Source organism: Micrasema longulum, unplaced genomic scaffold, assembly GCF_059751315.1.
Source record: "Micrasema longulum isolate JH-2025_06_02 unplaced genomic scaffold, ASM5975131v1 h1tg000110l, whole genome shotgun sequence".
NCBI lineage: Eukaryota > Metazoa > Arthropoda > Insecta > Trichoptera > Brachycentridae > Micrasema > Micrasema longulum.
In genome coordinates this window covers 1-238,772 of record NW_028277316.1, presented here as the reverse complement: position 1 = coordinate 238,772, position 238,772 = coordinate 1, and the positions used below count along the sequence as shown (strand labels likewise).

Genomic DNA, 238,772 nt, shown 5'->3' with positions numbered 1-238,772 from the left:
AGAGTAGAAAGCCTTAGTAGTGTGGTGAGATGACTGACTTTATTTTTCCCCGGCGGGGCTATATATACAACATTTTGCCGTGCGGCGGTGGGCTAGGCCAATAGCGGGCGGTGCTAGGTTGACCAATCACGCGGCGAGAGAGATAGCGAGCACATTTGCCGGCTCTATCGGTCTCTCTCGCGCCACGTATAAGGTCCCCACCCTCCCGCTACCGGCCGCAGTTCCCCGCCGACCGCGCGGCGATCAACACTTATACAGAACAACATAAAAACACATTATGGGCATACAAATATTTTCATGAATTCTAATCTATGTGTGGGCTTCAGTATGGCGATCACCACCCCCGAAAGTGACAAATACTAGTCTTTATTGAGGAGGTGGTAGATCGCTTACACATACTGAAGCCTCCTATGCTACATTAAAACCCCAGGAAGGGCCGCCAAGTTGGTGCATGTACTTTTACGTCGGCAACAATAACTCTTTCTATTCATATACGAGTATAATGAGTCAATATCAAATATCATCACCAAATTTCCTTATACAGATATGGGTTCAATCTATTGCGCCTTATTCTTTGAGGTGGGGTCAATTTTTATACAAGTTCTTGACATCACTGCAACCTGTGAAGATCTATGACGGATCTATTGCACCTAGAACTCCAAGAAATCCTCTCATATAAAAGAAGTCGGATGTAACTACAACTTTTTCTGGACACTGCCATCATTATAATATACTCCAGGGGGTTTTCATGCCAATTGATGTTGCTACGTTCCTACGTTTGGTGACTAAATTCGTGTATATCAGCAGAGTCGTCTTGAATCTGGAAGATTAATCAAAAGTCATTATTTGTAAGCAATATAGGCATTAAACATTTACGAATTTAAAATTGTCAAATATATTGACCATAACCGTATAATATTGACAGAAACAATGCCAACATAAATATTGTTAAAATTATGATTCATTACATACCTACCATTGCCGGCCCTGGCTACTGAATTTTATTATTTGATTGAGTTTGGCAACGCTAGTCTATGCTACAAAAATGTTAATTTTTCTTTACAATTCCATGGTTTGAAATGAACCAATATGGTCTTTGATCACGCTTTGATAATCTCTGGTTTGATTAGTATGAGTAATCTGTGGTTCGTCTATGAAACGTGAAAAAACGAACCAAACGAACTTCAAACTTCAAACGAAAAATAATTGGGTTAGATTTTTCTTTCAACGTGAATGAAAAACCTATTCTCCTGGCGTTGAACAGTACTAATCTGTCAGTATATGTGTTTATTAGTCTATGTGTGTATATTTTGGTGAGTATTTAAGTAAATATACTATTCTATGGTTCCCTTTTCATGGAAACGATAAGCTTCAATAACCTTTTCTTATTTGGAACCGGGTTCAATATTTACCAGCGTCGTAGCTAAGGGCTGGCCACGCGGGTGGCTGCCAGCGGCGCAACCCTTAGGGGGGTGCACTTTGTAGACACACAGCCTTTATTTTTATCTTTCTCTTCCTAGAAAATAAGCCTAGGGTGGCGCAAAATTCAAATCTTGCCAGGGGCGCTCATGACCCTAGTTACGCCGCTGATATTTACGTATAAGTTCGTAAAATAATAAATTTAGAAATCACAAATGTCATTGTATTATTAGTCTAATCAGAAGTTTTTATTTTAGGAATCTGCGTTTTATAAAAAAACATAATGTCACTGTTCAAATGGAGGTTAATTAAATTCCCAAGGAGTCTGAGGTAATATTTCACTTTCACTCATTGATATATGTGTATACATTAGATGCGGCACTAAGCACCCATCTTGTGTTCTATTCAACCGAGGTTCCGAAACTTGTCTTGTATTTGGTGGAAAATAGTGTTTTACGCGCAGTGGTCAGTAAATTTGAAGCAGTGTACAAAAGCGCGACGTTTTGATTTCACAGTAAACTGGCATAGACAGTTAGTCATTTTTACTCTACTGCAATGTTGATGCGGCATGACCCGACAATGCTCATTTTTAAAACATAATTTAAACCTATCGTTCTATGACGCATCATAACTATACCTCAGTGTAAACTTGTGTTCCATTAAAAAAAAAAAAAATTGGCTATCATCAAGCCTCGATATACACTATGGCGCTGTTCTTGATAAGCTATTTATTTGCTCCCGGTTCAATAAAATCTTGCAACAACATTGTTGTTTATGTCCCAGTTGCATATTCGTAAATACCCAACACGTTATTCAACCAGACTGGCTTCGTAAAAAGCAGACATGTCAGATGTAGGTACCTGCCGCATTAACATCTTGAATAGAAAGCTATATTTACAAATATGCGATTAAATCATCAGTTATTTACGTGATTATCAGACAAACGGGTAATCATCGGGTAAAAAAATTACCTGTCTTGAAGATGCCTACTTAGGCAAAAGCGCCGTTGGTCAAAATAATTAAAAAGTAAAACTAAACCAAGAAGTTTCATTGATAAATTTATTTATAATTTTATCAAAATCATGAATATGTAAGGTTTGATTTTGAAAACAGTACTCATTAAGATAGACATAAATGTCATTGAGCGCCTGAGTGATTCCGAAACATCTCGAATGGGAGACATAAATACCAGAAGGCTTTAGGTATTTACGAACCTATTTATTTATTTATTTTAAAGAAACAAACAGTCCACAATGAAATAGTAACATTAAAAAAAATACAGTTTAAAGACAGACCAGCAAAGTTTCTAAATAAGAATCATACATATTATTAAATTGTGTTACAACAAAAGGGGGTGTTAATGTGTATTTGTATGAGAGTAAGTGTAGATATGTGTTTATGTATATTAGTGTAGGAGTAAGTGTTCAGGTGTGTGTATCATTAAATAGGAAGTGGGATTGTATCGCAGCCAGAAATAATGAGTCTTAATTTATTTTTAAATAAATTAAGGGGCATGTAAAATATATCAAAAGATGAAAAAAAAAGCACTATAGTTAGAGCAAGAACGATAGAGGAAAGAGTGTTGTGCATAGTTAGTGCTACAAACTGGCAGATGGAATAAATACTTATTTCTTGTCACCCGAAAGGGGACATTGAGATTAATTTTGGAGAGTAGGTTAAAAGAGTCTACTTTATTATTTAATAATTTATGTAAATAGCATAATTTAGATACAGTGTGTCTATTTTCAAGGGTAAAAAATCCATTTTGTTTGGCAGATTAGCTGTAAGTACAAAGCGTTTTATTGTTTTTATAATCTAGGTTTTTAAAAATTTTTCGTTGAACATTTTCAATCCTTTATGTTTGTTAAGTATTGTGGGCTCCACACAACTGATGCAAACTCCAAATTACTGCATACAAAAGTGTTGTATAAAGTTTTCAATGTATTTGGTTTTTTAAAAGGTTTGGAAATTCTTAAAATGAAGCACAGCATTTGGTAAGCTTTTTAAACAATAGAATTTATGTGAGACCCAAACAGTAATCTTTTATCAATAATAACTCCTAAGTCTCTTATCTTGCTACACAGAAATGATGACTTAAAACTATTTTTAAAGGTGACAACTTCTGACGATTTTCGTCTTCTCCAAGGAGATTTATCTAATATATCTAAATGAGGAAGGCAAAACAAACTTAGGTTTGATGTTTCTAAGTGTTCGGTCATGTCCTTCACTAGGGCCTAAAAAACTCTATTTTTTCGCTACAGAATCTGATACGAACATCGAATGTTCAGGATCTGAGTGTTAAGATTTGTGAGCACCCTGACATTTCATGAACATATAGAGACAATCTGTAGTAATGCATTGAAGATGTTGGGATTTGTTCTGCGGACTGCCAGGGTTTTTGAAAATACCCGCGTACTGAGAACTCTTCACAACTCCTTGGTGCGAAGTAGACTCGAGAGTGGCTCGATGATTTGGGGGCCACATGAACTGAAGTACTCTCTTATGATAGAGAAAATCCAAAAAAAGATTCTTAGATATCGCTACATGAGAGTGCAGGTATTATCCTTACCTCTACCTGACCGAGTTTCATCAGGATATGCTAGGCCTCAACATTTTAGAGACCAGAAGGAATGTGTATTTGACTACACATTTTTATTGATTGTTGCGCGGTATGATCGATAATTCTGAGATCATGAGAAGCATTGGTTTATGTGTTCCTGATAATTACCTAAGACAGCGTCAGCATAGATTGTTTCATATTTCGATATACAGAACCAACCTGCCGATGGTTATGCCTGTTAGAAGGGCTACCGCTATGCTGAATAACATCTTTCTGGATGTTGATCTGTTCCATGTATCTAAAGGGATTTTCCGTAGCAGGATTCTCCTACTATTTTGACAAGAGTCTTTATATATTTTTTGTCTTTTTATAATATGTACGTATTAAATTTTAGTTTGTAATGTATGTATTATTTAAAATAAATTAATTGAATTGAATGTATTGGTATTGGAGAACTATGAGGTTGAAATTTCAGTAAAAGCGATATTGTGAATCTCATAGTTTCTTCTGTGAGAATATTGTATCTAATCAAGAGTGAACGGAGGGCATCATAGTACGGATTGAGCTTAAAAAAGCCATGGATACCACCCGAAGATTTAAAGAATTTAGTGGCATGTGACTTTTAAGCATTTCGGATCGTAGATAATGATTGGAATAAATTAATCAAGTACATTAGATTTAAACAATTTTTATTATTTTCAGACGAAAATATACAAGGGCTTGGCAAGAGTGGAAATTGACAGTCGATTCCCTTACCTACAATCATCATATGAGTGCTAATTATGCTTCAGATATAGCCTTGGAACCAATTTTTTGGTTTGTAGATAATTTTGCAGGGGTTCTTGGAAAGGTAAGTCATGAAAAACCCCTTTATAATATATCGTGGGTATACTGGCAAAAAGCTTTAACTCTCAAATCCCTGTTTTGAGAAATCGAGCATTTAAGTTTTCTTCCAATTTTACTCTTTTATATCTTATTTAAATATAGTAAGATGTAAAGTGCTCATTTAAGAACATGTTTTTAATATTTTCTTTTCTTATTTTTATATTAAGTCAATATTAAGTTATTTAGAGCAATATTTTGAGTTCGTCCAAATTTTTGTAGACAAGCATTGGATTCAACTCCCTGGGCAGAATGGTGAATGTTACACAGAGTGTAAAGTGGCCACTCAAACCAGCCAATGACAGGTCATAAGCCCTGTAGATGCGTAAACTTCTATATTGCCTTCTTTAAAATGTTCTTCATCTCTGTTGTAATATGTTATTTAAAGCTTTTAGCCTGAATAAAATACCGGGTATACGACTTAACCTTAAATTTATTTTTAAAACTACAGATATATGAAATTTAATATGACTTCGAGTATTTTGCCAGTTTGTAGAGCGTTAAAAACTTAACATAATTGCATTATTAAGTCAAATCCGCATATTTTCGAGTTAACGTTTTTTGCCAGTATACCCACGATATTTTGGTTTAGTTTTGCTATAAAAATATTCTCTTGCGTATATGAAACCATAAAGGTAATTTTAAAACTAGTTGTAGAATAACAATAAGTATCTTTTTAAATACATTTTACAAGCGATTTCAAACTTAATTTCAATCTAAATAAATAAATATAACTGTAGGTGTGGTTTGTTGCTTGATTATTCATAACTCTCTTATTGCTGTAAGTTTTTTTGACACATTAAATTTTATCCTCATTTAAACGGTTGTAAGGTTTGTATGTTTTATACAACAAATTATAAGACCACCGCAAAATGTATAGAAAATTTCTTAAATGAGTATGAATCATGATTTATTGGCGTATTGTTTTAAAGTAATTGCTTGAGTATCTTGGGCAACTCCTGTGGTGTAGTGGTTAAAACTCTTGCTTCACACAACCGGACTCCAGGTTCGATTCCCGGCGAGACAGAGCTGTGATATGGAGGTATTTACTTTTGAATTTGATTTTTCTTTCTTTCAGTTTTTCATAGTTGCAGTTTCAACGCTAACTTTAGTGGTTGTGGGGATAGCTTATTGGCTTGGACTTCCATATTGGTGGGAACGAAGTCCCCCTATGACTATTTTCCTTTTGATATTTGGGCACTGGCTTCTCGCCAACGTTGTTTTTCACTATTACAAAGCTGTTGTTACCCCTCCAGGGAATCCTCCCGAGGTAAGTAAAAAAATATTTTGTTGGAAAATTAAGCTGCTTAGCCAAATTATGATTTTATTTCTAATATTCAACATGCTAATTTTATTTTATTCTTATATTTTATTAATGCTAATATTTATCAATATTTGTCTTAAATATATATTGTAGCATCCTCTTTAACCCCCATACATTTTTCGCATATGGCTATTTTCGCATGCAGTTATATACTTATTATTAGAGACTGGAAAACAGCGGTGTTATTATTTATGATAAGCGGTGATATTTTTTGCCGAAAGCAGTGTTATTTTTGAAAACTGGCGGTGATATTTTTTTGAACCAATTTAAATACACGGGATGATAATAAAAGTCAAATGTGTTGGTTTTTTGCATTAAAAAGATTTATTTTACAATAATACAACATTAAAAACACTGAATATAAACTACATATTATAAACTAACTTGTAATATATTTAAAAAAAACTAAATACAAAAAATTAAGCAAATATTACATAAAACGCGGAATATATATGTGTGCAATGCACATGCAAAATGTGGTCACCCAAAATCACCTTCAACGTCTCAACACATTTAGTCATGTAACACGCTGAATCTGTCACTACACTCTTCACATTTTTAAACTCAATATTGTAGTCTTTCAGGGCATCTATTACAGCCCTGACACAATTTGTAGCGTTGGCTGACTCTAAAAATTTTACCCCTGCCACCCACAGTTTTACCTCTTCAGAACTTGTATTAATTCTAAATAATATGGCGAACATACAACGGCCTTAAGAATCAGTAGTTTCGTCGCAAAACAAATATTTTTTTTTGTTTTGTAAAACTTCTTTCACTTTGCACACTCTGTCGGCTGCTACAATTCCGAGATACTAATGTTTTTGCGCACGGCAAATCTCCAGGACCTGAAAAAAAAAGCAATTGTAAACTGAGAAAGGAAAACTGTATTTTTGTCAATTTTTTAAGTCTACTGTCAAATGTTTTCATTCGGCGTTAATCTTTAAATTATAATAATGTTTGTTAAAGTTGTGGCTTTGGAAATTGTTTTGATCAGTGAAGTTTACGAAACAAATTAACTGCGTACTATAAAAATTACAGGTAAAATGTTGAATGTCGTATTTTTACCACTTTATAAATATGTGTCAAAAACAGTTAGGTTATCAAAATCGGTAAAATAACATTGAAATAAATATTTTGCTCAGAATGAAGTAAATAAAAATAAATCAAATACCTTGCATATATTTGTCAATCCAGGCTCTGACATGCGGATCATCGAGTTTTTCCAAAGGTATGTTGACTTTGATAAAGGTTTCAGTCATCTCTTTTCAGTAACATCTTTTATTTACAAGATTGCTTTGAAGTGCAAGCTGAATTCTTCTTGGCATTTTTCCTATGTTTCACATCATGAATATGTTTTTCTCAAGATTCCTTTCGTTCCCAAAATATTCTCATATTCAGCAGAATCGGCACATAACACTTTTATGTAAATATGACAGTTATGAAATCAAATATGGCCTCCAATTCGAATCAAGCCAAGATGCCATAGAATGACGCAGAGAAACGAGCGTGAAGTTAGCAACTTAAAATATATGGCGAAATATTTTATGGCTGTTGAAAGCTTGCTATTTTCCAGAAATACAGAATTTCGCGTTATTTAAAAAAACACAAAATTTCGCGTTATTCGTGTAAAAATGCCGAATTTTGCGTTATTTCTTGTTTTATCGCGATCGCGAAATTTTCCAGTCTCTACTTATTATCGACTGCTCTAACATACTTACGGAGTAGGTATTTATTTATTTTATTTTATTTGGGAAATCAACAGTTCTACATTCATATTTTTAGTAAACAAACAGATATAGTGTATAAACTCAGAACTAATAACAGATTTCCACATAGTATACAAAGTTAGTAAAGAAAATATATTACATATCAAATAAATACCTTATAGTATCTTTTATTGCATTCTAAAGCGATACTCTTCATCCTGTCAGCCACCTGCGCCTACCTTATACCCTATGAGACCCTTAAAATTGTTATCCCCTCTTAATAGAGATCCTTATAGTTCATTATCGTTTGGATGACTGAGAATATTCCTGATCATCTTTCAGTTATTTTGCTTACCTACCTTATTTGATACTCTCTGGTTGTAAACAACTGCTCAAGGCTCACCTAGCTAATTAATCTGTATTCCTTATTTGGAATTATTTGATATTCACCATTCTGCTTATGTTTGAACATCCACATTTCCTCAACTCTTCCATCTGTTGACTTTTGTAAAGTAAAAGAGCTGAAACCTTCATCATGCGGGCGAACCAATTCATTTACTAGGCAACGCCTGAAAACAATTTTCCAATTTTCATACTTCTTCTTTTACCAGGTAGTTAATTCAACACTGTTTTGAGTATTTACAAATGCTTGCAGACTGGCTGGATTTTCTTCCTAGGGAGTTGTTCATATTTAAATTTGTTGCAATAGAGAGGGAAAACATTTTTGTTTGAAAACAAAAATGTTTTTCTCTTTTCTGTTTCTCCCTAGGGAGAAAATCCAGCCAGTCTGCAAGCATTTGGACATACTCAAAACATTATTTTATTCACAGTTTGAAAAAAAATAAAATATATATTTTATATTCTATTTAATAATAGGGCTTTTATTGTGACTTTATTATGATATTGCGGATTTTGCGATTATTAATATCCTACAGCTGAAAGTGAATATTTTACTTAACATAAAAAATAAAAAAAACACTTAACATATCATCATTGGGTTTAATGTGAATTTATGCTACTAAAGTACATTTGATGCAAACGTATAAGTACAAATTTGTATTTTTCTTTGTTGCAGGCGTCACTAATTTCAGAAGCTGCCAGTATCTGTCGAAAGTGCATCTCACCTAAACCTCCTCGCTCGCATCACTGCTCTGTTTGTAACACGTGTGTACTGTCTATGGATCACCACTGTCCCTGGCTTAATAACTGTGTAGGTCATTTTAATCGTAGGCATTTCTACTTGTATATGATGTTCACACTAATAGGTGTGATGTTTATTATAATAGCCGGCATAGATATTGGTTATGTAGTACTGTGGGTGGGTGATACTACTGCCATTCCTTCGGACAATGAACCAGATTTGATTGGTCATCCTGTTCGAGTTAATAATTCTGGGGGCTTTGTGCCTATTGTTGGTCTTCCTGAGTATGATATGAACTTCTTGCCGAGAGAACACAATCTTCCTGTGCCTGAAATTACATTTGCTCAAAAAATATCCGCCAACCCTATTATGAGACGAGCTGTAATTTTCATGGCCTTGATAAACCTATCTGTATTTCTTGCGCTTGGAGCTTTGGTTATTTGGCATGGAAAACTTATATCCAAAGGGGAAACAAGCATAGAATCACATATAAATCAGTCTGAGACAAAAAGATTAGGTAAAGGTTTTCGCAATCCTTATGATTTTGGAATAAAAAAAAATTGGAAGCTATTTTTAGGTCTAGTAGGAGGAAGATCTGTATTTTTTCATGTAATTTTACCATCTGGACATCCTCCAGTTGGTTCTGGTTTAATTTGGCATACGGTTTATCAATCATCAAGAGATTGGCCGTAATAGCCTGTTTATGATTTAAAGTTTATTTCGACTGCTATATACACTGAATAGATAAAATGCCTAGAACCAATAATGCACATTATTATGAAAACCAGTGTCGCCAGTTCAGTAAAGACCTTTTAGATTTAGAATGTAAATAATCAATTAGAATAGTGAGTATTATTTTGTATTATTTTGATAGGGCTGTTCCAAAACAATAGAATTTTACGTTTTAATATAACGATTACTGATCATTGAATTAGTAGGTAATTTATATATGTTGGATTTGGTTTCCAAATGCTTTGTGATAAGCAGGTATTATGCAATTAGTATATTATAATATTTATGAAGGAAAGGAAAAAAACTGATTTATTCTAAAAAATAAACCTTAAAAACCTAAAGATTTTGAAGGTAATACACTTTTTTGATTTGTACTATTTCTTTATTTGAGACGGTGGGTAGTGTTGTGGACTCTGTATCAGGAGGTCCGAGATATGAATCTCGCTCTACCACAAGTTTATAATTTTAGAGAAATAAACTTTTATTTATTTCTCTAAAATTTTACTGTACACAACGGAAACATTTATTAACACATTATAGTACAAGTCATTTGATCAAAGCAATATTACTTTGAACTTAAAAAATAAAACAAATTTTATTTTACATAAAGGGGATATTTTTATGTCAAGTTAAATAATACTTAATGCCATTATGTTTTGAAGATGTCAGTTAACCTTTGTGGGGCGACAGTCTTGTAATCTCTCACCAAACCATTCACATGGCCACTTTTGATTGAATATTTATCTTCATGATTGTATTATGAATAAGGTACTTATAAATTAATAACCAAACTTGAGAAGATCTAAACTGTTCAAGGAACATTTTGGAGAACTAAAATAAACATTACAGTCCCATAATTTATGAAGATAACGTGATTGACAAAAAAGATTCATAGCAAATCACTTACCACTTGAAACCGTACTGCCATCTTGAATGTCATATGATACCGGACAGCAGTGATATTGGAACACTGCCACTTAACAAAACATATTTTTGTTTGTACTAAGACACTTGGAAACTTGGCCGTAGTGGCTTTTTGTACAAGGGAAACAGCCAATATTTGAAATCAGGAATTGACTTACCAACTCGACGTTCATGTGGGGGAAGGTGACCGCCACTATTCCGTAGTTTTTTCCAAACCGTTTTAAGATATTTGTGACTTTCGTCGAAAGTCTTCAAAAAGCATCCTTTGCAAATTAGACGTTTTGTATGTTCAGAACTATGAACGAAGTATCTAAAGATGTCGTTGCGTTTTTTCTTTGGAGAAGACTTTTACGTTTTCTTTCGGCAAACTTCAATACATTTCGCCATTTATATCCGGTACCCCCGCCACCCTCATCATGTGCACACTTGTATCATTTAGCACATCTTGTTCTTCATACAATTTTTTTGATTTAGTCTGAGTTTTAGATACAATTAAATTTATATTCATTTACACATAAAAATCGATTTGTGTAGAATGATGTAAGTCGTGATGTATTAGTTATCACAAATTAGGCATAAATTTAGATTCTAATTTGTAGGTACATGTTGAATTGTACCCTAATTATTATTGAGAAAAATCGGTTGAATGTGATATAACTCTAAATATATCAATATGCATGTTAAATATACTGAAAAATAAAATGTGCAAATTAACACAACCGCTCTTATGCCACAAAGCACGAAAAACAATGTGTGGAGCAATTACTTAAAGGGGTTACAACTTGACATATATCTAAATTCACAATTTTTTTGCCAAAATCCTCGCAGCTATATCACTTTGCATCAAATTATCCCTGAAACTATAGCAGATAGAAGAACGTGAGTTAGACCAAAAAATTGCCCATTTTTTTTCTGATAATTTCTATGTAAAAATCACAAAAAGGGTACAACTCGACTCATATCACTTATCAAATGAGGCACAGATATATATTTTATTTTTATTTTATTTTATTTTATTTTATTTTGGAAAGCCAACAGATTACAATGTTTATTAATTACAGTGTAGGTTAAATTATATATTAAGATCCAATTACTGGCCTTCTCGTAAGCCAAAAGATAAATATTACCAATAAGAAGTTAAGAATAGATATTAAATTTAGATATGTATGTACATTTTACAGTGCGGATAACATAATAATAAGTATACATACATATGCAGCGAGTATAACATTTGCGATAATTATTGAGCCTTATAAGAAGAACAACTTAATTGAAGAAAATAATAATTATAAAAATAAAAAAAAAACTCAAAAACTAAAATAAAATAAAGTGTTATATAAAAATATATGGGTTAGTCATTACAACATATTACAAATTCAATCATTCGAATGGTTTCATAAATAAAATTAGACATTTTTACTGAGTACCCATGTAAAAAAAATAGTATTAATTTAATTTGAATTCATAAATAAAACAATGAATACAGGGTTATTCAATTTATTCAACACATAATGAAATTACGATAAACACATAAGTAATAAACTAATAAAAAAGGTGAAAGACAGTAATGGCAGTATCTACAATTACATCAAATATATCCCACCTATCAATTGATAAAACATAAAGTTTAAGCTGTTTTATAAAATCCTAAAAATATTGGTACTTATACGAAAATATTTTTTTACTGAATTACAAAAGTCAATCAACATACACAAAGAAAAATTTATTAATTAAATAACACAAATAAAAAAAATACTTATAGTATATATACTCAATGACGGAAAAAATATTGATTGTATAATTTTACTATAGTATAATATATCGTAGTTCGGCATGCAACACCGCGTAAGCGACATGAAACATAATGTTCAGGAGAGCGAATAAAGTTGTTATTTACAGAAGTAATGAATGAAAATTTTTTTTTTTTTGCTTTTTAAATACCTGTATGTTTATTTTATTGGTTTTTAAATCAGAAATATTTTTTATTCGGGTATTGTAATTGTTACGTTCACATTCGCGGTTATGTCATTTTTTTAAGCCAAATATTTGCACATTCGCGGATTTGCACATTTTTTGCATGTAAATAATATTAGGTCAACCATAAAGAAACATTTTTTTTTCCTTTTAAACTATGATTGGTTCCAAGGATTTAAAGATAATAAAAATAGTAAGTTTCGAAAAATATTTTTTTTTCATATCACATTGTGTACATAATACTACACTATAATTATACTTATAAAAATAAATATTTATACAAGTACTACATTAAATTAAAATTATTAAATAAAAAAAATATTTTTCGTTCAAAGCTATGATTGGTTCCAAGAATTTAAAGATTATAAAAACAGTAACCTTTGAAATTTTATTTATATTTTATTATGTCACATTGTGCTCATAATACTACTTCCAAAAATATTATTTATGTAAGTACTACTACAAATTATAATTGTTATACTTACACAAATAATATAAGATAATACAGTATATTATTACATCAAAATTAAGTGTAGTATTTGATCATGAAATGGCTGACAATCAGTAGGCAATTTTTTTTTAACTCTTGAAGGTGTCGATATTTTGTTTTTTGATTTTCGATGGCCCTTCGAACATAGGAGGGGAAAAAGTTGGTAAAGAGAGGTTTTTTGGGTGATGAGGCAAATCTGTAAAGTTATCATTGAAACTAGTTTCAAATTTAATTATTCCATTAGGCTGGTATAACAAAACTCTAATGTCTGTTACATTAAGGCCAACACCGCGACCTGGCTTTGTAGACTGATAAATGTCTTGTCTTTTTTAGAATAATAAATAATAATTGGTTCTAAATATAACTAATTGGTCGACTTTCTGCAGTAATGGGATGATATTTTTGGCAACTGATCTAAAAAATCACTTACCTTTTCGACTGTTTTGATGGACTTAACATAATTTTTTTAATCTTCAGATGTTGTTGGTTCCACATTTTGGCGATCTTCATCGATATTGCCAGTCATAAAATATTGGATTTTTAAAGATTGCCTTTCTTGTTGCTTTATCAAATTTTTGGCAGTACTTTGTGGAGACTTTTTTGCACGCGGAGAGATTGCACATTGGACCCATTTTTCTCCCTTTTTTAGGTGAATTTTGCAAAATATTTTTATACTAAATCTTATATTTATATACATCAATACTGCGTATCCACCGCGTGTTATACAAGTAATTCCGCGAATGTGAAACCGTCAAAATGTCAACCAAGTTATATCGACACAACTTCTTTGAAAGCTCGTTAAAATTATACTAAGCATAGTCCATCTCATCATAATTACTATTTATTTTTAATTACCGTTAAATTGGAGACCTGAACACAATTTACAATGAAAATCAATTAATAATCAATTAATAAAACATATCGGACGGAAAGATTTGATTTCGTCGTAGTCGTTTTTTCCTGCCTTTGGCAAGATGATTGCTGTTGCAATTTTCCAAGACTTTGGAAAGTATCCTAATTCAAGGCATCTATTGTACAGCAAAAGGAATGTCTTTGTATTGTCTTGTATTATTACAAAGCATATATCGCCTGTCAAATTATCCATACCCGGAGCTTTTCTATTATTGAGGCAACTTGATGCGAATAAGAGTTCATTTTTTGTGATTTCGGGATCATTTTTAGATGTGTAAACGCCTTTTATGTCTTCCCTTATTTGTTTTTGTGTGAGGTTCTCATTAAGGGGATCATCATCTGGGTAGAATGTATCAATAATAAGCGTGGCAGTGTCTTTAGTGTCTGTGCACCAATTTGTACCAGATTTTAGTATTGCAATTATTGATTGGTATTTCTTTTTGCTCAGTATGTGATTTATTCTTTCCCAAATATTTTCTTTCGTTTGCCCTTCGCAGAAAGTCTTCCAGCTAGTTATTTTTGCCTCTTCTATAGTTTGGATGTATATTTCCTTTGCAGTGAGGTAGTTTACAAGCAGTGCTGATTTTCTTCTGCCACGAGAATTCGTCATTTGAATTTTGAGCTTTCTGAGTTTTATTCTGGCTTCATGAATTTCCTTACCTCACCATGGTGGTTTTTGTTTCGTATGTTGTTTTGGTTTTCGACAAACTTCCTGGCATCCATCTTGAATACACTTTGTGAGGAACTCAACGACATTATCGATATCGTCAGAATTCATGTGGTTCAAATGGTTATTGTTAGACTCCACTCTCCATCTGTCGACGGTGTCTAGCAGACTTGAAGAGCAGAATGTTATGTCGATAACGCTCTTGAGGTAAAGGTGACCGCAAAAGGCCTCGAAAGTGGGCCGATTACCTTCATTTAAGGTGTGCAGATTTAGTTCAGATAAAAAATCTGCAACTATTTCGCCCCTTCTGTCCATTCTCGCGCTTCCCCACCACACATTTTTGGCGTTAAGATCACCTCCTATGAGAATGGGAACATCTCCTAAGAGTCTGAGTTTATCCAGAGCGGGAGTAACATCCGAGGTTGGGTCCGGCGTCAGTTGTAATTTGAACCAGCGTTGTATTTGAGTCACTGTATTTGCTCAACAGAATTCCATTTAATTTGGGTTTGCAGATTATAACCGCTGCTTTACAGACATGCTCCGATGATGTTACCGATTGATAAACGGTAACTCCCGATGCATTAATTTTGCCCGTGTAGCCTGTGTAAGGCTTCTGAAGCAGCAGTATATCCGCCCCCCGTCTGTTGGCCAGTGCTTCTTCTTGTGCCGCTTTACAGCGGCCCAGGTTCCACTGTATAACTTTAGTAACGCCGGCGATGTGTGAATGGATCCCGGTTGTGGTAGTCAGAATGGAGCTAGCCATAATTAACTCTCTCTATAGTCCTCACCATCATTTTTATTCGGTAGGGACATTCCCTATCGTTGGCCCTGTGCTTAGATGCCTCAGTTTTACCCTTGGCCATCTTGATGCAGTTCCAGCATCGATGATCGGCTTCTTTGTCCTTCTTGGTGCAGGTCATAGATTTATGGTCTCCCGCACAGTGCAAGCAGCGGTCTTTGTTTTCCCTGCATCTTGCCACGGAATGACCAAAACCCATGCATTTATAGCACTGCATTAAGGGGCAGCTGTCTTCGACCTGTACCCTCTGGTATCCAATACTGATTCGACCTTGGCTGATCATGGCTTCTCTCACCTCCTTGCTTACAAGAAGGACGGCATTTCTCAAACGCTCGCTGTTTTTGTTGCGGAACGACCTTTGCAACTTTATAGTGTCTTTGGATTGGAGGTGTGGTGGTTGGTGTTACTATGATTGTATCCTGCGATGTAGTTGGGGTTGCAGGAACAATTGGTCGTGAGCTGGGGGATTTATGAGGAAGGACGCGACTGAGTCAGAACTCAACTTCCTTGGTTTTATTAACTTTTGTTTTTTGGCCCTTGGGACCACAGTTACAAATTCAGTGGCGTCCGGTACAGTCTCCATTGTGCCACCAGACGAGTCTGAACTTGACCCTGGGGGTTTTTCTACATCATTCATCTTTATATAAAGAAATAGAACTTAAAAAAGAAAAGAACAATAAAATATGCAAAGCAAAAATAATATATCAAATTGTATTGTTACCTGAGTCGAAGGTTAAGGATAAACTAATATACAAATGAAATAAACTAATTAATACTTATATGAATTATTCACAGCACTAAATAAAATTATTTTGACACGGATTTCACTAAATTAGTATGTTATTATCTACAAATCACTTTTATAAATACGAAAAAAAACACGACAACTGACAAACACATCTGCCACCTTTTGTTTTACTCATCAAATTACTTATCAAATTAATGCCATCAGTGAATCGGAATACTGAGAAGCAATTTCCCCCTTTTTCAATTTATTCATTTTTGTATGTTTCTGTGGTTTTTTCACAAAGTTCCATATGCATTGGTTTGGTGGTAATGCAAAAATTAAAATTGTTTTGGACTAGTGTACCAATTATCTGTATATAATTTCTGGCCTTTACCGAGGCAGTCATTAAACATAGTGGTGACAACAGCTTTCGAAGCCCCAATACATTGCTCGTCAGTGACATCCGTCCCATCACCACAATAAATAATTATGTTTAAATATAACCTGTCTGCGCGTCGCACAAAACAAACATTTTTATTCCAAATCGATGGCGTTTGGATGGAATATACTGTTGAAACTTAAGCCGTCCTTTGAACTCTCGTCAATGCATAGATTTTCATATGGCACCATTGTTTCTTTGAACATTTTTCGAGTGTGATTAACCAGAAGTTTAATTTTATTTAATTTATCACCAGCAATTTGAGTAGCGGGGTCTGACATATGCAGCATACTCAGCAATATCTGGTAACGATTTCTTGCCATCGTTTTGACGGGGATCTTTTGACCAGTGCTCTTCTATTGTGTGGTGCTTAATTCTGGTCATTAACTTTGTCACTGCAATAAATACGCAGAGCTCATTAAGGCTGTAGTCTGGTAAAACGAACGCAAAATTAGGAAATCATACGATTTTGCCATTTTAAAACGAATGTTTGTTAAAAATCGCGCAATAAAAAAAATTAAAAATTATTTATCAGATAAAAAAAATACTTTTTATATGTATTTCTATCAAAAAATGTACTTCAAAGTTTCATATAACTAAAATATAATTACTTTTAGACCGGCAGATTACGCCATTTCAAATTTAGACTAAGCTTATTAATCTGGGATCTCAATAAAGACTAAGTATTGAACTAAATTTTTTTATAATGATTTAAAGATAATAAATTTAAAAAGGAGATGGCCGCGGCAGAATCTTATTTTTTTGTTTTTGAAAAGAAATATTAGCATTTTAAATCACATAATTTTTTGTAAAATTTTCCTTTATTTCTACGTAAATTATGCAATCAGTAATACCATAAAAAATTAAAAAATATTGAAATAGTTTAGTTAAAACCTTTTTTTATAGAACTGTATTTTTTTTATATTTTATATTTATATATAATTACTTTTAGACCGGCAGATTATGCCATAAAGACTAAGTATTGAACTTAAATTTTTTAATAATGATTTGAAGATAATAAATTTAAAAAGGAGATGGCCGCGGCAGAATCTTATTTTTTTGTTTTTGAAAAGAAATATAAGCATTTTAAATCACATAAATTTTTCCTTTATTTCTACGTAAAATTAAACCATCAGTAATACCATAAAAAATTTAAAAACATTGAAATAGTTTAGTTAAAACCTTTTTTTATAGAACTGTATTTTTTTATTTTTTTTCAATACGATAATTCTAGTTGTAATATTCAATTTTAAACAATGTCTTTTTTGGGTTTTTATTACATTCAGATCGGCCCTCAGAGCGCCCGCAGACGGACGTGTTTTCTGTGCTCAAAATTTTAATGCCTTTTTCAAAACAAAATTTAGTTCGAAACATATATTTTTTGTGTTCCTTCTTATACAATTTAAACCAGGATCAAAACCAAGTTATTTTTTGAATGAATAGTTTGTTCGAATTTGATAAATCATTCAAAAATATAATTTCACGTCATATTCAAATAACCATTAACGACGTCATTTTACCCGTACACAAAAACGGTCAAATTGCACATTTATCTAGGACATACCAGCACTCGGTAGGTACTATGTACAAAGTGTACACTAAACAGACATATAATTATTACAATGTCGCGAACGCAGCCAACTTCATTGTGGTTGTTTGACGTTTTGCTTAGCCGGCCACTTGGACTAATAATATTTTCTATCAATCAGAATTACTTTATTATAGAAATCAAAGACGAGTGATACTTTAATCCATAAATTTGGAATATTTAGTGACCGATTTTATCATTACAATGCCGAAAAAACCATATGCTTTAGTCCCAAAACGAAAACTAAATCAATCCCAATTTCCAAAGGAGAAATGCAATGTAAGTTGGATTTTATTAATTTATTAGTATTAAAATTTAGAATACAAAGGACAAACATTTGATTTACATAAATAATTGTATCACCATTACAAATAAATGTAACAGTTTATTATTTGCTTATTTTAGGATTCAAAAAAGCTCAAATTAACTAAGGCCTGTGGAGAATACACTGTAAGTTATTGTCTTATTTACTTAGATAAATAAAATTCCTACAAAATTATACAAAACTATACTAAATGTACAAATAAGTTTGAATTTGGTAATGTATCCCAAAATAAAACACGTTTATTGGATTTTTATTTAACTTTATTTGTTTAAAAATACCAGAGCTTATATTGTGACGCATTCTGTCGTTTGAAAATGTCCTAACAAGACGAAACGCGTCACAGTATACGCTCTTATATATTTTTAAAAAGTACAATAATTAATTAAGTAATAAAGTACAAAGAATTCTACCAATTGTCTGCATTCACAATAAAAAAGTACAAATAATAATTATTATAACCCTTATTTTCTAAATATTGACTATCAATAAGTAGGGTTATAATTGCCTTTTGGGTAATATGCAAATTGAAATGTTTTAGGGTGTTCCAGCGAAATGTCTTTCAACTGATATTCTAGAAGATGACGGTTGTCAGGTTAGTATTCATATCAAAGTAGGAATATTTTAAGTATTTACATTAAAATAGCTAATGAGATCTAAATTGGATTATGATTATTAATTAATCTGTATTATTTCAGGCGCAACAGCTAGTTCCAGAACTGCTAGCACAGCCATTACACCCCTTTAAGTTGGAAGGCAGGAGAGTTGTGGACATCCAGGAATTTTTCACTAAAATCTAGGAAATATTTTCTCATTCTTCCATGTTTGATTGCAAAGGAACGAATATGGTGATTGTGGATGAAAAGTTGCATGGCTTTAATTCTATATTAAATTAAAAATGTAATATGTGTGGATTATGTTTTTCTGTAAATTGTTGCGAGGACAGATCGAATGAAATGAGTTTAAATGAATCGTTTGTGTCTGGAATATCGAGTATCGGTTCTGGATATAGTGGTTTGCAAGAGTTGACTGCTGCTGTTGGAATTCCTTGCATGAGTAAATGGAAGTATTTGAAGATCAATAAGAAAGTGTGTTAATGGTGGATACTGCGAAACTAAAAGTTATGGAGGAGGCAGCTAAAGAAGAGGGACAACTGGCTACTGCGAATGGTGAAATTGATGAAAATGGTATACCAATGATAACTGTTGTGGCTGACGGGTGTTGGTCTAAGAGATCATGCAAAACCAACTACTCGTCTAACTCGGGCGCAGCTTCTATAGTAGGGTTTTGTACGGGGAAAGTTCTATATATGTGTGTTAAAAATAAATACTGTGTGATTTGTGCCAGAGCAACTAATAAGAATATTGAGGCACCAAAACATGAATGTTTAAAAAAAAAACGGATTTGGATGAAGAGTCTTTTGAAAACTCCAAAACCATTTTTTTAAATAAATTCAAATTGTCAAGTCCTGAAAGAAATTTGATAGAAAGAACTGCGCCATGGTTTGGTAAAGTTTGTAAAAGAAGAATAGGAATTAATTGTTCAGGGTTAGTTAAAAGTATGCTATATAGTAAATCGCTAAGTAATATTTTTTCTATTAAATATGGTCAGGATAATGAACTGACCGCCTTAAACCAATTAAGCCTTCAAGAAAATATCAAATTTCAGAAGTGTGGGCTGTTTATTGATAGTGAATATTGTTTTCTAGGCGCCACACCAGATAGCATTAGTACGGATCATAGCGGTATCATTATAGAAATAAAATGTCCATCGTCTGCTTCTAATATGACTGTTGAAACCGCCATCGACAGTGGTAAAATTAAGTTTTGGAAAATAAATAGAAACCATACCGAGTATTATGTAAATCAAAATCACGATTGGTATTACCAAGTTCAAGGACAGTTGCAAATTACTAAAAAAAATATATGTCTTTTTGGAGTGTGGACCGGAGCCCAACATAAAATTAAAATAGAATACATAAGTAAAGATGATGATTTTTGGGAATCTAAAATAAAATTAAAATTAGAATCTTTTTTTTTAATCTGTTTGCTTCCAGAGCTTGTTGACCCCCGAGTTACACTATCCATGCCTATCAGAGATCCACCAAATGTTCTCGAGGCTATCGAAAACAAAAAAGTTGCGCCCAATAAAGTCATAAATTGTAAAAAAAAAGCTGTTTAACGAAAACATCCCATCAACCAGTAAAAGTTAAATTATCCTCACCAGTTTCAGAAAAATATTTACCTAAATCAGCTTAGAAATTCTGCCCTCTTTCAACTATGATGGTTTTTTTTATTTTTTTTATTTATGTAGATGTTGCTTTTATTATTTTTTTAATTTCTGTTTCCAGATACACAACTTTGATTGAACCTGTCCCTCCTAAATCAAGACCATTGTAACATGAAATATATTCTTATTTCTTTTTCACAATGTATTTTTCATAAAATAACAAGAAACTAAGTTTCTTTACTGGTTCTTCCCAATAATATATATTTTTGAACCATTTGCACTTTAGTATTTTTTCAATAATAAATGAAATTTTCCTCCACAATTTGTTTATTTTTACTTACAAGCGGTCCCACGATCAATTCCTGGCAGGGTTAAGTGAAATATGTTTTTTATGTGTTTTTACGCTGCAATATTTAATTCTCCTTGGACTGGCACGGGACTGCAGGATTGATCATCTTACCTTCATGTTATATATTATTAAATACGCTGTATTTTGTTTTCAAATGCAATGCCTTATGCACCAATAGGTGATAGGGATGATGATCTATCCAAAATTCTATTTACTTCGAAAAGGTTTATAACACTTGTATATATTTAAAAAATATTTTACAACGTCACTCTCACATAGGTGTAAAAATAGAAATAAAACATTTATGTAAGTAATTTAGCATATTTATATTTTCTCAATGCATATTAAAATAATCGCTTACAGTATTTTGTCAATACAAGGTTTCCACTCTGCACAAAACTCTTAAAATGCTTGAATTACCGTTTTAGTTTTTTTCATGTAAGATTATGTAGACATCCTTTTAGTATTTTCTGAGTGGAATACATGCTTTACAATATAGAACTTGATACACAACTCTTAGATAGGTGATTAAATGCGCTTTTATAGGTTTTTAGTGTAAAAGTTGGTAGGCACCCTTTTGACTTTATTCTTTTGCATTATTCTTTTGTCTGTTGCACCTGGAATGAAATTTATTTATCAATTTTACGTAGATTAAATGCAATGCTTACCTTAATTGATAGTTATCATGGTTTTGAACTTAAATAGTAACTAAGAAAATAAAATCAAGTAAAATAATATACACAATACATTCTTAACCTATAAAAATATTTTTAGGTATTTGGCCGAGTCTTTTATCATTATATGTTGTTAATTTTTCAGAATTTATCTACCATATTTTTCCAATTTTATTACGAAACACATGATCAAGTGCAAATTCAAAAAAACTTATCAGTTTAAAGGAAAAATATTATAAAATGTCATACTGTCAAAAAATGTTTTTACTTACGTAATTTGATGAGATCAAATAATTTTTCTCTTGAAAACAATATTAAGAAGTGCATTATTTTTTTGGCATTCACTTTAGTGACATGGTGCATTTTCATTAAAACATAACAGTGTTATCTGTCAACTTCGAAAATACAAGTATCTATAATTACCCAGAAGCCAGAAATCAACAGATGTCACAGATTATCCGATAGTTGTACAATTCTACATTATCTCTGCAGTACGCTAGTCAGGAGTGCTATTTATAGATGTTACCTATTAAATAATCACGCAAAAACTCTATCTATCTCTGTCTTTCTCATTTTGTCAAACAAAGTATGAAGAGTACGTAAGAAATTGACGAACATACAATGTAACCGGATATTTTTTTTAATTGCTTTGTCTTGAAGCGGTATATTTTACGCATTCGGCGGCAAACCGTACGATTCAAATTACCGACTACAGCCTTAACTGACGTATCTTTCCACCTGCGAAGCCGTGATTGTTCAGAAATAACTTTATTTCGAATAGTCGTTTCATAATATTTGTTTGTCTCCTTGACAATTTCGGACATTATATTTGTATTCAGAAAGTGCTAAAAAAAAAATAATTTAAGGGAATTTTCTGATGACAATGGGGTGCGATTATTCCAGATGGAAAATCATTAAATTGGTGGATGATTGGTATAAAATTACCGGAATACAAAGTTCAATTTCCTGACGAACTTGTTTGGGTAGCTTCAGTCTCCATAGATTCATCTTCATTTTCACTAGGTTGCGTTGTAAAATCTGAGTCATCCTCACTTTCCTCAATTTCAGAGTCAAGATCGAGAACGAATTCTCTTATATCTTCTTCTCTGAGATTACGTCTAAAAATGTATGTTTCGTTCCGTTTCAAAAATGTTTGTATAACAGCATACTCAAAATGAAATACCAAACTAAATTTGAAAAACAAACGCAAAATAAATTTTCTATTGAGGAATAAAAACACAAGTCCACATTTCCGCCAAACATTTAAAAAAAACTTTAAGAATCACACCACGGAGATTTAAACAACTGGGCCAAGAAATCTGTAGACCTTTTTTGTATGCTACTTTGCATAATATAAACAATATAAATCATCAACATTTTTGAGAGATATCGCTAAGAAATACTTCATAATATTTTTAAGAAATATTATTTAGCCCCATCTACCGTTTGAACTTGACAATTTCTTCATCGAAACATTCAAACTCGCGATTTACGTGGTACGGCGTAAATGGCATTTGTGGCATGGATTGCTAGTATGCCAATACGCGTTAATAGCAGGTATTGAGTTAACACATTTGTTGATTGAACTTAGGGATGTCGGTAGCTTAGAAGTAGAGGCATGGGAAAATTCATTTGTTGTACATTCGCCGACTGTTTTGTTATTATTTGAAGGACTTGTTTGAATGATTTTACTATGGTAATTTTCGGAAATGTTGGACGCTCTTCTGGTATTTTAAGATCAATGGAATCATTTGATTAATGTTCTCCTATCTTAAACAATCGGTAGCTTTTTGGATTAAGATAAACGGTATTAGTACTTTGAGGATTGGTATTCGATCCAAGGGTGCTAGTTTGAAATCCTTTTGGTGTGTTTCCCACCTCGACCAAGCCGAAGGATCAACTTTTTATTTTGGAATGACATTTCTATCAACCGGTGAAACTCCTGCTTTTTTAAAGCCGTTAAAAATAATTGTGTTATCTAAATTATCCCATATTTCTTTTGTTTTAATGGAAAATTCTTTTTTAGCCCATTTACTTCCAATATGGGACCTCTGCCACTTCACTAGTCTTATGTCCCATTAATCTTTCATTGGCTTCATTACGCTTAGATCAAGGAGTTGAAGCAGATGAGAGGAGTGCATGTCGCACACTTTTTTTCGCACCTACTCCACTCCTTGAGGTTTTTTTTTATAGATAATGTATTACTACTTTTCTGAATGGATCACCGAGTTGCTATGATTGGACTTGAAAACTACAGTGGTCCAATTATGGGTTTAATTATTGAAAAACTAATTACTTTTTTATCTTTTTTACCTACACACGTTTACAATTATTTTTTTATTAGAAATTATATAAATTTTGCAGTACTGGTCTTCTAACTTAACATTTTAAATTGCAAAAACAAAATTGCGCCGAGGACAAAAGTACATTTTCAGTCCCTTTTTAACACAGGCGCACCCACGCGTGTACCCACGCCTTGTGTTTATTGTAGATTTTTCTTTGATGCAGACTCCTCCCACTGCCTTTTATACGGGGAAGATGTTGATTTCAAGCTTCGTTGTGTTTTTCGGCTTATTTTTTTCAATTGTTGTGCGATTTTTCTTGCTCCAGGCGATATATCAGATATAGAAACTGATGATGGTGATACAGCATTTGAGAAAAGAGGTTGAGTGAGTAGATTTAATGAAGATGATGGGATAGGTGAATAATGAGGACGAGGTGGAGTGGAGCAAAGCGGAGGATAGGCTGTTGATAGAGGGTTAAGTGGAGGATGTACAGGGGTCGGCACCCGAAGTGTTACCAATTTAAAATTCTGTAATTTTGTCAATTTTGACCTTTTAAGTTAAAAAATCTCAGTATATCATAAAAACATTTCAATTAAAAAAAAAAATACTGTTTGATGTAGCCACCTTTAGCGTGGATAAAAGCATCGAGTCTGTCCAAGAAGGCTTCACACGCTGCACTAATGTGGGCTGATGGTATTTTGTCCCATTCTCGGCGAAGAGCAATCCTTAAGGCGTCGACCGTCTCATATTTTTTAGCTGATACTTTGGCCTCTAGAATGGACCATAGGGAAAAGTCCATTGGGTCTAAGTATGGGGAATATGAAGGCCACTGTTGTGATGAAATGGAGCTGGGAACGTTTTCTTCAATCTTGCACTTTTTGTATTTTGTAGGGCTTCAATCATAGTTCATTTTTTAATATGCGCCCCATGTTACGAGCAGACACATTGAGATTTTTCGCCAATTAAACTGCGCTTTGTCGTGGATTATGTTGAATTCTGGCCTCACCTTTTGAACCATTTTTGTTGATGTTGTTTTTTTTGGGTGTCTACGTCCATGGCTTTTTTTATGTTACCAGTATCATTGTTACGTGAAATGTGTCGCCTACCTTCAAAATCCGCCAGATCCATATAAGTCGATTTTACAAAAAATGCAAAATTCTCTGGGTAACATTTATGTTTTAAAGATTTGTCTATCTTAAAATACAGTAATTTGAAATTAAGAATTTTGCCTTTTTCTTCTCGAAAATTCTTCAGTATTTAAAATAAAGATGTGTTAATTAAAAAATATATGTGGATGTAGCGGATATTGATATTCACTTTTGGATCTGGCGGGTTTTGTTAATCACAGTCAAGGATCTGGCGGATTTCGCAAGTAACTTAAAATTTGTCAATCATTGTCATTTCGGCTATACAGGTTGCTCCAAAATTATTTGTGTCATCAAAATAACAAGAAAAATTTAGTAGGTATCAATGTATTTAATTAGCAAAATAAAAGTACACAATATTTTATCAAAGAATATGGGTAAGGTATACAATATTAACCATAATAATCTAAAAGCAAAGGTAATATACACACATTTCTAGGTAAAATTAAAAATATTATGTAGTAACACATACAAAAACAAGTTTTACATTAGTATACAACTTTATACAAAATTTTCAGTTTCCACTAACGGGACGCATTCTATATCTTCATGTTGTGCGAAGTTTTCGTTCGTTTGTTCAACGTTCTTATAGAACTGTAAAGATGGTTGATTACGCCAATCTTCGCCATAGTGCTTGGTCAGCAATGTAATTACGTCCTTAATTTTTACTGGTGTAATTTTATTTCCCCTTCTTAATATTGAAGGCTCTAATTCACTACAAGTTTTTCCTTTTTTATTGACATACTTTGGTTGACAAAAGTCATGCTTGTAATTTTCTTCTCCTTGCACGCTCACATTTTGTCTTCCACGTTTCAGTAAAAATCTTTTAGTTTGGTTGAATTTGAAATGCCAAGATCCTGGTGGCTTAAATGCTCTAGAAGTTTCATCTTTCCAATTGTAAACATTAACGTCTTCTGTAAGATGATAAACCTTTCCATGTTTTCTGAATATATCAACATATATTTGAGGATCACAAATAATTGTCATTTTTTTCGTTTTCTGTTCAATTTGGGCAAACACTCTATCAGGTGGTAAGAAAGAGTGTCCGACCATAGGAAAAATAATTTCTAAATTTGTGATTTGCGGTGGCGCATAAGATTGGAGCCATTTACTGCACATGCCAATAAGTGTACTATTTTTGTTTTGTCCGCCGCAGCCGTCTGCAAAAAGTCTTATTATTCTTTTATTATTACTTATTTCAATTGTTGATAATAAATGAAATACAGCGCTTGAAATTTGATTTGATGCCTTTGGGTTATCGGTTTCACTCCAATAATATGTGTGAACATTGTCCAGACAGCTTTTAGAAGTTCCAACAACAGCAGTAAAATTAAACAAGTTAATTTGCCTGCTAAAGTAGGCAGCTTGGTCTGGAAGTTTTGGCAATGGATTGTTTTTTTGGCAATCAAACGATATGGTTACAACTTCGTCCTCATTATTTCTCAGCATATCATAAAAAGCTTTTGCTTTTAGTGAGTGGATTCTTTTTTGAGTGATCAGTTCTTGTTTAATTGTCACATCAGTCTCACTTTTAATTCTGATGCTCAATTCAGAACAACGAGAGCAGGTGTCTTTTAAGGGTGACCCAAAACCAACATTATATTTTCTATTAAAAATCTTCCTAAAAAATGACTGTTTAACTTGTAAATCATGGTTTACTTCGTTAAACATAGTCCACAATTTGCGAATGCTTAGCTCTGGCGGTAAATATAATCTTACTAATGACTTAGTACGGCAATAATGTGGTTCAACTGCTTGCAAAGACTCGATAAATGTGTGAACGCTACGATGTCTTTGGATAAAAATATTCCTTTTTCTGTCTCCTCCCCTTTTTTCTTTTGCCAGGCTCCCTGTTTCATTAAAAGAGCGTTGTAACACGCCAGTTACCCTATCTTTACCAACATTTAATATTTGCAAAAAGGCAGTTTTGCATATTCTTAATTGCTTGCGCGGATTAATGATTGTAATGTAATAATCAACACTCATGGTTTTAGGGCCTCTGGTTCCAGATTTTAGCCGAACTCTTTTACATTGTTTGGTACGGCAATGCTGTAATATATAATTATCCTGATCAATTTTATTGGCAGATTTATAAAAATTGCGATGCATTCTGGATACTTCTTGCATAGAAACAGTTAAACATTTAAATGTGTTATTATTTGCGTGTTTACACTTTGGCAGGCTAGGTAACTGTTTCGATGAATATCTGAAAAAAGATTGATTGTTCAATGTTTTGCTTCAGTTAAAAGTTTTGTTAGTTTAATTTTTTTTTAAATCCCTAATAAAGTTTTTATTAAGAAAACGCCATGTTGGTAATTATTCTAAAGGAGGAACATGCTGTATATAAATAACAAGCAATTTTTGACTCACCGATTCTGACGTTCCACTTCTCTTTTCCAGTTGTTTTTATTAACCAAACGTTTTCTAGCTTCCTCGGGAGGAACTTGGTGCACATTTTTTGTCAAATCAGACATTATTTTTACTAAAAATCCACAAATAAAGAGAGCACAAAACACTACTACGAGAGACAAACTGACAATGAAGCCATCTTAATTTTTGACCACGTGATCAAATATACCCGCTCTCTGATTGGCCGATATAGGTCTGAAGGCAAGTTACATGGATCTAGCGGAGTTTGAAATACAACGCTGTTTTTTAGTATTTTTTACGTGAAATCTAGAGGGGTTTGCAAGTATATTAGTATTTTAAACAATAAAATCCACAGTCAGCATTGCGGTAGAGTAAATACTTAATTATCTGATAAAACTGGATCTGGCGGATTTTGAAAGTAGGCGACACAAATAGTCCGATACACAAACATTTTGTTCACATGTAAATGTCGTAGCTCGTTAACCTGTTAACTGGGGGATTCTGTTTTAAATTACGCAACATATGACGGGCGCGAACTTCTTCACTAGGGCGTGTCAGTACGTCACGCCCGGTGAACATAATTTCATATTATTTTTTTATTTTTATTTATTCTTAAAATAAATGAAAAGACTATGAAATATATTTTCTCGTGTATTTATATATAAAGCACAAAGAAAAATACGAAATAACAATGAAATAGAAAATAAAATAATACCATAAAAAAAATTGGAACATCGAAAAAAAATTGAAATTTTACAAACAAAGATTACAATTTTTTTATTTATTTATTTTGATTCACAATAAAAAATATAAAAAGGTAACAATTACAGAACAATAAACCAAAGCACACAAATAAAATAGAAATATTGAAAAATTAAAATACATAAAAATTCAAAACTCAACTTCAGTGTGATATTTTTTAAAACAAATGTTGATACATAGTGGTACCTTACAATCCGGACACCAGTATGTAGATTCTTTCCTAATACCTGTTTTTTAGCAAACTCGGCATTTTCTGGATTTAGTTTTTCCTGTATCGCTTTTCATTTGTTCTGGAAAATGCCTTTCAACTAAGCGTGCTGGTTTAGGTGTAGAGCTGCTTGTTGTTGTCTTTGGGTGGGTTTTCACAATGTTGTTATCTACCAATTTCTCTACACACTCTATCAAAAAGTGTAATCGATCCAAAAGCCCTTTATCTTTTTTGTATATAATATGTGCATTGAAGCAGGACATATCAATTAGCCGTAGAATTTTTTTTTTTATAAGATTTTTTCAGTCTATTACGGGCAGCCGTGTAGGCCACCGCCACCATAGCTCCATCTCCCAAATCTACGCCGCCCATATTCTTATATATTCCATATCCAGGACAACATTAGGTTTTTCTCGCCTTCTTCCTCTCTTTTCAATCATTGTCTTTTCGTCATTATGAATAGAATTGAGTAATTTTTTAGTTTTTATTTCACTGGGGATTCCGTCTTGATCATTGTCTTTTCGTCATTATGAATAGAATTGATTAATTTTTTCGTTTTTATTTCACTGGGGATTCCGACTCTGTTTATCCTCATTGTTCCAACAATGTCTGTATTGTTTTGACACAAGAGTTTAGCCAAATTAATTGACGTATAGAAATTATCTAAGTAAATCCTATACCCTTTATTCAGTAAGTCATTCAGTCGAAAAATCCCACAGACAATCTGATACACTCACAGCGACAGAACTTCGCATACTAACTCAGGAGACGTGTCCCCAACGGATACCGGATTGAAAAATGGGTATCCCCACCACAGCGCGATTCCCGTTACTTTTGGGTCCCCCCTCATAAATCTTGCCTCCTTTGGGGCAGTAGTGTCCAGTTTCCAATATGTCCCAGTTTGTACATAACTTCCCCATGCTTGTATAGCAACCCTCTAATCTATGTTACTGTAGGATATCCAACTTTTTTGCCTGGTCGAATAGTTCTGTAATTAGTGGAGAGTGTATCGTACGCCTTGAAAAGTTATAATCCATATGTACGCGCCAAGAGGTTAAAGTAATGTTTGTAAATCCCTTCTGAATTTCTCCTTCTATAAAGTCTATGATGCAAGAAACAAACTAATTAGCTGTAACACCTCCATCACCTTCATGCCAAACATACAGAAAAAGATATTTCGTATTATTTTTATAGATTGTAAAATTATGTAAGGTAAGTTTTTGCTTATAATATTGAGCAGAAACTAAAAGTTTTAAACAGACAAAGCTGTATGCTCTAAGGATCCATTGTTGCAACTAAATGATGGTCAGAGCAGGATGCTATAGCCAGCTTCTTTGCATCTCTTGTCTCATTTTTCTTATTTAAGTGAAGTTGATATACTTCTTCCCTTAAGTTTCCTTCTTTGTAGGACACACATATGTCCTATTGATCTTTGCGTGGTTCAAATATTGATATTTTGTTGCTTTCTAAAATTTCACAATTTTTTTTTCTTTGGACGGGAGTTTTACCATTCTCTGCACACCATAACGTATAAACTTTATGCATTTCTGATTTCGATTTTAATGTATCCTCCACTTATGTTCTCGAACTAGTTAAGCGGCAAGAATAGCTCAAAACTTTAGGCAGTAGATTTTAATTTATTTTTTTATTAATAAATTTCATAAAAGGTACATGTTTTTTTTTCATTCTAAACATATCTACTTTTACCAACCTAGTAAATGTTATCACTGTAACTCTCCAAAAAAGAGATTAACTCTTGTTCTTGGAGAGTGACTTACTCTGTTGTAGTTGCTTATTGTTTATTATAAGAGTTTATATGATTTTAAACACGAGTACATGAGAAAAAAAAATAACAGGATATATAAAGAAAAAACATAAAACAATAATACATTCATACTAATTAAGATTTAATGTAGTTTTTACACGCGTTCAAAAAATTTCTTTTGATTTACTTTAAATGTATTAATTGATATATTATTTTTAATAGTTTTTAGTTCATTGGGAAGATTAATATAATTTTTTACACCTTTGAAGACAAAGCTATTTTGACCATGACTTGTGTGGAATTTAAGAATTTTAATATTATGTTGGTATCTGAGTGACTTATTCATCTCAAATTCTTCAATTCAAGATCTAACCACCGCTTAACAGACTCAGACTTAAAAGTGCTGGGGCTATTTCGTGTTTTAGCTGTTTGAGTCTTATGACCGTTATCTATCTGTTTAGATGATATCCATTGGGTAAATGTTTCTTTTGTGATGTCCAGTGTAGCGTTAAATAAATCTTTGTATACTCTAACATTTTCACCATTGAGCTTGGGTTAGAAGCAAACAATTTGGCGTTTCGTAGCTGATTTGTCCCCTCTTGAGCCCAAAAATATATGCTTTTTTTGCTTCCCAAGTTGACAAGCTCCAGAAATAATTACTTAGTAACTAATCCGCATAGAAAAGATGTATTCAAACTATGATGATTGCACGATGTTTCTCTTATTTTTCTATGCGCTCTCTTGACGAAAATTGTATGCCCACTAACTGCTTTAATACCGCTATATTTTTTCCCCAGGACTCGTAATATTTTATTCACCTTTCACTTGTCCTTGGCGTTTGGTTCATTAGTCAACATATCATCGTCTGAGTTACTGTTAGAACCAGCGCATTCATTGCGTTGTCCCATTTTGTGGTTCATTATAAACCTATAATTACATATTCCCAGTTTATTTGCGCCACTTTGCAATGCTTTCAAATAGTCCCGTTTCAGGGTTGAGAATAAGTTTCGTATTTTTGACATGATTTTCATAGACGATAGTATAATCAGGGATGAATTGTCCACATCTTTCTCCAAAACTATTTCATTATTGTCTAAATTATGTGACACGTTCGGATCCATATTTTCAATATCACAGAAATCAGTAAAATCAGTAGTATTTATGCTAAGGGGGGTTGGTATCCCATTTATGAAGTCCATATCAATAAGTGATTGTGGCGTTTCAACGGTTGTGGTGTGACTAATGCTGTTTGCTTGATTTTCTTGGAGTTCAGTATGATAATGATCGTTCAAAACCATGTTTACTAATCCCCGAGCTCTAGAGGATGTCATTTTAGGTGCGGACAGGTATGTTACCTGTAACTGGAATGACAAAACGTGATCGCATACACTTTTTTTTACGGTTTTGTAAATTTTTGAAGGGTGATTTGAGTGTGTGCCTCGATCATCTGTGTAAAGACATCCTTCTTAGTTAGATTTAACATGAGCCGTACTAATAAATTGGTTGCTGATTGATAAAGTATTGCAAAAAGTTTTTAAGCAAACTTGCGTTTGCTCATATGAATTGGTGTTTTCAACTAGTAAAAGCAAAAAGTATTTTGTGGTATATTACCTACTCGAGATATTTTTTTGAAAATTTAACTGTTTAGTGTGTTCGCCTTGTGCCCAAAAGTTTGAGAAAATTTTCAGCCGGATTTCTTGTTCAATTTTTTCACAGCACTTTAATTTACACTTATTTGTACACGGTGTTTCTATTTTTCATTAATGTTCCCCCTCTAGATACGTACTCTTTGCTTGAGTTTTTCAGCTTTTCCCGTTTAACATCTAACCATTCTTCGCAATGTTTAAGTCTTTTTTTCCTAAATCAGTTTTTAAGGTTGATTATTTTTTTTTAACTTTTAAAATGAAAGGACTATTTTGAGGTAATGTTACAGAAATAAGTGAATCTACGCTTCTAATTGATTGCGTGGTAGGGGTAATTAATAACGGTTGTATTTCACATAGAACTTCTCGAGATGTTGATAGTGTTGAATTTTTAAAAAATGATTGAAAATTAGCATCTGATGGTACAGATTGTGGTAAAAAGTATCTATGTGGTTATAGTACGGGTGTATTCTGTAAAAAATCAGCACTGGTAGTATACAAATTTGCACAAGGGGAACTGGAATTCTAATCAGGTTCAGACAATATGGGTGAATGTTGAGGCGATTGAAGCAGCAGCATATTCAAAACTTCCCATTCTGTATCTAAGATGTCAAAATAAAAAAATATGAAAATTAAATTACAGAAGTTAAATGACAAATATTTTGATACACATATGACATTATATTATGCACTGCATGCATTAAAACACTAATAGTCATTATTGAAAAGTTCATGTATCGAATTCTACTAAATAATTTCCATGGTAAACAAACGAAACAACCACTTTCGATTAAAAATCAAAAAATATTTCCAGTGTAAGCAGAGGAAACTGGCACATTCGATGTTATGCACCAAATTATCTCCGTGGTAAACAAGCAAAACTACCACATTCGACTAAAAGCCAAAAAAAAAACTCCACCGTATACTGACAAAACTAGTAGATTTGTCTTTACACATGGGAAAAAAATTATAAACTTTAATAAAATCACATTATTTGAATAAAACAAACCTGTTCTTTTAGAAATATCTTTATATTTGTTACAGTCTGCAGCATTAATGGATTTGTTATTAATTTCTTTAGGTGATTCTGCTATATTTCCTTCCGTATTCCACTGTACATCTAAACCAGCCAAACTTAATATCCATTTCATACGGGATTTGATCATTATTTAACTGTTATTATCGGATAACTAATAAATATTAAATTCACTTTTAATTGTGTAAACTGCAAAGTTTTGATAAATTACTAATAAAAAATAATATTGACAGAGCACGCGGTGAAACACTGAACTTTAGCGAAGACGATCCAAAATGGCAGATTCGACAATGTCACGTGATCATCGCGCGATCCGAGCAAACGAAACTACCGGTACGATATTCTACGCCGGACGCATTTTGCAGCTTTGATTTTTTTCGTTTCGAAAAAGGCAAATCTAAAGGGATTTGATATATTCTTTTCAATTCATTTAAAAATATAGCTTAAATTAGACACTTAGAGATAATAAAACAATTTTTTTTTTGCAGTTTCGATAGTATACGTAAGCACCGTTGACCTCATTGGCACCTCTTTTGCCTTCATGCTCTCCCCGTGTATAACATATGCCATTTCTGGTACCACATTCATAAAAGGTTAAATTTAATTTAGCATACTTGCGCGAATAGTACTTTCCCCATGAGGGGTTTGCAGGACTTTTTGTAGGTTGAAGCTTATGCAGAGGCAAGCATTATTTTCTTTATGCATATTTTTATGCGCCTTGAATTGCTCGTAAGATGTATTTTTGTCTTTCAAGTTTTCCACCATGTCTCCAGATGTAATGACATTGTCTTTGTTTGAGTCTGCCGTACATTTAACACATTTATCCTTCTTTGGGACATAGAAAACAAAATTAAATTTGCTAAAAAAAATTGTGAATAACTTTTTTGCTCACTACGTCCAATTCGTTTTGTGTATTTGTAAATACAACCTGGTAGAGTCTTGTCGACAGTAGTGCGAAGGTACAGCTGGGCTTTTTTTTTATGAATGTCTAAAGTGACCTCACATGTCTTCTTTAGACAGCCCATACTCAGCTTTACTGACTATATAATAAACCTGTGTTTGGGTAACATCTAGCATTGCCAAAATGAATTCTCCTTTGTTTATATAGTATTCAAATGTATGCGTGCGGTGGGATGGGTTCTTACTATGTTTCCTTTTAGTTAAAATTTTTTTCGTCATCGTCAGAAGCCTTTTTTTTTTCACAAACGTTTCCTTTGTCGTGTTAGATTCCAGTAGTGTTGGAATACATTTTGTCTTATTTGCTGTGAGATTTCTCCACATTTGTGCTGACATTTTTTTTAATCCAAGGATTTTCCTTTACAACCTTTTCTTCTGCCATTGATCAATTTTATTTTTTTGTATTGGTTACCAATCTCCCTTAAGCGCCTTTTTTTATTTCTTTTTATTAGTTTTGTCCACTCGTCCACCTTTCTCTACCACAATTTTGTCACCTACTTAAGTGACTTTTGTAGGTTTGTTTTTTCTTTTTTTGGTTTTTGCTCGTCACAGATTTCTGTTTTTATTAGATTCTGAACTCTCTGAATCATGCGATTCAGAACTGTCAAAGTATTTTCTTTTTCGAATTGAAAAGGTATTTGTTACGCTGTTGAGACTTGCGTTCGATGACAGTACGATAGAAGAGGGACTACCCAACTCTCACTTGATAAAATGCTTGCTAAACTGTTAGACATGTTCATTTTGTGGTAAAGACATTGACTCCTCAGTACTTCCAATCTCATTTGTGCCATCGTCTATCAAAGATATTTCTCTTGTCTGGAAGTCCTGCACTCCGAGGTTGTCGTGTAAAATATATTTGGTGCCCAGTGGCGGATTTGCAGTCTTGGCCGCCCCAGACCGTGTAGTACCAGCCGCCCTTTTCTCTGCTCTCATAATTTAGGTACTAGGGACAACTACTACTAATAGAATATAAAGGTTTAAAATAAGGAAGCCATGTTTTATTTAATTCAGTACAGGTTTATTCTTATACAAGGCAGTGGCGGTTTTCCCTTATGTCCATTGAGTCAATGATCCTCCAAAATTAGCTACGAATTAAAAAATATGTGTACCCATATTATATTATAAAAATAGTAGATAATACATTGTAATTAGGTATTTAATATATTTTGCATTGAAATATATAAGTACCTATTTTTTTTTTATTAAGGCAATCCATCCTAAGAAGGATGATTTCTGCCACGAGTGAAATTTATTTATAGGGATAAAAATCAAAAAACATTTAAAAAAATAAAAAAAACTAAAAATTTATCATATTTTTTAAGAGGAAGCTTCCTATATGGTGGATAATTTCAGGATCCAGGATGGAGAGGAGTGATGCTATGTTAATAGGGTAAGGATATTTTTTTAAGGAGGAGTACATATTATGTTTGTCCCTTATTGGACAGCCAAAGAATATATGGTCTGGAGTCTCATGGTCCAAACCACATTCACACCATGGACTTCCTACAATATTAATTTTGAAAAGGTGGCTATTAGTGCAATAGTGGCCGATTCGTAGTCTACTAATGTTTGAGATTAATCTCTTAGACAATTTTTTTGTGTGGAACCAAGGAGAGCTTGGTATGCTCTCTTGGATATCTTTATAGAGAGTTCCCTTACATTTGGAGGTAAACTCCCACTGGGTCTTCCATTGTCGTTTTGCCTCGTTCTGAATTCGAGGGGACATGTCGGAAACGCACACACAATACTCAAGAGGACGCGAGCCGTCTATCGCAGCCGCTTTCGCCAGTTCATTTACCATCTCATTACCTCTAATACCAAGGTGCGATGGGATCCAGACTATGATTAGCTCTCTACCAGTTCTACTGAATTTCCAACTGTTAAGTCTTATAGAACAGAGTAGCTCATCACTTGCGGATTTAGAAAGGTTGTTGGAAATAGATTTAACCGCACTTAATGTGTCTGTAAATATTACAACATGTGTATGAGGGAGAGATAGACAGAAATGAATAGCTTCTTGTATAGCCAGACATTCTGCTGAGAAGACGGAGGAAGGACTAGGGAGTTTGAATTTTCGATCTATCGCCAGTTTCGGGATGTATATTGCGGCAGTACTAAAGTCATTATATGGTATTTTGGATCCATCTGTGTATACAAATAAATGGTTTGGCCACTTGGTTTTGGCCAGGTTGGTAAATTGTAAATTAATAACCTCTGGGGCCATAAATGTTGTTTTGTGGAGACCCATTTTTTCTATACAAATTGGTGTGTGGATAATAGCGTCATATGGGATTCTGAAGAATGGGAGGATATTGTGGTGGGGAAAGATAATATTCATTTCGACTAGAGTAGTAATGCTTTTGCAGAGAGGGGGCTTGGAATTTTTATTCCAAAACCTTTTCTCGTCGTATAGGGTGTTTAGATAGGTTATTTTAACAATAACAATATTTTCCTTTTGTGGTAGCCGTTTTATTATAAATTTATCGGAAAGCAGTTGTCGTCTAATATTTAGAGGCATTTCTAATGTTTCAACCTCAAGGGAATTCACAGGGGAAGACTTCATTGCCCCTATTATTAGTCTTAGACATTTAGATTGGACTCGTTCTAGTTTTAGACTTAAATATTTAGGGAGAGGATCCAGTAAAAAGCTCCCATAATCTAATATGTTTCGAATAAAGTTGTTGTAAAATATTTTCATTGTTGAAGGGTGCGATCCCCACCATACTCTGGATATAGCTCGTAGAGGGTTTAGATTTTTCTCGCATTTTGTAATTACATAGTCAATATGAGCTTTCCATGAGAGTTTCCTGTCGATAATCATGCCCAAAAACTTAGTGGTACTCGAGATCGGAATCGATACTGAGTCAACGGTAAACTGCGTTATCGGTACTTTATGTTTTCTAGTAAAGAAAATAACAGAACTTTTTTCAGGAGCAAGATCAAGACCGTTTCTGTTTAGCCATTGGTTAAACATCTTTAATCCCAATTGCAAAGACTCTGAGGATTTAAAACAGCATTTGTTTCTAACATAGAGGACAATATCATCAGCATATTGAAGGATACACGTATAAGGATGGACTATCTTCTTCAGGTCATAACAATATATGTTGAAAAGTATTGGACTAAGAACCGATCCCTGCGGAAGGCCTTTCCAGATTATTCTTTTATTTATACGTTCTAGTCCGGTGACATAAATTGTTCTTTCCATCAGAGAATTTAAAATAAGGCGGATTATGTTTGATGGTAATCCAATATGGAATAACTTATCTTTTAGAATAGGGAGCTTTACATTATCGTAGGCTCCGACGATACCCAGAAAAGCGGCAGTTAAATATTGCTGACTAGAAAATGCAATTTGAATATCTGAAGTTAAAGCACTCAGGTTGTCCAAGCAGGATCTTGATTTCCTAAAACCAAACTGTGAAAGAGGGAGAATTTGTTTATTTTCAACATACCATTCAATCCGGTTTTTCACTAGATGCTCGAGAATTTTTATAAAACACGATGATAATGCAATAGGTCGATAGTTTGCACCGTTATTTGGGTCTTTATTTGGTTTGAGTATTGGGATGATTTTTTGCTCTTTCCACGCCTTGGGGATGGATCCATTAGAAAAAATACAGTTATAAAAATCTAGGATGTATTTAAGGAATATTTTAGGAAATTTTTGAAAGAAGATATATGATATCTTATCCATCCCAGGGGCGGAGTTAGATACTGACTTTAAAACAATATTAAGTTCTTCTAATTTGAATGGGGTACTTAGACAGGGGGTTGTTGCCATTGGAGAGGTTAGTGAATTGGGTTCTAAAAATTTCACTTCGTCTTCATTAGGGACATAAGAAGGGGCCAATTTATTTGTGAAGACTTCTAACCACTCAGTGTTTGGCGCCCTTCGAGATGGTGGGGTGAAAGCAGATCTATATCTTTTGATTTTCTCCCACACCTCTGTTAAAGGGATGTGAGGACCCAATGAGGAACAAAAGTTATACCATCCCTTGCGCTTCTTGCTCCGTAAAAACTTTTTTGCTTTCGCCTGAATTTCCTTAACTCTCAGAAAATTCTCCATCGTTGAATTGTTCTTATAAGTTTTAATGGCGTCTTTCCGTTCCTTCACGACTTCTGTGCATTCCCCGTCCCACCATGGAGCCTGACGGGTAATTCTGCCGGGTTTGGACACTGGGACACTGTTTTCAGCTGCTACCAAAACAGTGTCCAGTAATACTGAAAAGGTGTCACAGACATCACGGGGGTCAGAGACAGAAGGTAGTTTTGGGGTTTTCTTTTCAAGATACTCGGAGAAGGCGAGCCAGTTCCCTTTCCTAATGTTGTATTTACTCTCTAAGTTTATTGCTATTTTTTTAGTACTAGCAGATAATGAAATAATATAATGAAAAATCACTCGAGTGACTGTCACTCAGTGGTGCCCATGAAGAAGAGATAGCAATTTGAGGAGAGCAAAGGGACAAATCCAGCGCACTAGGATTTTGATTAGGAAGGCCTAGTCTAGTAGCTGATCCATCATTTAAAATGCAGAGGTCATAGGAGTCGATTAAGGAATTTATTGAATTACCAAATCTGTCAGTATAGGAACAGCCCCACGATGTAGAGTGCGCGTTGAAGTCCCCGAGAATGTAGAAATTAGATTTAGATAATAAAGGCATTAGCGCATTCCAAAATTGCATATCCAGGTCACAGCGAGGTGGAAGATAAGTTGATACGAATGATATTCCATTAATTGATGCTGCTACCACTTGAAAATCAGAATGAGAAGGAAGTGGAATTTCAGAAAATGAAAGCGAGGAGTGAATAAAAAGTGCCACTCCTCCTCTTCCATCCTCACGATCCTCTCTGATACAGAAATAGCCAGGGATCGAGAAGTTTAAACCAGGAGAGAACCATGTTTCTGATATGGCAGCTATTTTTATATTATATTCTTTGAGGATATATATTAATTCTATTTTATTGGCTACAGCACTTCTGCTGTTCCATTGGAGGATGTTCAAATTGTTTTTATTATGAGAAGAAAGGTTTTCTAGTGCATTCATTCTAGATGGATGAGAATCTATTTTTGGATATAAACGATTGAAGGTCAGAAATTAGGAGAGCAGCGTTGGACGGTAGAGAGTTTTGGGATGATAGTAATTCTATCAACATTGTAATCATTGTTTTGAGAAAATTGTTGTTATTAGAGCAGTTAGTTTTCTCCAACTTTTCTTTTTCAGAAACAGTATTGTAATGTTTGGGTGCGGAAGAGTTATATGGTAGGGCACCTCCATTTGGAGCTGACGACCACTCCGCCCCATTGGGATATAGGAGGCACTTGTTATGTTCTAGTTGGTTATAGCCTATGACTGTTGGTGTTCTTGGGGATTTAAATGTAAATTTAGTTTGTGGGAGAGGAGGGTTTGACCGAATAAGAGATGGAGGGGCGGTTGAAAAAACAGGTTTGGCAGTAATTTCTGCGTACGAGGTTTTAATCTCTGAGTGCATCTTAGATGCTTGAAAAAATGATATATTTTCAGAAGCCATTGAGTGTTTAATAGATTTTTGGCGTAAAAGTTCAGGGCATTCCAAACTGATTGCCTTATGGGCACCTTTGCAGTTTAGACACTTAATGTCACTTGATAAACAATTATCAGGAGTATGTTTTCCTCCACATTTAAAACATTGAGGAGGGGATCGACATGCTGATTTGGTGTGCCCAAACTTGCAGCAGTTAAAACATTGTATTGTTGGGTAGAAATATGTTTCTACCGGAAAAGAACTATAAAACAGATATATATTTCTGGGAAGAAATTGTCCCTCAAAAGAAATAACAATTGTTTGAGAGGGTTTCCATGTTGGTGTCTCCGTAGTTTTGTCTTTATAATTGAGACGTCTAATTTTAAGAATGTCTCCGATATTGGGGTTTGAGTGGCGTATGGAAGCAATTATTTCATCATCTGTAACATTTGTGGATATTCCTCTCACAAGGCCCATCCTACAAATGTTGAATGTCGGAATGAATGCTTTGTAAGTAGCATTGGTTTCACTGCAAATATTTTTCATAAATGAATTAGCACTTGGCCCATTTACAAACTGGAGTGACAACTTATATTTTCCTTCCGACTTGAGATAACCGTTGACTATGTTTTTAAAATTTTTTTTGAACAAGAACTTTCCAAAATCCATAGGGTGGATCGGTCCACCCTCACATTGCTGGACATGGACAATAAAAGGTCCATCTGATTTGTTTGAGTAAATATTAGTACGAGTAGAGTGAGTTGGAGAGGAGACATTAGGAGGAATATGGGTGAAAGAAGAGTGGGAGATATTTTCCTGAGTATGTGCAGAAGAAGAAGCAGGATCAACACTCACCGCCTTTGCAGGAGGAAGAGTATCCTCAATTGAGTCAGTCTTAAGAAGACGTTTATTTCTGACCTTTGACGACTGTAGTATAGGTGAACTTATACTTATTGTTTCTATTGCGTCAGGCGGGTCAGGTGGCTTCTCCCCGTCCTCCATATTTCAGGAAAGAAGATCGCAAATACAGAATTTAAAAAATATATTTTTTTTAAAATAAAAACGAAAATAAAATTATTGTTGCAAGTTTTGGTCAGGTAGAACTAACCCACAACTTACAAAAATAACTATTTTAAAGATAAAAACACAGATAATAACCGAACTTATTACTGGAAAACAAAAAGGAAGCAAAACTACTTAATCTGACACAACTTGATACATATAAACACAAACAATTGATACAATTACACTAAATAAACAAAGAGCACTTTGACAGGTGTATTATTCTCACGTCTAACCACAGAGCATATAAGTACCTATTAATCTGGATAAAATTAGCCCGCACTCTGTGTCAAATCGCTATATTTATTTTACTTCGGCGGGTCATTTGTCTAAATGTCTTAAAGAGATGAAATGTATTATACTTACGGATAGAATCAGAGCATTTAGAGCAAAATTAATACGTATAGGGACATTGTCCCGGACGACATCAATACGAAAAAAGGAAGGATAGAATGAGATAGATAACAATGATAAAATCTTAAAGTACATAAATGTATATACTCTCCGTATGCAGAGACAAACCTTAAGGTGAGAAAAGCACATTCTATTGTCTTCACCTTCGGGTTATTATCTGCATTTGAAACTAGAATGGACTTTCCTCACCTTAAGTTTTGTCTCTGCATACGGGTATAAGGATACAATATTGTCATTCATCTCAAAGAAATACGTTGATCAATGCATTCTTATTGGAAAGGATTAATTTGAGCCTATATATTTCTCGTCCCTTTAGAGTATGTATCAGCCTAAAATCGAGAGTTCACAAGTAAATTTAAAAGATTGAAATTAGCTTACTATTGTATGTTTCTTGCATGTGTACAATAAATGAGTGTTTGTTAGCATCCTGCTTCGTGTGCGCTTATCTTGTATTGACTCCTAAAACTTAAATCTTCTACATTTTTAGAAGTTTGTGTTTTGAAAGTTAAAAGTAATTTTTGTATGTTTTTTTTATTGGAGTGTTGTGTTTCAAACACATATTTTTTTACTCCCTTTTAAATCGTAATAAATTTAATAGCTACCTCAAAGATGTATTCTTTTGATGAAATTCTTAAAGAAATAGCATCGAATTCATTAAATCATTAAAAAAGAGTTCTAATGAAATCTTTAGGACGACAAACTCCACTATTAAATAAAGTACATATTTCTAAAGAAAAAAATAAAGACATTAAACGATATTTATAAACAAATATTACTAAAATTTCTAACTTTCACTATTGTATCATAAATCATTTTTCTACCAGCAAACAATGAAAAATAGATTTGATGCACAAAAAGTTTTTAAAACTGTTTTTAATACTTATTCAATAAGCATCTAATATAAATAAATAGTTATTAAGTGAGTATTAAGACCAAAAATTCTGTTAAATCGTTAAGTGGTATTTTGTGAATTCGTGTATCATATTGGAAACATTTATATAGATATATGTATGTAAGTAACTGCCTCCATTTTATAATATTTTTATTTGAGTTTTCAGGGTGAAAATTATTGTGAAATAAAAATCATAAATTAAATAAATTAAAAATAATGATTAATAATAATAATAAGAATTAAATGAATTATTGTCACCATTCCGCACCTAATGGTGCATAGGGCGCTGCATTGGTATACCAATCGCAGAGTATCTTGATCTTTTTTTGTTACATGAAGGTAAGATGATCAGTCTTACGCTTCAGGTACCACTCCAGGGACTTCGAAATATTCTAGTGTGAAAACACCCTTTTAAATACATATTTCATATCAACCATGAAATGGAAATGGAATCGAACCCGAGACCTCTTGCATGGCAGGCAAATGCGTTGACCATTACACCACGAGGCCGACAAAATAAAAATGACCCCCCCATTTTCAACCCCTTCAGCCGCCACTGATACAAGGCATAAAACGTGTTTTACATGATACAAAACGCATCTACACTTAAGCGCAGCAAAATCATTAATCAAATCTTCGTAATCCAATTTCCTCACACAATCCACTTCTATGTTCAGAAAAGCTAGATCATTTAACCTTTGCTCTGTCCTTGTTGAGCGTAAATAGTTTTTAACTCGTTGCAAACAAGAGCATTATCTTTCTCCAGAACAATTAATGGCAGAAGTACACACACGAATACATTCCAACAAACTGACAGCACTCTTTCCAACCTAATATTTTATACTTGAAAATACAGACATTCTTCTGAAAAATTGACTTTAAGAAATTCATGGCTGCCTCAAAGCTATTCTTTTTGCAAATTCTACTATTGCCCCTGAAGCATCAGCGATGGAAATTCTCTTCGAAGCGGAAGCGCTTACAGTCCAACTTGTATATACTGAGAAGGCTCTTTTACAAGAAATCAGGCATAGCGAAGCCTCGATTACACTTAAGGCTCATGTTGATACGCCTCAAAGCTCTTCCGTATCTCCTGCTACCACGTAATCAGCCATAAGCTATGCTCACATTGCAGTGTCCAATGCTAAGCCAGAAAGCGGTCTCTCTATAGAGCCTCACGTTTTAAAGCCCAAAACTGAGCATACGGTGGTCATTCAAGGCAAGGCAAATCGCCTATAGCATTTGAGGTTCTGGAAAAAACAATTAAAAGTAGCATCAAGGTGGCAAAAATAAATGCATATGATTTAATGTATTTTAATTCATATGCATTTATTTTTGTTTATTTTTCACTCAATTCACAATTATTATAAGACGATGCATAATTCTAACTCGATACAAAGCTTTCTCTAACCTCCCCTAGTCATTTGTAGTGGCGTCACCAAGCTGGCGTCACCAAGCTGGCGTCATCCCACCCCTTAGTAACTCCTGACATCTAGTGGTAGATTATGTAAGCTTTGACCATCAGCGCCAAATTAATTTTTTTGGCGTGCCTCATGAGTCGTAACAAAATGTTATAAATTCCATAATAAATATCAAATTTCCATATATAATTTTTTTTAAATCAGTGCTTATAAAGAATTAGTTGTGTACTCAGTGTAATAATTCTCTAGAAAAGCCCTTAAGCTCTTTGTTCCAAATTTTTGGTTTGGTTTTAGTTTGGTTTTTAGTTTAACAACAAATGTGTAATGGACGGTTTCGGTTTCCACTTGCAATTATCCACTCAAGTATCTACGCCCGTTGTATTGCTGTAATCTGCAGCTAACTTCGTGGTCAATAATCATGGAATGGTTTTTCTCCGTGTGGGCGACTTTATTAGGTTATTACTCTAAGGTTGTATACTTTCCATGCAACAACTACTTATATCCATTTTTTTTTGTTCTGAAACCAAAGTTATATAAATAATTTACTTTAGGAATTTAAATTGATAATATCCCAGAGATGGAGAACATTTTTGAGAAGGGAGATTTGATATATTAAAAATATGTATAAATGTATTGTAATAAAAATTTTATTGTTATTATTTAGGCTTAAATATAATGTGATGTTATGTTAATTTTATTACCAACATGTTACTATACATTTTTAAAAAATACGATAATAAATTGAATTTAATCATAAACCCTTTTTTTATGTCTCTATTTTTTTTATATTTCAATTTTTATTATGTGGGTACTATTTTTAATTTATTTATTTTTCTAAACCTAATAAAGATTCCCCTTTTTATTCTAAGCCAAGTAAAATAATGAGGAAGTTCAGTGGTTTTTAATAATTTTTATTTGTTAACAGACTATCAAACTAATCCAAAAATTGTAAATAAAATATATGCATTATATATGTTTCAATATCAGCTCTATGGTTTTTAAAGTTTTGTAATTTTCATTAAGATTTCAATTACTCTGTATGTGACATCACAATTTCTCTTCAGTGAGTTCTGCTCATGGGTGAATTTTTATGGTTTTTTCCTACAATTCAAAAAACCCGTGCGTAAGAAATTATTTTTTATATCCAATTTCCCGTAGCACTAATCTTCCTCATTCAATCCTTTCAACAAAACTATTCATTAAAATGTTCTTTGAATAATCAAAATTATTTTAAGGTGAAAGTAGTTCATTTTGTTAACAAACTGGACTGCTTGATTGAAAATACTATCGAAAGTATAATTTTTTTAATAAAACACATAATTTAGGAAAAAATATTTATTTGTTTTTGTTTTACTACACATAAACACTTAATTAAATTAACGCACAAGTCTTCAAGAATACATCCATTAGCAGAAATAATAAAGGGTCCTTATAACTAGCTGATGTTTATAAGTAGTGGGAATAGAAAATTTCACAGTTCGTCGTAAATTATTGTGAAATAGTATTGGAAATACGAATACTTAGTAAGGTAGTACTTATAACTTAAACCCAACATATTTAGGAACTTGCTGCATTTGAAACAGTTTACAATACTTAAATACTCTCCACAAATCATATTACTAGGAAATCTTTCAAAAATGGCAGCAGATCGAACATTTTAACGATCTTGTGTATATATATATTATGTTTCTTCTTGTATGGTATTGAAGTTATTATTGTGAGCATGTTAGTGGTTATATTATTGTGAAAATAGAATCATCAAAACGCCTATCTAATAAATGAATATTTATTTTTTACTGATTATTTTTTTTTTTTAATTCTTGGGAATCTTTTGATATGATCCATCGAGATCACTATAATTTTTTTATTTTTTTTATAATAAAACATATATTTTATTATAAATAATACTTGGACCAATCACATTGAAATAAATAATATTGAATTATTTATCAAATAATGTGATTCAAATTTTAAAATCACTTCAAAAACCAACAAATATTGATTTTGTTAAATAACACTAATGATAACAAAATATTTCCTGTTCCACGGCAAAATTCATCATTTTATATTAAGATTGTGTTTTATTAATTCATGCTTAAAACATTACTAATAATAATTAATAAAGAAAAAAAAATATTCATGAAGGTTCCGTATTTTTATGTGAGACTTCAAAATTGATATTTTTAAAGCTTTTCAAAATTTGGTCAAAATATCTTTTTAGTTTAAATATAATCTTAATTTAAACAGTACTTTGATTTTAAATAGATGTATCTAGAATTTTGTCCGTGGAGCAGTTTTTTTTGGACCAGAATATATTGGACCAGAACTTTCAATATTATTAAAATGACTAAATACATTATTACATTATGAAAGCATTATAATATGGCAAATATCATTCTTGAGAACACATAGCTTATCTAAGTTTCTTAATTCTAAAAATAAGATACATAATATGTAATAAAAGCTTATAAGCAAAAAACTTAAAACTACTGAACATTTTTCATGTCTGCCTGATTTTTACTTATGAAAAAAATAAACTTATCTGTAACGTAAATCATAATTAAATTTAAATAAAAAAGGCCTTAAATTATTACTAGCAGCTATTTCAGTGATTTTGTAGCATTTTTAATAAGCGTTTTTTTCCCACATTTTTTTTTTCATTTCAATCAAGAATGATGATGAAAGCATTTTTATGATTATATTTCTCGCTGGGTTGTGATTTTAATGCCATCGGTGACTTATTTGAAATGTGAGATGCTAAAACGCTAGAAATTTCAAAGATTTTTCTTCTGATTTTTAACTTGTACTAAATAATGCCCACACTTTTCTCTGAAATTTTATAATGGGTATAATATTTATAAATTGAATGCAATATGCATAAGAATACATTCTGTACCTTGTTAAACAGTGTAATTAATTTTAAAAAATGTGGTGAATGTTAGAACATAAATATGTTAATATTCATGACACATAAACTTAATAGATTTTGAAAAGAAAATCTTTGTGTATCAAATATTTTAGTCTTTATCGTCTGTGTATTACACATGTTTTTATATTTATTTGTATATAATGTAAATTAAGGTATGCACACATACAATATGGGTGGGCGGGTATTACCCCTCGATGAGTCAAGTATTAAATCATTTATAAATGCTCGGTTTTATGGTAAAAGTAAATACGATTATTAATATAATATTAATTGCTTAACATTAACAGAATCTAATATTTTAGTAGACTTTGTTTACAGGTACTGCTTCACATATTCATATTTTAGGTTAGGACTTAAAAATTTTTTTTTTTTTTACTTAATCATTTAAAATTTGGAGCCATTTTATACAAGTTATTTCAGTGATAGAAAATGGGAATAAATTTGTGGTAGAGCGGGGTTAAAATCTCAGACCTCAGATCCGTGAGTTGGTGACTTGGGATCGTAACCCGATTTTTATATTTTTAATTACGACTACCTGGTAAAGGATGAATTATAATATCAATTTTATAAGATATATTTTTCAAACTTTTATATCTGTTTTATATACATAATTCAATTGATCAGTAGTTGAAAATATACTTAATATTAATAAGAAAGATACTTAACCAAAAAAAACTTGTATTTATTATTAATTGTCTATGTGCGTACCTTAATTCATACACCTGAGAGTTACTGTGTATTAATCTTATTAACTACATAATTTTAATTTCTAGTCAGTTTTTGAGTCATACGACTGTATTAAGGTTCTATTGTTTTATTATATTTAAATGCATATGATTTAATGTATTTTAATGAATAAATTAATGATAAAATGAATTGTTTTTTTAATGTTTAAATACTAAAATTAAATGCGTATTTGTGATATATATTTACTTATTAAAATTTAGAGATACTAATATGTATTAATAAATACTAGGTATGTATTATTTTTAACAAATATGCTATTTCCAAATGAAAATTTAATATATTCCGTATTTTGACTAGTAAATAAAAATAATTTGTATTCGATTTACAGATCATTTAAGATCCAAGTTAGTTCAATGGAACCTTAAGTTTACAAATTCATATTTATATTGAAATAAATACATTTTCAAATACTATAGAAATACCTGCATAAAATTACCATTAACTTAGTATGGAAATAATGCCAATTAGGTTGAAATGTTGAAGTTTTCATCCATACAACTGATTTCATTTCTATAATTTTTCTAAAGTAAGTAAGATTATGTTATCTAACAACACTATTTTTTTTTAAATGTAGACATTAGGAAAAAGCAATTTTTTTTTTATTGAGATTGGGTAGATGTTATAGAGAGTTTGCTATTGTTTTAGTAGCAGGTAAAATAGTTCATTTATGGGGTTCAAAACATATGTTTTATTATAAAAAAAAAATCCAAAGGAATAGAGATTGTGTTCTGGATCACAGTGAATCATCACACATTATTCTGACCGGCATTCTTTCGCTTTATATATAACTTCACATTTATTAATATCACACTTACCATAGTGTTTATTTATTTCTTGCTAAATTACTTGGATAAGGTGCATAATTTGGAAAAATATTATCGGGACATTACTTTTATAACTTGGTAAAACAGAATACATATTATTAGTTTTTTTACCAGGTAGTTAATCAGTTATTTAGTGAATATAAAAACAAAATCTGCTTTTAGCCTTTATCATGTGGTGTTCATTGAGTACAATTTACAACAAATAGTCGTGGTGCACATAAAAGTAATCAGTAAATATATATTAGTTTTACTTCAATACATACAGAGATGTGAAAAAAATATTTTAAGCCTCTTAGACTTTTGAATAAATTATTGTTTTTTGCATAACATAAGAATTATTCATGAGAGGTGGATTAAGACATAAGTCAGTGTAGGCAATGTTTAAGATAAATCCGATACTCGTTAATTTAATATAATAATATAAACTAGTTAAAATAGGTATACACTTATGGAAACAAAACATATCACAATCCTCTTACACTTTGTGTTAGTTTAAATTTAAAATAAGATTTAGTTTTGTTTAAAATCATTGACTAAGAAAAAATTTAACTTTCAAACCATTTAATTGGTAATTTTTTTTTATAGTGAATTGTTTACAATATTAAAAAATATATATAAACCAAATAATATTTTTGGATATTACATGGCTCTATTGCCATAAATCGAATGCTGATTCCCTACGCAATAAAGAAGAATGAGTGCTATATATGGATACTGAATTTTTCCATTAGAAGTTTTGTCAGTATATTAAAAAACCTTGTCAGTATAGTAATATCTATATAAAAGAAAAATACTTACTAAATGAGCACACCAAAAATTGTGATTTCGATCATAAATTATATAACCAAATAAGTCTTCGGAGCGAGCCAAATCTCTAGTTTTTTTTATTCGAAAACAACTTACAAATACCTATATCTATCCATGGATAGTTTTTGAGCTCTTACAAAGAAATGAGTGCACCTCGTATTGCTCAATGATAAGACAACTTTTCAATAATGTAAAACTACTTCTAAATTAATTGAAGAAGCTATAAATCACTTTGCACAGAGCGGCTATTTGCTTCTAAGAAAAATAAAAACTTTTGCATTAATGGTCAATGAAAATGTACCTATATAATTAAATCTAAATTAAGTCTAAGACATGTTTTTGGCTTTTCACTCGATTCCTGCACATAGAAATCAGACAAAATCAATTTACCAATATAGATGGTTAAATGAATTATGTGTATAGAGCATCAGTTATTCTAATGAAGTTCAAGCATAATATAATCTAAATAATAAACGCATAAAGTAATGCAATAGGGAAATACATAATGTAAACATGATTCAGATTATATTGCACCATCTAAATGTGTGCATGTCTAATTGAGCCATTGGGTTTTATAGAAGCAAATTTGATTAAAAAAAACAAATAATAAAGGATAGTAAGTAGCACAAACTACCTGTATTTTTGCTTTTACATCTCTTTGAAGAGGTACTAGTTATTTCACAATTCACTTACACTCGGAGTAATCCTTCTCCTGATTCATTCTTCACTCACCATGGAATAATAATTTCGGCAGTCTTCTTTGTCTCATCATTCACCATTCAAATCATACATTTTTCTCGCACTGTATACGAGATAGGCAAAATGCATGTAGTTTTTCTTCATCCAAATAATATTGTTTTCAGCTCTTTCCAATGATTGCTTTAAAGACAGGGAGTTTGCATTTGTCTTCTCTTCAATAGATTTAATTAGGTTCTTGAGCTGAAATTTAAGATTTTTATTTAAAATTGAGAGAGCACAAAGTCAATTTTCCACTTCTAATAAAATAAAGAAAGCAACTGAGAAGTGCGTGATGACTGAATAAATCTAGATATATAAAAGGCAATGTTTGATTATGTGTCCTCGATAGACTGAATAACTACTGGACCGATTGACGTGCAGCTTTCAGCAAAATGTAGATCTTTGCCATGAGCACATTTATAGCTCTTAAAATTTTCAATTCATTAAGTAGAAAAAAAGTTAGTAGCGTGAATGTTTTTTTCATTGTTTACCAGGGCTGTATTCGGCAAGAATGCGTGTACAAAATAATTGAAAGAATTTATTTTTTTTGTGTGTAAAAGAAATTTGTTTTTTAATGTTAACAAACAACTATACATGATTTCCACCCATTTATTTATTTTTATTGGATTTTTGGTAAAAATAAAATAATATTAACTGACATTCCATACATTTTTGAAAATCGCATTCCTAAATAAAGTGCACCCCTGTTGATGAGAAGAGCAGAGTGTGAAATTTGCAAAAGTAATTTTATATTTTAAACCGAATTATTTAATGTTTTGGAACTCAAACCTAGACAAGTACTTAGGTACTTACATAAATACAATATTTGAATATTAATTATTTTTAGATTTGGAATTCAATCATTAACAAGTATCTAGGTTCCTACTTATCAGTGAAAAGTTTTAGCATCTTTTTTTCTTTTATCCAAATAGTTTTTACACGGTTTCATGCACAATCAGGCATTTGGGTTTCAGATGAAATATCAAGCTCACGCCAAAACTGGCTGGCGGTTAAATAAAGACTAAATACGCGTTGGCTATGACGTTTGGGCATGAGTTAAGTGTCATAATTTTAGAGAACTCAGGGTGCGTCTATGTGTACTAATAAGTCAATGGTTTTATTTAAGAATACCGAACTTGTTTCTTTGGTTACGTAAAAGTATAATAAAGCAAACTTTGTAAGTACACTAAATAATGCTTTATCTTGAGAAGAAACGCGGTCTGAGTTTTCTTCATACAAACGTATTCCCATATTTTTACCCTGAGTTATGGCACTAAAATATTTACCATCGGCGTGTCTGATTAGTTTTGCTTTATTGATGAATAGTTTATTATGAGAACTAGAACCATCCAAAAACCCATAAAAACGTCAAATTTTATCTGCGGTCTTCAGACCCACAGTATAAAAATATAACTATTTTTAAAAAACACAAAACGTACCAATACGGAAAATTTAATTCTGATATTCTGTTTTACAAAATAACAAAATCGGTCCATTTTTGAGGTGCGGAAAATGGGACAGCGAACATCGATTTTGTCTTAGGCATAAAAGGTCGGAAATGCAGTTGTCTTTTTTACATAGCATCGGGGAGGCATCTTCAAGACAGTGACAGGAAAACAATAATCAAATACCTATTTACCTAAATTCGCTGTCACCACATATCCTCACAATTTATGTAATCCGAAACACAAAAATAATCATGTATACGTACATATTTAATTTGAACTAAATATTCATTTAATATAATATATACGAGTATGTACGAAAATCTAGCAATAGCAAAGCATTGCCGGGTTCAGCTTGTATAATATAAAAGAAACAAAATTAGTACAGAATTTAATAATTACTAATACATGAGTTTTTAAACTATACTTTTTCTAAATTTTGTCAATAGAAATGTTTTAAAATAATGTTTAATAAGAAATATTTGTTAACAAATTACAACAGGGATGGAAAATACCTTAAAGAAGGGAATATGGAAGTTTAGGCATTTACAGGGCTTATGACCTGTCATTGGCTTGTTTAAGTGGCAACTTTACACAATGTAACATTCACCATTTGGCCTATGTTTGAACATCCATATTTCTTCCATTTGTCTACAAACATTTGTGTTAAAAGGTTTTTTATTTTAAAGAACAGCCTGCTAAGCCTCTATTTTAGAGGCTTGTCAGCAGGTGGAAAAGAGAGGGTATGGATGGATGTTATGAAAAATATGCCACAACACACAGACCAATTAAGAAAAAACCTTTTTTGGATTTTTTGTTGCGGGCGGGAATCTAACCAGCTATGCCAGTTTCACAGTTGGCCATCTAACCAACTGCGCCACGACGCCCGTTAGCTTGTTAGCAATTTCATTTAATAAGATTTATTTTTGAAGTATAAATTTACAATATGAAATTGAAAAGTAATAACGTGTATTGTTAAAAAATATTTATCCATTACAACTAAGAAACTGTGCTGCAGAAACGTTACGCATTTGTGCGGGTTACAAATTTATCTTCTATCCATTTGGAAGTGACTACAATAAAAACAGTATTGGACTTACTTCATCGACTTGATGTGGGCTGTTTATAAGTCCGACAATATTGGATATCATTTTGTCTATTATGACTGATGGGGTCCCGAATCTAAAACATAGTTAGTGGTTTTTACAATATATACCTAAAAGAAAATGGACATTTAGTATTTGAAGCTGTTAAGTTTTGTCATAGGTGTTCAATTTCTAGTTCATTGTGTATTTATATATTTTTAATGACACAATTCTAAATTTTAAAACATTTAAAATATGTTGTCTATAATTTGCAGATTTTAGTGTCCTGAGTGGTTCCTGTAGTATTTTTTAATAAATTTGTTAAATGCAATAATTACAATCCATTATGATGGAACCAATAATATTATCTGTAGTTTTACCTTTCCAATAAATATGGCCATTGGTATCTGATGAAGTTCATCGCTATTTGATGTCCTAAGTTATTTTTAGCCACTGACTCAAATATAACGAGAATCTCTTCTAAACTCAGAGTGACTTCATTTTTTGGGAGAATAAAATTGAGAGATCTAGAATGATAAATATAAATGCAGTTATTAATAAATGAGTAAATTAGAAAAGTTTAAAACTTGGAGGTAAAACCCCCTAAGAAAAATTTAAAATACGTCATAATAAATGTCTGACAGACAGTATCACGCCAAAGGTATGGAATAAAGTGCAAATGATATTGTTACATAAAAAGATACGTAAATCCGACGTCGGAAATTACATTAGCCTTCTCTCTCACATGTACAAATTATTCATGCAAATAATAACGAGCAGACTAGAAAATAAGCTGGACTTCTACCAACCATGTGAACAGGCTGGTTTCCGCTCAGGCTTTAGCTTAAATGATCACTTCTTGACCCTGAAGATACTAATTGAAAGATCAATATAATAAAATAGACTCTTCGTATTGGTTTTTGCCAACTTCCAGAAAGCATTCAGACGCAATACTGGCAGCCTTACATCAGTGCCGTATAGATCATAGATATATGAAACTTCTTAACTACGTATACGATAATACAACAGCCAGTGTAAAACTTGACAAGACCACTAATCAGTTTCCAATAGAAAAGTGCAGAGGGCAAGGAGATACAATATCCCCAAAATGGTTCAGCGCTGTTTTGAAATATGCCTTTAAAACTTGAACTGGGAAGAGAAAGGTATCAAAGTAGCTGGTTTTAATTTAACAAACTTACGATTCGCAGAGAACTGCGTATTGATATCAGAAGATCTAAATAAAGCCCATGTCATGTTAAAAGGCTTACAGAAGAGACAAAAAAGTGGGACTCCTTATTAACACAAGCAAGACCAAATTAATGATGAGTCTGATCCACGGTGGTTCTGTAGATATTGACAATCATCTAATATAACATTTTACTCTCCAGAGATAACCAGACTGCTGAGCTTCCCAGGAGAATTGGTCGTGGGTGGACAGCATATGGCAATCTTAAGAAGTTCTTTGACAGAAACATTACCCAAAGTCTGAAACGCTGAATGTATGACGAATGTGTACTTTCAGTATTGACATATAAAGTAGAAACACTCTCACCAAATTGACTATAAGGAAGCTCCAGGTAGCACTGTAAAACATGAAAGAGCGCCATGCTATATACAAAACTCTGACCGGATAAGAAACATCAAGATACGGAAAAGGTCAGGAGTAACGGACGTAGTCGAAAGATTGGCTAAGCTCAAATGGACATTTGCGTGACATGTTGCCATATTAGAAGGCCAAAGATGGACTAAAAGGGTAGTTGAGTGGAGACCTCGCGAAGACAAAAGAAGTAGAGGGAGACCCCTCACACGATGGTCAGATGAAATAAAGAGAATTGCCAGTGGCTGGTTACATAAAGCGCAAGACAGGGACGTATGGGGGAGGCTCATGTTCAACAGTGAACAGGAATGGCTGTGTGATGATGAAATTAGAAATAATAATTTACTTTCATTGTTGACGAAAACAATATACAATTATATTTGAAGAAAAAGTATTCTTAATTAGAAGAGAAAAATGTGTGAATTTTATAAAAACAGACTGATTCATTTTTTTATGCAACCAAATAATTATTTCATCAACAAATATGTCTGAAGTATTCACAGAAAGTTCACAGCGTCCCAATCATAAATTTTCATTGTACTCATTACTAACTAATATTTCAAATAACACACCTTGTTAATAACCATGTTTCCTTAGTGCAACCCAATGCGTATAGCCGTCGTTTTTGCTCAATTTTGTCTGTGGTGTTTCTTAAAACATAAAGTGCATATTCCCATTCTTTTCGCCCTTCTTTTTTAATAGCTGTACAGTAGGTCACTTGGCGAATCGCTTCCGGTATCCTATAAATTAATAATTATGGTAGGATATTTTTCAAGGTGTAAAAACACAAGATTCCAAGAGCACATCGATCACTCACGTGTTATTTCCTGTGGACATCCACTCATCGTAAAGTTGTACTGCCTTTGTAACACAATATGGACTTTCAAAGTGGCATGCTATACTGATTATATTCTCCATGTGAGTCTGTTTGTCGATATTATTTTCAAACTCTAAAGCCAGATCTGCATTTTTGGCTATATATGTGTAGGCTCTTCTTACCATTGCCAAAACATAAACCTTAAAAAATGCAGTAATTTTTAATATTATAGTTTTAAATTTATTTAATTATTGATGATGTTATAATCATTGACATTGGTAATGATTTTTTACATTTAGAAGCAGTATATTATTATGATGGTGCTACAGATGGGGAGGATTGATTTTATAAAATTATTACTATAGTACTTAAGTTACCCTATAATCTCCATAGCCGGGCATATTTTTAAGGAGGTCATCCAAATAGTACAGAGAGCTTGATACCGCCTTCCATGGCAAGTAGCCAATTTCTTTTGTCAGTTGCAGTGTCAATGAGAGAGTAATGTCATACTGAAAAGAGTATACATAAAAACTATTAATTATATATTATAGGTTATGGTGACAACTCTGTATGTGAGAGTTAAACTATGGTAACTCCAAATAAGATGAAATTGAGTTATTACTATGTAGAAATAAAAAAATCTCCTTTTTACATGGCAATTAACTCCACATCAAATTAGAGGGCAGTAAGAAATCATACAATACTCCCAAAGATTTTTGAAATGTGTATTTTTGTAGAGTGTATTAACATATTTTTAAAAGATAATTTACTTAAAAGCCTCTCATTGAAAAATACAAGATGTTTTAAGTAAAACGAAAAAACACTAATTTGTCTCCCAGTGAAAAGTTAGGTTTTTGGAGATGCTGTAGTTCACCTCTCGCATAGAGAACTGTTATCAAGCGAAGGTCGTTCGGTTTGCTGGGCCACATCCTGCAGATGCCTTTCGAGAGTCTTAACCGTGCTTGCCTACATTACGATCAGATTCTTTAGTCCTGGACATCCATTACTGGCATCTCATGTGTGAACTACGGGACACGGAGCTGGCCTGGAGGACTCACAAGAGTTAGCAGTAGACAGAGAAGCCTGGAGGTTATTTGAGCACACTATATTTTAAAATAGATTCTTTAATATGGAATACATAGCTCATTGTGTTTCGGTGCCGGTTGAAAATGTATCTCACAGTTTAATAACTTAAGTTAAAATATTGTAATGTTCATATCAGTTATTATTGTAAAGTTATATTTATTAAATATGCACACACACACATATATACATATGTATATATGTGTGTGTGTGCATGTATATATATAATAATAATGTATGAATGCTTATTCTAGTGGTCTCACTTTGCAAATACTGTTATCCAACCAACGAAAACCAAAATGGTGAGATGTTTGCGTTTTCTTTCACGCAGTAAGAATCAGAGCATTCAGTCGGCTGGCAAAAGTTTCTCAAAAACGTATGAAAAAATTAATAAAAATACAATTTGATAAAAATGAATTGTTCTGAAAATGAATTGTTTTAAAATGTGAATTGTTTTAACGATAAGTTCTGGTCAACAGCTGTTTAGAATAGCCAATCGATTTTGTGCTCTGATAGATTCCGGTTACTGAGAAGCCATGATTAGTGTGCTTTTATACGTACGGGGTTCTCTTTATAAATATCTGCCTAACTCACCGACGATAATTTGTGACGTCACAGGTGAAATAATTTGAAAATTGCAGAACTCAGTAATGATAATACAATACAGAAAAGTAAAAAATCATAAGTTTTATTTTTAAATTACTAATTTTTCAGTTTTTAGTCATTCAAAATTACACTCTTTTACAGATCTATGAAGTTATGTTTGGCTGTGCCTGTGTTAAGCTACCAGATTCTTCATATAGTAATTTATGATTTATTCTAAAAAAATTAAGATTGTAAATGTGAACATAGGAATTCCGGAATGAAATAATGATCAGTGAGTATTTTTTTTTAAAGTTTCGTTTAACTCTTTGAGGCACAGCGTTTTATCTGAATAGATAACTATTATTTCTTTGAATAATCAATAATGAGTGCAAAAAAATGAAAAACGCTTTTCCAGGTTAGTATAAATTTGACTACCACCATGCCAGTAAGGAAGTAAATGACTCTTTTGATCAGTCAAAGACTAGTGACTTATGTTAGCGAAAATATAATGTCTATATTGTATTATTAATGTTTTAATATTAATATTTACCACAGTTTTAGTGTCCAAAAATACATTTAATATGTGGTACGTTTTTATAAGAATGCTGTAGTGTGACATTGCGAGAGCAACAACTAGTAAAAAGGTTAAGATATTACAACAGCGATGAAGAACATTGTAAAGAAGGGAATGTAGAAGAAAGGAATATAGATGTTCAATATAGGCAGAATGCTGAATGTTACACAGTGTGTAAAGTGGCCACTTAAACCAGCCAATGACAAGTCATACACTCTGTGCATTCCTAGACTTCTACATTCCCCTCTCAAAAATGTTCTTTATTCTGTGGTAATATCTTAATATTAACAGCTCCCTAGGGGATTGAATCCAGTCTTTGTCTACAAAAGTTTGGACAAACTCCAAAAAATGTTAGTAAAAAAGTTTTGCATATTACTTTTCCTAGAATAAAGTTCTGTGAGAGAAATTGAAGAACCCTGAGTGAGTATTTTTGACATGATGGCTACTCTTAGTGGAGATTTAGCAATGGTGTGTTGGTTATTCTGTTTGCCTACCATTCCCGAGGTCCCAGGTTCGCTATACGGCAAGGTCGACGTGGATATTTATTAAAATAAGTGGTTTTTCATTGTTTCTGGACTGGGGCCTGAGACGAAAGACTGATCATCTTGCCTTTATGTATATTACAAATGATAGCTAATATGAGCACACTAAGATTCCCAAACCAATGTTATGCACCATTAGGTGTAGATTAAGGAGCGGTGATAATACTCACTGGCAGTTTAGATCCTCGAGCCAAGTGAAGACTGTCACTTATAAGTTGCGCTTTGATTTGTTGAGGAAAATTCACAAATGCGTCAATCAACAATTTCCAGTTGGGTGTATCATAATTAACATGAAATAAACCTGCAAAATTAACAAAACTATTTAAAAAATTTAAAACATAAGACATTCATAAACCTTACATGCATACCAAACAATTGTAATTATACAATTCGCACGTTGGTGCGTTCATTGCCAGATGGCAATTTGTAGATTTATTTTTTGCACCACAACAGGCCAGAAGGTCCGACTAAAGTGGTGAATTACAGCACAGAACACCCAGACTTGAGAAAAACCACTTTTAACTTTTGTGTTCTCACCGGGGATCGAACCCAAAACCCTTCGTGCGTGAGTCAAGTATCTTAACCACGACACCATGGAGGCCGCCATTCAAACACATGGATTTTGTTTTGTACAGTTGTAAATAACAAAACAAAGAATTTTATTTTCCGTTCTGAGGTAAATAAATTGAGTGTCAGGCTATTTACAAGCGCATATACTCCTATATGTTTATATACCAACATCCTGTGTATCTTTTGTAATTTGTTTGTTTTTTTTTTATGTTCTTTTAACAACATTTATATGGAAAAATACTATTTATAAATAAAAAACGGTTTTATCAAAAGCAAATAAAATATATTTTAAAATAGTTTGTGTTGAGTATTATTTTGGTTAATCTAAAAAATGCGCCTATAATTAAAATTATAATGATATAAAAAATTAGATTTGGTATCTTGAAGATTAAAAACTGAATGTTTACTCATAAAGGTGGCTCCACATGCTTGCCAAGCGTCGACAACCGCAGCGGCTTAGGGCTAGCGTGTGGATGTAACTTAAGATATGTTTTTGAGTTTATTTCATGGATTAAAGTACATAGGTTTTCACGGCCTTTCAGATTTTTGTTATCTTTTCCTGGGTATTGTGCTGTTTATTAATACTTATTTTATCAATTCATATTTTATTATTAGAGTTTAATTTGTAAAATAATGATAAAATATATAGAATTTTTATTACACACATTAATTTGATATTGATTAGTGTGATTATTGGTACTTTTTCTTATGACACAAAAAAAACAAAAAAATATTTAAGTATACTATTTTATAAATTTATTGCATAAATAAGTAAACATACTTAATACCAGGAAATATATATAGAAAATGAATACAGAGCTTCCTCTGGTTAGGATAGTCTCCATCTAACTTAGCTCAGCCTGTTCTAACATAATATGATAAAATTGTTGGGTACCGCATCAATTCAAATACATAGGTAACGTAATTAGCCATTTTTTTTATTACTCAAGTCACTATAATAAATTATGTACTTGGTCAAATAAAAAAAAGTAATCTATTGTTTGATGATACATCCTTCAAAATATGTGATTGGTGATTTCATTAATTATATGGCTAAGGGATTTGCATAAATAATAAAAAACTTAGAAACAAAATTTGTAGTTTATTTTTATGAAATAATATTTAATTTACAGTAGGTTGTATAACTCATTGTGCTAAGGTTTAAAACTGTACAACGAGTTACCCGAAAAAATAAAGAAATTAAGAAAAAATACAGAAATATTTTGGTATAAATTGTAATGTTATTAAAAGTTTATATTAGTTCTTAAGATGTTATGAACTATGTAACTTAATAAAACATAAATAATAGTATTGACCAATCAATATAATGAACTACAATCTGGCCAAAACTCATGAAAGTATAAATTTACGTCTAAAAAATATAAATTGAATCTTACCCGTTTGATTCAGATTTGCCAAAATCCATAGTCTTCCTTTCGGTAAATGTGTAATTAATGTTTGACTTTCGTTAAGCCATATCTTGGGAGAAACATCTTCAAAATTGTTTTCTAATTCCGTTGTATATGACAATGGTATCCTCCATCTTGTCAAATTGTCCTTCCTTTCATTTAGCAAAAACCTTTCCTGCAATGAAACAAAGAAAAAATAGAGAGTCAAGATTTTTATACACTTTAAAGGAATGCTTAATGTAACAATAAATTATGAAGCCTTATGTCCCATTCAACTTTTGAATTAAATTTTGAAAATGATCAAAGTATGAAATCAACAATTTCACCGGAGAATGAAAAAACAAACTGCTGAAAAAAAAAATTATGTATGTGGGGTTCATAGTCCAAGATCGAGGAAATATAGAGCGATGACCGATGAAGGAAGTCATCATTTTATAATGGATCCAATACAACATATTCTGCAAGACTAACAGTATTGCACAAAACGACGAGAGTAATGTCCCGCAGTACTTGAACATAGTTCCCAGCATGGGCAACAAAGGAATGTGGCCTAAAAAGAGACCACGGGGTGTGGTAACGCCCAGTCAGCCTAACCTGTTAGCCCAAACACGCACCCCTAACAGCATGTAGTCCAAGTGCAGGCAGTTCAACCCCTCATCGCAGTAACACTCGGGGGACACTATTCATTATTTATTCGCCATGTAATAAATACGCATTAAACAGCAACATCGAGTCTTCTGTAATTCTCTAACTGGGGTAGAAGCTCTACAACCGTCAGCAATCTAATTCCTACATATACGAATAGATATTTTACTGTCATAGTATAAAAAAATAATACTATTTTGACTTGCATGGACTTAATTTGTATCTTCCGATATGGTTATAATTGATATTTAACTTTTTCGCTTTGGTCGTTTTTGAAATTAACAATTCAGTTAGAAGATCTGATTTCTTTCCAGGTAACCTGCACAGTGCACTTTGGATCAAGTTTAGACTATTTCCTGTGTCTGCGTAATGAAATATTATTTAAAGATTTACAATTTAATTGTTAAGTGCAATGATATGAAGCCCTTTAAAATCATACAAACCTGAGTTATAATAGCAGATCCTGATTTATAATCCCGAACAATGTTAACTATCGGGTAGCCAGCCTGCGTTGTCCAACTGTCCATAATTGTTTTGATATCAAGAACCTCAAAATTAAACTGTGGCTTTCTCTTCATTATGGTATCCCATAGGTTATCCTGGTCTGCGTTTCCATAAGCGTATTCCTGTAGATAAGAAACGATGGACTCTTCCATTATATCTTTTTCGAGGAAAAATGACATCATACGTATAAGAGAAGCTCCTGAAATAAAAATGTTGATTTGTAATGTATAAAGCAAAAGAATCCGTATTCTTGGAAGACCACTGGTTGAATTTGAGTATGTGCAAGCGCCTCTACTTAACTCTTGTGGCTGTAATATCACACTAGTCTACATACTATACAAGACTTGAATCGACTCAGAATATTCCGCCTTTTGCTTAAGGTAACATAATGTTACATCACCGCGCGCCAAGGAATTTTTTACCACAACTTTTTAAGAGTTAACTTAATAGCCCAGTTAGCCAGTTAGGATAGAACGTCAAATCGCTCTATCTTTGCATACAAAGCTTGCTGGTAAATAATAAATAATAGTAAATGTATTAATTTGTTTCGATTCATGCTATTTGTATCTGCTATCTACTACTTTGCTATTGTATTATTTTTGCTATCTGCTGGCCTGCATTGCGCTGTAATTGATATTAGTGCAATATGCAAACGCTGATAAGTCCTATTTCTATTTCCATACCTTTATATCAATATACCTACGCTAAAATTACTTAACATTTTACAAAATCAACAGAAAAATAAATTAGCAATTACAAATGCTATACATATTTTATTATGATTTCACAATGCTTATGTTAATTACCTATTATTAAGGCTGGTAGGAAGGATACCGTGTGAGTACATCATAAAACAAATTATATTTACCTTTATTATATGAAATATCATTGAACATTTTATACGATGGTTGGACGATACTTTTTGAAATGGCAGATGTACATTCTAGGGCATCTACTTGAAACGTTTGATGAAGAACTTCCAATTGAAACTTTCCTTGTATATTCCATGCCGGAAACATCTGAAAATATGAAGCAGTACCTATTTTATATGTTACTCTTATTTTATTTCATTTGAGGCGGGTTGTGACCTCGTGATATCAAATCAGTTATGATTTTCTTACACGACTGTTTGAAAATTCATCAATATAAATATTTGTGTAAACCACGAGAACGCATGGGTACCTATAATATATTTAAAAAAATAACTGCACAAGCAAAATTTGTTCTGGCGGATACATAATATTCATTAAACTGCGACTGCGGGGTTCAAACTGTCAGTAGGGTCGCAGTGAGCCACATCTTGCTGGAGGGTGTGATTTTATAAAATCCTGTGAACGCCCAGTTGCATTCCACCGGCAACACTACTGACTAGTCCTACTCATTAGTGTCCACGTCGCAAACCCCAGGCAATGGGATCACACTCATAACGTTGTGATCACAGCAGATAACGAGAGGATAAAAGGCGGTTTTCTGGCGCCTCCAAACTAGAATCAACCAGCTAAGGGAAGGTAACCCCAACAGAAAAATCCACCAGAGAAGGCAACGGCAAACCACTCTGGTAATTTTTTTATAGGAATTACTATGGCGAGTTCACCCAATAAGCAGTTGTCCTGGCTGCGGAATGTGGAGTGTGGTGGGAAATGGGCCATTGTCGGTGAATATTGTTAAATTTAAAAAAAAAAAACAGAAATATTTTTTTTTCCTTCTTGGATGGAGAAAAGCGAGCGAAAAGTGCCTTTTACGAGAGTTCAAATAATATATTTTTCAAAATGAATACATGATTTTGTGTCTAGTATGACTAAATTTGAGCAAATATTGTCAACTAATGTTACATTGTTGGGTATTTAAGATACTTAAAATAATTCGAAAATATCAAAGCTGACAATGAATTTTCTAATAAAATAGCAGCACGCAATGGTATTAGGCAGGGAGCCCCTTTCTCTGCACCCCCAATAAAGGACGAGATCATAGAAGAAGTAGTCGGCTTGGAACTGGATTACAAAATGGGTAACAAGGTCATAAATCTAATATGTTATACAGATGGTGCAGCAATAGTGGCTGAATCTGAAGACCACTTGCAACGCATGTTATACAAATTCCATCTTGTATCACAAAGGTTCAAAATGTTTATTTCAGTTTCTAAAACAAAAAGTTTAGTTATAACAAGAGAACCTAGAAGGTGTAAACTTATTATAGGCGATGAACCAAAAGAACAAGTCGCAAGTTTCAGATACTTAGGAGTTGATATATCCAGCCATAAAGATTTGCATAACGAAGTCGGAGATTAAGTCAAGAAAGCCTTTCAAGTGCCGGGATAACTAGAAGAGATAACATGGAAAAATAAAAACATGCGAATCTAAAGAACGAGACTAAACACGAGTGGACACCGTGAGAACATAGAACCTCCTAAGAACATCAGGAATGAGGGTTCTCAGTTTGGTTACCAGAAACACTCTTCTCTCTGATCTTTCCGGCTGTTAATTTTTATCTGTTATTCATTGTTTTTACAAATGTTAATAATATTATTAAGTTAGTATAAATATAATCTTCACCAACAAGCTACAAAAAGTGGCTTGGTGGGATTTTATTTTAGTAAAAATATAACAAGTGATTTCTTTTTTTAAATTGTAAAAATGTATAATTATACTATTAAAATAAATAAATAAAATAAATAAACTGCGTGACTGGATCAGAAATGACTTTATATGGGAAATCGAATATATAGTACACTGGATCAGATCCAGTAGAAGATTCTAGAGATACCACATAAACATAATGAGCAGCGATAGACTGGTGTTCACAGCAGCCAAAGAATTGCCTTTCGGACGGCGCCCACCTGGAAAACCCCCTAAGCGATGGATGGATAGTTGGTCATCATCACTGGAGGCTCGTCTATGAAGTACATATCGTCAGATTTACAAAAAGACGAAGAAGTCAAAGAAGAAGAATAAGAAATAATACTCTGGAGTACTTGACTTATACTGGTTATTATAAATACGTAAATACTGGTAAATTGGGCTCTAAGCTATAAGGTCAGTAGGAGAGGAAAAATTTAGTTTGCCAGAATTCGTGGGTGTGAAGATGACTGTAGTTATGCTGTTGTTACCAACAACATACCTGAACTCCTTGTAACCACCAAAACGACATGTCATGTTGATTAAATATTACCTTGTCTATGATTTGGTAGGCGAAGTACGTTGCAAAGCCTTCCTTGAGCCAAAGGTTGTCCCACCACTTCGGGGTAACTAGATTCCCGAACCACTGGTGGGCGATCTCATGAGCAAGAATAAGAGCAGTGTCTTGTTTCTTGGATGGAGTTGTAGATTCGTCCACGAAAGCAATATTTCTCCTGTAAAATAAGGATAATCATCATCATTATTCCTTTAGCCACACATGATGGAGCATAGGGCACTGCATCGACACACTAAATGGAGTGTGAAAATTCAAATTTATCAATTATTCAATTCACAAATATTAACTATTTTCTAGGACACAGGACTTCTTCGTCAGCAGCTAGGAATAAAATATAGATCTATGTAAATCATAACTGTATTGATATGCAAGCCACATGTTAGAGATGGGCATTTCGATTATTGAAAAGTTTCCATCTCATAAATCAAACTGTTTCATGAAATGGTTTCTAAAAAAAAGTTAAAAAATAAAAAGCTTGTAACCAAAAACTATTCTCATGTGAAACTGTTTCCCCCACCCCCTTGAACCCCCTACCCACAGCCACGGTTTTGCCCACGCTACAGTTTAAACTGTTATTTTTAGAAACAGTTTCACGAAAAGCAGTCTTATTTGTGAATTAATAATATTGATGTTTTTTTTTACAGTAACTCTTTATTTTTTTATCACCTCTACTGCATCCAAGTAAATTGTGCATCGGGAAATTCAATGAAATATCAAAAGAGTAGGTATTAGATCTACAATACTTGAGTATACCAAATTATTGTAGATTAGTATCTTCAACGATTTAAGCTTCAAGGGAGATTAATGAATAAGTATACACGATTTTTCAGGGTCAGACCGCGAAATTTCAGAGGAACATTTTTCTTGGTAAGGTTTAAAAAAAATCCTACTTTTTTTCAAAAAAATCACATTAAAAAAAAATATTAAAATAATTTAATCTCAAAATCTAGTAAATCCTTCATTTCTCGGACAAGCAGTCCCTCCACAAACCCCTACCCCTCTCCTACCCAGCCGCTTCTCTTGTCCGCATCTGGTGCGTATCATTTCGTTGGTAAAATACGTTTTTATAGTTTTTTTTTGTCGGGGAGGGGTAGAATTACTTTTTGAAGAAATTATAAGGATTTTTTTTAAAGCTTACTATGAGGAATGTCCCTCTGAAGTTTCGCGGTCTGGCCCTGAAAAACCGTGTATATTAACATTGAAAGGTATTTATTTTCAGGCGTTTCCTAATAGGTGAACCTTAGATCTTTGATTTGTGACTCAGCGACACGACACTACTACGGGAACTCAGCCTGGTTCACAACGTACACGATCTGTTTATAACTATTTTGTTTTTGTAAAAACTGTATAATTAATTTGCCAATCATACTTTCTCAAACAAAAGCATTGTTAATATTATTACCGTTTGATGTGGCGGAAGTGTTTATAGTAAAGCGACTAAAAATACGGTTTTATTGATCTAATCTTTGTGTAGATTTAGATTTTTGGGATCTAATATTAGGTTTGTTTACATAGTAACGAAATCTCTTTTATTGGTGCTGTCAAACAAAGCCATAGCATTTCGTTGTTTATACACACGTACTTATAGATTAGAGGCTATCGTTTTTAATATTAAGCTAAATAGAAGATTTCTAGAATTGCATAGTGGCATTATTAATATTACAACAAGATTTTTTATTTATTTATTTTCTACTTTAGATTATACAATGAGGAAGTTCAGTGTTTTTTTTAAATTATATGGAAAAAAATAATATTTGCATTCTTATGAAATACCCAAATATTTAATTTTGATGGCCATTTTCAACGAGTGGTAAATAACTCACTATTAGAAAATAGGAATCAAGTTGGGGTAGAGTTGATTTATGTAAGTTTTTTTTTCCCCTCTTACAAATTACAATTAATAATAAAAATAATGTGTCCTCCTTTACCCGTGCCTAGGACACTTAACAATATACTTTTTTGAAATGTTTTTACATTAGAGAATAAACAAATAAGACTAACTTAATAAACAGAGATAATTAAAAAAATATTAACAGTTTTAAAAACAAGGTATATATGTACATCTATATTATTTATATTACAAAACGCTCAATGAAAATAACAAAACTAACAAAAAAATGATAGTTTATATACGTTTATGATTCATATCATTAATGGTAGTGCTTTCACACTTATATAGGGTCTTTCATTAAGCGCTTCCTATCTTTAAATTGAAATAAAAGAAAGTGTGTGTTAGATATCATCGAAATGTTTTATTCGTTTGAAAGGTCTATCTATGCCATTATGTATGGAATATAACATCGTTCAAATGTCCGCCGCGGCTTCTCTGGGTGGCGCGCATCCGAAATGTCAAATTTCCCATCACTCTGGCGCATAAATCAGGCTGAATGTGGCTGACGGCATGGGTTATGTTGGCTTGAGGGCCGCTGTGGTTTGTGGCTTATTCTCATAGACCCGCGACTTAAGAAAACCCCACAAGAAAAAGTCTAACGACGTCAAATCGCACGATCTCGGTGGCTAGTTCACATTATCTCCACGTGAGATGACCATGCCCTCAAATCGCTCGTGCAGAATGTCCAATGTGGCCTGAACTGTATGGCGCGTTGTGCTGTCCTGTTAAAACCACATATTGTTGGTGTCCATATCATCCAATTCAGGCCAAAACAAGTTGGTAATTATCAACCCATAGTGCTCGCCGTGAACAGTGATGGCCTAGCCAACGTTGTTCTCAAACGACGATGATGCCGCCAGCTCAAAATCTACACCAAACAGTGACTTTTTACGCTCTTAGATTTCATGTAGATTGGTCTGGTCCCAAATCAGTCAATTTTGTATGTTGACGCACCCATTCATCCAGAAATGGGCCTCATCGCTATGGATGATTTTTAGATGAAAATTAGGGTCAGTTTCCAATTGCTCCAGAGCCCATTCAGTGAACACACGTCGCTGTCTATGGTCGTTTACCTTCAGTTCCTGGGTCAGTTAAATTTTGTACGGGAGCAGGCCCAAGTCACGACGCAGAATTCGCCAAGTTGTGGTCTACGAAAGGCCGAGTTCTTGTGATCCACGTGAAATTGACTGCTTCGGATTCTCCAGCACACTCTTACGGACAGCGGTGATGTTTTTGGCAGATCTTGCGTTTCGTTGACGTACAGATGTTGGTTATGTTGTTTACTGAATTGATTACTGAACCAGTGGACTCAAATTTATCCACCGCACTGCGAACAGTCCTCTCGGTAGGACGCCTATGGCGACCGTAAAATGGGCGAAGCGCGCGGAACGTTGCCCGAAAAGAACACCCATTTTGATAAAATAATTTTATCATTTGCACTTGTTGTTGAACGCTATATCCATCCATGGTGATTTGGCAAAATAGACTGAATAAATGACAGCCAATTTGACAGATATCACTTCAACAATATGGCCGCTATTATCTGTCAAAGTTAGGAATTCCCTATTGAAAGACCCTGTAGATTACGCAAACAGGGTATAGTCTAAGCTTATAACCGAGTTGCACAGTTTAAACCCGCGGGTGCCCTGCAAGACATCGGACCCTCCCAAGGAAGGTCAAGTCGTCTCGCAGTGTTTAACTTTGGTCTTGGTATTTTTACAGGACCTCGACTCACATATGAACTAGAGACGTCGTTCAGAGTACCTACATCGTTTTTTTTTTTTTTTTAAATGCATTTTTAAGTAACTTTACGTACAATCTAATGGGTTAATTTTTACCGCGCTCAAGAACAAAAAAAATCACAAGTTCCTCATTAGTATATAAACTAATATTTACACTTATATTAATTACTTATCTATTCACATCATCTTACAGTAAACAGAACATATTATGATGATTAATATAGTGGTGCTATTATCGTTAAAATCACCTTAAAGGCGCTATGCGTAGTATAATAAAAAATAACACTTGACAATGGAGTCCTGGTTCCGACTATGATGTATGGGAGCGAAGTATGGACTTGGAAAAACAGGAATGAAAGGTTGAATCCTGTCGAAATGTGATCTCTCAGGCAAATGTTTGGTAAAACCATATACAATAGATGCACAAATGTTGAGATCCGTATATTATGCCAGGCGGAGGTAAGCATTATCGACAAATCAAGAAAGGAGCTCTGCGTTGGTTTGCACATGGAGAGTGAAAGAACGGCTAAAAATATTTACAATACGAATGTTGATGGATGCAGAAATAGAGAAAGACCGAAAAAGACATGGCATGACCAAATCCAACTTAAGAATGGACATGTTTAAAGTCAGAATAATCGGCGCTTATGCATGAGAAGATGTATGCATGTAGAGTGATGTGGCGTTCTATCCTCTCTGCCTACCCATACGGGGAAACGGCGTGGCGGTTTGTTTGTTGTTTGTTTGTAACTTGTAATAATACATTCAACAAAAATGTTACTCAATGGCCGATGACGCGTGGGAGAAAATAAATAGAAAACAAACTATTCATAAATTATGAGATTAATATTTTTAATGATGTTTGTACTTTAAATGTGTTTAAGTTAATACTTGAGAAAAAATATTCATAATTAAATACATACTACAAAAAAACTAAGTAGTAATTGCTAGATATCTCACAACATAACCTCTAGTTAGTTATCTAGCAACCATTTCAAAAAATAATGTACCTTATTTACATTATTTTATACCATACTATAAAAAAATGTACCTTATTTTTTTATGTAATGAAGGAAAAATTAAAAATATTCAAGTTCTTCAAAATAAGGCGATGAGGATTATACTCAAAAGAAATATCTATTCTAATGTAAAAATAATGCACAAAGAAATTGGCTTGCTCACAGTAAAGCAACAAATTAAATATATTGTAGCAATTTTTATAAATAAAATAATTAAGGAGGTGAATAAAATAAAAGCAATAATAAAATTTATCCAAAAATGTCATACATATGAAACAAGGGGTAAAAAAAAGATAAGATTACCAATGAGGAGAAAAACAGAATCTCATTGTATAAGGGATTGAAGCTGTACTTTGAGTTACCTGAAGAAAAAAAGGCAATCGAAATTTAAAAAAATAATTTGAAAAAATAAGTTATTGATAAATTTGATAAAAACATTGTAATATTATTAAAAGTTTATATTAGTTCTTAAAATGTTATGAACGAACTTAATAAAGCATAAATAAATAAATACTATTCCTCGTATTATTGTAAAAATAGAGTTGTACTAAATTATAATTAGCGTCGATTTTGTCAACACTCAAACTAAATCAATAGACATCTAATACACCGCGCTGTGAGCGTAAAACTAAGCGCAAATATCTCATTTTTGAGATTTAAATGCAAAACAATCACATTTTTCACAAGTTCGGAAATGTAAAAAGTGTAAGATTAAATTCAGATTCAGTGCGGACAAAATCGGTGTTTATTTTTTTAGTGGTGTACCTACAGCTTTATTCTTACAATAAGGAAAACAAATCATAAAGTAAAAAGGTACATACTATAAATTAAAAGTAAGGTTGCTAACTATCTCACTAGGATATATAACCTGTTCTGAGATAGTTTTTTTTTTTTTTACAGAAAAACGAGATAAAATAATATTGATGTGTCACGCATACACATGATTTTATTGCCTTTTACAATTACTACGCAATGGAAAAACCCAAACTTTTGTCAAAAAGTATTTTAGATGTGTTATTTAATGTTTCACTTGTTTTACATTAACTTCAATTAATTAAAAATATACTTGTCACAATAAATTAGAAACGAACACTCTTACTGCTCTAAAATCAACAAACAACTCTATAAATAACTAAATGTTTGCAACATTTAACGGATATACTATTACAAACCCACATGTTTTTAGACCAGCGATTCTGATCTCCTGGTCTAAAAATTACCAATGTGGTTTTTATTTCGTTTGGTTTTAATATTTTTAACGCGTTGCTTTTTGAGTCGTTTTATATTTAAAAATACGTTTTTTAATGCATTAAAAAAATTATAAAACCGGAAACTTTAAAAACAATATCCTCGCTACCCGTACTTGTTCCAAGACAAAAACGCTTGTAAGGATTATGGTTTTAGTTCACACACGGAGCTGTATTCTTGATTCCTCCGGACACGGTTTGAAAATATTTAAAGACAAATATATTAAACATATTTTAAGTATGTCCAAATGTTTGAATACAAGGCTGGATTACGCTCCATAAAGCCTAGGAGGTAATTAAGATTGAAATTCATTGCAATTAAGAGGGAAAAAAAACATTTTCCAAAAGAAAATATGGAAGTCTAGACAGGGCTTATGACCTGTGCTTGACTAAATACTGTTCTGTGCGTGAAATAGAACCATAATCCTGACGAGGTTTTTGTCTTTGTCACGGGTTACCCCAGTGAGGGCATTATTTTTTAAAGTTCCGTATTTTATTAATTTATTAAAAGTTAAATGAATAAAATTAAAAATTTAAATTATTAATTATAAAAAAAATAAAAATGTTAAGAAAACAGCCCTGCAAAAATATTTATAAAAAATCGAAGCAAAATGAAATATAAAAACAATATGGAATTTAAATAATTGGTATGATATTTAACTAATAATATTTAAACAAAAAAAATATGCAGGTCGACTACCGGTTCAACATTAACTTCTCTAACCATGCTGAAAGTATGCAGTACCATGGAATAAACTCTCTTAAAAATCGAATATTAAAGTTAGACCAGTTATTTTTATTCAAATTAATAAATAATAAAATTGATTCTCCTGACCTACTTGAAAGACTTCCATTCCGTGTGCCATCTAGACCGACAAGACAAAATCTTCTGTTTTACACAGAAAACGCGTCAACAAACTATTTGAAACAATCTACAACGCCTAGAATATAACAACAGACTTACCGACGATTTTTTGTGACAATGTATGTAAATTTAGGTAAAAAATCATGGAAATTTTGAGAGAAACAGATAGTTAACTTTATTATAAAATACATATTTTTTCATTTCGTTTCTTTTACATTTGTTATATTTAACATGATTCAAATTATTGTATTAAATTAGCGCAGGACAAATACATATGCTTTCGCTGTAGTGATCGCCAACGCCGGGGGGACCCGGCAAGGCACTAGAAGAAGAAGAAGAAGTGTAATTTTTTTTTTGGTGTGTGCATTAGTGTCCTACTCTAATTTACAAAGAAATTGTTAATATTTGTGTACATACTGATTGTTTCCCCAATAAAATAAATAAATGAATAAAATAAATATGTTTAATTAGCCAGCTATTCACGGAGTAAAGGGTTAAAAGTAGACAAGAAAGACTTGGTTAACTAGGGAATTTAATTTCTGAATACATTATAATATTAGCATTTGTTTAAAACAATAATATAGAAAATAGACATAAGTTTTATTACCTCTGTGACTAAGTTAATTATCAATCGAATTAATTATTCAGTACCTACCTATATAAATTGTGTATCCAAATTTTATTACATGTTTTTTAAAGGGCCAGTTTTAAATATTTGAATACGAGAATTTAAAACTAAAATAATTAGTAGCTTTCACTACTTTCCTCTTTTCGAGAGACTTACGAAAAATGTAAAAACGTATTTATTTATCTAGAAATCGAATTCACGCCGAAAATACGTTAAATAGGTTTAAACGTTACGCATGTTACCCAATGCGCAAAAATGTTTTACATTTTATAAGTGTTTTACACTATGCAATATTGAAATACTCATTTGTTTATATAAGAAAAAATATTTAATAAACAAATGCAATTACGCTGGGAATCGGATTAAAATAAATCACAATTAAAAACAAAGTATCTAAATATGCATAAATAACATAATAATAGTAACTCAATTGAAATGGAAGAATTATAAAAGAATGCGGAAAAGTAGGCATTTACAGGATATTCCTTCATATCTTCCATTTGCTGTTTTTTTTACAACCCGGTCCACTAACAAGCTAATGAGCTATCGTACCCTATCACCGTCAAAATTGGGAAAATTAGATTGATAGTGACAGACAAATTTACTTTATTCATTTACCGAGGTGCGGAAAAGTTCATTTTAAATAACGCCAATCTTTTATAATCAAATAATGCATTTTGTTTAAGTAATTAACAACCGTTCATTTTGCGAATCTGAAAGGAGGCCGCAGGAACTCTAGAATGGATCCAGGTACGTGGAAGGGGGCTTTCGATGTTGATTTTTGTGAAATTAAAGAGCCGAAACCTTTATTGGGTTGGTGAGATTTATCCAAATTATTTCATCTACTAGACAACATCTGAAAACCTCACCTTACAATTGTTATCCTTCAGTTGGTTTGATCATGTTTTTAATACGTTCACATGTTTGTGGGATTGTCAAAACTACTGGATTTTACCTCCCAGGGGGTTATCAAACCATTTAAGAAATATTTCAAAGCTTTTACCTGAAAATGATGAGTCCCCAATTTTCCATAGCGTCAAACATCTGGTCAGGTATAGCAACAATGTCAAGTTTGGGAAGAGGATATTTTATTTTGAAGGTTGTTTCCATATTCTGGACTATGTCTGCTGCGAGCCTCAGGATGTAAGTCATATGGGAGATGTCTTTCGACATGGAGTAACTCGTAAACGAGACGTTGGTATGGGATTGGATGGTGTTCAGAGGGCGATACTGGGATATCATGAAGGCGGTAAAATACGTTGACATTGGAGGTGTCTCGTCAAAGTGATCCCAGTAAAAATCAGTCAAATTCGATCTGAAAAAAAAAATCAGTAAGTCAAAATGAAATAATACATAAAATATAAGGCAGAGGTGCATTGACATAAGGGATAGTAAAAAAATTTAAAAAGTAGTGACACGAAAACGTACCCATAGTTACTAAGTACTGATTATTTAGACCAGGGCTGCATTCAACGAGCATTCATATGCCACCAAAAATATAAAGATACTAATTTTTGGTACATATAAAAGTTTGTATCTTAACGTTAACACTTTGAGCACCGGCCAAATACACATAGAATTTACCCTATGCCCGGCGAATTTTTGTGAAATTTCATGCTTTGTGAAGGGTTTCTTAAAAGTGTTATAATTATAAAAATACGGGGTTAAATCTGGTAATAATCTAATCAGGTTAAATCAGGGGGGAAAGGGCGTTGGCGAAAGAACACCTGGTCAACCCAAATGTCCGATGTCAGTGGTCCCCCCTGCTAGATAACTGACGAGGCTCTGACAACCGAAAATCGGTGGAATAACCGTAACATTGGCTCGGAATTAAATCCCCGTAGCACACAAGGAAGGAGATTCGAAAAATCTCCCATACCAACCCGTCTGGACAGCGTGGTATGGAGCTACTCAATTGTGGCCGTCCAAAATAACCCCCCATAATGATAGACACAAACAACAAACAAATCCCTTCTGGTTGCCATCCTAATGTTGCCTATAGCAGCAGTCGGCAGAAGGTGGCAGCAATTCGGACACAGAAGAACAGTGGAGGCTGCAATAAGACGACTCTGGCTACAAACAAGGACATGAAAACATCAACTAAACCACAAAAGATACCGCAAACAAAACTTTTCATCGCTACTTTTAATGCCAGAACACTAAGAACCGAAGACAGATTAGTTGAACTAGAAGAAGAACCAACGAAGATTAAATGGCATGTCTTAGGTATTTCTGAAGTTAAACGTAGAGGAGAGGAATGCTTCGTCTTGAAATCGGGCCACACATTTTACTATAGAGGCAACAATAATGAAACAACTGGCGGAGTAGGATTTTTAATAAACAAAAACATTGAAAATAGAATTACCTGTATTAAGTCAATATCAGACAGAGTCGTATACCTGATACTTAAGATAAACAATAGGTACAGTTTAAAAGTTATTCAAGTGTATGCACCAACATCTTCATGCACTGATGATGAAATAGAAGAATTCTATGATGATATGAGCCAAAGTATAAAGAACGACCAAACACACTTTACATGCCTAATAGGGGACTTTAATGCTAAAATAGGTAAAAGACTATCCGATTTGGAAATTAATGTGGGAGAATTCGGATTGGGAACAAGAAATGAAAGAGGAAATATTCTTGTAGATTTCTTACGAAAAAAACAATTTTATGCAATGAACTCATTCTTCAACAAAAAATCCCAGAATAAATGGACATGGAAAAGTCCTAACAACTTGACGAGAAATGAGATTGACTACATCCATTGTACTCACAAACACATTGTCAGTGATGTATCAGTGCTAAATAGGTTTGCAGTGGATAGCGATCATAGATTGGTAAGAGGCACAGCTATTATTAATACCAAATTGGAAAGGCTGAAACTTATCAAAAAGCCAAAACATAATAATGTGTTCGAGATACTCTCCTCTAAGACCCTAGAATACCAAGCAATCTTCGCAACAGAACTAAAAAAGTCACCCTTTCCTTATTCAGGTACATGCGAAGAAATGAACCGGTGTATAACAGACACAATAAGCAAATCTGTTAAAACAATAACTCTTAAATCAGTTTCAAAAAATGACAAATTAACTGACGCTACAAAATCACTTGTTAAGAAGAGAAATGATATGCGAGGTGAAGGAAAACAGATTACACCAGAATATAAAATATTGAATAAAACAGTTCGTAAAAACATAAGGAAAGATGTGGCAAAGTACAAGGAAAGTGTGGTCAATGACATTATAAAAGACCGTGGAGGAACTAAAATTTTACAGAAAAAACTTAGCATTGGCAGAAAACAAATAACGACGTTGTGTAAAGAGGATGGTAGTGAGAGCAGAAATAGATCTGAAACACTAAATATAGCAAAAGAGTTCTACGAAAAACTTTATACCTCACAAATACCTGAGAGTGAGAACCAAAATAAGATTGGAATTAAAAATATCGATCAAAAGACATTCCTGATATAACATGGGAAGAAGTCCAACATGCCATGAGACAGATGAAAAATAAAAAAACCCCTGGCTCTGATGGTATAGCTATCGAAACCATAAAATGTGGGGGAGAAATTCTTCAACAAGCAGTTGTGACTCTATTAAATAAATGTCTGGAAGAAGAACGTATACCAGAAGAATGGAACAACGCAACGATAATTCTCCTTCACAAAAAAAGTGACCATAGGAAGTTGGAAAATTATCGACCTATTAGTTTGTTATCTCACTTGTACAAGCTGTTCACAAAAAAAATTAATAATAGACTCTCTAATAAACTAGACGCATACCAACCGGTAGAACAGGCAGGATTTAGGAGAGTTTACAGCACGAACGATCATATACAGACCCTGAAAAATATCATCCAGAAATATAATGAATATAATATGTCACTACAACTAGCATTCATTGATTTTGAGAAAGTTTTTGATTCTGTAGAGATACTGAGATACTAGATGACTGGAACGACAAGGGTATTAACATCAACGGCGAACTCATTAGCAATCTCAGATTCGCAGATGATATAGTCCCATTTGCTAAAGATGAGAAAGAACTCGAAAACATGATAAACGAAGTTAATACAGCATCCCTGAAAATAGGCTTGAAAATGAATGCTTCAAAAACTAAAGTAATGAGTAATGCAAACCAATCATGTAACATCTTAGTAAATGGAGAAATGATTGAAAAGATTGATAGTTATATATACTTAGGACATGAAATAAAGCTCGGCAAAGATAATCAAGAGGTAAAAATAGAAAGAAGGCGAGGTTTAGCATGGGCCGCCTTTGGTAAACTCTCATTTATCCTAAAATCTCCGAAGTATTCACATTACTAAAAGAAGAAACTTTTTGATGCTTGTGTTCTCCCTGTACTGACATATGGCTGTGAAACTTTTGTGTTCATGAAAAAATTTTTACACAAATTATCAGTGACACAGAGAGCCATGGAAAGGAGAATGCTGGGTATTTCGTTGAGAGACAGAAAAACCAATACATGGATTAGAGCGAGAACAAAGATCACCGATGTGGTTCATAGGGCTGCCAACCAGAAATGGAGCTGGGCTGGTCATATAGCCAGAATCACAGACTCTAGATGGACCAAAAAATGCCTGGAATGGCGACCCAGAACGGGTAGAAGAAGTGTCGGCAGGCCTCAGACAAGGTGGTCTGATGACATAAGACGAGTTGCAGGAAGTGGTTGGATGCGGTTGGCTCAGGATAGGGAAATATGGAGACTAAAGGGGGAGGCCTATGTTCAACATTGGACAAGAGACGGCTGATGATGATGATGATGATGATGATGAGGGTTAAATCAATCGAAACTTCTCATATATATTTTAAACAATTTAATAAGTCATATTTGTATGATAGGTTTGCCAATATTGGCCTTTATGGAGAGCCACATTGTAATGTTTGCACAATTGGTTATGTTTTTTTATGATTATTTTAGTTTATATTGCTTATTATGTTAATGATAATAATGTTAATTCGATTAATTACGTTTTTATTGTGTTATTATGTTAACTTTGTTAAATAACTAATTTAAGGCATGTTTTACATATTGTAAAATGTTTCCCTCGGCACGGGACACCCCAGTGAGGGAACATTATTCTCTATTTAAAAAAAAATACAAACATTGTAAAAGTATAAATAATAATTACACGGGGTCTCACTCCTTTTATTGTGCTTTGTATGCTGGTCCCGTGTTTTCACGTGGTTTACCAGCAGCGAAAAAGTACTAATAAAAGTCACTAAATGTCAATAAAATGCACTTTTTTAGACAGCTGTTAAACCACGTGAAAACACGGGACCGGGACACAACGCCTGGTTATATAATCACGTGTTTACACGGCTTTAGGATACAAAGTGTTAACAATCAACATTCGTTTTTGGTGAATCCCAATCAGATTATTTTCTTAAATTCCTTATAATTTCGACCCATTAATTTCATTTTACTGAATTTTTAGGGACGAAACGATAATATTAACCCATGTTTATTTTATTTTAAAAACGTATTTCTATCAGCGCATCCCTGTAGCGAAGAAGAGTTTCGCAGTTACGCCGCTAGGCGTAGTTTGACGTTTAGAAAAAAATTGTATTTATATTTTAATGTTAATTGTTTTAGGTTTTGTAATTCAATGGAAAGTTACACAATTCGTTTTATAATTTTTATCTGAAAGGTTTTTACATGCTTTCATGACAAAAGTAGGCATTAACGCTTCGATTCTAATTGTCACGCCTAGCTAGCGGTCGAAAAACGACTAAATACGCATTGGGCATGACTAAGCGTTTGGGCATGAGTCAAGTATCATCATTTTTGAGGGCTCACGGCATGACTATGTATTAATATGTCAATGGTGAGGTGGGATCTAAGTTTCTATCTAAAGGTGTTTTTAATTATTGATTTGTAAATACTTGTTATGAGACCATTGCAGATGAACTGTATTATTTTAATGCACACTTTTGCATTCAAAGTTTTAATTCTTTGCGCTTTTTGCCTATTTTTTCCTATACTTTTTGATAATTTTGATAAACGTGGATGTTTTGAAAACAAAGAACCAGGAAAAAAAGGATTTTGGATTATACTGATTACAGAAATATAATATAAGCAATGAGTTTAAAATACTCGCAATTTTCTTCACCTGTATTAGGATCAATTTTGATTTATTATTAATTACTCCAATTTTAAACTGATCCTAAGCTGTTTGGATTTTATGCTGGAGAGCACATTCAATTATATAATCATTAATCATCATATTTTCCCTTTCCGCACCCAGTGGTGCACATAGCACTGTATTGGTACACCAATCATGCGGCGTATTTCCGTTATCGATTATCGACCAAGGCGATTAGTCTAACGCTTCAAGTGCGACTCGAGGAATAGTGAAATATTACAATGAATTGCCAAAAAAAATATATTTCACGTTGAACCAAATCAGATCTGAAGCATGGTAGGCGATTGCGCCAACACTAAACTACGAGGTGGACTTATCTCTACTCGATTTCCTTCAACAGGATTTTTACCTTAAAATAGCAATCCAGTCGAAAACACTTGTCCAGGTTTTTGTTTCTATTTTACACAAAGAACTACATTCTTCATTCGTTTTAACACGGAAAATTTCAGTTATATTCATTTTCAATATGTTTTTGAATTTTTATAAATGCTTTTCATGGTTAGCAAATTACGTCAGCGATGGAGAACACAGTGAAGGAAATATGGAAGTCTAGGCATTTACAGGGCTAATGACCTGTCATTGGCTGGTTTAAGAGTCAACTTAACACACTGCGTAACATTCACAATTTTGCCTATGTTTGAACATCCACGTTTCTTCAATTCTTCCACCTGTTGATTTATGAAACCTTTATTTTCGTACATCCGATTGAATCATTTTACAAACTAGGCAACCCCAGAAAACAATTTTCCAATTTTTAAACTTCATCATGGACCAATTGGTTTTATTACAATATTTTAAGTCTGTCCAAATGTTTGTTGACAATACTGGACAATATTTTGAGTTTGTCCAAATGTTTATAGACAATACTGGATTCCCCTTAAAATAAACCGGTTAATCGAACTAAATGATTTTAGAACATTTATGTATGTAAAAGAAAAAACGATACTGTTCCCGCGATAAACAAGACGCTTGACTCATACACGAAAGGTTCCGGGTTCGATTCCCGGTGAGAACAAAAGAAATAAAATGTGATTTTTCTTGTAATTGAGCCTCCTGGCCTGCTGTGGTGCAAAAAAATAAATAACATATTTTTAATTTTTTTATTAATATTTATTAATTTTTAGGTACCTACATATTACAAAAAAATAATATCGTATCCCTAACTTTATGAGGCCAAGAGCCCTGTGTTGAGTTGGGATACAACATAATGGAAAGTGGAAGCATGCATGTTATTAAAGAATACTACAAATAAAAATTATTACATAAACATAAATTTAAATAAACATCTGGACAACACACTTAATAGTACTATATATAAATATATGCAATGTCTCGCAGCAGTTTCCTGCAATGGTCTTTACCCTTAGACAAAACCCAAACTTGTACACTTCTAAAAATGGCTTTTTATTTTGGAGAACTTAATATGTTTTAAAAGAGAAATTTCTAGGAGCGAAAGTCGTACGTGTTTTTGGTAAGCAATAATTCAAATAACAGGAAAACCTCGTAACAGCGTTCTGCTGGGATCTCCTCTTGCAACCGCATGGTCAGAAATGTGTCAATGACTCTTTTAATGAAAATTGACTAATATCTAATCTCCATTATCTTCACAAACTGCAACAATGTCCCAGGTGGGAAAATTGGGGGACATCGAAGCATCACTCTTAGGGTTATTTTTTGTACATTTATCAGGGTGAATTATTTATTTATATTGTGGGTAATACTTACATTCTTTCAGAGTGATTAACCTTCATGTTAGATAGAGTTGTAAAAGCGGATGGACGAGCAATGCTAAAGGTAAAACGGGCCTTGAATGATGGTTCGTCGAAGCAAGGATACACACTTCTAGCTTCGGTTGGAGAAAACAATGTATTTACCATAAAACTGAAAGAAAGGACACCGTTGTAATTATTCATAATGTAAATAATATTAACGATTACACGTTTAAAAACAGAGATGGTCGTAATGTTAAATATGATCTAAAAACGAAAACGCATTTTTTTACCAAGCCAATAAAATCAAATTATCATCATTATCATTCCCCTTTCTGCACCTAAATATGTTTGAATTTAATTAATTGACACATTAATTTCTCATAGAAAAAACGTGTTTGACATGTTTAATGGAATATTATCGCAAAATAAACAGGGGCATTATATTTTGTGTACAAAATAAAAATTGAAAAATTAAGTTTTTAACTAACGTAACATGAAATTATTTAACTACCAGTGTAACAAGACAGCAAAAATCCTAAAATTAAACTATAAAAAATAGAATAAACGACCATTCGAAAGGGGTGCTTTACTATTTATTTTTTCAATGTCATATTGCCAAATTTATCTTTTCTTTACAATTTTTTTTTCGCCTAAATTCACCGATAGCAAAAATACTAATCTGCTGTGTTAAAATAAGAATTTGAACTTTGGTTAACGAATCCGTTTTTCTTTTCATTTTAATTTGTCAATAAAATTAATGTATGAGACATTATTACAAATACTATATTTAAATGACATTCAATGACAAAATTGGCCTTAAATCGTTTATAAGCGTATCCCAACATGTGTACGCATTCACTGAGTAAATAAATATTCAAGTACATAAGAGAACATGCATAGACGACAAACATGAAGTTTGAACAAATGTTTCATTGGACAAAAAAACATCAAATTAATTCGCAAAATATGTTTCTGCGACGTGGTTCACTCGCATTTAAATACCTATTTTAAACAAGACATGGTTAGTAATATGGTAGGTATTAAAACAATTATTGAATTATGCCCACGTAGAAGGGTATATGCGATTTTGTATTTTTTAAGTGAATTCAACAAAAACTTTTAGGCTGCTGATTTCACAAAATTCAATGATCGTAAATGGTACTTCGTTACTATATATACCATTTTACTTTTAAATAAAACAGATTTTTTTCGTTTGTATGGTATACGAGTAAATAATACATATTTCGTTTAATATATGGGAACATTTATGAGGAAAAAAATTATTAAAATTCAAACAGAAGATTAAGAAATGCGTGTCACACAACATTTAAATTAATTAAATATATTATTAACACGCATAAGAATTATCGATGTGTGCTCTATTTCAAGATTTAAAATAAATATATATATTTTACCCTTGTATATGGGTACAATTCAATTGTCCACCTTCAAACTCGTATTTTATACGCAATATTTTTTATTTTTTTTAATAAAAAAAGATTTATCCAAATATTTAATTTTTTGAGGGCCGTTTTCAACGAGTTGTAAATAACTCACTATCAGAAAATGGGAATCGAGTTGGGGTAGAGTGGGATTCGAACCACGGACCTTTGGTCCGTGAGTCGGAGACACTAGCCACAGGACCACAACCCGGTTAAATAAATGATTAGTTGAAGCAATTAGTTATGATCGTTGATTATTCATACCTATCACTTTCAGACTCCGATAATGGTGACCTGTAGAATCCTCTCGGAGTATCTTGAATATCTCCGGTAAACTTCATAAACAAAGTATATTCGGTTGGTGAAATGAGTTTTTCTTTCAAGCGAATAATAAATGTCTCTGATTGTTCATTGTAATCTGATTCATCAATCGGAATGTTACTTTTATTTGGCTCCGAATAAACCTCCAAAGAATTTTCATCCACATCTAGATCCTTGGCGTTCAAGACGATTTGATAAGTCTCATTAACACACGTGAACCTGATGGTGACATCTCCCGAAGTAGTTCGCTTGTTCTTGAAATTGGGTAAAATGTGAATACTGGAAAAAAAAAACAGAAATTCGTTGAAAAAAACTTGAAAGAGTACACACAGGAACAGTTCGATAATTTTCTATTCACCATATTCACTTGTTTAATTACTATTTTAAGCTTTTAGTTCAACTTATTTTTACAGTAATTAAATTTTGATGATTTACATTATTTGAGTATTTTATTAGTGTGTTCAAGATGTGTTTTATTTTAATGAATTTATTTTTATAATAATTTTACTTTAATAATTTTATTTAAACGTGTATTTTGTTAGTGTTTACATGTAATCGATGAAAAATAAGTGTGTCTTTTCCTATTTAAATATTTCTGCAGTTAAAATATTAATTTACGTTATTTGTAGATCAAATAAAATGAAAATAGCAAGTGCTTATGGCTCGCTCTGCAATGAAAAAGCTGTAGCAATAAAAATACACCAATCAACAAAACAACCAAATTGAAAATGCCTATCTTTCTATACCTACGCAGCAAGGACTAAGCACATATTATTAAAATATCTTTCTAAATTCATCCATTAATATTTTTCAAATGCTAATAACTTCAACAACCATAAGATAAATATTTAATACAAATGTCCCTACATAGATATTAAAATTCAACTGGATTAATTTAGCCTATTTCAATTTTCTTACCGGAATCTTTAAGTTAATTGAACTTGATAGAATTAATGTTGATTTATCTCGGATCTTTCAGTTTCGTCTATTTATGTATTTTCAAAATAATTGTAAGTAGGTACATGATAAACATGTTTTTATGGTACAGAAATAATTTGCCGCAATATGTTGTGCATGCATCACATAATTTCTACAAATCAATCAATCTTTTAAAAGATACACCAAAATTTTCCGGGATAGTATTAATATTATTCTCCGTTAAAATATAAATAATCATTGAATCGATTTCATAATCGTATTTTGCGTCATGCAATCGTATTTAATATTTTCGTTTAAAATTATTTCACGCATCTGATTTTCTTGCATTTGTTTAATATTTACATTTACGTTATTACGAACGCGCATTACTTCCGTTAGAGAAGAAAATTTCAAGTTATTACTAACACACTTGACAAAACGCATTGGATATAAATTTTAAATCTCAATAAATCCCAAATTCAAAATGTAATCTACTTGAAATTACGAAGTTCTTACACAAATATTTAAAAGTTATTTTTTTACGTATTGAACACCAGGAAAAAGGCATTGCGGTATGTAGAATATTCTTATCATAATTCAATTTAAAAGGTTTTCTTTGTTTAAAATAAAAACTGTTTTTGATAAAAAAAAAACATTCCCTAGAAAATAATTATATTGTATATACGCTGTACTGTCATGTACAACTGTTTAGTGTACAAACTATATTATTTATAACATAAAATATCACAGCATGTTTAGTTGCAATAGTTCTGATACTGAAGAAGACACTTCATTAACCAGTAGTAAAAGTGATACGTATATTGATTAAAAAATGTGAAATGAAAACGAAGCGTTTAGGTCCATGATTTTAATTAAGAAAGAAAAACGCAAACTGATGTGCAAATTTTATGGATATTTTTGTATGAATGTTCATACTTTTGGAAAACTATATGGATTGTTAAAACCTCTGAGTAGTAATTCACTCCGCTTAAAGAGAAGCCCTTTAGCTCTATTGCATAAAACAAAAGCGTTCCAAATTTTTGGTTTGGTTTTTAGTTTAACAACAAACGTGTAACGGATGGTTTCGGTTTGCGCCTGAAATTCTCGACCGAGTACCCACGACTCGTTGTATTGCCGTAAACTGTAGCTTACTTCATAGTTGATCATTATAGAATAGTTTTTGTCCGTATAGGCGAGCCTATTAACCAGTGGCGTATTATTACTCTAAGGTTAAAATCGTACATAACAAAACAGCATACAAACTGAAGAGACCTTAAAAGCTCAAAAAAAAGACTACGTATTTTTTTGAGGTAGGTACCAAGTTTATTTTTATTAGAAATTAGAAGAATGATTCACGGGACGTTCACTGGTTGTCAACTCACGTAAATGATCGTTCTCTTAGACTTAGACTAATTCTACCTTTAAACACAAAAACATTTAAAAATCATTTTATTTTGAAAACACGAGCGAACCAGCGGAAATCTGTCGACACGTACGAATTCGTGGTGGTAGCTCGGCGGAATGATTCCGGTCCGCTTTCGTTCCGCGTCGTGTGTGCGACTCAAATACGTCGTGACAAAGTTTCTCAATTCGCAATTTATTCGTTCCTGTTCGCTTTCGCTGCAGTGTGCTAAAAGCGTTAGAATATTATTATTGTTTTTTAAATTTTATTTTCCATGCAAAGGTTTACAACATAAATTATAAACATGGCCAACTGTGAATTGGCGTCGCGGGTTTGATTCCCGCCAGTTGCAAGATAAAATGTTTTTTTTTCTAAATTAGTCTGGGTGATGTGGTGAATTTTTTATAACTTCATATCATTTGCTCTCTTTCCCACCTGCTGACAAACCTCTAAAAAACTTAGCGAATTACTCGTATTCTTTTTTTTTAAACATGTCATTTATAGTAATAGATATTAACTTAAAATATGTAATTGGGTAACTGAAGACCACTAATAGAGTGAATAATATCAATCTACCCTAATTTTTTACCGCGTTGTGTGGATTTTGATTAAATGTTCCGGTTACTAAATAATCTATAACTTATACTTGAGTAGATAATAGATAAGTTAAAAGCGCGTAATATATGGCATTTCGATTTGCAGGTAGTTGCTTTTTTTGCCTTATTTCTCTAACGTCCTTTAATCGTGATCGTAGAACAGCAACGGAGGAGAGAAAAATGCGATATTAATTTTCCTTTATATTCGATCTTGAAAAGGCTTTATATTGTAGGTTTTCAAAAATGGTCTAATGGTATCAAACGATATATTTTTGAACTTTTACAAACAATAACAGTTCCTCGTGTGATGAGAAAATGATTATTTTTTAATATGAAAAAGAAACATTTGAGTTCTTACAATTTATAACCTGCTTGGTGAGTTGGCTTCTTGGAAACCGAAAATCTATCCAACGCCGAAGTCGACTAGCAAGAAATTGAGCCGCAGTTCATCATCATCATCATCATTCCATGTCCGCTCCCTAGTTGAAGCATATGGTGTCCACAAAGAGCCTCCACGCGTCTTTATTGACTTCCAGCTCCTGTGCGTCCTCCCAAGTCAGGTTCACGTCCCGTAGTTCTGACATAAACTGCCAATAAACAGTCAGCAGCGGACGTCCAGGACGTCAAGAACGCGACGCAGCTCATTGTCGTTCGTTTTTATTAAAATATACAGGGTGTTCTTTAAACCCTGTCACATCCGAAACCACGATGGTCAGTATGGGCAAGAAGACATATGGGCATATTAAAAAAAATATTTAGAACGAAGAACATTTGTAAAAGTAAAATATTGAAAAGAACAAATGGTTGCTTACTTCTGCAGGGGAGAAGCGAGGGGGCGCGGCTGCGTTGTTTAACGGTGTGTCCGACTCCCCCCTCCCCCCTCCCCCCCCGTTTCTCTCCTGCAGAAGTTAGCAACCATTTGTTTTTTTAAATATTTTATATTTTATAATTTTATTCGTTCTAAAAATTTATTTTAATGTGCCAGTATGTATTCTTGCTCATACTGATCATCGTGGTTTCGTATGTGACAGGGTTTAAAGAACATCTTGTATATAAATATATTTTTTTTGATACATTTACGCCAGAAACTTCGCCGTACAATTAAATGCTCTAGTTTCTACGGTGTGTAAGAGAACATTTAATGTCCAGTTTCCCGTACCACTGAACTTCTTAATTTAAATCAATCCAACTCAAATAAACCGTGTCGTGTGGATGTGTACGGCCCGTCTGGAATAAGTGAATAGGTTATATAATATAATCTATACTAGACCTATAAGCCTGTGGTTGTAGATCCGTGGGCAGCCTTAATGTGTCTAGATCGGCGGCATCGTTCACTTTGATTTCCTGTTTGGTTTCGATTCCTGAGTTGTTAGTAAGCGGCGGGGGCGGCACAACTGCAGGGCACGGACTGGCGTCAGCCGGCGAGGACGGCACGGCATCCAAATTGTTCGCGTCAGGCAATGCATTCCCGGCTTTGGCTGCATCCGCTGCATCCGTTGCGGCCACGGCGAACTTGCAGAAATGCATGGCGATGAGGACTATGAGGCCCAAGACTAGCAATCCCACCAGGATGAGGCTTATCTTCAGCGGAACGCTCAGCTTGCGCTTCGGCCGTTCCTTGACTCTGTAGTAACCGTTCGGCATGTGGTAGCCGTTGGTGTAACCTGGAACAAAATTAAAAAAAATTAGGTTCCAAAATCAAACTAAGTAATAAAACCAGAGGTTTGGTTTTTTTTTTTTTAATAAATACTTAGATTCTTATTGTCAACTCAAATATTTAAATTTTCAGACCATTTCCTAAAAGTCGTAAATAACATGTACTGGAAAAATTGGAAATCGAGTTGTAGTAGAGTACTACCTTATTTTATTCTTAAGGTGGGGGTCAGTGCTACGCAAGCTCCTGACGTCACTGCGACCTGTGAAGATCTATTGTGACGGGTCCCCGTGAATAGTTCTCACCCTCCAAGCCCAGGTACACAGGATGTTCTTTAAACCCTGTCACATCTGAAACCACAATGATCAGTTTGAGCAAGAAGACATATTGGCACATTAAATTATTTTTTTAGAATGAATAAAATTAAAAAAAAACAAATGGTTGCTTACTTCTGCAGGGGAGAAGTGAGGGGAGCGCGGCGCAGTATCAGACTCCTCCCTCCTCGTTTCTCCCCTGCAGAAGTAAGCAACCATTTGCTTTTTTTGATATTTTATTTTTTCAAATTTTATTCGTTCTAAAAAAATTATTTAATGTGTCAATATGTCTTCTTGCTCATACTGATCATCGTGGTTTCGGATGTGACTGGGTTTAATGAACACCCAGTATAAAGAGCATGGCTACTGTGTGAAATTCGAGAGTTTACATTTTGCTAAATCTCCCCCTCGATGAAGGTAATCGGGACTCTAACAATGCCTAGGGTCCTTATTACAATGGGAAGTTAACATTTATCTTAAATCTTATCTACAAAGTAAAATTATGTTTTCTGTATGAAAAGCAGAATATGCATACATTTTTTTCTTCTAAACATTAATTATAGGTTACTGACGAATAAACTTTAAATGCTCAGGCAAATATTCTTATTTTCGTACACAAATATCGGTTTTTCTTTATAGACAGTCGAAGATAACTCTATTATCTTCTGGCCCATATCTGTGAAGTATCGGGCTATCAAATTAATAAAGTAGGGGGAGAGCTCTTTAACATCCTCAGGTTTAACCAGCGGTCCCGCGAGGATGAGGCTCCTTTTATGATGTAAAGCATCACATTCACATAGAATGTGTATAGGAGTTTCCTCATCTGCAATGCAGAACCTACAACTAGAAGTTTCGGAAAGGATCATTCTAGCAAGGTGTTTGAAAGTAGAGTACTACCACTACTACTACAAATACACTACCACGAGCTTATATTAGTATAAAACTATTTATACTTTAAAACACGAAAAAAATCTCCATCTTAGAACAGGATGAAAGATGTTAAATGGAGACTATCCTAACCAGAGGACGCTCCGTATTCATTTTCTAATTCAGTTTTACATAGATTCCCTGGTATTGCATTTAAAACTATAAAATATGACTTAATTGCAGAATTTAAAAACCTTCGCTTCTAAAATTATAAAAATCGTTCACTTATCCTCACTTGACGATGCTTAGGGTACTGCGTTTGTACACCAAATGATCATTTGTAATGTACAATTATAGTTAGATTAGTCTTACACTTAATGTGGCAGTCCAAGGATTGTAAAACCACTTAAGGCACCTACTACATAAATACTTCACCTCCTGGCGGGAACCGCACCCAGACTTCTGGGAAGCCAATTCGCCAATTCGCCAATCAGGACAACCGCCGCCGTAGAGAACTGAGTATTTTTATATTCTAAAATTCTTTTTACTTAAGACTATAGTAAATCGATTTATTGAAATAAAAACTGCACGCAAAACGTAATAAATTATAAAAACGTGCTGTTATTTTTCTCGCGCCCGAGTATTTTGAGATGATGCAGCAGGTTTTTTCTTCAAATTCCGTTTCGTTAGTTCGTTCGTTTGTCATATATTCATCTCACTCCAATGCCATCAAAATCGTACCTAACTCTCGTTCCCTCTTACATGATTCAAATGAATTTACGAAACGAATTAGTTCCAGAACAAGTGTCTGACTGGGAATGCTAAATATTTCATATTTTAAGTTTGAAATTATAAATACATTTATGGGTATCTCCGTGTCCGGGCGGATATAGAATACAGTTCTGTGTGTAAAATAGAACCAGAACCCTGGTCTAGTACTTTTGACTCTATGGCTACTCTCAGGTAAAAAATCCCGAAAAAAGAAATCGAGTGGAGATAAGTCCGCCTCGTAGTGTAGTGGTTGGAGCTTTCGCCTATCACGCTTGAGGTCCTTTTCTAGGGGATGTGAAGTATCGGTGTTAATTTTAAGTTAATTTTACACTGCAGTATTTCTAAAGAAAAGGATAGTCGATTCTCTGTTTTCATAATGATAATTAGTATCAATGACATGTCATACTGGAATACTCTTTCTAAGGTTTTATTTGTGAAAGATTTTTTAAACATGTGAATTGGGTAAATCAAACAAAAAAATTCATCAAAAAAATATTTTGAATAAATAGACGTTGCTTATTTTGATTAAAAATTGTAGTTTCAAATGTTGCAGTTGGACTAAGAGCGATTTTACTTCACTGCTTACTTTATTTAGTTTCCTAAAGTTAATTTTGAAAGGAATTTATATATATTTTTCATTATTGTCATAAATTTAAGGGAATCAAACCCAAGACTCAAGTTTCACAGTTGGCCGTCTTACTGAATGTGCCACGGAGTCTGTTTTGTCGATCGATATAATGATAACATCTCAAATTAACCAGTTTTTAAGGTTCCTGAACTATTGTTTTTTTCTGTGAGTTAAACCACAAAATATTGCCTACTAATAATCTATCCAAATATAATAGTATTGTATTTCACTAAGATTAGGTTACACAAGCAGTACCTACGTTAGATGAAAAAAAAAGATAAATCGTTCTACAATATTTTGTAATTGATAATAAATATTTTGAAACTGGATTGCAAGTTTTGAAAACTGTTTTTCGGACACTAGTTACTCCAGATAAATCAACATAGGAAGAATTGAAGAAATACGTATGTTCTACTATAGGCAGAAAGGACTACTACTAGACGAAGACTCTTTATTGTGGTTGAGGGTAAAAGAGAGGATTCCTCTTTCTTTTTTAACTCATATAGTGTCCATGCCGATCGACAGTGGAATCATCTCCCATCCACCATTAAAGATGTTATTACAGTATCTCTGTTTAAATCACGTCTCAAGAATCATCTCCTTTCTCTTCCTTAATTCTCCTCCTTTCCTCTTTCCTCTTTTTTCCTTTTTCCCATTGAGTAATGGTATTGATTTAAGGTAATTTATTCACAAATACTTTTATTTCTATTTTTATACATCTTTAGTTTTTTTTTATCTATATTTTCTATTAAATATGTTTTAACTTGAATTATAAAAAAATAGAACATTAATTTTATTGGTTGGTTGGAATAATTTGCCATTGGGCAACAAGCCCGCCAATGTACAATTAACATTATGTACAAAAAGTTTAATAAATAAATAAAAAGTAAATTTGATTGTTTAATTCACCCAAACCAAATGTATATTTGACGAACTAACTTTGTGGAGATTCATTTGAATTAATCATCATCATTCCATCTTCACTCCCTAGTTGGAGCGTATGGTATCCACAAAGAGCCTCCATGCGTCTCTATCGGCTGCCAACTCCTTTGCGTCCTCCCAAGTCAGGTTCTCGTTCCGAAGTTCTGACATATACTGCCGACGAACAGGCAGTAGTGGACGTCCAGGACGTCGAGAACCTGATGCTTTATAAAGTAGGCAAACGTAGTTAAGGTCTCAGGAGGTATCCGCAGTATACGGCCCAGCAAACCGTATCGTCCCCGCTTGACGACAATCGTTGCCGGAGTTTGCTGCATCCGTTCGCTTATTACTTCATTCCTCACAAAGTCAAACCACCGCATACCCGAGATTCTTCTGAGACACCTTTTCTCAAAACTCAGAAAGTTGCTGTTTTGGGCCCTAGTGAGGTACCACGATTCGCATCCGTCGAGGTGAATAGGTATTATGCGGGCGTTATATAGGCGGCATTTGGGTTTCACTGAGTTAATATATATAATTTTAATTAAATTGAAAATAAAAACATTTTGCTTTAAATCAATTATTTTTATTAGATTACCGACCGGTTTCGGAGCAACTTTGAGATTGGAATATAAATCCTATTTCATAATTTTAAAAGTATATTAAGTCTTATACGAAAATAAATAAAGTTTCTATGTAGTGTAGTAGGTATTACTGCTTGTGAAAGTATGAAGTGTGGGGTGAGGGGTTCGAATTTTGATTATTTGCAGTTGTTCTAAAGTTAGACAGGAGTGAACAATATAAACTAATGAGAATTTGAATTCAATTCTCAATTATACCTCGATAAAGAAGCACGTATGCTCCGAAACCGGTCAGTAATTCGATTTAAAAAATGTGATTTAAAACAAAGAATTTTTATTATACCTGCAAGTTTTTCAAATGCATATTTTATAAGGCTTTCCTGTTATATTTATATTTTTGTAAATATCCTTAACAATTAAATAAATAAAATTTATTTCTGTACGGTCTCAGTGGCGACATTATCGAGTCTTTTTTTAAAAATCAAAAACTTTGTTCCAAAAACGGAAAAAATTCTAATGTATGAAGCCTATGTAAAAACTAAAATATGTTATACGCAACTATTACGGGGAGCAGGATATCAAAATGACATAAACAGACTACAAAGACAACAAAATAAAATATTAAAGTTAGTATATGACCTTCCCTATTTAACTGCAACTAGAGAACTTTTTAAACAAACTAAGCAATTAAATATAACTGAACTCTTTCAACTAGAATCATTAAAATTTATCCATAAATTAGCCACTAATGTAATTGTAGACGAAGAACTAAAACTAGTAAAAAATTGTAGTCAACATGTACATAATACGAGAATATCAGACAAATACCATATACAACTTTCTAAAACAAGACTAGGACAATCAAGACTAATGAACCAGGGACTGAAATTATACAATAAACTACCAGACAAAACTAAACAAAAGACTCAGACAAACTTTACAAAAGATGTAAAAAATATTATTTTGAACAATAGAGTATAAATGAAAAATGTATATATTATTTTATGTAAAATGAATGTTATAATCCGTAAGGGTTTATAAATAAATTTTCAAATAAAAAAAAATAAAAAAAATAAATAATAAATAATATAAAGTGTCCTCCGAACAAGACACCAGTGCAGCAAGGTCAAATGAATTTAATAAAGTATACATTTGTATAAGTAGGTATGTAATTTTTTTTAAATATATTAGTTCTTTGAATGCCTACGCTATTGCATCCTCAGAGTGCTTTTATATACGAATTTTTCAATATTTCATGTTTATAAAAAAAATATTTTTTAAATTGCATTTATCGCATGGGATGTTTTACAAAACCGACGACGATGCGTTGTATAATCTGTTTGGCGAATTTGGGACATTGATTTATATTGTCTGCAAATCCAGACTCTCGTACATATAGGGTCGGGTTGGCAAAACCTGTTTGGCAAATCCAAGAACGTTTTGAACGGGGACAAATGCGAAACTTCGGTGGAAGAAATCTCGAATTTTTGTATCTGCAAGAGTGAACAAACGTGCAGTGGGTACTGGATAGCGAAAATCTCCTCCCCGCTATTTATACTCCGAGGAGATTTGCCAGCGATCGGATGCCAGGTGAACGATCGGGATGTGACTTATGGCAGCCACAAGCAGCGGGTTTGCCAGAACGACAAACCAAGAACAAAACTTTTGCTTGTGATACAACACCGATCAGCATGGTCCACCAAAGTAGTGACAATAATAATCGAATAATACGATAATTTCCTAGACTCATAAAATAATGTGCCACAAAATTCCTTTACACGCGGTGATGTAACATCGTGTTACCACAAGCAAAAGACAGAATATTCCAAAGTTCATGCATTAAAAAAAACTCACCGTTATACTGTTTAATTTTCCAAAATTTATTAAAATAAAAATGTAATTTAGCTCCGTTATAGCAAAATAAGGTCAGCCTCGTGGTCGATGGTCGGCGCATTTTACCTACCGTGAAAGAGGTCTCGGGTTCGATTCCCGACATGGTTGATTTGAAATATTATTTAAAAGGGTGTTTTTACACTAGAATATTGCATGGTTCCCAGACTGGTACCTGAAGCGTAAGACTGATCACCCTACCTTCATGTAACAAAAATGATCAAGATACGCTGCGATTGGCGTACTGATGCAGTGCCCTATACACCATTATGTGCGGAAAAGAAATGATAATGACGTTTGTTTAAAAATAAATTCAAAATTATAAATACGCCGGTCACATAACTAACGTACACTGCCACTTACTGACCGACTGAATGAAAGAATTTATTCTTTTGTTTCTGTCTTTCACAAAAACACCAGCTGCATAATAGCGTCTCTGTCTTCCTTGCTATAAGTTATATTCTCGTGCTCTTTCTTATTTAGTAAAACAGATTTATTCTGGTATCGGCATCACTTTCATTCGTATAATTATTCTTAGCATAGTTAGGATAAATATTTTTTTATTAAAATTCAGCAAAATATTTCCAAATCCGATGTGAAAATGACCATTTGAAGATTAAAAAAAATACAACTTAATAATTTACAAAAATAAGACAGACATAAAGTCTTGTGTCCTATGTTGACTCGTGTTACACCACGACCACACAAGAGTTAAGGGTCAGATATTAGAAACATCACTTCAAGTCATTCTACATAAGTAATGATACTAGATTGAATATATTGAATTGTTAATTTTATACGGATACTTAGGTGTTGAAATCTCAAAATGTAATTTTTAAAATCCCATAAAAATATATGCAGAAACTAAACATATAAACACGGGGAAATGCCTTTCTTGTCTTGCCCCGTGCGCCTGCTACAGACATAATCACATTTAAAATAAGAAAATAAAATACTCCAATGTTATTATTTATTTATTGATTACCTAGATATTGCAATAAATATGGCAAAAAGACACCAAACAATATTAAAAATGCTGAGTTAAATACAGGAGTGAGACGTTTGCTCAAATTATGGTTATTAGAGAAAAGTTTTATGTATTAGTGATAGTTTTTAATTTTTCATTATGTAATATGTAATGTTTTTCAAGGAAAATTATTGTTAATGTAGGTTAAGTGTAAATAATCGATGTAATTTATAAGAACCTACTGACGAGTTGTATGTATGCAACTCAGCAGGACTTTAATTTAAGACTATTTTGTAAATATTTTTGGAAAATAATAAAAAAAAATCGGAGAAATACTTCGAGCTGGACGCACGTCAATTTGAATTGTATTTGAAATATAATTCTGATGTGGGACAGTGTAAGTACATAAAATACCTAGCTTCGGCGGCCAGCCTCTGTCTTAGGCCTTAAGCAATCGTTAAAATAATCGGTTATATGTTACCAAATAACGAGAACTTAAACCAAGTTTTGAGTATGTCAAAATCTTTGATTACATCTTCAAGATTTAACCTTCATGTTAATTACATAAAGTGGTTTAAATCGCGATGATTAATAAAGGTTTCGCATTTTTAATTTATAAAAATAAAAATGCGGAAGAATGCAAGGAAAATGAAGATGACTTAAATCAACCAATTAGACTTCCGTATTCCTTTCTTAACATTGGCTACATCGTCATCAAACCCCTACCAGCACACGTTGGTGCCATAGGGCACTGCATTGTTCAATAACAAAAAGTTTGTTTTCATCACAGAATTGAAGTACTGTCAAATTAGGCCATTTATGAATTTGTCGTTTGTTCGGTTACTTGTTTAAAAAAACTTAAAACGAGAAGAAAAAAACAGAAAAATTTGAGGGAATCTAAAAAAAAAAAAATTGTATCAAAAAAGTCGCCGATCAATTAGTATTTTTTTTTATCAGTCGGTTATATTATATAAGTAAATTTGTACTATAAAATATTGTTTATTTAATACTTATATTAATATTTTAATATACTAATATTTTCTGTTATTTTTATTACAAATTGCAATTTTTCTCTGCCTACCCAAACCATTCGGTTTGAGAAATTAAGGAGTGAATATATGGATAAATTTTAGATACTCATCCTATATTTTTTTACAAAATTTGAAACTAAAATAAACTAAAAATCTACACCAAACTATGAAGAGAGGAAGAAAAAAAGGAGATTGTTTTTTCAAAGTGCATTACATATGATAAAACATTTTTACTGAACCTCGAGTTTAATAAAAAATGTTCCTCGTGATGTTCGTTAGATATTACTGCGCTAGCTATACTATTATAGGCATTTCTGCCAACGCAACTGTGCTTTTAATATTTGAGTTAGTGATGTACCAGTTTAATGGATTTATTTAACAGCGACATCGACTGCCAATGTTTTGCCAAAATCTAACAAAAAATAGCAGCTTAATTATCTTCAAAATCTTTATTTTAAAGACAATTAAGTACAGTTAAGTTAATTTAGTCTACTATGATTTAAGTTCAATGTTCTACCTTAGTTGACATTGAACATAAATCTTAGTTATATAATAAACCCTATAATAATAATAATAATAATGTATGGATAATTTATATAGCTCCATGTTTGTCAAAATCACCTCAAGGGCCCTGAATTCTTATTTAAGTACTACAATATTTAGGTACTACAATATTTAGGTACTACAATATAAAAGTTATGTAATATAAATATTAAATTCATAATTCAATAAAACACGAGTGTAGAGTTTCAACTTTTTTTCAAAATAAATCTTTGTAAATGAAATCAATTCCCGGTTCGGTTCCCGACATGGTTGATTTGAAATATTTATTTTCAAGGGTGTTTTTACACTAGAATATTTCATAATCCCTGGTCTGGTACCTGAAGCGTAAGACTGATAATTTAATCTTCATGTAACAAAAATGATCAAGATACGCTGGGATCGGTGTACCGATGCTGTGCCCTATGCACCATTAGGTGCGGAAAGGGATAAGTGATGATGATGATGAAATGAAATCACTCTTCAAATCTAATTATTATATTTATTTTAAGGTTGCACCCCCACAAATAATTTTAATAATGTAAGGCTTTTCTAACATATCCATAATGTACCTGATTCAATGTACTCAGTATATTTAATTGATTTTTCTTTACGTTACTTTTCGTGGACTTCCTAAAAATCCTAAATACTTGTTAAATAATCTCATAAACTATTAACACTATATTTATTTTTTTAAAGCCAATCAACAGGCTTAAATAAGCCCCAATAGATTGACATTAATGAGTATGAGTAATCTTAACATTCTTAAAATCTATTTAAATTAACAAAGTGTATAATATACAAAAGATATGTGTATAGCATAATCTAGGCGGAAATGGCGAGTGTGACATCGCGAGTCAAGAGAGACAACACCACTTGCTTCTTAAATGCCCGCCCTTGCTGTAGGAACACATCGACTGTACCGTTTAGTGAGATTTCGTTCACTGTTCTGAGGATCCTTGGCAGAGGGGAAAAGAATCCGATGTTAGCTTTATAATTTCCCACAGCAAAGACAGGATTGGTACGCAAATTACGGCGAGGTACATTAAGGTTAATCTGAGCAAGGATATCATGGGCATTCATACAGTTAGATATTAATTTGTGTAAAGAGTATACAACTATTATGCACCTATATCATTAAACAGCAATTATTGTTAGTTTATAAGGAAATGTCCTAACAAGACGAAACGCGTCATATATGTATTTTAAAAAATAAAGTTTTTTATTTTGGATACTTAACCAAATTTTTGTATGAAATTCTACCAATTTTTTGCATACACAATAAATATGGGTATGTGTTCAGACATCCCAATGACCAATATGCGGCTAAGTATTTACGTACGTCGGTACTATACAGTCATATTATATTAATGTATAATGCACTTTGTAGTTACCTACCGTACTTGTATTGTATGGGACTCGTCGCACATTATTCATTCAGTGTATCAGTGTTAAATTTTAAAATAAAATTCTAATTTTTCAGAATACGGTTTTGAAATTTAACATACTTTTAAAAAATACAATTTATAACATTCCTTGATTTAAATTTTAACAAAAAGGTTTCAAACTTTTTACCAAGCTCTTTCTTGTACCATTTTTAGTATATTTACAAGTTTTAAACAATTATTTTTTTATACTTACGCACCCACACACACGCACCCTCTCCCTCATTCATTTACGCATACACACATTCACATACACATGAATACAAACGTCACACACATACAATTAATTAAAATATTTTCTTATATATTATGTGTCATTAGATTTACAGTGGTTTTTTAAAATTGGCTTAAGTATTGTTAATATTTTTCTACTTATTTTGTTTATGTAATAGCTGTAAAAATCCAAAAAAAAAAAAATCATGTTTAAGTACATATAGATGAATCGTACAAATTCACGCCGCACGGATAAAATTACCTAGGGCGGATTTATTATTACTGTGTTTTTTATTTCATGAAGCGGTGGATTGGCCTGACCTGTGCCAAAAATATTCTCTTGCCCGGGCGGAATGAAAAATACAATTGAAGACCTTGTTTTACAAACCTCAAATGTCACAAAGCAATAATTTTTATTAAAGTGTTTGAACTGTATTTCACGGTTTTGTATAATTTTTGTGTCTTAAAGAAATAAAAGCATAAATTACATACTTTCAATGCATTGCATAGAACTTTTAAATTTTATAAATATCGAATGTGTATTTAAATATGAAATAAAACGTAGGTGTGAAATTCCGTGATCAGGCACATATGTGGTTTAGTTCATATCTTAATGAAAGAGAATATGCAGTTGTGTTCCAGGGTAAAAGCTCAACCAACTTTCGGGTGTCTACAGGAGTGCCTCAAGGGTCAGTACTCGGACCACTCCTCTATCTCCTTTACACTAAAGATATAGAGAACATTATCAAAGAATGTGGATTGTGGTCTCACTGCTATGCAGATGATACGCAGATTTATTTTTATTGCAAACCAGGCAAGAGAAGTGTGCTTGTCAATTTAATTGATGGATGCATCAAGAAAATAAGAAACTGGATGGCTGAAAACAGACAAATATTAAACCCATCGAAAACTGAACAACTGCGGGTGGCTTCAGCCATGCGACAGAATTTGATCCAGGATACGGCTCTACCCAATGTAGGGAGTACCGCTTTACCCACCGTTAAACTACTGGGAGTTTTACTCAATTCTGACCTTTCTCTTGACTCTCAAATTAGTAGAACGATAAGTTCATGCTTCTACCAGCTGAGACAAATTAAATGCAAACGCAAAAATTTGCCGGTTGATGCCGCCCGTCAATTAATAAATGCGTTTGTAGTGTCTAGAGTCGATTATTGTAATGGTATTTATGCAGGTCTACCAATGAACAAAATGACTCGCCTACAATCTGTATTGAATGCCGCAGCTAGACTTATTTTCGGAATCTCTAAGTTCAGTCATATCACTCCACTACTTCGGGAACTACACTGGCTACGTTTTCCACAGAGGGTCGAATACAAACTCTGTTGGCTTATGTATAAGTCACTGCACAACTCTGCTCCGGAATATCTAAGGAAACTATGCATTCCAGATAAACTAGCTGACAGGCGTCTCACGCTTAGATCAGCTACGTCTACGGCGAGAGGAAAAGTTATTATACCTCTACGCAAACAGCGCACTAAATTTAGTGAACGCGAATTTGCGGTCGCAGGCCCTATGGCATGGAATGCTCTCCCAGCAGAGGTGAGAGGCTGTGATAGTGAAGTGATGTTTCGGAAAAAACTTGAAACCCACTTGTTCTCTAAATCATTTGAATAAACCCGTAGCATGTGACAACAAAATACATTGGTTTAATTAAATTACAAATTTAAAAGCTTCAATTAAATTAATTTAACAATAGAATCACTATGTAAAGCGCCCTTGAGGTATTTTATTACGAAAACGGCGCTCTATAAGTTATCCATAATAATAATAATAATGATATATAATTAAGTACCGCATATTACAGCTTTTTTAATTATTTTTTTTTCGGATCGTGGGTGCTCTAAAAGGGTATTGGAATTATTTTAACAATGGCGGAAACATATGAAAGATAAACGAAATGTTCGTCAAATGGATTTCATAATGCAAAAATTTAGTGCCACAGATATGATTTTGGATTTACAGAGGTATTTACAGTTAAAAGTTTCAAGTTTTCATCAAAATTCTCTGAAAAGTGGGCTGCAGCCGATATGAAGAAGGGCAGTTTTTTAAATAAAAACAAAAGTTGGTTAAAGGGCGCAGATATAATTTTTTTATATAAGTGAGGATCAGCTTTGTGCTTCTTCATCATGGAGGAAGTCAACCTCAAGGCCGGCCCAAAAAAAGCTTTGAATACTCGTATTTTAAAGCTTAAAAACGTAGAGTTGAAGACTAAGTGCGATCTTGAAGTGCCAGTGAGTTAATCACACCTGCTGAAGTAGCAAACCGTATGTCGGGTCATAAAAACATAGCTACTTTGATTAGAAAAAGTTTAGAACCTGCAGAAAAGAGGAAATCTGGTGATGTTATTTTTGTTAGCAGGCAGTTGAACAGTGACGAGACATTAGCTTATTACGTGGACTCTAAATGCACCAGCCACTCCTATAAACAGTCGCGAAAGTGGTCAATGTAGGTGGAATATCAAGTGTTTCCATTTATCATAGTCTTTTTAATTCCAAAAAGTTGTGTTATCCTTCAGATGAACATATTTCTGTAACAGAAACGCCGATTTTACCGATTTTCTTTTGATCCATTTTTTTCCAAACCTAAGTTTTTTCTTTTAGTAAAAATATTCTCAAAGCTTCTAAATTATCAACAACAACTAAATATTATTCTTTAAAACCAGAACAATCAAATTGTAGAATAAACGTTTTTTGTCCACTTGGCTTGTTCTGGGTGAATCACTGTGCGATGGTGCATAACGCACTGTACTGATACACCAACCGCAGCGCATCTCTATATTTTTTTGTTACATGAAGGATGATAATCAGTATTGCGCTTCAGGAGCCAGACCAGGGACTATGAATTTTTTTTTTTTAATAACCGTTTTATATTAATATTTTATATCATCATGTCGGTAATCGAACCCAAGACCCCTTGCTTGGTAGGCAAATCTTTTCTTCCTAATTCATTATCATCATTCCATGTCCGCTCCCTAGTTGTAGCATATTATGGTGTCCACAAAGAGCCTTCATGCATCTCTATCGGCTGCCAGCTCCTGTGTGTCCTCCTAAGTAGGGTTCGCGTCCCGTAATTCTGACATAAACTGCCGACAAACAGTCAGCAGCGGACGTCCAGGACGTCGAGAACCTGATGCCTTGTAAAGTAGGTAAGCGTGTTTAAGGCTCTCAGGAAGCATTCGCAGTATCGCCTCCGCTTGATGACAGTTGTCACCGAAGTTTGCTTACTAATTAATACGTAATAAGTTTTTTGTGTCCTTACGAATGAAGAATACCTACAGTTCTGTTTGAAAAGTGAACAACCACCAACGAGCGTTTTCGACCCGATGGCTACTCTCAGATGAAGACCCTAAAAACGAAAAATCCGGAGATAAGTACTCCATGTAGTGTAATGGTTGGCGCGTTTGCCTACCATGCTTGAAGTCCCGGGCTCGGTTCTTGGTAGGAGGATGCGAAATATTAGTTTTAAAGGTAGTTCTACACTACAATATTATATTCTCCCTGGACTGGTAACTGAAGCGTAAGATCGATCACCTTACCTTCCATTAAAAAAAAGGAGTATAAATGTAATGCCCTATGTGCTACCGGGTGCGGATTGGGAAATTATTTCAAGAAAATGTAGCGCTTGCCATGTTGGAAGTCCCAGATTCAATTATATTGATGTAAAATATTGTTTTACACTGCAATCAGACAGATCACATTACCTTTATGATACAGATTATTAAGATATGCTGCATTTGGTGTTCCAATACAGTGCCTTATGGGCCATCGAGTGCAAATAGGAATATGATGGTGAAATGGATAAATTTTGATAGAAAAACGTCATGAATTAAGATTTTTTTTGACCGGAGCCCTTAGCATGGCACACTTTCGTTTTGTAAGTTTGTTCGTATTGCGTACATCTATCTCACTCAAACTACATCAATATCGTATTTCGCTCCCGTTTCCGCTACATACGTACGAATGAACACTCTTTCATTCAGTTTCCAAACATCTAAAGTGTAGGTATTTAATCATTAAGCATATAAGTGGCATAGTGGTTAATTTTAGTTAAAAATTCAAGTGGACGTTGCTACTATTTTTAGAATTGATTTATTGAAAACTATTTTTCAAACTTATCTACCACGTCGTTTTCACTGTGGGGCATACCAGCTGTATAAGTCATTTAAAAAAATCACAGATAAAGAGAACGTTTAAAAGAGGGGACAATATGAAATTCTAGGGAAACCTCAAAAATGAGAAATTGGCATTTACTTCAGTTTTACACTCACGGTGCCCTATTCATCCATTTACTAATATCATAAACAGGTATGTGCGTTTGTTCGTTTTATTCACGTCTCAGCGGAGCTACCAATTGACATATTTTTTGCATAGGAGAGGTGAGAAGTAAAGTAAGTAATATTATTATCAACAACAGAGAATAAATAAAAAAATATATTATTTTTGTGAATTCCGTAAATTAAACTTTTCAAAAAAAATTTTTTTTAAAGAACAGGACACTTATTTTTTTAAAAATGGCGGCCTCCGTGGTGTAGCGGTCAAGATGCTTGACTCACATGCGGAAGGTTCCGGGTTCGATTCCCGGTGAGAACACAAAAATCAAATATGTTTTTTCTAAACCTGGGTGTTTTGTGATGCAACTCACAACTGTAATTGGGCCTCCTGGCCTGTTGTGGTGCAAAAAATGTATATAAATAAAATATATGAGCAATATTTTTTTAAAAATGATTAGGCGGTAAAGGAGGATGCGAAAAAAACACAATATGAAATTAATTCTTTAAATTTCTATAATTGACTTTCTTTATCTTTTGTGATTTTTGGTTTCGAAGTAGGATTTTGGATTTGTCAACAAAATAACAATGCGACGTCGCCTTAGACCAACTAATCGTTGTATTTTTTTTCAAAGCAATAGTTGAAGAACCGGCAATCGATACAAGCTACTTTCTGTCCCGCAAAAATATAACATTCTACCGGGAAAATTCTTATTTCCAAACGACAATACTTTTTTTTTTTTAATTTCTCCCCAATACCACGTGAGCGATGCCGCGGGTAATAACGAATGAAAGCTATTCAAATATTTTTCAATCAATAATTGAAAAAATAAATCGTCTTTTAAAATCCATATCCATAGATGTCAAAAATTTTATTATCAACAACAGAGATGATTAAAAATTAAAAATTTACATGTATGTATTTTTTTTAATGACCGCAATAATCCGTAAGGGTTAATAAATACATTAAAAAAAAAAACATATATCTATATTTCTTTTCATTCCGTGTGTAGACTTTTATGAATCAAAATGTCTGCTCAACGACAGTTCATAAGCCCTATAAAAAGTCTTCTCAAAAATGTTCTCCGTGTCTGTTCTAATTTTAAGAACACGCAGAGATCTCAATAAAATTTAAGTTTGTTTTTTAAATTAACTCAGCATTATAATTTGCTAAAACATGACACAATTTCCTTTTCCACAAGTTTTTAATTCTAAAATATTACAAATTTTTGTTATGGTAAGCATCGCAAATTATTCTGAAACGACTTCTAGAAAAAAACATTTTAATGAACATAGTATCGTGTGTACACTCTTTTAACAATAGTCCTTGAAATATTTTTATACGATTCTTCAATGTGAATTGAAGGAAATCGTATTTTGAGTAGGTATATATAAATTTTTGGAGGAAGGTACTGGATTTTACCCAGGATACAATTTATTCATAAAAACGAAGGACATGTAAGACTTCGAGCTAACCCATGCCAATCCGATTTCATCGCACAATTTGTTAATGGCGAAAAAATCTACGAAAAACTAAACACAAAGAATTCCAAGTTGTGTGACGAATCTACTAATCTACACATTCTGGATATTGGGGCATAAAAACCAAAGTTGCTCTTAGAAGATTTGATAAATAGCAAATTTCGACTGGCGACACGGTTGGGAACATGAAAAGAAATTGATTGCAACGGAGATGGGACATCACTCTTAGCATTAAGTATTTTGAAAATTCTCTCCGTTCTACGTTTCTTCAATGAAAACAGATTGAGAGATTGCTTTATTAAAAAAAGAAATAATTATTTTTGCGGTGCCTTGTCAGGTCCCCGTGACGTTGGTGATCATTACTGGGGAAGCGTCTTGGTTACTACTATTATATTCCGCAGCCAGGACAACTGCTTATTGGATGAACTCGCCATAGTGATTCCTGGGAAAAGATGACCAGAGTGGTTTCCCGTTGCCTTCTTTGATGGATTTTTCTGTCGGAGTTACCTTCTCTTAGCTGGTTGGTTCTGGTGTAGAGGCGCTCAAGCGAGTTTCAAAACTCGCCTTTCATCCTTTCGTTATCTGCTGTGATCACACCGTTACGAGCCAGATCCCATTGCCCATGTTGAAAAACAGGAATAAGAAAAAAAATGTATTTAACTCTTTAAAGACTGTGGTAAATAATCCCTTTGCGCGCGGTGATGTAACATTGTGTTACCACTAGTAAAATACGGAATATTCTAATGTTTAGACATTCGAAAAAAAAACAAGGAGACATACTGTTTAATAATTCTTTTCCATAATTTATGCGAATAAACATATAATTTAGCCCTGTTTTAGCAAAATCAATTGAAAATCAGAAATACGCAAGTCATGTTACGCGCGTGCGTCCCCCATCACTATCATCAACCGACTGAAGACTGGATCTGTTTTAGACAACACCCGCCGAAGTACAGCGTCTCTGTCTTCCTTGTTATGAGTTTTGTCTTTGTGCTCTCTCTTGTATAAAGTTCCTGTATAGATTTGTTGCTGAATTAGCGGACATTCATTCTTCGCGTAGCAAGAATAAATATTTTTCATATTAACATTTAGCATAGTTATACAAATTTTACTTTCCAAATCGAGAGTAAAAATGTCCAATGGAAGATTACGAAAAATACGAATTCATCATTTTTAAAAATAAGAGAGATATATCAAGTCTTGTGTTCTATGTCGAATACTGTGACATTACAGCCACACAAGAGTTAGCTATCATCTTCACCATATTCCTGTCCGCAATTAGTGGTGTATAGTGCACTACATTAATACACCTAATGCAGCGTATATCGATCATCTGTTATATGGAGGCCAGTCCAGGAGCATGAAATATTGCAATATACCTTTTTAATCAATATTTCAAGTCGACCTTCCAGGAATCGAACCAGGAACTTTAAGCATGCTATGCGAACGCGCCAAACACTGCACAATAGGCGGACTTATCTCCACCTGATTTCCTTGTTCAGGGTCTTTACCTGCGAGCAGCCATCGAGTCGAAAATACTAGTCGAGGGTTCTGGTTTTATTTTACACACTAAACTGTATTCTTCATCTGCCTGAACACAAAAGACCCAGATTAATAGATATCTGTTGTAATAACAGAGATTTCGAAAAAAATTGAGGCATAAATAATTGTCTAGGCAACAATGTTTTGAGTATGTCTTAATGTTTGTAGACGGCTGGATTTCCTACCTAGGGAGTAATTTATATCTAAGTTCGTTGCAACTGAGAGAGAAAATATTTTTGAGAAGGAAATACGGAAGTCTAAGCATTTACAGGCCTTGATAAAGGTTGATACCCATATGATAAAGGTTTTAAAAGTCAACAGATGGAAGTGTTGAGGATATGTGAATGTAAACATAAACAGAATTGTGAATGTAACACAGTGTGTAAAGTTGCAACTTAAATTAGCTAATGACAGATCATAAGCCCTGTTAATGCCTAGACTTCCATATTCTCTTCTCAAAAATGTTTTTCCTCTCTGTTGCAACAAATTCAGATCAAATTGTCTATGGATTTACGGGACTTACGATCTGTCATCGGCTGGTACACGAAATATTATTGGAATAGTGGTATCAGAAAAGATATACACTTTTAATATGATTGTGTTATATTATAATATTATGTAGAAAGAAATTAAAAGAAAAACTAAAGACAACATCATTTTAAAACTAGATATTAATCCATTAACACGACTTAAAATCATAATGAGAAAAAAATAAATCACACTGGCATCTAAAGTCTAAGCATGTTTTTTACAACTCTTGAAATAAATTTTCTGATAACACTCAGCGTCATTGAACTTGATCCACACGTAACAATTCTTTATTTATGCAATAGTTATTTTTGGGGTGCGTGAACTGTGCGGTGTGCAAAATACACACATCTCATACTTGCGAAATTCCCGTTCATGTATCAACAGGTTTATTCTCTTCGCGTTGGCTTTGTCCCGAGAATTTCATTTTGCTTATATCATAACCATACAAATATTTGTAACTTTTATGGGATATTTGCCTGCCTACCTCACTAATATCGAGGCAGTAATTCTATTTTCGTCATCTTCGTCATTCCTTTCTCCGCGCCCAGTGTCGCATAGGGCACTGCATTTGTAAACTAATATTTAGATCATTTGCTAAATAAAGGTAGTCATCAGTCCTACGCTTCAGATGCCAGAACAGGAGCAATGAAGTATTTCTGTTTTAACAACGTTTATCCCTCTCAGTACCAGCGTCATTCCTCAGGTACATGAAGAAAAATAATCATATCTCGTTATTTTCTTTACCGATTTGCCCCATTCTTTGCATGCATCTAGCCAAAAATATATTTTTTACAAAACAATACAATTTTTATGCTGGTAGCTTGTTCTGACGTGAAAAAACAGTCATTTTCTTTTTATATTACGTTTGCCTCAACTAAGTTTTCGAAGCCACAAAACGAGATTTAATCTAAATCCACGGAAGCGTTTCCTGAGCAATGGGGTTGTTGATGGTTGGAATAAGCAGCTACAAGAGCTGATCTCAATGGGTAAAAGTGCGCCAGTAACTAACTTTCGTCAAAACAGATTTAAGCATGTTTTTACTTGAAAGTAGCCATCGAGTCGAAAACACTCGTCAAAGATTCCGGTCCTATTTTACACACAGAGCTATATTCTTCACCCGCCCGGATACAGACAAAAAAAAAATACCTGCTTTGATAACGTTTAGATCCGAATTTAGATAGCAAACTTTGTTATCCAATATAATTCATATAGCCGGTTGACACGCATTTTTTTGCAAGAATTCACCCCCACCTGTTGTTTTTGTGGGCCGTTAATCAGTCAGGAATTCAATTCATTTTACATCATGTTGTCATGGCTATGTTTTGACATGCACTTACAATGCGTATTTATTGAAAACACTGCTTTTTTCTTTAAAAAACTGGAAAATGCATTCCTAAAAATACTGTTTTTCGGATGAAGATTTTTTTTAAATAAAGATGTTGCGGCATTAAATTTAAAGCATGTCATGTTGTTTATCAAAATTGGGTAAAATCCGAACCCGAACAATTTCTGTAAACTTTTAAAGTACATTCTTTCTAATCACCATATTAATTTGCTTATGAAAAAATCAATCTACGTTGTATACTTTGTGGAAATCTGTTATTAGTTCTGAGTTTATACACAATATCTGTTTATTTACTATAAATATGTATGTAGAACTGTTGATTTCCCAAATAAAATAAAATGTGATCGAATTAACCGAGAACTTGAATATCTCCCAAATTTTCTGAACTCTCCTGGTTAATAGTGGTAACCCAGGTATGTATGTTTCAAAACGAATTGGTACAATCTTGTACCTATATTACTTTCTCAGTATTGCGAGGTGTCGGTGCTTAACTGTGTGCACCTTATATTAGCTATAAGTTGCTAAGACCATGTTCCATATGTCTTCTCTGAAGGGCTACTGAGGCTTGTTGACAAAAATAAACGCAGCAGACAATCCAAGTAACATGTATGTAGAAATTCTTTGGAAGTATAAATTACCGAGTCTCGTCCTTCAGACAACCTAGACTAGAAGATGCATGGAGGAATTTTAACCCTTGTATTCATAATAAAATAACTAAGAGTCATCCACAAAAGCGAGCAATGCAGATATTATATATTTACGTAACTAACATTTTGAGGAATAGTAAAATTAAGAAACAATATTTTCTTATCTTTATATTATAATTCGTCTGTACGTGTGATGTCACTGAACTTCTCCTAAACGGCTTAACCAATTTACGTGCGATTTTCAGCGAAATGTAGATCTTTCCGCTGCACGTGTTCGTAAATAATTTTTAATCGAATCTGTAAAAAAAAGTTAGAAGCATAAACTGGATTTTTGGTAAAACTAAAATAATACTAACCGACATTCAATATTTTTTTTTAAACCGCATTCATGTATAAAGTGCACCCCCGTTGGTGAGGAGAGCTGAGTTTGACATTTGCAAAAAGAATTCTACATTTGAAAATGAATTATTTAATGTTTTTAAATTTAACCATAAACAAGTACCTAGGTACCTACTTAAATTCAATATTTGAATATTAATAAATTTTTAGTTTTGGAATTCAATCATAAACAAGTATCTAGGTACCTACTTATCAATGAAAAGTCTTTTTCCAAGCTAAAAGCAGGCAAGCCAACGTCCAGGAAGGACAACGTCTGCCGGGTCCGCTAGTTTCGGAACGGTTTCGGGTCAAGCGTTCATCATCATCACCCCTTCTCTGAACCTCATTGTGGTGCTTAGGGCATTGCATCGATACTCCAATCGCACAGTATCCCAATCGTTTTTTTTTACTAGATGAAGTATGATGATCTGTTTCATGATTTTGGGTCTGTCCAGGAACAAAGAAATGTTGAATTGTTTAAACAGTCAATAATGTTTGATCATTAATATTAAGAAGGAAACAGAATGAGTTTTTTTATGAGCAGGAGAATGTATAGGTTAATGTTTAAAAAATATATTTAATTAAATTAATGTTCAAACTGAGTTATAATTTAGCAATGGTTATTTCACAAATATGGAATGTATACGTAAACGGTTTACGTCTTTCAAAAAATTAACTGCCTCAAAATATAATCGGATTAATCTAGCTAGTCGGGTCATGAAAATTATGATTAAATGTGTCATATTAAGCAATTTTTTACTACATGTATTGATAATTAGCACATAATAGAAAATAATAATGTATTAATATTAAAATATGATTGATGTCACACACATAGTTCACTAATTAACAGTACTCGTTCCTACATACTCGTGCAAACGTATTTTGTTACTGAGAAGGTAGCTGGTAAAAAAATAAAACAATTAAAAATATATTACGTAGGTACTTACTAATACTTATGATTTAAAATATTAGCATAAATATGAGCAATATAAAGTTTCGTGAAACTCCTCAATATATTTTTTTTTAAACGTAAGTTAATAATAAAACAGCTTTTAGTACCTTCTTAATAAGTTTTTGTTCCAAAGCCGTATTTATGTCATCAAATTTAGCAAAAAATATTATAATATTCGCCATAAGTCTGCGATAATGTTATAAGCTTCTTTTGAATAATAATCTTCATACTATTATTATTTATAGAACAGTCTTAACAAGGCTTTAAAACTAATGTTTAAAAGAATAACATAAATATCTGATAAAAGGGAAAATGTTACAAAATGTAATTTTGCTGCGCAAATATAGTTTGGATAATACAACCAATAAATAAAATATTGTATTTGTCATACATTTTTTTTATTCTTTAGATCTGGTTGTTCTGTGGTATAATTCAAAGCTGTGATTGGGCCCCCTGGCATATTGTGGTGCTAAAAATAATATTAAAAAAACGTTTAAAAATACACAATCCGCAAAATATGACAATTATCCATATTTAATTAAAAAACTGAATTGTATTAAAATCTCTTTTGTAGACTCTGAATTGGGGGCAGAGTCCAAATTCCTTCGGTATAAGAAATTTCAATATGGGAATCTAAGTGACAACTAGTAGGAATTAAATGGTCGCGATGTTTCTGTATTGTTTTAGTTTTTTCATTTCTAAGCGGCGAGGAATGTCGATATCTTTAGACAACGACATTTTATTATTAACATTAAAATCCGTTGCGAATATTTAAGTGTTTTATTTTCGTAGCTAATTTTAATGATTAATTTGAAAATTCTCTTGAAATTTACTTTTGATAAGTAAAGACAGATAAAAAATATTATGAAATATAATATAGATAAAATAAACGTGTGTTATTACAATATTTGAGTTTGTCCAAATGTTTGTAGACAAAAGACTGGATTTCACCCTCTCGGGGGTCATTAAGATTAACAAATTACAACATGGATGGAGATCACCTTAAAGAAGGGAATATAGAGGTCTAGATATTTACAGGGCTTATGACCTATCATTGGCTGAACTCAAATATTGGTCCAAGAAGGTTAAAAATTGGAAATTCGTTTTCAGGCGTTGCCTAGTATGTGAAATAATTCCGTTAGATGAATATCTTCACAACAATAAAGGCACAAACTTCACTAAAATCAACAAATGGAAGGAGTGAAGAACTACGGAATTCAAACATAGGCAAAATGGTGAATGTTACGCAGTGTGTAAAGTGGCCACTTAAACCAGTCAATGACAGGTGGTCATAAGCCCTGTAAAAAATAGACTTTCATATTCCCTTCTTTAAAGTATTCTCCATCCCTGTTGGAATTTGTTAATTAAATGAACGTAGTTATACAGAAAGCAGCCAGCCATAGAAAAGTGAAACTGAGATAATAGCACATTTGTAAAAATAGTGAATAATCAAATCTACACAACAGTTGGAATGTTTTTGACTTTGACAAACAATGATTACATTAGTTTTTTAAAAAAAATTATCAACAAGAATCTGATTACGTATTTACCAGTTTTAATAACTTTTCAAGTACCGTAAGACTTTTCTAGTGCTGTGGGTGTTTTTTGCAAATTGAGGAATGCCGTTTTTGTGATCGGCACTATTTTCAAAAGGTTATTATTACAGTTTTTTGTATGAAAGCGGCCTGGCTGTTTTTAATAGAACTTGGAATTGATCTTGCTGCACCCGATAACACCAATATCTTATTTTTTCAAAATTGTGCACTGGCTGCTTTCTGCACAACTACGTTCAAATGTGTGTTATATTTAAAATAATGAAAGTAAGACAATGCTTTATAGGAAGCTATGTATATAGTATATACAAATGTAATGCTAGGTGCCGGCGCTTTAAGATAAATACATTTTATAGGCATAAACAATTTAAGTAAAACGGTATAAAAAACCGAATAAATATCTAATTAAATGGATTTTGAATATCTATTGGCAATTATAATGACTCGTCAAGTAAAAATATGGACATCGTCCGGCGTTTTTGTGTTCAGCGTGACTATTGGAGCTTAAATAGAGATTAAAGACACGCCGACCGGAAGCATTTTTAGGCCAAAAACCATTGTGCAGTAGAAGAAACCTACGTACCTACCAGCATCAAACACGAAGGACTTTCAAAATGGACGGTACATATCTACTAAAATAATAAAACTTGTGTTCTTTTCACAAAATGAGTGTCAAGGATTCGCCACACTAAAACGTTTGAATGTATTTTTGATCCTTGTTATTGAGAAGATATTTAAATATTTCCTTCACGTGATTCTTCGTGATATATTGAAAATATATGTAAAAATATTAAACTAAACAATCCAATGTTTTCTCTTAAATAAAATTATTTTTTATCTTAATAAGCGTGATCAAAATAACAATAGAATGAAAATTCGCGTAACGTATGCGGTACCAGCTATGAATACGTTTGAACGATAGACAATCATGACACAATATATTTTTTTTAATAGGCGTATGGGATTTAAGGCCTCGAATGGTTGTGGGCTAGAAACAGAAAAACCTAAGATACTACAATACACAGAGTATAATATAATCACTGAGAATAGTAATATATATATTTTTAATCTATACATTCTCAAATAATGACACTCGATGTTAAGAAGCTTAAATACTATCAAAAAAGACAATTCACTTTAATAAGTGAAAAAAAACTGATTAATCTTTCATTAAGAATATTTAAAATATTAGTCAAATCACTGTTTTAAAATAATGGTTAAGAATTATGTTTGAAATAAAGTTAAAAGGTTTGTTTATCACATAATTTGATATTTTTCTTTTTCTTCTAAAAATCATTTATATATTTTTTGCTACTTCATTGTAAAATACACGACTGTCTTTATTTGTATATATGTATGTAAAACATAAAAGGCGTTTAAATAAATAAATAAAAATAAACAATTAAAACTACCCGTACAAAGAAAAAACAGCACCCATATACTGTTTTTTTGTAATATCTATATGTAATCCTTAATATCACCCATGTGGTACGCCAAAAAACAAAACAGTTCAATCTATAATACTTTGTTAACATAAATGATCATCAATTATTGAAAAAATCACAAGTGTTTTTTAATTTATGTTTTGACAAACAACTGTGGTATCAGCTACTTACGTTCGCTCCCTTCCGTGTTATCCCGAAGCGGCTCACGGAAATGTTGAAGTTCTGACATTATTCCTTCCTCGGGCTACATACACTTTCCGTTCTATACTCCAAACTGCAAATAATAACAATTTTTATATCATAATCTCATACAATCATATTTTAGTAAAACGAGATCATTAGTTTAAAACCCGCATGATTTTTAATGACAAAAAACAAAGCACAAAATGGAAACGAATAGCGTAAACCGCATAATGCTATAAAAGTGTAGATAAAAGTAAAATCAGTCATAGATTTTTATAGCATTGTTTTATAATAGAATAATGATTCTGGCTTAATCATAAAAAGTAGATCATGTGGTCCTAGTTAAATTTTTGGTTTGATTTGTAGTTTGCATAATATATCCATCGGGGTTAAGCGAGTGCAATTTTTTTCAGGACCTTGATAAAATTGACTGTTCAAACAAATTCAGGTTTTAAAAAAAAACCCATTTTTTTTCTTCACAATTCACAACGAATCTTGACTCATTTACGAAATCACACCATTGCCCGACCGTCACAACAGAAATATTGGTCTAAATCACTTGACAGTATATTTTAAGCCCTGGGATTTCCAGAAATGTGATGCTGAAATAATTGTATCTACGAATTTTCATGAGTTTTTTGACAAAAGATACTTTTGCTTTTTTAAACAGCTATAAAAATATTTAATGCCTATAATTTTATTGTTTTTCTTTACCATATGTAAGAATTAAGATGTAATATAATATAAAATAAATTGAAATAAAAAAATTACGAGACTGCTGTTTTCTAAATAAATACTTTATTAAACTATGATTACTATCATAGTACAACAAACAAATTTTAATTTGTTTAAAAAAATTTAAACAGTTTTTGGTAGTAATTAATTGTATTTACATAAATATTATGCATGCATAAAAAAGTAACGATTGTAAATAATAATTACTATTACAGTTCAATAATTGTGTTATTTACGGCACTTAAAAGAATATACCGCAATGTTTTTTACTTGAAATATTCTTCTAAAAAAAAAAAACGATTGCGTTTTATTCCGAGCTAACGATTAGTGATTTTTTCCCTTCTTTCCGGGGCCCGTATTACAATTGCAAGTTAACTTTTATCTTAACTTTAATATATAGCAAAATATGTTTTTTTAATAGAATATGTGTACATTAAAAAAAAAAGTTAAATCACAGGTTACCAGCGAAGATACTTTAAATTTTCATATTAATATACACATTTGCGTACATAAATATAGATTTTGCTTTATACCGTCTCGATATGTAATATGTATCGATGAAGATAGTGTTTGTAATCGTGGCGCTGCTCCAAATATAAATGTCGTGTTGTATTCCAGGACGCATTAATTTGGGCTTATACAATATTTACATAAACATTAAAATAATGTACTAATTCAGTGGGCCTTTTTGGCCTTGTGGGATATTTAAAGTTAATTTATAGTGATACTAATTTATTGCAACAAATAGGGATAACATTTTTGAGAAGGGAATATTAAAAAAAAAAACTAGGCTTTTACAGGGTTAACAATTTTTTTTAATCAACTTCCATATTTATTGCCTTCAAAAATATTTTCTCTTTTTGTCGCAATAAATCTCAATCTTAATAATTGCCAATGTAGTGAAATCTAGTCTTTTCTAAAAACATTTGAACATACTCAAAATATGGTTAATTGATACTAAATATTATATCGCCCCACCTTTTGGTTACTTTGCTGTTGGTTGTTTACCGCTTATCACACATCCCAAAACTAGAAAAAAAAAACATATTGTTTTGCGAAAGAAACGTGTGATTTATATTGAAGGAATTGAGTTTTTTTTGTTTTGAATGTTTAACTTATTTGTTTGGTAAAATAAGGCGCTAAAACAGGAGTTGGCCGAGTGATAATAATAATTATGTTTCCGGGCGGATGAAGAATACGGTTCTGTGAGTGAAATAAAACCAGTTCCTTAGACAAAGAATAACTACTGGACTGATTAACGTCTGGTTTTCAACGAAATGTACATCTTTGCAACGAGCAGGTTTACAGCTAAATTTTTTGTTTAATTTTGAGTTTAAAATCTCAAATTTACGAAAAGCATAAAAACTGTTAGGAGCATAAATGTTTCTTTTTAATCGCTCACCAGGGTTGCGTTAGTTGAGAATGCATATGATAAAAAATTAAGAAGATATTATTTTTTAGTGCACAAAAAAGTTTGTTTTTAAATGTTTACAAACAACATTCGTTTTATCGTTTCGTTTCGTTTGTTTATTCACTTGTTTAATCTGATCACAAAAATCCATTACCATTATGTTAATTAGAAGTAGTTTTGGTTTCGATTACGTTTTTGGCCAGTTTCGGCCAGTAAAATAAGTTTAGGATTCGGCTTAAAATTGGCCTAAACTTTTTTGCAAGCATTTTTAAAAAGTTTTATTTTTTACGAAAGTATCCCAAATATACATTTCTATTAATGTATTTAAAAAAAGCACAATTAGAAATATTGGATTGTTGTCCGTTCAAATAATTATTTATTGTATTGCCATTGTCTTACTTAAAAAATAAAAACCATACTGATTTTAAGATTTGATGATTATGTTAGTAGTTCTATGATCTTTCATATTCATATTTTTGTAATTCCTTTATACTTAACAAGTTAATGTTCATATGGCGTACATAGAAGAACTGTTACATATAAGTTATCATATAACATAACCACGAACCAAAAAGCGTTCAAAACAATTAAATTTACTTATTAAATTTATGTCTTTTATTTCATTGCGTATTTTATTAAAGACTATAGCATCCGCTTTTTCCCTATTCATTTTATTTCGCATATTGTTATCCCTTTCTTACGAGATAATTACGTATCAACAACGCTTTTAAAATGTAGTATAGGTTTGCATATTCTAATTCAATTCAATTCGATTTATATGATCCTGGTTAAACATGATGACAATTTCATTAATTTTTGGCTTGGTAAATATGTAAAAGAACAGCTGATTTTGTTCAAATTTCATAACATTCACTTTAGAACCTTTTATTCTATTTTTATAAATTTGAATTTTCTACTCTATTAATTTATTTATTTATTAACGGACATTGTCCATGTTTATAATTTATAAGAATTAAATACTATAATTAAAGAATAGTTAAAAATATTTTTTTAAAAGAAAAGAAGCATTGACAAACATAACGGACATCAAGACAAGATCTGGACTATTTATTTAGTGCTCGTTTAAATCGTTGTAAGCTTAAACTAAAAAAGTCCAGATCTTGTCTTGAGTTAACAATACGACAAAGACGGGTCATTGGAGAATTAAGGCCATAGTTTGTTCTATGCTAAATTCGTACGTCCGACATGTATAATGTGAAATCTGTTACTGTTATGTACTTCGTATCTTAATATATATTTAAATAATAATATATATTATATTTACTATTTAAATTTATGTATTAAAAACTACTTTTTTATTTTCTAAGAAGATTTATATATTTAAACAATTTAATGCCAAATAATAAATTTTAAATAAGTGTGTAATCGAAAAAAGCTTATTTTATATATAATTTGGTATTGTGCGCAATTTCACCTGTGGTAAGAGTGTCGAGAATGTTTTGTCGAAGGTTGGTTTTGTTTCTTGCTTTAGTTGACTTATCTGGTCGGTGGATGAAGAACCTCAGGGGGTGCTTCGCCCCCGAATTTTTCCATCACAAATGGTGCCCAACGTGTGGCTTCAAAATTATTGTATTTTGCTCTAGTTTCCGTTACATACGAAATGCTCTGAGACTCTTAGGCCTCAGTGTCCAATTTCATCGTTTCTTTAGTCAGTTTCGTGATGGGCTTTATTTTATTTTATTTTAAATATTAAAGCCAATTCACGTATTAAATAATGTAAAAGCAAATACAAACAGACAAAATATACTATTCTAAATTTAGATGCCCGTATTATTTTGGGTCAAATTACAAAGATTAATACTGAGTCGTAAAAAATAAACATCATATTGAATAAAATATTAAATTAAATTTTATGTGAAATAATGATATGGTGCACACAATATAATTTTGTGTGTTTTCAGATAGTAGTGTGGAATTGTTATTTATGTACCAAGTCACCCATTTCTATAGTTCATCCTGTCCATCTAGCTTTATAACATAACACAATTAAATAATATTTGTGTCCGGGCGGGTAAAGAATACCGTTATATGTGTGAAATAGAACTAGAATCCTGAACGAGTGTTTTCAACTCGATGTATGCTATCCGGTAAAAATCCTGAAAAAGGAGATCGAGAGGAGATAAGCCGTCCTCGTAGTGTTGTGGTTGGCGTATTCGGCGTATTATGCTTAAGGTCCTGGGTTCAACTCGTAGCAGTGCCAAAGAGAAATATTTGTTTTTTGTTTATAAAGTGGTTAAACACTCCACTATTTAATTGTTGCTGGACTTGAAGTATAAGACTGATCACGTTGCCTTTATGTAACTGATGATCGAGGTACGCTGAATTTGGTGTTCCAATAGAGTGCCCTAAGCACCATGAGGTGTGTATAGGGTGATGACGATGGAGCGCTTACGGAATTATCTGGTTTAAGTAATTTATTTACAGACTGTAACATTCACCGTTGAGCACATACGAGTATACAGATATTCACAAAAAATGTGCATAGACCTCTATTAATCGATCTACATTGAATAAAACAACAATATTTCTAAAATGAAGTTTTACATACAGTTTATTTTTAAATCATTTGAATATGTAATATCGAAGGTATATTATGGACTTTTGTAACTATTTTATAGATACGGTGACTTTTGTAAATGTTTTATGGCACTTTGAAAATGTTTTAAAGGGTCCAAATAAATTATAGTAATATATTTTTAAGAAGTTGCAGGGCAAGAAAACATAACTATGTTTATTTTATTGTTGTAAGTACAAAATATAAAGAAAACAAAACATGTAACGTCAAAATGGACAAGATGAAATTATTTAGAAGACGGACAAGGTGCGTTTTGGAATTGGATAATGTTTTTCAGCCAATATGCTTACCGCGAAATAAAAGTTTTAGAAATTTTCGTTGAAGATTCATGTGCCTCCTAACTGGAAATGGGTGACTATGTTCAAGTTTTTTTTGTATTTTTAAATTATTATGTACATTATTTTACCTGCGGCTTCGCTGACATGGTATTAGGAAGACATTATTTTGGTTAATCATTTATTAATTAGTGGTGCCATTTGTCAATAAGAGTTTTCGTTTATCAATAAGAATTTTCCCGATAGAATTATGCATTTTATCAGGATCGAAAGCAGCTTGGTCTTCCAACTATCGCTATGAAAGAAATACGAGTTTCCGTTTCTCTATGGCGACATAGCATCGTTATTCTGTTCACGAATCAAAAATCCAACCACAAAACCAAAATGAAAAGTAAACCAAACTAACCATTGTAAGTCAATTATGGATATTGAAAAAAATAATTTACAATCAATAATTTTGGACATCCCACCTTCCTGCCTACTCATTTTCAAATAATGTTGCTCATTGTTACTTTAATTTCAATATTTTGAGTTTGTCTAAATGTTTGTAGAAAAAAGACTAGATTTCACCCCCTAAGGAGTCAATAAGATTAACAAAGTATCTAGTAACAAGTAACTAGTATGTAAAATAATTTTATCAGATGAATCTTTTAACAACTATAAAGGTTTCGGCACTTTAACTTCACTAAAATGAACAGATGAAAGAGTTGAGGAAATGTGGATGTTTGAACAAGGGCAGAATGGTGAATGTTACACATGTTACACACCACTTAAACCAGCCAATAACAGGTCATAAACCATGTAACTGCCTAGACTTCCATATTCCCTTCTATAAAATGTTTTCCATCCCTGTTGTAATTTGCTACTATAATTCATTATTTTTTTTAGTTTCTAGATTACTTTTTAAATTTTCAGAATGAAAGGTATCCTATTTTACTTCTCATCTTTCAGGCAACCCCTGTCCAAAATATCAAGTCGATCGGTAGCTCCGTTAAGACGTGAGGGACACACAAACAAACAAATATATTTTCGCATTTATAATATTGATATAGTACACACATATTTGAATATTAGTTTTGGTAAAGATGCTTACACTCTTGATTGTGGTGAGTCCGAACTCAGCTGGGCTTCTGGTTTCATGGAGTTGGGGATACGTTACGATTCTAAGTACTCGTAATCTAAATATACAAAAGGCAATGTTCGTATGTGTGTCCTCGATGGACTGAATAACTACTGGACCAATTTACGTGCGGTTTGTATAAAAATGACGAACTTGAGTATGGGTATATTTAAAACTCTTAAAATCTTTAATCTGTTTTGTAGAAATAAAGTTAGGAGCGTAAATGTTTTACTCTTTGTTCACCGGGGCTACATTCGAGGAGAATGCATTTATGTACCTAAAAATTTAGTGAAAGATATTTTTGAAAAGAATTTGTATTTGAACGTTTATAAACCACATTCGTTTTTATGGCTCCCAATCAGATACTTTCCTTAAATTCCTTATAATTTCTACCCATTTGCTTATTTTTACTGGATTTTTAGTAATACTCAAATAACGCTTTTGGACATCGTATTCTTACATAAAGTGCATCCCTGTTGGCAAGAAGAGCAGACTTTGACATTTACAAAAATAATTCTTTTTTAAAAAAATAATTATTTCAAGTTTCAGAATTCAATTTCAAACAAGGGCCTAGGTACTTACTTACCAATGATAAGTTACACCATATTTTGTACGTTAATCCGTTTATCATTATAAAGTTAAGTTTTGTAACAATACTTAAACGTGTTTAATCTTTAGAGAAAACGCGGTCTGATTTTTCTTCATACAAACGTATTCCCGTATTTTCTTCCTGGATTATGAACTAGAACAGTGTTTTTTTTATACACAATAGGTATTTACTGTTGGCGTGTCTATGGCTTTATTTATTTTTTATAAGTAGTTAATTATGGGAACTAGAACCATCCAAAATCCCGCAATAACAATTTATGAAAAATGAAAGACGTATCAATACAGGAATTTTTATTCTGTCAAAAAAATAAATAAAATCGGTTAAGTTTTGAGGTGCGAAAAACGGGACAGCTAAACGTCGATTTCCGTTCTTTTATTTAAGCATAAAAAGTCCGACATGCAGTTGTCTTTTCCGCTTAGTATCAGGGAGGCATCTGCAAGAAAGTGACAGAATAACAAATTCCCTGTCACCGCATATCCTCACAATTTATGTAATCCAAATCTCAAAAATCAAACTTTTGATTGTGTTCATTTAATCTAAATACGACTATATACACAAATTTAGCAATAGCAAAGCATTGCCTGGTTCAGCTCGTATATTATATCTGTAGAGTTGTAACGAATAAATAAAATAATAAGATTTCATACTGATATTTATATCTTACTTTTACGTATTTTTTTCTATTTTTTTCAAGGTTAATACCATAATAAAATTCATAATTTAGGAAATTTTTCATCACACCAATAAAATAAATAAAAAAAAACGTTACGCAATCATAGACAGAAACGAATAATTATTTTTAAAATATTTGTCAGTTTTTGTTCACATGATTTGGAATAAAAAAAAAACCAATACCTACCTACCGAAATTTATTGCAGAACATAAGGAAAACACGTTTGAAAGAGGAATATGTAAGTCTTGGAATTTACGGGGCTTATGACCCGTCGTTAGGTGGCTTCATTACAGACCGTATAGCATTCACTGTTCTACCTGTTTTAGAACACCCACATTTCTTCGAGTTTCGTGAAGCAAAAGAGCTGCAATCATTATTGATGTGGATGAGATTCGTCTGGCTGAGTTATTTTACATTCTAGGCAACGCCCGAAGATATTTATGAATTATGCTTCATTTTACAAGTACAGTAGAACTCCAATTACCCAAATCAATTGGGACCGGACCCTATTCGGATAATCGAACATTCGGATTTTTAGATATTTTCCGAAAAAAGGGTCTATTTGATTTAATTACTGTGTGTGTTGAAAATGGAAATAGTGATTTAAAATATAAAAATGAGCTTTTAGTCAATTGAATGAAAAGGCAACATGTTACATGTTAAGCGTAGTTACAAGTACTGTACATTAGTACCGTACGTACGTATCGTACTGTAAATGAAAGTCATTGCTTGCTGAACATCTCGGTCAAAATAAGCTGTTTGACTGTCACTATCCAATTTCGGGCAGCCAAATCGTTATTTTGCAAAAAGCAGTAAGTTTCCGTCTTATTTTTTTTCTTTAATTTAGAAAGGTATTCATCAATCATTCAATCAGTGATCCTGATAGTCATAGTTTGGATAATAGGAGTTATATTGTATGTACAAATGTTTGTCGACAAGGCTGGATTCCACTCGTTATACTTAAACATCTCTCACTGTTACTTACAATATTCCAGTTATATATTATTACGTGCTGAGTACAAGTGTTCATCTAAAAAAATATTTCTGATTTTATTTTTAAACCTTTTTTTTCTATTTGTTTGTTATAACATTTATTATTTTTAGCGATTTGTTTTATATCTTATAAATGTTTGATATTTATATTTATAATAACACCTGTAGGTGGAAGGAAATGTGCCTTCCGAAACTAGTAGTGCTTTAAAATAAACTCGAGTGGTTTTAAAACAAACTGTTTTAAATATTATGTATTTTATTAGTTATTCCTCAAAGATGATGCCAATTCAAACAATAATACAGCCATCTTCAATTATCTATAAATAAAAATCGAAATTTATGTACAAAGGTTATGTTCAATTTTAAAGTTACTTTATCGGAAACCTGTTATTGATAATGTTTAAAAAAGAAAAACATACAAGTATAGAGACAAATAAAGATAACTCTTTTAATGGCCTGTTGCGAACGGAGCCCTGCACCAATTGGTAAAAAAATAAATATAGGGGCTGAAGGGGAGATTTCTGATAAAATTAACCCAAAAGAAACAGAACAAACTCATTAAGAATAATGTAATAAAATGCTAGTGTTATTACTAAAAATGTGCATTTAATTCGTTCCCTCGCTAATGATTTGATGACAATCATAATTTGACATATGCAGGTCAGAGTAATAATCTAATACCCCTTGGCTAACTCTATTTCATAAATGATGACTGGAAAATAGCATTTTTTTCTATATGTCATCCCCTTATCCACAAAAAGATCTAATCGAGTTTTAATAGCGACTATATTATATTGTATTTTGTCAAAATAATTAGTATTTTATTACTATCGAGCAATATAACGATAGATTTACTGAAGTAGATATTTTTCGTGTCAATGAATATGAGTTCTAATCACAGGCCGTAGAAATACGTTTTTTTTTTTCTTTTTGAGTTTAGCTTCCGTATTTAAATTATTTTTTTACTTATATACATCATAACTGCCAACCGTCCAAGCGCTCTGTAGCAGCTGTAGTAAGACCTATGGTATTTAAGCTTATATCTGTATATTATTTTCTAAATTAAAACACTCAGTAGTAAAATCATTTTTTTAATGTAAATTAATATCATTATTTATTGATTATATGATACAAAGTATAAAACAAAATATTCCCAGGATATTAACTCAATTAGAGGCTAAAGTGATACTTTTTTAAAAGTCGTATTTAGAACAACAAAGAAACAAAGCAAGTAAAACATCTTTTTAAACAAACATATCACAGCAAAATTTCAACCAAAAAAACTAGAACAAACAAAATAAATAAACAAAAATGCTATTAATGTTTCAAACATTATTTTTGTGGTCAAACATTTCACTAAATTTTGTTAAATATTTGTATATATTTGTTCGAGACATACACGTCTCTTCGGCAGGACACCAACTATATGATGTTCCATTGTAATGGTCACCCTATACCTATTAAACTCACGCCCCTTCCTTCATCCCTTCCCTCTATTTTCAACTTTTTTTTCCATAACATAAAGTATTTTCATAACCTAATCAATGCATGTAAGGGTTGCTTATTAAAATGCATGACGTTTTGGTTTTATATTTTTGTGCAACAACTGTGGTGAAGGTGAACAGTGGGTTTTGCATGTTGGTTTAATTGGTATCCTGACGAAGCGTAACGTCTCGAAACCGGTAGATATAGAAAAGTCGATAAGTGGTTACATACAAATATTTCATAAACATGCTTTTAAGAATAAAGGATGTGACCAATTTAGGTCTAAGGACTCAATAGAAGCCATAACTTTATCGACCCAAAAGCTTTATAGCTGCAAAACGTGTCATAATCTGTATCTTATGTGTTTCTTCCTTTGTAACCGAGGAACTAGAATCCTAACTTCCTATGCGTTTTGTACTGCAAGGTGCAGCGCCCTTGAGGTAATTTTAGGGAGTCATTTTACAAAGCTCGAATTATTATTTGTGGTTGACCGAAATATCGGTTTCGATTTTTCACCTAAACTAACCTAACCTAACCTAACCTAACTGAGGCGAAATAGTTCATTGTCATTTAATATAAAAATTTGTTGCAACAGAGAGGGAAGACATTTTTGAGAAGGGAATATGGAAGTCTAGGCACTTACAGGGCTTATGATTTGTCATTGGCTGGTTTAAGTGACCACTTCACACTCTGTGTAATGCACACTTTACACTCTGTGTAATGCACACTTCACACTTGTTTTTTTTTCACGCGGTAAAAACTAGAGCACTTAATTTTACTGGGAAGTTTATTAAAACTGTTTTTTTTTAAATTAATAAAATAATTTTACTTAAAATTCTAACTCTTCTCAGGTTCTTGTGAATCAATCAATCAACTACAGCGTTTTATATGTTGTGATAGATTTCTGGTTTCCGGATAGCCATTTTTTCAGCGTTTATCATATTCTGACGCTACGGAGTTCTACTTTTAAATGAAGCACAACTCACCAACGACATCTCGTAACGCCACAGGCGAAAAAATATAAAAATTACAAAATTAGTTTTATAGGCCATTATTGAATTTAAAAAAATAAAAAAACACCTCATCGTATAATAATAACTCTAATCATTTATTTCCTATCCGCACTCAGTGGTCCATAGAGCATTGCATTTAAAGACCAAATGCAGCGTATCTCGATCGCTTGTTACATCAAGATAAGGTGATCAGTCTTTCGCTTTAGGTGTCAGTCAGGCTATATTTCATGTAAACCATGTCGTTAATCGAACCCGATACCGATACCTCTTGCATAGTAGGCAAACGAGCTGAGCATTACAGTACGAGGCGGACAAAACCAAAGTTTTTCATTGTTAAAAACTTTTACATTTTCATATTTTACGTCTTCTAAAACAATGACAAAATAATATAACTAAACAAGTTTCAAATTAGACTGCATAAATAGTACTGTTTTATTCCATTAAAATGTAAAACATATGTCAAAAGAAAATAAGGTGAATAATTAAAGAATAATTCGATTCCTGTAAAATTAAAATTTAGAATTAATCAAAATTTTCAATTTTAAATAAAATTGTTTCTTTTTTCTGTATTGAACTTAAAATAATTAAAAATGTTGGCCCTAGAACATAACATCGAGTTTGATAGAGGAAATAAATATGATATTTTATGTAAATTTTTGGATTTGAAACGTGTAACACATAGGGCTGGCCATTCCGACACATGTAGATGCTTATAAGATCATTCACATTGTATGGGTTTCCAGCTGGGCAAGTATCAATCGTATAAAGGCTTCCCTTCCATAAAATAACCCACATTAATATATAACTCCAATTTGGTCCCAGACAATTGAACATTTTATCTTCTAGCGGACTATAACAAGAGTTCTTTATCCAAAAAATCTTAGAAGAGGGGGACTTTTATGAAATAAAATAATAAATATAATACACAGTTTGTGAGATTGTAAAGAAAAAATAAATATAAATTAAATACAAGAGAATACTAGATAGGTAGATAGCTGATCCCTGCCCCCCTGTGTTTACCGTCTAATCCAGTCAAGAGCAAATAAGACTCCACTGAGAAGAGAAGTCACCTAGGAGTAGGCAAGTTCAATAAAGGAATAACTAAAGTAAAATTCTAAACAATAAACATGAGAAGAATCTAAAGTGCTCAATTATATGAATTCATGGCCCTCGGAATCATGAAATAAAAGAATATTTATTGTAAAGAGCGTTTATAATAAAACGATAAAATGATAATATCTGAATAACATGATCTAAAATTCTAGAAAAACATTTCCTTCAAACCAACGAAGAATTAACATCAGAATATACTAATCAATTTATTTATTTATTTACTTAAAAGCAGTTTATTACACATTATTTAAGACATACCTAAGTCCCAAATCTATGGGACTAAAAGTCCTCTGTTGAGTTAGGACGAGCAATTAGTTGACACAGCACATGGGTATATTTATTTATTTTATTTTATTTGAGAAACTAACAGTTCAACATACATATTTATAGTAAACAAACAGATATAATGTATAAACTCAGAACTAATAACAGATTTCCACAAAGTATACAAATACATAAAAATTATAATAATAAAATACTTTATAGTTTTATTCCACTTTTTTTTAAACTTTTTTTTTACCAGTGACCGAGTTTCGTCGTGACCGACATCTTGAGTATTTTTATTATTATAATTAAAATGCAGTTCCACCAAGAAATGTCAGTAGAAAAACTCAATATAAACACAAAAATGTTGTTTTCATGTACTTGTAAATATTTTTCTATGATATTTTTTTTTTATCATCACCAATATTATATAGGATCAGAAACACGACAATAAAAAAACAAATATATGGTTAACAGTAAACTCAAACAATCGGAAAATCATCAAGGAGTTTCCCACTCAAATCCCTCCCACTAAGGAAAATCTAGTCCTTAACGCCTCTCTTAAAAATAGTTTTTGTCCCTGAAAGCTTACTACGCTCTTCCAAAATATTAAACACTCTCGGTGCAATAAAGGAGAGATATCCCTGAGAAAAACTCATACGGATTTTGGGTGGAACCACGATAAAGGCCAACGGAGTTAAACATTTGCAAATTGCATTCATAAATATTGCTTAAACCAAATAAGAATCCTACATTTGAATTTTCCAATAAAACATCCAGAAAATGTAGAAATTACACGAATATAATTTTTTCTACAATTTCGAAAGTATTCACCTCATCCAAAATATCAATTATCAAAAATATTAATTATTAACTCATCCAAAATAAAGGTTTATGTTTTGTCTATAAAAAGAAATTAAAAAATATATGCACCAAGAAATTATTTAAATAAACTGAAAAGAATAAAAAAAAATCAAAAAGATTTGAATTATTTAAATTTACCAAATAATTATTATTTTACAAATGAATAACGTGCAGACAGATATTTTAATATTCTGATTTTATTTTAATAAAATAAGTAATTTAGTTCTTCTAATGTAGGTAGGTAATTTATGAGTTCAACATTTCATACAAATTTACTAGAATGGAATATTCCTAAAATCAAGTTATGCTTTCAAATGCCGTAGATCTTTCACGTTTCCTGGGTCCATTATTAGTTTAACGGATCTGCCTTGAATTGAACGGAAATGGTCATCCTGTGATTTTTTATGCGAATCATTATTTCTTGTGGAATATTTGACACCATCTTTGAATTAATTTTGCAGTCAAGTTTGACGGTTTTAGGTTGCAATTTTATCGAATAGAGCGATATATCAAATACGGTTTTATCTTCTATATGTAAATATATCGAGGAGTTTAATGATATGATATAAAGTAAAAACTTGGGGTTAGGTTTTTTACGAGGTCAAGTAGGGCCTGTTTAAAAAAATACACAAAATATAAGAACAATCGATGTCGGAGCTTGCGCGATAGCAAAAAATAAAAACAATGCGGACATACGTCAAAACCTGACGCCGTTCTAGTGGGTTTGGGCTCAAAAATTGAGTTTGAGATGCCCACGTTGCGGTAAGGATTAAGGAGAGCAGCTCTCAAAATTTTGGCCCCTTAGATTTTTCACCCTTAGTGCGGAATGAACAGTTCTGACAATAATGCAAATGTGCCGCAAATAACGGGGCTAGTTGACAAACCGTACCCACGCATAGGATTTAATTCGTTACAAACGTTAAAAAAAGGAGTTAATTTTAATGCCTTTAGTTCTCATTTTCATTACAAATATTATGTAAATATTAGATTTGCGGAGAATAAAATTTAAAAATAAAAGAATAACCCGCTAATTCTAAATTTTTGAGACTTGTCTGCAGGTGGGAAAGAGATGATATGGAAGGAATTTATGAAAAATACTGTACAAAAGAGAACTAAGAAAAAGATAAAAGCCTTTCTTGGATTTTATCTTGCAGTTGGCGGGAGTCAAATCTACGATGCGTGACGCCCAATTCAGAGTCGGATGTTTAACCAACTGCGCCACGGCGCGGCGCCTAGCCTGACATGGTATTATTTTAACTGACAGTTTATATTTTTGCAAAGCAAAACTTCGCAAGATATCGGACACTCCGAACACTTCTGAGTTTCCCTTTTTGTTTGCTATATACTGCAGATATTCATAATCGTTAGTATTTTAGAATGAAAGAACTTCGATTTCAACTTAAGAAAATACGTTTTAAGTCTTGAAGAAGATAGTGAAGAGTGATGGATCTGTAGTCTAGATATAAACTATAATTCTATGTAAATTAAAGCAATCAGCAAAACTATTTTTAAAAATGGCTGATAACAAGCTGGACCCACCAAAGAAAGCCGCTTTTTGCCTTGGTAGGTTTATTGATATATACGTACCCACATATTTATGTACAAGGGTCAGTCAAAAACTAATGCCATCTATTTTTTAACTTCTTTTAATAGCCATGAAAATAAATTGCAAACACATTTGTTGAAAACTACACTATTGACGATTAATTTGTTGATTAATGATTAATCAATGTAAAACATATATATATACAATTTTGGTCTATCTTTTAACAGGGGTATGTGCTCCATTGTAGTAAAAAGCACACACTTTTAAGTACCCCCGTTGTAAAATAACCATCATCACACTGCCTTTACTGAGGGAGAGAATGCGACACAATTCATCTGTAGGTATCCGGTCACCACGCATGATGTCATCGACTCGCTGAATGTTGCGAGGAGTCGCTGCAGTCAACGGCCTGTCGCTTTGCTTTTCGTCAGCCAACGGTGTTTGTCCTTTAGCTTCGTTACAGCGACAAACCCATCGTCTAACAGTGCTGACATCCACTGTTGCTTCACCGTACACATTTTTCAGTCTTTCATGAATACGAATGGGCGTTTCACATCCTGCATTCAAGAATCCAATCACCAAACCCTGTTCAATACAAACATCAATGTCGGCCATTTTGCAAGCGAATGCAGTGCTGCCATCTGTTGACGCAAAAAAAATACTAGCAGTTGATTGTAGAAGAAGGTTTGAGGAATAGCTCCATATTCATTTTTTTTTTACTTAACTAACTTTATTTAAGTAGAAAAAATAGAAGGCATCGGTTTTTGGCTGACCCTCGATCAACAAGATACGGCAAAATGTTCAAACCGTATCACACTGGTTAGCACATTTTTAACTTCTGCTTGCCATATGGGGAAATCAAACTAATAAATAAAGGCAGGAAACAAAATGTCCAATACTCCAAGTGAAAAACATGTTTTCTTACTTTCTGCCGATCCGGCTTCTCGTGGTAGGGTTTCTGAAGTTTTCTTTCCACTAGAGCAAATACGAAAAATAGAGTTTTCACTCTAGAATAATTTGTAGTCCCTGGACTGGTACCTGAAGCGTAAGACTGATTTAAACCTTCAGATAACAAAAATAATTAAGATACGCTGCGATTGGTATACCAATGCAGTGCCCTATGCACCAGTATATGCGGAAGGGGAATGATGATGATGATGATGAGAACAAATGCAGAGAATCTTTGATAATACTCAACTATTCCGTCAAATCCCCACGCAATAGTTTGAGCAGCTAGAAGAAACACACCCATTGCATCCATTGTAAGCCTTGTATATCTACTTTAAGCAAGGCAACTAAAAAATATAGTTAATGTTGAAGCCGCCACAATTTTTTTTAAATAGATATTATTTTCATTTTTAACATTACATAAGTTCAAGATTCACTGTTTTTTTCCCCCAGCATTCAATAATGTACGAGTGTCACTACCTCAGAACAGAGTCGACGTCACTACTTACGTCCTCTAGGGATGCGTCTACATAACAGGCAAGATTAATTATATATGTTTATCATGAACACAGAAGTTCAGTCTAATGTTTACGTGCACTTTTGTATGTGCCATGTTCATGCGCTCATAAATCATGTTTAGTATTCCATCACACTCCCCTACATTAGGAGATTAATGATACAGAATATTAATACATTAGAAATTCAATTAATAATATACATGGCAATTTTTTTCCAGCTAGTACTAGTAAGCATTTTTACTACACACACTACCAATTTCAGATACCATCATGCAAAGAAAAAATAGGACGCTACATGCGTCTGTCTTAAAATATCGAATGTATGCATATGCAGTTCTTTTACATTGTCACGCTTCTCGATGATTTGACTTTAACATTTGTTTTTTTTTCTATTTTTTTAAATTATAATTTTTCTGTTTTTATTTTTTCAATATACAAATAAGAGGTAAAACTGAGTTTTCAAAAAATAAAGAATAATGCCAAACCAATGAAATACATATTAACATTAAAAATTGTAAACAAAAAAATCCTACAAAGGCATGGCCTGTTCGTGTGTAAACAAGACATGTTTATTATTTTTTTCGCTCCTTTAATAAATAGACAGGTATGATATTATTGTGTGATATAAGAAAGAGAAAAGAAAATATTCTGTAAAAGATAAGAAGGTACTTTTTTTATAGTAATTAAAAAAGGAAATAAAAAATACAAAAAAAAACATAAAAATATTCTTTATTATTAAAGGGCAACAAAATATTTCACAAAAAAGAGTTAATATCTTTAGTTTGAATCCAAGATAGTGCGTGTTTTTTTTAAATAAGGAAAAATTTTAAAGTTCGGAATCAATTAAATACGAGTATTATCAGTAAAAAAAGAATTAAAAAATTTGGGCCTATAAAATATGCATGTCTCTTGTGGTATTTTATAACACACGATTCCTTCTTTGACTTGATCTCTCAAGAAAAATAACCTCTTCTCACATCATTTTGTTATTCTTGGTATATTAATATAAATGTTTTCGCTTGATATAAAACTTTATTTAACTTTATTTAACCATTATTACCGCGTTTTAAAATTTTTAGCTTATCGACACATTTTTAATATTTTAAAACACATACAAACGCTTATCTATTATACTAGCTAATTTAAAAGGAAATCATAAAAATTCCATATTTTTGTGATTGAAGTTTTTTTAATCTTCTGTAATCAATAATATTTTTACTAGTTATTTTATATGTTTCCTTCGTAAAAAATCAAAACCAAAATAGTTCGATTAAATAGAGAAAACTATTATTATATGAATATATACCTTTTTTAGAATCAACTGTATTTGAAATTGTAATAATTTTTAATGTTTCGTTAATTTTTTTAATAATATCACACATACGTGTCAATTAACTGCATGAAGAAAAATAAAGATAGCAGTAACGTAAAATAAACATGTTATGAAATTTAAACTAGGGACCTTGTAGCAACACAACATATTATGTGTACAAAGGTGTTCTAAGTTCAATACTGATCATAAATTTAATAATTCTTACAGCTTGCCCACCGCATACCGCACACAGCATCTGAGGACATAAGTCTCCTTGGTGGTGCCCACATACACGGAAAAGTTGCTCCTTGCCGAACGAGAAAAGCTGCCCGAAGGAGCTCTCTGTAATCTGAGAGCCTTAGCAGCTAACAATTCAAATTGTTCTAAATATTATTATCCTAAAAATGATTGATTGTATCTGTCGTGTACGGGCCCGTTTCATACGTATCGTACCAATCCACTTGGTCCAGTAAAATTAGGGTGGGTGGATACTTATTTATTATTTTTTTCTTTCATTTTATTTATTTAGTTTTTACTCACGGGAGAAAATTCAGATAAAATAAATCGCGTGGAGGTTGGTCGGCCTCATGGTGTACTGTTTCTTCAATGAAAGTGGTGATAAATGCCGATGGATAAATAAAATAGTTTTATTATTTTAATATTTTAATCAGTCCACCTTATTGTTCTTTTATCTTGCTCGCTAATTTTCACTGTGGCGCGATTACCGGCCAAACTCGTGCATAGGAATTTCAGCCTTATTATAGAAGTTAATAAGAGTATTTTTTATTTGTATAGTCGTAATAATTCTAAGATTAAAAATACAGTTTCCTTAGGTAATACTTAGATTTTGGTGGCTACAAAAGTGTTCAAACTAAGTTTACGTAACTACCCACTTTCCATTGATTTAGAATATGAGAGTCCCGACTTCAAACGGAACTATCTAGCAAGTAGGGACATGAAAATTAACAATTTTGCAATAATGAAATTGAGTATTGTGCCGGCTTTGTGGTGTAGAGGTCATCGCGTTAGCCTACCACGCAAGAGGTCTCGGGTTTGATTCCCGACTATCTTGACATGAAATATTTATTTAAAAATGTGATTTTATTCCTGAAGCGTAAGACTGATTATCTTACCTTCATCTAACAAAAAATAACAAGATACGCTGCAATTGGGTACCAATGCAGTTCCCTATGCACCATTAGGTGCGGAAAGGGAATGATTATTAAGTATTATGTCCAAAAACAAACAAAAAATTAACTTAATGGTATACTTTTCAATGAAAAGTGATTTTTGGTAACCGCATGACAAACGTCTGTCAATATGCTCGCTGATCGCAATCCTGTCGGATATAAAGATCTGGTGGATTCTAAAACAAAAAAATGTATTTAAAATTCTTTCTGCGAATTGATATTGTTGAATCGATTCAATCCCCGCTGGTAAAAATTCATTTTCCTCTTTTCGCTGATAATATAAACAAATATATTTTTTATTTATTTATTAAGTGTTATTATTTTTTTGTTTAAATTTTCATTGATAAACCCTTACGGGTTACATACATTTGACAAAATATTTTTACTTTTAAAATTCACAATATACTGTAAATAATAATATTTTTAACATCTTTTGTAAAGGTTGTCTGAGTCTATTGTTTAGTTTTGTCTGGTAGTTTATTGTATAATTTCAGTCCATGGTTTATTAGTCTCGATTGTCCTTTTCTCGTTTTAAAATGTTGGATGTGATATTTTTCTGATATTCTCGTATTGTGTTCATGTTTACTACAGTTTTTTTCAATATGATGAATAAAAAAATTGTCTGAGTTTAATATTCTATTATGAAATATTAAAAAAAAAAAATCTTTCCTTATTTCCGTTTTATGCGGGCGCCGATAATGATACTTATGTCCTCAGCTCGTCAGATGCGGTGAGCGGTGTGGGCAAGCATTGACCTTTTTACACGTTTGCTTATCATGCTTGAGATCCCGGGCTTAATTCCTGAGAGTTGACATGAAATAAGTTTTTCATTGTCCCGGGACTGACACTTGAGTAAGCGTAAGACTGATCACCTTACTTTCGAGATACGCTGCTTTTGATTAAAAAAATAAGTGCCCTATGCACCATGGCTTGCGAGAAGGGTGGTTTGATGATGATGATTAAAATTAATAGTAGTTTTTCGGTAACCTTGGCCTTGAAACTATCAGACGCTCTTCCTATATGCGTATACACTCCGAAATTATACACTTAGCAACGCCCCTCTAGCAAAAATTGATACCGGGTGGTTCGTTCGTGAAATTTCCAGACGCATAATACGTATTGATATATACATTCAACATCAACCCCTTCGAAAGCTGGAGCCAAGCAACGCCCTTGAGTAATTTGTTTCGCCTACTGAAAATAAACTTACCACTCAAATGAAGGAATTTATAAATTTGGTTATTATTGTCCATGAAAACACAAATTATTTTTTTTAATAAAATTTTAAAACCATGGCCAAGGAAAACGTTACAAATAGAATTAATCCTTTCAAACCGGGTGTTTATTCAAATATACAGGAAATTTTAGTCACGTACATTTACCGAAATCAAGGAGCGGCGAGTTTATTATTTAATTACTGAAATCCCTAAGTAAGCCACTCATTAGACAGGATCTTTAAACACCAGGACTTGAGGGCGAGAAATAATCACGAGGACCCGTCACAATAGATCTTTACAGGTTGCAGTGACGCCAGGGTTTTGTGTAGCGTTCTTACTACTGCCATTACCTTCTACTTTTAGTATACTAAAATGTTATTTGCCTCTGTTGTAATGTATTGATACTTTACTCTATAACAGTCTAATGTGATCAATAAGTTATACATTGTTTCATGTTATATTTACTTATTACAATCAATAAGTAATAAATGTATATGGCGTGAAATAAACAGGAGCAACACTAAAGTGATGACTGTGGCTCGTAATAAGCAACAAATATGTGTAGCAATATTAGGAGTTTAGGAGCAGTGCTGAAAAACGCGAAAGAGTTTGTGTACCTTGGAAGCAGATAACCTGGACTGGCAGAACAAAACTAGAAGTCGACTGGCGCATACATCAAGCGAGACTTGCGTATTATCAAATATTGTTTTAGTTACACGACATAGACCTTAGGAAATATGACCACATTTCTGATTATCGTAGGCAACTGAAATAGCTCAAAATTAGACAGCGGAGAGCCTATCACTCCCTCTCACTTCTGTTTACTATACTTCATAGTCCTAACGCTCCTGTAAACCTCCGTGAAAAGTTTCAAGGCTAATCAGTTCATGGTTTACCTCTTGGTTCTAATTCTCAAATCACCGTTTTTAATATCTATCCACAATTTCTCTTTTTTTCTCCAACTCATATAATATTCATGCATCATCTCCTATTCACTATCAGAGATGTTACTACAGTATCTCTGCTTAAATCACCTTTGAAGAAACATCTCCTTTCTCTTCCTTAACCTCTCCCCCTTTTCCTCTTTTTTTAATTTTGCCCATTGAGTAATAGTATTGGTTTGAGGTAATTTAAATACAAATAAATTATGTCTATTTTTGTATATCTTAAGATTTTCTATTGAAATATAAAATATTTTTTATTTTATTGGTTGGTTGTAAGAAATTGCCATTTGGCAATAAGCCCGCCAATGTACAATGAACATTATGTGTGAAAAGTTGAATAAATAAATAAAAAACCTCGAGCTCCGCAAGCAACTTGCCGAGACATATGTATGGGACATATTGATGTACGGCTGAGACATAGTGCCTTACCCAAAGTGATTAAAAAAGACTAGAGGCCTTTGAGATGCGGTGTTACAGAAGAATATCAGGAGAGACCGCATCACTAATGACGAGGTTTTCGGTAGACTCGAAGAAGGGAGGCACCTAATCAAAACCATCTCAGAGAGGCGAGCCCAATGGATCGGCCACATTACGCGACCTGAGGGTTTCCCGCATGACATAATAGAGGGAATAGCTGAGGGGACAAATCACAGAGGGCGCCCCCGACGGGAATATTTATAACAAGTGTGCGCGGCCTTGAACTGCGCATCTAGGGATAATAGAGCGCAGCGGAGGAAAATCCAATCCCTAGGATTAAGACTGCGAAGAAGAATCATGGGCCAGTTGCCAGCGCTGATCCTCAAAGCCGAGTTCCTCCTCAGACATCAGAATCACTTTTAATTTTTGTGTTCTCACCGAGAGTCGAACCCGGAACCCTTCGTGCGTGATCCGTGCGTGAGTCAAGCGTCTTAAACACTACTCGACGGAGCTCCAAAAAATATATTTCAATATCGTGTGAACTTGTAATTTTGTAAACAATTTTAAAATATTAAATTGTTGTAAGAAAATAATTCGAAAAATTGTAATGTTCAACGTTTTAAAACAACTAGTTCGACATGGATGAATACATTTTAAAAAAACTAAGCAGAGTACTTCGAATGTGCGTGCCTAATACCTTTATGTAAATCATAGTAAAATAAAATCTAACCATAAAACAGGTAATAAATTTAAAAATACAATCATCTAGATAACTTCACGGTGTTTCAATAGAAAACCATAAAATTCTTCCATCAAACGTACTTCCTTACACCATTTGAATAGAAACGCACCATAAATTACTCAACAATAGCAGCATCCCGTAATTACTTCACGATAAAAATATGCAAATTATTATGGGTAGGTACATTATATAACGTATAATGGTGTGATGTAAATTGTTGTACCTACTAAAGTAAGCCCTTATATTTTTAATAATCGAGAAGCGATATTTTGTAATGAAGATTTTTTTTAAATTAAAAAACTTTTTTTAAATCATGCTATTACAGCGCACTAGAATGTAGAGCATACAACAAATGATCTAGATATGCTGTGATTGGTGTATTAAAGCATTAACCTATGTACCACTAGATGCAAATAAAGGAATGATAATTACTGTTTATTCAATGAAAATATTTTTTTATAAACGATATTTTTCAAAGCTTTAGGTTTTTTAAATACCCGCTTTCTTTTTTACATTCATTTAAATTTGAACAAAGCTAAAATGGTATGGAGAGCACAAGAATTAAATGTTATTTTTCTCAAGCTGGATGTTTTTTGCTGTAATTCACCACTGCAATGAGTAAGTTCAGTGCTCGGATACAAAAAATGTTTTCTTAGACGCGGTAAGAATAAGAACATACAGGGTGTTCTTTAAACCCTGTCACATCCGAAACCACGATGATTAGTATGGGCAAGAAGACATATTGGCATATTTTAAAAAATATTTAGAACGAAGAAAACTTGTAAAAATAAAATATTAAAAAGAACAAATGGTTGCTAACTTCTGCAGGGGAGAAGCGAGGGGGCGCAGCCGCACGGTTAACGGTGTGTCAGACTTCCCCTCCCGTTTCACACCTGCAGAAGTTAGCAACCATTTGTTTTTTTTAAGTATTTTATTTTTTTTAACTTTATTCGTTCGAAAAATTTATTTTAATGTGCCAATATGTCTTCTTGCTCATACTGATCATCGTGGTTTCGTATGTGACACGGTTTAAAAAACACTCTGTATAATTGTGGGCTGTTATTTTTAAATGTTTGAAAAAAAAAATGATTTTAATAAAACTGAACTACTTTAAATGACGTCACAGGTTCTTCTAAATCAACCAATGATCGCGTGTTGTGATAGATTTCTGGTTCCCGGCAAGCCAACTCACCAATCAGCAGAACTTACCGACAAGGACTTGTTACGTCACTGGCGGAGTGATTTCAAAATTACAAAGCAACACTGAACTTCCTCATTGGGCTTCCTGGCGTGTTGTGGTGAAAAGAAAAATCTATTTTTATATTTTCATTATTTAACACTTAGGTACAACATTGTAAAATTATTACTGCAGAAGTTGCGAACCGAGTATTGTTAAAAATGTCTTAAACACATAAGTAAGAAAGTTTAATATTATTAATTATTCATAATTAGTCTTGTTTGGTAAATCATTGATATATTCCTGCATATTAAGTTTTTTATTATCTAAATATAGTGTATACGTAGTTAAGCAGAGAGAATGTATTCCAAAGTAAATATTATCTATTACATTAAAATAATATAATTAAGTTGGTAGACATGTTTAAAAAAAAGCAGTATATTGTAGACATTCTTCTAAAAGGAAATAAACGTTATTATTATTTGTTGCATAGTTTGCACGTGCACGTTGGTGTTAGCTTCTAATAGTATGTGTACTATCAGCACGTTTATTTTCTGTTTTTGTGCAACTACCATGGTAAAGGTTTATATTGGGATTAGCACATTAGTGCAATTAGTTTCCTGACAAAGAGACGGATACGGCTCGAAGCCGGAATATATTTACTCGGTAAGAGGGGTTATATGTTAATATTTTCTAACATCATTTTACAAATTATTGTTACAACTTATACTTATTAGGTATCTATAATCTTTTGTAACCTTTTTTTATTTCCCGCTTATAATTTGAATATTTTATTAATAACTCCGGTATACTTTTTGAAAGAGGCCTATTTAAAATCTAAGGACTGATACAATGATTTCCTAAGAGAACGGTGCTGTCGTCTAGCGGCCGTCATGTGGCGATGGATGACGTCATTAAAACATCGTCTGTACAAACCAACGGCGGTGGTTTCCTAGATTTCCTCGTGCAGCGGTAAATATGTTTGCCTGTCAAAGCTGTCAAAATGAGTGCGAACGTGATGCGGACTAGTGAAAATGACAAATTGTTGATTGATGTTGTAAAAAATTATGAAGCTTTAAGAAGAGCAAAGACTATAAAAAATACCCTGTTAAAAAAAAGTAAATAAATAGGGGAAAAACACTTGAGATATCCAATATATGTAGTATAATGTAAATAATAATGAAATCATATATTAAAAAATGTTTATTTGCAGGAAGAAAAGTTTATCGTCTACTATAATATTGTTTTTCTATTTCAAAACATTTCTTATAATGATATTATTTCTAGGTAATTAATATAAAGCGTAAATTTTTGACAGATGAGTTGTCACGGTCGCCAGAAAACGACACTGCTTTCTTTAGGTTTACATCTCTGGGCACCTTTAAAATTAGAATTAGAAAAAAACGATGGAAATCTTACAAAAAAACTTGTGCATGCCATCTCATTCGTCTCATTGCTTTTAGGTAAATTTAAATAAAAAAATATATTTAAAAAAAAAACCAAGAAACAGGCCAAAAAAGCGATTTTTTTAAACTGGGTAATTTTAACACCTTTGCCACCTGGGTTATTTTTTCAACCATCGGGCTTTATGAGTTGAGACGGGCACCTTATTACGATCACCGCATCACGGCATACTACGGCCGCTAGATAATGGCACCGCATTCCTTAGAAATAAAAGCTTAAAGTTCCTTTATTATACATATTAGCAATACGCTATTTTAATTTTTTATACGGATTGTGGGTGGTTAGTTGTCGCTGTGGGTATTATATTTTTTTCATTTATATTTTTGTATACTGGTACCAAAAATTGTTGTACCAGTATACAAAAATGTACAGCATACAAAAAAATATTATATTTCATTGAATAATAAAAATCATTTATTTTTCTATAAAAAATATAAAAAAGCAATTTATGTTGAAAAAAACAAAAACCTCCAACAATATGTAATCTGACTGAGAAGCACAAATCCATAATTCAGGTCAGCACCTTCAGATATTTAAAGATTTAGAGGAGCTGATCTGTGTGAGGAAATATAAGCTCATGTCAACAAGGTAGCTGCCATCTCCGGTGCTCTAAAAGCCATAATATGGAAAAATAAAGATATAGCTATTCAGATTAACATGAGAATTTGCAAAGCGTGGGTAAGTCTAATAATGACATATTATGGTGTGGAAGCAATGAAATAGTCAGGACTTAACAAGTGTTGAGGACTTCCGAGATGAAGCCACTGAGAGACCGCATAAGGAACACCAGAATAAGATAGATATGCGAGGCTAAAGACATCGTAAGATGGAGTAGACAGTAGACAGCGAAGACAGGACCCTTACGTTGGACTGCATTATCAGCCTCACAAGATGGAATTCTGAAGCTGGGAATTCACCTCTGTTCACCAGGAGGATGAGTTATCTGGAGAACAGACCACATAGGTCTATAGCAAGGAAGTATGAGAAGAACGTTTATATTAATATTCTATACTTAGGTATTACATACGCTCAAGTATAAAAATTACAACAGTTCTTACAGGTTTACATTTTCTTCACAGCTATGATAATAATTATAAATATGAAAATGATGTAACAGCAAGATAACATTTTAGTCGATTCTAGTCTTTCCTTTTACGTAATAATAAATGGCACATTTTGGACTTTCAATCATTCAGGGAACCATGGAAATATGTAGTTTTCAAAGTTGCTTATTTTACAGAAATGGTAATGAAAAATACAACGAATCATTAATCTTACGGAGATGTATTTCTATGAATGGAAAAAATATTGGATCTAATTATCTTTATGATAGCTAAATATCATGTTACTAAAAACGAAACATGTTTCTTTTCATCGGGCTTTTTAAGTGAATTAATTGTAAGTTAGGAGAAATAAATTAGTTTTCTTGAAATCATCGGGTGATTGATGCCACGATTATTTTAGTTTCAAATCGTTTTCAGATAAAGAGATAGATGCATTTTACATTGGAATGCTGTTTCAGTAAATTCAATGACACGTATCGGGCTTGTCAAAATGACGAATATTTGTCGATTAAGCCGGTGCGGTGTTTATTTAGGTATAATCAATAATTAATTACAATGAACTGTTTTTTGACATCTCTCTTGCATGCCAAACAATAAACATCCATTTGTACCTGTAAACTACAATAGTTAATAATAATAATTTTAATACAACGTAAGTAAACTGTTTTCAGCATATGACTGAATATTTTTCAAAGTACAAAATAGCATCTCTCTCTCATTTGAACGAAGAAATTATTGACAGAAAAGAGACAATGATAAATAACATTAATCAATACATCATCATTTAAGGCTTTGCATTGGTACACCAATTGCAGCGTATCTTGATATTTTTTGTAACATGAAGGTAATATCATCAGTCTCACGCTTCAGGTACCAGTCCAGGGACTATGAAAGTGTAAAAATACCCTTTTAAATAAACATTTCATGTCAACTATGTCGGGAATCGAACCCGAGACCTCTTGCATGGTAGGCAAACGTGCTGACCATTACACCACGAGGCCGATAACACTATAGATGATAAATAATAAAAATTAAGTAGTATAAATGAAAATTAACAACTTTTTAAAATAACGCGTAGCTCAAAAAAGATGTTTACTTCTTGGTAAGCAGTGTAAGGATAAAGCTCTTTAAAATTATGTGTATCTACTTTAAAAACCACATATTTCCCAAAAAAGACACCAAAGTTTCGTACCAAATTACTGATTTTTTGTTTGAATGAAGTTTTTATTGACCTTATTGACTGTGCTGTAAAGTTATAATTTGGTGACATACGTTGTATTCAAATTAAAGCGACGATATGTATTTGGTGTTAATATGATTTGTGTCCGTTTTTTAACAAATCGAAAAATAAGCACCAAAAGTAAAACAAAATGGTTAGGGCTAAATTTCTACTCTACAAGATATTGTGTTTGCTTTTACGTTGCATATATTATTTTATTTGATTACAACTCTTAAAAATGGAATGCCAAGTAGACGAAAGCGAGCATTTTCGACACCTCCTTCTGTTCGCGTTCAATCGAGGGAATAAAGTTGCCAAAGCTGCTCGCGATATCTGTGCAGTTAACGGTGAAGATGCTACGAATTGTTTGTTGTAAAACAATGAAGGAGAATACATGATTGACTAATTCTTCGTATTTTTTTGTTGTTGTGTGAGCTGAGCACCGAGGACATGACGTTGTTCTCTTTATTTATGTTAAAATCTTACATATAAATAATTATCAAACCCTAATCCGAACCAGATGGTGCATAGGGCATTACTTTTTCTTATTATTTCTTATTTTATGTTTATATTTATGTTTATTCTTATATTATGTTTATTGTTATATTTATGTTTATTGTTATATTTTTGTTTATATTTATATTTATATTTATGTTCATGTTTATATGTTCATATGGTAGAATTGGCTCTGCACTTTATAGCCATTTTACTGGAATAAATAAAAAAATAAAAAAAATAAAAAAAATTACAGTGGTATATTACATGCAGTGTATCTCGATCGTGTGTTTTACGGGAAGGTAAGGGATCAGTCTCACGCTTCGGGAACCAGTGCAAAGTCAGTGAAATACTGCAATGTTTTAACACCACAAGGTACAGATATTTCATGCTGACTCTCCGCAAGTATGGCCGGCGAACACGCTAACCATTACACCGAGAGGTGGAGTTTCTCCGCCCGATTATCCTTTTTAGGATTCTTACTTCAGAGAAGCCGGAATAGTAAAGTATACACAAAGGTTAATTTTTAGAAATGACATTTCATAATTTACGTTATAAAAGTAATGTCCAAATGTTTAAGGCGAGGCAGGATTTCACCCCCTAGAGAGTTTTCAACGTTGAAATTTATTGCAACAGGGAAAACATCATTGAGAAGGGGATGTTACTTGGAATTGAAAGCATTCATGGGCCTTATGACCTGTCATTGGCTGGTTTATGTGGCGACTTCAAACACTGTGTAACATTTACTTTAAAACGAGTTTAATTAACAAATTTCAACACATGGAGGAGTTAAGGAAATGTAAAAATGGGTTGAGTGGAAAATGTTACACAGCGTGAAAAGCAGTCACTTAAACCAGCCAATGAATGTATAGGTCATAAGATCTATAAATACCCAGACTTTCATATTCTCTTCTCAAAATTGTTTTCTCGGCCATTTTTCGCAGTTTAATTTGATTTCAATATAAGTATGTATTGCAAGGTGAAAAAAAAACATTTTTGAAAGAAACGTATGCATATAAATAGGAAAAGGTTTATAGGCACATTATCATACTATACAATCAAATTCTCTGCTAAAGGAAACTAGCAATTTTAATTTAAATAAATCAGTTTATATTTGATTCAAAGTTCATATGATAATTCAATGATTTTATTCAAACACGTTTTTTGCAATCATTAAACTGTTTGAAAATCGTTTACATTAAGATGAAATTAACTTTAAATAAACTACGATATATTTTCGTATAAAACTGTAAAAGTCTATCATTTTATTTTTATTTATGTTTGAATAAAAATGTGTCACAGGCAAATCATATGTAGCAAAAATAAATCAAATAAACTAAGTCTCCGATGTAAGAAATAAACATATTTTAAAATCACATGTGGAATTCACATGAATCATCTAATAAAAATGATATATAAGTTCAAAAAACGTTTTAAAATTCAGAGAAGGCAAGATTTTTTTTTTTATATCAAACATTTCTCACATCGGAGTCTCGCATGATAATAAAAGTAATTAAAACCAAACGCAAACGCAACATAAATGACATAAAAAATAATTAAACTAATGACCTAGACATATAGGAATAGTTCATTAATTAAGAAAATAAACGTTTGTTTAATATACACATAGGTACATAATATATCACAATAAAGCGGAATTTTAAATTCAGTACATAGGTCGAGTCGGTCGCAATTCGCAAGTCTCTCGCCGCCAAAGTTATATTTACGTTTAACAATGCATTCAAACAGAACATCACGCCTATTTCTAATGGTCGGCGAGACATTAAAACTGCCGTAAAACTAACTTATTCAAACAAACAGTGGGCGAAAGATTGTCACCAAGGAGAAAAAGTCGCGAGGCTCTACGCGACTAAAGAAAATCACGAGAAAATGAGCACATATAAAAGGGATTTCACATCAATTCATTACCTTTGAAATGCGAATATGGCTTGAACTGAACTGTTTCAGACAGAAAAACAGGTGAAGAAGCTAAATATATGAGCAATAATAAAAGGTTGACTTACAATTGTAATGCAAATGAACTTCACTAACACCCAAAACACTATACGGAACTGGCGATACGGTAACGCAGTACGCGCGGTAGGTCACACGAGACGCGCGCGGCACGACTGGGCTCCGTCACACGCGGCGGTGTAATGAATGTGAAATAAGAAATAAGAATGACGAACGCGAACGGACTCGAAACTCGAACCTCGGTTACTAATGGATAATTATTAGCATTCGCATTGTGTACTCGTAATGAAATATGATTAGCATTTCCAAAAACTAATATAAAATTCTGTGGGATTTGGGTAAATAGGTACAAGAGCCATTTGAAGTTTCTTACCGATTTTATTATTTAACATACCCACAGTATTTTTATACGATATTTTGGGATAAGCTTTGAATGTGTAAACTGAAGAATGAAATAAAGGGTCAATCAGTACATGTGAAACCCATGTATTTCTTCTCATGAAATTTTAAAATATGTTTTATTCACGTTGTTAAAGGCAATTTTAATACAATGTACTTGATAAACTTATAGTATTTTCGAATAATATATAATATATCAGCTAGCAACACTAGAAGTTAGCATTAAGTAGATATTATCTAAAATATCTTTAGACCTGTAAAATAAAGGTCATGTTTAGTTAAATGTTGACCATTAGGTCTATATAAATTGGTAATGTTTTTTATGATTATTTTAGTTTGTATTGCGTATTTTGTTAATGATAATAAGTGTTAATTAGATTAGTTACGTTTTTATTTTATTATTGTGTTAACTTTGTTAAATAACTAATTTAAGGCATGTTTTACTTATTGTTAAATGTTTCCCTCGGCACGGGACACCCCAGTGAGGGAACATTATTCTGTATAAAAAAAGAATACAAACATTGTAAAAGTATAAATAAAAATTTCGGAGATTTTTTTTCTTTCTTTTATTTCGCTTAAATTACCTAAATTTATGTTTTTGTGACTAAATAATGACTTTTTAATATTTTTATTAATCTACAACAATAAAATATAGGTATTTAATACTTTATCACACAAAAAGTAATAAGACCTATAACAATATCGTGTTTTTTAATGAATTATTTTTATTATAAAGAAAAAGTGTTCCTTAACATACATGCCAGAGATGTTTATTTTAATAGGAATTATTTAAAGATTCTGGTGTATTACTTAATTTACGACAATGCGATAGATCTCATTTTTGTCTGTGTGATCAGCTATTTGATACTTTATGTAATAGATAAAGAAAAAAAAAATATTTTAACACAATTTTTTTTTTAAACCACCGTAATTTTAAAACACCCGAAAAAAGAGCAAAAATGTAATATCTCGAAAACGGTTAATATTTTACTGAACATGATCAACACTTATTTTACAGGTCTAAGGTGTTCTATTAACACAATTTTCAAACAAAAAACATTCAGTACTCTGTGGTTAACAGTTTTTGTAGTTATCAGATTGTAGAGTGGATTTAAAATAAATCTTTTATGAAACATTAATTCAATTTACATGTCTTACAAAATATACAAAAAACTACAAATAAATAAATAAAAAAAAACCCCGGATTACCAAAATAAAATTATTTATGAGACAAAAAATGAGAATGAAACTTTAAAAATCCAAAAAACTATCCAAAAAAAAATTGTCATCATGCAATAGCGTATGATATGTTATGCTATTTTTATTCGCATGCTATATAAATAATTAAAATAGCATTACATTCCACGGTAAACTCAGCCTGTATTCTGCATCGACGAATCAATGTAGGGGAATAAAATAATAAACAGGGAAGACTCCCTGTGCTTGCTCGGGATCCAGGACGTACGCACTGATCATGCCATCCAATAAATAACATTCCCACTGGCATCTCACCAGAGACGGCGGAATCTCAGGGAACATGCTAGCCTAGGCATTTACAGGGCTTATCGACATTGGCTCGTCATGGCGCTCCAATTTCGAACGCGCGTGTCTGGAACGTTTTACCACGTGCATTTGGTATGCATGCATTTGAATTATTTCACCTACACACTAGGCAATTAGATGAATCTCACCCGCATAAATAAAGGTTTCAGCTCTTTGACCTCACAAACATCAACAGATGAAAGAATTGAAGGAATGTAGATGTTCAAATATGGGCAGAATGGTGAATGTTACACAGTGAGTAAAGTGACCACTTAAACCAGCCAATGACCTGGTCATAAGCCCTGTAGATGCCTAGACTTCCATATTGCCTCCTCTAAAATGTTCTTCATCTCTGTTGTAATATGTTAATGTTAACAGCTCCCCAGGGAGTTTAACCCAGTCCTTGTCTACAAAAATTTGGACAAACTCAAAATATTGTTGATTTTATATTATGTTTGTATTGGGGAACGTAATTATAAAGAATCACTCAATTATTTTTTTATTACTTTAAAAATAATTTATTTATATATTAAAGGAATTTTTGTGTTTTTTTTAAAGTTAGCTGACTACACAACCTACAATCTGCATTTTACAAAAAAACAGACAGATATTATATTGAATAAAACCTCATATAAACTCTGAATGAATCAGGCTGGCATTCATTATTATGATTTTTTCAGAAGGTGATTATTATACTTTCTTTGTATAAAAGCGGCCTGGCTGTTTTGAGTAGAAGATAGTATTGACCGTCCTGCACTCGATAACATCAACATATAATTTTTTTAAAACACAAAAAAGCAATTTTTCAGAATTGGGTTTTTTTGTGATTCGCGTCAGATCGGGTGAACAATCATTGTTTTAAAAAAATACACCTTACAACTAAACCTCAAGTTAAACTTATTGTGAGTATATATCATTTTCTTTTATATTTTATTAGCTTGAACATAAATGCTTGAAATTAAGGATTAATAAACACGACAAAATGTAGTATTTTTAAACACGATATTTAATCGTGTAAGACTTTTTGAAGCCGGTTTAAGATTGTTTTAATGAGTTTTTTTTTAAAAAAGTAATCGATGCGTTTCAATACTGGCTAACTAATAAATTTAAAAAAAAAAAAACAAATTGCCATGCGGGGTGAATATAATTATAAAAAGTTATAAAAAAACGATCCCCAATTTCTATGTATAAAACGGTAAAATAAAAAAATAAACATTAATTACAGGAAAAGGAAGCTGTCGTCTCTGAATTTTCTTTTAGTAACCTAAAAGATGTCGATATTCGAAGAGATTCGGAAGACTTAATCTTCCTACTGGCGTTACCAGTGGTAGGCTGGTTCAGCAAAAACGAAGATAAAATAACTTAAGTCACCAATGTCTAAGGTAGTCATTAGAAACATAATAAATACCAAAATACTCTCCATTACACCAAACTTCCCAATTTAGAACTAACACTGTATTCCTTCACTGTCATACTGGCAAACTAGAATAACGTGATTGAACTGACACATGATCACAAATTGATTTGATCACACTACCAGGTATCAAGCGGAAAAGTACATAAGCGAATACAGATATTACTTCTTATTTTCTCCAAACTCTGTATCCAACCATCCTCAGTATGAAGTATGCTGGGTGCAAACACTGATAGTATCCGTACTTCCATAAGTAAATCTAAATTTCTTCTAAATTTATTAGCATAACAGAAGACATCAACTCGTGGGTCGTGCGGCGCCCAGATCAGAGATCCACACTCAAATCTGCTTCGCACCAACCTTATATATATTAAAGGGAATATTTGTATGTTTGTCTCGATAGACTAAATGACTACTGGACCGATTTACGTACGGTTTTTGGGGAAATTATGAGCTTTGCCATCGGTATATGTATAGCTCTTAAAATTTTCAATCTGTTCAGTAGAAAAAAATTGGGAGCGTAAAGTTTTACCAATCTTTACCAGGGCTGCATTCGACGAGAATGCAAATACTAAAAATTTGGGAGGACGTTAGTTTTTCGTATGTAAAAAAACTTTGTATTTTAATGTTTACAAACATTCGTTTTTAATGGAGTCCAATCAGATTATTTCCTAAAACTCCTTATAATTTCTACGTATTTATTTCTTTTTGCTGGAATTTTAGTAATGCTAAAAAAATATTAACTGATTTTTAATATATTTTTGAAGATAATATTCCTTCATAAAGTGCACCCCTGTTGGTAGAAGAGCAGAGTTTGACATTTACAAACACAATTCTGAGTTTTCGTATTTATTATTTTAAGTTATGGCATTCAATCATAAACAAGTACCTAGGAAGCTACTTACAAATAAAAAGTTACATAATATTTTTTACGTTTTCACACACTTTTAAGATACAATTTGGTATTTTGGTTTCGAAGGAAATGTCAGGCTTATGCCAAAACTTGGCTGGTGGTTAAAAAACGACTTAATACGCGTTGAGCATGAGTTAAGTGTCATAATTTTAGAGGGCTCAAGGCAGATAATGTGTTTAAATAGGTTGGTGGTTTAATTTAAGAACACCGAACATGTTAATATGGTTACGTAAAAGTAAAGTTTAACGTTCACTTAACTGAAACTTTTACTTAATTCCATCCATTCCATCGATCGTGTTTATTTAATCTATATACGAGTATATACTCAAATCTAGAAAAATCAAAGTATTGCCGGGTTCAGTGCCTCGTGAGTTATAATGAAGCCTTAAGAACACGATAATTCAAGAACAACTCAGCTGTTCGGATAGCAAATCCCAACATTTTTCATCATAGACAGCGCATGTGAGATATGAAATTTTAGTTTACATAGCTTCAAACATAACGCCCAGGTATTTAACTGTGGCAGTTTGCTTGAGTGAACACTCTCCCGTACAGCAGCGCACAAAATATAACATTTAGATACATTAAAATTCGTTTCGTAAAAGTCGTTTCTAAATTCCACATTTTTTTTTTAATAAGATATATTAGCGCTTTTATAATTTACACAAATATTTAAATTTTGGTGACCATTTTCATCATAATCTAATGTTATGATTTATATCAGACTGGAAAAGGTGGCAATTATCCAAAAAACTATTTCAGGTTATCGGTGAACAACAATACTCGTGAATGTGATACCACGCTAGGTGTGTCTTTTATAAAAACGGAGGGACCTTTATTAGAGTCTTGTGAAACTCCTGAAAATGTAAGAAAAGGTTGAATTGCAAAAAATATCAGCATATAACAGCAGAGATAGAGAAAGAACACTTTAAGGATGGAAATATAGAAGTCTAGGCATTTACAGGATTAAGAGGCCACTTTGCACTATGTTTTATTATTTATATTACTTCTAACTATTGATTTTTGTGAGGTAAATGTTATTAATGCAGGTGAAATTCATGTGACTGAAATATTAGTAGAATTTAAGAAATATGGATATTTAAATAAAGGCAGAATGGCGAATGTTATACAGAGCGTCATAAGCCTTGGGAATACTTAGTCTTGCCTATTTATTTAACCTTTTCTACTTACCTATTTGTACATAGGCAGGCTTATTGCCAAATGGATTTCTCTCTCCTTTCATCTTTTCTGAGAAAGTGAGAGGGGAAAGAGAGTAAAAGACACTATCTTAGTCTACAAATATTTTAACACACTGAAACATTAGTTTATTTCATTCCGATATAATAAGAAACTTCTAAAATACATAACGAAGCAATCAAAATTCATGCTAATAACGAAAATGAGGGCATTATTTCTATGACCGTTGAAAATACGACTGTACCCTAGTTTTAAATATTGGCGTTGCGCTAAGAGCCATGTAAGCTTAAGCGACATTTGATATCAATTTGATATGAATATGTAATCTGATAAAAAAAAATATGTTCCAATAAGCGCCAATATTAAAGCTACAAACAAAAAAGAATAAATTTAATATTTCAAAAATTAAATTTCAAAAAATGATTCGCGAAACGAGGTACGAGATAAAATGGAAAAATAAAAACATTTGAATTGATAGCAGAGTTAGAATATATGAGACATGAGTAAGATCCATTTTAAAATATACTGTTAAAACACAAGCGGACACCACGAAGACGAAGAACCTTCTAAGAACATCAGAGATGAGGGTCCTTAGATCGATTAACGGAAACACTGCGCGACCGAGTCAGAAATCACTATATACGGGAAACGTGTGAAATCGAATGTTTAGTGCACTGGAGTAGATTCTGGAGAGACCACTTTAACAGAATGAGCAGCGATAGACTGGTGTCCATAGCAGCCAAAGAATTGCCTTTCAGACGGCGCCCACCTGGAAGACCCCCTAAGCGATGGAAGGATAGATAGCCCTCACCACAGCATGTGCTGGGATACAAGAAGTTAGACTCGCTAAAAGGTTTTTCATGAGCCTAGAGCTCTATCCCACTGTCTTCCAAACAGTACTCTATACCAAAAATTTTACGCTGACTATACAAAAAAAAAAGACTTTTATTCTTTCATTCAGTAAGTTTGCTCTAAAAGTACTGAGCTCTGTCGAGATCAATTATAAATTAACTCTGAAATGCTTATGGGCCCTTAATTAGGTCGGTGAGTGAGTAGATATTGAATTATATCGGGCGAGCGTTACGGCGATAGGCTGTTGAAGTAACTGCGTTTGAACCACATGCTGGAACTGGATTGAACTGGACTGACAGGGCGTTGACTGCGTCTTATGGTCTCTTTAAAAGCCACGTTCCTTTGTTCTTCATATTTCCACAGTAGATGTAATGTTAATGTACTGCAGGGCGTTGATCTCGTGTTTTGCAGAATGTAATTAATTGAATGCAATAGGAAACGCTTAGTTTCATCTTGGAGTCGTGACACTATATTTCAGGTAAAATTATTTAGCATGTGTGTGTCATCGATCATAGAATATGAACCCCACAAGTGTAACACTGTGACATTAATTTAGGTACCTGGACACTCAAACATTGACGGTAACGAGGCAGCTGCTTTGGCAAGGTTAAAAGCTAAAACAGCCCCAATCGGACCTAAGCCTTTCTGTGGGTTGTCCAAATGTGCTCCTAGTAATGAGCTTAGCTCATGGGTCAGGAAGCAGAGAGAGATGATTTGGCAAAAAGTACCTAGTCAATACCATGTGAAGGAACTGATAAAGGGTACTCGCAAAGGTTTGCCTTCGACCTAATAAAGCTCAGCTTAAATCAAGTGACGATTATTACTAGAGCCGTTACAAGGCACTGCAGATAGAACAAACACCTCGCTAGAATGAACCTTTCCGAAACTTCTAGATATAGGTTCTGCAGTGCAGATGAGGAAACACCTATCCACATTATATGTGTTTGTGATGCTTTACATCATAAAATAAGCCTTATCTTCGGGGGACCACTGGTTAAACCTGAGGATGTTGAAGAACTTGCCCCCTACCTTATAGCCCGTTACTTACGGATCCGGGTTTGGACGGGGAGAATTAGCAAACTGAGAACTCTCGCCTTCCACACAGTAGTCAGGCTCTATAGACCTGGGCTTGGAGGGCGAGAATTATTCACGGGGACCCGTCGCAATAGATCTTCACAGGTCACAGTGACGTCAGGAGCTTAAAGCATAGTTTTGACCCCCTACCTCTAAAAATAAGAATATATTAATATGGTATAACTTAGGACTTTTTATAATGGAAAAATAATGCAAATCTGCGCTTTTGTCCTGATTTCGGATGTTTATCATTTACCTACATACTTTAAACATTGTTCGCATTAATAAAAATCGACTAATTAACTATGGAAAGTTCAAGTAACATATTATCTTATATTAAATATAGTATAAATACTTTTACTAAAAATCCTAATTTCGTTGTTTCGAAGATACATCAACTTAGGCTTAGGCCGATTTCACAAAAGTCGTGCAAATCCACACGACTTAGATTCGTTAAATTGATGATGATTAAATTGATTTTTATTACATTATTTATTTTTTTATAAAATGTATTATTCATATTTTTTTTAATATTCCTATACATCATTTTATGTAATAAGGATTTAAGTGAAAAACTCATTTAGAGACAAGCACAAATTAATATTTATTTATAACAAAAAATAAAAAAAAATTACAATAAAATTGTAAAAGATTTTTTTAAATACCTACTCGAAAAAACGGTTCGAACTCCACTCTACCTCAACTTGATATTTATTTTCTAATAGTGAGTTATTTACAACTCGTTAATAATGGGCTCCAAAATTGAAATATTTGGGTAAATTATAAGAACGCTAATATAAACAAAAAATACAAAAACCTTGTTTTTTCATTCATATACTCGTAAACATAATAATATTCTTTTTTAATTTAGTGTCCAATCTCAGGTAAAAATGCCGCAAAAAATAATTCAATGGAGATTGGTCGGCCTCATGGTATACTACCAAGTGAGTTTGTCTACTATTATATAAATTAAAAATGATAAATAATAATCATAAAACAAGGAAAATTAATCCACCTTCCGTAGTATATATCATGCCATTCCATGTGGATTTTTACGATCGTACGAAGGGAGTCTAACAAAAATATCACATTCACCATAGGTTTAGCAGTATATCATAGATGAGCACAAGAACTTGCGAAAAACGAAGAAGACCGAGAAAGGCATTGCATGACCAAATCCTACAAATACTTAAGGCTAGACAAACATCGGTGCGCGTGCATTTTATTTATTTATTTTATTTATGTATTTCACAGTTTTAAAATGTACAGAGTTTCTTTGTTTCAGGTCCCGACTAGCTAGGAAATTCCTGTGTTTAGGAAGGACTTTCTTTTTTACATGTGTTTATTTAAATTTTATAAACGATGCTGAAAAAATTCAAATAATAATAATAACATTAAAAAAATTCAAATTAAATATAAATTAGAAAACATGAAGGTAATAGTAAATATTTAATCATAAATTGGAAAATATACTATTATAAATTAGATAATGAAACATTAATGTAAATTTTAAAACATACCAATAATAATCGAAATTGAAGCATATGTATAAATTAGAAAATATATCAATTATAGTTAAGAAACAAGACATAATTATTATTAATTAAAAAAAATACCGATAATAATAAAGATTAACGCATAAACATTAATTATAAAATATACTATTAGTAATTAAGACATGAAACATAAATACAAATAGGAAGACGATAATAATAAAAATTGCATTGAAATTTTGATTGAATTGAATTTTATTGTTTTTTGAAGCATATGTATAAATTTCAAAATAAACAATAATAGCAAAAAATGAAGCAAAAATATAAATAAGAGAATATACTACATAAAATAAAAAAATAAAACATTAATTTAAATACTAGTAATAACAAGAAAATTAAAACAAATGTAAATGAGCATTAAAAGTTGTATGAATGCAGAGGGAGCGAGGTATGTATGCAAAAACAGAGTGATATGGCGCTCTATCCTATCTGCAACCCGATGGTTTGTTTGTCTGTAAAAAGTGATGTTACTTCATACAAAAGTCATAATGTAATGCTTGCGGTACAGAATTACTACAGATAAACTGCTATTTTTGGACGATCCACGTAAAAACGATAAGTTTGAGTTCAGACAAATAAATCAAATTAAACGATATTTAATATGTACTAATCATATATTGTGTAATACCCAGGGGAGCACTGAACGGCGTGCCGACACTGGTTACAGGATGAAAAAATAAATATATAATATTATTCCCAATGGTCAACAAATTATGTTAAAAGCATTTTTACTTTATTTTTAATTTCTTTTCTTTTCCAATGTACAATATTTGCATCACAAATTATCTACAATAAAAGAATATCAACAAAAAAATACACATTAAAAATGATAAGTCTTAAAACTAATTAATAGACCGCAATTCGGAAAAAATGCTCACGAAAAATTCAACATCTGTGCGTGGGCTATAACTTTTTTTATTTATTACTCAGTAATAGAACATAAATATAATATGACACGACAAGCCTGTAAGGAAACATATTTATGCAGAGATACATAAGTTTTTGTAGTTCATTAGCAAAAGAAGAAATCACCCATTTTTTATAGATAAAAGAAAAACAATAAAAATAATATAATCAATAATAGACAAACTCATACAAATGACAGAAAAATATAACGTAAGAAAAGAAAAACTAGATACACGACTCAAAAAACATCTACACAAGATTCGTTTAAAGTTTTAAAAAAATCAAAAAGGGCGCTTGTGATTTCTTTGCTGATCTAAATCCTTAAACCAACTTTGAACATTTCCAAAGATTTAATGTTTTGCAATTCCTTAGGTTTTCAATATCTTAACTACTTGGCGTTCTTATTTTTAATTTGATGAAATATTTTTTTTTTTATTGATGAATATAATTACATAATTGATACATGTTTTTTAAAAATATACAATCTATTTTAATGTTGAAGCTGTTACTTTCAAAAAATAAAACTGGCTCTTGTGCTTGGACTTACACTATTTTAATATTTTATTTAAAAAAACAATAACTACTCGTATAAACATTTGCAAGTACAGTAGATGAGCAATATTAGTTTGTTCATAATGTTTAATTTTATTATTAAGTGTTGAAACTTATTTTGACTTTATTTATATAGTACAAAAATGTTTCAATGACCTGTTGATTATAGAACGATGAAAGTAATTATTGTTTATTAATTACAATATCATCGGTTTGTACAGTTAAAATGTTTTTATTAGTTTCTAAACCAATCACATCAGTCAGAAAATGGCAATTCCAGGCATTATTTACAATACTACCTTTAAAAGATGTAAGAAACAAAAGTAAGTAAGTAATGTTCAAGCTGGCCGGCTTAATCTTAATATTTTACTTAAGTACTGCATATTTTGCGATTGCGCCCCTGATAATACCTACATATGTTATATTGCAGTGTTTGATAAAGTGATATTTCATTCGAGAATGAATCAGGCATTTTTATTTTTTGTGCCAGTTAACAGGTTACAATTTCTCAGAGTTTTTAACTAAGAAATATATTATCATTATTATTTTGAAAACTGTTTTATATTGTGTAGTTAGTTAGTGGTGGGTAAAATTTATGTTTTTTTTAATTAATATATTATATATCTATATATATACATTAACCTACCATAGCATTTTATGAATTACCATAATTTATAAATATACAGCTCCATATTCAAAGATTTAAATAAAATATTTACATCTTACGATTTACCATAAATATTTTCATTTTAAGTTCTAAATAACTATAAGAAAATTCTAATTAGGTTGGGGTGGAGTGAGGTTCGAGCCTTGGACCTCTGTTTCATGAGTCTGCGACCTAGCCATTAGCCACAGGACCACAGCCTGACTTCGTTAGGGATTTTTTCAATATTAATAGACTTTACTACAAAGATATTGAACATTTTTAAAAGAAATATGACAGTTCAGGAATTTAGGTACAAGGCTTAAGACGTATCATTGGCCGGTCAAAGTGATAACTTTGTACACTGTATAATATTAATCATTACACCGTTTAGAAAAAAATGTACATTTTAAAAATAACTTACAAGGATCTTTGAACCGCAGATAAGGAAATAAATCTTTTTCTCCATTATTGAAATTTGAAAATGTGACAATGGGCTTATATTTACTAAAATACGAAATAAATAAACACCACAAAAATCAACAGTTGGGAGAATTGAATTTTAATAATTCCTTAGGGGGAAAGTCTGAAATCCAGTCATTGTCTAAAAAAATTTGGACAAACTCAAAATATTGTTAATTTTTTGATTCACAGTTTTACGAACCATTATTTATTAGAGATATTTGAATGTGTTCTTATTATGAAAATTGGGCAAAATGGTAAATGTTACACAGTGTGTAAAACTGCTTAAACCAGCCAATGACAGACCCTGTAAATTTATAGACTTACATATTTCCTTCTCTAAAATGTTATCCATCTCTGATGTCAAATGTTAATATTTACCCTTCAATGCCCAATGCAGACGATATACTACATACCGATAATCGGAGTATAAAAGTGATTTCAAACATTTATATCACCTGGCGACCAGTGTATTATATTATATATAAACTAGACTTTACAATTTATTTCAATAATCGCCACCAGGGTAAAATTGTTTCATACATTTTTAAATAAGAAGTCAGTTGCACGCATTTTGTTAAAATTGTTATCAAGCTTATGTTCAAATGGAAATTTCATTGAAAAAAAAAATAGCATAAAATATTTAGGCATTATAATTGATAAAAATATAAAATTGAAGGAACATAAAAATAATGTTGTAAATAGAATGAGAAAATTGATATGTGTATTTATTAGATTAAGAAATACATTAACCATCGAAAATGGTTAATGTATTTAATAATAATTATAAAAGTTAATTGAAAAAACCGTGTACTTTTACCACTGTTTAATTATTTAAGGTTTTAGAAATCAAATTGCCATATAAAAATAATTGTTTTCATTAAATACATAAAGATAAAATAAATAGTAGTATTTCTAGGTCACAAAACGTAAGTACGCGACCTAGAACAGGTGGTAATATCTTAATTCCTAAATTAAAAACAACTACAACAACATCATTATACCAACAGAGGAATATTTCATTCAATGAAATGAACAAAGATAATAAAACGTACAGTGAGGAATACAATATATTTAAGAAAGAATTGAAAAGTTGCATTTATAATTTTTCTGTATGTGACACTGATTAAAAACATCGTTTATATTTTTTTGTAACATATATATGTTATCCTAAAAATATTATTAATGAAAATGAAATAAGCTATTGTAAGACGTCACTCCCCATTATGTACACAAGAATTCTTTTATTTATTTTACGTATTGGGAAACGTTAATGTAAATATATGTATTTAATTACTGTAAAAAATCGTATTTAGTTGTAATATTGTATTTTTATTTGTTTTTAATAAAAAAATAAATTTAAAAAAAACTATTTAATGATTTGAATTTATTATTGTTTCGGCAACATTCATTATTAGAATAAAAGATGTCCGTGGAAATCGTTATTTCTAGTTTTCCTTATATTCGTGTATTTTTAAACCGTTTTTGCGTGATGTAGTATATTGTCTTCATACCTAATATATAAAAATAATAATAAAGATTTTTTTTATATTTTTATTATTCCTAGTATCTACATCAAAAATATAATCAAATATTTTTTTTTTGGTCAGAATTCGAAAAATTGGGTTGTAAAGGGTTCACAATAATTAATAAAATTATTTTTAAAAAATTCGCTAATTAAGGTTTCACCTTGATCGCGTGAGGGACCACACTCATTCCCAAAGAAAGCCGAAAGAAGTTTTCATTAAAATATAATCTAAAGCCAGTCCAACTTAAACTAATTTGAATAATTTGCTCAGTCGATCGGATGTCAGCGTAAAGCTGTTAACTAGCTACTGTTTAATTAGATGGTATAATGTTTATTTTCATTCAATGATTGTACGAGTGTGTAAATACAGGTAAATATTTTTGCGTGTAATATGACATTGAAATACATTTTAAGAATAATGCATAGTTACCTAACCTACTTTGTCCTAGCGGATGAAGAAAACAGTTATGTGTGTGAAATAGAACCAGAATCTTCGAGTGTTTTTGATTTGATGGTTGCTCTCAGCCATAAACCTTGAATAAGGAAATCAAATGGAGGTAAGTCCGCCTCGTTGTATAGTGGTAGACGCGTTCGCCTACCATTCTTAAGGTCGTGGGTTCAAATCCTGGTAGAGTTCAAATCCTAGACGTGAAATATTGGTTTTATAGGCTTTTTGAACAGAAAAAAACTATTATTCCTAGACTAGCTGAAGCGTAAGACTAATCAGTCTGATCACCTTCCCTTCATGTAATTATCGAACTACGCTGCATTTGGTTTAACAATGTAGTGCCCTATGCACCACTGGGTGCAGCAAGAGTGTGATGATGATGACCTAACCTACTCATCATTATCGTACCCCAATCCACACCCGAAATGGTGCAAAAGGAACTACATTAGAACACCAAATGAAGCCTTGATCTTCTGTTGCATGAAAGTAAGTTGTTAAGCCTCAGTCAGTCTAGAAACAATGAAATTCTGATGTTCAAAAAGCCTATTAGCATTTTTTTAGTGCCAATCTCCACCCACTGATTCTACTAATTCGACTTTAAAAATAATTAAAAAGGCTCTTGTAAAATTTGCTAAATGGTCTATTGAAAATACAAGAACTAGGGCAGCGGTATGGTATCTTTCGTTTCTAGATTTGTCATTATCTGCTTGGTTTAAATAAACCAGCCAATGACAGGTCATAAGCCCTGTAAATGCATAGACTGTCATATTCCCTTCTCAAAAATGTTTTCCCTCTCTGTTGAAATAAATTTAAATACAAATATAACATTCCTATGCTTGTTTTTACGATAGAAAATTAAAGAATGAAGTAAACTAGCGACGTATATTAATTGTTGGAAAGCGGTAGAGGAAAGTATCCACATTTTGGATACCATTTACCATTTTGTTTTTATGATGTAGAATTTATAACATGAAACTAATGATTTACGATTTGACATTATCTAAATCTTTATTCAATATTCAACTGACAAAGAATTGAATACCCATCGCAATGGAAAAATACATTAAAAAAATATTTTTGCAAAACGTTCGTATTTGGCGGTGAGGGAAATAGGGTTTTAATTTCAGATACAGTGGCCGCGATTACAATGAGAAGTTAAGGACGTCATACCTTCACCAAGATGGTATAGTTTGAGATAATTTCTACCGGGTGATTACGAAGATGCACTACCGATCTCCTCACCTTCAAGTTTTTTGAGGTAGGTAGGAATTTATTTGAGTTTATAATTGCATTGAAATGACCACTTTTTATCACAGAAGCCTATTTAAAATACAAAAGAGATCAATTACAATTTTCAGTTTAGTAAGAAACGCGGAGTAAGGTTTTAGCGTCCCTTATTGGTGAAATTTGATCATATGACGCCTGAAATGACAAGTCAGTAGAGCACACCGAGGTAGATAGAGATAGTACAGAAGTTAAGTATACCGTCTCGGTATGTACCAATGAAGAAAGCCTTTGTAATTGCCCCCCAGGTAATGTTTTGAATGTTATCACGCTATCCGAAATTAGGACTCGCGCAACACAATTAAATGGCTCAAAATTAGACAGCGGAGAGACTATCACTCCCTCTCACTTCTGTTCAATGTACTTCATAGTCCTAACGCTCCTATATACCTGTGTGAAAAATTTCAACGCTTATCAGTTCATGGTTTACCTCTTCGTTCTCATTCTCAAGGCACTCTCTTAATACCCATACACAATTCCTCTTTCTTCTCTAACTCATATAGTGTCCATGCGGCTCGACTGTGGAATCATCTCCCATCCACCATCAAAGATGTTACTACATTATCTCTGTTTAAATCACGTCTGAAGAAACATCTCCTTTCTCTTCCTTAATCTCTCCTCCTTTCCTTTTTCCTCTTTCCTCTTTCCTCTTTTTTCCTTTTTCCCATTGAGTAATAGTTTCGATTTAAGGTAATTTATAAACAAATACGTTTATTTCTATTTTTATATATATTTAAATTTTTAATCTTTTTTTTCTATTGAATATGTACTGTAACTTGAATTATAAAAATTAAACTTTTATTTTATTGGTTGGTTGGAAGAAATTGCCATTTGGCAATAAGCCCGCCAATGTACAAATAATCATTATGTACAAAAAGTTAAATAAATAAATAAAACAATTAATTATTTATTCGCCATGTAATGAATCTCGGGACTTCTGTTGATTTTTAACTGGGGTAGGAGCTCCACCAAGCTCAGCAACCATAATCCTATAGATCTGAAATCTTTACATTGGATTGGTTTCCAAATTATACGACGGCGAGAATCTTAACTCAATTTTTTAAGATTTTTTTTTTAAATACCTACATACTACTTTTTTATTTCAAAAAATAAACTCAGGGGTATTGTATAGTTTTACCGTAAATACAATTGGCTTTCCTAGGTACAAAGTGGTCGAACCGGTAAGAAAAGTCTGTTTGTAATCAGAATTGTTGGACTTGCTGTGATATTCTAGATGAAGAGTTAAAATAATTAGTTGAATTTCTTTTAAATTCATACCATGAATAATGTCAGCTAACTTCTTGTCAAGAGTACGTTTACGAGTATAGTCTGTTACTGTCATAGAAATGTCACTGGATAACTATTTTGTGAATTAATATAATTATTCTTAGGATAAAAAATTACGCACTTTTTTCAGAGAACATTCTTAAGCAGATACGTATAGTTTATGAGAGAAAAAGCAAACATTGAAGGTATGTTGCTAGAGATAAGCGCACACTTTATTGTTTGCCAAGCTGAAAGTCTTATCTACAGAGTTAATTTATTTTCAGAAACAACTCTAAAATTTCATACATTCTTTGTGGGATGTCATTTCAAGGAAGCTTAAAACAGTTCAATTTCAAACTTAATGTGTTCTGAAAAGATTCGCACATGTTATGTTGATAACATTTCATACGAAGATAACGTAGGTACTTAATTCAAATACGAGTACGTCCATGTAATTTTGAGCTTCACTTTTCATTGGACATAAACGGAATGATTAAAACGTGCATTGTATTTTATTTGGGAAGTCAAAAGTTCTACATACATATTTATAGTAAACAAACAGATATAGTGCATTAACTCAGAACTAATAACAGATTTTCACAAAGTATACAAAGTTAGTAAAGAAAATATATTACATATTAAATAAATACATATAAGTTTTTACTTATAAAAATGTTATTTTCATGTACTCGTAAATATTTTTCAATAATAAAATATTTTAAATATTTTTTTTAAGAACAGTAAGTTATTGTAAATTAGGCGGGATTAGGACAAGAATGCTTGAAGAGAGGGTAAGGAGGGGAAGGGAGATGTACATATTTATTATTATAATGTCTATTAAGTTACATAATGCATTAAATATCTAAGTTATAATTTATAACTCACCCTCGAACAGTCACGTATAGTATATTTCAAATGTCAGTAAAATTTATTTTACCCAATTTCCCAAAAGATGTTTATGAAAAAAATAAATGTTCTATGTTTCCTAAATTTTATAACCATAATAACGTGAATTTACCGGTAGCACGTACCGGCGAACCAATATCCTAACAACATCGATGTCTCAAACGTGAGCCTTGTAAATTAAAAATAAACAATGTGTATTTCATATTAAATTGCAATTAATATTTTATTTATATTGTATTATAATATTATGTACCTAGCTGCTTTAAACTGAATTTTTTTTAATTACACAATATATTTGTATTTTATTTGTTTAGCTTACTTCATTTTTTAATATTTTCTACAATTTTTTTCTCTTTTATAGGTTCTTTATACTTTTCTAGACCAATCCTCAGGGGGTGAAAAATTAATAATTTAAAAAATAATCACATTGTTTTTACAATAACAGGAGCCCATATATAATTTACACAATTAACTTTCAGTAATTTGTTAATATTTCCTGGTCCTAATCTCCACCTTGTTGTGGTATTCAATGATGCACCATGCTCGCGGTAGTAACTACCAAAAGGGGCCCCCGGCCAGACATGTTAGTGTTGAGAAATCAGGCGAAAGGAGATCGAAAGGTGGCCCATGCCTGAGTGGGTAGGTTAGACCGACCTCAGGGGTTACAAGGCAATTGCCCGCAGACCTCAAGCCTCGAGAGCGTCGGGCTAATCACCTTACCTTCCTAAAATTAATTTATTACGAAACCCCCACAAAACGCCTCAGACACCGGCTTCCCTCATATCCAACGCGATAACGTTAAGCGAGTAATAAATTTGGAAGAAAAACACCCCTATCCAACAACTTTTCCCTGCGCATCGGTTCTTATAATGTGCGCCACAATGCAGGTCCTCGGAAAAGATATCCACGCCACTCATATCATGGACAAATATAAATGAGGTATTCTTGGTATGAGCGAGGCGCGTTGGAAAGGATCTGGGAAGAAACTGTTGGATAAATGTACTGACTTGTAGACACTCTGGTCAACGGCAGTATCACCGCCGAGGTATAGCAATTCTACTTTCACAGAGAGCGGCTAAATGCCTTGTCAAATGGGAGCCCATCTCTGAGCGTATTTCACGCGCCACCCTCAGGACGGCTGACAGTTCAATCATTATCGTTTAGTGCTATGCGCCAACAGAAACCGCAGATGCCCTAATAAAGGATGCTTCTATGACTCTCTTCACGCGATTATTGCATCTCTACCAAGAAGAGACCACGTGATTTTTTACTGTTTTTATTGTGTTTCAATACACAGCTTATGTCTCATATATGTAGTTGGGAAAACGTTACTTCCATATGTTACATAATATTATAATATATACTCTGCAATGAATCAAATATTTAACAGACAATGTAAAGTCGATCACCATAATTCAAAACAAATTACAAAGCCGAATCTATGTATTTTTATGTATATCCTAGTATACATGATTTTTTTTTTCTGCTCCAAAAACTTTTTGCCGTATCCGGTAAGAATAAATTCTGAAAGTAAAATTTATATTCAATGTAATATTACTGAAATATTTCATGGTACCTGGACTGGTGCAGAAGAGTGGGACTCCCCTCATTGTTTTAATAAATTTATTTCAAAATGATTGTTTTGTTAGCATTACGTGAACACAAGTCCCAACTCCTTGGGATTAACCTTCAGTGTTGAGTTAGGACAAATACAACAAACGTCATTAAAAACATTAGAATAATTTTTAAGCTCTACCCATAGCATAATATTATAAATAGGACATTAAATAAAAATAATTTATTTACATAAAATAACCGATTACCATCTTGCCCACCACATACTGTACGCCGCATCTGAGGGCTTAAATATCCTTGGCGGTCTCCACATATAAGAAAAAAAATGGTCGTTGCTGAACGAGAAAAACTGCCCTTTATGCTGAAAGAAGGTAATTCAGAAGTACATTATATGACTGAATTCCAGTTTTAATAATTGACAAATGAAACTCTATATTATTCGCTACGAGTGGCGTAAAAATGAAGTGTCCTGTGTACCACTAGGCGGGGTAAGGGAATATTTATTCATGATGAAGGACTTCTTCAACATTGTTTTTTCAATACAAAACAAATACAGGTTTTACCAGTGTATTTTCATTGTTACTTTTTAGTTCCTAGCAATTCTTTTATTTTATTATTTTTTTTTTAAAATTTAATTTAGATGTATTATTAAAATAGTCTAATACATTATTTACAACACAATATTTACATGTAGACTAATATTCTTTATCATTATTGTACACGTACTATCCTATTTTATAATATTTAGACTGTTCTTTTATGAGTACTCTTGTATTAACTTATGTATATTTACTACTTACAATATTATTTCGAACCAAGTATTTTTCATATTTGAGTATATGAAAAGAAATACGTACTTAAATTTTATTACCTATAAAATATGCAATCAAAGGTTATATATATGTAGATACGATTACATTAAGCAAGCTCGATTGATAATATTTGTAGATTTTGTTAATGCGTAATTGTTTTAAAATGCAACATTGCGTCACGATTCAAACGAATCGTGCCGTGAAATTTGAATTATGAACAATATTTCTATGAAATTGTCACCTAATATTTTCACTGTGACATAGCTAAGCTGAATAGTTTTTTTTCCTGTAAAGACCTAAACGTAGATTCGTTTAACAATATTTTGAGTTAGTCCAAATGTTTTTAGACAAAAACTGGAATTTACCCCATAGAGAGTTATTAAGATTAACATATTACAACGTAGATGGAGGATATTTTATGGAAGTCAGCTCATTTTCAGCGCTTCTTATATTTATTTTCTTATTTGATATGTTGATGTTTGTAAAGGTAAACATCTGAAACCTTTATTGATGCGAGTGAGATTCATCAAGTTATTTTCTCACATACTAGACGACGCCGACGCCTGAAAATATTTATAGATAAATAATACAGTGCTATGTGTGAAATAGAACCAGATCTATCAACGAGTGTTTCCAACTCGATGGTTGCTTTTAGGAAAAACCCTGGAAAACGAAATCGAGTGGATGTAAGTCCGCTTTGTAGTATAGTGGTTAGCGTTTTGGTTTACCATACTTGACGTCCTAGGTTTCATTTCTAGCAAGGTGTACGTAAAATGGTTAATTTACACCTCAATATTTCCTGGATAGGCACCTGAAGCGTAAGACTGAGTAACAGATGATCGTCGGCATACTCTAGGTTAATGTTGGAATAATCGAATGAAAATAATCGAAATATTCGATTATTAAAAAGATCGAGACAATTTCGAAATGCTTACAACTAATCGAGTTCACTCGTTCTAATCGGAAAAATAATCGAGATATCTCGAGTGAATTTATTCGAAATGGTTTTCCGAGACAATCGAGATATAAATTCGGACTTGAGATTTCGAGAGAATCGGCGTATGATTTTGGACTTCAGATTTCGATCTTGACCTTTCGAGACCATCGAAATATGATTTCGATCTTGACATTTCGAGACAATCGTATGATTTCGAACTTGAGATTTCATGACAATCAAAATATGATTTCGGACTTGAGATTTCGAGACAATCGAAATGTGATTTCGGACTTGAGATTTCGATACAATTGAAATATGTTATTTTGTTACATGAAGGTCAGATGATCAGTCTTACGCTTCAGATACCAGTCCAGGGACTATGAAATATTTTAGTGTGAATATACCTTTATAAATAAATATTTCAAATCAACCATGTTGGGAATCGAACCCGAGACCTCTTGCATGGTAGGCAAACGCGCTGACCATTACACCACGAGGCGATTGAGCTTAGGTCATGGGCCAGGAAGCAGAACGCGATGCTCTGGCAAAAAGTACCTTGTCAATACCTTGTGAAGGATCTGATAAAGGGTACTCGCAAAGGTTTGCCTTCGACCTAATAAAGCTCAGCTGAAATCAAGTGAGGGTTATCACCAGAGCCGTTACAAGGCACTGCAGATTGAACAAACACCTTGCTAGAATTAACCTTTCCGAAACTTCTAGATATATGTAGGTTCTGCAGTGCAGATGAGGAAACTGTTAACGAAAAGGCGGACTGTAAATGAAAAACGAATTTCATTCAGTTTTGTAATTGAGAAATATTTGAGAAAGGATAGGAACATGGAATGGATACCTACCTTTAATATGATCTGAATGTTCTTCAATTTCTGGCACTGGATGACAAAATGAACTTTAAAATGTAAAAATGTTTTCAACGACGCGCGACGATTCCAACCACTTTTTTATCCGATTTTATGTGAAGTCAAAAATGTTATTTGGTTTTTCTTCTAAATCCGAATCTTCTAATTTTGAATATCTTGGTACCATAAAGATGGGTCAAAGGAAAAGATGGGAACGAAAGGTAATCGGCCAGGAATAGTATCGATAAATGCTGTTATTTACTTCACAGAAACACCCATACCCATTATATGTGATTGTGATTCTTTACATCGAGAAGCCTTATCTTCAGGGGAACACTGGTTAAACCTGAGGATGTTAAAGAGCTCGCCCCCTACCTTATAGTTCGTTACTTACGGATCCGGGTTTGGACGGGGAGAGTTAGCAAAATGAGAACTGTCGCCTTCCAACTATTAGCTAGGCTCTTTATAGATCTGGGCTTGAAGGGCGAGAACTATTCACGGGGACCCGTCGCAATAGATCTTCACAGCTCGCAGTGACGTCAGGAGCTTGCGTAGCACTGACCGCCACCTCTAAGATTAAGAATGATAAGAATGTGTGTACATACTTATGGTACTTTTATTCTGACTTGTCCACGTACTCCCATTAAACATAAATAATGTTCGTTTATCATATTTTTTTGCACACGAATTTTAAGCAGAAAACTACTTATAATAATTTTTTTAACGTTTTTAAGATATAATTTATTTGACAGCTTTGATCAAAGTTATTCAAAAGAGGTCAGTGGTCGAATGTTGAAAAATTACATGTTACACCATTTTCCTATTTCCTTACTCACGCCGATCAAAAATAATGCCAATAAATCCAATCTGTCGGAAGAAGTACCTAAAAAAAACATATACATTACATTAAAATCAAAGTTCACTGTACGGTAAAATAAAACCAACCTCATAATTTTAAAATGAGACGTTTTTATGTACTTTATAAAAATTATGTTCACACGTAATACCCCGAGGTTGGAATTTGTACGCATATTCATTTTAGTAACGAGATTAGAGTACCTATCGTGTACATGTTTTTCACTACACGCACCGTGCCTATTTTACCTAAACATATTAAAAACGACAAAAAAAGTCAAAACTATGAAGAATCATAATAAGTTGTGCCCGTTCTTTTCCAAATTTAAAAATGATCACCAATGGTAAAACAAAATGGTTAAGACTGTAGTCTGGTAAAACGAACGCAAAATTAGGAAATCATACGATTTTGCCATTTTAAAACGAATTCAATTGCGCATTTTAATCACGCAATAATAATAAACATTTTAAACATTAGAAAAGGACAATATGTTTTTAAGGTATTTCTGTTAAAAATATACTTAAGTGTTTTATGTAACTAAATATAATTAACAAATTACAACAGGGATGGAGAATACCTTAAATAAGGGAATATGGAAGTCAAGGCATTTACGGGGCTTATGACCTGTCATTGGCTGGTTTAAGTGGCCACTTTACACACTGTGTAACATTCACCATTTTGCGTATGTTTGAACATCCATATTTCTTAAATTCTTCCATTTGTTGATTTTATTGAAGTCAAAGAGCTGAAACCTTTATTGTTGTGAAGAGATTCATCTGACTGAATTATTTCACATACTAGGCAACGCCTAAAAACATTTTTTTCAATTTTTAAACTTCTTCTTGGACCCTTCTTGTAATTTGTTAATCTTAATGACTCCCCAGGGGGTGAAATCCAGTCTTTTGTCTACGAACATTTGGACAAACTCAAATATTGTAATAAAATATAATTACTTTTAGACCGGCAGATTACGCAATATCAAATTTAGACTAAACTTAGGTATTTAGGATCTCAATATGAACTAAGTTTTGAACAAAAATTTTTTGAAATTATTTGAAGATAATAAATTAAACATGAAAGTGGCTGAAAACAAATTTTAATTTTTTGATTTTGAAAAGAAATACAACCATTTTAAATCACATACATTTTTGTGACAATTTCCTTTATTTCTACGTTAAATTAGGCATTCGGTAATACTTTAAAAAAATAAAATTTATTGAAATATTTAAATTAAAACCTTTTTTTTGGTATTTTTAAAAAAAAAAAATATAATTTTAGTGATAGTATCTAAATTAAAACTACATTTTATTTACGTTTTTATGACCTTCATACCTGCCCTTACCGAAAACGATGTACATATATGTTTTCAAGACAATGTAGGTCAAATGTCCACCCCGGCGTTGTTTTATCCGAGAGGTCCAATTTTTATTAGTTATCTTATTGGATGAGCAAAGTAGCGTAAACAATTTGACTACCCTGGCAACACTAACAAAATGTTTATTTCGTTTTCTTTCACAATCTGACATTTTAAGTAATGCATTTGCTACTTACACGTGCATTTGCTACTTACACATGCATTTGCTACTTTTTTTAAATTGAATAACGAAATATTAGTGTTCTTAAGATTTACCCAAATATTTACTTTTGAGCGTCATTTTCAACGAGTTGTAAATAACTAATATATTAGAAAATGGGGATCAAGTTGGGGGTAGAGTGGGATTTGAATCACGGACCTTTGATCCGTGGGTCCGAGACACTAGCTTTAGGACCACAACCCGGCTCACACATAAAATTAAATGTGATCCCATCCTATTTCTTATTTATCCCAGCTGCATTTCTACACTTTAAAACGATACAACACGGCATAGTTGAATTTAAATCAAGAGTGACGTCTACAATGAAACTAATGGGTCAAAACGTAAAACTACTCGTTTAAGAGTAGTTTAGTCACCTTCTGTTTGATGCGCGTATGCGGTTTCTGGACTATTCTTAATTATATGTATTGTACGTTTCTGGCTAATATTACCAAAAACGATAAAAACCAAAATAAAATAAATTAAAAAATAAAAAGAGATTACGCCCCTTAAAATGGAATGTCAGAACGACGAAAGTAAGTATTTTCGACATGCCTAGTCTGTTCGTGTTCAATCGATGGAATAAAGCTGCTCGCGATATTTGCGTACTGTACAGTGAAGATGCTATGAATTTTTGACTAATTTGTTGTAAGATAATGAATTGAAATACATGATTGACTAATTTGTTGTATTTTTTTGTTGTACAAGACGGACACAATTCATATTAACATCCGATACGTTCAATTTCACAATACAGATTCCGGTCTCGATATCGGGAAAGCGATTAAACGGAAGTAATTCCAAATGGGTTTTTTGTATTTTTTTTAACCCGCTAAGCCTCTATTTTGAGGCTTGTCAGCAGGTGGGATAGAGGGGATATGGAAGGAGGTAATGAAAAATACACCACAACACCCCGACCAATTGAGAAAAAAATCTTTCTTGGATTTTTTTCTTGCAACTGGGGGAAATCGAACCCGCGACGCCAGTTTCACAGATAGCCGTCGAACCAACTGCGCCACGGCGCCTGTTGATTTAAGTAGTGTCACTCGTATTTTATTTTTATAATTATAATTACAATGAACTTTGTGTGGTAAAACTATGTACGATAGATGCACAAATGTTGAAATCCGTACATTATTTAAGGCGGAGATACGCACTATTGACAAAATCAAGAAAGGAGATCTGCGTTGGCTTGGACATGTAGAGCGAATGAACAAAGAAAGAACGGCGAAAAATATTTACCATGTTGATGGATGCAGAAATAGAGGAAGACCGAGAAAGACATGGCATGACCAAAACCAGCAAATACTTGAAGTAGACATGTTAAAAGTCGGAATAATTGGCGCGCGTGAACGAGAAAATGTATGAATGTAGAGGAAGCGAGATCTGTATGCAAAGATAGAGTGATGTGGCATTCTATCCTCTCTGCCTACCATTTTTATTTTTCTTACAGAAAACTTAATTTTACTTAATACATAAAATTTAAGAGAAATGTTAACTTCCCACAGAAATACGGGCCCATGTGGATTTTGAGTTTTTTCCAAAACATCACTACATTCTCATAGTTTCGCTATTCCGCTGGGAGAACATTCCATGCCATAGGTCTGCGACCGCAAATGCGCGGTTACATATATATAATTGGTAATATTTTGCTATCTCCGAGAGAACAATGAGATTACCTTAGTTTGAGCCAATTGCAAACACAAAGGATTTTCGTATTACGAATGAAAAGACGTTATGGAATTAATCATAAATTTATTGTTTGGTGTTTTAAAAATTTAATATTGAATCTTTTGCCCAACCAAAAGAAAATTTGGCATTAGAGAGTAAAACTTTTTTACATTACATGGATGAAAAAATATTACATTTGAAATTAAGAGTACGTCGAAAAAAAAAGGAAATCTTAACGAAAAATCTTTACATAGCGGTTTTCTTAGACAAAAATGTTGAAACTCTAACAGAAGACAAATCTCATTATAATTAAAGTTTGGGCATTGCGGTACACCTAAATAGTAACTACTACATAAATCTATTGAAATAGCTGACGACGCTAATGCCCCAAACGGAAATACAAACAATTTTTCTGAAACAGTTTTTCAAAAGATGGAAATCAATTCGGAAAGTAAATATATATTCTATATAGAAGCAGATTCTATTCCACCGTCTTAGTGGAATTAACAACATAATTGTCATCTTAAAGGATAAAAATCAAAGAGACACATTTAAAATTTAAAACGTTTTTAATTGCAATCGGTTGCTGCACATCAATAGGGACGAGGTTGTCAATCTTTTTAATGTTCAAGATTAGCGGAAATTGATAATCTGCTTTTCTTCCATACTTTTAGTTGCTTTTTATATATTTTGATATTTTTATGTTTTTTCAATACGTAATTTTGTATTATTTAATTTAGTGCTCACGGTTATTTGCCAAATTATTTATTACTCTCATTTCTTACTACAGTATAGTGAGTTTCTAGAAACCATATCTCAATTATCATTTCAATTTTGTTTTTATATAAAAAAAATATTGATTTCAATGACACTATTATTTTGTACATTGAATTAGGTATGAATGTAAATTTTTATACTTTGTATTTTAAAAGTTAAATGTGATTTTTTTTTAAAGTCTTCTTTGGAATTTTATTATTAATTATTTATACTTTGTTTTTCTAGATTGTTTTTCTGTTGCATCAAATGTTGAATATAATTGATTTTGACACGGGCACAGACTTTTTAAATATTTTTTTTATATATAGGAGTTGCTTTATTATTTACCTTGCTGATGATATACAGCGCCGCGAGGTGATTTTCACAAAAATGGCGCTATATAAATTATCCAAACATATATATATATATATAAGGTTTATATTTCCAATAAGTGGATTTTTTAAAAATCTTTTACTTTAAATTTAGCTAACTGTTGAGGATTAGGAAGGATATACTTAAGTAGGCCAATCAGAAACTTCTCAGCATTTGCTCATGTGGAGAGAAAACCACTTAAACTCTTCAGGAGAACAGTAATCAATAGGCTTTCCGTTCCACTAGAACTAGACGAATGCTCGGCATTTCTTTCCCTACTTTGGTTTATTTTACCACGGGCACAGCCTAAAGAGTCTTTATAAGTTCATTAACATTTAAACGCGTGTAATTTTGATTTTTTATAATCCTCGTGACCTTCATCTTAAGGAAGTCAATTCCACTAGATTGAGGAATATCCATCTTCTCCCTAAAGCTCTGCGACCTAGAGTATGCCGATGATGCGGTTATAATTGACGATTCAGTCAGGGGTCTTCAGGCCACTGTAGATAGCCTAAATAGGTACTCCGCATGCATCGGTTTAAAAATCAATATTGCAAAAACCCATGTACTGTGTAACACCTCATGCCTTGATGCCCAAAATCTCCTGACTTTGTCAAACCAAGTCATCGAAAGGGTCGAGAGTTTCAAATACCTGGGAGTGTATGTTACGGAAAATGGCAGCTTTCAAAAGGAACTGACAGTGCGGCTAAGAATAGCAGGCGCCACATTCAATAGTACGAAGGCTGTCTGGAGATAGGATATTTACTCAGTGAAAATCAAATGCCGCCTATATGACGCCTGAATAGCACCTATTCTCCTCTACGGGTGCGAATCGTGGCATCTCACTAGGGCCCAAAGCAGCAAAATTCTGAGTTTTGAGAATAGGTGTCTCAGAAGTATCTTGGGTGAGCGGTGGTTTGACTTTGTGAGGAATGAAGTAATAAGAGAACGGACGCAGCAAACTCCGGTGACAATTGTCATCAAGCGGAGGCGATACGGTTGGCTTGGCCATGTACTGCGGATGCCTCCTGAGAGCCTTAACCGCGCTTGCCTACTTTACAAGGCATCAGGTTCTCGACGTCCTGGACGTCCTGAACTAATAAGGAATGCTTTGTTAAAAATATCATTAGGAACCATAATGTTACATAAAAAGATGTAGTTGGGTATGGAGATCAGCCTTTTTAGTATATGGGAACTTACGTGGTAAACGACTGCGGGCTTATTCTGTAACTTATTCGTTTCGTAATTTCATTCGTGTCGTAATAGAGAAAACGAGAGCAAAATACGATTTTGATTGCGTTAAAGTGAGATGGATATATAACGAACGAACGACCTAACGAATCGAAATTGTGACAGAAAAATCCTGCTGGCCATGAAAAACAAATTTAACTTTATAAATAATAAATAATAGATAAACAGACTTATAAATAATTTTATACTTCGATAAGCAATAGTTGAAATACATATTTACAAATTACTAAGTATCACAATTGAGTTTATTTAAAGATGATATGTGTACCTCAGAGGAAGACAAATGCAAATCCAGAATTTGATAAAATGACATTTCAATGCTTGTGTCCAGTTAATTATTAAGTCAATTGATTTTGAAGAAATTTAAGCCTAATAATGAATAAACCAATATATTCAAATACTGAAAATACAAATGAATGTTCTGAATTATTAGAATTCACTTAAAGAAAGTAGATTATTTAGGCTATTGTTGAACATTGGACGTTTGAATTTGCATCCGTCTGCCTCTGAGCATCGATACTATATCTTCATTACCTGAGCAATCTTATACAGAGGTCACTTCTTTTCGACAAAATCCAGTTATGAATTTTCATCTTAAACATGGACATTGTTTTGGAGAACCTAATATATTCAACCATGACGTTGAACACTCTTGGAGCTATATACAAAAATGTATCCGAGCAAACATCGTACGTGTTAACTAATTTTGGTTCCGCGAAAACCTCGTACGGGTATGAAAATTCTTTGCCAAAATATAACAACAAACCAGACCATTACGCCGTTCCCCCATAAGGGTAGGCAGAGAGGATAGATAGCCACACCTTTGCATACAGATCTTGCTTTCTCCACATTCATATATCTCATGCACGCGCGCCGATTATTACGATTTTTAACATGTCCATCTTCAAGTAATTGTTGGATTTGGTCATGCCATGTCTTTCTCAGTCTTTCTGCATCCATCAACCTTTGCATCGTATATATTTTTTTAAGTTCTCTCGCTCTTCATTTGCTCTACATGTCCAAACCAACGCAGAGCTCCTTTCTTGATTTTGTCATTAATGCTTATCTCAGCCTTGCATAATGTACATAGTTTTACCACATATTCGCCCGAAAGATCGGTGAGAGATCGCATTTTGACAGCATTCAACCTACTTTCACCTCTGCTTTTCCAAATCCATACTTCGCTCCCATACATCAAGGTCGGGACCAGGACTCCATTGTGAGCTACTAATTTTACCTCTTGCGAGAAACATTTATTTACCAAGGTTGATTTAAAGGTTGCACCGTTCACTCTGTACCCGGCACTCAACCTTCTTTCAATATTTTTCTCAGTCATTCCATCCCTAGTAAACATGCTTCCCAGGTACACAAACTCCTCTTCCTGTTTTAGTATAAATATGATTAGTAGATATAAATAAAAACTGATGATCTCCTTATACTTTTTTACCAGCTTAAATTAAGCATCGATGTTTCTGTTATTACTACAATTGACATGTAACATGATGAAATGACTCTTCATATATTATTATTTTTGTTTTTATTACCCATGTCTTAATATCTGTATTTTTAATAAATATTATGAATGTAATGCATACAAAAAAATACTAAGGAACCATTACTAGCTATCTCAAAACGAGTTATTATAACTGAGTGAGATAACTAGCAATCATACCTGCAGTTTATAAAATGTAACCTATTTACATCGTTACATATTATTAGTATTATTGTAAGAGCGAATCAATACTCTAATGATATAAACACCGATATTATCGGTACAACTTAAACTGAAGTACTAAATAGGTTTTGACATTCATGTTTCGGCTAGCGAAACGGACTCACATTACCGCATGTTCGCTAAATGCATAATACAAGTCAGAAAATGTACTAGTGTTGTTACGGACGTCATACAAACTCAGCAGCTCTTCCTGAAGCCTCTTGAATAATGAATAGAATAGAAACCTCGGTATATGTAACACAAAATGCCACCTCCCCAATAAAGACTTTATTTTGTTTCCTTTGGGGATGGTTTTCGTTTTACCGAGGCCTATAGAATCAGGGATCATTGTTTTTTATTATTGAATTTATATATTTATCACCTTGTCATTATTTGATTGAATAATAATATTTTCCCTATACGTGTTTCTTACCGCGCGGTCTGCACCCTAGTGCGGGCGGGGGGCGGGGGGAGGTAGTTCTTATAAGTGGCGAGAGAGATAGATAGAGCGGGCGACAGCGCGCTATCTCTCTCGCGACGGGATTGGTCGGTTTACTCCCACCCACCATTGGTCGGCCGGTGTCGACCGCGCATGTATTGTTGTGTATAAAAGGCCGCAGCGCCGTTAAATAAATCAGTCTTAATCTTTCGCTCGTGTATACTCTCCGCTGATATCGACTATTCTACAAGACCTTTGCCTGCCCCTTGGATTCGACTTCTGGACTTCTTACCTTACGGATCCCAATTGCGGCACTCTCTTTGGAATTAAAAGTTCTTTTCAGGACCCTTTCCAGGAGTCAAATCAGTGTGTGCTTTGTTCTTCGGTTTCCGCTGCCTAACAAACAGCGGAAGGGCCGATCTCGTGAAAAGTGGTGGACCCGCTAACTCGTCGGTAGCGCGTCAGCTACAAGTGTACGCCACATTTTCCAAAAAGCTAGCAATGCCCAGAAAAAACACAAGTGTCAATAATTTACAAAAGCATCCGCGTGGGTCTCCAGTTACCACAGTTACCTAAAGTTTTCATAGAACCACCGAAGATATTTAATACTGTTAAAAAAAATAAGGTGAAATTATTTATTACTTTTAAAATCTTTATTTATTTTTTAAATCTATTTCATCGCCTTCTAAGTACTACCCTCCCGATACAATACCTTTGTGCCAACGTTTTTTTCCAATTGTTGAAACAGCTGTTACAGTAGATTTTCGGATTGGACTTTAAAGCACTCAGCGATTCGGTTTTTATTTTATTAATAGTGTCAAAGTGGTGTCCCCGGAGTGGTCTCTTAAGCTTAGGAAATTGCCAAAAGTCACACGGTGCTAAATCAGGCGAATACGATGAATGTGGAACAATATGAGTAGTATATCATTTCATTCATAATTATTCTGATTTTCCATTTATCGCTTTTATATTAAATTTATATTTAAAATTATTTGACGACAAATGCCGATTTCGAAAAAAAAGTTTTTTTAAATTTTCTTATCTATTTTTTAATAGGTATCTATTTTTTAAAAATATATTTTTATTTTTCAAATTGAAAACATATTCTTACGTAATTTCATACAATATTCCTAAGGAGTTTTTAAAAAAAAGCTCATTTAGGGACATGCAGATAACAATATTTATTTACAGACGAATTTATATTTTAAAATATAATATTTACAAAAGCAGAATAAAAATTATGATATATTATAAATCAAAAACTTATCTTATATTATAAAAAATAATATTATAACAAACTTATCTTCTAAAGGTTTTTCCAATTGGCGCGGGTAGATTTTGACGGCCTGTGGTGGCCATTTTGTTATGATGACATCTGTCAAATATTTTTTTATTAATAAGTTACTTATGTCAAATCACCATGGCAAGTTACACAGTTAAACATCACGCTCCAATGATAAAATTTTATTATCAAAATGAGTGTTCGTTAGTGAAAACGTTGGCGCATTGCGCCCATTTTATGGAGAGGACAATATGGTTCCATTTATATTTTCCAAAAAAAAGGACTAAGACGTATTTTTAACAAAACATAAACGTTGGCATATTGATTCTAGATCACAACATATTCTACAGCTTCAGAACGCATGACAGTTAGAGAAACCGAGACCTTATTTTTATAGTTGATGTTTATGTTAGAATCGATTTAGTTAGTCAATATATACTTAAAATGTATGTTAGTGAATAGTTGTATATACCCATTAAAAAAACTTTTAAAAATTACTAATATTAAGCTTACCAGAATGTTGTTAGCAAGGTCATTTGAAACATTCAGAAGTTTAATTCATATTATTATGTATCATGTAATGCACATTATATCTATTAAAAATTGGACCTGTGGGTGTTAAAATTATACAAGTCAATTAAGTAGTTCGTAGTTATTCTTAAATATATTCCGGCACGTGCGCTGGTGTAAATTTTGTCAAAAAAACTCTTTTAGTTGTTTTCACAGTAAAAAACAAATTAAATAACGGTTTTAATTTATTACACATTTTTTAATAAATTAACATATTTTAATATAAAAAAATGATTGCGCCAAATAATAATTTTTGTATAATTTTTTTTCGGTGCATACATACTTAAATAGATAAGAATAAAAAAATATTTTTAACATTAATTTTAATGTGATTACAGAAAGGGTGGAAGTAATTTTGACTAAAAAAAAAGGAAAAAAAAACAATTTACAGCAAGTAACATTTTACTTTAGCACATGAATATTTTGATTACTACTATTAATTAATTGACCTTATGATTGTGGTTTAATAATTGCTTTCTTATGATTTATCCGAGTGTTTCATTTTGACGGCCATTTTTAAAGAGTTGTAAATAACTCGCTATTAGAAAATGGGAATCAAGTTAGGGTAGAGTGGGATTCGAACCACGGACCTTTGAGCCTTGAGTCCGAGACACTAATCACGGGACCACAACCCAATTTTTTTTTGTTTCGATTGTAAACGTCACACCTGGCTGGCGGTCAAAAAACAACTAAACACGCGTTGAGTATGACAGTATTTGGGCATGAGTTAAGTGTCGTCATTTTTGAGGTCTTAGGGTATGTCTAAGCGTATTAGAAGGTCAAGGCGCCCAATGCTTTTAATGAAATGAAAGTGTATAATACATGTGAAATGAATGTAAAAAAAAGATAACTCGCTAAAATTGATTTATAAAGAATCTTCACATGATAAGTTTAAAAAAAAATAACTATCATTAACAACATAATCAAATTGCAGGAAAACTTGTTTGTCTGGGTCTAAATATTAATATTCTTAATACTCAGATTATGTGCGAAAAATCCTGCCCTAATCCTGATCAACCTCTCTTTAATAATGTGCTGAGGATCCAGAAAGTTGATGGCTTTTCATACTCGGGAGTTCACACAACTGAGGGTGGTAGCATGAACAAAGAGCTTGCAATCCGCCTAGGAATTACTGGATTTTTTTTTCAACAATCCGTGCTATATGTCCCTGTACTCTATACTCCCTCAAAAACGAAATACCGATAATTCAACTCTTGTATACCAGGATTCCTGACACCTTACCAAAACTCATTACTCCAACCTTCCGAGTTTTGAGAGCAAGTGCTTGGCGAGAATATTGACTATAAGGTGATTTTATTCCATCAATAATATTGCAGCCGGAGAACGGACACAGCAGTTTTCTTTTTATATAGCGATAAACGAGCGTTTTGAGGATGATGTGGTGGACCCGTTTTGGAAACGTGCTGCGCATACCTCAGGAGAACCGAAACCCGAGTTGCCTCTTCTTTACACCCGAGGGCTTCCACCGGCCTGGAAGGCCACCGATGACGATGACGAGGACGCGAAAGTTCTGGCTGTCAATAAGGTGTTCTGGTGGCATCTGATATGATGTCTACATGCTCCACCTAGGAGCGGATGTGGAAAAAGAAGCACATCATAATTCCTTTTCCGCGCGTAATGATGCACAGCACTACATTGGTACACCCTACCGCAACGTATAGTATATTGATCAATATTGTTACTAGTAGGTAAAATTAATAGTCTTACACTTCGGGTGCCAGTTTAGGGACCATGAAATATTCTGGTGAAAAAACTTATTTTAAAATAAATATTTCATGTTGAGTATGTCAAAAATCGAACTCAAGACGTCCTGTAAATGCAAACGCGCTTATCCCAACATATATGAATACAAGTGGTAATATACTCGTACATAATTAAATTTTATGCATTCGTGCGGCTAAAATTAACCATAGGTTTTAACATTACAGTTAGTAATTAGTGTGCGTGTATGGCATTTCTATTTCAGCAAGATTAGAGATTATCCACTTAATGAAGACTAAAAAAGACTTTTTTTTTGGTATTTCAAAGGTGGTTTTCTCGCTTAGTGAAGTTGCATGGTAAAATTTATATAGACTGATAAAGATATCAAACGAGAACGAGGAAGTTCAGTAGTAGTTTAATATATTTTTTATTTCTTTTCATTAAAAGATTATCTCAAAAAAAGATGTATCGTATTTACTTTCTTCATTTTGCATTTAAACGAAAAACCCCATTCATGTTTAAATACACAAAACATTGAAAAACATGGCTACTCAAAATCTACTCAAAACTTGGCCATCCAAAAACATTGGTTGTTGTTTATCTGACCCTGTGATGTTTTAAAGTACTTCATTTTTATTATGTAATAAAATATTTATTATATCCAATTTTTCGTAGCACTGAAATTTCTCATTCTATTTCACATATATCTAATGAGATGACAGCCGGAATGAGATGAGAGAACTTGTGGTCTGAGAAATTACAATCAAATTACCACAAAAACCACTTCAGCGGAACCGAATGAAGAATCTGTTGCAAATTCTTAAGAGGAAACGCGGTCTGACTTTTCTTCATACAAACGTACTTCCTGGGTTATGGTACTAGTTCAATGATTTTTTACGCACTATAGATATTTACCATTGGCGTCTCTATTGTTTTGCGTTTTTTATTGTTTTTTATAGGAGCTATGACCATCTGAAAACCCATAAGCGCTCAGTTTTATCGTTTTCAGTCGCAAACAAATGATAAATAATTTTACAAAACAAAAAAGGACCTACAGAAAATAAAAATTACAATCTTTCTAAAAAATACAAAATCGGTTTAGTTTTGGGGTGCCAAAAACGGGATAACGATATCACGATTTTACCGATTTAATTAGGCATTATCAGTCCAACGTGCAGTTGTCTTCTTCGCCCGTATGGAAGGCATCTACAAGAGATTAACAAAAAAAACTATCTACAAATACTTATTCGTCAATTTATTTTCTCCATCACTGCATTTCCTCTTATAGCGCTGGTATTGCCATAAACCCTTTAGGTGCCACGAGTGAGATTCGTCGCGCATGGTACAGCCCACCACATATTATAGAAATCTCATAAAAAACATTTCATCGTTTGAAAGTTTTCACCTACGTCATGCCGTTTTCGAAAAAGTCGAAACTGTAAGCGCGGAGGTTTAAGGAAGAGGGATGGGGGGACGCACTCTAGGTAGTGAGGCGAGTTAAGTTGTGTATTTTAAATCTATTGTTTGCCCTCAAACCAACAGTGGTACGTGAAAACCAGCACAGACAAAACTTTCAGGTGAGGGGATCGCCTTTCCTTCTCAAGTCAAACAACCGGTGAACTTTTTTAACTCAAGCACTTTATTATAACAAAGAACAGTTTGTCAAAAAATAAAGTTGTGAATCACAGTAGAATCTCCAGATGGTGTCTCGAATTTCTTCTTTGGGCAATCTCCGTTCGTTTCTTTCTTGCGGCTTTTTTTTCGGAACTGTCCCTTTCTCTCAGAAACATAAGCTTAAATAATTACTCTTGATCCCTGTGGTCATTCCCTATTTTACTGCATCTGGGCACGCCAATTTGTTAGGACACTCCCCTTTTTATGATTTATTTTTATTTCATACCCATATTCCTAATTTGAAATGTAATTACAAAATACCTACGCTAATTATTGAATATATTATCATAAACTTACATATCCTACAATTCCGTAAAATGATTTATACAATAAAAATTCCAAATAAATTCTACGAGTCAATACTACTACCCTAGTTTATCTAGCTAAATCATATAAATGTTACATTAAAATAAAATTACAATACATTATTCCTATTTAAGAAAGACAATGTCATCTTATCATTAATCGGGTCAAAGTATTTTCGTATTATTTACGCAATTATTTCAAATTTACTAACTGTGAGAACACACAAATACCCAGCTCCATTGCAACGATTGCATCCCTTTGTAAAGCATTGTCTGTAATTGGTGCATTCTTAGCCAATGAGAAGTCATCTTATGTTTACCTAAATAGTAAAAATTAGCGTAGCCAACTATATCTCCGGTTGCATCCCGCCTCTAGTTCATTTTAGCTCCGACTTTGTCGCCGACAACACGTGTTTAGGAAGCTGGTCAGATTTCACAAAATTTATAAGACCTCCTTGGTCCATAATACAACTGCATAATAACATTTGTTAGCGAAATAATGAAACCTACTTCAATATGTTAAATAAATTTATTTACTAGGTTTCTTAATAAAATCTACTCTACTCTATTCGCATTACGTAAAACTAATTTTAGAACTAACATCTACACTCCTATGAATCGTTTCCCGCTAGGTTTGGGTAGGTAGGAAGAAATTGCCCTAAGGCAATATGCCCGCCCTTATATGTTTATATATTGTGTATGGATATAAAGTGTCAAATAAATAAATAAATAAAAAACTTCACAATTTTTTTATATCTTTATATTTTTAATTTATAAATCATACAAAAAAGGTATTTTACAAGTACAATACCTACATTGAATTACATTTCCAGGAGTTGCAACAACTCAATTCAAGACATAAATAATATTAACATTAAAAAAAACACATATCGAGAACAACAAAGAAACAAAGCGAGTTCAACACTTTTAGCACACAAACAGACTAAATATATAAAAAAAAAACTCTTTTAAAATGAAGAAAGTGGTGAATCTACTAAGGGAGATAAGGTCGGTAACATCACATCCCACGCAGACGATGCAGCCATAGTGATGATGAGAACATATCCATTTCAGTTAGTAAACATCTGGATGCCTAAGAAATGTCGCATGGTACGATGAACACATGTGTATTGGAAACATGATTCGGATACCTATACAAAACGTGTTTCACACCAATCATGGTGTATACAATAGAGGTGAAGATAAATGGAGAGAAAAGAAAAATACGAAAAACCAAGTAGAAAAACTAAATAGAAAAACTAAATAACTGCTCAGAACGTCAGAGATGAAAGTACTAAGGGCAATCGCAGGGAAAACCCAAAGAGGCAGAATCCGGAGTCAAGAAGTTAGATGGAATTGCAATACCCATAAAGTAAATAGATTATGGAGAGATGACGTCAATAATTCCATTAATGGACAGCTCCGAAATCTCCTATGCCATGGCCTACGAAATCCCAGTTGTTTGCCGTTTACCGTCTGCCCGGAAGACCACCAAGGAGAGGGAACAACAGCTGGAACTCAAAGTCTCAGGAGTTAGCTTTTAGCTGGTACCACATTAATCGATCTTAATCAAGAAGAAGAAGATAAAGCTTTCAGAAATTACTTTCAGTCAGATCTTCCAATAATAATATAAATCTTGACAAATTTTACGCTAAAATGTCTCGACCATAAAGTCACGTCTGAACGTAGGTATGTCATACGACTCGTACTCGTGTGTCATTTGACAAACTTTAGTTGGAAAGGTTGGAATTAAGAATTAGGAAGACTTATGTTTTAGGGATTAGTGTTTAAATTTAGGTCACTAAGAAACATAATGAAATTTTATCAAAACTTATTTGATTAGTCAGTATTCGGTGTCCCGTAAAGTTACAAAAGGATTTAATATTCTCTATTTCTTGCTTCAGAAACGCTAAGCGGATTAAGAGTATTATGTTAGAAAACAAGAATTGTGTAGTGGAATAGTAATGGAATAATGTTTCTAATCTAAGCTCAAAATAATAGTTTACCTACTAATTGTAAATTCCCCGTGTCCGGGCGGATGAAGAATACAGTTCTGTTTCTGAAATAGAGCTGGACTAGTGTTTTTGACTAAATGGCTACTCGGGTGGAAATCCTGAAAAATTAAATCGAACCCATGACCTCAAGAATGGTAGACCAACGCGTCTACAACGAAACGGACTTATTTTCAGGACCACTTGAATTCCTGACTCAGAATTTGCAGCCTGAGAGCAGCCATCGAGTCAAAAACACTCGTCCGGAATTCTAGTTCGATTTCGCACTCGTACCAGTAAGTATTTTTCATCCGCCTGGACACAGACATCAAAATTACGTAATAATTTAGAATCAGTTAAAGAATAATATATAAATCGGGTTGTGGTCTCGTGGTAGTTTTGTGACTCACAGGCCATATGTCCGAGGTTCAAATCCCACTCTACCACAACTCGATTTCCATTTTTCAGCACAAGTTATTTACGAATTTAGGAAACGGGCTGAAAATTGAAATATATGAGTAAATAATGTGAACTTTTGTACTCTTTTTTTTCTTAAAAAAAAAGGTATATATTTCTTTATTATTTTTGTTCAGATTGACTGAAATGATACACATCAATATATTATTTAATTTATCCAGTTCGCTCGTAAGTTTTCTCATTTGTGGGTGTCATTTTTATCGGACGACAGTAGGTAGGTATATTGAATCTTTATCAATGAATAATGCATACACCGAGGTAGTTAATATGAAAAAATGCGATCATTCAAGTTATTAATTGGCCGGGCCACAGCCGAACGGCAATACGAGCAGCAACGGCGCGCGGCGCTTGGCGCTTGGCGCCTACTATAATCCGAGTAATTGGCCTGCGCACTCCGCGCTCGGGTGCGCGCGCAGCGAGTCCGATTACCGCGACTATTAATTATTATTTTTTGTTTACGAGCGTGACACAGTGCCATGATGTCATGATGATGTGTCGCGGCTCACGGAGTATAATAAACTTATTAGAATTATTCCATTTTACGACCAAAACTGTTATTGAAACATGTCGCAGTGCAGTACCTTTGCAAGGTGGCTTATTACCGGGGCGCAGTACTATAATAGAGACACAGTGGCACTACACTGGAACCTCTTTTTACACGGTTCCGAAATATCACGGTATAAAAATAAAAATGAAATTTAAAAAAAAACTTCACTTTAATTTAACAATACGTAATCTTTATATATATAATTACTCTGTACGTGTGATGTCACCGTACTCCTCCTAAACAGCTTAACCGATTTACGTGCGGTTTTCAAAGAAATATAGCTCTTTGCGCTATGCGTGTTCGTAGATATTAAAATCTTCAATCGAATATGAAAAAAAAAAGTTAGGAGCATAAATGTTTTATTCATCGATCTACCAGGGTTGCATTCGAGGAGAATGCATTTGCAAAAAAATGGAAAGATGTTGTTTTTATGTGTATAAAAAAAGTTTGATTTTGAATGTTTACAAACAGCTTGTTTTTTGTGGATCTCAATCAGATTTTTTCCTTAAATTCCTCATAGTTTCTCCCCATTTATTTCTTTTTATTAGATTTTTAGTAACACTAAAATAATATTAAATTCAATACATTTTTAAAAATCGTATTCCTATATAAGTACACCACTTTATTGGTGAGACGACCGGAGTTTGACGTCTGCAAAAAGAATGCCATATTTAAAAAAAAATATCGATAAAACATTTAACGATTCAGTCGGGGGTCTTCATGTCACTATTGATAGGCTAAATGGGTACTCCATGTGCATGGGTTGAAAAATCATTATTCCAAAAACCGTACTGTGTAACACTTTGTGCCAGGATACCCAAATTCTCCTAACTCTGTCAAATCAAGTCATCAATGGGGTCGAAAATTTGAAGTACTCGAGAGTATATGAAACGGAAAATAGCAGCTTTCAAAAAGAACTGAGAGTGTGGCTCGGCATAGCAGGCGCCACGAGATCGAATAATTACTCAGTAAAAACCAATTGCCGCCTGTATAAAAGGGATGCAAATCGTGGCACCTCACTAGGGTCTAAAACAGGTAAATAAATACGTTACGAGTTTTGAGAATAGAAGCAAAAAGTAAATTATAATCACCCCCATCACAATGCATAAAATACGAGTCCTGAATTAGTTTCAGTAAATCATTTCAAATAAGTGTAAAACGCATTTCATAAAAAATAATTATCAAGCAATAAATATAATAAAATAAAAATAATTCAGCTTTGTTTTCAGCCACTTATTTATTTTTATTTATAATTTTTTCTACCAAACGGGTTCAAAGCTACACGAGCTTCTTTTTTAAGGTATAATTTACGAATGAATCTTATCCTTATTTTTTTTAGTCGTTAAAAACAAAATTGTTCTTTATTTTTTTATTATACTAAATAACCACAAAGTAAGTGCTTATAAAATACATTTTCTAATGAATGACAATCCACTTTTTATTATTTTATCGTGCCGTGTGGATTTTCACCATGGTGTGAAATGGGTCTAGGGGGAAATTTAGTCAGCTGCCTGATGGTGGATATTCAATTGTGTAATTATTAATTTATCCTAAGTTTAATCAATGAAAAATGTAAAAAAACTATGAAATATTAAAATAAAAAAACAATACAAGTAGGTAACAAAAGCGATTATTTAGTAAGCATGTCAGTTATAGCCTTTTTAAACATAAATAAATTTACAATTCTTGGTTAATCCTTTGATCTATGAACATAGATTTAGTGCAGTTTTGAACATTTTCTTTTTCAATTATGTTACATTTACAAAACTACTACATTTTTTTTTATTTCACAAAAAAACAGTGGTACAAATTTATGCTGATAGGGATTTACAATACAAAAGAGTAATTATTTATTTTAGTACGATTTATTCACAAAACATAATGAACATTATAATCAAATAATTAAAATATTGAAAAAAAAAAAAACTTACCTGCTATAATAATAAAATGAGTGACAGCTGTACCCAAAACTGATTTTTTCAAAACTGATTCAAAACTGACCCAAGGAGTCATTTTTTCGAACTAATTACTTAAAAATAGCCGAAATTCTCAAAAACTTCAAAATATATAACAACAGTGATTAGTTACATAAAATGCATTTTCATATAAGTTATATGTGAGTTATTTTGCAATAGGACAAATTTGTCCCGTCAGAGAGCAAAGGGTTAACTAAAATTCAGGACAGATGACGCCAAAAACCAATAGCGCACTCAATTATCGGTAATGTTAATAATTTGCTTCTAAATGAAAAATTTTCACCTGTGCAATGACAAATTGCCGTAAATGCGTGTTTTTTATTGACAGAGTTGACCTTGATGGTGACCTTGTAAAAAGGTTATGAGAACAATTGGTATTTGCTAAAAATTTACAGTATATTCGTATGGAAATTGCTGCTGCAATGAAACTATCTGAATTGATTAGTGTATTTATTATTAATCATTTTCCACCAGTTGAATGAAATTGTAAATTCAAGGAAATTATTCTTCAAAGTAATGCGTGTTATATTTAAAATAAATTGAATATCATTAATTACCGTGTCCACGCGGAAGAATAATAAAGTTCTGTGTATGAAATAGAACCAGAACCCCGGACGAGCGTTTTCCACTCGATGACTTTTCTCAGTATGATCTCAGATGAGTAGAGATATCTGCCTCGTAGTGTAGTGGTTGTTTGTTTTAAATATGTTAGGAACTAAGGCGGAAGACTGATCTTCTCGCGTTCGTGTATCATTTGATCGAAATACGCTGCATTTGGTGTAACGATGTAGTGCTCTATGCACCATTAGGCGATGATAATGATGACATTATTGAAATCATACGATAATACGAATTAATTCCATTAATCGCGTTGTTGTCCCTTGGTTGTGTTGCAGACCCACGGATCAGGTATCTAAGGTTCGAGCCCCGCTCCACCCGCTTGTTATTTCTGAGGACTGTTCGAAAATGGCTTATCAAAAATCGATGGTAAATAAAAGAAACACCACCAAAACGCTACCTGTAAAATAAATTTTAAAAATGGAAAGTCAACTGCGGATGGCTCCCTAAAGTCATTTATTGATTAAGATTTCATACTTATATTGTAAATGCGAAAGTGTGTTTGCTTGTGCTTCCTTCACGTCTCAACGGAGCGACCGATTTACATTTTTTTGCGTAGGTATAGCCGAGGTAGTAAGAAGTAGAATAGAATAAGTACTTAATTTTCATCCAAAATGAAAAAAAAATCCAATTAAAAAAAAACATAACTCCATGTTAAAATAAGTAAATGTGAAGATGTGTTTGTTTGTTTGCTTTTGTTTTCTTCACATCTTAACGGAGAAACAGTTTTTTTTATTTTTTTTATAAGAATAGCCGCAGAGGTGAGAAGTAAATTGAATACTTATTTGTCATCTGGAATTTAAAAAAAATTAGAGAAACAAATAAATGTCAATAATGAGCATTATTATTCAAAAATGAGTATGCGGTTGGTGTCAAAAGGAATCAATTTAGTTTAAAATTGAAAAATTGACTTGATTTATAAGTTGCATTGTATACTTGGTCAACACTTACTTACACTCGTTGTCATATTATTATTAATAAAATATTGGTTTTTAAAACATGTCTTATTATTATAAAGTCAAGCTCCTTATTAATAATTTAACATAGGTTTGTTTAATTTACTTTTTGCTTTGGTTTTATAGGTAGTACGATTTTGGATTAATATTAGCTTGGGTCATGAAATTAATGCGAAAGTATGTTTGTCTGTTTGTGCTTTCTTCACGTTGCAACGCAGCAACCGATCAACGTGATTTTTTTAAATGCTGATAGCTGGAGAAGTAAGAAATGTTATAAGATACTTTTAATTCTGAAATTAATATAATTCTTTGGGAAAATTCTTTGTCGAAAAATGAATTCTTAGTGAAAAAATAATTCATATTATAACAGAATAACGATGCGACAACGCGAAAGATATGAAGATCGTCCCTTTTTTGCAAAGCGATAGTTGAAGGACTGGCAATTGATCCGGCTACTTTTTATTTGAAAAAAAATTCAGTTAGAAAATTCTTATTATTAAAGGACAAAACGAATTGATTGGCTTTTTCCCTAATACGATGCGACCAAAGCTGCGGGTAAAATCTAGTATTAATATATAGGGGAGAGTCGGGTAGTACCGGACGGCATCTAGTACCAGTCAGTTGGAAGTATTACTAAAATGTTTTTCCATGCCTTTGATTTCAGGAGAATGCAGAAAGCTGGCTACGAGCTCACCCAAATTCTCACGGGTCATGGTTGGTTTATGAGCTACCTGCATCGTTTCTAGCTCTCCGAGATTGACAGCTGCCCATGCGGCGATGAAACTCCTCAAGATGTCCCTCACCTGTTTATGCATTGCCCCTTTTTCAGCTTTCAAAGAAAACAGCTGGAGGCGCGATGCAGAAGCCTGGGTGAAGATCTTAGCGACATCCCATCGGTGATAGGTAATAAAGAACTCATACGAGAGATAGTATCATACATGGTCAATATAGTGCAGGCAATTGGTAAAATAAACCAAAGTAGGGAACAAAATGCCGAACACTCTTTTAGTGAAACGGAAGGCCTGTTGACTACTGCCAACAGGCCGACTTCTCCTGAAGAGTTTTAAATAGTTTCCTCTCCATATGAGCAAATGCTGAAAAGGTTCCTTATTGGCCCATATGAGTATATCCTTCATGATCCCAACAGCTTAGATAAATTTAAAGCAATTTGATTGAAGAAAAATCCACTTTTTGAATTATAAACCTTGTATATTATAAGCAAGGTAAAAAATAATGCAACTCTCATATAATAAATAAAAAAAGTACTAGCCAGTTACAATTTCCGAAATTCTATAAAAAATGGCGCCAGACGGTTCGCGGTGTTTGTGTAGTTTGCTCTCATGGGTAGGTACGTGCCCCACGCGGTGTTAACTTGTCGCAACCAGCTTGCTGTCAGTGTGGAGATTTGTGTTGCGCAGTACGGTTATCAGCGGAGATTATTCGACTTTTTTGACAATAAACGGGTATGTATTGATTACTAATATAGATTTCATAAAACATGTTTAAATCACACTTAATGCGTTATATTTTATCATTGACCGAACGTTTTTTTTTCCATTTCCTACAGAAAAGGCCACAAAATTATCATCCAGTACTGGTCACTATTTAAGTTAGCTTTTAAGTGGTTTAATTTCTTTGTAGGTATACCCACACATATGATGTCAGGTGATGAAGGTGGAAAAAAGAATAAGAAGGGCACCTGGAATCCTGCCAATATGCATGAAGCCGTAAAAAATGTATTAAGTAAGAAAATGAGTGCGCGTCAGGCCATAAACAGGTATAAGGTACCTAGAACGACATTAAATGATAGAATTAGTGCTATGAAAAAACAACAAATAGGTATATATTAAGCCTATCATGGGTTGTTTCCCCAATACATTCTCACCTGAACACTAGCAAGTGTTGGCAGAATATGTCAAAGATTTGGCAAATAGGCTAATACCCTTAAACAGGCAGGAATTTCTTAAACTGGCTTTCCAACTCGCCAAAAAATTAAAGCCCCTTGTGTCTTGAATCTCACGAAGAGGATTGGATCAATATGGAAGTTGCAAAATTTGGGTCCACGAAGCTTGTACCATTATTTCAGAATTATCAAATCAATATGATTGTGATTATTGCCTTTTTAAAAAAACATTTTATACTGACTGGTACAGGACGACTACTTTTTAAATGTCTATTTCTCATTATCTTCAAATTTTTTAAATATTATACTTGTATATATCTAAAGAAATCGGTTTTTATTATTTCCGTTTAAAGCCTAAGAGTTTCTTTAGACAAATCAGCAAATCTTCTTCTTTGGTCTTAATCTTGGGATTGGCTGGCAGCAATTACTTTCATTCTTCTCCTCCATTCCTCCCTGTCTTGTGCGGCTCTTTTAAAGTCAACATATGATGAGCAGCGCACGTCCTCTAATAGGTCCTCCAGGTACTCTCGGCGTGAGTTTGTCCCCTCGGTCATCCCCTCCATTATGACATGCAGGAAGCCTTCTTGGCGTATTACATGGCCGATCCATCTCGCTCGCCTTTCGGACAAGGTCCTGAGCCGGTGCCTTATACCTTCGATTCTTTGGAGAACCTCCTTATTTGTAATGTGGTCTCTCCAGGAAATTTCTAGAAGTCTTCCATAGAACCACATCTCAAAAACCTCTAGTCTCCGTTTATCTCTTTCGGATAGGCACCATGTCTCGCAGCCATACATCAAGATAGGTCTTCATTAGGAGTATTCTTAGTTTTAGGTCTATATTATTTAATTCTATTATTTTTGACCTTTTATTAAATGCAAGTCTAGCTTGATGTATACGGTTGTCGACCTCGCTCTAAGACCGACCGTCCCACGTTATTTTGCTCCCGAGGTAGACAAACTCCTTGGTGTTCTTTAGTGGTATTCCCGACATCATTACTCTCATTTGGTGTTGCATTCAGCCTACAGTCAGTAGCTTTGTTTTGTCTTTTTTTATCTTCATACTGTAGTTATTTTGAAGAATGTTTTCTACAGTTGTTAAGGCCTCTTGCAGTTCTTTTTCACTTTCAGCAACCATAACAATATTGTCAGCAAACCTTATCATATCCACCTTTTGCCCGTGTATCTTTACATCTTCTCTGTGACTGATCGTCTCTCTCAAGTCGTCAATCGCACCCTGTATATAAGCGTTAAAAAAAACAGGTGGAGCATCCCTGTCTTACCCCTTGCCTTATATTGGTTTCTTTTATATCATCGTCACATCTAATTATAGCGGCCTCATTCTTGTATAGCGCCTGGATTATTCGTCTATCGAAGAGTCTCGAAGAGTCTTTTCCATTCTACTTTGTCAAAGGCTTTTTCCAGGTCTATGAATGTTATGTATGTGTTTTGGTTTCTTTTAAAAAATTTTTCTATTAGTATTCGTAAAGACAATATTGCTTCTCTGGTTCCTACACCTCTTCTAAAGCCAAACTGGTCTTTGGAAAAGATGTTCTCTACTTTTGGTTCAATTCTCTTTAGGATGATATTAGTCAATATTTTTAAAGCATGGGATATTAGGCTAAGAGTTCTATGTTGCTCGCATTTTGTCGTACCTGCCTTCTTTGGTAATGTGACAATTAGGCATTTCTCGAAGTCCTCCGGTATCTTTCCAGTTTTATACATTGCCTGTATCATTTTAAACAGGACATATGGGTTCCTTTTCTTGCTGACTTAATGAGTTCAGCCGAAACGTCATCGATTCCGGGTGCTCTCCCGTTTTTAAGGTTTTTCAGTGCTAGGTCAAACTCTTCTCTAATGATTGGATCTCCCAAATCATCCGCGTCTACCTCATTTTCTCTTTCTATCAATGTTTCATTGTCAATATTTTCCTTTCCATTGTATAGCATTTCGAGATATCATTTCCACCTCTCTCCTATTTGGTCTTTTTGAAATAGTGTTTTGCCGTCTTCTCCTTCTATTGCATTACCCTTTCCAATTCTCATACCAAAAAAGGCTTTCACCGCAGCGTGAGCTCTTTCTACGTTTCCTCTCTTGAGGTCCTCAATTATCTCATCACATTTATTCTGATAATAAGTTTCTTTTGCTATTCTTGACTTTCTGTTTATTTTATTTCTAAGCGCTTTGTATTTCTCTTGTGATTTAGCTCTTTTATCATTTTTGAGATCTCTTCTTTCCTTTATCATGTTTAGAATTTCATCGGTTATACATTATTTTCTTGTTTAGGGTTTTTCTTTACCTATAATTTTCTCTACTGTAGTTTTTATCTTCGCCTTTATCTCTTCCCAGATCGCATTCACGTTATCTTCTTCCATTAGGTTACACTCTTGTGTCTTTTCCCTAAAGCTGTCACTGACCTCTTTTATCTTTATTACTTTTGTATCCCATTTGAAATTATTTCTCTCTGTTATTTTTTTTAGTTTTAAAAGACTTTTGGCCATTACCATATTATGATCGCTATCTATATCTGGACCGGAATAACTTCAACAGTCTTTTATTTGGTTTTTAAATCTATATCTCACATTATATAATCTATTTGCCGTCTTTGTCGGTCTCCAGGTGATTTCCAGGTGTATCGCTGTCTTGAGTGGTGTTGAAAACAAGTGTTTGCTATCAATAATTTGTGTTTTTCGCAGAATTCTTTCAATCTGTTTCCTCTGTCATTTCTTGCACCTAGCCCAAAAGGCCCAACGCAAGTTCCTTCACATCCTTCTCCTACAACAGCATTCCAATCTCCTAGGAGAATCAGATTTTCTTCTGCCTTTATCTTTAATATAGGTTTATCTAGCGCGCTGTATACCTCCACCACCTTTTCGTCACTATGACTAGATGTTGGCATATATACTTGGATAATTACAGTGTCTACAAGCTTAGTTTCTATTTTGACTAGAATAATTCTTCCACTATATTGCACATATCCTTTATCTCGTCTTCCCTACTCCTTGCACAGCACAACACCTACTCCTCCTTGACCTGGTTTATCCTTTATGCATCCTTTGTGGATGATTCTGTAGTCACCACTCCAGAAATTTCCACAATTTGGCCATCTCATCTCTGCTATACCCAGAGCATCAAATTTACGTTTTGCATTTCGGCTTTCAGATTATCCAGTTTGCTGTTTTGCAGTAATGTGCGGACATTGAACGTTGCCCATTTTGCTATTTGGTTCTTTGTATTTGACTTTAATTTCTTTGGTTTCACTATTGATTTTGCGTTTCTAGCATCTCGAGCAGTCCCCACCCGGAGATCCGAACGGGGGACTATTTTACCTCCGAAGAATTTTACTTGAGATTGAATCATGTTTTGCTGGTTCTTGGGATGCCACTTGGGCCTTTAATGTGGTAGTTTCCCGTTTCTTTCCACATCCTATGCCGTTGACCACAAAGGTTCTTCCGCCTTTGGAGATTATTTACTTCTCAAGGACAAGAGGTTGCCCTAAACAACAGACGCCTGGTAGGGCGAAAGTTGGTGGTCAGCTTATTTCAGCCAACGCTCGGTCCCTGTCTACATTTGCCGACACAAGGTCGTTGCTCACTCCCCACCACGAGAAGGAAGTAGATCGGGAGTTTCCTTTCCTCAAACCTGAGACCAGAAGGCATTTCTCAGAGTTCTCCAGTACTTTCCATCGTATCACTCTCTAAAGTTTAGAGTCTAAACTCTAAAAATGACAAAGACACTCTCACTTCGGTGGTTGCTTTTGAACTTTCAAAAGAATAATAGGCCGTTATAACACTTTCGGACCATAATGCATGGAATGTCAATTTTTCATGCAATGATTGTGAGTAAATGTCCGTTTTTGATATAAATCTTTAGTTTGTCCGACTTTGATACTAGGGTCCTCATATATCTATATTTACGTAAGAGAATTGATTGATATGCCTCACCCATGCCCTATTTGAAAGTGGATGATGAAAAGTTTTTGTACCTTATTTTTGTATGTAGTCCCTCAAGACTTGTATGCATTTTTTCCAGGGATGTTTCGAAATTTCTATAGCTTCCTGGTAGATTTGTCCGACCCCTGATAACCAATCATCTTCACACCACCCCCCACGATCCAGCACACACGGCGTTAGTGTCAATGGTTGCTATTCACGAAGCTGGGTGTGAATTGGTTGAACACCCCCGTATTCACCAGCTCTTGCCTCCAGTGATTACTGGTTATTCAATCAGCAAAAATTAAACATATAATTGAAGTCATTTTATTTGTCATCAATTTTAGGGTGGCGGTCCTGCCAGACTCTCCCCTACAGCACTAACATATTCTATTTTGAAAACCGAAAACTTTTTTTCGTATATAAAATTCAAGATAAATTTAAACTTCCCATTAGAATACGGGCTCAGGGTTGGTATTCCAAATGCATTTATAGCGCGGTAAAGCGTGTTATTAGTACTAAATATGCGCTACACCGCGCTTTATATGCATTCAGAATACCAGCCCAGAGGTGTATAAATAATGATCATCTTACTTTGTAACAAAAAATGATAAACTTTTTCCAAGTAAATATTCTTGGTGAATGCTCGTAACTTTTTAAAGAAATTATGAGTAATAGATATTTTAATCCACAATTTGAAATAACCAGTAATCAGTTTCAGCGCTTTCTGGACTTCTTTAGGACTGGACATTTTCATGAAATTAAACCGCTTTATGCAAAACGATTAACGATACAGAATTTAACATTATTTTATAGTTAACAAATTGCAACAGAGATGGAGAACATAAAAGAAAAGGAAGTATGATAGTCTAGGCATTTACAGGGCCAATAACCTGTCATTGCTTGGTTCAAGTGGCCACTTTACACACTGTGTAACATTCACCATTTTGTCTGAAGATTTTTTTACAAAGTGTTGCAGGGTAAATACTTTTTTTAATATAATATTATTTTAATGATTATTGTTATCAAAAACATTTTTCACTTTGCGGTATGACATTTTACACTTATTTGTTTATTAATTTGTATAAACCACTTAATTTTTTTTAAATTACACTTCGACCGGTTTCGAGGTTACTACCTCATCTCTTCATACAATATTTTCTCTCTCTTTTCTTCTTCTTCTCTTCTTCTTCTCTTCTTCTCAGTCTCTTTCATACAATAGTTTATTATATAAATAGCAACGCGTGTAATTATAAGTTAGTTAAATTCCTGACGATGAGCGTAATTAAAAAATAAATTAAGTGGTTTATACAAATTTATAAACAAATAAGTGTTATTTTAATGAGTTTAACATTTATTTGTTTATTAACCCACACAATATACAATTCCATAGTTGCATAATTATGCTCCGACTAAAAAATTCTGTGTTAAGTCGGGCTCTTATATCTATACTAAAATCAATACAAAGATATATTTATAAGTATTATGACGCACTTCAATGTGCAAAATTCCATACTAAACAATGATACATATCAAAAAATAAAATGCAGATAAGTTATTTAATAATACATGGTATATCAAACTTTAGATCATGCATATAAAATAAAAAATTGAATACTTTATTTATTATATAATTCAACCTATTAATTCATTTTCATAATGAAAATAAAATAATTCATTAAAATAATGATAATAGCACATAAATATGGCACAATATTTGATTTAATAACTTCGTAAACAGATTAAAAAATCATTTAATTTCAATTAGCAATATATTAAACACATATTAAAAATTATGAAGAATCTTTATTAAGTCATTTACAAAATTATGTATACAAGTATACATAAACATTATATTATTGCGGCTCGCTTTTTATCAACTACTACTACTACTACTACCATCATGCCATTTCCCCGTAGGGGTAAGCAGAGATGATGGACCCCCACACTCGTCCATCCTGGCATAAATTTCTAACTTCTCCCACATTCATACATCTTGTCATACATGCCCCACAATTGTCTGCTTTTCACGAGACCAGACTTGAGATTTTGATTTATCTAATCTTGCCACATCTCTCTCGGTCGTTCACGTCCTACGTTACGATTCTTTCGTCATCCATTCGCTCCACATGACCGAACTATCCTAGTAAGCCTTTTTAATCTTATCAATTACACCATTCTCAGATTTGCCGTATCACTTGATTTCAACTGGGTACCGGATTATCCAGATGAACTTAATGATTGTTAATTAGGACGAGTTTAGTCTTGAAGATGTCGCAAAGGCGATGAAACCAGTCACTGGTTATTACTAATTTGTGGATTTAATTATTACTCTTTGGTTATTTTCATAACAACGAAAAAACTCATTTTAACTCGAAAGAAATATTTAAGGTTTTTAATTTAGTTCAACCTTGACCCATCTCTATCTGCAGCAATAAGAGATAGCATAATATGTGATGTCGGACGAAAATAACATTTCTGATATAAAGTGATAGTGATAATACGCATACATCATACTTAATTTTTGACGTTTTCTATCAACATTTAATTACTCATTTTTAATTCTAGCTTAACAGGTGGTATTTTATTTTAGGGTCGTCGTAACTTATTTTCGACCGTTCATAATATGATTTCGGATGAAAGAAAAATTCACAAGCGGTTTTTAAAGTATTTTTAATGCCAATAATAAAATTAATTGTTTGGAAATAGTTTTAATTGGCACAAGAGTCAAACTAATACTTCAAATTGTCAGGTTAATTTTGAAAAAAATGGTAATTTAACTTGTTTCTATTCGATCATCCATCAGTGCAAATTAATGAAGTGAACGAGTCAGATACAGACAGCGAAAAGAAAATATGGCATGGTCATTGCCATAATGTCCTTAGTCACCCTTCCTTTATTCCACCCTCGATATTTCCATGTAGGGATCTACAGGCAGTCAACGTTCTTCCTCATGCCTCAACACTGGCTGAAATAAATGTGGCCGTGTCAAATCTGAAAAACGGAGCGGCATCAGGAGTTGACGATATACACTGTGACGAATAAATTTGAGTAGGTGCACCGTCACATATATTTTGCACGGGTCACATTCGCCGTTTATGTCTATGATAAGCTATGTGAGTTATCGTTTACACCAAGTTATCTCTTTTTGCTCTATGTTTTTTCATAACAAGACAAGCGGTCGACGACAGCTGAAATCCGTGGCAACCTCGGACGCCGTTTTCAGACGGCGCGCCGTCTGAAAACGGTTAAATGGTCAAATTTATTGTAGGCAAGATAAACAGTCTATTTGCATAATATATTTTTTTTGTTATTAAAACTCTTTTCTGGAAATTTAAATTCTCAAATAATTATTTTGATCAACATAGGTATTATATTGAAGCTTTACAGCTAGTTTCATAAAGATCATCCAGATGCATAAATGTTTTCTTAGAGGTTATCATGAAAGACAAACCTGACGAAATTTATTCATTTGACTTCACATTTTGGGAAGTTATATTTTTAATCTGTAGAATTTTTATCTTGTAGAAAATAAAAATGTTTAAAACTCGAAAAACTTGTTTTTTTGGACTCTTGTTTTACTCGACTAATCTGGTAGGTAGATGAGGAAGCTCGGGTTGACGACATACACCCTATTTGGACCGACTCTTAATCAGATACATATCTACCTACCCATCCTTCCCGTTTCCTAGCGCACTCCACACAACAATAATTCTACGCGTGAGTGCCGTCAACAACATTAAAATTGCAGGACAAAATCTCATATCAATCAAGTGAAGTGCTTAACTAATCTTTCCTCAAGCGAGCTTTGCTGAGTCCTTTTTGACCACCAGATCCATACAAGCTGTGCCAGCGTCTTACGACCAGTCCAGCACACGTCACGCCTCACCATCAGCAGGTTAGTGGAGTTGCGCAACCTTCCTTTCTCAACAATACAGTCCACTTACTAAATTTACCTCCTCCTAAAACGAGATATCTTAAACCCAGATTTCTTAAAAGGAGCATTACTGGCATTGTTTGCCCTTTACACCAACTAATAACCCAGGAGTGAGAGCAAAAACGGTGTGTAAGAGACAGGGTTAACGAGGAGATCACCGCATTGCACAAAAAGGGTGATCCATTAAACTATGGTAACTATCGTGGCATTACGCTACTTACTTACAAAGAGTTCGATATCTCATTATGCAAGTCATAAAGAACTAGGCTGGTTTTCTACCAGCTAGCATGCACGGATCAACATATTCTACAGTTCCTTGGCCATGTGCTTCATAGATTTCAAAAACCCGTTTATTTACTCCGCATAGATACACTTTGGAAAATTAGAGAAACATATGGGGTAACTAGGGAGCGGATAGAGAATGATGATAATATTTTAAATACATTTTTAAATACATTTTTTTTTGCACCACAACAGGCCAGGGGGCCTAATTACAGTGGTGAATTACATCACAGAGCACCCAGGCTTGAGAAAAATCACATTTTTAATTTTTGTGTTCTCACCGGGAATCGAACCCGGAACCTTCCGTGCGTGAGTCTCGCGTCTTGACCACTACACCACGGAGGCCGCGATGATATTTGAGCGTCAATGCTGTTTATATAGATTATAACCAATTGTTGATACAAAATATATTGATGTTACCGTAAATCCATTATATTTATGTATAATCCAGATCATGTTTCGATGTGGCTATTTTTTTCTTTTGTCCTATCTATATACACGGTTTTTCAGGGCCAGACCTCGAAACTTCAGAGGAACATTCCTCACAGTTATTTTTTTTCTAAAAAGTCATTAAAAAAAAAAATGTAACTTCAAAATCCAGTAAATCTTTAATTTCTCGGACTAGCAAACCTCTACCCATCCCCTACAATTTTTCTTAGATAAAAGCGTATTTGACCAACGAAGCGATTCGCACCAGATGCGGACAAGGGAAGCGGCTGGGTAAGAGAGGGATAGAGGTTTGTGTCTTGTCCGAGAAATTAAGGATTTACTACGTTTTGAGATAATTATTGAAAAAAAAATTTTTAGATGACTTTTTGGAAAAATTTCACAAAGATTTTTTTTTAAGCTTACCATGAGGAATGTTCTTCTGAAGTTTCGTGGTCTGGTCTTGAATAACGTGTATCTAAATGTTGTATCGTACCAATATTTTATATTTAAAAAATGTACTTTATTGGTACCTACTTAATAGACTGAACAAGTCCATAAATAAATAACAGTAATAAATACTAAAAACAATTGGTATGTTGTAAACAATATTTTTAATTCGTCCAAATATTTGTGAATGAATCCGGGAATTAACCTTTGATGGATTTAATTACATGATATCTAAAAATACCTCAACAAAGATTAACTAAAAAGTCCCGTAAACTTCTAGACTTCCATATTCTCTTCTCAAAAATATTTCCCTGTCTCTTTTGGTCTTAATATCACGTTTGTTTCATCTGTGTTTAATTGCACAATGAAATAAAATAAAATGTTCAATTTAAATTCGGGTTTTAAAAACAATAGGAGTTTTTTATCACAGTGTTAATTATATAAACCTAACTCTGCCTTAGATACTATGAACGTAATATACTTAGACAACAAGTTAAATGTAATATATAGCAAATATTTCACATGTGAAATATATTATTTCGATGACGGACGTAATTAGCTTCAAAGTTTATAGGTATAATCATATAATCGTAGGCCAAAAATAATGTTTTTGACCTTACGGTAAAGTTTATATTTCATAGAGCTTGATTGAGAATTGAATTTTATATATCACACTATCTTGAGTAAAAACAAATAAAGTTTCAATTTCAGGTATCTAAACCAGTTGTCTAATTTTAATATTTTATTTTCAACTTGAAGTTCTTTTAATCCAGTGTCTTTATTGAAGTTATGATTATTTTCTATCAGATGATTTATCAAACCATTCATTAGTTACGTAAACCTTGACAAAGAAGCTTGTTTGCTTTGAAACCGGTCGGTGAAAAATAAAAATTAGTGGTTAAAAACAAAATTGTTTTATTTATTTTATTAGAAATATAAATATTTGCCGCACCTTTTTTCAATATTCGGTACAAAAGAAGCGCTTAAACGGTAATTTTATTATGAGAAACGGAACTTAAAAAATATTCTACGTCTATGTAACAAATAATTAGTAAAGTGGTAATTACTGTTGCATCAATGCAATGTCGTATAAGTACCTAGTTCGAAAAATATATTTTATTTTGTGGCTCGTTTCGAATGTGAGGACATTGTAAAACATTATTCAAAATTTTAAATTATGAATTAAAATTTGAGGCAATTACAAATTCATTTTCCTTATTCATTACGTCAAAATTTAATGTTAGTGATGAAATATTTGGATTCGTTAGCGTTCAGAAAGATGTATTACAAAATATACATTTTATTGAAATCTACTTAACCCCTTTCTTTGCCGAACGAAAAAAAAATTTTTAAACATGCCCTTAAGAATAAAACATGGCTATGCAGTTTTAACTGGATGCTGTTTTAATCGTGTTTTAGTCCATGAGAAAAAAATATACATTGTCAAAAAAAGGGTTAAAAGGGAGAACCTACCAATAGTTACTATGTGCGAAGGACATCGACTCGAGTGTTAGAATCTCATTTCAATGACGTAATATACTATTGTTCTAGAATGAAAGCAGTGTTAATACAAAACAAACCTTGCTATTCTCGACATGAGTACCTACAGCCCGTTGTATTGATGTAAACTGTAGCTTACTTCGTGATTGATAGTAAATAAACGGGTTTTGACCGTATGGGCTACTCTATAAGCGGGTAGAGTATTATAACTCTGAATAAAACAAACAATAAAATCGTAGCTGCGTAAAACAGTAATATTTTCAAAAATTAAATGAATTATTTTATTTATAAATTATCATCATAATATCCCTTTCCGCACCCAGTAGTGTATAGGGTACTCCATCGGTACACCAATATTGCGACGTTTTTTGGTAATCTATTGTGTAATATAAATGAACGTAAGCAATTTAACTTCAATACTCCCTTTTTAAAATTGTGTTGAAATCTTCATAACTCACTAGGGGGCTAAATTCAGTCGTTGTTTACAAAAATTTGGCCAAAATCAATGAATTTTAACAAAAACAGCTCTTATTTATTTTTAAAACTTAAAAATAAATTAAAAACATACAAAAACAAAAAATAGAAAATAAGATAAACTTTTAAAATGTATTTCTTATAAAGTGAAAATGAAAATAATTATAATTAGAATAATCCGATTTGAATTTTTTGTTGGTATACTTTTTTTTTAATTAAAAAAAGACATAAAGACTGATGAACTTTTTTACAGTTCTTTTCAAGTAGACGCGCTACTAATTTTAGTACATAATTTTAAATTTAGAATCTACTAGTGCATGTTTTTTTATAATGCTGTAAAGTATTAAAATAAAATAAATTGATTGCATATGACGCTGAAACGTGGGTGGGTGAAAGTTCGCACATTTCTAATGGCTGTTTTATTATCTACCCTATGTTATATTGCACTAAGTAGAAAAATATTTCAAATTCCTTAGCGCCGGCGTCGGCCAATGTCGATGAAGTCACCACATGAGATAAATTTAATAGCACATTATTTCCTGTATTCTTACGGAGCAAGTAAACGCTTCAATTTGGCGCGTGGAAACGATAATAAAATCTTAATTTTTACACTCTGACATAACGTATGAACGAGTAAGTGATTCACTAATTGAAAATACACAGATCTTCATTTAACAAGACACAACAGTCTGTTTGTGAGTTAATCTTACGCAACGAAGCCCTAGAACTTAATATAAAGCATTTTTGATGTCAACCAGCTCCAGGAATTAGCATACGCTCTGTTTTACGAGTTTCAAGTTGAGCTTCGAGAATTACAGCACCAACTTGACCACAGCGAATTTGTTTTCATGTCAAAAGATCAAGTTAGCCCTTTGTCATTAATTTCAATGACATATTTAATGGAGATTTTTGTTTGAAGTTCGGACCAGTTTATCAACAAAAGGTCCCCCCTCGAATAAAAGATTCACGGACAGTCTCTTTTTGACCAAACTGGAAAATTATAATGCTTTTATGTTCTTTCTCGTATATTAGGCACATTATGTAATCGACCAAATCCTTTTATCAGAACATTATTAAAAAGGATTTACACCGAAGGACTTTTTCTTTATTAATAAAACTAGATTAAAAAATCAACAAAACCTTATAAAAGCCCTGCACGGGGAACAACAAATCTCAGGGCCCGTGTTACAATGTGAAGTTAACGGAGTTATCTTAAATTGTATAAAGTTAAATCTAATTTTGTGAATGAAAAATTGAATATTAATCATTGATATATTTATTTTTGTTTGATTTATTATGTTAGTTCATACATCTTGAGAACGTATTTAAACTTTTATTAACATTATTATTTTGCCAAAAAGCAACTTTCAATATCAAAGTTCGCAAAAAAAAATATCGGCCCACTATCAGTGTACACCACAAAGCGGACTTCAATTAAATTTCGTCGTTCTGTCTATCTTACTTAGAACATAACAGTCAAAAGCTTTTTGTCCGCATAGGCGCTTCTATAACAGTCATCATCATCATTCCCTTTCCGTACCTTATGGTGCATAGGGCACTGCATTGGTACACCAATTGCAGCGTATCTTGATATTTTTTGTTACATTAAGGTAAGTAAGAATATCTGTCTTATGCTTCAGGTAGTCCAGGGCCTTGATTATGATGAGAAGATAAAGACGTCATACCTTCACCTTGACGGTATAATTGAAGATAAATTCCCTCTCAGGAATAAAGCGTACCGTCTAGGTGATTCCGAAAAGTCATACAAAATTTATATTCAAGTGAGCATTTTTTACTTGAATTCGAATTTATTGGAGTTTACAATCGCTTTGAAGTTAGTGCTTTTTATTACAGAACTATAAATGAGGTAGTTAATGACGTAAGGAACGTGGACTTATTGTTTGCGGTCATTTCATTGGCTTGTTTCAATTATATAATGTCGATATGACAAGTAGGTAGAACATACCGAGGTAAGATACAGATAGTACAGAAGTTAAGTATACCGTCTCGATATATACAGATGAAGATAGCGTTCATAATCAAGGCTCTGGGCCTATGAAATATTCTAGTTATAAAATATTAGCTTAGATATTATACCTACATAACCTTTTGAATAACCTAATATTTTTGACTTAGAATCAAGGTGTTATTTGATTGCATTTGCTTTTTAACAGTTAGCACATGTTTTTAAGCAAAAATAAAATTTCCGTAAGTTATTCTCTGTAATTTGATCCAGTACCATTAATTTAGTCATTTGATATTTGCATAAAACTTGGAAATAGACATTGCACTGCAGTCTGAAGCTCATCCGAGTACGTATAACATAAAACACATGGCCAAGTGAAAGGGTTTACTGTCAATTACTCGCATTATACAAGTAGCTCTGAAAACCTACCCTTCAATGACAAATTACAAAAATATGTCCCTTCAGTCATGTTATACTTTTTAGTACTCATTTTTCAACATCAATTTCAATGAAGAAGAACATTTAAACGTGTTTTAGGATTATTGTCAATAAAACGCTTTAAAACTAGACTTCAATGAGATCTTTCTTTAGTATTTAAAAAGAATCTCAAAAGAAATTGTAAAGTGGGAAAAGAGTTTTGTAAAGCTGATCCCCTCTGTGCCAATTTATTTGTTGGACAGCTTTTGATTGACGAGTAAAAGAAGGCATTTATAACAAACTAAGATACTTACGGCGAACAAAGCAAGATACGAAATGCCAAACGTGTTTTAATACATTACGTTGATGAAAGGGATAAAACCGAAATAAAGTTGGTACGCCATTTAAGTATAACTTATACGCGTACTATTAATAACTTGGTAGATTCTCAATTTATGTAGAACATAGTAAAATGCTTGCAAAAATCGATGTTTTAAACACGGACTTAAATTTATTTAAAATAAAGCACTGTGTAATTTTTACCACATAAGAGTTTAATACGAGTATTTTATAACACAGCTAGTTTCAGGTATTCTGAATAACCCATCATCAGGTGTAAATATAAACTTAACTAAAATATATACTCAGATTAGTACTTATATTTTTGGTACAATTTCTAATGGGGGATGGTTAAGTTAGCTGAAAGTTAGAGTTAAGCTAGGGTTTCCTAGGACAGCGGTGTCCGTATTTTAACGGCCGTAGTAAACGGTGATGCGGTAGGCAGCCGTCGTAACGTCGACTAGAGAGTGGTTTCCTAGTGAAACGGTGTTAAATGGTGTTGATAACACCGTTTTCCTAGGAAACCACACTCTAGTCACCGTTACGACGGTTATCCACCGCATCACCGTTCACTACGGCCGTTAAAATACGGGGACCGCCGTCCTAGGAAACCCTAGCTTTAGAGCTGAAACTTTTATCACGTAGGTGAGACTCATCCGGCTGAACCAAATCACCTACTAGGCAACGCCTGAAAACAATTTTCCAATTTTTATACTTCTTCTTTTACCAGGTAGTAATTCAACAATGTTTGATTATGTCCAAATGTTTGCAGACTGGCTGGATTTCCTCCCTAGGGAGTTGTTCATATTTAAATTTATTTCAACAGAGAGGAAAAACATTTTTGAGAAGAGAATATGGAAGTCTAGGCATGTACCGGATGAATCTCACCTACGTGATAAAGGTTTCAGTTTTTTTATTTCACAAAAGTCAACGGATGGAAGAGTTGAGGAAATGTGGATGTTCAAACATGGGCAGAATGGTGAATGTTACACAGTGTGTAAAGTGGCCACTTAAACCAGCCAATGACAGGTCATAAGCCCTGTAAATGCCTAGACTTCCATATTCCCTTCTGAAAAATGTTTTCCCTCTCTGTTGAAATAAATTTAAATTTAAAAACATTTATTATTTTCTTCATAACTTTATTTTCTCGTCAAAAACTTGGAGACTCGTCCAAGGAGTCGTCATTTTGGCAACATCAAGACACGTATTTTTTTATGATGTACTTACCCTTCAAAGTAGATAATTATCCATTCCTTAAGATCCAATTCATCTGGTTAAGTAATAGTTCATAATGAAGATAGACAGCTCGAGTCCAGAGACCAGAGACACTTACTTAGTTTTGTTCTTATGCAAATTGAAGTAATAAAAAAAGAAAATTATTTTTTCTACTCCCAATGAATAACGTATTTATTACCTAAAGAATAAATAATAATTGTATACGATAACCTTCATGTACCTACATGTATCAATGAAACCTATATGTATACTCTCATAACTTGATAAAGTAAATTTCTTGGATTCACAGATATTACAAGTGAGAAGGAGAATATTTCAGAGAGGGGAATATAGACGTCCAGGTAAAAACATTGCTTATTACCCGTTTTTCGCTGATATAAATTATCACGATTACGTCTATGTTTAAACATGTCCTGGATGAAAATCAAGTTAATTGAAATGGATGGAATATTATGTGGAATATTATGCTCATTTTTTTATGTACCTATTTTGTTTAAATTTGGTAAATTATATTTTAGTTTTTACTAAAAATACATGTACTTTGTAAGGATTATTGGTGGAAAAAAATATCTTTCAGCCAACCAATAAATTGACTGGTCAAGCAAAATGGTCAAAGTTTGTATATTTAAAAAATGTAAATACTTTTTTCAAATTAAAATGGACAGATCGAGCTTGTACAATTAAAATTATAAGTGAAAAAATATTTTGTTGTACTCATTATATATAATGAATGTCAGATCAGATGATGAGTTTGGAAAGAGTTGGGAAGAGGATCTAGAAAAAATAGAAAAAAAAGAACAAAAAAAAGCTATGTTAGGATTCTAAGGATATATACTAGTATGTTTAAGGGGTTTTCTAAAATTACCAAGGAAGATGCATAAGAAATTAATGGCTTATTTCAAAATCAACGATTTGAATGGAGCAGGAATTGTTGAAGAATGATGTGGTATGTCGTGGAATAGAAATTGTTTATGATTTTTTATTATATTTAAATTGAATTGCTGTAGTATTATTCAACGGAAAAAAACTTTAACAAAAAATGTCCTGACTAAATGCAAGAAACTCCTAGCAGGTCGGAATTTAAAACAATGAACCTCTGTGCATTGCAAAAAGCAGTAACAAATATATAAATAAATGCAATTGAAGTGCTTATTCATAATCAATCCCCATTTATTATTAGATATAACATTTAAGATAACCAAAGAATTAATGATTCCCAAACTATGATTTCATGCATGAGAAAATAGCATATTTTGTAAATAGAACTATACTACACTGGTTCCAAATGCAGTAATATTATTGAATAGTAACTTACGATACAATAAAATTAGTTTTTTTATTGTATCCTACTGGGCGTCAATCAAACTCTACTACTTGCTTGACCTCATAAGATAGTTATTATTAATCGCAAATAAATTTACTAATAATCACTAGACTGATCATTGCCGTTGCCTAAGGACAAGGAATGTAGTAATAGAGTTAACAATATGTATTTACGTATCCTTTTGAATATTTAATAAAATAAACATTTCATAGCATTAACACGATAAGCAGTAAACGCAATAATCCAAGACCATTATTTATACATATTTTATGTCTAACAAAATATTTTCGGACAAGCACTAGTTTTAATCGTTTAGGGAATTAATCTCATCTAGTTTCAGCTATTTCATTATCGTCACCATAATTCCATGTCCGCTCCCTAGTTGGAGTATATGGTGTCCACTAAGAGCCTCCAGACATCTTTGTCGGCTGCCAGCTTCTGTGTATCCTCCCAAGTCAGTAGTTCTGACATGAACTGCCGACAAACAGTCTGCACCGAACGTTCAGAACGTAGAGAATCTGATGCCCTGTAAAGTAAGCAAGCCTGGCTAAAGCTCTCAGAAACCATACGCAATATATGTACAACCGTATCGCCTCCGCTTAGTGACAATTGTCACCGAAGTTTGCTGCGTCCATTCTTTCATTACTTCATTCCTTACAAAGTCAAACCACCGCACGCACGCCCATGGTTCTTCGGAGACAACTATTTTCAAAACTCAGTATTTTGCTGTTTTCAGCCCGAGTGAGGAGCCACGATTCGCATCCGTTGATGAGAAAACATGTTAATGCAGGCGTTGCAAAGGCGGCAATTGGTTTTCACTGAGTAAATATCCAATCTTCAGATACCCATTTCTACTGTTAAATGTGACTTCTGATATTCTTAGCCGCACTCCCATTTCTTTTTGAAAGCTGCCATTTTCTGTAACATATACTCCTAGGTATTTGAGTCCCTCGATCCTTTCGATGACTTGGTTTGACAGTCAAGGGATCTTGAGCATCAAAGTACGAAGTATTACACAGTTGATAGGTTTTTGCAATATTGATTTTTAAACCCATACACGGGGAGTACCTAATTAGCCTATCTGCGCTCTCTTGAAGACCCCAGACTGAATTGTTAATTATAACCGCATCGTCGCGTCACCATATTTAAGAACGCAGAGTTTTCTGGAGTAGGTTATCGATATTCTACCCAGTGGAATTGGTTTTCTTCAGATGAAGTCCATTAGGATTATAAAAAGGAACGGCGCAAGGACGCAAACTTGATGAACTCCGATGGTGACCTCAAACCAATCTGAGACAACATCGTTAAATCTGATCCAGCATTTGCCATTTGAGTGAAGGATTTTTCAGTTTTATAAGTTTCATATACGCTTCGAGTATATTCAGAGTGTAGGTCTATGTTGACCATTGTAACGATTTAATTCATATTCGTATGCCAACTAGCCCCGTTATTTGCCGCACACTTGCAATGTTGTCGGAACTGCTTTTTTCGAGCTAAGGTGAAACTACCTAACGGGACAATTTCTTCTCTCAAAAATCCGTTGACGACGGAGTTCAAATTTTCAGATGTGATTTTCGAATCCTTAACGAAACGTGGCCAACACGAGTCAGGAGATAAAAGCCCAAACCAATCCGTGAGGCGTCGAAACTTGACGTAAGTCCTCTTTTTGCTATTGTGCGAACCCCAAGATCAATTTTCATAGATTTTTGTGTAATTTTTATTTAAACAGGACCACGTAAAACCCTAACTTCAACCATGCACCTTTATATTATATTATTAAACCCCTCTATATATTTACATTCAAAGATAAAATATATGATTTACTCAGCGAGATGCCAGGAGGCATTTATTGTTGTATAATTAACCAAATTCTAACCTAAACCTTCAAACTTGAAAATAAAAAGTTTATTCTAAGATGGTGTCCAATATTCTCCAAGAAATAATATTTGCGTTTAAAGAATCACGCGACCATCTCCGCTCAATATTCCAGACGTTTTCGAAGTCAATTCCTTAAACTAATAATTGCCCAGAAAACGTGAAAGAAGTCATCTACTGGTTTAGAAAGCATAACTTAATTCTAGGAAAAAAATCCATTTTATTAAATTTGGGTGAAAAGATGAATTTATAAAATACCAACATTAGGAGGACATTGAGAAGAACTTAATTTCTGCTTTTATTTTAGTATCTATCTGCACGTTATTCATTTATAAAATATTTTTTTTGGTAAATTTAAGTAACTCAATAATCCTTTTGATTTTTGTTTGGTTGTAGAGTTTATTAAAAAAAATATTGTGGCAAATCATTATATTTATTTCTTTTACGAGCCAAAACAGAAACATTTGTAATATTTTTGCATGAGGTAAATAATATACAAATAACAATAAATAATAAATATTTATGTGATTTTTACCTTATCTGAACGTTTTATTGGCAATTTTGAGTGTGAATTTTTTATTTTATTTAAACAATTAGTTAAACTCCATCTGTATATATTATTACATGATTATATTCACTAATATTTTTTAACTTGAATTCTTCCTTGATTTGAAGGAAATATTTTTCTGAAATTGTAGAACATTTATATTATTATGATATTTATTTATTTTATTTTATTCAGAAAATATGCAGTCATACAAAATAAGTATTAAAAACAACAATTTTTTAACATTAAATGACCAATTAAGTTTTCACAAATTAAAAAGATATAAACATTAAGTGTGACTAAAAAATAAAAAATTAATAATAATTTTAAGTGAGAAAAAAATAATTGTAAACATTCTCTACAAAAATATTCTTCTATTTCATGACTCCGAGGGCCATGCAATTCATATAAATTGAGCAATTTGGATACCTTCTAATGTTTATTGTTTAGAATGTTACTTTAGTAATTCTTATAATGAACTTGCCTACTCTTAAACGACTTCTCTTCTTAGTGGGGTCTTATTTGCTTTTGACTGAGCTAGACGGTGAACTCAGGGGCAGGCATCAGCCATATAGTATTTTTATTTTTATTTATCTTACCTTCCATTCTCACAAACTTTGTTTTATACTTATTTATTTATTTCATTACAGTCTCCCTCTTTTAAAATTTCACGAATAGAAATTTTTGTTGTAGTTCGCTAGAAGACATATTTTTTGATTGTCTAGGACTAGTTTGGTATTTTTGGGTTGTTTTATGGAAAGGGAGCATTTATATGGTTGATACTTGCCCAGTAGGCAATCCATAACATGTTGGTGATCTTCTGAACATTTACATGCGTAGGAAAAGCCAGTACTATGTGTTACAATATCAAATATAAAGCCAAGGAGCTATTTACTAATTTTTTGTTCTCATGTAGAATACAGCGTATGTTGCGGGTATGATCTGAATATGACCTACCAGGTAAAAAAACCTACCTGGTTCTCTCTTAATACTTGCACAATGGGGCCTCAAACTCTTTGCAGTATTATGTTTGCAAGTACTTTTCCCGGTGCACTAAGTAGAGTAATGTCACGATAGTTATCACAGCTTAATGGATCACCCTTTTTATGCAATGCGGTGATTTCCGCATTTAGCCAATCTTTCGGGCACCTCTCTCATTAGTTGGTTTTTCCTTCACGCTGTCTGTGTTTGATTCAATCGCTCCATTAGAGTTTTTTACAGCTTCTGGGATGATCGAGCGCTTACCACAGATCTTTCGGGTGATTTAAAAAAGTTTTCGTGCCTCGTTTCTTCGAGCAGCTTGTTCCGAAGTTAGAATTAACGAGTATAGATGACGGCGTTTAGCTCTTTACATGACATAAATGTAGAGAGAAATAAACAGATTGAATAAAGATGTAAATCAGCCAATGGCAGTTCAAATACCATATCGATTGTGGAAAATGCAAAAATATGAAGCGTCATATAGCGAACTCTACAAAAGATCTTATTAAAGTTTTTTTTTAATTCATCAAAAAGATCTCATATTTGAGTATAATGTTGGCGTATTTCGCGCATAATTGAAATAAAAATATAAAATAGGAGATTTTTTATTAGTTTATTAAAATAACTACTAATAAAAATAAGCTCTTCTGTTAAGTTGGCTTTATGTCCCTTAGTGACCAGTTGCATTAAGATTTTTAGACGCACGGTATTTGATTAAAAGTTTGAATCGTGTTGTAATTCTTTCTACCGAACGTCAGTCTTGTTGTGGTGAATTTGGCTTTACATCGCTCTTCTTGAGCGACCAACCCAAGTAATTTTACTCTCAATGTAGAATTCTCAGTTTCTAGTGCTTATCACAATAATATATATACTTATATTTAGTTGTTATGGGTTCCTGGCAACAGACAATACCTTAGTTTTTATAGTTAAGAATATTTCCCACGTTTGTCAAGGCTGGACAATTATTCTATTAGGTGTTAACAAAAGTTGGGTCCGTTTTTTCCATATTTGAAAATGAGCACCAGAAATTTAAATAAAATAAAAATTATACGTAGTTCAAAAGACAATTTTTGCTCTAAATGTTGTATTTACTTTAAGGTTTTATATTTTCATTACAAGCCTTCGAAATGGAATGTCAAATAGACAAGAGTAAGCATTTTTAAAACCTCTTTCTGTTCACGTTCAATCGAGGAAATAAAACTGCCAATGCTGTTTGCGATATTTGCGCAGTATACGGTGAAGATGCTATAAATTATTGATTTATTGACTTTTTTATTGTAAAATAATTCGTCTTGTTCTCCTTGAGTGAAAAAAAATGGACAAAACGTATGTTACCACCCAATTGATAATTGGAGACTAAGTTGCGATAAAACATAAAATTTTACATACCCTTTGTTTACTGTAATAGGACATTACTTTGACCCTTCTCTATATCTTTTATGAAAGAAAGTAAATTTCAATATTACGCGTGAAAAAGCTATGTCCTCATAATATTGCATCATTTGTTGTTACTCCGCCAAACGTTTTGCCGGGCCCTGTGCCCTCGTCCTATGTACAAAGCTTCTAGGAGGTTCTACTCCCCGCCGCATCTCCTACTGACCCTTTGTTTTCTAGTCTGTTCCGCCCGGAAGAACGACCACCACGGATCCACGTTCAAATCTGTCTCACAGAGTTTGTCTCTTGCCGTTGGATCTAAGTGTCTTTTATTTCAGTTGTGATATCGTTTATAACACATGAACATAAACACCCATAAAAAGTGTCCGGTTATTGGTACAAAAGAACTGAATGTTTCTGTGCCTATGTGTCTTGAAATTACACTGCGCAGTTCTAATAAACGACAGTAATAGCAAAGTTACGCAAGTAAAAACTTGTTTCAAACTTTTAAAACCTTTAAAAAATATTGTTATTGTCGTTAGGAGCCCACTCAAAAACTGAGACCAAAGGGCCCTTACTCGAGTAACACTGAGCTAGCTAAAGACATTGAGGTACAGTGTGGAGGTAGGGGTGGGAGTGGATTGACATTCGTACCTAAAAGTTAATTTAGCGGTCCCTACAGTATTCTCACCGGGATGTTCGATGACCAAGGACAAGAAAGTCAACAATAGTAACGTATCCAGGGCTGGTATTATGGAATTGCTTGCAAAGAGATCGCTCTGCTAGCTTATATTTAGTACGTAGATAAGCATTAAAATGCGTTTTCCACGCGCGCTTTTGTGTTCACAATACCACCCCAAAACGCCATTTTACATTACATACATCCTTATTTATTTCAAATCAACTCTATTTAGTAGAATGCCTATTTTGGAAATTAAAAAAATTGACATTTTATGTAATCCACAGTAAAACTCTAATCATCCGGATTAACAAGTGCAAAATTTTATTGCTTTTGAAATAATACAGTGAATTGAAATCACATAATAAACTAACTTGAATATTTCAAGTAGAGTTGTTATTCTTATTCGATATTAAAGACCTCGCCCCTACCTAATAACCCGATACTTTACGGATCTGGGCTTGGAGGGGGAGATTTGGCAAAATGTAAACTCTCGCCTTCCAGACAGTAACCAGGTTCTTTATTGACCTGGGCTTGGAGGGGGAGATTGGGCAAAATTTAAACTCTCGCCTTCCACACAGTAGCCAGGCTCTTTATAGACCCCGGCTCTAAAGGCGAGAACTATTCATTATAGACCCGTCACAAAAGATCTTCACAGGTCGAAGTGACATCAGGAGCTTGCTTAGCATTAACCTCCACCTCTAAGAATAAGAATAAGCAGAGTTAATTGCACGATTAAGTTAAAACTAAAAACTTCTTTATTTTATATCTCTTAATAATTATTTAGATATTTGGCAATTACGATGATTGGAGTTCAGCTAATCTGTGTTATATTTTATTTATAGTTTTTACCATTTATAATACTGAAACATTTGAAATTTACCAAAATAATAAAAAAAAAAAACAAGAATAATAAGACATGTACATATGATTATTTAAACTCGATTCTAGACGATCAGGATCGTAATATAGAGGAAGGTTTGAAACTGGGCATGAGAAAAATATAATTAAAAAAATACGCCGCTTTGATCATCTCGTCTTAAATAGACCTATAAATCTTAAGTGCGTGACACAAAAGTTAAAAAAGAAACATAATACGCTGATCTTTTAACAATCAGCATTTGGTCCATGCTCCAAATAAATTATAAATCAATCAATAACAAAATTTTAAGAAGTCTAGAGAATTTCTGTAAGATAATTCAATGAACGTGCTTTTACAAATTTCACGCATTATAATATTTCACAATAAAAATAGGCCAGTGTTATACATATTTACTATGTACATATATCAATGTTACGAAAATCGCATTTACGATAAATATTTATAAATCTCCCGTGTGACATTTGGCTCGGAAACCTGTTTTTATTTTTTTATGAAGTGAGTATGAAATATTTTCGAGAGTATCCCAAGTCTAGATACTATTTCCGTACTCGAACACGAGTGTATTACTCATCTTACCAATAATACCGAATGCATTTATTTGTTTTTACTTTCTTAATTTATTGCAACAGAGAGGGAAAACAAGAAGGTAATATGAAAGTCTAGACGTTAACAGAGCACGTGTTGACTTTTGTGAAGTAAAATGTGTAAAGTTTTGGATAAAGCTCATTTCGAAAATTAAGAGCATATATACATATATATGATACATACTAGCGAACCCGACAGACGTTTTCCTGCCCAAAAGTTGGCTTGCAGGTGCACTTGTTTATGACTGAATTCCAAAACTGAAAATTATTAATTTTCAAATATTCAATTTAAGTACTTGGTACTTATACCTAGGTACTTGTTTATGGTTGAATTCCGAAACACAAAATAATTCATTTTCAAATATAGAATTCTTTTGCAAATGTCAAACTCGGCTCTTCTCACCAACAGGGGTGCACTTTATTCATGAATGCGATTTTCAAAAATATAAATATAAATGTAAATGTTAGTTATTATTATTTCAGTATTACCAAAAATCCAGAAAAAAAAAATAAATAGAAAGAAATTATAAGGATTGTAAGGAAAGAATCTGATTGGGATCCATAAAAAGCGAATGCTGTTTTTTAAACATTCAAAATCAAACTTTTTTAAAACACAAAAAAACAACAGCCTTCCATTTTTTTTGTAAATGCATTTTCGCCGAATGCAACCCTAGTAGGTCGATGGAAAAAATATTAATGCTTCTATCTTTTTTTTTATAGATTCGATTGAAAATTTTAGGTTCAACAAAACACGCGCAGCGCAAAGATTTTCAATTGGCTGCAAACCGCACGTAAATCGCCGTTTAGAAGAAGTTCGGTGACATCACACGCACAAAAGAATTATAATAGTTTGTATGTATTTCAATATATTTTTCAATTAAAAAAATATTCAAAAAAAGGAATTAACCTTCTTTAAAAAAAACCCCTGCAGCAGAAGACTACCAGGAAGGCCGCCAAAATATGAAAAGACAGCTGGATGTCATCAGCCCAGGACAGCCGACCATCAAAAACAGGTATTATGACCTAAACTAAAAGGAACAAGAAAGGGGAAGCAGCTGAAACCTTATTGATGTGGATGAGATTCATCTTGATTAATTATTTCACCTATTATCTTAGGAACGCAACACCAGAAAATACTTTTCAATTTTTATACGTCTTGTAATATAAAAATTCACCAAATTGAGTTTATTCATCTATCGACCAGATAAATCAGGTAAAGTAAGAAACCAAAACCAACCTTTGACAAAACATACTATTTCCCCACATGTGAAATTGTGCATATGACTAAATTTTAAATAAACTAGTCTTTTTCTAATAAAAATTATTACACAGTGAAGGCAGTTGGCCTCGTGGTATAGTGGTCAGCGCATTTGCGTACCGTTCAAGAGGTCTCGGGTTCGATTCACGACATGGTTGATATGAAATAGTTTTACACTAGAATATGTCATAGTCCGTGGTCTAGCACCTGAATCGTAAGACTGATCATCTTACCTTCATGTAACAAAAATGATCAAGATACACTGCGATTAGTTTACTAACGCCGTGCCCTCACAAAGCGCGAAAAGAGAATGATAAAAGGCACTCTATAGGGATAATAGATAAAATAAAATGTTGTAAAGTGAATGTTTTTAGAAAATAAAATTGGACCGAAATCAGAGATTTGCAGAGTCTAATGGGAAAAAAATGCTCTAAGGCAATAATTATAGTAATAACTACAATTAGATTTTTCCTTTTTTTAAAATCTCTACATCAAATTGATTTTTAGCAGACGTTTAGTTCAAAGTCCGCTATGATCGTTCGCGCGAAAATGATGGATCTCGAATTGAAACTACGATTCAAAGTGAGAAATTAATCAAATAGTTTTTAATGTAATTTAATCTCTGCGAGGTTTCTTGTATCTCGAGAAATTGTATCTTGTATTTCATGAAATGTCATTTTTGAGATCAAACACATGTTTTCACAGCAAATTATTTATCAGTAGGATTCAATAATGTCATTCAAATCATGATTGAAAATGGCGCCAACGGCAACATATTTCAGCTTCGATATTTTTGCTAAGTTCAAAAAGTAATTAAATGGTCATCAGGTTCACTAAGGATCATGTAATTTAACATTGAAATCCTGCAGTGTTTTTATTTCAGAAACAGGATTATAAATCGTCTCAGTTTCACATCAGTTTTCACTCAGAACATATCGAGATGGTATACTTAACTTCTATACTGTTCGGTATGTTCTACTTACTTGTCATCTCGACATCATATAATCGAATAGAACCAATAAATGACGCCGAAATTTTAGTCCGCGTTCCTTACTTCATTAACATTTTAAATATAATAATAATAATTATTATTATGGATAACTTATATAGCGCCATTTTTGTAATATAATACCTCAAGGGCGCTTTACAAAGTGATTATATAAAGATATGAATTTAATTTTAACTTTTTAATTTAAGAAAAATAATTTACTTTTTCATATTACTTTTCCACCACATGCTAAGAATTTATTCAAATGATTTAGAGAACAAGTGAGTTTTAAGTTTCTTCCGAAACATCACTTCACTCTCACAGTTTCGGATTTCTGCTGGAAGAGTATTCCATGCCGTAGGGTCTGCGACCGCAAATGCACGTTCACCGAATTTAGTGCGCTGTTTGCGTAGAGGTATAATAACTTTTCCTTTCGAAGTAGATGTAGCTGATCTAAGCGTAAGACGTCTGTCAGCTAGTTCATCTGGAATGCAGAGTTCCCTGAGATATTCTGGAGCAGAGTTGCGCAGTGACTTATACATAAGCCAACAGAGTTTGTATTCCACCCTCTGTGGAAAACGTAGCCAGTGCAATTCCCGAAGTATTGGAGTGATATGACTGAATTTAGAGATTCCAAAAATAAGTCTCTCTGCAGCATTTAATACAGCCTGTAGGCGAGTCATTTTATTCATTGGTAGACCTGCGTAGATACCATTACAATAATCGACTCTAGACACTACAAACGCATTTATTAATTGACGGGCGGCATCAACTGGCAAATTTTTGCGTATGCATTCAATCTGTCTCAGCTGGTAAAAGCATGAACTTATCGGTCTACTAATTTGAGCGTCAAGAGAAAGGTCAGAATTAAGGATGACTCCCAGTAGTTTAACGGTGAGTAAAGCGGTACTCCTTACATCGGGTAGTGCCGTATCCTGAATCAAATTCTGTCGTCTGGCTGAAGTCATCCATAGTTGTTCCGTTTTAGATGGATTAAGTGTTAGTTTATTTTCAGCCATCCAGTTTCCTATTTTCTCAATGCATCCATTAATCAAATCAACAAGCACATTTCTCTCGCTCGATTTACAATAAAAATAAATTTGCGTATCATCTGCATAGCAGTGAGACCACAATCCACATGTTTAGATAATATTATCTATATCTTTGGTGTACAGGAGATAGAGGAGTGGTCCGAGTACTGATCCTTGGGATACTCCAGTAGACACCTTAAAGTTGGATGAGCTATTACCTCATACCAAATAGTTCTCATTTAATAGGTTTCTGTGCTAAAAAGTGCCCACTTCAAAGCAATTATAAACTCCAATACATCCCAATTTAAGCAAAAAATGGTCGCTTGAACATGGTTTTTGTATGACAAATTGCAAGACTGTATACTTAACTATTGTCTGTATTTACCTACTAAGCGATTACAAGATCGACTCTTAATACGTGCACTCAGAAAGATAGTAAAACACATGGAAAAAATATAATTACTAATTATTTTTTTAAAGTGGCAACTTTCTTACGACTAGATAGTCTTAAATGTCAAGTAGGGCAGAATATAACGACATTATTTTTGCATCTAGATGCTCGTTTTCAAAACTGACAGTAATGTCAGAATTTAATTCCACTTCAAAATTGACTTTTTTTCTCATATTTTTATAGGCTTTTAAGAAAAAAAATTCCAATCTCAGAACGATTAGAAATTTAAATTAATTGAAATAGAAGGAAAAATTGCTAGGTGGAACGATATTTTTGTCACTTTTAATGCGTAGATAAACGTATCGATGGATTCTAGACCCGTCGGTACAAACCGATGAACTAACATCAAAACTTGATGGTGGGGGGATCGGAAGTATATCTTTGTAATCGGTTGGAAAAAAATAATCTTCAACTATGACGTCATATTGAAGCTTTGTCATTTTAGTGCGTAGATATGGGTAATGAGACGTACGCTTCTCATTGTTTCATATCGATGTACCCACCCAAAACTTGAAGGTGGGTGGTCGATAGTTTATCTTTGTAATCGCTAGAGAGAATTCATCTTCAATTATACCGTCAAGATAAGGTATGACGTCTTTATCTTCCCATCATAATCGAGGCCCCGGGCAGCGTCCAAAGCTGCCACCGCATTCAATCAGCGATGTCGACGGCCTGTCTCGTTACCAAAAACCATGGACCAAAAAGAGATCGTTCGGTGTGATCAATAGCTCACGTCCCGTATCATAGAGAAATGGTGAATGTTACCTGTGCAAAAACCATGCGACGAAGCACCTACTTCAATTTATTCGTCACCGTCTATTAATACAAATTAGTTAAATCAACAATATTTTGAATGTGTCCTGATATTTGTAGACAAACTGGACTTCATTTAAGCTTTTTTTACATTACAAAAGTCAACATATGGAAGATTTGAGGAAATATCGATGCTTAAACATAGGCAGAATGGTCAATGTTAAAACCAGCAAATGACAGATCATAAACCCTTTAAATGTCTAGACTTCCATATTAACTCCTCTAAAACGTTCTCCCTATCTGTTCAATATATTTAGATATTATTATTATTATAATATATTCGAAATATTATTGTTTTCAGTTTCTTTAATAAATCAATATCTTTTTGCTGTTCAAAGGTTTGGAAATACTAAAAATACTGTTTATAAAATTAATTGCATGTGTTGAAAAGTCTAAAAATGGAGTACCTACCTGTGAGTAAACCAGCTATTTTCATTCCGAAGAGTTAGTAAGTCACGAACCTCGGACCTTTGTTCTAGAGCTTGCGACACTACCAATTTAACAAACTAAACCTTACTTTGATTGTCATTTTTATTTATATAATGTATAATACCATTTACATGTTTTAAAAATCACGTAGGTGTAATCAATTTTAAATTTAATATTCAAATGTAAATACGTTTGTATTTTGTAGGCGACTTTGTGCTTTTTAACAAATTGTTAAGTCATTAGATTTGTAATGAATAATTACTAAACATAAATCAAATGATATTTATCTTAATTCATTTTATGTTTGCCATTTATTTTTTATTTTCAAATACATAAAAAATAAATAATAAGAAATCAATAACAACATCAACTGGTTTAAGTAGCTGTGTAGATTCTAGGTTTTATATATATTTTCCCATATTACCAATAGCTATATAATTGCCATTCTAATCACGTCAAAATATGACGGGTTCTAGAAGCAATGTTGTATTTTACAAAGATGATTTTTTTCAATTGAATAATGCATTACCGAGCTTTGAACTAAAATGTCGCGCTTCTTCCTCGAGTTACGTTTTCCTATTCAGTCGTAAGTTGAATCAATTGCAATTACGATTCTTTTTGTATTTTAAAATCCATGCATATAATTTCTTTGAATAACACTGAACAACAAATATTTTGTTACAAAACCCTATTTCCACCGATTATCATGCCATCAGAATTTATCCATAAAGCACCATTTTTTGTGATAATTATACGTTTAATTCCTCAAATCCTTAATTTTCAAAGCCGATTATAAGCAATTAATTTATTTTATTTATTTATTTACTTATAAATTTTGTCATTTTCATTTTATTCATTTTTATTCACCAAATAACGTATTTGTATGAATGAATTTGATTTTAATGAATAACCAGATGACTTGGGTTTCCCGATAGTGTAATTGTGGGGTTTTATGCGTACTTGGGAATAATGCGTTTTTCCTAAATTGTTCATTTTAATGCTGTCATTTATGGCATGCAAATCATTACTCTATTATTACCTGTTTTACACCTTGACTTACCAAATTTTTGAAGCACTTAAGCTTCAAACAATTAAATGTTTATTTATTTATTAACGGACATTGGTCATATCTACAATTTACAGGGTTTAAATATTACAATAAAAGAATAATTTAAAACATTAAAAAAAAGAAAAGAATCATTGACAAACTTGACAATGCCACGCAAATGTGTAAATAGTCCAGGGTCTCAATTATGATGGAAAGTGAAAATTTATCGAAATTTCTTGGTTAAGTTTTATTTTTTATTATTTTGACCAACGAGCGCTTTCGCCTAAGTAGGCATCTTCAAGGCTGGTGAATTGTTTACAACATTTACAGTTTTTATACTATTCTTAACATATTTTGGAGATTAGACCAAAAAAGTATTTTAACAGGGGACAGAAACATAAATATTTACAACTAGTTTGCTAAACAGTTCATTTTTGGAAGTTTTTGGGTCAAAATTGGGATTAAGCTTTTATTATTTAAAAGGTGGGAAAAGAACACATGGCGAAATACAGCAGAGTGAGAAATACACATTTTAACAGATAAAGTTAGCATAATACTTCATTTTTGACAGGGAAGTTTACATACCCACAGATAAATGACGAAATATTTTAAGATACATACTTAGATAATACATTGTTAATGGAATGAAATTATTTTGATAGTTAATTTTATGTTAATTATATTATTTTAGTAGCTCGTTGGTCAAAATAATACAATTTAAAACTAAACCAAGAAGTTTCATTGATAAGTTTATTCATAATTTTATTATAATCATTAACTGTGGAGTTTTATCAAGAAATATCAACAAAAAACATCAATATTATTAAAATTTATCTTCGATTTTATCTACAACGTAAAATTAAGTTTTCTGTATTTACAATTATACAATACAAATTGTTTTCTTCTAAACATGTTCAATTACCGGTTACTGACAAGATACTATGAGTTTTCATACAAATAAACACACTTTCGGACATAAATATCGATATAGTTTATACCGTCTCAGTATATACCGATGAAGATACGAAGATAGCCGTTCATAATCGCGGCCTAGATAACTTTTGTTACTTGTGTGGTGAAGCGACTTTAAATCCACAAAAAAAATATGACCCAATGATTATTATATCAATACTTTAAACTGTACTTCGGTGTAAAGTAAGAGATCAGGATAAGTTTTTCCCCCCATGTCTCCTGTTTAACATGTTTGTGTTAAGAGATTTCGCCAAGATATCAGCCATTTTGAATCCTACAACGGAAAAAAGAACAAAAACATGCTTGCCAAATACTAACTATTGAGACCTTAAAAAATACAAGCTAGTAATAAAATAGAGGCAAAATCGAATAAAAATATATTTTGTAAATAAAATATGTTATTTTTTGAAATGTCTAGCGTTTTACTTTAAAACTTTACTTGTGGGAAAAATATAAAAATCACATGCGCAAATAACAGAAAAAAATATATTAGAATTACCTTATTTTGCTCTTCTAAAGTGGTTTTATTTTGCCGATCTATGATAATTGATCGATGTTTCATTAAAAATGGAAAAACTTTATGTAACGCTAGACATTTGAGGCTAATAAATTTATATTTTTACATTATAGCGATCATTTCGCCTCCTCCAAATCTCACCCCTAATCAATTAAAGTTTTACTATTGAACAAATCAACAAATGATAGGTATAAGGAGTATGCATTGTCAAACTTAGCAGAATGGTGAAGATAACAAAGTAATCACTTTAACCAGCCTTCTTTATCCATTCGTGCACGAAGAATCGCAACAAGAAAAATAAATATATGACGTATTTATAAAATGCATATAACGATAGTATGTAGTTCAGTGCTACGACAAATTGGTCACGAAAAATGTTTTCTTAAACGCGGTAAAAATTAGAGCATTTCATTGTACAACCAAGTTTCTCAAAAATGTATGAAAAAATAATAAAAATGGACTACTTTAAACTACGTCACGAGTTCTTCCGAATCAACCAATGATAGAGTGTTGGGATACATTTGCGGTTTCTGGGAAGCCAATTCACCAATCAGCCGAACTTACCAGCTAGAATTTCTGACGTCACTGGCGGAGGACAAAACTTTACAAAATCATAGAACTAATAATACGATCTATGAAAATATATATATTTTAAAAGTTTTACTTTGTTTGATTGTCTATTGACAAATATTTGTTTTTTTTTTTAAACCAGTGAACTTCATTTACTCTACCTCTACTTTTCTTTTATTCCCCTATCTGCACCTAATGGTGCATGAGGCACTGTATTGCTTCTCCAAGCGCAGCGTATTAGTAACAATTTTTTTTGTACATAAAAAAGACATTCTTTGATTTGCGTTTATAGAATTTAAATTGACTACTTTTAAGCTCCTTTAACCATCAGTGCACCTCAGTTTATATAGTTAATGGTAAATGTGTCATTCATCATCTTTCTAATTAATACTAAAAAGCTAATAAATTAACGTACCGCATTATCGTCACAAATCGGTAAGATGGTTAGTCTTATGATTCGGGCGCTAGTAAGACTGAAAAATATTTTAAGTCCGCCTTGCCTGGAATTGAACACTGAACTTCAGTTGTGATAGGCAATCGCGCTAAGTATTTAATCAAAATAATTATTTTCTTTTATTCGATTTAGGGTAATGCATATAAATAAAAGTTGTTAACATAGCGGTTTTATATTCATAGCGAGAGCGAATGTCATAAGTTGAAGAATCGTAACGCGAGTAAAATAATTCGTCGTCTGTTGATGATATAGGTTATATTATTACGCCTAAAATCGAACAGTCAATCGTCCCATGCCATGTTAAGCATTCGTTTAAAAAGATGGACATTTATATTACTTCTAGAGCACTTGCGGATAAACATTACTGGGAATTTTTAAAGAATGAAGATCGTGACTTTTAGACTAACATACGCAAATCTATAGACAAATAAAACGCTGGTGGTTTTTTTTCAATCCATTTTATTATTCGTTGCGAGTCTTTTAAATTACGTTTTATTTATTTATTCATTTTAAAGCTTAAAGGGCATAAAACATACAAGTTGTAGGTAGACAAATAACATACATAAAATAATACAAAGGCATAATGTGTGAAATAACATAAGAGAAAATACTGTGTAAAAACAGTTTAAAGCAATACAGCACGTATGTTTTTTAAGGAATTATTAAAAAACAAAATACCGTTGTTGGCTGTATTGTGTACTGTGTACAGACACAAAACCTAAGGTGAGGAAGGAACTTAAAATTATTCTAACATGAAATTGAAAAAAATTTTTTTTTTAAGAAATCGGCATTTGTCATCAAATATTTTTATTTACCCAGTGAAATTAAAGTTCTGAATTTCACTGGGTAAATTTAATACAAAAGCGATAGATAGAAAATCGAAATATTTTTTTACAAAATGATTTGCATATATCATACAGTATGTTTAGGTGCGATAAAACAGAAAATGCACGATGTTTGTACGTTTGTCCGTCACAAGAATTACCTAAAATGGTTGTCCCAGTGACGTCAAATTTTGACACATCATTTTAAATGCAATTCCTAGGTCAAACGTGCTTTAAAAGCCATTTTTTACGACTATCGAATCAGCCATATTAACGATTAGCTGTACGACGTGAAATTTCGATACAAAATTAAAGAAATTTTTAAAACAGTGATGTTTTCTAGTAAAAATTTGCTCGTCTTTCTTCGGTATAAAATCAAACTCATTGAAGGAGAGTTGTACTGATACTAAATTTCAAGATTTTCTGCCATTTTGTAAATAAATTTAAGTGGCAAAGTGTTTGAATGGAATTAAAATTACAAGACAATATATTTTTTATTACTGTAAAAAAGCTAGTATTTTATTGTAATATTATTTATTAGAATACATTCACCATTCTGCCCATATTTAAATAATACACAATGTGTTAAGTAACTACTTAAACCAGCCAATGACAGGTCATAAGCCCTGTAGATGCCTAGCCTTCTATAATACCTTCTATAAAATTATATTTATCTCTGTTGTTTTATATTAATATTAACAGCTCCCTAGGGACTTAAATCCAGTCCTTGTCTACAAAAACTTGACAAACTCAAAATATTGTTGTATTATAATGTATTTATTTGTTTTACAACTTTGTTAAAATTGAATGTGTAATTTGAAAAGAGACTACAAAAATTGCATTTTGTACACTGACCTATTATGTCTGTCTCAGAAGATGGTTCTATATAATCATTGTAACATATAATATATATTAGTATTAGCGATTGCCAATTTGAATTGCTAAATTGTAATTAAATGTTAAGTAATTTGTTTTTATAACAGGAAAAGAAATATTACGGAGTTGTTTTTCCGTATCCGTCGAAATGAAGAATATGATTATGTGAATGAAATTGTACAAAATCCTTGACGAGTGTTTTCGCCTCGATGCTATTCTCGGTTCGTTATGTAGTAGTTAGGGTGTTTGTCTACCAAACTTGATGTTCTTGGTTCGAGTCCTGGCAAGGACTATAAATATTGAAACGGTTTTCGGTTGTGAGTGCTTTCACTGTAATATTTTCTGTCCTATTAGAGAAACGTTGCATTTGATGTGGGTACCAATGCAATGTCCATCGGTGGCAGACATGAGTATACCATGGATTGATCACTAAAACTAATCAGTAATACGGTCCAAATTGTAATTCGTGCAATGATTTTTCACGTTTATGTAAATCCAACATGGCGGGGGTTATTGTCCTGTACTTATTAAATTGGTAAAGTGCCAAAAAGCTTCCATAAAGGTTTTTCTGAGAATTCTAAATAGTAGGATTTGATGACTAAACTCTTGGCAATATTGCTCGACAGAATAGTTGCAAATCAAGACTGAGATAGCGTAATGATGTTGAGGATGACGAGCAGTCACGATTGCCTCGACAAGTGCAAATTTAAAAAAAATGACTGGGGTCATAAGATTTCTGAATTATGTGATCGTTAATTGCCAAAATCAATGTGAGAATAAACAATTTTCTGAACGGGTCAAAAAATGAAAGTATGAACGATGAAATTAATTATATATCTATGTTCAATAATTTCTGACGCATCTCAAACACGCCCACAATTATTACATCTACAAACAATTCGTCAAAGTCAGCATAATAAACTGTATACAAATTATCCTTATGAAAACGTATAAAGATTTATAGGTAACTCCACCGACGTGATATCCTTATTTTTTTTGTGAAAATGCCTCAAGGATTTAGTCATTTTTCATATCATTTTTGTAATTTTAACTAATCAACTAATAACATATTATATTATAATACAAAGTGAAAAGTTTTAGTACTGCAGACACTAAATATTTAAAAGCATTTATTTTACTGTTATTAATATTAATGCATTGTGTATTTTTTTCTTCATTTCTGAGATCTTACAAGCTCTGTAGAAGTAAAAAGCGAACTGACCAATCCATTAAAATTTGTTGCAACTGAGAGGAAAGACATCTGTGAGAAGGAAAAATGTCTAGGTGTTTACGGGGCTTAGGATCTGTCATTGGCTAGCTTAAGTGGCCACTTCACACACTGTGTAACATTCACCATTTCTTTATTCCTCAACTCTTCCATCTGTTGACTTTTGTGAAGTAAAATTTTCTTAGATATGTTTTCCCTCTATGTTGCAACGAATTTATATCATAAAAACCTTCGGGAGGAAATCCAGCCTGTCTTCAATCATATGGACATACTCAAAGCATTGTTGATTACTCCAATCCATGGTTATTTTTCATTTATTGTGACGGTTTTATAACAAACTTAGCCAATAATCGATTGTATAATAATATTAAACCATGAAGTATAACTCTTTTATGCTAAAATTATTACATAAAATTGCTTTTTAATTTATTTCAAAGCACTTAACTCAATTGCTGTGATGATAGTAGATGCATATTTTACCTATGTACCTAGCGCCGAGTGACTGCTTCCCCAATCCAAAATCTCACGGCACGCCCCTAAACTGTAGGTATATAATTATGTAGTTTCCATGCGGCTCGACTGTGGAATCATCTCCTATCCACTATCAAAGAAGTTTCTACTGAAGCTTTGTTTAAATCGAGGCTGAAGTAACCACTCCTTTCCCTTCCTTAATTTCTTCTCTTCTTCTAACCTTTTATCCAATTTCTAATCGTAGACTAGTAAGCATCGACTAGCAGGGAACAGTTAGCTTCGCCGACTATTTCATGCTCGAAAGTTCGGCCTAACGAAAGCATGCATAGAAATATCGCCCCTTTAGGCCTCAAAATTATTATTTTGCTGTTCGGACCGATCTACAAAATAATCTTACCAAAACCATACAAAAATTACAGATATATTCAATAAACATCTAAGCTAAAAGTTAGGTTAGGAAGTGATTAACATTGAACAGCGAAGAATCTGTAATTTAAAATAGTATCAGTCAACTGTTTGTGACGGTATCATGCCAATAAATTCGGCTCTTCCAGCCTCGAACTATGTTTTAAAAATTGCGTTATAATATATAAATAATCTGTATAGCCGGTTTTTGGCTGATTTAAGGTACACTTTCCATACCGTGTAACACTCACCATTTTTATGTTTGAACATGCATGTATTTTCAATTCAGTTAATGTGAATTGTTGATTTTTGTGACTATCATTAATTATTCTTCTCGAATTATTTTTAGAACGATGATGGCGACAAACGTCGGTGCACCCATGAATAATCTGGTTTACCTAAAACGGTGTGTCATATTATGCTCTAACAAAGTATACATTTGAAGGCCGTGACGGTTATGCTGGGCCTACAACCGAGTTATGTAAGAATAATGCCTCGACGCGATCTTTTTTGTTTACTTAATGTTGAATAAACAGTTATTATGAATTTCACTTCCGGTTATTGGTTTATGTAAATCCAATAACATTCCACCTATTTTGTAACAGCTTTTTAGATCTACTGAACCTAAGTATAAACGTGGGTTGAATGAAAATATTTAAGTACGTTTGTCAACATGTAATCATACTAAACATGTTTGACATATTACAACAGTGATGAAGAACTAACGGTTCCCTAGGTATTTAATCCAGTCCGTGTCTACAAAATTCGGATACACTCAAAACATTGACCTGGTCCAAGAAGAAGTATGAAATTTAAAGAGTATTTTTTTAAGCGTTGCCTAGTACGTACGTAAAATAATTCAAAGCATCAATAAAGAACTCAGCTTTTTAACTTTACAAACATCAACAGATGATATTAATAATAATTGTATTTATTTATTTGACTTTTTGTACATAATGTTAATTGTGCATTGGCGGGCTTATTGCCAAATGACAATTTCTTCCAACCAACCATGGAATAATTATTTTGTAATAATCATGGTTTATTAACAAAAAATACAATTTCTTTTTATTAAACAAATTTTTTTTTTTTTTAAATAAATAAATTTACCGTTTATTACAGCTAAAAAAATATTGTTTTTGCAATGTGTGGATCTGAAAAGAGGCCCCAAGACCTTTAAAACTGATTCGGGTAAGTAGGTGAGGCTTTCAATGTTAAAAAAATATATTTATCTTCTACATACATAATAAGTTAATAGATTTCTCTGAATTATGTCTAGTCTGCCTAACTAGGTACAATTAAGGCAGATATTTTTATGCAGAATAAACAATAACATGACTACCTAAAATAGTAACACTCAGGGAGTTTAGGATTCTAGGGATATATTATAACACAGTTTCAGGCGTTTCTTGAAGGTGGCTAGAGAATGTGCATTTTTCATATTTTATAGTATTATGATCAAAATAAATTTATCAGTTTACCCTGAGTTACAGTTTTAAAGGTTTATTGTATGGAATATACAAATGAGACGTGAAAAATAAAACCAATAAAAAATCGTAAATGCCGCAAAAAAACAAATAAATTAATTCAGAAATTTTCAATAAGTATATCGGCATGTATTTTAGAAATATGACCATGACGAAATAGCTTACATAAATATTTTATGTCGGCTACGGAAACCAAACACTGGACCTTGCGCGTACCTACTGATCAAATATAGAGTATTTCATTTTATTTTATTTTATTTTATTATATTTATTATTTTCTTATTTTATTTGATTTTATTTGATTTTATTTTATTTCATTTTTTTATTTTTTTTTATTTTTTTTTTTTATTTTAAATATTTTTTTATTTTTTTTTATTTTTTTTTTTATTTTTATTTTATTTTATTTTATTTTATTTTATTTTATTTTATTTTATTTTATTTTATTTTATTTTATTTTATTTTATTTTATTTTATTTTATTTTATTTTATTTTATTTTATTTTATTTTATTTTATTTTATTTTATTTTATTTTTATTTTATTATATTTTATTTTATTTTATTCTTATTATTTTTTATTTGTATTATTATTTTTTTATTTATTTATTTATTTTTTCATTTGTTTAAAACATATTTTTTTAAATCATTTTTTTATTTGGGAAATCAACAGTTCTACATACATATGTATAGTAAACAAACAGATATAGTGTATAAACTCAGAACTAATAACAGATTTCCACAAAGTATACAAAGTTAGTAAAGAAAATATATTTCATATTAAATAAATACATATAAGTTTATACATATAAAAATGTCATTTTCATGTACTCTAAATATTTTTCAATAATCAAAGAATTTTTTATATTTTTTTAAGAAAAGTAAGTTATTGTAAATTGGGCGGGATTAGGACAAGAATGCTTTAAGAGAGGATAAGGAGGGGAAGGGAGATGTACATATTTATTATTACATAATGCATTTTTAGCGTAAATTTTAAATCTGACAGAGTGATGTTGGTGTAATCTATATCGGTGTAATCTGTAATCTATCTCTTAAATTTTGTATTGTACACTGAAAAAGTCGTACGAAAAAAAGCATTTTTAACATACGATGTTTTACTTATTGGTACATGAAACAGGTGGTACCGTCTGCAAATCCTGGCTGACACATGTATCGTTATTAAACTAAGTAGTTCTATACAGTCAACTATTCCTGTCAAAATTTTGTAAAGCAGTAGTTGGTCCGCACACACTTTGCGGTATTGTAGAGAAGTAATTCCATGGTAGGTGGAGGCAGTGAGAGTTGATACATAAGAAATACCGGTTTTGTATTTTAGGTACTTTATAAATTTGTTTTGAATGTTTTCTATTATTGTTATATATATGCCATACTGGCTGATTCCATTTCTGAGATGCGTATTTCAAATGGCTTCTAAAAAACGTATAATATAATGAAATTAGGGCCTTTGGATTATTAAGTATGTGTCAACTTTTTACTAGTAACCTAAGGCGTTTTTTTTTTAAAACGTATGAATCAAAGATAATGCTTTACATTTAATCAGGAAAATGACATCACCATCTTATTTCCGCATCTAATGGTGCATAGGGCACTGCATTATTACACCAATCGCAGCATATCTTCATCATTTTTTACACGAAGGTAAGATGGTCGGTGTTACGCTTCAGATACCAATCCAGAGACTATTTTTATGAGATTTTTACAATTGTTTTTTTGCACCACAACAGGCCAGGAGGCTCAATCACAGTGGTGAATTACAACCCAAAACACCCCGGCGTGAGAAAAATCAAATTTATTTTTGTGTTCTCACCGGGAATTGAACCGAATACCTTCAGTGCCTAAGTCAAGTGTCTTAACTATTACACCATGGAGGCTGCCAAATGAGGAACTTCAGCCCTATGGGAAATTCGATCCAAAAATTGTTTCCTTGCGCGCGGTAAAAATTAGAACATTCAATTGTTCAGTAAAGTTTCTTGAAAATGTACGAAAAAAATAATAAAGAAATATTTAATAAAAACGCACTACTTTGATTGACGTCAGTGGTTCATATGAACCAACCAATGATGTGAGAGTTGTGAAGGATATCCGGTTGGTTTTCCGTAAACGAAGTAACGGGAAGAACTTACAGAGAACAACCTCTGGCGGAGTTATTTCAGAAATGCAAAACTTTGAAAAATCATACCGCTGATAATACGATATGTAAAAAAAAATTTTTTTTGCTTAGTTTAACAGTCCATTGACAAAAAAAAAAAGAAAAAAAGACACTGAACAAACAGTAAAATAAGATACTTTTTAAATACGTATTGTTTTAACCTTTATTACATATTCGCGTCCACGCTTTTATTACATGTTTGATAATATCACCGATATTATTAGTTTGTGAATGCATTCTTGAACGTTCCGTTTCGTCAATGCAATTCTTAGAACTTATTGCACTCTGAAATAAATTCATACTGTGCATATGCAATCGTGGTCCACTGACCTAAATTAAACATTGAAATCAACTGTGGATACCTATAATTCAATCGATTCTTCTTCTCTTAGGACCTGAGAAAGTATAAAATCATCATTATTCCCTTTCCGCACCTAATGGCGCGTAGGGCACTGCATTGGTACACCAATCTCAGCGTATCTTGATCATTTTTGTTACATGAAGGTAAGATGATCAGTCTTACGCTTCAGGAGCCAGTCCAGGGACTATGATATATTCTAGTGTGAAAACACCCTTTTAAATAAATATCAACCATGTCGGGAATCGATCCCGAGACCTCTTGCATGGCAGGCTAACGCGCTGACCATTACACCACGAGGCCGACGATAAAATACTACAAAATACTCGTGGTAATTATTTTAGGGACGTAGGAAAATGGTCAACAGACTCGGCAATTTTATAATACGGAGAAGAATTATTTGTCGTGTTTATTATTGGCCAACTATAAATTCAGAGCAACGTAGTTTTCAAACATTCACTTAAAAAGAGTTAGAATTTAAAAGTTCGAAATATTTTTGTACATTTTAAACTATTATTTTTCATTCATGCAATAGTAGGTACAATTTAATTTTTTACATTGATATCTCTCCTAAGACAATGTTTTCAAAACGCTATGTTAAACTGAATATTTTTCAGGTAAATTTTGTTTCTGTTACATATTTTTAGTAGCAAACATAAAATAAGAGCCAATAAAAACTAAAACAAAAACAAATTGAGATGTGTACTAATATCTAGCCGATGCAATGATTCCTACACTAATTTCAAGAATAATAATGCATCTATGTAAATATGTCAATCATTGGCGATGCTTTATGTAAACATAAACCACTGCTATTTAAATGTGTTGATATAATTTTGTTTATTTATTACGTAATTTCATTTGATTATAAAATTAACATCGAATATTGGAGTGTCACTGATATATCTTTAAATATCCTGTTTCGTTACTCTGTATCCTTTAAAAGGAAATGAAATTTATTTGAAATTGAACTTGTACATTTCATTATTATGCTTGTCACGTAAATCACATAAAGTTTGTAAACATTTCGTATGCACACATTATCAAGTATGCAGCCAGGTATACATACCAATCACGAGGTATCATTGACTGGAAGTTACCTTAGATCACGTCATAAGCCGAGACTATGAAAAGATAAAGGATAAGTCATAAAAATATGTATCATTCGTCATGATGTCATGATTGGAGACATGTCACCATTGTGGGTGGCGCGTTAAAACGAAAGATGATTTTTAATTTTAGAGGTGTGTTTTTTACACCTGTCGTCCCTAAAAGCGTTGATGTGAAAAGATAGCCATTTTTTAATATAAAATAAGACTGGCGCCATTCCTGTGACGCAGTTAAGTGGTACTCGGTTGACTGAAATTTTGGCTTAGGGTCGATTCCTACCAGATGGAATATAGTTTTTTTTAATTGGCATTGCGATATTTCTTTTCTAGAATCGAAAATAGCCGCTCGGACTTCAATATTAAATAAACAATCATCACCGTTCACTTTCCGCACCTAATGTGAATATGGTACTAAATTGGTACACCAAACGCAGTGTATCTTAATAGTTTTTGTTACACAAAGGTAAGATGATCAGTTAAAGATGAGATGACAAGTCATTTATATAGGTTTAAATGAAGGAATGATGACTAATGTCCATGCAATGATATTTCTTCACAGAGTCATCGAATATCTGTTATTTCAGTTTACAACGCTATAATCTTGAAGCAGAATGCAGGAAAGATGGAATATCCTTAACAAATGTCCACACTGTAGTTAAAAGTAGTTATCACGCGCCATTGTTCTTGAACTTCGCAACAATGGTGATTGGACTCATAAAGGTAATAAACCAAAATCAGTGATCAAACATCCCATTTCCAAGACAAACAAAAACGATTTTTCCCGAGTAGCTTAGCCTTGTACATGACACGTACGGCCACTAAATACAGGGGTCCAAATAAATATAAATATTTTTTTTTTTAAAAAGAGGATCAGTCTCACGCTTCAGGTGCCAATCCAAGGACTATGAAAAACTTTATTTAAAAATACCTTTTAAATAAAATATTTCATGACGGGAATCGAACCTGTGACCTCTTACATGGTAGGCAAACGTATTACTTTCCAAGGTTCGGTCGGACGTCCACGGCTAACATTTCAAGTCTGACTACGAAATTCGGAGCCGACTTTCGAGGACGCACGGGAATTGACCACTGGCAGAGAGATAAAGATTTTCTGGATTACATATGCTCCATCCAAAGAGTGGAAAAGGTTTAAATATATTCGTAAGAAACTAATGATTTCTCATCGAGTTACAAAAAAAATATTGTAGCATTAAAATAAACTACATTTTTTTATGGATTAGGTTCCAATGAGGAACTTCAGCCCTACGGGAAATTGGATACAAAAAATGTTTTCTTACGCGGGGTAAAAATTAGAGCATTAAATTGTAATACAAAGTTTCTTGAAAATGTACAGAAAAAATAATAAAAAATACTTTGATAAAAACGCACTACTTTAAATGACGTCACTGGTTCATGTGAATCAACCTATGATCTGAGAGCTATGGAAGATTTCCGGTCTGCTTGTCGCTTCTGGACCAATAGGAAGGACTGAATGAGAATAAGCGGAAATGAACCTCTGACGTTACACGCGGAGTTATTTCAGAAATACAAAACTTTGAAAAATCGTAGCGCCGATAATACGATATATAAAAATTAAAAAAAAAATTTTTTGACTTAGTTTAACAGTCTATTAACAAATAAAAAATTCAAAAAAAAACACTGAACTTCCTCATTGTTATATTTTATCAGATTTTACAATTTGAAAGCTTAATAAAGACATAAAACATGACCGGACTTGATGAAAAAAACTGTCAAGTGAGGTATTTTCAATGATCATATATGTTTTAAGTCATTATAATATTTTTGTAATTTTTTTTTCAGGTTAAGTGGTCACGACAAAAAAAATGTCGTTAAAAATGTGTTATAAAAGTGTTATATAAATAAAATACACATCATGACAATAAAAATCATACTATAAATTTCAATGCATATAAAAAAAAACTGATGGAATTATGGAATTCAAGCATAAGTATTAAAATTTAAATACGATAAAAAAAATCCCGCAAAGGCTCGGTCAGCTCACGTTCGTGGGAATATTATTATAAATATACGTACACGTAGTATCGTATTTTAAAAAAAAAACATTTCTAAAGGCCTTCATCCTGTAAATAGAACAACTTTAGACCCCAGCAGAATAATAAAATGTCGATAAGAAAATGTCGTTCTTCTGAGTGGTAGTGTGTGATTAATATTTGAAGCAAATCATGTTTGTTCATTTTGTCAATCTAACTCTGACGTGCTGTTTGTCTAACTTACATATACTTACTTAAGCTCAAATACGGCCTATATTTTCGAGGTCTAATCTTAATCTGCATTTATACATATTTTAAAACCGACAGAGATTTTCAAACAAGAAATTTGGAAGACTAAGAAATTAACAGAGATTATGGATAATTTGAAATCGATTAGGTAAGATTGCAATGTGTGATTTGTCACTTTTGAAAGAGAGCAATGTTTAAGTTTGATGGGCTCTGCAAAATCAGAATTCAAGTATACAAGCCTAATTCTACTATCAATAGATTTTAGCATTGAACATTTTTTTCTCGGGATTTTTTTTTCGCCAAACCTTGTACTCAAAATGCTGAAAAAATTTTTTTTCCACAATTCCTCGACATGTCATATTTTTCCATCTAAAACAAAGAAGCCATAACAACACATATTTAAATTTATCACTTTTGGCCATATTTTTACAGACAAGACATACCACCTTTTTAAATAAAGTAATAGTTGACAAAACAAGATATGTTTGAGATATCATATTTTGCCATCTAAAACTAAGAAAAAATACAATATGTGTTTGACATATCATAAATTGTTAGCCATTATTCCATTTTTCAAGATGGTCTTTTGTCATGTCATGTTTGTTGTGAAGGAAAAAATCGCAATTTGCCATCTTTAGAATAAAACAAATAGCCATACTTGTATTATAAAGTAACATGGCTAATATTCTCTAAACTTATTAAACAAAGACATACCATATTTTGCCAGATTGTAAATCTCGTCGAGACGAATCCGATGATAAACATCACTCAATATGCCTAAAAAAAGTGACATATCATACTTTGCTATATTTTTACTGAGGTCATTGAACGGTTTGATTTTTAAAAATTTAATATCTACAAATGATAAAAAAATGCTTGCGTAAATTTCGATAAAATTCCATACCCGCTTGTGATTTAAGAATTTGACTTTTGAAGATCTCCATGTTGATTTTTTTTTATTGTTTCACTGCTATTCTTGCTAATCATCATCATTTTCCTATCGGTTCTGCATTAGTACGCCAATTGCAGCGAATCTGAGTTAATTTTATTACATCAAGGTAAGCAACTGTCAGAAAACTTTATGTTAGAGAAGTCCTTACAAATTTTAGGTCTTCAATAAAAAATAGAACACAAATAAATATTAAAACAAGATATGCAATGAGCATAAACTTTGGGGTACCTCTAAGTAGAACTGCCTTTTTTCAGAGGCATTTTGCAGTATTGGGCCCTAGGTTTTTTAACATGTTGGACCCTAACATAAAGACGTCTGTCAGTTACAATGTTTATAAGAAAAAGGTGAGCAAGTGGATTAGGGGTAGACCTTTTTATATCCTTCAATTATTTTCATGACTAAAAATTGTGTTGCTTTTAATTGAAAAAAATCTCTTATTGTTTTTGTGTATATTTCATTTTTACTTTTTATGTTTATTAATTTACATATGTTTTATTTTTCTTTTTAATACTAGTATTTTACACGTATTTTAATTTTTAAAAATTATAAATGGTATATTCTGTAATTTATTTTTGTTCTTCAATTTTTCATTACCAACGATATATTTTCAAATTTGTATTTATGCTTCAATTTTTATTATTATCGGTATGTTTTCCAATTTATAATTTTGTTTAATTTCTTTGTTACTAATTTTATATTTTATAATGTGTTTTTGCGGTTCAATTTTTATTATTATTGGCATGTTTTCTAATTTATAATAATTATGTCTCATTTATTTACTATTAATGGCATATTTTCTAATTTATTTTTATGATTCAATTTTAATTATTATTACTTGCATGTTTTCTAATTTATATTTATATTGATTATTTATAATATTACTATTATTATTTGAATGTATTAAGCATCATTTAATGAAATTAAAAAAAAAACACATGAAAAAAATAAGGCCCTTCCTAAACACAGGAATTTCCTAGCGAGTCGGGACCTGAAACAAATAAACTCTGTACATTTTAAAACTGTGAAATACATAAATAAATAAAATAAATAAACAAATAAATAAAGTTATCATACTAACGATTCAAGTGCCAGTCAAGGGACAGTAAAATATTGCAGCGTAGATACCTACACCTTCAACACCAATATTTCACTACCCCCTCAGCGAAGAATCGAACCCGAAACCTCAAGCATAATTGGCACACGCGCCTACTGCTTCGATTAAAAGCGGACATATCTCCATTCAATTGTCCTAACTTGGATTGGACGAAGAATACAGAGAACTGTATTCTTCGTCCGCCTGGATAAGAAGGTAAAAAAATATGTTCGCACCAGTTAAGCTGAATTATCTATTTATTTTTGATCACATCACTAATTATGGACTCCAGGCAAGTCTACCAGGAGGGCGATTGTATATTCTAACTAAGACTTATGTTATTTTGTAAAAGCAAATTATTTTTTCAACTTTGTTTATCATTTGTTTACCATTTACCATATTGTTCTTTATATACCTGTCTTTTCTTATTTGATTTTTCTTATGCTCTCATTTAAATTATTTCGATTTTGATAGTTAATTAATAAGACAAATACCAATCGGCAGTAAATTACATTTCCATAGTTTTTAAAAAATAAAATGATAAGTATTTTGGATGTTTGTAGCACTAACTTTGTAGTTCATTGTTATAGATGTTGTTGTTGTTACTTCTACAATATTAAAGTCAGTTTCCTTTATGTTTATTTAAATCAGTTTATTTCTTTTGTGTTCTTTAAAACCTTGTGTTTTAGTAATATATATTTATTTCTGTTTTAATATCTTAAACATATACTCGTATATTGCTATTGCCTTAGGTTTTCTTTGTATTTTTTTAAATATATTTTTTATCGTGAACTCTTTATTGTAACTCTTTATTGTAATCTTCCAACTGACGCATAAAATGAAGTGCTGTGTTGTTAAAACACATTGAATTATTTTATATTTATATACTTTGTAACCTAATTAACTTAGTTGTAGCTACTTACTTAAGTTCGTGCTATTATTCAATGTCCTCCACGTCTTCCTGTGAATCTTTCCACTCTATTACCGAATCCCTCCCTGAAACTTCTTTCTCCTCCTATCACTCTGATGTTACTGAATCAGACGCAGAGGAAGTGTCTGGTCTCCATGATATACTCTTGAATAACTTTTCATGCTATCCTAAAGACTTTCATGTATGTCATATAAACGCTCAAAGTATACCAGCTCATTACTCCGATTTTCTATCAACATTTGCGGATTTGTCAACACATGCCATTCTGGTCAGCGAAACATGGCTAAAACCATCACTACCATCAACTTTGTATCCTTTACATGAATATCGACTTATCCGCAATGATCGAACTAATCGAAGGGGCGGTGGAGTATGTATATATCTGCGTGAAGAAATAAATTATTCACTTGTAAAACAATCTGAAACCAGTGGTGGCCATCCTGAATATCTGTTTTTAAAGATTAATTTCAAATACCATGATATGATGATTGGTGTGGTATATTGTCCCCCTGATATTAACTATTTTTCTGAGATGGAAACATTGCTGGAAAGCACGGTAGGGGATTTTCACTCAGTTATTCTTATGGGTGACTTTAATACTTGTCTTTTAAAACAAGACTCCAGATGCCAACGTTTGAGAGATATTATAAGTTCAGTCAAGCTATCTTTGCTACCTTTAGATCCTACTCATCACACTCAAGTTTCTTATACTCTTTTAGATCTTATTATAACTTCCATGCCTGACAAAGTCTCTAATTATGGACAGTTGACCGCTTCCGGATTTTCTCATCATGAATTATTATTTATTAACTATAAGATCAAATGTCTCAAAAGACTTCCTGTCACATTTCTTGCCAGAAACTTTAGAAGCGTTAATAAGGAATCACTTGAACTTGATGCCATGAGTTTAAACTGGTCAGTTATTAATAATCTAGAGACCATTGATGAAAAAGTTGAAACTTTTAACAGAATGATTACTGGTCTGTTTGACATTCATGCTCCTATGAGATCTGTAAAACTTAAATATCCACCTACCCCTTGGCTTACCAGTGACATTATTCAACTAATGGCGAAACGTGACAAAGCAAAGTCTAAACTTAAGTCAAATGCTTCATCTCAAAAATGGGAAGCCTTCAGAGTCCTGCGAAATCGTTGCAACCAATTGTGCAGAAATGCCAGAAGGAAATATATCCTCACAAACTTAAATCAAAACTCTACTAGTAAATCCTGGTCGTTTTTAAAATCTCTTGGCGCCGGTAAACCTAAGATAACATTATCTTCAACTGTCAAACTAGACGATCTCAATACTCACTTTGCTACACCTCCACTAATACTGGATGTCAGCACTAAATCCGACACTCTCCGACGTTTAAGTATGGCAGCTTCTTACAATTATCCACCGTTTTTATTTTCTTCCGTTCAAGAAACTGATATTCAACGTATTTTACTTTCTATAAAAACCAAATCTATGGGCAGTGATCAGCTGAGTATGAGATTGATACACTTTATTTTTCCTATTATCTTACCAGTTATTACTCACATTATAAACTTTTCTTTAAATACTGGAGATTTTCCTGAAGCTTGGAAAAAAGCATTTATTATACCACTTCCCAAAATTTCTTTACCAGTTTCTGTCAAAGATTACAGACCCATATCTATTCTTCCAATTTTTTCTAAAGTCATTGAACGAGTTGTATATAATCAGCTAAATAATTATCTATTGTCAAATAATCTTCTTGATCCCAATCAATCAGGTTTTCGTGCGGGCCATAGTACAACTACCGCTTTAATCAAGGTTACAGATGACATTAGATACGCAATGAATAACAAAATGATAACCTTGATAACATTACTCGACTTCAGTAGCGCTTTCAACTCTGTGGATTTCGATCTTTTGTTGGCTAGACTTAAAACACTAAATATGACACAACCGGTTATAAAATGGTTCGGATCGTATTTACGAGCTAGACAACAGTGCATCAAAACACCAGATCATCAATCGGAATGGGTCGATATTGCCGCTGGAGTACCTCAAGGTGGAGTTTTATCACCATTACTATTTTCCCTGTTTATTAATCCGATTGCAGATTGTCTCAATTGTTCATATCATCTCTATGCAGATGATTTACAATTATATCTCCATTGCAGACCTGAAAACACCAGCAAAGCAATAGAATCGATGTCTAAAACACTAAATTGCGTGTCAACATGGACAAAAGAGTATGGTTTACTAATAAACCCGTCTAAAACACAAATTATGTTTGCAGGTAGTCAAAGATTGCTTAGTAAGCTAGACATACCTTCACTTAATCCTCTTATTGTCAATGGTACCAATATTCAGTACAGGAAATCCGTAAAAAATCTAGGAGTACTAATGGATGAACATCTCTGCTGGCGAGCTCATACTAATGAATTAAGCCGCAAAATATTTTTCAGTCTACACTCACTTAGAAGGTTGCAAAAATTCTTACCCATTAGTACTAAATGCACTCTTGTACAAGCATTACTACTACCCATTCTAGATTACGCTGATGTTTCCATGACTGATTTAAGCTGTGAGCAACTCGATAAACTTGAACGACTTCAGAATACATGCATAAGGTACATTTTTGGTCTTAGGAAATATGACCACATTTCTGATTATCGTAGGCAACTGAAATGGCTCAAAATTAGACAGCGGAGAGACTATCACTCCCTCTCACTTCTGTTCAATGTACTTCATAGTCCTAACGCTCCTATATACCTGTGTGAAAAATTTCAACGCTTATCAGTTCATGGTTTACCTCTTCGTTCTCATTCTCAAGGCACTCTCTTAATACCCATACACAATTCCTCTTTCTTCTCTAACTCATATAGTGTCCATGCGGCTCGACTGTGGAATCATCTCCCATCCACCATCAAAGATGTTACTACATTATCTCTGTTTAAATCACGTCTGAAGAAACATCTCCTTTCTCTTCCTTAATCTCTCCTCCTTTCCTTTTTCCTCTTTCCTCTTTCCTCTTTTTTCCTTTTTCCCATTGAGTAATAGTTACGATTTAAGGTAATTTATAAACAAATACGTTTATTTCTATTTTTATATATCTTTAAATTTTTAATCTTTTTTTTCTATTGAATATGTTCTGTAACTTGAATTATAAAAATAAAACTTTTATTTTATTGGTTGGTTGGAAGAAATTGCCATTTGGCAATAAGCCCGCCAATGTACAAATAATCATTATGTACAAAAAGTTAAATAAATAAATAAATAAATAAAATAAATATAGAAATAAATTAAATTACTTTGTTTTATGAACCACTTTTTTTTGGTCACAACCGACTAGTTTCGGCAACTCACGTAGAAACTTAACCCTGAAGAATTAAGTTTTTACGGCTTTTCATAAAAATAAACAAAATATTTTTAAATCCCGTTTGGGTTATGAGTTAGTTTTTTCATAAATAACGACTTATACCCGTATGCAGAGACAAACCTTAAGGTGAGGAGAGTACATTCTATTGTCTTCACCTTCGGGTTATTCTCTGCATTTAAAATTAGAATGTACTTTCCTCACCTTAAGTTTTGTCTCTGCATACGGGTATTAGAGTTAGAACGAATTCACGTTCAAAAACGTTTTAATTATTAATGGTTTAATTAACTGTTATTTTAAATAAAGAACATTAGGTCACTATCTCTTTTAACAGATAGTTTAAAGTCCGTTGCATCCAGTTTTCAAATTGTCTAATAAGGCGGAACAGCTGTAACGGAAATGAACCAAAAGTAGAATAACTAAACAAGTTTTGATTGTTACAATTAATTGCATTTTATGGAACTTTACATAGTAGCCTTCGCAATCTGTATGTAGATTTGCATCACCATTTATGAGAAGAAGTCAAACCAGAAGAGATTGATTTAGAAAAACTGATAAAAACTCATTTTAACTCTTGTCGGCTGTGGCGCCACACTAGCCTATATACGACACAAGGCTTGATAAATCTCTCTTTTTTTAAAATGATTTTTTTATTATCTTCAAATAAACATTTTTAAACTTAATTTGAAAATACTTTGTATATAAATATCCAGGATTTGGATACAAAAATACTAGTCCTTTCTATGCGAAGAATTAATGTGACGCCAATACCACAATAAATCCGTACAAGAGAGAGCACGAAGATAGAGCAAGGAAGACAGAGCCGCTGTTCTGTGGCCGGTGTTGTTGTATTCAGTCAGTTATTGGCAGTGAGCACGTATTTAAGATGACCGGCGTATTTATGATTTTTAATTTATTTTGCTACAACAGTGGTAAATTATACTTTTATAAATTATTGAAATGGAATTATTAAACAATATGCGTACATGTTTTTTTTTTTTCAAATACCTGAACTTCAGAATATTCCACCTTTTGCTCAGGGTAACACGATGTTATATCACCGCGCGCAATGGAATTTTTGACCACAGCCTTTTAAAATTCAATAAGTTATTATGTAAATGACATAGTAAAGATCTAAATTTTTGAGAAGGGAATATGGAAGTTTAGGCATTTACAGCGCTTATGACCCGTCATTGGCTGGTTTCCCAGTTTATCTGCAAACATTTGGACAAACTCAAAATATTGTTGACATAATAAAGCATTATTATTAATGATTGATGGAACCACGAGCAATCATCACAGCATCTTGGAAAGTAAGACAGGCAGAATATTTTATATTTTTTACAGGAATGAAGTGTTATTTAACAAGGGCGTATATTAAGTCGAGGAAGCGTTAATTGCCTCTTTTAAACTTGTAAATACAAAATATATTAGTTAACTTCTCTTTTTTTACGTTACGCTTATTTGACTGCTTTATTTTATAATTAACGAACGAAATGTATTATAATTGAATGAAATAAAACCAATTTTGAGAAGTTAATATGGAAATTCAGGGGTCAATTTACACATTGTAAAATATTAACCATATTTCCTATATTTTAACATTAGTATTTCTACAAGATCTTATTCGTTGATTTTTGTGACATAAGTTGTTTTTTAAAAATTTGGTTTTTAATGTGCGTGGCTAATGCAATAAGCGGTTTTTGGGGGAATTAAAAATAATAAATTTGAAAAAAAACAAATATTCCACTAGTTCAATTTTTTTTTTTCACTCGACTGTTTTTCATAGACCCGGATTAATTTAAAATTGTAATATAGACCAGATCTTGTCTTGAGGTAGTAATCATTATTACTGTTTGTCCTAATCTAGCTTTAATTTCATTAAGTTGTATTTTATTTCATTTGTACCTGTATTCAGTATAAAAATTGTGTTTACCATTGTTGGAATGGACTGTTTAAGTCCGTCAATAAATGAATAACAATAAAAGGAAAATGACTGTCCCGTGAAAGCGTGAAAAAACTATCTAGATAAAATTAAAAATACTTTTCTTTGATATGTAGTTACCCAGGTACTTGTTTATGATTGAATTCCAAAACCTAAAATAATTAATTTTTAAATATCGAATTCTTTTTGCAAATGTCAAACACTGCGCTACTTGCCGACAGTGGTGCATTTTGTGTAAGAATCTGTTTTTCAAAAATGTATTAAATGTCAATTAAAATTATTTTAGTATTACTAAAAATCTATTAAAAATAAATTAATATGTAGAAATAAGGAAATTGTAAGAAAATTATTCAATTCAGCATCCATTAAAAATCATTGATTTTGTAAATGTTAAAATACAAACTTTTTGAGTAAAGAAAAAAACAACACTCCGAATTTTTTGGAATATGCATTTTAGTTGAATGTAACCCCGGAAGTTTGATGAAAAACGCGTATTCGCTCCTAAGTTTTTTTCTGATGAACATATTGAACATATTAATATTTTCAAACCTAATTCACGTAAATTTGATTATTTTGCTAAAAATCGCATGTAAATTGGTCCAGTAGTTAAAGTCTTTAAAAGACAAACATACTTACATTTATTTATATATATATATAGAAGATACCCTTCGTAAAATTTATTTATACTTCTTATAGGAAAATATCAAAGCTTGTGTCACAAATCGTCGGGATGTGATTTTCTTCAACTTTACGTGAGAGTAGTTTAAATGTTTTTTTGACACTTAATGTCACAATTCAATAGATTCAAAAGTATACACTTGATACTTGAGTTAGTTATACACGGTTTTTCAGGGCCAGACCAAGAAACTTAAGAGGAACATTCCTCATGGTAAGCTTTTTAAAAAAATCCCAAAAAAAAAATCCACTAATTTAAAAAGAATAAAAATTTTGATCTCAAAATGGAGTAAATCATTCATTTCTCTGACTGACGTCCCTTCCGCAAATCCCTACCCATCCCTAACAAAAAAATAAAGCGACAAAAACGTATTTGACCAACGAAGCAATACGCATCAGACGCGCATAAGGGAAGCGGCTGGTTAGGAGAGGGGTAGGGATTTGTGGAGGGACTGCTTGTCCGAGAAATTAAGGATTTACTACATTTTGAGATTGCAATATTTTTTAATTTTTTTTAATGACTTTATTAGGATTTTTTTTAAGCTTATCATGAGGAATATTCCTCTGAAGTTTCGCAGTCTGGCCCTGAAATAACGTGTGTATATTATTAATATTTAAAGCATTAGTTTTGTGGTCAAATATTTTACTAAATGTTATTAAATATTTGAATATAACCACTTACCAACTTTTCTATGCCTACCGGTTTCGAGACATCCCCGTTTCTTCATCAGGGCACTTATTAAACCAATGTTAATTTATCAATTTAATTTATTTTACAGAGCCCGTGAGGTAGTTTTTACAACAATGGCGCAATGAAAACTATCCATAATAAAAATAACAATAAAAACTAATACATTAGCTTTTAGCTACCTTTGGACATAAGTGAAATACGTAGCCGACATTATGTCATGTTAACTTGAAGCTAAACCCACGCAAAGCGTTTAAGTCTCTTAATCATCTAAATTACTAAAGAGATTACTTACTCGATTGCCTCGACACAATACAAAATTACGTTTTTAGACATTTATTAATTATATACATAAATTTCCGGTCGTTTCGATAACACCATTAAATTTTATTATTTAATATAAGCAAATTCTTGGACGGGAGTAAACAGGACTAAGGAATGTCTTTGAAATACAATAAGCTTGACATATAAGTGATTATTTATTATAATAGATAGTGGATCAGAACACATTTTGGAAGACATCATAATCATACACCAGTACACTGAGTACACTACCCACTACCCACCCAAGCTTCTATTTATTTATTTATGCTTTATTTAGTTCATCATTCCCTTTCACTGCATTGGTACACCAATCGCAGTGTATCTGTCTTACGCTTCAGGTACCATTCTAAATATTCTAGTTAATTAACATGTTACAAAAGAGATGAAAAACATTTAACAGAATGTAATATAGAAGTGCCTGGTATTTATGTGAAATAATTCAATTAGATGAATCTCACCCGCATAAAAAAGGTTTCAGCTCTTTAACTTCACAAACATCAATAGATGGAAGAATTGAAGGAATATAGATGTTCAAATATGGGCAGAATGGTGAATGTTACAGTGGGTAAAGTGGCCACTTAAACCAGCCATTGACAGGTCATAAGCCCTGTAGATGCCCAGACTCCTATATTACCTTCTCTTAAATGGTCTTCATCTCTGTTGTAATATGTTAATATAAACAGCTGCCCAGGGAGTTAAATCCAGTCCTTGTCTACAAAATTTGGACAAACTCAAAATATTGTTGATAAATATTCTAGTGTGAAAAACACCTTTTAAATAAATATTTCATATCAACCATGTCGGGAATCGACCCGAGATCTCTCGCATGGTAGGCAAACTCGCAGACCACCTCGAGGCCGACAGTTATTTAGTTAGTTCATGACATCTTAAGAACTAATATAAACTTTTAATAATTTCGTTTCAAAATTTCTCGATAACGTATTTCTACAATTTAATTTGAAATATCTCAAAGCTATCTATTTCTTTGATTTCTTTAGACAACTCATCATACAGTTTAAATTCTTTTTAAAATAAGTTTTGGGACTGTTTTTTTCCTCATTAGTCACCTTATCTTTTTTTTATTCCTAGTTTTATTGTTTCTATGATTATTAACTCATTATAATAACTTAGCTGATAATTTTATTATCAGCTAAGTTATGTATAAAATTATACATAACTAATCATACAAAACTTATAATATTACTAGAAAAGTAAATGAATATTGGTCACACAGCTGCACATTATAATAAATAATACAACTATAGTTGACCATACAGTGTTCATTTATTATGTGCCTACATACAGAACTGCATGTAACCTGCATAATATAGGCTGCGGATTCAAGGCGCATTTGAATTATTTTTGGAAATTTCACTTTTAAAGGAAGTTAAAGATATGTTATTAATATCAATACAATTTAATTTCTGATTACACATATGGCAGGTTCTATTTAAAAATGAATGAAACAAAAGTGAAGTATACACAAGTGAAGAAAATATAGATCCATAAAAACAGTAGATAATAAAGAAATAACAGAGGAAAATTTAACAAGAAATTATAGCATTGGTATGCAGTAAATTAACAATAAATGAAGAATTAAAATATAGAAAATTGCTATAAACTGTTTTAAAAATGACCTGCAGCTATGTTTGCACCCCTAACTATTTTTTCACCCCATGTCATGGAGTCAACTTTCCCGCCATCTGCCTTTTGCGACCTTATGTTGTCCCAGAAGGTATTAGGATCTTGAAGAATATTGTTCTTCATGTCGGAAATGAACTCCCGGTATGCCAATTGTATGCTACGTCTTACGACAGATCTGTAACACCCAAACATCTCATAATTACCGCGACAACTAGAAGCTTTCCATTTTTTATAAAAGAAATGCCTCGTTTATATATCTCTATCAATATTCCTAGAAAACCACTTTGGATATCGCCTCCCACCAGTAAGTAGCCTAAGATTTTTTAGGGAAGCAGGAATCAATTACACATTCGACAGTACAATGAAAATATTGTGCCGCTTAATTTATCTCGTACAGCCGGTCAAAGTCGCCTTTATGAAAGTTCCAGCCTCTTTGACTAACCGTACCCTCCGAGAGAACTTTGGATTGACGGGGACGATCTGCAATTAGATTGTAACAGAATTCAAGTGCGGGGGGGTAATTATCTTCTCTCGTAAGAGGTGATAATGACCGAAACACACCCCAAAAGCTCTTCTACTACATATCAAGTTCAAAGCTCTACCTTTAGAGTTCAAAATATCATTATGCTGTGAAAGACCCAAAGTTGAGTACAAAAAAATGAGGTCAGCCTCTATACTTTTAATGTTTCTTGTTGATTGTGCGTTTTCCGCAAGTAGCTCTAAGTTAGATAATACCTTATCGAAGAACAGTCGATATATATTCGTCTCACTCACCGAAGGAAAATACAATACACAGATGAACGTAATATCGAGATCGTATGTCAGTCTTACCAAGAGTTCATAAGACGTTTCCAAAACAGAAAAACGCTCAACTTGCAAGTTTTATCTATTTCTCACAGCCAATAAACACCCTTCACCCTGTCTGTGGCCACCACGATCTCGTCTTAATACTGTAAAATAACTATCAAACAATTCAGAGTCGAAAACGCCATCATTTAACCAAGTTTTTGTAAATGTTGTGGCATCAAGGTCACTGGCTGAAACACTTTTATAAAAATCTTCACGTTTCGTTTTCAACCCGCGAATATTTATGTAATAAAATTTCAGATTATCATATGATTATCATGTATTATCCATCACAGAAGAATCTCTGGAGAAATCCCTTGAACTGGCGGCAGCTGCGCCATAGTTGATTGTGATGGGCGTGCTGGGTGATCTAGGAAGTGACTGCCATGGGGGCTGCATATCTCCCTCAGAAGAAAAGTTTTCAGATGCATTTTCGGCCTCCACTGTTATAACCGCCTTCGACATCGTACGTGTCATCATCTTTTTTTGTAGACATAAACGCCGCTAGTGCAATGTCATCGGTACGCATGCGTGGAATCATACGCAAATGCCGAACATTGTCGGAAACTTCCGAGCAGCTAGATGCGGACGGCACTGGTCCGATAGCGACGGGTGGGGCAGGGCGGACAGGGGCTCGCGGGGAGCCTGGTCGCACGCGGTTGCCGAACACCACCGGAAATTTCCAAACAGCCTGACGCAAACGGCTTTGATCCGGTAGTAATA

General features: G+C 32.7%; 3 protein-coding genes and 3 long non-coding RNA genes across 6 annotated transcripts; 2 read left to right on the top strand and 4 right to left on the bottom strand.

Annotated features, from left to right (window-relative positions):
- Positions 1-1,102: 1,102 nt before the first annotated feature.
- Positions 1,103-10,136, top strand: LOC148284557 (palmitoyltransferase ZDHHC16). Its single transcript, XM_088238314.1, has 5 exons — positions 1,103-1,313; positions 1,677-1,749; positions 4,682-4,829; positions 5,940-6,131; positions 8,967-10,136. Exons 2-5 carry the CDS (start codon positions 1,703-1,705, stop codon positions 9,723-9,725), a joined length of 1,146 nt encoding a protein of 381 aa, XP_088094440.1. The 5' UTR covers positions 1,103-1,313; positions 1,677-1,702; the 3' UTR covers positions 9,726-10,136.
- Positions 10,137-17,800: 7,664 nt separating this feature from the next.
- Positions 17,801-20,778, top strand: LOC148284556 (uncharacterized). The gene is made up of 4 exons (XR_015824526.1): positions 17,801-18,563; positions 18,690-18,734; positions 19,148-19,201; positions 19,305-20,778. It is a non-coding gene; the product is annotated as an uncharacterized LOC148284556 (long non-coding RNA).
- Positions 20,779-21,494: 716 nt separating this feature from the next.
- On the bottom strand, positions 21,495-22,329 carry LOC148284555 (uncharacterized). Its single transcript, XR_015824496.1, has 2 exons — positions 22,131-22,329; positions 21,495-21,801 (listed from the first exon to the last, which is right to left on the bottom strand). It is a non-coding gene; the product is annotated as an uncharacterized LOC148284555 (long non-coding RNA).
- Positions 22,330-23,999: 1,670 nt separating this feature from the next.
- Positions 24,000-30,211, bottom strand: LOC148284554 (uncharacterized). Its single transcript, XR_015824494.1, has 2 exons — positions 27,659-30,211; positions 24,000-27,494 (listed from the first exon to the last, which is right to left on the bottom strand). It is a non-coding gene; the product is annotated as an uncharacterized LOC148284554 (long non-coding RNA).
- A 3,719-nt stretch (positions 30,212-33,930) lies between these two features.
- Positions 33,931-41,847, bottom strand: LOC148284553 (uncharacterized). The gene has a single exon (XM_088238287.1). The coding sequence runs from the start codon at positions 40,534-40,536 to the stop codon at positions 39,079-39,081; it is 1,458 nt and encodes a 485-aa protein (XP_088094413.1). The 5' UTR covers positions 40,537-41,847; the 3' UTR covers positions 33,931-39,078.
- Positions 41,848-48,449: 6,602 nt separating this feature from the next.
- LOC148284552 (thyrotropin-releasing hormone-degrading ectoenzyme-like) lies at positions 48,450-139,125 on the bottom strand. The gene is made up of 17 exons (XM_088238367.1): positions 138,965-139,125; positions 109,524-109,626; positions 84,638-85,031; positions 80,395-80,730; positions 78,702-78,857; positions 71,809-72,120; positions 63,390-63,570; positions 61,090-61,240; positions 60,161-60,420; positions 59,061-59,247; positions 57,264-57,394; positions 54,687-54,818; positions 54,310-54,509; positions 54,065-54,232; positions 52,276-52,422; positions 51,911-51,992; positions 48,450-49,566 (listed from the first exon to the last, which is right to left on the bottom strand). Exons 2-17 carry the CDS (start codon positions 109,579-109,581, stop codon positions 49,396-49,398), a joined length of 3,066 nt encoding a protein of 1,021 aa, XP_088094493.1. The 5' UTR covers positions 109,582-109,626; positions 138,965-139,125; the 3' UTR covers positions 48,450-49,395.
- Positions 139,126-238,772: the final 99,647 nt, after the last annotated feature.

Bases quoted from the DNA above. Each gene is read 5' to 3' on its own strand.
- LOC148284557 (XM_088238314.1), top strand. From the start codon at position 1,703: ATGTCACTGTTCAAATGGAGGTTAATTAAATTCCCAAGGAGTCTGAG. The intron at 1,750-4,681 runs GTAATATTTCAC...TATTATTTTCAG, and splicing joins AAATTCCCAAGGAGTCTGAG to ACGAAAATATACAAGGGCTT. The intron at 6,132-8,966 runs GTAAGTAAAAAA...TCTTTGTTGCAG, and splicing joins CTCCAGGGAATCCTCCCGAG to GCGTCACTAATTTCAGAAGC.
- LOC148284553 (XM_088238287.1), bottom strand. From the start codon at position 40,536: ATGGAGGACGGGGAGAAGCCACCTGACCCGCCTGACGCAATAGAAACA.
- LOC148284552 (XM_088238367.1), bottom strand. From the start codon at position 109,581: ATGTCAGAACTTCAACATTTCCGTGAGCCGCTTCGGGATAACACGGAA. The intron at 78,858-80,394 runs GTATGAATAATC...CCTTTCTTTCAG, and splicing joins TCGGAGTCTGAAAGTGATAG to TTTTATGGTAAATACATTGT. The intron at 57,395-59,060 runs GTAAGATTCAAT...TTAATTTTGCAG, and splicing joins GGCAAATCTGAATCAAACGG to GTTTATTTCATGTTAATTAT.